General features: G+C 41.5%; 3 protein-coding genes across 11 annotated transcripts; 2 read left to right on the top strand and 1 right to left on the bottom strand.

Moving 5' to 3' along the window:
- Positions 1–21,972: 21,972 nt before the first annotated feature.
- Positions 21,973–151,991, bottom strand: add3a (adducin 3 (gamma) a). 7 transcript variants are annotated; one of them, XM_084078383.1, is made up of 18 exons: positions 151,901–151,983; positions 137,981–138,024; positions 125,302–125,354; positions 69,310–69,551; positions 58,483–58,621; positions 56,565–56,716; positions 55,957–56,037; positions 47,596–47,745; positions 46,304–46,447; positions 45,594–45,692; positions 41,604–41,780; positions 39,345–39,602; positions 38,133–38,237; positions 37,330–37,416; positions 35,254–35,277; positions 32,969–33,071; positions 28,642–28,734; positions 21,973–26,324 (listed from the first exon to the last, which is right to left on the bottom strand). In XM_084078383.1, exons 4-18 carry the CDS (start codon positions 69,502–69,504, stop codon positions 26,074–26,076), a joined length of 2,058 nt encoding a protein of 685 aa, XP_083934509.1. In that variant the 5' UTR covers positions 69,505–69,551; positions 125,302–125,354; positions 137,981–138,024; positions 151,901–151,983; the 3' UTR covers positions 21,973–26,073. The 7 variants fall into 7 exon arrangements, with proteins under 7 accessions (XP_083934509.1, XP_083934510.1, XP_083934511.1 ...); XM_084078384.1 differs by lacking the exon at positions 137,981–138,024 and having other exon boundaries at positions 151,901–151,991; XM_084078385.1 differs by lacking the exons at positions 125,302–125,354; positions 137,981–138,024; positions 151,901–151,983 and adding an exon at positions 107,666–107,935.
- An 8,835-nt stretch (positions 151,992–160,826) lies between these two features.
- Positions 160,827–184,562, top strand: cusr (Copper-only SOD repeat protein). Of its 2 annotated transcripts, none has more exons than XM_084076580.1 (11): positions 160,827–160,920; positions 163,717–164,099; positions 166,074–168,156; positions 169,812–169,911; positions 172,315–172,395; positions 173,633–173,737; positions 174,176–174,308; positions 174,861–174,981; positions 175,314–175,438; positions 182,161–182,241; positions 183,273–184,562. In XM_084076580.1, exons 2-11 carry the CDS (start codon positions 164,060–164,062, stop codon positions 183,362–183,364), a joined length of 2,961 nt encoding a protein of 986 aa, XP_083932706.1. In that variant the 5' UTR covers positions 160,827–160,920; positions 163,717–164,059; the 3' UTR covers positions 183,365–184,562. The 2 variants fall into 2 exon arrangements, with proteins under 2 accessions (XP_083932706.1, XP_083932705.1); XM_084076579.1 differs by having other exon boundaries at positions 174,861–174,984.
- A 4,378-nt stretch (positions 184,563–188,940) lies between these two features.
- Positions 188,941–204,769, top strand: xpnpep1 (X-prolyl aminopeptidase (aminopeptidase P) 1, soluble). 2 transcript variants are annotated; one of them, XM_084076978.1, is made up of 20 exons: positions 188,941–189,042; positions 192,356–192,480; positions 193,444–193,507; positions 194,815–194,919; positions 195,930–196,022; positions 196,235–196,378; positions 197,209–197,304; positions 198,234–198,315; positions 198,907–199,117; positions 200,026–200,115; positions 200,282–200,332; positions 200,426–200,484; positions 200,887–200,964; positions 201,048–201,119; positions 201,247–201,307; positions 201,714–201,783; positions 202,038–202,211; positions 202,462–202,538; positions 202,909–203,007; positions 203,846–204,769. In XM_084076978.1, exons 2-20 carry the CDS (start codon positions 192,364–192,366, stop codon positions 203,963–203,965), a joined length of 1,863 nt encoding a protein of 620 aa, XP_083933104.1. In that variant the 5' UTR covers positions 188,941–189,042; positions 192,356–192,363; the 3' UTR covers positions 203,966–204,769. The 2 variants fall into 2 exon arrangements, with proteins under 2 accessions (XP_083933104.1, XP_083933105.1); XM_084076979.1 differs by having other exon boundaries at positions 188,975–189,001.
- Positions 204,770–260,903: the final 56,134 nt, after the last annotated feature.

Here is a 260,903-nt window from a genome sequence, read left to right as displayed (position 1 = left end):
GACAGACAGACAGACAGACAGACAGACAGAGAGGCAGGTTGAGAGAGCTAATGATGTGACATGGGAGAGATGCTGAGGGAGGAAGGTGATATGACATCACTCAGTTTACTTGGTTACGACTCTACCTCCCTGCCTTTGATTTTCACACAGTCTGTTTTCACGCTCGCAAGCACGCACGCACGCACGCACGGCGTTCACATGCAGCATGAACATGGTCTCGCACACATTCAGCTCTCGCCCTTCTTTGCCACTCTGGAATGGTGGCCTGTGAGCCCTGGAGAGACAGCAGGGCTATAGCTGTTACACACTGGAGAAGAGCTGGAGGAGAGGTGAGAAGAGGAGAGGGTGAAAGAGAAAATTAAGGTAGAGAATAGACTGCTGTGGGAATCGTTCTGCTGTCGTTTTCACACCGACTTCCTGTTGTCACCGCTCCCATTTCCTGTCCCCAAGGAGCTCCCTGGCTCCTCCAGGCACACAGTACCACAATACCCCCCTTTGTTTTTTGTTTATGTCCCCCGTTGGGTTTGCTAAATAATTCATTTTCATCAGTAGCGCTTCCTTCACTGTTCTGGTTCTCTTCAGTTGCAGTCATAAACAACTGTAAAAGGAAAGAAATTGTAACCTAAATCAAGGAGCCACGCTTGCTGATGAATGTATGGCTGACCTTTCCATGGATGAAATGCATTGGTGTTTACAAATCCTATGAACCAACGGTGGTTTAAGACACACACAGCACATACTGCATGCATGTTCCCATTCCTCCATCGTCTTTCCCTATTCTATGTCTGTTTATCTCTCATGTTTTCTATTCGTGTGCTGTTTTCCTCGTTCTTGTCCTCCTCTTATGCCCCCTCACCTCCTTTATTCCTTCTTTCTTCCCTACTTGGTTTTTCTCTCCATTATCCGAGGCAGGGGGAGCAGTGTCGACAGTATACGTGTGTACCAGGTTGTACGACGGAGTATACGTGACTGGAGATGCAGCTTGCACGAGGAGCAGTAACCTTTCGTTGGGGGCTCTCTGATTTCATTATTTCCATTATAGGGAGACTTCCACCGTGGCAATCCCATTAGGATAAGACGGGGCCCAGCGGGAGAGGGCGTGCTGCCTAGGGGTGCAGTGTGTGTGTGTGTGTGTGTGTGTGTGTGTGTGTGTGTGTGTGTGTGTGTGTGTGTGTGTGTGTGTGTGTGTGTGTGTGTGTGTGTGTGTGTGTGTGTGTGTGTGTGTGTGTGTGTGTGTGTGTGTGTGCGCGCGTGAGAGAGAATAACATAAACAAAACAAAAAGTGGCTTCACTTTACCGGGATTTGTTGCAAATGGTTGAATTGTAAATGTTTGGGTTGATTCTTTGCCGAAGGCTGTTCAACTTCAATTCCACCGCTTGGAAAAGAAAAACAACATGTATTAGTCATCAAAACATGCAGGAAAACATTTGATGAACATGTGATGCCTTTGAGGGTGCACTGGTGCAGGAGGTACACTGGTGTCTTTTGTACACTGCTATCTTTTCATTTATAAATCCATCCTTGGACTGCTGCCCAGTTATCTCTCCACTTACATGTTACATAAACAGTGTGGCTGTAGCCTACGCTCCCACGCTTCATCGTTCTCTCCATCTTCTCCATACTGAACTTGTTAAAAAGGCCTTCTCCTACTCCAGTGGTTCTCAAAGTGGGATCCGGGGACCCCCAGGGGTCCTTGGGGGGGTATAGCATCACAATACATTTAGCCTCGATCTCCATGCTTTTATTGTTTAGTTTTGCTATAAAATAAAAGCCTGGACCAGCGCGTCGGTGTACCCGGTATCATTTCCCCAACCAACCAGAGTGCAGTGGGCGTGCTCGTAATGTTGTGTTGACGGGGCAGGGGCTGACGGACAGATCGGTGAACCAATGGGATCAGGCGCATTCTCTCCGCGCTGATTTTAAACCCGCCCCTCTATACACGAAAGCAGGAAGGCTAGTGCAGCCTACAATACATTTGACCACTTTATCCATATTTTATACTTTGGCTATTAAAAAATATCAGATGTACTGTAGAAGCTGCGAGCTTGCACAACTGCTATTTTTGAGGGTTTTTCTTTTTTATCTTGAAAATATTTAGAAGATTTTGAATAATCTTTGCATTTTTTGACACAAATCTTCTCTTCTGGGGATCCCTGGCACAAAACATTTTCAGATGGGGGTCTGCAGCCAAATACAGTACAATTCGGGGACCTTGACACGAAAAAGTTTGAGAACCACTGTCCTACTCTATCTCAACCTGGAAAATGTTACAGCAGGAACTGAAGTCCAGCTTCATGCCCCATGAACATTTTAAACTTCTTTTGTAAAAGCGGAGGTGTGCACTTTGCATTTGTTATAATTACTATATAAGTACTTTTAAACACATCATTTTGTGATCTGCTTTTATCTTGTCTCTGTATTAAATGTCCTGTCTGTCTGTAACTTTGCATGGATTACTGCTGCTGTCTGACCAGGTCTCTCTTGATAATTAGACGTCAGGTCACAATGAAATTGCCCGTTTAGATAAAGGTTCAATAAAAAAAAGAGTTATCTCGCAATTTCAGAACGTAAGCAAATTAGGCTGATCCAGAAATGGAATGTATTGTTTGGTATCGTATTCTGCTCTTATTGCTAAGTCTACTTCTAATAGTTACTGTAGTAGCTATAGACCCCGGGGGACCCCGTCAACAAAGTATATAGGGTTTAAGTATTAACAGTGAAAGACAAAATATCAGTCCCTTTATAAAGTATAATAATAAGTGATATCAACAACATGACTGAGCTCAAACTGTTTTATGATGTTGCAAAGGTCATGTTTGAGCAAGTCAAACACATGATCATATGCACAAATAAAGATGATGTGATAAGAGTGTTTTGATGATGGAAGGTAGAAAGGTGTTTCTCATAAACACAAATGAATACCATTCATTTATGCACGTGCCCATCTTCTTTTTCTGCATAAACAAAATAGACAGAATGTACAGTAATAATCGATAATGGGGCTGTTGGCACGGTGAGCTTGTGGCGATCGAGATTCCGCTTCCTGCACAAACCAATGTGTCCATCTCTATCTGATAAACTACACTAAGGAAGATGACATAGGCTCTCTAAACGTACACTGTAACATCCTCAGAGTTAATTGATGCATTTGTAACTCAGAGAGTACAAACGTAACCAAATGGTTACATTTGTACACTTAAATTAACCGCATTTGCACTGTAAGGGTAGCACTGTTTATTGCTGGCGCTCCCGTTTATAATGGTGTTTCTCTGCTATCTTCTGTGTGGGAGGGAGAGAACTGGGTAGTGTGATAGATAGCCCATGAATCATTCTTTACGACATCATCATCTGGAGGTTGGCTCCCACCCAGCACTCATCGCACTGACAGTTTAAACACCCCATTTAGCGCTCTTTTTTAATGTGTATGTATGCCAATGTAAAGGGGGGGGATAGGTCAGAGGGGCACCCATTTGGTCTGAGGGCACATTTGACAGAATGTCCTGACCTAGACACTGTGATGACCCCTTCCGTTCTGCTCGTGGTCCTCTGTGTTTGTCTGTGTTTCTGTTCCTGTGTTGGCGGCGATGTCAGCCTGCTGCAGGTATGTATGGGGAATGAGGCACACCTGCCTCCAATTATCCCTTTAAGGAGGCCGGCCAGAGATATTAACTCTCTCTGTCCTGCCAGGCAGCAGTGCTTTTGTTTTCTTCTGTTTGGTTGTATTTGTTTATTTGTACACACGTACATCTTACATTAGCACTTTCTACACTCACTCACTACACCGCTACTTTGACTAACATGTCACATTGTAGGGTATGTATCGTTTGTTGTGAGTTAAATCAATTTATTTGATTTTTTTTAAAGTACTGGTGTGGCCTCCCACCCTTGTTAATCGTAGCTGGGTTAATGACAAAATGCGGTCTCGTACGCTTTTGAAAAAATGGGGTCATGGAAGGGGTCATCGTAACATCAGTATGCACTCATACACTTACGCGCACATGAGTGTGCCCAGCGTTTCTGCGGTTATTCTGCTGATGCTGTTGATCCGCGTGTTCAAGTTTTGGTGACCAGCCAGCATATAGGCCGGGTTATCGTGGTGTGGGTGAAGTGGGCTCCCTCTCACATCTCATCTCCTCACCTAAATGCTCATAAGTCTAATGTCTGTATGTGCCTGTCAGCTAAATAAATGTCCTGCCTGACACAATTCATTCAATTTGTGAAATGCATGGAATCTATGGCATATATAAACTATAGATGGAACATGACAAACATGAAACTCCAGTAGACAGTAAAACAGTAATGAAATTACATTCAAGCTGCGATACTGCCTCATCCACCATCTTCGTAAATTTTACAGATTAAGATCAATAGTCATATTTAATGGATAACACGCTTTCGTGCACGCTTGCATGCACACATGAGCGTGCACGCACGCACGCGCACACACTTTTTCTTAGGGCTGGATCAAATGTTATTTGAGCGCAATGTTTATCATGTTTGGGGTTTACAGCACCAAGGTCAAGCATATAATGTTATGTAATAAAAGCGGTAAATCAGTGTGCTCACTGTATTGCCACAGTGCTTCAGTCTGCTTAGAATGAGGATCCTCTTTTTCGCAGTATCCTACAGTAGAAAGAGGATGACCTTAGAGCTCTGATGTTTGTGGATAAGTAGGTCTCCGATGGGCCCTGAGGCTGAGGCCCAGGCAGACAATAGGGGCCACGGCGACGTGGAGGAGAGGGATCTGAAACAGCAAGGACCAAAACTAGGTCTTCCATTCAGTGAAACTTGGGGACGCCCTTCTTACACAGACAAAAGAGGCAGGGTGGGGGTGGGTGACTGAGTGATTGAGTGACTGTCTGTGGAGTTTATGGACGCGGAGAGAGTGTGTCTGTGTGCATTAATGCTTAATGTACGTGCACACACATGGGGACTGCTCTCAACCATCAGTAACCGGCCTACACAAATTTAACACGCGTGCGCACATTCACACGTACACATGCATGCACACTACACACACATGCACACACGCGCAGATGCACATACCGAGTGAAAGAGCCGTTATAGTATACGCTTCACAAGTGAACTATGGGTGCCCCTCTTTCTAAATATGTCTCCCCATTGAACATCTGTGCTTTATCAAAAGCAAATTCGTTCTCTTCTATTCATCTCGCACTCTCATAGCCGCTGAATGGAGATTTCATGTGCATTGTTAGGCTGATCTTTAGCCCTCTGGTCATGAACCCTGCTCGGTGATATTTTACTCCTGGGGAGGTTCTAAAATAAAAGCGGAATGGGCTTTAGTGTCTCATTTCCATGGATGATTACGCTTCAGACGTTGCTGAGGTTTTTCTTTCTTTTAATTTAGTTCCATCCATTCTACTCTGTGTGGGCGTCTGGCAAGCAAGAAGCATTTCTCTCTTTTTTTTAATCCCCAATATCACAATTGATATTCACAAATCTTTATTAACCACGTATGCCACTTTGTTGTATGTGAATAGCAAAATTAGCCAATATACAACCTCACAAGCTTGTAGATTGGCTATTTTCACTATTTTTTCTTCTTCACATTTTCAACTATAACAACCCAAAATAGGGATGCGAGGATTACTGTAATGTGGCCAATGTGTGTTAGTTGAAAACACCTCTGCCAAAGTGTTATTGATGCCTTGAACAATTCAAACATTATCTTTTGAGAGGGCAGGACAATGAGCTATGTGAACAATCTCACTGAGTCAATTGACAAGTCAGACACACAGAGGCCTCATTGTACAATGTGATGAGAGAAACTGAGGACAAGAAAGCAGAAGAGAAAAACGTTGATATTTCATACTGAGAGATGAAGAACACCAGCTGCACAAAAAAAACACAAAGGACTGCTTCAAACTGAACCCACACTCTCTTTCTTTCTTTCTTTCTTTCTTTCTTTCTTTCTTTCTTTACTTTATTTCTTTCCTTCTTTCCCTCTGTCCTTCTTTCCTTCTTTCCTACTTTCCTTCCTTCCTTCCTTTCTTCCTTCCTTCCTTCCTTCATTCCGTCTTTACTACTTTCTTTCTTACATCCTTCAATGGTTCCTCAGAACAGAAAGTGAAATAGATGCAATGATTGAGAGAAAATGAAACAGAGAGCAAGACAGAGATATGGGGGGGGGCAGACCTGTGCCTGTGCGTGTGTGTGTGTGTGTGTGTGTGTGTGTGTGCGTGCGTGCGTGTGTGTGTGTGTGTGTGTGTGTGTGTGTGTGTGTGTGTGTGTGTGTGTGTGTGTGTGTGTGAGAGAGTGAGAGAGAGGATACGTGTGTGCGCAGACGTCTGTGTGTATGCCTGTCTACGGACGGGTGTGCGGAGAAGAAAAGGGGGTAGCTCTCCCCGCAGACAAAGGGCGCAGATGGTTGACCCTCCTCAGCTTTGGGGCGGGGTGCAAGGCGACGCCTGCAACAGAGCCTGCCCTCCCATGGAGTTCATTTCAGCTCCCCACAGAAAGACACGGCGGAGAGGGGGGCCCTGCTTATAACAAGAAGGGCTTAGAGACGCTCTCCACCCCCACGACGCCCCCTCACCACTGGCCCGCGACCCTGCGCGCCTACTAGCCAGATCACATGGGCACACATGAAGGTGGGAGGAATGAAGTGGGGGAGATAGAGAGAGAGAGAGAGAGAGAGAGAGAGAGAGAGAGAGAGAGAGAGAGAGAGAGAGAGGAAGGGAGGCAGAGAGAAGAAGGGAGGCAGAGGGGGAGAGAGAGAACGTGTGCGCGTGTGTGTGTGTGTGTGTGTGTGTGTGTGTGTGTGTGTGTGTGTGTGTGTGTGTGTGTGTGTGTGTGTGTGTGTGTGTGTGTGTGTGTGTGTGTGTGTGTGTGAGAGAGAGAGAGAGGGAGAGAGAGAGAGAGAGGGGAGAGGGGGTCTAGAGAGAAGGAGAGAGAGAGTTTTTTATTGATTCATTTGATTGAATACTTTATTAGTCAGAAATGTAAACACTAAGACATTAAGGCTAAAAGGATAACACAAAAAAAGTCCTGGGGACTTGTTTCCATCGTGGTTCTATATGTATTCAATTCATCAACATGGCATAAAAAATGTACACAATAATACATGTCATCAACACATACAAACACTTTATGTACAAAAGAGATTGGAAATTACCTTTACCTCCCTTTGTGGTCTCCTCCTGATAGATGTTTTTTCAGGCCAGTGTTTCTCATCCTTTAATGGATGATGTCAGAGTAGAATGAGTATTTTCCCATGTTTGTTCTAAATTTGGGTGGGATCAGATCATGGTTGCTCCCTCTAGTGTTGTGGCTGCGGGTGTCACTCACTTTGGAGAAGTAGTTAGACAGGTACTGTATGAGGGCACTGTCCCTTTGACGATCTTAATTACCAATCCCATTGATATTTGCCAAACCCTGTCTTCTACCCTGAGCCATCACAAACTAGCAAATTGTGTTGGAATTAGGTGGGTCATGGGCTTAAGGCCGAGAAGTAGTCGTATCAGTTTGTTTTGGGAGGTCTGAAGCTTATTTTTAGTGACATTGAGATGTTGGAGAACCAATAGGTTCAAGCATAATCAAAATGGCATTGAATGAGAGCTCCAGCTAGACACCTTTGTTGACAAAAGAGAAAATCCTGCCCAAAAATGTTGTTCTTTGATTGACTTTCTTGATCACTTTTGATGCCATTCTTTCACCCGTCAGTTTGTCGTCAATAATACAGCCCCAATAGGTAACCTCTTCTTTGCTTGAGATTACTGTAATGAGTGTAATGATGGAATGGAAGGAACGGAGAAGAAAGAGAGAGAGAGAGAGAGAGAGAGAGAGAGAGAGAGAGAGAGAGAGAGAGAGAATAAAATGAGAAACAAAGGAAGAAAATAGAGGAGAGAAAGGGAAAGGGACAGAGTTATACAGGAACTGTCTGTCTCTATCCTTCATTCTCTCAATCTCTCCAGAGAGAAATGGAGGCAGAGAGAGAGAGAGAGAGAGAGAGAGAGAGAGAGAGAGAGAGAGAGAGAGAGAAAGAGAGAGACACAGAGAGACAGAGAGACAGAGAGAAAGAGGTCAATCAAAGCTATATCTCAAAGATTGTTTTCGTCCTTGACAAAGACTGTTTTATTGAGCTATCGACAGCAGGAGCCAGTGATGTAAGCATCTCTCCCTTAACCCGCTAGAACGTAGCCGCTTTGTTTTGTTAACTTGACCTCCTGCCAGGCAAGAAGAAACTTCTACTTAATCAGATGGTTAGATACCACAGTTCCATGACCACAGCCATGACAACAGAGGACGTGCCACTTCTCTGATAACAACACGTTAGTCGTTAGTCGACGTTCACCCACCACGACGTTTACACCCAAAGCATGTAGACAACCAAGGTCTACTTTGCCTAAGTGGACATGGATTTGATGGAGGGCACCATTCGATAAGGGATAATCTGATCTGTGGTGCATATGGAGAGATGCTTGTGGTGGGGTTTTGGGGAGGGGTTGAGCCAGGCATACACACTTACATAAATACTGTACAGTAATTCCTATGTAATACACGGCAGTTAGTCGCCTATGACCCATTGACCCATATCCAATCTTGTAGAATTGGAGCCTATATTGTGACACTGAAAGGCTTACAATGGCTTATCTCAAGGGACCCTAGGCACAGTGAACCGCCTGTCAACCCATTCTGTATCCTGGGGATTTGGCCACAATGTGTGTATTATGAACGGGCAGTGGGATGGATGTAGGCTCTTTGGCAGCTGCACCATACAGTGTGCACAATGTAAAGAGTTATGTGAGCGTGTGTGTGTGTGTTAGCATTAGGCCCGAATCGCCTGATTTATACTTTGTTGTACGACGGTGTCGTGGACCATAAAACTGTGAGCTCACAACGCGTCGCACAACGAAGCATAAATTAGGCATCAGGGAGAGAAAACGAGGGAGGGGAGATTGTTTGCAAGTAGGCGTGTACTGTATTGTATGTGTGTATTATGTGTGTGTGCATGCGCGTGTGTTTGTGTGTGTGTGTGTGTGTGTGTGTGTGTGTGTGTGTGTGTGTGTGTGTGTGTGTGTGTGTGTGTGGGTGTGGGCGTGGGTGTGTGTGTGTGTGTGTGTGTGTGTGTGTGTGTGTGTGTGTGTGTGTGTGTGTGTGTGTGTGTGTGTGTGTGTGGGTGTGGGTGGGTGTGGGGGTGTGTGTGTGTGTGTGTGTGTGTATGTGTGTGTGTGTGTGTGTGTGTGTGTGTGTGTGTGTGTGTGTGTGTGTGTGTGTGTGTGTGTGTGTGTGTGTGTGTGTGTGTGTGTGCGTGTGTGTGTGTGTGTATTGGAAAGAGATCGGGAGGGTGGTATGAATGCTTTAGAGAGTATACTGAAAGTGTGTGATGTGTGTTCTTCTATGAATGGAGTGAGGGAAGCCGTTCATCATCACTGCTTCTGTGTTCACTTTGTGTATGTATGTTTGCATGTGTATGCTTATGTGTATCATGTAGGTATACAAATTGTAATGCTGTGAGTGAATCCTGATTTGGGGTGAAGAGAGAAGAGAATGTTACAGTGCAAATGCAAAAACAACTACTGAGACCACTGTACAATGCAAAAGAATAGTTTTCAAACAGCAATTTGTTACAACTAAAATCTTACAGACAGACTACAAAGCAAAGCGTTTTGACTACAAGAACTTCTCCTCAGGCAGCAATGGTAAGCGTGTGAAATCATGTCAAATCACTTGCATACAAGCAGGTGTGGTAAGGGTGGGGTCTGTGATAAATACATCAGTCAAGATTGAAACCAAAAACTAATCAGGGGGGTTGTGTGAGTCAATAAACACATTACCACTAAGTGCAAACAAATGCCACCTCTCACCTACTCTTATCTCCTCCTTTCCAACTTTCACACTCTTCCTTTTCCACTGTTACATCCCCCAAATCGTCTAGGGGATGAGGGTAATGAGATGAGAGTAACAGTAAAGATTAATCAGGGAAATGGGAACCAAGAACGACAAGATGATATAATCAAAGATTCTGTAAAAAATAATGATAAAAAAACATATAAATAATAATCTTTATTTGTATAGCGCTTTTTAAAAACAAGTTTACAAAGTGCTTCACAACACAACCCACAACAGACAGTGTGGGGAAAAGCAAAACAAAAAACAGAAAAACAAGACAGACAGTTCAATGTTCAATATATCTACTGAAACACTAAAGTTCTGAATGATAACCACTAAAATATACTGTCAAAAGAAATTAAAAACTGACATACCTGGTGGATACAAGGACAACAACAACAACAACAACAACAACAACAACAACAACAACAACAACACAACAAACCCACTTCCTTCAAGAGGGAGAGGTCACTGAACAGCACCAGTTCAGCGCACACACGCAACTCAACGCTTGATCACTAGGTCAGTTGTGTAAGAGAGACAATACAACACAACATAAACACACTCTCTTGAAAAGAGAGTAGTGTAGCCACCCAACACCGGTGCACACACAACTAGAGCACCAGCACATTAGCTCAGTTGTGTAATTAAGACGCAGCCTCCACACTGCTGAATGGCCCACTGGCCCCGTCTGCACGCTTCCTCAGGTCTTTCACCACTTAAACCCTACTACTTCGTTAACCGGGGGTCCCCCGGGGTCTGTACTTGAGCCCACCTTTTCCCCCTCTACACTAAATCTATTTGCCGAAAATAGCCAACGTACAAGCGATCTATGCAGCTTGTAGAGCCATTTTCGGGTAATATTCACCTATTGGGACATGCCTAGAATAAGGACGCTGTAGGGTACATTTGGTTAATCACCAGGCCCTGAGGAGGTGAGTTGTGTTCAATCAGTCACTCACTGTAGCTGCAGGAGAGAACAAGCAACACGAAATCACACACACACCACTACAGCCGTAACACCCACTGGTCCACTGAATATCTTTAACCAACTGTACAAATGTGAAGCAGTGGGTGCCTGGTGGCTCAGCCAGTTAGTGCACAGACCATATGTTCCTTGTGAGCGTGAGGACCTGGGTTTGAATTCAAACCCTGTCTCTCCTCATTCTCCGCCCTTGGTTTCCTATCTCTCTGGAGTGCACTTACCTACATATAAAAAAAAGTAGCCTAAGATGCCACAAAAACCTTTAAAAAACTAAACAAGAACAAATGTGAAACAATTATGTCCTGAAATGAGCATGGAAACCCCCCCCCTGTATAAAGCTTGAGAAGGTTTTACCTTCAATGCGAGGTGAATGTAAAATTCATAGACTCACTCATCAAGTATGGCCTTTTTTGTTGTCGTGGGTTGGCCTTTGGCCACCTCGTCATCTAGAACAGGGTTTGTCTTTACAGTATAATGTATGCCTGTCCCTTTGAAAGTAGTAGACATCACAAAACAGAAGCCCATCTGGCCATAAACAAACACAGCATTAACAGTCTGCTCCAGGTTTTAAAGTGAAACTCAAGAAGAGCGTGAAAATTAGAATACATTTGACCATTTATGCGTGTCAAAACTCTTAGATAGACGAACATTATTCTTCTGAAGCACTTGACATTCTTCTGAAGCACTTGACATTGAATTTATTGCATCACTTATATTTTAAACTATTGTCTGAATAACAATGGGAGAGGGGCATCCTAACTGTCCCAAAACTATGCATTCATGCATGCATTGATGGCTGAGGAAGAACTCTATTGTGTTGCGCAGTATGGTTAGCCTATGTGTTCCTTGATAATAAGTGCACTTCTTGATAGTTCTTCTAAATGTGAAGTTCTTCTAAATGTGGATGTGTAATATGAAACACTTATAATCAGTTGTAGTCAGTCATTCTCCTTGACTTTTCACCGCAGCTTTCTTTACCTTTGCCCTGTTTGCTTGCCCTCCGCCCTACACTACCCCATTTCCCATGTCCCACCCTGGTAATGGAATGGTCACTGAGGAGGCACAAGTCTGCCTCTCCCCCACCCCACCTCACCACATTCCCCACTGCTGTTCTCGTTGCCCTCCAAACGTCCACTGGCAGGCTGGAGGAAGAGAGAGACGGACAGAGAAAGTAGGTTGAGAAGAACCAATGACCTCTTGGAGGAGATATGACACAGAGGAACAGACATGGCAGAGGGTGAGACAGAAATAGCGAGGGAAGGAGAGAGAGAGAGAGAGAGAGAGAGAGAGAGAGAGAGAGAGAGAGAGAGGGGGGGGGTGAGAGAGAGAGAGAGAGAGAGAGAGACAGAGGGAGGGATGAAAGTCTTCTCAACAGGGGGAGAGTTCTCAGGACGGCAGGAAATAACCCATGGTGTTTTGATTTTCAGTAATCCTTTTTTAATATCGGGTTTTAGGATAGGGGAGGGGGGGAGATGGGAAAGCAGAAGGGAAAAATAAATAGACGGAGAGAGACAAAAGAGGGATCCAGGCCAGACAAAACGATGGTGGCTCCCGGTGGGATGAGTTGGTGTCTGTGTACATAACACACATCTCAAGCGGTGAAAATGAATCGTATTAAGAGAACAAGGGTCCATATGCTCTGTGTCGCTAAATAAACACCGTTGGCCTTCACGGAAATTAATGACTTGTTGCCTTTACTGTAGGTGCTTTCTGCGTTTGTTAATACATGTACCACGCCAATTCCAAGAAATACTGGTTTCAAGAAAGCAAACAGCTTTACATTGAATGAAACCTATAACCAATACAAAAAAAGACTTTATGCTTTCTGTTAACAACAAGCTAACCAACAAGGAACAATAACGGCATTAAGAAGACATTTTTAGTTAAACTTAAGTACGAGTCGGACTCAAAACATTGTCACTTGCGATGAGATGAATGTCTCGTGACGGAAAAACTATAAATCAAAAACGTCAAAGCATCCCTGTAAAGTTTTAACCCCGGCCAACTTCAGGTTGGCCTTGGGTCGGTGATACCAGAGGAGGGATCAGCATTACATTCCCAGCCATTTATCAGTGTCACTTAGGGAAATCCAAACCTCCCATTAGCGTTCCATTGTAAATATAGTGACTGAATACAAAAGAGGATTACCCCACGAGACACAACCCACAGTAGCCCAGTTGTACCTTATTGACCCCCTTTACGGTCGACGCACCCCTTTTGTTGGCAGAAGTTGCAGGGTTGAGGGGCCTGGAGGGGTGTGGTGGAAACAAGAAAGAAGAAAACAGAGAGGAGAGAGAGGGGTAGAGAGAAAGAGAGAGAAAGAGAGAGAGAGAGAGATGGTGCCGTCTCCATTAAATGCATTGTGACTGCATTGTGGGGAAACATCCTCCTCCTTTCATGGCGAGGCGGGTGACCCCCTTTCTCAGTGCTGGGGTGAAATACGTGCAGATGCACATGCACCCCCCCCCCCCCCCCCCCCCCCCCCCCCCCCCCCCCCCACACACACACACACACACACACACACACACACACACACACACACACACACACACACACACACACACACACACACACACACACACACACACACACACACACACACACACACACACACCTCATGCAACAATGCCTGTCATAAGCCTATTGTAGGCCTATATTTTGGTGTATGACACGCAAAATATTTGTGTTGTTTTCGGTGCACAACACCATCGTTTCATGAAGTTAGACCTCAAGGGATTATTGCATTTTCTGGAGGTCAGAAAAGAAGGGAGAAGGGGCCAGGGGAGGCTAGGCAGGAACAGGGGTAGTCAGTCAAGCAGAACATGCCATGGGTGCCATCTGCTCCTCTGGCTCAGCTTAACTCGGCACAGTGTAAGTCAGTACAGGCCAAGGAAATCAACCCCCATGTACCCAATTCTAGTCCAGCTAGAGTGGACCAAACAAAACCCAGTCACACTGCACATACTAGTCCGAGAGACCATCCTCCCTATAGTAAAGTCTGGTCCAGAATGGTCCAACCCAGTTTGAACCAGTCTGGCCTGGTCCAGTTCAGTTCAACAAAATCTGACTCAGAATAATCCTCCTGAATGGAGAGAGAAACGTACCAGAGAATGACCTTGTCCAATCCCACCACTCAAACTCGAGTCCTACTGTGTCCTTGCTGAGCCTAGCATAGCCAAGTCAAGCTTCCAGCTCAGCACATTTCCAGGGACTTCTCCATCTCTTCCTTCCTGGTTCCCTGGTGTCTACAGATAAGTAGGGCAAAGGGCAGGGCTTATTTTCTGCAAGCTCTCTCTGTTGTACAACAAAGTATAAATGAGGCTTTACTGAACAACAAGCAAGAGTAGCTGTGTTCCTTTAAAGCGCAGTGTCCAGCTACATCCCTACCCCGATTCTCTTGTGTCAATGCCACATGTTGGCTGAGATCCTGACCGTTAGATAGGATCATTTATCAGTTTTTGAAATGGCCTGTTGATAGATTTGAAAGAGGTGATATGTTGCTTGAGGTTGACACGCACGCACGCACGCACGCACGCACGCACACACGCACGCACGCACGCACGCACGCACACACACACACACACACACACACACACAGTTCAACAAACACGTGTGTGTGTGTGTGTGTGTGTGTGTGTGTGTGTGTGTGTGTGCGTGCGTGCGTGTGTGTGTGTGTGTGTGTGTGTGTCCGCAACCTATTGCCCTCTGTAGCATTCCTTTTATACTAAGATCAGCTGTCCAATTTTGCAGTAATATGTTTTTTTTTAATAAAGTGAATGCCATACATACTGTACCTCATTCAACATTGAGCCTGGTACAGAGCGATCATAGAAAACATGATTTGACATGATGTAACATAAACACATTCCAACTTATGAACCTCGATGCTGAACCAGGACAGTAATGAGCAATTATCATATTACACAAGTTCAGCCTATATTCGGTAATTTGCCAGATCAGATTCTAGATAACCCTACGTGTATTCTGGTATTGAACAGAGCTCCAAACAAGTATTCAAAGTAGATTTTATTTAAATTTATTTCAAAATGTAAATTTCTTGAGACAACACATTAACAAACTACAAATAATCTTGAATCTGTGTATAAACAAACATAAAGATCTAGTGAATGCCCTCCTTTATGAAGTAGAGTAACTTTAGCATTTCCAAATAGATTGAAGTTTACAAGTAGATACGGTCAGATTAAATAAGTTGGCAGGTGGGAAAATAAAAATACACATTTGATAAAGTTAGGCCTTCAGCTCCAAGAGCACAGCCAACATTTGGAGCATACGTTTGCATGATGTATTCAGGTAAAATTCATCTAAAAGACAATGAGCCACTAGTAGTTGAATTGATAATGATGATTTAAGTAAGGTGAAATAAAATAGTAAAAACTACAAACAGAGGAAAGGGTATGATTGAAAATGTTCAAGAAAATGTCAGGTCATGGAAAATTCCATCATTAACATGGATCTGCGCAACAGAGCATAAACTAGGACTAAGGATACTTTTCATCCTGTTCCGAAACTGTTTGGGGTTACGAAGAGCTTGAGAAAGGCTATTTATTTCACCGTTGGACTTCTTACAGAAGTTTCTTAAATGTTTGTATGCTAACCAATCAGATGTAGTAGATCTTTATTTTTCCCAGGCCTTATCCCTAAGTTTAAAAAGACTGATTACAGGTCAGATCTGATCAGGTCAGAACTAGTCTGGGGAGCCAGACTGTTGCCTCCAACAATTTTCAAATGTTCAGAGAATGTGGAATAGTTGTCTGACTAGGTCAGAACTGATTAGGTTAGATCTGATTAGGTCAGATCTGACCTAATCCATGGTAATTGTCTACATTTAACCAAGGAGTATCCCAGTCTATTGCAGTAACATCTTTATATTTTTACACCATCTCTTACATATCTTGGAGGAAGTTTTACTATTTTAATCTTCCAAACACAGAAAATACAGTGGTCTCTGACACAATCAAGCAACCCTGACTTGGATGAGAAACAAAGATCAACTCTAGCCAAAATGATGATGTTACAGTAACTCTGGTAGCTTCAGCAATGAGTTAGGGCAAGTGACATTTGTTAGTTAAAACAATTTTTTTTGTTTGTTTTTTGTTAAAAGGCTAAAGCAATATATTCTTTTTTTTTTCTTAATTTTTATCTTACGATTTTGTAACCCTTATTTTTCACCCAGTGCCACTTTTCTAAGTGATCCTGGGCACTACACTCCCCTCACCAGCCTAGGGAGGCCAGGGCCGAGCTCATGCCTCCTTCAATGCATGAGAGCCAACTGAGCCACCTGACAGGAGGGAGTTTCCCTGGTTGGACGTAGCGCGTGGAAGGAACACGTTATTCCAACCAGTTCCCTTCCCCTCCATCAGGCGCCCCGGCTGTCATGGGGGAGGAGTTTAGTGACCAGGATTACTACATGTTTTGTGAGGGTATCAACTACCCTGAGAGACACGGGGAGAACATGCAAACTCCACACAGAGTGGGCCCTTTAAAGCACTGTATTCTGTAATCATTGCTATACAGTGTTTGTTAAGTAACAGGGATCTACCTGTCTCTCCAGCTCTTTAATAAACAGAAAATACATTTGCAGGTGGGTTGCCAATTTCAGCTAATAAGGATTATCAGTTCAAATGTATAGTGTACTAGTTAAAAATGTGTCCGCTCAATTCTTTGTGTTATCACTTGTATGATTGGTATCGCGACCTGACAATGTATTTTCTGTTTACTAAAGAGCTGGAGAGACATGTTACTGAACAAATATAGCAATACGTACAGAGCTATTTAACACTTAATAAATTACCCCCTTTTTCTATGCCAATTGATTCCTCCCCACACACATTTCTGTGTTGTCACTGCTGTTGTATCCTACTGACTCATCTACCAGTGAGGAGCCCCCACTGGGAGGACGTATAGAGCCTTCATCCTACTCCTCCCGCCCAACACTCCCTGCTGACAGGTGCCGCCCCAGCCCATGACAGACAATGAACAGTCGACAATAGACAATATACATGTAGTGGATTCCGAAGGTGATGTTGGAGGTCTATAGAGATTTCCTATTACGCAATGTTTATTATAATGAAGACTCATCTAAACAAAAAGAGAGATCTTGACAAACCAGGACGAAATGGGATGCTATTGATTGGCTACGCAGGATTAGATTTCTAAACAGCAATAGGATACAGGGTGATTGTTCTCATTCTACAATGGGAGGAGTTAGTGACAGAGTGGCCTATAAATAACCCATGGCAAGCTTTGGATGAAGAAGTCAATAGCTAGGGGAACAAATGATACTGGCTAAAGGCAATCTAATCGACTGGTTCAATCAGGCAGACACTGTATTTGTACTGTATATCTCTTATTACACCCGCACACAGGGCAAACAGTAATTGCTAGCATCTGTCTGTTTGTTTGTTTATTTGCTTTTGTTTGTCCCAGTGATAAATCAGTTTTAATCTGATTTTGATCAGACTTGGCAGATGAGCTGGGGGCAGGGTCATGACTTGTGCTATTGATTTTCCAGTAGTTTATAGGTCAAAGTTGAGCCTTATGCTTATACATACAGTGCTACATGCAGCTTCCTGGGAGCACATGTCTTGTGATGGCAAATGCTTACTATTCACAGTGCTTTAGATCCGTTAACAAATAATGCTTCCAAGTAGGCAGGGTTTACTGGTGTTATTTGGAGAATTTCACTCACCTTATTACATATAGAGTGATTAGATGGGCCAAAGGGGTATATATGCAGACAGCGGCTGCCCAGAGGGGCAACTCTCCAACAGTCTCTCTCCACCCCCCGGCATGCAACTATAAGTCTGTTACTAAACAGAATTGTACACCACAGGGTAGCCTACAATGTGTGTGAGTGTGCGTGCGTGCACGTGCATGCGCGTGGTGTGTGTGTGTGTGTGTGTGTGTGTGTGTGTGTGTGTGTGTGTGTGTGTGTGTGTGTGTGTGTGTGTGTGTGTGTGTGTGTGTGTGTGTGTGTGTGTGTGTGTGTGTGCGCGCAGTCGCGTGCCTGTCCCCTCCATATGGCATAAGTTGTGGGGCTGGGTTCGCAGCCAAATAGTCCATGATACATTCACATTCTGAGATCTTTTGTTTATTACTAGCCAAATAGCTGGTTAATCTTCTATCCAGATATTATTAACACTTGTTTAGTATAGGTTTAGTAAAAAACAAAGACACCCAGGGAAGTAGGCAAAAAGAGTATTATACAAAAACACTCAACTCCAGGAGCTACTTAATATAACCACAGCTATGCCCTGTTGCCCACCAAGCAATTTCTTCAAACCTCTCAGGTTTAAGTGCTCAGGGACACATCAATGTTGTTAGAGGTGTGTTTTACTCGCACTGATTTTCCCCAACAGTCTAGACAGATTCAAGTAAACAACGTGTCAGCTCTAAGCTCAATTGTCTCTAGCCATTAAAATCTACCGTCACATTTATACCAGAGACTTTGTTTATTTGCCTTTTACACCATAGCAACCACCCAGATAAAAACCTGTGCTTGCTGTTGTTGTGAATAGGTCAACATGGATTATCTGACCTGGGTCGCTGATGTATGAAAGGGGGGAAATGGGTTCCTCACTGGCTATGATCGGAGGCGCACTGAGACCAAGCATACGACAGCAGGTGTTTGAGCAGGGTAAAAAGGATTATGAAGGACAAACACCACCCCAGTAATGGACTGTTTGTGACCATGTGGATTGGCAAGTGCGTGTTTTTAAAAAAAACAAAAAAACAGAGGCTATCAGATCCCTAAACAAGGATAAGCCCTGTCACATACCTGTCATATGACACTGTCCATGATACTGACCATGATACTGACATGATACAGACATGATACAGACCATGATACTGACTATGATACTGACATGTTAATTACATGATACTGACATGATACTGACATGATACAGACCATGATACTGACTATGATACTGACATGATACTGACCATAATACTGACATGATACTGACCATGATACATGATACTGACATGATACTGACCATAATACTGACATGATACTGACATGATACTGACCATGACCATGTCAGTATCAAGACTATGTATCCAAGAGCACCTCAGCACCCCCCTTTACAAAATATTGCTTTCAGCACCCCCCCCCCTCACAACTTTAAATAGATCAAAGGTGAATTTAGAACTATAGCCCAGTAGCATTAACACAGGGATTAGGGGTTTTGGACTATGCCCACCCATGGTAAAATACATACACTCATGGTAGTTTAAAGCGCTTTGCATAAAAGCATCCACTAAATGGCTTATGCTTTTGGGAAACTGAGCTTGACACAGAACCAGGGGGATCACAATCTGTCACTGAGGAACTGAACATTTAACTGATGGTTTAACAGCAAGTGGAGGTGTCGTCAACATGTTGTTTACTCCTCATCTCACACATCATATTACCTCACACATACTGGCAGGCATCTGGGAAAAGAACCAACCGTACTCCCACACTAACTGAACACATCACATTGTGTGTCCGTTTATATTTAAAAACATTCCATTTGGAGTGTGTTGGTGGTATATAGGGCCTGGCCAAAACGTTGTTTACCAGTCCCTCATTCACTGATGATTCTCACACTGGGGAATCCAGTCACCATTACACAGTGCACAGTGAGCATTAGTCTGAGATATGGGTTGTCGGGCAGGGGTGGGGGGTAGTACTCCCCCAAAACGGACAGATCATGATTTCTCCCCCTCCCAGAGTCCCAGCAGGGCATCCATCTGGATTTGAGTAGGCTCATTGTTTTGACACTCACAGCATGACTCCGTCTGGAGGAGAGGAGAGAGCTGACCAGGTTCTAATGCAAACCAACTTTAATAAATAACTTGATCTTGCATTTAGATTTCATTACATTTGCATTAGATTTCAAAGTCCAGCAATGGGGTAGGATAACTTCATGTGTTCTGGAGAAACTGTGCTTGTTTCAAGATTTTGATTTAAGTGTCATTTTTAGTAACATTGAATTGACACTGCATTATTGAAACAAACCCTTCAAGCATATTTGCATTTAAGGTTTTCTCTTGGTTTGGGTTCATGTTCTTTTTTTCTCTTCTTCCCAGCATGGCCTCCTTCTGGGGGTGTTAAGTTGGCCTTGACGGTCGCTGCCTCAAGTGAGACACAGCTGTAGCTAACGCACTGGACCATTATTCCAGCCAGCTGACTGCAGGGTGGCAGGTACTATATTTACAGTGCCTATACTCTGCCAAAGTGTCCTTGAGCAAGGCACTGAACTCACAAAATTCTCCAGGGGTGCTGCATTATACTGAACCTGTGCTCTGACCATTCTGATGTAATAGATACAGTAGGTGTAGGAAACTGTGTTTATGTGTGTATTTAGGAGGGTTGGGCAGAAGGCAATAAAGTAATATTCTTATTTTGTTTTAGTGAACACATTTTAGTTAACTCGTGCTTAGTTTGGACATTGATCTATCTTTAGCAAATAAAAACCCTCATGGTTGTCACGACTCACAAGACACATAAATGCAATAAGGAGCCAAAATAATCATACACCATTTATTGTTCATAGCAGAAAACTCACCAAATAAAGTGCCATATATTGATCACATTCATTGATGCCAGGACGAGAGTTAAACACAGTATTAATAATAATACACCTGTTTGGAAGCTACACTATCAATATGTAAAACATGTCACTACGAAAGATAGGCTACAAGTGAAGACAACTAAAATGTGAATCAATGTTATCTCTCTCCATTCCATAGCATTTTCACTGTAGTCTCTCCTTTTGGTCAAACCAGTGGCTGCTGTTTTTTTCAATGCACACACTGGTACTAGAGCTGATTCCAAGGGTTCAGACTGACTGAGACGGTCAGAAAACATTTGTTTTGTTGGAATACAAATACGGGTACAAGCCATGGGCAGCAACTCAACCACCTAAGACAGTGGTTCCCAAACCTTACTGGATCAGGGCCCACTTGAAAATCCCGAAAGCAAACACAACCACTTAACACGGCAGCCATTCGGCGTGTGCATTTTCAGTGCATGTTTATTTTAATGATCAATCAATCGATGGTGTTCCGGCTTGAACCAGTGGAACTAACATAGTATACTTTAGGTTCCTATTTATCAGTATCACAATGAAAACACAATGAAAAAATATATACATTATTTATTTTTATATAAATGATATATTATCAATAAAACCTTAGTGTTTTGCCAATTATTTGGGGGCCCACAGGTTGGGAATCGCTGACCTAAGACATACAGTACTAGTGCTCTGTGTCCTGATATCATGCTTGCATATTTTCTCTTTTACATCTGAGGATAAATGTAGTCAAGGCACATTGGCTGTGCAAACACACATCTTCCCCCAGTTGCCTGGATAGTTTATGAACAGTCTATGTTCCATGTGCAATATAAATGCCATTTTGTGTCAAAGGCCTGTAACTGGTTTGCACCAGCATGAAATATAAAACTCTAGAGCCCCCTGTTGTTCTGGGAGAGAGTGTCAGATTGATTCGGTTCTTGGCTAAAGTGAAGCACTCACTTTGACCAGACTCTTTGGTGGCCAAATGAACACGTTGGCATTTCTAAACTGGAGTCATAGCAGTCATTATCAAATTCTTGACATTACGTTTTTTATAAATTTCCACACTTCCTCACTGCCCTTCCTATAAACGTGCGACAGTTCCCATCAATATCTTCATTTAACACATTCACTCTCTCATTTACACGTAGCATCCTCTCTGTCACTGTCATTGTGCCATCAACTTTAGATTGATATATGGTTCATTGAACTGTTCTCCAGATCCATATTTCATTATCTTTTAACATCAATGAGAAAGGCACCACTACTGTTTTTGCTTGGTCACAGAGCCACTATACTGCATAGGGCTTTATAAATATATCATTGTCCTGTAGCATCATTACAATATCATGGCTTGAGAAGCAGCATTACATTTGTCACAACTGAATCATGTTACCTGATGTGTACGCCAATATACCGATTGGTTTATGATATGAGTATAAAATTAAAATGAGTGTGCATGGGTTATGCTCAACTTAAAAACAGGGTGGGTTGTTCATGAATGTTCAATGTCAATGCCCCTCCGGTTTTCACAAACATGGAGAATGAGCTTCCGTTTCTTAAAATACAGTTTTATTTGTGAATTTACACTGATTAGCAGTACATCTAAAAAGCAACTCCATTAGATAACCATTTATATAGGATTTTCACAGGTCACAAAGTAGCTTGGCTCATTCTGGCATGCCAAAGAAAATGTATTATTATTCTTACAAACAGAGAACAAAATGGTGGACAGAGAGGCATTAGTAAAACAAGGTGCAAACTGTTGGAAATTAGAAAAACAAAAATAAAAGAATGCAAATGCACATTCAGTTCATCCGGGAGAAATTTATGTTCATAAAATGGTTAATACAAAAAGTCTAGTGCTGTCTGTAAACTAAAAAGGGAAGAATAAATGCATAATGCGAGACAAATGGAGGATGAGAAGGGGAAAAAAGGTTTCCAGAAAGAGAAATGAGTTTAAGGAAAAGGACAGTTTGAGCAATAAAAATATGGTGCATTAATGTCAGGTTCTCTTTACCCTTTTCCACACAATAAACACTTCCACTTCCCAACTCGCTCACACCTTCTCCCTCTGTTGCATGCGTGTAATACCAAGCAAAGCTCTGCCCAGAGCAAAAACAAAGTTCTTGTTTAACACAGTTAAAGACACACACTTTAGCTCTGTAACCTCCCTTCCCATGATCTAAATTCCAATATTTCACATTGCTAGCTGGGATATTGGTACATCTGGTACAAAACTGCTTAATTGTATTTCAGAGGGAAGGATATGTGACAACCCGTTCTTTTTTACAGGTTCCGCCATGGGTCATTTGATGGTTACTTCATGCACGTTTTCATTTTTTTGTTTTTGAGAAATTACATGAGGGAGGTTTACAATTGAAATGACAGGGCCAACTGATAAATCAAATACAAATAAAAACATCAATATTTCCTCTTCATAGCGTTGTCTCCAACTGTTTCCTATTTCGGGTAAATAAGATCCAGTTCATGATGCAAGCAAATGGAAAATTGAGCGAGCGTGGCTCCTGTGAGCGTGGCTACACAGTAAAAGTATATCCTCAGTTATTTTATCCATTTGTAACTCAGAGAGTATACAAATGTAACATGTTACATTTGTACAGTATACCCTCAAGAGTTGAATTAACACTGAGGATTTTACTGTGTACTGTACAAAAAATGCAGACTATTTGAGATCCTGGGGGCGTTGAATGCAGTCATTGGGGTAATTGAAGAGCTCTCCACAGGGTCCCTTGATGCCAAAGTGGACTCATGAGATTTGCTAACCTCATGATTAGAATATTGGAGAGAAAAAAACAACAATATAATATGGCTTAAAATACACACACAAAAACACACCAAACAAAATTGCCGTTTCATGCTCATGACCAATAACTCTGGTTCCAGCTAATGGCGGATAGTCTTACGTTGCATTTCAGCACCAGATTGCTCATATGCTTGTTGAGTACATTACAATCTTCCAAGTGTAAAGACCAATGAATTCCTAAACCGTTCCCTGTATTTCACAACTAGCTTGTTGCTTGTTCCAGCAAAACCCTTACCAATATCAAACACTCTGATTCACCGGTGAGACCACCTGCAACTACATTGTGTTATATACCACAAGAAAAGTGCAGCACAATAAAATAAAAATATATAGTTTAAAAAATCTATAGCCAACACATCCAGTTTTCATATATCTGTTATATAGTAATATTTTAGTTATCTGATGTCTACAAGATAATTTGAGAAACCAGGCATCAATACAGAAGAACATGGTCAGCCATATAAATTCTGATTTCTTGCAAAATAAACATGCTTAACATTTTGTATTCTCTGTAAAAGTATAGAAATGAGTACAAAATAGAGTTGACTAATACCAAATTTCTGTGTTCAATTAAAAAACAAAAAAACATTTCATGAGATGACAGGGGTGTTCTGTTCCAAGTGTAGTTACAAGAAAGAAAACCAAAACAATGATGCTTCACTAAAACGTGATTTTTTTGTTTGTTTGTTTATCTCCGCCAGGCGGAGAGCTTGTTTTAGCCCCTGTCTGTGTGTCTGTCTGCAGTTCACCTCACAAACATCTAGGCCAATCAGCAAGCATATCTCTTGTGCACACTGGCAGCTGGCCAAGGACCTCAATTCTGTAATATGTTTCAAATCCGTCAACAACAACTATGTAATTTTTTTGGAATTTTTAATTGCAGTGCAAGTGTCCCTCCAGGCTGTGGGATAAGCGTCCCACCAGGCTATGGACAGGAACTGGCCGATCGCAGCAGGCGATAGGATAAGTGTCCCGCCAGGCTATAGACCTGGCACTAGACAATCGCAGACATGCAAGATGTGATGGCTGTGTTACTGTATGAGCAAAAACATACCCCCATTAAATGATTACAGCAACCAAAGTTTCAGCATTCATGGTTGTCGACTATGTTGTACTATTCTTCCTATTTGAAACGTATATAACAGATAATGCTTGTTGAAGTACATGCCTGCCTCTTCCACAGAGTGCCTAATGACACACGCACACATACAGAGAGAGAAAGAGAGGGGGGGAGAGAGAGAGAGACATGGCTTCCCGTCACTCTGTCAAACAATATGAGTCTGCTTTCATGTGCACGTAGGGTTAATTGGTTTTCTCCGACTGAGGAATTGGCAAGTACCCACAGGGCTTTTTTTTTAGATTCCTATGCGAGGAAGAGGCTGAGAGGAGACGTATAAGAAACTCATTACGCCACCAAACAACAACTTCTGTTTGAGTCATTTTCACTGCACCAGCACATGTTCTGTTTTGAACTAAGGGCCAAGTTGTGCTCATGTCACAACTCAAAGTGGCACGTCCTCCTGGTGGGAAACCACACAACATCACAGCACTATGTTCAACTATTAGAGAGAGAGAGGGAGAGAGAGATGCAGTTTGACGTTTCATCAAACAAGTATTATTATTAGGACATGCCTCCTGGTGAAGATTTGTGCTCTATTGAGTGCACCTTTCTATCATTATTTATTTATTTTAACTTTTCTTTCTTTTAGTGAGGCAAAGTTGAGATGAAGAGCATAGCACATTAATGTACTACATGAATGTGTTGAGATGGTGCAAGTCAGTGTGTTTCCTGTCCTGCAACACTTGTCGACGTGCGAGAGCCCTGTTGTCTACATGCAGCAGCTCTCCCTTTCACTTAACCGTGGCATTATTGCGGTTCAGTGCAGGTAGCAGGAAGAGTGGATGGCAACAGTTGCACACAGAGAAGCTCGCTTGGGGGCGAATAGAGAAACTGTTGAAGAGAGACTGAGGAGAGAGCAAGGAAGAAAAAGGTTAAAGAGAAAAGACAGGAAATCAGCGCAGCCCCCGTGGCTGCATTTCCATGACCAGTGTTCCAGTGTGACCATCATTTCATGTAGTCTTTATGGTCATTGGGGTTCACTATCCAGAGTCAAGTGACCGAAGAGCATGTAAAATAGAAAGAAAAAGGTAATTTCTGTACGCTGAGCTCCACATGTGCAGTTTCTAGATCACTGATAGTGCCTTTATGGACTTGTAAAATTTATACACGGCGGTTTCAAATTCCATTATCAGCCCAGGAACACACAACACAGGATGAGCCAGTTACTCAGGATGTACGGGGGGTTGTCAGCCAGAAGAGTCCACATTACTTCTGACTGGAGCCCAAGTAGGAGATAAGGTATGATTTAGACAGGCTATGTACCTGGGGATTTGCTGGAGCTTTTGAACCCCCTCCTTATTCCCTATCAAACAGTCCTGCACTTTTGCAGAAGCCGAGACTCTTTTTTTTTATACAACCAATTCATTACATTTTTTAAAATCTATCTTTTCTCCACACCCCAAAAATACATTTTGTACATAAAAGAACCATGTTAAAAACAAACATAATAAAAAGAAACAAATAAAATAAAAAACAAAAGATGAAAAAAAACAGACACTGAAACAGACAAAAAACAAAACAAAAACAAGGATGAATAAACCTAGTTCATACTTCATTATATGACGTGTCACGTTTTTGCTTAAAAATCTGTTATTTTTTGGCGAGCGACAGTGTCGTGCAATGAAGTATGAATCAGGCTCAAGCCATGGGGGTTTCCCCCCTACACTGCCCTGCCCTCCCCGGCCCGCCTCCACCTGTTTCCTCTCAGGCCTCCGTCTTCTCTTTCTTCTTGTTCTTCTTCAGGAAGGACGGGGTGCGGAACTTCTTCTTCTTCTTGGTGTTGGGCGACTTGGAGGGCGAGCTCTCCGGGGAGAGGGACTCCTCGATCTTTTCGCCGGGGCGCACCGTGATCTCCACGCTCTCCACGCTGGTGGTGAGCTGGCTGACGCGCTTGGACAGCTCCTCGTCCACGTGGTCGTGGCCGTCCTTGCCGTTCATCAGGCCTGTGTGGTTCTCTGAGGGAGGGAAGGAATGAGGGACAGAGGTTAGAAAGAGGCTGAGGAGGCCCTTCCCTCCTACCAAAAACAGATGCTCAAGGCGGGCATGGTTGCTACCTGGAAGTCTCCAACGTCTCCATGTTTCAAGAAATGGCTCAACGAGATGCTCTTCATCGCCAAGATGGAACAAATCCGTCACAGTGGACAGAAGCTAAACCCCCCAAAATGTGGAAGCCATTCCAGGCACTGCTTGACAATATGACCTGATGCCCGGCTGCTATGGTGCATCCTTCACCTATGGACTCTAACTATCCCTGCTTATTGATTGTCATCGGTCCCAACCATGTGTTCTTTCGTTTCTTTTATTTTTTATTTTATTTTATTGTATAGTTAGTCTTTGTTTATGCATGTTTTGTTTTTCTCTGTCATTTTGTGTCCTGCAGGAGGAGTTTTCTTAAAATATCTAAACAAATCGCCGTAACAAATATTGTAATTGATTTTCCATCCCAGCACATCAAAAATAAAACTACACTGGCCTTATCCTTACAGCAGAATGCTGTGGGTGTGCATGTGGTCTAAATAGAGGGGTGGAGAATTAGGAGTACAGCCACCAGGAAGCAGCTCTGTTAATGAATGTTTGATAATATAAGATAATACGGTCAATAATTCATAGAAAGTATCCGCCCTTCTGCTTTTATCCATACAGTAGAAAACAAAAAACAGGGCATTCTGGTGTTCTTGTATCTCTATATTTAATGTGGAGAAGAGGCTGCCCCCCTCGGCATGGCCACCGGTTTTAGTGTTAGCCTTTTGGCTTAGAAGATACTGTGGTGTGTAGCATGTCCAGAAGTGGGACCAGACTGTGTTCTGGGGACCAATCTACTGTGTGTGTTTTGACTTTTGTCTTTTAAGGCAGACACACACTCAACATCTCATACACAGGCCCAGCAATCCCACCTCTTTGACCTCAACACGGTCCCCATGCTCTACATATTTCGTCAAACCCCAGTGACCTGATAGCCTAGTGAATGTGACCGCGCTGGCTCCACCCCATTCCATTAATGACTATTCATGTTAACAGTCCATTCCTCTGTGATGTAAGCCCATAGTAAGAGAATGGAGGACATAGGCATCCTGTTACTACACTAAATAACACTCCTTTCAGGACCTGCTCGGGCTATTTTCATCTGGGACAATGGACACAGTGTGACATCAAAAGCGCCTTGCACAACAATTGACCCATTTCTGGCCACAGAATGACATCAACCCGTTGACCTTGGATCGGTGGCGTCTTCTCATGTGGTTTTGTCCGTGAGCCTGCGTGCATGTGAACTGACAGGAAGTCAATCTGAGGCTGTTTGTTGTATTTTTAAGATATTTCTGGGGATTTTTTAAGTCTTTTTTGACAGAGATAGCTGAGACACAGGAATAAGTGAATGACATGCAGCAAATGGCCCGGCCAGAAATCGAACCGGGGCTTCGTTGGTCAGGGCACATTACACCCATGCGGTATGTGCCCTAACCACTTGCCTCTCAGGAGATTCAGGACACCCTAAGGCCAAATTCGGATGGATTTGGATCGGCTGTCTGACGTGTCAGTGTTTCTATCTTTCATGAAGTCGCTCTGAAAGTGATCGATATCGTTCATCACTGTTGTTGTCGTTATAGTTGTGGTGTGTACCCTGCCATCCACTTGAGTTGTGATTTTTTTAAAAGACATCTTTATAGTTATCGTTCTAGTTATCGCTCTTGGTGTGGACTGTGGACATCCACACTCGTTACTATTTGTGGCTCTTATCCCATTAAAATTAGGAAAGCATCTGTGTCATTTTTTATTTAAGCCATATTTTATACTTTGGCTATTCACATAGCAGATATACAAGCTCATAGCATGCATAGCATGCTATGAGCTTGTAGATCTGATATTTTGTTTTAATTGTGATTTTTTTTGCAAATCTTTGAATAAATATATTTTCCCTGGAACAAAATATTTTGAGGTGGGGGTCCGCGGCCAAATACATATCATATTGGGGGTCCTTGACATGAAAAAGTTCTGAGCACCATGGATATAAAAACTATATGTTTTTCAGAAAACTGTTAAGATTTAGAAGACATCTTTTTAGAATCAGCCTCAGGTCTTAATGGGTTAAAGAGGAGTACAGTAACGGCAACAGTCTTTCTGTTTAACACTGTAGCTATAATGTCGTTGTCCACGTGTGGTTTAATATACAATTACTGTGTTGTAGAGCAGAACGCTCACACACTCCAGCGAAAAAATGAAAAGAGAAAAAAAAAAAACACATTGTGAAGAAAGTGTCTTGGAAGTGGGCTATACCTTCTTTAGCTGGAGTGCTTTGTGGGGACTGGGTGAGAGATAGAGACTGAGACAGAGTGGAACCGTCGTCGGAGGTTAGTTCGTGCTCGCCATCTGCAGGGGGGTTGGTGAGGGGGGGTGCGGAGGGTAAGGTGGGGAGGGGGGTGAGGCAATGATGGGGGGGATGGGTGAGGGGGATTGTTGGGTGTGGTATAGTAGGGGATAGAAATCGTGGGGGTATAGTTGAGGGTGAGAGATTAGTGACAACACACATGTTAGAAACAGGCCATGCACAGATTATTTGTCATTATTAAAATCTTTTTCAACCACTTTCAAACTGGCATCCTTACTTGGGCATGTCATTATAGGACGGAATATTGTCGTGAAATGAACGAAATGCCAAATTTCCTAAAATCGCAAAAGTAGCAGATCTATCAGCTTGTTAATTGGCTATTTTCATTATTCATTGCACGACCCAAATCACCCAAAAAATTACTTATTTTCTATCAATTACACACCCCATGAAACCTTGAATTCATGGATTCGTTTTTGTTTTTGTGTTCCTGAGCCAATCATTTTATGACCGGGTCATCGGTCAATAGGAGACTCAGTAGGAGACTCTTTGGGTCTCCTACAGAGACTCCACCGGTCATCAAATTATTGGCAAAAAAATCTCCATGAATTCAAGGCTTCATGGGGTGCTTAATTGATAGAAAATAAGTATTTTTTGGGGAGAACTACTCCTTTAACCCATTCAATCTGGGAACGCATCTGTGTCATTTTAGATTTATTTGGCTATTTTTTTGAAAAATCGTGAAAATGTTTATATATTTGAATACATATATATTTTAAAGCAAACATTTGTAAATGGCTTTTGGGCACGGACCCCCATCTCAAAATGTTATTCCAGGGACCCTCAGAAGCAACGATTTGAGTTACAAATGTTCGCTTTAAAAAACATATGCAGACATACAAGCAATCGGTGCCGCGCTATGAGCTTGTATATCTGCTATTTTTGAATAGCCTAAAGAAATCTTAAAATGACACAGATGTGTTCCCGGTCTTAATGGATTGAGTGGTTGAATATCGGAATGCTTGTCTGTTGGTCAGTTGTGTTTTCAGGCATTCATAGTGCCGTCGCTGGGCTCTCCTGACAGCTCAGCATGCACTGTAGCATTCTGCGTGGCAGGGTGGCTTTGCTCCTACAAATTTGGTTCAGCATCAGCCAATGTTCAAGGGCTCTCGTTAATCATTGCTGCATGATGCATCAACGCATGATGAAGCGTAATGTGTGGGCTGCGTCCACAATTAAATACGTGGTCATATGTTACAGCCCAGCTATGCGTTGGAGGCTTCATTAACCACTTAAAGCCCTATATCGTCGATGTCGGGTGGAAACGTTATGTCCAAATCCGTTCCTTTTTTATCATAAAGAAATATTTAAAAAAATGCCGATCTACAAGTTCACAACGCGTCGCAATGCAACGTGTTGTGAACTTGTAGATCTGCTAGTTTCACTACTTTTGTACGGCACTTTTGTATGATGAAGTAGGGCATTAATTGACGAAAAAACATAAAAAGTTGAAATATGGAGGTTTTTGCTCGACAGCAACAAAATTATAAATCGTCGTACAGTATAGCAAAAATAGCCGATCTGCAAGCTCACAACATGCAGTGGATCTTGTAGATCTGCTATTTTTTAACATTTTGATCCTCCTATAATGACAGGCCCAATATAGGGACACTCAACACTGTATGGTCATTAGCATTTCTTGTGCATGTTATTCCCATGCCATTTCAACACATATATTAACATGTTAATAGTTAACAAGCAGAGAGTCACAGCTCATTCGTATACACAGCATACACACAGTAGCGCAGTGAGCTCTGTAAAACAAGCATTCATATATGTCATGTTATACATTCTGTGCATCTCATATTTACAGTAACAGATACACATCTGTCACAGTCACTGATAATCCGCCATGTGATCCCAACAAGTGGGACAATAAAAGATCATGTTTATCTCAGAGAGTGACACACTTCCTAACAAAGAAGTGCTTAGTGAAAGCTAGCCTTTGATTGATTGTTAAATAGAATCACTTCAGTTCACTTTAGGTGAAAGAAAAAATGCTTTGTGCATTCCATTCTTAATCCATTATTTAAAAAAAAAACAGTTTTATTTTTATTTCATGGTTAGTATAAAAAACTATAAATCTCATTAAGTGTGGGTTCTTTATTAAAACATTTTGAAAGGTTGTGTAAACTGGTATGAGCCAGCTCATACAATTTGTATGAGCTTCTCATATCTACTTCAGCAATAAAATAAAAGTTACGTTAACAAAATTACTACATTTAATTCCATGCACAAAGCCAGTTTACTTTTGATACAAACCGCCAATGGGGAGACATATTTTTTCAAAAGGGCACCCGTACTAAGCTGACCACTTTCAACCTGACTTCCCAATTTTGGCCATGTCTTTATCACCGAATAATGTCAAAACAGATTTCCGAAAAGAGCCGAAATAGCGCCTCGCATCGCAATGCGTTGTGAGCTTGTAGGATTGGCGATTTTCACTATTTTAAAACGTTAAAAAAAATAGAATAAAAAAGGAACGGTTTTGGACTTGCAAGGTTTCCACCCGACAGCAACGCATATACGTTATATCTATGTGTGTGTGTGTGTAGGCTAGCCATGCATTAGGCCGCTCCAGACGGTCTCCAGCCTGTGTTATGATTGGCCACTGGGGAGGCCTGGAGCTGCGGGGGTGACAGTGTCATAGCAACCAGCTCCACTCATGTGGCGGGTGTGAGGACCTGCTGTCAGGCCAGCGTCTGCCATCTTTAGTCACGTTGAGCCTCACACACCCTCTCAAACACGCATACATATGGAAAACGCACATTCATATACATGCTGCACACGATCGCATGCATGCATGGACGGATGGACACGCGCGCCGTCATGTACATGCAGAGTGTGCGCTCTCCCTCAAACGCACACACACGTGTGTGTGTTACTATGCTTGTGAGGACATTAAAATTCGAGGACGACAACTTTATGAATGCCATTTTTTACAGTGTTTTGTCATTTCTTTTCATCCTAGACCTTAAGTCGAAGAGAGTCGATTTACAAGCTCACAACACGACGATAAGCTATTTTCGGTGTGTATGAATCAGGTATAACTCCAACCCTAACCTCTAACCTGCCTAATCTTAACCCGTCCCCAACATGAATATTTTACTAATTGTAAGCCTGAATCCCCTTTTAACCACGAAATAACCATTTCTCTTGCGAGGACCAGGAACATTCAAATTCTACTGTACTTGCGGGGACATTTTGGACCTCACAAATATGGTACTACAAGTACACACACACTCACACACGATTGACTAACTGCAGCAATACATGGCCTGCAGTGTAGTGGACGACCCCCCTCAGTATCCATTCATTATTGATTTTTCCTTTGCTTCAATGAAAGGCATTGGAACAGAGGGCTAATATAATTAGCATCGACCGCTCTCCACAACCCTGTGCTCGTGTATGTGTGTGTGTGTGTGTGTGTGCGTGCGTGCGTGCAGGTTAAGTATATTTGCGCGTGCTTAGAAATGCAAGGCAGCGTGTTAGAATATAGAGGTTGTCCACTGGGAATGTTGCTAAGGAGACGTTTTCCGGTAAGATGGTGCTGCTTGGCTGGGCCCTTGTTTGTTATTGAGACTAGAGGGACTCATGTATGCCTCATGTATGTGTGTGTGTGTGTGTGTGTGTGTGTGTGTGTGTGTGACAGTGAGAGAGAGAGTGTACAGTAGGTGTGTTCATGCATGCATTAACATATAATTGCTGTCAGGCAGAAACCTTGCATCTCCATATTTCAACTTTTTATGGTTTGTTTTTTTGTTTTTTTGTTATAAGAGTGTCGTGGAAAAGTAGCAAATTGCAATCTACAAGCTCTCAGCGCGTCGCTAGCTTGGAGCGACGTGCTAGCTTAGAGATCTATTTTCGATACTTTTGAAAATGTAAAACAAAATGTCTGTCTGTGGATTTTATAAATATTTAACCAATGAAAAGTAGCATAATAAGCTTGTGACTATATAATAACCACGTTGGATTCATAAGAACTCGGGTTCCTTTTTATTTTTTTTCTGAAAAGTAAAAACAAATTTGGACATACAAGTGGTTTCCGCCCGACAGCAAGAACGATAATACGATCATCCTGCAAGCATTTATGAGCGTTGGGTTTCTGTGCATGGTGTGTGTGTGTGTGTGTGTGTGTGTGTGTGTGTGTGTGTGTGTGTGTGTGTGTGTGTGTGTGTGTGTGTGTGTGTGTGTGTGTGTGTGTGTGCGTCGTACCGTTGAGGCCCAGACTCCTCCTCTCGCCGCTCTTGGCCGCATACTCGCTGAAGGGGTTGGGAGGCAGGGGGGCCATCTGCTCCTCCTCTGTGGGCACGTATGGCTGGGGAGGAGGAGGTGGCAGGGACAGGAGTTAGCAAGGGAGCGTGATCATGAACACACACACACACACACACACACACACACACACACACGCACACACACACACGCACGCACGCACCTACGCACGCGCACAGTTTGTATTACTGTAATTGTGAATGCAATTTTTTACTTTTTTTCTGGGACATTTTTTAACCGTAACCCTAAAGCCGAAAATAGCAGATCTACAAGCTTACAACGCGCTGCGCTGCATTCTGCTATTTATGGTGCGCAACACTGGTGCACAAATAAGTATAAATCAGGGATAACCCTTACCCTTACCGCAAAACCTAACCTCTACATGTCTAGTCCTAATCGGAATAGTTTTCTAATTCTAACGCTAAAAATCTTTTTGAACAATGAAAACCACCATTCTCTTGTGAGGACCAGGAAAATGGTCCTTACAATAGGCCTCATTCAGGAAGCGATATAAGAGCAGATTTTCTCTTATTTTGTTCTTAACTAGTATTTTTCAAAGATTCTGATTATCCATAAATAATATAGCAAACTCTGTACCATAAAATGCATCTGATTCCGCTGTCTGCCGGTGTGCCTTTCATTCTAGGCAGGCCTGTTCATGTTCTACACTAATTTACATTTTACTGTTTTATGCACGCAGAATTATTAACCTCTATCAACATTGTGCATAATTACCTATTTTAATTTGCCTATTTTAATCACTTACATGGGTTGACACTAACGGTTGCCTGACTGCCCGTGGCAAGTAAATAAAACTTTCGGGCAGATGGAGTTTGCTTTCAGGTTGCCTGACTGGGCAAGTGTGTTTGAGTGGGGACACAACAGTCTTTAGTTCGCTATAAACACAACACATCTGTCTGGAAACACTGAACATGGCCAGAGTGTCCATCTCACACTCTCTCTCTCACACGCACACACAGTTGGGTGAGCTCTACAAGCTCACAAAGTGTTGAAGACACCGGCACGCAACAGTCCCACACAGCTGACGCCTGCTGTATAAAATGATATTCCTTGCAAGCGGCTTTTCATCAAGCAACACGGTAGGATGAACGCAGGAATGGACTATCCACGAGCTGCTTATTTGAGAGGTTAAAATAAAATACTAGTATCTATTTACATCTGTGTGTCATGACTTTATTGTTTATTCCTGTGACTTTAACTAATACTTTAATATTGTTCAACTGGAAACACTGAACAGTAGAAAGTAGAAACAAGTGTTAAAATGAAAGGTAATTCAAATTTGACCTATCATTTCATAATGGACAATTTACTTTTCGGGCAAGTGGGCATGACCTGTGGGCAAGTAGAACGTGAACTGTACTTGCCCTACAGGCAAAGTGCCTCTGAGACCTTAGTGTCAACCCCTGGGTCTGTCTCTCTCTCACACAAACACACTTAGAACTGAGCACACATACATGCACGCATAAACGCACGCACGCCCCCACACATACACTTTGAGAGACAAACATATAATCAAACACATATCACACACACACACACACACACACACACACACACACACACACACACACACGGCATTAGGCTGTCACACATGCCCACTTAATTACAGAGCATGCGAGCAGTCATACAATGAAACAATAGAGCGTCGACCACATTACACACACACAGTACTTATTTAAGACACCATCTACTACATACATTCACATGAAGTGATGTGAAATGAAATGTACAAATGCTCATATTCAATACGAAACAGCTTTGAAGAATGACTATATAATGGGGGTCCCCTGACAAAAGAACCAGACATTCACTGGGTTTATATGAGGAGTGGTGTCACAGTGAACATGAAAACACACACACACATGCTCACAGAAAATGCTTGTGAAGTGACAGGCCTGTTTAGCTCAAGCCTGATTTATACATTGGCGTTCTGCGCGGAATGAAGTATGAGACAAACCTTACTGTGCACAAACACTAAAAAACAGTCATGCTTTGAGACATTATCTCACAACAGAAAAAACTCTATAAAAAAGTATAATATCATGTAAATAAAAATAAATACAATTTAAAATGGTATGTACGTATGTCACTAAGGCAACACACAAGCAGGCATCGTGTGTGACCCCAAAAACTTCAACTAAATCCATCAGATGCAAACGAAACATCACTGCAAACTGAAAAATACAGAAACACCTGTAGATATTTACCATTATTTTTACTCTCACTGGGTCCTTCAAGGCAAAAACACACAAAACCATGTATGAAAACGTTAGGATCAAAATTTGTTAAATTTCCCTGCTTTTTAATACTCTAGGACCTAAATAAAACCTAGAGTCCAGGTTTTATTTACTTAATTGGTCTGTTTTAACCCTTGTTGCAGAATGCATGCAATGACTCCATCTAGTGGTGATATGTAGTAATACAACATTAGGCGAATTCTAGTTATTCTCTGTCTCTTTGGTACATTTCTCAGATCAGAATAGAAATTCCCAAACTACTTGTTCAACCTCAACGTTATCTACTCACTTGTGCACATACTAATAGCTATTTCTTACTCTTTTTAACAAATGCTTTGGCACATTCATGCAATTTTTTATGAATTTTCTTCGTTGTACTAACAACAGTGTCACACAAAAGTAGCAAAATGTTTTCGCTAGTTTTGAAAACGAAATCGATTGAAAGAGGTTAAGTGTGTCTATGGGTTTTATAAACATTGAACGCAAAGTATTAACAACAGCTTAACAACAGGGACGATATCCATTGGGATGTGGCCTGACAGAAACACCAGGAGGTGTAGAAAGACTGCAATGGAATTCCCCATACAGTTCTGCCTAAGGGGTGTTTCCTATGTTTATTACATTTCTTATCTCCATATTTGTTTTTTCGTAAATGAATGCCCTACTTAGTCATACTAAAGCGTCACACAAAAGTATCAAAAGTAGCAGATCCACAAGCTCGAAACACGGTGCGGTGCGAAGCGTTTTGAGCTTGTAGATCTGCTAATTTAGCTATTTTAGAATTTGAACCCTGAAAAGTAGCAGTTTTAGACATATGAGGTTTCCACCCGACAGAGACGATTTCTAGTTTTTGTCCCCCTTTGTGCTGTGCAAAACAGTCGAGTATATTTCGATTCCGTATTGTAATGACATGGTCTGTCAACAAATGACAGCACAAACAGTACAAGCGTAAATGTGAATCCTGTCCAATCTCTTGCAATCAATCCCCACATACAGTAATGTGTAACTTTGCACTGTTGAAATTGATGCCATACAGAAATAGTGTACCCGTCATCAAAACCTTACCCATAGTTTACATTGGAAAATACTTAAAAAGTACAGTTGTATTGTCAACGTGTCCAAACATTTGTACTGTCTTGTTTGTAAACAATGACACAATGACTTGCCATTCTGATGGCACTGATACAACGACTACTGCGGCTGCCCCACGTAATTCCAACACACTTTGCTAGTTTTGGGATGGCTCAGGGTAGGAGACGGGGTTAAGCAAATATCAATGGGATTGGTATTTAAGATACTCAGGGACAGTGCCCTGAGTGCCCTCATACCTGTCTAACTATCTTCTCCAAAGTGAGTCACAGCCACAACACCAGAGGGAGCACCAGCGATCTGCCCCCCCCCCCCCCCCCCAAAGTTAGCACAAACGTGGGAAAATTCTCATTCTACTACTCCGTAATGTGGAATGTCCTGACACCATCCATCAGGAAACTACAAGTGGAGTTAGATAATAATTCCCATTGAAATGAGGGGTCATACACTGGCACAGTTTTTCCCTTTTCTCCTCTGTAAATATAGCTAGTTGTACATGTTGATGACATGTATTCATGTGTTAATATTCTATGCTCTGTTACCTCTGTTAGCTGTTTACATTTTGTGAATAATAAAGTATTCAATCAAATTCACATGTTCATTGACAAATATTTACATTTGAGAGATGAACTAAGGATTTAGAGCAAGTAATACATTGTGTAGGGCTGTTCGAATTGTTTCGAGAAATGCGCTTAGTGCTTTGCAAATGTTACGTTTGATTCAAGAAATGTACCTAAGTGACTGAGAAAAACTGTAATGAACTAGGTTAGGTCTTTCTAAATATGAATCAAATACCATTACACATTACAAACACAGTCTGTTCTAGGTCAAGAGAACTGACTATTCCATTGGTGTTTATTTTTATTTTCATTGTGGACTGATGGTATTGCTGCAGTGTTACTGTCTTATAAAGAGATAGCACGGTAGCACAGCATGCTACGTCGTCCCAACTCTCACCTGTCGTGGTGGGTCTATGGGGATGCCATCCAGGTGATGAGAACGTGGTCCTGACGTCATCATGTCAAACCTGTTCTGGTCTCTGATCTGTGACAGGGCAAAATAACACAGTGGATGACGTCAGGACTTGTGTCATGGAGCTAGCAGCAACTGTACAATGAGCTACATGCGACACTCAGAATTGAAACTTGGAAGTAGGAAGTTGTCATCTTCTCAGTTATCAGTTAAGGCATTGGTTCTCAAAGTGGGGTCCGGGGACCCCCAGGGGTCCTTGGGGGGGGGGGGGGGGGGGGGGGGGCACCAGGGGGTCCCCAGACAAATTAGTTAAGATAGCGTCACAATCATTTAAACCACATTAACCATATTCTATACTTTGGGAGCTCACAGCACGTTGGACGATTAATAACAACGTGAGTTCCATAGGAAATGAATTGAAATAGCCGCGTCCCTTCACCTCCCCCACGATTTCGACACGTTGTCGCACGCCCATGTGTGAGCGGCCCCTCATGTTTCCACCAGAGTCTGTTGACCAGACGCATTTCACACATGTCCCAGAAGCGGTGAGCGTGCTAAAATATATTTTGTTTTCCATGTGCTGCTCGTGGAAAGCAGCCAAACAGATAATGAAAAAAAGAAGCCATATTGACATCATCCACCGGTTAATACAATATGCAATTGTAAGCTTAAAAAAAAACAGTCCCATCCACATTTTTCTAAGCCCAGTGATTATACACCTTCGCCACTGTCTTTGGCTACAATTTTGTATGACGGTACAATGACCTCAGTGATGTGTTCAGACTCACTTTGTTTCTCTTCTGCAGCACTTCACTGGGGTCTGTGTTCATAGGGACAAACTGATTGGGGTCTTCAATCCTGATCGGGGTGCCCGTCTCCTCCGCTTTCATCCACTGCAGAAGAACAAAGAAGAGAAAAAAAGGTACGATCAAGATCAAATCAGGTTCTAAATAAAATAAATAAATCTCATGTAATAACATCATTTTGTGTGAGAATCAAGAGTATCTCTCACTGTCCATCAAAGACGTACTAAACATTGTTCATGGTTCCGTACAATCTGGTGTTTTCCCCGCTACTAGACTATAAGCAACTAGTCTAGATGATGCCTAGATTACTATAGGCAACTATAGACCAATTTTGCTTTCCTCTCAATATTTGAAAATGTTAAAACTGCAGATAAACTTCAGATCGGTAACAGCAACAACTGTATCATCTTTTAAAAGCAGGATTAAGGCCTTCTTATTTTCCCAGACCTTTTGTTAGTTGCGCGTCTACATAGTATGACATGTGCTAGTAGTATAATAGTATACAAATAATATTGAAAAACTTGATTTGATGCTACGTACATGCTACCATCGTAAATGCTCATGAATGATGATGGAGGCCAAAAAAATAGAATGACATGCAATTCTCTGTTTTACCAATAGAGGGCATTCTAATACAATATCTAAAACAAGGGGAGTCCAGGTAGGGCCAAACCAACCAAAATCATCACATGACTTTCTGAGTAGAAACATGATCATCATTGTAATCCACACAAGCTGGCCATTGATATAATACAACAATCTGTGTCATATTAATGTTGAAATGACACTTCATATACACACACATTAGAATCCTCATCATTGTCAATTTATCCATTTGTAACTTAGGGGGTACAGATGTAACCATGGGTGGCCATAGCTGAATGGTTAGAGAGCCTGCCTGGGAAGACAAAGGTCCCAGGCCCGAAGTGTCCCTGAGCAAGACATTTAACCCATAACTGCCCCTGTAGCGCCGCCCGCTGCTCCTGATACTTAGGATGTGTTAAATGCAGATACCTCATTTGTGCATGAGGTAATATACAGGCTATATATGAGGCTGTGTATGCAAATATACAGTGAGAAATAACATTATTATCCAAACGGACCCTTACTGCTTTGTTACATTTGTTCCCCCTCAGAGTTGAATTACACATGGGCGTGCCGTGTACACACACACACAAACACACTCAGACTCACCATGGTGGTGCGGTTGTGGTGATGGCGGTCGTCGCTGGACTCCACGTTGACCTTGGTGTAGCTGTTGGGGGAGTTGAGCCAGCGCGTCTTCTCCCGCTGCTGCCTCTGCTGGAGGAACTTGAAGGGCATCCGCGTGGCGCCTTCCGTGTCCTCGTCGAACATGAAGGCCGTGACGGTGGCCGGGATCTCCACCTCGCTCTTGTGCCGCGGCTTGTCCCGGACGATGGGATGCCGGTAGGCGTAGCCTGTCCTGTAGCCCTGAGCGGAGAGAGAGAGAGAGAGAGAGAGGACCGAAATGTTCAAGAGACGCTCTGGTGCAGTGCTGCAAGAGCTGTTGTGGAACCCTCTGTTCATAATCATCTTTAAATGATCATTATGGCGATACGTCTAGAAGAGGCTATGTCTGTCTGTTTGTCCGGTTTTAATCACAAAAAGCGCTGGACTGGTCACAGCTAAATTACTTTTTTTCACATTATGTTTTAGATCAAAGGATCTAAAACCTTACTGGTCCATTTGGTTGCACTGTTACGCTCTCAGAGTTACAGACCTGTAAGGGTCTGTAACTCCCCCAAGGAACCCCGAGGGTCCCCGGATCCCACTTTGAGAACCATTGTTTTAGATAATTTATTTATTTGTAAAACATTTTGTTAATAGCGATCAATGGAGGCCGGATCAGTCCAAATACGGAGTCGTATGTCATAGATGCATCATTGATGACTGACTTCACAGACTGGCCACATGAAGTCCGAGATCCACATGAAGCCTAGACGTTATTTTATTATCATCATTACTTCTTTTCAACTGAAAACCTTTTTTGTAGTCTATATAGTAATTAATCATTAAAGAGTCGGCCAAACTAAGTATGAGTTGGCCTCAACCATGCCACTGTCCCCTAAAAGCAAAAATGCCAACAGGATTTACAGTCTCGTGGTCCGGAATTACCACTGTCAGTTTTGTTTTCCAGTTTAGTCAATAGAGAGAGGGGTCGGGGGGGGGCAATCCCCATGCCCTCAAAGGGAGAGAGGAAAAACAGTGCTGTGACCAGAGGGGTTCCTGGCAACACAGAGGACGCAGTCAGCCGAGCCATTTCCTGTCTCTCACCCACTACATCCCCTCCCTCTGTCCTCATGTGTCCAGTCCTCTCACACTCCCATCTCTCCCTCCATGTCAATGTCCTCCCTCTTTTGGCACGCATTCTCCCCAGACCGTTTTCCACCATAAAAAGGATATTCTATTCTATTCAACCCGACTTGGCAGATCAGTGTGTAGATCCCCCATTTTATGGTGATGTGCAAGATTGCACAACTCGACGATTATTCGAGCGCCCAACTACTCTTCCAGAGAAAACGCTACGTTTATGAGGTACGAGAGACTGCAGCGATTGGAAGAAAACAAGGAGAGAGGAGCTGGTCAGACGCTCGACGGGACAGATGAGCAATGAATCATCGAGGGCAAAATGAGGAGGGAATGAGGAGAGGAGAGCAAGAGAGGGAGATGGAGGAAGACAAAACAAGAGGAGGGGGAGGAAGAGCAAAGAGAATGTCATGAGAAGGAGAGAGAAAGAGCCAAAGGATACAGGCCGAAAGACAGATTAGACCCAAAGACACAGACACAGATTGACAGAAAGTCAGTCAGCTGGAGAAGACGCAGAGGGTTCGTGTTGTTGAACCCTTGCAGACAGACAGCTATGGGATCTGCTGTGTTTCTGTGTTTACTGAAACTCCCACAGTTCTACGTCCCAAACCACAGCCTACAGGGACAGACACAGCTGCACTGCTGGACCAGTGACGCACCATCATTCCTCTTTAATCATCCACCCGCCTCCCCGCCCCTCTCCTCTTCTCATTCCTGAAACAATACTTCACCCCCTGTCATTTCTAGCCCTCTTAGTACCATTACTCAATCTGTCTCCGAACATCCTCCTTGGAAATCATTTGTTTACACCATATGTGCTTCTCCGTCACGTCATATTCCGTTGTCTTGTTTACGTGTCAATCCACGTGATTTCCTATAAAGCGCTTTTTGGTCTATGTCAGTGTTTCCTAAACACCGGGTCAGGACCAATGTTTGGGTTGCGGACCCTTTTTTATGGGTTGCGATTAAATATCCCCTTTTTTATTAAAAACAAATATTATTTCAGAAGATTTAAAAAAAAATCCCACCCAAATCTATCCATACTACTAAAATGGTTTTCAAAAGAATTTAAAAAATAATAATTTGAATAGAGGGTTTAAGTTCTCAGCAAGACTACAGACTCACCAGGTTATCCAGCATTCTCATCATGGACTCAAACTCCAGCTCACCGAGCTTCCACTTGTGCTGGCCGCCCATGTTCACCGCCCCGGCATTGGCCACGTCGAACACTCTGGACTTGTACTGTTCTCTGTCCAACACGATCAGGTTGTCTACACTGCCAGCACAGGAGATGGCATTCACCTGAAACCACAAGGTAGGAAAGACAAATGAAGATGGAAGAGAAATGGAGTTATAACGCTGTTGGAAATGTATTGTCATAATGTGTTCCAAGATACTTGAACCCCCTTTGACCATGCCGTTAGTGTTTACTGTCAAGTGTTTGCACACTGGCACACCTAAATCTAAGGGTGCGTTGGATGGGGAGTAGCCAACGCTTGCCAAGGCTGTCAACCACGTCAACTACCCATATTGTATTGTATTGATTGCAGTTCCATTTACAGTACCCATGCTGTTGTCTAGTATGTCGCGATTGCACTAATGTACTGTTATTGATTTATTTTTCTGCATGTCTCTGCCACCCCCCCCCCCCCCAAAAAAGAAACAACAACAACAAAAACAACACCACCACATGACACTCAGCTTGGACCGAGCTTTTTTTGTGTTTTATCCGTTTGACCGATATGTACAAACATATGTCCATGTGTATGCATTTTTGTCAATAAAAACATTGATCAATCAAATTGCTGGTTTAGTTTGTTTGAGTTAAGTTGGAGTGGTGGGCTCACTGAAAGGAAGCTACAAGTGAAATGCTTGCCAATTGGGGACAATTGGCAAGCAGACAAAAACATTGGGAACTACCCTGTCCTATTGTTTGAGGTCCAGTCAAAGTTCACCAGTGTTGAACTTCATGCTTCAGACGCGTTGAAAGCGACACGCATCAATGGCATCAACACGCCACAACGGGAAGCACAACCCCTTTGCTACCATAGAATGGAAGTGAATGGGATGCTAACGATTTTGACGTGGATGTGTGACCGTGCCAACAACACACCCATTACTAATTTAATTTGCTGTGTTGCTTACATCACAGCCTAAGTCATGTTTTACCCTTCTGTAGTTTTTAACCTGTACAGGAAAACAAAATTGGTCTAAGTTTTCATGCCCCTTTAAAGGACAACTTTGGTTTTTTACAACCAAGGTTTATATTTTAGCTTGTAATTAAAGTAAATAAATGATGAGTGTAATTTTTTTTTCATTTACTGCTTTCTGTAGTTTTAGCATTTTTTGCGATATTTTTTACAGTGGGTGGGGGCATTCTGTCCGGTGGCTAAATATGCCTTTTTTACACAATAAAAAAGGTCCGGCTGTCTGAGATGGCCAGATGTGAGTTATTGGGGGCTAGAAGAGCTACTGTAAATAATAATAAAGAAAACGCCGGGTTAATGTGTTAAAAAAATACATATTTAGCCACCGGACAGAATGCCCCCGCCCACTGTGAAAACACTGTAAAAAAGATTGTGAAAATTGCTAAAACTATAGAAAGCAGTAAATTTGAAATTTTTAACACTCATCTTTTATTTACTTTAATTACAATCTAAAACATAAACATTGGTTGTAAAAAACCAAAGTTGTCCTTTAAATGAGATTAGCATTAGAGAGAGTAAATATACAGTAAATATGCATTGATTGACAGCCGTTGGAAATTTGGCCCGTGGACGAACAGAGAAGCATTCCTTGTGGCTCCAGAGCTAAAGCTCATAACTTTAACCACAACACTATGTCTGTGCACATACTACATACACAGTAAAATCCTCAGCGTTAACGTAACTCTGAGGGTGTCGTCAAACAAAACACCAGACCACCTCAAAGACCGTCGGTGTCCTCTGGTCTCTCTGAGGGGCGGTTTATATTTACTCTGCCTCCTCCATTTAAGGAAGACAAAGGGCCCATGTTTGACAACAAAGAGGTTCCACTCCACAGGACTTTGGTCAAACAAAACGTGCAAATAATTCTTATGAATACTTTTTTTTTGCAAATACTATTGGATTGATGTCTGTCTTCTACTGTGTGTGCGCGTGCGTGCGCGTGTGTGTGTGTGTGTGTTTGTTTTGACTTACTATACTAATACTTGAAGGCCCACAAGAATAGTATAATTTGATAAATAGACAATGTGCGGAAAATGTCCTGGATCTCACAAGAGAAATGGTTGTTTTATGTAAAAAAAAAAGGGAAAAGTATTAGGCTTACATTTAGGAAACAATTCAGATTATGGTTAGGATTAAGCATTTAGGGTTTAGGCCTTGGGGTTAGGGCTGGAGTTTTGCCGATTTATTGCACGCATAGCTTACTATAAGGTCAGCCTGTCATGTTTTTTTACGCTTCTGTAGTTTTTAACCTGTACAGGAAAACAAACTACGAAATCGGCCTAGGGTTTCATGTCCATTTAAATTAGATTAGTATTAGAGAGATTGAATATAATTGATTGACAGGCCTTGGACATTTGGCAAGCAGACAAACGGAGAAGCATTCCTTTTTTCTCTTTACAGCAAAATGGGCAATTTATTCATTATTTAGAGTGAGAGTACGCCATGTAAGTGCACTTGTGGCTCCAGAGCTCAGGTTCTTAACCACTATACTATGTCTGGGCACATGCACAGTAAAATCCTCAGTGTTAACGTAACTCTGAGTGTAAGAATGGAACCAAATGGATCCGTAGTGATGCCTTTCCTTTACCAAGACCACAAACGGGGGCATTTAATAACTAACTACTCTGCCAACATGAATGGTATGTAGATGATTAACAAGACAGACGACGATTCAAACTAAATATCTGCGTCTAGAAATGTCTGGGCAACACTTTATAAGGACCGTATTATTAAATATATGACCTGTGTTGGAACTAAACTGTAAGGATACATTTACATGGTGTATACGTAAGGAAATGCAATCAAATTGCTGTCATATTTGAGCAGAGGGAAAGTCATATTTGAACAGAGGGAACGTAGTGGTATACCAACAGAATTATTGTGTACCAAATGTCATGGCTTCAGATATACAGGAATAACCAGTTATATGACCAACGTGTTTACAAAAATTGCATACATAATTCCTATGCCTATAAATCACGTCAATCATAGCTGGAGGGTTTATTTTTAGAAGGTAAGCCGGGCTTTGCAGCGTGGATTAAGCTTTTGTTTCCGATTCAAACAGGGGATTTGGTGTGCCTATTACAGCAGGGGCAACACCCACAGCTCTAATATCTACCATATTTACAACGGTACACAAATAAATCCATGCAACAATGCGCACGCGCACACACACACACACACACACACACACACACACACACACACACACACACACACTTTACGTCCTTGTTAAATTCCAGATCACCACATGTTGCTTATGGAAAATAGCCGATCTACAAAGTCACAATACCTCACATTGTGACGTGTTGTGAGCTTGTAGTTCTGCTATTTTCTGCAAGGGTGGAAGCCCACCAGTAATCAGACCTCCTGTGTCTCTTCTAACGTGATTCTCTCATCTGTCCTATCACCTCGATTCCAGATGTTTGCCTTGGACGTGGGACTGCTGTGCAGTGTAACAATGTGTCATTGCAGGGAAACGCTCACTCTGTCATATGATTAACAGCCTTGCTTTTGATGTTTTTCCACAAAGGGAAAAGAGATTATGATTTCTGTAAAAAATGTAGCTCGTAAGTATGAATGTGGAAAAAGCAACTGAGGAGAAAGCCTTTCATAATAAACAAAAGACATAGAGCATGGGTAGTGCAAAAGCACAGTTGATGATGGTAGCTAGGCAAATAAAACCACCCAAGCCCTGTTTTATACTTTGTCGTATGATGGTGGCTGAAGGCGAAACATTTAAATTAAACAATTTACAAGATTGTGATATTTTTGCAATTTATTAAAATGCCTAAAATAGGTCAGCCAGATTGAAAGTGGTTAACAGTGAAATAGCTTTTGTGTGTGTGCGCCAGTGCGCCAGTGTGTGTGCGTGCGTGTGTGTGTCTGTCTGTGTGTGCACACGCACCTGGATCTCGCAGGCATAATGGACGTTGTAGATGTAGTGAAAGGCCTCTTCAATGGTCTCCCCGAGAGCTACGACACCATGGTTTCTCAGCACCAGTACCTATGAAACACACACACACACACACACACACACACACACACACACACACACACACACACACACACACACACACACACACACACACACACACACACACACACACACACACACACACACACACACACACACACGTTATGAGTTAGAATGTCAGAAAACAAACTGTATAGGCAAACAGTTGAAAACTCTCCTCTAAAATTAAAGCTTGTTTTCCTCGAGTCCTAGAACCACAAAGACGGTCCTGGGTCAGTTTGCATGGAAAGGTTCTGTGTGGGTGTCAGGAAGTCAGTAGTCTCGTGAGCCAGACAGTCTGGAGCAAGGAAGCGCTGAAAATTATCCGGTGGTAAAGCGGATGACCTGCCTCCCCCTGCTTCCGTCTCGTCTTTGCAGTCGAGTACATTTGTCCTACTGTAAATCTAATTATTCGAAGCATATATAGCTTGCTGCTTGGCAGAAATGGAAATGAAAATGTATATTTAAAAAAATCTTTTGTGAACAGAAATGACAAACGGATGACAGCGTTTCGGGAGGTGTCGTTCCAGACTCCACATAGCATTCAGCGATTGTGTAATAGTAGACTGGCCACGCGAGACTAGGGTGTCCGGGTCTCATACCTTGGTTGAAGGTCCGAGGGCCTTCTGCAGCTCCAGGCGTTCCTCCTGCTCATCTAAGCTGCCCTGGTAGTTGTAGTAGGCAATGTCTCCCAGGATCAACGCCTCCTGGGAAATGGGCAAGATGCCGCACTTCATAGACGACACCTGGGAGAAGATTAAAAAAAGTCTTCTTATTATGTTCCTTTCAAAGCACTTGTCTACCGTATCATCCAGAATAATTCTAGGGGCACAGGAATATATTAAATTAATCTGCTGACAGTGGAACTTAATGTAAATCAGACGATGGCAAAACTAAGTAGGACACTACACAGGAGACAGGCGTTGAAGGAATTTAAGCTCATCTATTGCTTCAGAACCTCTAAATGTCTTAAATATAAAAGCCTATTTTCTGCGAGCACAAATTCAATATGTCAGTCAGTCTGCAATGATTCACTGAATATATAATACATTCATACCCTGTGCTTCAGGACATGCTTGTTTACTCTCCAATTAAAGTTAATTGCATCATGGCACTGTAGAGTGTTTCATCCGCCAACATTTATTGTGTCAGTGTCTATTTAAAGATAATCGTCGGTTTTTGTTTTGCTCATCTAAATCTCCCTGAAATCCAAAGAGGAATCTCAAACCTCCCATCTGAGAAATCTTCTCATAAAAAAAACAACACTTTAAGAACGTCCTCAGCTGCACTCATCACTGTATCCCAATGTTTTAAGCTTCATTTAATTTGTGTTATCACAGGCCTGCATGTTACAACAGGGTAAACACAGCTGCAATTAATGAGATTAATAGTGGGTACATTTAGCAAGCATTGACAGTACTACTGACTACTGTCAATGCTTGCTCGTTGGCATACCAAAATCAGACGTGCTAATTATCAATTTAATTAGTTTGAGCTGGCTTTATCCTGCTATGACACATCTGTGAAAAGCAGATCTCATTCCCAGGTGAAATAAGGTTGAGGTATCTCTGATGAATCATGACAGGGATGTACAATAACAGCTGTCCTGTCTAATTGTGAGTAATCAGCTTGTTTTTCGCCTCTCTCTAAACCAATGATTTGTATTATTAATATGAATTATTAGGTCTTTTTTTATTCTATTTTTTTTACACACAATGGCACTTTCTTGTATGCAAGGCAAGCATCTCAAAGTAAAGGTCGCCAGGGGCAAGCATCTCAAAGTAAAGGTCGCTAGGGGCAAGCATCTCAAAGTAAAGATCACTAGGGCCTTGCTTGAAAACTGTCGAATCATTCGCGAGCTCGTCACAGAAAGAGTCCCGTCACTCAGACTTACGGCAGCCGTGGCAGGAGTGTGCACGTGGATGACACAGCGGACGTCGGGGCGCATGGAGTAGATCGCGGCGTGGGGGCTGAATCCTGCGGGGTCGATCCTCAGGTTGGTGGATCCCTGGTCGATCACATCCCCTATTATGTTCACCTTCACCTGGAGAATACCAAAAAGGAGACAGGGGTGAGCATGGAGGACAGGGGAGGAGAGGTTGCATATGCATACATACACACACAAGAACATATGCGAGAACTATCACTAACTCAAATGGATGACATGAATGCATGAAATCCCATTATGAATGATTCCTCCTCCCAGTCCACTCCAGTCCTCACCAGGGAAATGAATTGGAACACTAGCAGGAATCCTGGCCAGGGCAAAGTGGACATGATGTTCTTACTATGACAGATTAATTAACAGCCAATTAGCAGGTAATACAGTTTATAGATTACTGAACAGGAAGGGAGCTACAGAGAGAAAGATGAAGACAGACAAATAGGAGCTCTAGTGGAGGACAAGAGAAAACGCAAAGAAAGAAAGGAAAGGTAGTGTTCTGGTCCCTGGGTGAGGGACTTTTATTGCTTCACCCAGCAGATGAAAATGTTATAAAACACGAACATCTCTGGCAGTGGGTGAGTTTATTAATGTATATACTCTGGCAGTGAAAGAGTTAAGGTGTTTATTGTCTTGATCTTTGACATGTAGACCGGGAGAGCCAAACCGGCAACCTTCTGAATTCCAGACGGCCTCTCGACCCACTCGGCTATGGCCGCCCTAGACGAGAGATGGATATCTCTCTCATCTTAAACATGTTAAGATGAGGAATGACAGTAGAAAGTACATGTGACATGATGATTTGGTCTGGTTAGTCAGCCTGTCAGCAGCAGTGAGTACAGTCACTTCTCACAGTATAATTACTAAATGACTGGACGGCGCAGCGTCAAGTAGACCACTGAAAAAACATCTCTCCTCGTGACACACTCCAGAACCTACAAGCTGACACGTTTTGAACAACGTGAAGAGCATCCGTTTGTCCGGACTCAACCAAACAACAAATAGATTGATGGGAGTCCTCTCCCGGTCTGCTTAATGACCTTATGATCAGCGCCGTGGGGACCTTTCTGGCGGCCATATGGGAGAGTGATGATGGATGGCTGCCTGTCGATCGTTTACACCACCCAGGGGGAAATGAATGCCAGTGGAGGAGTGTAAATAACTACCCCCCGTATGTCTGACTGTACACACATGCGTGCGCTCACAAACACATACACACACAGCTGTCAGATGGTTCAACATTGACTTGGTTGCATTACATGGGTTACTGTATCACTCCACCGTATGCCTAGTATATACACCATCGTACGATGGTATCCTGCGCCGAAAATAACAGACCTACAAGCTCACAACACGTCACAGTGCGACACAACTTTGAACTTAGATCGGCTATTTTTGGCATGGGACACCGTTTTACGACTATGTTAAAAAACTTTTTAACGGTCCTTTAAATTGCAGGCCTGCACTGGCCAAGCCATCAAACGTTCCAAACATCTGAGGTGTCTTTGCTATTGCACACACACACTCTCTAAATATAAAATAATCCATGAGAAGTGTCGTGAAGAAGAGTTGGACATGTGATGCGAACGTACGGTTAAGCACGCGATAACGATGGGGTGCAAGTGATATCGGAGCGCAACAAGGCCCTAAGATAGACTAAGGAGGACTCGTTGAGCAGTTGGAAACGGAACACGATATCCCGGAATTCCTCTGAGCACCCTCCTAGTTGAACAAGTACGACAGCTTGGCTTTGACTGTGTGACCCCCGATGTAAAGTTGATCACTGTCGTGACAAGCTGGCAGAAGGTGCCCTTAGGCTTTGATCTAGGATCAGCCAAATGCACTCAAATTTCACCATCTGACACAATGGCAACTGCCGCTAGCATCTCTCTCTTTCCGAGGTTTGACGCCATCATGGGCCCACAAGCATGCAAATTAGTGTCCTGTATGCGTCTACGTTACAACTACCTGCATGCACAAGCCCGTGAGTCGAGCCCATGGGTTGAGTCCTTTTTTCTCGTTTCTCGCAGTACCAGAGTTGACCACTTGTCAACCCCTCCTAAACTTTAGGGGTTCAACTTCAAACAAAGCCCCCAGGTGGAATCAATGCAAAGCTTTAGGGCCTAAAGCTTTGCATTGGTCAGCTTCATCTCTGTTGTTTTTCCACTGTAAGCAGAATGCAGTTCTGCCAGCAAACCAATTACATTCACTAAGACTCCTGAGTCTAATTTCATTTAGGGCACTGGGTGAATGTATACAATGTCCTTCACATCTAATTCAATGGCTGGATACAGAGATATGGTTAGATACATTTTAATCACTTTAACCCTGACATCCCTATTTTTGGGTATGTCATTATAGGCAAACATTTAAAAAAGATTTAGTAAATTCTTCACAAACAGCGGATCTACAAGCCCACAATGCATCTGATCTCAAAGTGCTATGAGCTTGTGGATGGGCTATTGTCTTTATTTTATTATTTATAAAATAAAAAAGTTGAATGTAATTATTTGAAATGACATGAAATAGGGCTTAAGTCGCTCAATGGCTTGAGTGGTTAACTGTCTGCAATATTTGGAAGGGAACCATTCATCATTTTAACGTTCAGGGATAGAGAATACAGTGTTCTTTGGGCAAAACATTTCGGTCGGCCCCAAGAGGACTCTGCTCCGGACCACCCTATGGTCTGATCTCTCTGGTGAAATCCTTTCTTTGTGTGTGTGTGTGTGTGTGTGTGTGTGTGTGTGTGTGTGTGTGTGTGTGTGTGTGTGTGTGTGTGTGTGTGTGTGTGTGTGTGTGTGTGTGTGTGTGTGTGTGTGTGTGTGTGTGTGTGTGTGTGTGCACGCGCGTGTGTGTGTGTGTCGCCCCGTTCTCTCAGAGGGATACAAGAAGACAATTAAACTGTTGATTGCAACTGTGTTTACATATATGACAATGTACTGCTCTAATATCAGTAAAGATATCTAATGATATTCTCTGTCTTTCAAAAAAGAAAAAAAAAACTACTGTATTCGTTCTGATTCCCACACTGAGCGAGCTAGAGAGTTTCAGAGTTTCTCTGTGAATAGAACTTCCTGCAGATTACCTCTCTCTCACTTGCACTTCAGAGGGAGAGAGAGAGAGAAAGAGAGAGAGAACCAGGTCTAAGGGGTAATTCAGATTGCTGCGATTTTCCTCTGCAACGCTACATTGCTTAATTTATACTGCGTATCCGCCTAATACGGGCATAAAACGGTTTATTCTCGTTGCAAATCTTTGGTCTGAACTACGATTAACCACTTGAACCCTAGCATCCCTGCTCTGGGGGAACATTCGGGGAAAATAGCCAATCTACAAGCTTGTAGATCAGCTATTTTCTGCAAAGATATTTAGTGCAATTCATGGGAATACGGTCAACATCAAGTATAGGGTGTAGGTGGTTAAGGCACAGTTTTTCCTCTGTTACCATAGCCTATCTCCCTGACCCCGACACAACCTCTCACACACTCCACTCCAGGCCAGACCATTTCCTAATTCCCTCTCTCTGGAGCTTAAATGAACTGTGCGCCTCCCTGAATGCTCCCTCTATGAGTTCAGACTCGTAATCATGATAAATGGCGATGAAGAGCAGACAAATAAAAAAAAAGAACAGAGGAGACATGCGATTAAGCTGAGAGAAAAACAGAAAACAGATAACAGAGTCATGGAAAACAAGAGAGCAATATAGAGATTGATAAAGACAGAGAGAGAAACAGATGGGCAGAAACACGCCAGACCACAGTCATAGGACCTCTGGTTAGTATTTTCCTTCACCAAGCGACATGAAGGGTGTTTTTCCAAATAAGAAGTGCATGTTAAAAGTTGTTCGCTTTATAAAGATCATTCTAAAGTTACAACTCTCACTTCTTAACGTAATTTCACTCTCCATTCCTTTATGGTAGATTCCAGCGAGCAACAGGTTTGTACAATCACAAATACACTGCAGGAGAAATCGAAGAAAAGGAAGCAGTTTGAGGCAGAAAGGTGCATGGACCTTAAACATCACACTGTCCGACTGTCCCACTCAAACAGACATTGATTTGGCTCTGTGACTGCCGCTGCCGCTGGCTCGACAGTAGAACAACAATGCACGCCAATTCCTTTTATACGGTACAGCGGAGCATATTAGCGGTGCGACATGCCCACATTGAACAGGCTGTGCAAAAGGGTGGCTGCAGACAGGTACAAAGACGAATAAAGACAGAGTGGCAAGGCAGGCAAACAGAAAGTCAAACAACACGTCAAACAACTCGCTCTGTCCTTCAACAGCTGCAATGTTGTGGTCTTATAACTGTACCACAGACAAAACTTTCCCTGCTTACCACACCAACCGCAGTACAGACCCTACTTGGATGTGGCCCAGACACACAAACTAAAAATATTCTAGTTGATCATGTGATACTATATTTCCCTGGGCCAGCCTACATTTGGGCCAGCCTACGTTACGTACAAAGAGGAGAAATAAATAAATAACAAAAGCTTATTTTGTACTGAAAATTTCAGAAACAGTTACAAATTTCTTAAAAGATAATTAAATGCTAATAAACAAATTGATTAAAAGATAATTAAATACTAATATACAAATGCCCTCAAGACACAATTTCAGGCATCAGTAAACAAAAAAAAAAAATTACAGTATATGAAAAAAAGTTTCCTATACCTACTGTATGTCATTCCGGAATGACATAGGCAAGTTCAACAACAATAACCATTTGAACCCTAGCGTCCCTACTCTGGGGCGAACATTCAGCAAATAGCAGATCTACAAGCTCACATTGCGATGTGTTGTGAGCATGTATATCTGCTATTTTCGTCAAAGACATTTTGTGTACACTGAAAACAGGATGGGGGCCTAGTATAGAGCCCTGGGTGACTCCGATCAACTAAGTATACATGCTGTAGGGTTGAAGTGGATAAAATAGCTTTGAGGATACAAACATTGATAGCGACTTCCTTCAAGGTTCATTTCCCCCTCTGTTCAGTCATAACTAAGGCACAAGTACAAAATGTCAGCTATGCATGAACTTCAGCCTAGTTTATTCCTGCTGACAGGCCTAACAGGTCAAACAGTCAAGGAAGTATCATGCCACTCAGTGCTATAGCTCATAGATCCAGGTGTTACAAACTCATAATGTTTGACACCTGTACACAGCCTGTGATTACATTCAACAGGTGTGTGACAGACATAGAGAGAGGGGAGAGAGATAGAGTGCGTTTCCAGAGAGAGAGAGAGAGAGACAGAGTGTGTGTGTGAGAGAGAGAGAGAGAGAGAGAGAGAGAGAGAGAGAGAGAGAGAGAGAGAGAGAGAGAGAGAGAGAGAGAGAGAGAGAGAGAGAGAGAGAGAGAGAGAGAGAGAGAGAGAGAGAGAGAGACAGACAGACAGACAGACAGAGTGTGTGTTTCCACAGGTGTTTCAGATAAGAGTAGAAGAAAGCTACCACAAAGCAGAGGAAGGACAGAATGATAAACAGAGTAAAGATAGACAGATGGGACCAACGCCAATGTCCACCCTACGGCCTGAGCACTGAACCGTCACACACTTTAATTAACATCACCTGTGTGTTCATCGTAGAGGGTGCCAGGGCTCCAAATGTAATACATTATGAGCACTGTCGTTGTCATTACATAGTAATGTGCCAGCTCCTTCCATGTTTAGTTTATTTATTTATACTAGGCCTACTCTGGGACCATGTAAGTGGCGAACGATGCAAGTTGGGAATGCATTCTGCACCTGGTTATGCAATACCCATTGCACCTGTTGTCAGAGTACTCACTGTAACCATTGTTAGAGTACCCAGTGCGGAACCCGTTGCCACGGTACAAATAACGTTAGATATTACAATCAATGGGCCTAATTGAGACCAGCCGACTTCCATTGCTCAAGCTAACACATTGGTGCAGAGGCACAAACGTGACGGAAAGCTCTGCCAATCCGTTAAGCAGATGGGTCAGGTTGGTCAAACAGGGATGCATACACCCACTTAAACACACAGATATTCGGTGAGTTCTCCACAGCCCCACGGACACACAGAGGCATTTGTGTTTGTTCCGCTTCTCAACAACCGTCTGTCCGACCATAATCCCACTCGACACTGTACATCCCTGGGTCATCAGAGACACACACGGCAAGTTTGAGATCAAACGGTCGGATGCTGGGCGAGTTATGCCTGGGAGACACAGACAGACACTGGTTTTGTGAATTTATAGATAGATCAATATTTTTATGGATGCCCCTGTCATCTCCGGTTATATCAACACAACGTTATGAACCAAAAAGTGTTTCAGACATAATTAAGGGCTCAAAAGGTCTGTAAGAGAGCCCATATGCACTTCCCGATTTAATAGTTGGACAGCCCTGAACCCTTGCGGACTTAACCGGGAACGCACATCAAAGTCTGTGAGTGCGTGAGTATGATCATTTGAGATTGACCTGGACATACAAAACCTCTCTGCACCAACATCAGGTCCTGAGTTTTGACCAATTAACCGCTTAAACCCTACATATTTCGTTGTACGACAAATAGTGAAAATAGCTGATCTACAAGTTCACACGCTTTGCAATTGCGTCGCTTGTAATGATCATTTCTGAAAATGATTGCTTATAATGACATGCCCAAATATCACCAGGTTGAAACGTGTAACTTCTCTTTATGTTGCTTGTGATCTTGACATTTTCTACCCAATAATTCATCATCTCTTTTGGGGGCAGCCTACAGATCATTCCAACCAACGTTGATGAATAATAGCTGGATCTAACCTCAAAATGATGTTCTTATGCTATGTGTTCTTTAGCGTTTAAAAATGTAATGTATGAGTGTTATGGGCAGCGATTACAATACCCTTTAACACATGCATGCATGCAGGGTAAAGATAAAACACGAAAAAGGAAAAAGAACAAGAAAACAGGGGAGAGCAACAGACTCTGAGTCACTATTCTTCATTGTCACACAACTACTGTCTTGGCATGCTCCCCACCTCCTGCCAGCCTATGGAAGCATCCCTCTGCTCTGAAACTAGACGGAGACAAACAGCCTGAAATTAAATATAAATATTTGCTGGCATGCAAGAGGAGACGGAGAGGCAGAAACAATGCATGGTGTAGCAAGCGCTCTGTCAATAGTACAGGAGATAATAACATGCCATGCAAGTCTTTGATAAACAAGGACCATGGCCACTGAGACACGTACGCACGCAATAACACACGGACACACGGACACACACGGACACACACGGACACACACACACACACACACACACACACACACACACACACACACACACACACACACACACACACACACACACACAGACAGACAGGCAGACAGACAGACACAGACACACACACACAGTTAGTTGATGGAAGGTGCATCCCAATTCAATTCAAATTCACAAACAACCTCAGGCACTTTCATTCCCACTCATGCATGCACTGCTCTTTCAATATGAGCTCATTTTCAACAACGTGGATTACTTAATGTGATTACTTAATGTGTTGTGACACGTTCTTTTGATAAGTTCCTCACAAATACACTCAACCATTGTATCGTATGCCAGCTGATCAGGCCTTGAAGATAGACTGGCAAGCAGAGAGTATAACTTTTTATCGTTTACAATCATCTTGGTTTGGAGTCCATGGAGAACAATCTTACTCTAGCCACATGTTCTCGAGCTCAAGCACACACAAACAGAGTTTGCGCACACACGCACGCGCGCGCGCGCACACACACATACACACACACACACACACGCGCACACGCGCGCGCGCGTGCATTTAAGTGCCAAACCACTGAAATGTGGTTGTACAAACATATTACTAATATTACTAGAACCACTTTAATACTGTGGTGAAATGTTGGCACACACACACACACACCCTGAACATGCTTTGTCTGACATTAAGCAAGGGGTTACACAAGACAACAGTACTGGTTGAAAGGCACTTGCATAACATTTCTCTTTGTTGAGTCAAAGGGGCATATTATGTATAAATTGCCCATGAGTTTCTGTTATTTGGCTACATGGATCTAACATAAATGTCCATATTAACAGGCAATTGTATGTTGTTTTGAAACAAGCTGTTAATGTAGTAAGTGTAAGTAAGTATAATTAAAGTCATACTGAGTAATATCATTTTAGCAGTCTTTTTGGCGACAAAGTTGAAAATGCATGAAGAAAGCATGTGATGATGACTCTTTTGAAACTTGGATTGTGAGTACAGCGCTCCGTGTCCAACCACTTATTAATTCCAAACAATTAAGAGACTGTTACAGCCTGCTCGCTCCAGTTGGTTCTTACCAGATTTGCTGCAGATGCCTCAGCGAATGACAGTCCCCTGGGGAGGATGAGAATGTGGTCTTGCTCTTTACTGACACGACCCTGGAAGAAAGCTAAAATTAGCTAAAATAATCCTCACAGATTCTAAACAGATGCTTTAACTTGGAAAAGAAGCCCTATCAGAATATTGTCACTGCCAGTACATCTGGAACGAACATTAGGAACAAATACAGAAAAAATACCACTCTCATTACATTATGGCCAATTTTGTCACATAAAGTCAGATGACAGATGCATCAGTAATGATATTCTGGGCCAATACTGGTACCAATGTTTAAAATAACAATTTGGCTGATAGCTGTTTGCTTAGTTTTTGTTATAAAAACTTTATAATATACATTAATTTAGTGCCAGGCAACAAATACATCGTCATTATAAGAAATGACTTTTCTAAGGTCTTTCAGCCCTTCATCATACTATCTTTTAATGAGCACAATTTCAATCATTTAGAATATGAACAGATAAACATCGGCCACTGGCACAGTACTGATAAATCAAGGCATCTAATAAAAGCATTATTTATTTAACTGAGTACATTTCTCCACAATGGAGTGGCAGTGGGGGCTTACTGTGATGTAGGAATTGGCAAAATGGGCCCAGCTGAACAAGTCCACCAGTCTATAGAGGCTGGCCAGTTTACAGCGGGTCTGCTTCTCCCCCTTCACCATAGTGGTAGTTTCCACCCCATACATGTCATTGATGGGAGTGACCATTCCAAGACCTGAAAGAGGGGGGAAAGAGAATGAAACTTGGATCAACACAAAAAGTCTTAAGGTGACTACCAATACATTTGTTAAAATATTGTATTGTTCTAGATGGGGTTTCCTCAGTTTGAATGCAAATCAAGCAAATAGAGGTTGCTTGACATCTAGAGTTCAGGCGCTACAAATATGGACATATCATATATTATGGATTGCAGCTTTAATGAATTGCAGTTTGCTGGTGTTGTTAAGGAAGGTTAAGTGTTAGCCCCTTACTTTCCTAACCAAATGATGACTCCAACCAGTGACCATCTGCCTAATTTATAAAAACAGTAGACCTACAAGCTCACAATACGTTGCATTCATGATGCTTCGTGAGCTTTGAAGAGCTGTTATTTTCAGCACGCCACAGTCATGTAACAGAGCATGAATGGGGCTTTTCAGCCATCTTTTCAGCCCATATTTTTTATCATCCACTGTTACCCCCAAACATAGTACACAATACTGTTTGTTTGTTTGGTTTTATCAGCCCGGTAAACTACACTGGACAGGGATGTACTGTATGTATGTTCATGAAGCTTTTTCCTCCCAAAGCTATACCTGCATGAATTACTTATTTTGAATCATAAACAACTGCTGTTTTGTCCAGTAAATTAGTAGGCTGCTGAGCTAATAATAGCATTCTAATTACATTTTGATTAATTACATACATTACACATTACATATGATCCATGAGTGTAGCAATTAGCATTCTAGACACATTGACACATTCCAGTACCATTGATATAACATTAAATTAAAATGTTATCCAATCACATACTGTACTAGCCAGTGCCTTTGACTGTCAAAATGGCATTCCATTCTATCCTATGCCATCTAATGCAATTTACACATTAGATGAATCTCATGCTATTCAATATTTGTGGCTCCGATATCATCAGGCCCACTTTATACTTTCCTAAATTCAATAATCAAATAAACATCCCATACTGTAATACATTATTTATATGGAATGCTGCTTCATTGAACACATTGCAGAGAATCTAAATGAAATGGTCATATAGCTCTCAACGTGGTAATTCAATATTAGTCCTGCATTCCGAGGCCCAGATTGGAAGCAGACTTCACATGTGGAAACATGGACTGGACCTGAGGATCAAAAACCTAGGAAATATGCATGACTCTTCCGGAGTCTGGGACATCTGTGTGGGTGTGTAGGTGTCTGTCTCTCTCTCTGTGTGTGTGTGTGTGTGTGTATTGCGTAAGCCTAGTTGTATATTCACGTGCACGCAGCTCACGTGACCGGTGGGCTAAATCAGTGGTTCTCAAAGTGGGGTCCTGGGACCCCCAGGGGTCCTTGGGTGGGTTCCAGGGGGTCCCCAGCTAAATTTGTTGATTTAGCATCACAAGAACTTTAACCACTTTATCCACATTTTATATGTTGGACATAAAAATATATATTTTTGAAAAATTCACTTTGTGACGCCCTGTGAGCTTGTAAATCTGCGCAATTATTCAAAAAACATTTTCATTACTTTTTTCAAAAATAGCACTCTTATGTGAGTCCCTGCCACCCTAGCACACAATATTTTCAGATGGGGTTTCGCGGCCAAATAGATCAATAGTTTGAGAACCACTGGGCTAAATGTCTCTTGAAATACTGATATTTTTGTTTTTGGGCACAGTGCAAAGCCGCTCGCCCTGGGGCGAGGTCGTCGGTACGTGGCACCAGAGGGTAGGGTTCCTGTCGCCGGGGCGATGGCCCGTACCACTTTGGACTACTCACTGAGGGGGGAGGTGCTGAAGCCAGCCACCGAACTGGCCATGAAGAAGTCTGCGATCTGTCTGAGAGCCAGGAGGCCAGTGGGGTTGTTCCCCTTATTCATCTGCTCCTGGATCAGCCCCTCCAACTCATCTTTAAAGGCCTGCAAGAAAGACAGAGAGATTGATTAATTGACTGACTGATTATTGACAGTGCCTTGTGTTGTGGGGGTAAATAATAATAAATACATTCATACAATTTCCAATGTACCAGAAAACAAAAATAGAACAGAAAAAACATGAGTACTGTGTGGATGGAACTTATAATTAGGTCCATTTTCAGAGAGAGAGAGAGAGAGAGAGAGAGAGAGAGAGAGAGAGAGAGAGAGAGAGAGAGAGAGAGAGAGAGAGAGAGAGAGAGAGAGAGAGAGAGAGAGATGTTAATCAGAGATTAGAAGGGTGTTGCCAGTTCTCTTGGTTTAATCAGTGTCTCTGACAGCGCCCAGACAAGCTGGCTCTGGATTGGCTGGATGGCTAACAGGTTGGATCAGGATTGGCTACCTAAATGGCAACTTGGCTGAGACAGACGAGGAGAGTTCTTGGCTTAATCCTCATGTCCTAAAGTACCCTCGCTAAGGACAGTGGTCGCCACAACAACTGAGCACATGCAGACATAATATGTCGGCACACATATTGCTGTTCACTTCACATCTACCGCAATGGGTAGATGTGATAGTAGGCCTGTCCCTTGGGATTTAGAAACCTACTTACCTGCTAATAATCACAATAAGACTGTTAACCTTTTAGCCTTGCACTCACCTATGACTACCTGCACGCACACACGCACACACACACACACACACACACACACACACACACACACACACACACACACACACACACACACACACACACACACACACACACAAAGAGAGCTAGGGCTAGGCTGTCTGTGTTTAATATTACGCCACAGGGCTCACAGTGTGATGTGTATATCTAACAGAGCCATTACTGTCACATGACGTATGGAGGAACACATGATACCATGAAACTAATTGGTATTCAAGAGATGAACTGTAATCATATACCATCATATGGTATACCATACCATTGGTCATTTCACAAATTAACTGCAGAGATTTAATGCAAATGTAAACTTGGGGAAGGGCCACTGGATTTAGAAGTACAGTTTAGCAGAAGAACTCATGTGGATGGAGAGAACAGTGTGTGATTCAGAATGAAACTAAAGCCCCTTTGGCTACTTTTGATTCAGAGATTAAAAAAAAGAAAGAATAATGGGAATAATGGATAGCAGTTTGGAGTCAGGAATGAGCAAGCAAGGTTAATTCAGACAGGCGAGAACCCTGCATGAACTGTCTGGGTTCTGTGTTATTCCCAACTGTCACTGATTAGACGGAAATTATTATAACGGATTTGTCATATTGGTCAAACTCAAGGAGAGGTTTTTTACCTGGTCTCCGGGGGAGGGGAAATTACTTTTCTGCATCGACTCAGCAGATGGCTGCTTAGATGGCTCAGAGGAGTGTATGAGGGGAGCTGTTAGGGGTTAAGTGTCTTCCTAAGGCAGTGGTTCTCAAGTGGTTCTCAAAGAGGGGTTCACTTTGTGCCGTGCTATGTAGCTTGTAGATCTGCATTTTTTGCAAATTTGTCCAAATCTTTGAATATATATATATGTTTTACTCAAATCTTTGCTTCAGGAGGTCCCTGGCACAAAATATTTTTAGATGGGGGTCCGTGGCCAAATACATATCATTTTGGAGGTCCTTGACATGGAAAAGTTTGAGAAGCACTGTCCTAAGGCACACCATGACACTTTTAGACTGGGCGAAACTGAGGGTCGAACCGGCAACCTTCCGATTCACAGATGGCATCTGTAACCACTCAGCTACAGCCGCCAACAACTTGAGTTTACAAGTGATTTGGGGTCCATAAAATAACACAATGATAAGAGCTGAAATGGAAACTTCAGCGGTGGTAGAGTGAAAATATAGGACTTGGCAGCATTTTCACGAATATCACTTTCCAAAGCAGCACATCGAATATTCCTCTGCTTGATTCATCTTTGGGACTTGTAAGTCGTAAACATAATTTATTCTTCCTGAAATGCAATACATCGCGTGACAAAAAGGCAATGCGTCGCTTTACATTTTCCAGTTGAAAGTCTCAACATCTCTGATGATTTACCAATCATAGCTATTAGGAGCAGGGGGGCCAACTATTTTTTTAAAAGCACCCGGGGAGCAGTTAGGGGTCAAGGGTCTTGTTCAGGGACACTTCGACACTTCGACCGGGCGAGCCAAGGGTCGAACCGTCGACCTTCTGAATCCCAGACGGCCTCTCTAGCCACTCAGCCATGGCCGCTAAATTAGCCATTACCCAGACTCCTCCTGTACTGCTGATAGAGCTGTCTCACTTACATAAAAGAAACCCATCCCTGACACTCACTTCCTCCTCTGATTGCACGCCCCCCCCCCCCCCCCCCCACCCCACACACACACACACACACAATTCAATTCAATTCAATTCAATTCAATTCCAATTCAATTCAAAGGGCTTTATTGGCATGAGAAAACATACGTTTACATTGCCAAAGCAAAAAGCACAATACAACAATACAGCAATACAATCAAAACAAAAAATGTACATTTGAAAGTCAGAATCTTCAATAGATCAATTTCTATGTACCAAGATCACTGGGTGCAGGTATAGTGCAGGAATATACACAATGATTAGTCTTTAGGGTGGTTGTGTTCCGTTCGATATCCTTCTCCTATCACAGCAACTCACGAATCTTGCTGCTGTGTTTGCACACACACACACACACACACACACACACACACACACACACACACACACACACACACACACACACACACACACACACACACACACACACACACACACACACACACACACACACACACACACACACACACACACACACACACACACACACACACACACACACACAGAGAGAGAGTCTGGAACAGTCCATTAGTGTTGTTGTGCGGAGGGGGGGGGGGGGGGGGCTAGGACACTGTTTGTATGCCCGTACAGGGGTGTTTTGTTAAAAATGGAGAGACCCCCCTCTTTCTCCTGTCAGAACACATACAGTCCCAGGGCGCTGCGGGTTCTGAACCCGAGCCAAACATTCCTCTGTCGCTAACGGAGAGGTTGCCGTAGCGACCAGCCTCGTCCCGGACCTTAGGCTCTGCAGTGGTGCGGATGTGTGACAGGTTTTTTTGGCTGTGTTTTTTTTTTTTTTTTTGTTCCGGTCGCTTCTGCATGGGAGACTGTTGTCTGTTGTCACAGCGGCTGCAGAGCCAATGGTGCCAGAAGCAGCGTTCACTGGATTGCACACAACGCTGTCTGCAGTCTATTCACCGGACCTACCGAGATCCTGTGTGTCTGACTCTGACTTGACTAGAAATGTCTTCGCATTCTGTGGTCTGTTTGAGGACAGTCCACAAATAATACACTAATGCTCTGAATGACGGAGGTGCTGGAAAAAGGCAGGCACGTGTGGACAGCTGCACGGTTAATCAGGCACGTACTGCAGCAGGCAATTATATTAGTTGTGAGTGTGTGTGTGTGTGTGTGTGTGTGTGTGTGTGTGTGTGTGTGTGTGTGTGTGTGTGTGTGTGTGTGTGTGTGTGTGTGTGTGTGTGTGTTTCCAAGCAGATTATGACTAATCCTAGCTCATTAAGTGAATTTGATGGTTAATATTCCAGTGATCTGTGACAAAAACATTTACAACATCACACCTCAAATTCACCTCTTAGCCATGGCGGTGTGCCTGTTTGCCCCTGCTGGCACCTGCATTCTAACCTGGAGTCCAAACCTCACAACGAGCAGACAGTGAAGCAAATAACTCCTCAAAAGCCATTCAAATTGCATTACAATATCCTCTCCCACTACATCTGACACAAATAGCTGTCTAGCAAATTGCCTACCAGATAATTCCCACTTCCAAAGATTAAACAGATCTAGTCTCCTGTGGCGGGAAACCACGATCCACTTAGACAAGAAGATAAGGAAACGGTTTTCATGACTTCTTTGAAATGACACACAATGTAACATCAGAAGTCAAAGCTTAAGTCTGAGGGGAAACCCAGGCAGAGCCTCGTAAAACGACTGCGGCTCTGAGATTCCCTATTGGCTTAGAATGAAACAAAAGTTTAAGATATCAGTTTTTAACCCGCTGTGCTTTCAAGAAAGCAGGCCAGGTCACTCTGACACAGTTTAACAAAAGAGGTGAACCATAGATAATTGTGATGGAGCCAGCAACACCCACTATAAGTATGGTGTCCATTGCATCTTCAGATAGTGTCAGTATAGATAGACACAGGAATGAGGTTAAAAACTGTATGCCGTAATCATTACTTTGGGTAGACGTATTTCTTTCTCTGTATATCCAGACCTGATCACAACATCGCTGGTTAGTTTCATCACAAGACTAGTTTGTTTAGTTGCATTAGCACTAGGTGCATTAACATTTGTCAGAAAGGCAAGCTCCAGAAATACAGTGCATTATCCCAATATACTGTATAAATGAACATCACACTACAACTGACAGCTCTTTTTCCTGTTTGCTGTTTGCTATTGTTGGAGACAGATGACACCACTGTAGTGCACAAGGAAGCGTGGGAACGGAAAAGCCGGCTTTGTATGACTTCATTGGAACAAGGTCGATCTGACAAGTCACCACTTGTATGCATGAGTCTAACTGGTCCCCAACTCCAGCTGTGACATCCTCATAGCTCTCTACTATTTTTCTTTAAGCCTGCTCACATTTACCTCAACAGAAAAGCATTGTCTTATGTTTACATTAATCATTATGCTTTTAAATATGGCATCTGCAGGGCAGATAGCTTAATCTGGTAGCTTAATCCATTAAGACTGGGGTTACGCATCTGTGTCATTTTAGCTTTCTTTGGGCTATTCAAAAATAGCAGATATTGCGGTCCTTGACATGAAAAAGTTGGAGCATCACTGATATAGCAACATATGTTCTTCAGAAAACTGTTAGGATTTACAAGACATTTGTAGATGCGTTCCCAGATTGAATGGGTTAATTAAAAAGGTGGAAAGAAAGTGCGAGGCAGCTTGATGTACAAGTACACATCCCCTGGACATGACACTAGCATGTTGCATTGTTGCAGGGACTTACCCCCAATCCAACCCTGGATAATGAGTGCATTTTGTGGTCCCATTTTATAGTCTTTGGTATGACTCAGCACCCCGACCTCTCAGTCTCATTGCCGACACCCCAACAACAATGCAACTGAGCTGGTAAGGCTGAGATAGGCCTGTCATAATATTTCCATGTAGTTGTCCACGCTCTTTTAAACCACTTTCAACCTGGCATCCCTATTTTGGCCATATGTCAAAGAAAATTGACAAATATTCATAAATGTTCATAAAGGGTGCCAAAAACAATTAAATCATTAATCAATTCTAGAGACGTAATTTTTTATTTATGTTCCAATGTTCAATGCCAAAAAACAATTAAATCATTAATCACAATTTGTATGACAATTAATCATCAACAGAAATGTCAGGATCGTGACAGCCCTAGGCAGAGAGAAGCAAATCTTCACATGAGGTGTATTCCTCTGGGTTTGGGCTAGAGGCCTTAACTCAATACATTATATCGCTGTTGTCGGGCAGAAACCTCTTATCTCCATATATACACAACGCCCTGCTTGATCATACTACAGCAGTGGTCCGGGGACCACCAGGGGTTCCAGGTGGTCCCCAGCTAAATGATGGAGAGTTGGTAACCAAATGGACCCTTATAGATCTTTAACTCTTGAGAGAGTAACATTTTACACTCAAGAGTTAAATATCTGCATCACCTAATTTACAATAAGTCTACACAATTAGAATGTAGAAGAATTGTTATTTAGATCAATGTTTGCCTGTTATCTCTCCTATGGTACCAACTACCAACATCAATACAGCATGGAATTGTGGAAAAAAATCGTATTCAACGATAACAAAATATTAGAAAATATTCTACGTTTTGGGTCCGAGAGGCTAAATCTCATCAAATGGTGGTCGGTGGCTCAAATGGCGACTAAATAATGGACCTAGATATGAAAAGGGTTGAAAACCACTGTACTACAGCGTCGCACAAAAGTATAAAGAATTGCAGATCCACAAACTCGAAGTCCGTTTTGAGTTTGTGGATCTGCTTCTTTTTCTACTTTTGAATTTGGATCCTGAAATGTAGCAGTTTTGGAAGTATGAGGTTTCCAGCCGACAGAGACAGTATCCTACTAATCCTGAAAGTGCTGCAGCTACACTGCTGGAGGCTCTGCTGTGCTCAGTGCCCAGGAGATGTAGTAAAATGCCAAACCAAAACATAGAGAGACCGCCAAGTCATGGCGCTGACATGAAAGATGAGGGTTTTAAAGAGCGGTCCCTGGAGGATGCTCAACCGCTAATGTTCTACAGAATGAGACCTTCCGGACCTGAGAAGGGAAAAAAGGGGAAGAAAGCATAACAGTGCAGCCGTGACATTTGACTCACGCGAGGGGGTTCTCAGCAACACCCACGGTCATGTCATAAATCATGCGCTTCTTGTGCTCTCAGGCTATAACTATACTTGTGATAAAGAGTCAATTGACCATTTGGTATCACCAAAATCACTCCCAGCTTAAAGGACAAGACCGGACTAAAATGACATATAGCCTTTTTTTCTTTTCTTGCAAATCTATTCAAAAGGTCTATTTGCAGAATTGCCCCTGTCGTCCAGTTTCCCCAGCAGCCCCAATAGCATAGAGCGGAGCCCATAAGCATATCGCTACTGAAGTAATTTTTTTTGCGGTCCAAAGTGTTTATTTTAAACCCTATATACTTCGTCGACCAATGTCTCCCAGGGTTCTATACTTGGTCCACTCCTTTTTTCCTTGTACACCAAATCTCTTCACCAAAAATAGCAGATCATTTTCAAGTTGTGCCCAGAATAGGGACGTTAGGGGTTCATGTGGTTAAAAAGCTCTGGCCATGGAGAGGACAGGAGAGAACTGAAGCAAAGTATAAAAAGATGAGATGGGGCTTAGAATAGAATCAGCATGTGGAAGTGGAACTACAAGTCAAATTCCATCTGATTTAATCTCATGTTTCTAAACCCAATAATGTGAATGGTTGAGAGGTCACGAATAGTCCCAGGGGCCATGAGGAGGCCTAGATATAATCTTCTAGAGGGTTGAATTTGCAGTCAGTATCTATACTCCATGTTCTCACAAGGAGTAACTCTTCTCAAAGCAGGCAGTATACTGAAAAACAATCGAACACTGACATTTTTAAATTTACACATTTTATGAAAAGCCACAACAAATCTCCAATTCTCCATTGAATTGTAATTAACTGTGACATGATAGCCATCAACAAACTAATATGACTTATATCATATTATTCCATAGTGATTGTAACTTTAGTGCCACCAATCATTTCATAAGAGAAGGTTTATAGGCTTTATGGTGGATTTCTCCTTTTGCATTGAAGCCTGTCACCTTTCCAAAGGAAAGCACAGGTTCAAAACACTCCCCCTGCCACTGACGGACGCAGGGCCACAACACATGAATCACATGTGTTGTTGGTCCAGTCCTACCCTGTCTATATTCTATTCTAGTCTTTAAATATAGGCTTAGAAACCTGTAATCTGGGACTGCTGTTGCTGCTGCTGCTAGCCCCAGAACACTGGATACAAAACAAACCAAAGACAGGAGAGAGAGAGACAGAGAGAGATCCTTAATGTTCTCCGTCATACAACGGTGTTATGACGAAAATAGCCGATCTACAAGCTCACAGCGCGTTGTGTCTGTGTCGAGTTGTGAACTTGTAGATCGGCCATTTTCGACGCACAACGAAGCATAAATCAGGCTAAAGAGGGATGGCTGGAACAAGAGAGAAGATTGCACGACTGCACGTGTGCACATCCCAGTGATGACACATCATTTGTTTTATTGTTGTTGTTGTGGTTCCATATGAGAGGGAACAGTGGTGCAGGCCCGTCCTCAAGGGAGGGTCTGAAAGCATTTAACCCGGGGGGGGGGGGTTCCACCTGTTACTGCTTTGATTCAGGGCATCTCAACGAGGGCTGGCTCCCACTCAAAACCACATCAACCCAGAAGGAGATCACATTACACAAGCACATGTACTCTCTCACACACACACACACACACACACACAATCCTAATCTCTAATTGGCAACATTGACCAATACCTTTAAGACACACATATGACACTTGTATACAGACACCAGTGCACAGGCATGCACGCACACACACGCACCATGCACCCAGCCTCTTGCCTCTCCAGACAGCTGGCAAAGAAAAGAAAAGCCCGCCAAGCAAACCACAGTGGGCATGTGCAGAATGTGGATCGTATTTAGGGCTTTAAAAAGAACAAGCCAAACCACCACGGCCATGCAATATCAATCATGTACACATGCAATCCTGTGTTACTGTACTTGTGAGGATAGTCTCTCAACTACATTCATTCTCTAAAAGCCTCCTCCTCAATAATACAGGCCAAACCTTCAACCTTACCCCAATTATGATGCTGAAACCCAACCTCTAACATTACAATACCCCCTTTCAATTTGAGCTCTGCCCTTACTGTCCACAGTTCCTCAGGAAATCTTCAAACTTACATAAAAGGAGCAAAGAGACATGCACATTTTTAAACTTGAGGTCCCATCGTAAATTTGGCAATGTGCACTTCAGCTACAGACCCACCTTGAGTCAATACCACTGAGCAAATACTCCTGATAGCATAAAGGAGTTTGAGGGGGGTGGCAGACATAAAACAAGACAAAAGGTGATGTAACTGCATGTCCAAAGGGCAGTATAGTATAAGAGCATTGGGTTCAGATTTGCCTCGACATCTCTGTAAATCTCTGTACGGCTGGATTGATGAAGCATGGCAGGCACTAACATAGGCAGAGTTCTATGCGATGTGTAGCTCAACAGAGTGCCCATGTTTGTAGACCTAAAACCCGACTTCGAGTTACTTCGCATTTTTGCACTTTCCGGTTCTCTCATCTCCATGGATTTATTTTTTTGGTTGAATGATTAAAATAAGATCCGTGGTTAACACAAGAGAGTTTCTGGGCATGTTTTTGCGTTTCAGAAATCATAAAAGCATTGTTAATTTGTTAAGATTTTCAAACTGAACTTTTTTTTCTGTAAGAGAGCTTAGTTTCGGCAATAATCCAAAGACCAATGTAAAAATCCCATCCAGACTTTTGTTTTTGGGAACCGGGAAGATGCTATCTTCCTCCTTCTGCTTAGAACAATATGTCATCCCTGGACCGCTCTATAGAGCATGGATTTAACCACTGTACTGTAAAACTCTGCTGGTTGAGAATTACATTTCATAGATGTACTACGGAGCATCACTGCATTAACCCAGTCAATCCAGGAACGCATATGTGTCATTTTAGATTTTAGCTATAACCATTATATTATACTTTGGCTATTCAAAAATAGCTGATCTACAAGCTCATAGAGCTTGTAGATCAGCTCATAGAGCTTGCAGATCTACAGCTCATAGAGCTTGTAGATCTGCTATTTTTTGAAGAATCGTGAACATTTGTGCAAATCTTTGAATATATATATATTTTTGTGACTCAAATCTTCGCTTCTGGGGAGGTCCCTGGACCAAAATATTTTGAGATGGGGCTCGGCGGTCAAATACTGTACATCAATTTGGGTGGTCCTTGACATGAAAAGGTTTGAGAACCACTGATATAGCAAAAATATATATTTTTAAAAAACTGTTAGGATTTAGAAAACATTTGTAGATACGTTCCCGGATTGAATGGGTTAAACACAACATATTCACATGTTCACATTGTAACATTTCTGCTATTTGCAGAATAGCCGTCATACAATCGGTTGCCTTTGATCAACATAAACTGCGACCAACAGTTCTATTTCAAACACATCGTCTCCGTCGGGTGGAAACCGAATGTCAAAAACTGTTACTTTTCAGGATTCAAATTCAAAAGTAGCAAAAGTCGCAGATCTATAAGCTCAAATCGAGCTTGTGCATCTGCTACTTTTGATGCTTTTGTGTGACGCTGTAGTATATCAAGAAGGCCGTTAATTTACGAAAAAACACAAAAAGTTAGAATATGGAGGTAGGAGGTTTCTGCTCGACAGCAACGATATAAGAAACACAATCTGGGCTCAACGCAGGAACTTATTTCTCTAACCAGGAAAATATCTCCTGTTCCCCCATAGAGCTGTTTGCTTCAGCAGAGCAGAGGACACTCAATCTGACCCAGGGTGTGGTAGGAAGGCTGCGGTTATATTAGGGTTCTAGCAGGCCACTGACAGCAAGCCATGCCTCTCAAACATTCTCTGTGGACCCACATGCACGCAAAATATGTTGTTGTTGGAGCCAGACCTTTTTTCCTTCTTTTTCTCAAAGATGTTAAAAAAAAAAGAAATAGCAGATCTACACACTCACAACGCTTCACAACAAGCATATAGATTGGCTATTTTAACCCAAAAACTATATTTATTCAAAAATTACAAAAAATGTATGTTGCTATATACTGTACATAGCAACAGGAACCCCGAAAGGGGTTTTAAGAATTAAGAAAAATGTACTTTAAACAAATCAATAAAATGTTTCAAATTGATCAGAACATTTTGCACTTTTTGACAAAATATCGGTCAAAACATCAGTAATTGGTGGTCTAGGATTCTACAAAATAAGGATTGGCATCAAACCCAAAAATCCGGTATTGGTCGGGCTCTAATATATAGACACATGCTAGACAAGGTATCCTCCCATCATTGTATTTACTTACAGGGCTCTGTAGGATCTGTGTGACACGTTTCTTCTGCTCCAGGACGTTGAAATCCTGCCGGAGGTCGGGCGACATGTTCCTGGTCCTGATGTACTCCGGGTCGCTGACGTCGACGCGGTCAAAGTAGCGCTCCTTGGTACCTCCGCCGGGCGGGGGAGGGGTGGTCACCACCTCCTGACGGCCGTCCTCGCTCATGCTGGATCTACCGCACTGTGCTTCCTCACTGGCACTCCTCTTCTCACCTGCACAGAGGACAGACGGAGGGAGGGAAAGGTTAATATCATTCTATCGTTTTCTCTTGAAGAGAAGAGGGGGAACAGTGTTCTTTTCGTGATTGTACTTAAAGAAAATTGCACCTGAGCACTTATTTCAATAACTTTTGACAAACTATGGCCCCTTTCGAGGCGTGGCCGTTCAGAACGGGCCAACAGCCTGGCATTTGAAAGTGCTGCTCGAGAACCACGGTATGGCCACCTGCAAGGTTATTGTGAAGCGCTCAACCGGTTGACTTCACACTTGACGTTGATCGGATGAATGGCTCTCGAGATATGCAACAGACAGTCAGACAGACAGACAGACAGACAGACATACATAGATGATAGATGATAACATTACATCTCTCACATAACAACAAGTGTAGAAAAGTGTGCTGGCGTCTGTCAAACTATTCACACAAAAAATAATGCAATTTGTTTCTCTCTTTGGAGTTTGTTTGCAGATGGCAGCTGGGCAATCAATCAATCAGGACAGTCAACCAATTCAGATGAGTGCTGAGAGGGAGGGTGCAGGGAGTGACAGTCAGACAGTCAGACAGACAGACAGAAAACGAGCCAGGAAACAGCAGCATTGTGTGTGTGTGTGTGTGTGTGTGTGTGTGTGTGTGTGTGTGTGTGTGTGTGTGTGTGTGTGTGTGTGTGTCTGTCTGTTTGTCTTCCTTACAGGAACAGTAAGCTATAACACTGTCCAAACTGTCCTGATATAGCACTATTTTTGTTCCATGCAGGCTGGTGCCAACAGAGGCACATACACATGCTCTATTTGCTAATTTTCGCAGTTACAAAATGGACACACACACACACACACACACACACACACACACACACACACACACACACACACACACACACACACACACACACACACACACAAAAGTAGCCAAGTTCAAACAAAATCTACTATGAGAGTAAGAGTGAGTTTATTTGACTGTCAGGGTCATGGCCGGGTGCTGGTTTGTTGACTCCCCCCCATAACGTTGGATCAGCTGGCATGACAAAAGTATTCCACAGGACACAGTAAGTTGTGTTACAAACCCACTGTTGTAACAAAGGCGGAGGAAACGCGCGCACACACACACACACACACACACACACACACACACACACACACACACACACACACACACACACACACACACACACACACACACACACACACACACACACACACACACACACACACACACACACACACACAATACAAGGTCAGAACACATACTATGGTTTCCATTGAACAGTGTAGTACAGAACTGTGGAGTGTGGTGTGGGAAATGTTGAGATAATAAATTATTAAAGAGTAACCCAAATCTATAGTCTGCCTGGCTCTGCCACACCCACCACAGGTTCATGCTCTCCTGATGAAGCATTCAGCTCCGCCTACAAATCACCAGCAAAGAAGCAGCTAGAGCAAAAAGAGAGCTTGTTGGTCACAGTAGTAGCAAACCACTTGTTGTTAGGCCAAGGGTAGAGACCAATAAAGTTGAGTTTAAGTGCTGATAGATAAATCACCAGAGAATGGAAGTAAAATTTGAAGAGGAAAAGAAAGAAAAAAAGAAAGCAGGGGGAAAAAAACCTGCAGTCCTGCACTTCCCAGGGTTCTTTGCAGGTACTAGAGGATAAACTGTTGGGATGTGGTGGGGCTAATGGTATGGTCTGGACTAACAGATGGTGGACATGGGAGAGAGACAGAGAGAGAAGACAAGAGAGGAGGATAAAGTCTGTTTGGGCTTTCCAGCGGTGAATGCTTTCATAACCCCGCTGGTCATGTGACAACAGGCCTACTGAAGTTTAAGGTTACTGTGGCAGGAGGAAGCCTATCTGATTTCTTTCTTTGATTCTTTTTTCCTTTCTTACTTTTTCTCCCATCCACTTCTGTTGTTGATTCAATACTCTGCGAAAGGAGGAGGACAAGGGGATGGGCTTTGCCGTTGCAATGCTAAGCTGCTCATTCAGGTCAAATGCCACTTAAAAAGATGGTTCAGATTAGGAGACTGAAACACACACAATTTGTGGATTGGGTTGGGGAGCCTAGCCATAGATACTGTATATTATGCATGAGCCATTTCACCAGGGACCACTCCAAAGACCAAAACCAAGGGGTTAGGGCTGATCTCTTTATCACAGATAAAAGAAAAGGTCTCAAAAACAGAAAGCCAAAATTGTGATGATGATGGGCATGACCAGAACATATGGCAGAGAGTGGCTGGAGCCTGATTGCACTTGGAGCAAGTCGGATCGACATCTGGGTAGATCTCAGCAAGTCTGCTCTTAGAGACATGCAACCTATGAAACACTTTGAACTGAAGTAGTCCATGTCTGATGCAGACAGATGATGAATGTATTATTTTAACTGCCAGCTGCCAAGAATCATCAGGGATTTCAAGTCCTGATTCACTGAATATAAAAGCAAAGTTTGGTTGGAAATTAAGAGGTGACAAGTTTGTACTAAACAGTCACCACTTACATTCATGCATGTCTATAAAGAAAGACCCATACAGAGTGGCAACTGTGTCTCAACACTGCTGTTTAAATCTACAAGTGCACAGACTGTAGGATTATCCAGATTTACATGAAAGACTTCCTTCCTTCCGTGATTGACCAGAGGTGTATATCTATCCGATTAAATGGCTCTGTGCAAACTATATACAAATTAAGCTAGTGTAGGCTATTACCTTGAAAAGTGAAAGCCGCCAGCAACCACATCCAATTGACTCCACAATCTGTTACTCATGTTTTCTACAATCTATAGGTAAAATTATGAAATATTCTATGTTTATTTATTGTCTAGCATAGCTAATGTTTTAACCAGTGCACTTCTTACTCAAGTTCACTGCTTTTAAAATGGTCAATGTAGGACTTTAAGTTTTTCTTGCCACTATTATCGTAGGATGCTATGAAGTGTATAACCAGTCCCTGGCACAACATATTTTTGAGATGGGGGGGGTCTGCAGCCAAATACATATCATTTTGGGGGTCCTTGACATGAAAAGGTTTGAGAACCACTGACTGAGAGGAAAACCAGGGCACGGAGAGTGGACGATAATACTTGCCCAATGCCCAGCTACTCTTGAGCAAGGCACTTAACAGCCAACTGATCTAAAAGAGCTACTTAGAGGCTGATACATCTGTGGCTGCACTAGATGGCTTAGAAGAAAAGAATCCTGCACACCATCTTGTTCACTTGAAAATACAAATTTAATGGGAATCACAATGTTTCGTTCCGGAGACCTTCATCGGGTTATCTTGATCAGATAACCGGATGAAGGTTTCCGGACTGAAACGTTGTGATTCCCATTACATTTTCTTTTTGCAAGTGAGCAAGACGGTGGGCGGGCGGGAATCTTTTCTGCTACGTTGGTCAGCCCTTGGTTTCTCCTCCGTCGCACCTGTCACTCTGTAGCTGAGTGAGTGTCACTCGTTCATATGATGTTTATCTGAATGCAAGGCAAGTGTAGAAAAATAGCATTCATGCTTAGTAAATTCTCTTTACAAGACAAATAATTAAGGTAGGGCTGCAACTATCGATTATCTTCTTAGTGAATATTCCATCAATACATTTTTCGATTGATCGAATAATCAAGAAGCACGGTTTAAACTTTTTTTTTAAAACAATTATAATTTAAATCAACCAAGCGATTAACCACTTCAGCATTATTTTATAATTCATTGCACGACGGTGTCATGCAAAAATAGTGAAGCTAGACAATGTACAAGATTATAGATTTACTGTAGATCAGATGTGCAGGGAGTGACAATGGACAAAATTGTTATGTTGCTCATAACACCATCAAGCCAAAGCCTGATGACCTTCTATAAAAAGAGTTTATAGAAGCCAAGCCTAAAATCTATATGTTCTCCATCGTAAACAACTGAATCCATATAGGAATACCCTATTTATTTCTCTATGGTGTCCCTGCTATGGCTGAGATTTACATGGAAACGCAATAAGCCCAAAGACTCTCTTTAAACTGCAGGAAGCTGGGCGGTGCTGCATGTTACATAACCTGATATTGAATTCATCCTCCTGCCAGCTCTGTTCTGCTTACTGAGTGGCCCTGCATAGTGCAGGAGGCGACAGCGGCAAATGAACACTGATATAGAAATAGATACAACATTCGCGTTAATGGGGCAGCTGATGCCAATTTTCATCACTATTTGTAGGCACTCATTTTAGGTATGTATTATGCAAGTCCTCAAAAGCCTATGGTCAGCTCTGAGGTAATATAATGCATGAAAGCCTATCCTTTAGCAGCTGGTCTGTTTTTGGGCGCTGTGCCCTCTACTCTACTGCAACAAGCATAATGCACATGACTTTTATGGCGTGGCCATAGGCCAAGCCATCTTTAAAGTGGGGTCCGGGGACCCCCAGAGCTCCTTGAGGTGGTTCCAGGGGGTCCCCTCCAAAATGAGGGACAGTTTATGTCATTAAACTATTAAACTATCGTTTCACCAGCAAAAGGTTAGCCTAATGAGAGAATGTATAATTCAGATCATAGGTTTCACTCCCTCCACTGTTATCACCCCACCTACAGTAATAGAATATTTTCTTAGTGGTCCCTGGCACAAAGTATTTTCAAATGAGGGTCCATGGCCTAATACATATCAATTTGGGGTCCTAACCTGAAAAGTGTTTTGTACTGTATGTACAGTATGTCCACTCAACAGTAGACCAATCACAACTCATGCCGCTATGTGCATGACAGCACAAAACAGAAGCACCTCTGGCCATGAAAGCCTTAAGTGCCTGGTGAAGTGAAAGTGAAAACCGGCAATCACACCCCTTTTGTTCTGTGGATGAAATGCCTGTTGGAATTACAATGGTATTAATAAAGATAATCAGGTGGAAAAGTGGTGGACAGTGTGGTGAATAAAGCGTCCATATTCTGGTGCTGGTTCTGGTTTAAGTGGTAACAAGATGGATGAACTAGAAAGGATGAAAGGGTCAAAAAAAGGAGACACTACTATGCTATTAGTCTATTACATATTAATGCCATTATTAATCAACCAAACTATGCAGAAAGATGAAGAGAGAGCAAGAGACTGTATCAAAATGTCCTGGATAGGAAGAACAGTCGAGGTCGAGTGCAACAGCTGCAGCATCTCCAAAATAAAAGTTACACACACACAGCTCACACACCCACACATTTACAAAACACACATGACGCACACATCTCTCCCCCAGTGTTTACACCGCAAGCCAGGCCTGCATTACGGCTCTTTCTCATGTCTCTGCCAAATGTGGGGGGACAAGATGACCTAACCACAAACAGACACACTGTTGCACGCCCCAAACCGCTGCTCCATCCCATCCCTGTTCACTCACATCGGCAAGCACGGCCTTGGCACGTGCCATCATATCTCTCCATTAAGGGTGCAACAGTTATTCGAAAAATAGTGAAAACAGCTGATCTACAAACTCACTATTTTTTATATTTTTGTGCAACATTGTTGGAGTGGTTAATACATACATTATTACTATTACAGCTGCTACAATGTCTGAGCCACAACACATTTTTACTTTTATGTACCTATACACAAGACGTAACAATAAAGAAATCTTGGCTTGAACCCTCTGTCAATCGTTCTCTGTCGCTAAACTTCCAGGCAGATGTCTTTTACCGAGCTGTGCCTCCTCTCGCACCCTGGACAGGTCCAGATAAATCTATTAGGGGCCAAAAGTCACAGTTCAACCCTAGGGCTGGGCTGCACAATTAATCGAGAGACTTGGCATTGGCAACTAATTTCAACATCTTATTTGGTCAGCTGTCGCACCTTGGCCTGGTTTCCTCATTATTACTCAAAAATAGCAGATCCACAAGCTCACAACACAAGCATTACTTGTAGAAGTATGAAAAAGGCCTCAAGTGATTAATAATCTGAACAGTAAACAACCCATCTGTCATCATCGGATACTCAAAGGAGAAGTTCCGAAGCACTTAGCGAACTACTTCTCCAGAGTAGGGGATGCTCATATGTACATATGAGGGAGTTCCTCTGACCTTGCCCCCCCCACCCCCCCCGCCCCCAGTTCAAGTCACTCAAGGTTAAGAATGCATCCTACTACTACAACACAGTGGAATGCTCTACCAACAGCCGTGAAAGTTATTAAGTCCCTATTAACGTTTAAAAATGACCTAAAATCATGACTCCACCTAAATTCAAATTGGTCTCATCCAAATTCGTTCCCCGGCTGGAATACCCCTAGGTTTGAAATCGGCTCACCCCTTCTGTGAGTTTGCCCTTGTGAGTGGCATCCTCCGTGTGTTGTATCCCTGCCCCCCCCCCCACGTGCTTTCTATATTATATCATGAACTGCTTAAAACTGTATATTTTAACATTATATTTTATTTTGTATTGTCTGTTGTACTCTTGTTTTTGTCCAGTGTTGAATGTTTAATGGACCACAATGGAGACATGCCTTTGGTTTTTTGGTGTCTTATCCATTAGCCATCTTTTTAACTCATTGTACTGCTGTACTTTAAAAAATGTGTCAGTAAAATATTCAATCAATGTCATCAGACACACAGAGGAGCAATACCACCACATTCACCATTACGTACCATTTGACCAAAGATATTGGCACTGGCAGTCATAAGCACAGTGAGCAAATCAATGATGGTTTATCAATAATCATAAAATATTCAGCAAACTAATCAGGATTATCATTTTAGTCATGATCGCCCTAGTTCAAACTCAATCGGGCACTGACATTATCTTTTTTATGAACAAGCACATTTTAAGAAGTCTGCCAAGAGGAAAATAAATGACGCAAGACTGGCCATTTCACAAAGGTTAATTAAATAGAGTGGTAAATAGTAAACACTAGCGTAATTGATATATACTCCAATGATTTGTATCGGCTAGACGGCTCAGCCTGTGTTTGCTGAAGAGCTCTAGACTGTGACCGCAGCCTGAGGCAAGGTGACCACAACAACCTCTCACCCTGTGACCTATAGTGACCCTGGCTATTCCCCCCTCCCCCCTCCCACACATCTGTGTGATCTGTTCACAGGCCCTCTAGGCAAAAGGTGGCTGTCTCTCTGAATATTCATCACAACTGTTTACGGGGTGCTGCTGCTGTGAACCATTTCTCAACACAACAACTCTTTGTTTACAAGGTGTCGCGTCAGCCTAGCTTGCTAGTGGTTACACAGCTAAAAAACAAACAAAGCTGTTTCTCACAAACACTGTGACTGATGCGTTCGTGTCTTCTGGAATCAAACATGATTATTAACTAAATCAACTAAATATGTTGCTTTTTGAGTTATAACTTAGTTATCACTGTAAGATGTGAGCTCATGGACACCTCGACACATAGCTGGGGGCCATGAACCTGGTACCTTCTCGGTTTCCCATGTCGCCTCTCTATACATTCAGCTATGGCCGCCTCATACTAGTATAGGATAACCACGTAAAACCTATACTTTGCCGTACGACAGTATCGCGTGGCCTAAATAGCTGATGCTGATAATGTTTGTGTGATACTTTTAGAACGTGAATGAAGCAGGCAGTACCAGTGACAGAATCCATGGGGCACACATGGTACATCTTTCGGTGCAATATCAATAAGGAGGAGACTACATTGATGAAAAATGTACTCTCTCTTTCTGTCTGATCGTCTGTCTGGCTCTCTCTGTCTCATGTCTTTCACACTGTATGACACCTGACACACAAACACAAACACTCACTCACCCACACATCCATTTCTCCTGCTCATAGTATCTCTATCATGCCTGGGGAAGCTTCAAAGCGTGGTTGCCTGTGTCCCTCTGCTAGTTGCCACTTCTAAAAATAGACAGGGCGCCTTTTGGGTCATCTTTCAGACCTAACAGTAACAATACCAGGAAAGATTCTGTACATTGGCTAATTATATCCACACACCCAAGCGCACACCCACCCACACAAGGAGGCGTGTTCCCAGTCTAAACAAGCCAGAGACAGGAGTGAAGCAGTGAAACTTACAGTGAAACTAGAGAGCGCAGGCTGAAAGTGTAGCTTCAAGATATACTGTACCAGAGGATTTACTATGACTTGTTACTTTTACTATTCTCTATTTATACATGTCAGTGTGTAATAGCTGGTGGGTAGACTTGGTCCACTGTCAGTTCACCCATTTAGATTTTCTGGGCAGGTTGCAACACTGAAGCTGTTCTCATTATGATCATTTAAAATGACAAAGCAGTTTTTGTCTAAATGGTACGACTGCACGTATTCGTGTTTTGGGAGGGGATATGAAGCCAACCTCTAATATTTTTGTTTATTTAACATTTTCAAGGTTGTTGTTTTTTATTGGCCACATGCACTTCACAGCTGTGGCAACATTGCAGGCAGTGAAATCCTTGTACTTTAGCGCCTCTTGACAGTGTGGACAAATATAAAAACAATAAGATTCAAAATTGTTGTTTTGTACAGGGCTAATAACTAAATCCCACTTCCGTTGTGGTCAACACCAAGTACATAGAGCCAAGCCTTTTAACCAGTGCTTAACAGTGTGGACCAGCATGTGTTTATGTGTGCAAGCAATATGTGAAAGCGTGTGTATGAGAGGTCTACGTGTGCCCAGGCACCCATACAAAGATGGAATTCCCCTACAATACAAGACGTTATTGGGATCATATCTTAAGGTCATATCTCTGTCTCTGACACACAGATGTTATCAGGTATATAAATAAAGCAGGAAAATAGTGATCTCCCATTCAAAAGGAAGTTGGTTTGCATGTCAAGTGAAAACATGAAATCCTAAGGGGGAAAATGTGAGAGAGAAAAAGATCACTGCCCTTCCAGCTGCCAAACCAACCACCCAAATAATCAGATAACCAGCCGCAAATAACATAACAACCATTCCCATACGCAATCAAATAATTGGAGACCAACCAACCTTGTAGTATGTCCTCGTTAGTCAGTGACAGAGCAGGCAGTAGTAGGCAGCAGAGTCAAAACACATGTCTATCTCTCTTTCCCTCTCTGGGTCCCGCACTCAAATTCCACCACAGTCAGTCTCCCATACAGAAAGCCGGGAAGCGAGAGAAGGTGGAAGACGAATATGAAAGAGCCACACGGCAATAAAGAAAACCAGTTGGTCCACTTCTCCCTTCAGTTCGGTACAAATATATTTATTGTAGTATATCCTCTTTGGTTCTGTAGCAGACTGAAAACAGACGTCCTTTCTCCCCTGATTGTGTGTGTGCACTGCTTCTTGGCTGCCCCGGTCGATCACCACTGAGAAATATCAACAGCTGTGAGTGTCTGTGAGTGTGTGTGTGTTCTCAGCAAATCTGGGAGTGTGTGTGTGTGTGTGTTTGTGTGGAAAAGGAGCTAAAGTGACCACGTGACATTGGTTTAATCCCCGCCCCGCCCACCCGCCCACTGGCAGTAAGCACACACGCACACACACACACACACACACACACACACACACACACACACACACACACACACACACACACACACACACACACACACACACACACACACACACACACACACACACACACACACACACACACACACACAGCTAGACCAATCAGAGCTCAGGCTCTCTCTCTCTCACACACACTCACACACTCACACACACACACACACACACTCACCACCACCCCTCCTCCTCCCTATCCTACTCTCTCTCTCACTCTCTCTTTCATGTGCTTCCCTTCCACCCTTTCTTCTCTCTCCTTTTTCAACTCTCTTCTTTTATCCCGCTCACTTTCTTTTTGTCTCTCTCCCACATTCCACACCTCTCTGCTCCCCCCTCCCCCTCTTTCATTACATCCCCCATTCAACCCCCCACCCCAAGGCCCCAACCCCCAGGCAACTGTATTAAAGGTCAGTGTTTATGGGCGGGGCGTGCAGTAGTGTACTCATGTATACAACAGAAACACAACCTGCAGCAGCGGTTCCCTCTAGATGTCCCATTTCACATCCTCCACAGCCCTGTCCACAATCTGCTCCTAGTTCAACATTCATTAAAAATGCAAGCAAAAAAAGCAGGAAAAAAAGAAAAAGTTTATCTCCCATACAGGTACACAAGACAGAGTAAACATTATTTGGTGTCATCTCCTCGACGTTGTAGCAAGAATAAAATACATTGAAGAGCTACAAAATAAAGTAGCAAGATAAAAGTAACTAAATACTAGCCCCATACTCGGATTTCCACCCACCGTCTGTCCGGGCTATCAGACTTCGACTACAGATCCCATAGATAGAACCCCGCTACTGCCGTCCATCCAGGCCATCTTAGGTTGAAACTAAAATAAAGCTTGATAAGCAGGGTTTGGTGAAAAGGCAGAGCACTTAACAACCGAAACTACAGGAGCAAGAGTCTAATAAAAGAAGTATTGTCACATCTCCTCATGCCTGGCAGAGCTCCAATCAGCAGGTTCTTCTACGTGTAGCAAGACAACAACGTCCAGGCAGCCAGCTTGCTGTCAACAACCTGCTATCCAGGTCATGAAAGATGCTGTTTGTCTTTCATCTTATGCTGCGTCTTCCTGTAAGCATATTTACATGTGGATCTCTTTACAACATATCCGATTGCACAGTTTTGTTGTTCAAATTGTATAGGTGTGAGCAACATGAGAGAGTGAGACAGAGAGAGATTTCTTAAAGGTGTACTGCCCATGGAGAAATTACATCCATTTCACTGTACAGGAAGAGCAACGTGAAGGTTCATTCATGTCCGGGAAAAAAAGTATTGTAAATGTTATTGGATACTGATGATTACCTAAATGACAAGAATCTGTCTGTCTGTCTGTCTATCTATGTATGTATCACATGCACAATGCTTATGTGACAGTGTGCAGTTATACATGAGTATTATGTCCAACTAGAAGTACTACACGGCTGGTTTTGTTAAAAAACAAACAAATAAATACATAAATACAATACAATACACTACACAGGATGGTCACAAACACAACAATGACAGTCCACTGCAGCCTGACTCTTGCTGTGTCTCGTCTCAACACTCACGGACACATTCAACACTTAGCCAATAGCCAATAACTCAGAAATATGGTTTACCACTTGAGCGGTAAAAAACAACCAAGAACAAGGAGGTTGACCAGCGTTGCCGACACAATACGGAAGAAAAACAAAAAGCAAGCAAAAATGCCACATCTGGGCAAACACACATGACCAGAGAGATCAGTGGGGAATGATCCACGCTCCATAAAGTTGCGGGTGAGCAAAACAATATATGTGGGTAGAATAGAATCGAGCTTCTGGTCACGTAACCAAGTTTTACATGTATGCGTGTTGCCTTAGGACCAGTGTGTAGTACTAGTACTGTAGGTATGTGACACATGCTTTTCAGTGGCACGTAACACATGTAACACCTTGTTCAAAGGAAGTGGCCTCCATGATTGAGTTGTTGACACATCGTTAACACCTCAGAGGTGAACCTACAGCAGCCAAAGGCTAAGGTCAATGCTGGGAGGTTCAATGTCATGCAAGGAGCTTCACCTTCAAGTTTATAAACATTGTCATAAGAATATAGAAAGAAAACAAAGGAACAGGACAACAATGAGGTATGTGTAACAATGAGTCTTGTGCAAGACTTGTGCAATCTGGGAGCCTTGAGGCTAAGATAGCATTACATTCTAATTGAATACTATTAAGTCAATGTACATTTTTACCATTCACAAACAAATAAATGGGATGTGATGAGGAAAGATGTGAGAGACAGATGACTACATGGTGCGTCATGAAAACCCATCTACATGTAGTCTGAGTCCAGTGGTGTGTTCTACCGTCAGATGCTGTGTACGGCGTATACCTTGAGATTTTTTTTCGTCGCTACCGTATACCTTCAAAAACTGTTTCATCCATTGAAAACGCGAGAGCGTATACCCACGACCACGCGCATCGTATCGTAGCGTATACCTTCCGAAAAAAACTAGAACACAACACTGGCTGAGTCGCAAGTGTGTCAGATTAAGGAGTGTGTGGGGGATTTACATAGAGAGAAGTATGGGTGTGTGTGTGTGCGCTCGTGCACGTGCATGTGTTGCTGATAGCGGCGTTACATGATGACGAGCATTATCAATTTTAAATGATGATGACTGCTGTAATATCGGCTGTACAGTCGATGGCATTTAATCACATAGACTAATGTGATTCCCTTTTACTGAGAGGGAACGTGCACATCCACACACACTTGTGCATGCACATACAGTTGGTACCTTATATTAATGGCACAGGATGGACTAGTGATCACGTTAATAGCCAAATGCAGCTACATCAAGGAGGCCATGTGTCTGTCTAAATTGCCATCACATGTAAATGTGTATATTGCCAGATGTCATGGCTTACCCATCACATGCACTGTACTCTTACGTAACATAATGTTAGACGGTGTGCTCCTCTCTGGAATGGCTTGTTTTTCATGCCTTCAAAGCTGTATCACTGTAAAAAATGTAACTGGTTATATTGTATTAAGAAAAACTCCACTGTACCACACTGGGTATAAATCCTCAGAATCAGAACAAATTTCTCGACCTCACAAGTCACTCGGCTTGCCCAGCATATGTGACGAAAAGTCCCTGAGCAAGTCATGTAACCCCTAACAGCTTTACCCCCGCATTAAAGCCACCTGAGCAGCCATCAGCTGGGTGAAGCTGTAAGAACAGCTCAGAGGCCTAAACCACTCCACATCTACATTTAACTGCTCCGTCTAAATGTGTACTCAGGCTGTAAGGCAATTCAGTATAATCTCTGCATGCTATAATCTTTTCTGTAGTTTTGCAATACAGTACTTTTCTCATTTCTGCAGACAGCATTCGTATCTGCATCTGCAGTGCAGAGAATATACCCAGTAAGGAGTGGCACAGAGAGAGGGAGAGAGAGAGGGGAATCTTTCCCCATGGTAATTCAGACTGAGAGGTCAGTATATCACTCAGCACTTTAGTCCCCCTCCATCACAAACCCAAGCTGGCACTGCCAGGCCTGAGTCAGGGGAAAAATTGCACCCAATGCCCCCCGACACAATACCCACAGCTGAAACTGCTGAACAAGCTACAAATCTACTATAGAATCTTAACAGCGGTGGTGAGTGTTTGTGTTTATGATGACTTCTAAATACAGTAGTTACTCTAACTGTATCATGATTGTATACTACACAACCATAATAGGGTTAATTCAAGTTGTGCCTATTGTCTCAGTTTCATTTAACGATTGCATAGGTGTAAATCCATTTTGAAAGCGATCTACATTGCAGATACAATGAATAAGTGTGCTTCTTAAGAAATCACTTTACATAAACTCTATACTTAGTTGACCTGGATCCCCAAGGTCTCTATACCCGACCACCTCCTGTTTTCACTTTACACCAAATATCTTTGCAGAAAATAGGCAATCAACAAGCTCACAATGCGTTGTGTTGTGAGCTTGCAGATCTGCTATTTTCACGGAATGTTCGCCCTTCCTGTGGGGTTCAATTCACATGATCCGTTGTTACGACAACCCTGTAAGTGTAAGCGCTCTTTCAAACCCAATTCATGCTACAGTCGCCCTCACAGTATCGTCTCTAAGCAACCATATCAGGCGTTTAGTGATAAACACTATGCAAGTCTATCTCCTAATGATAACTTATCACGCTCTTCTTAACAATAACTGCTGTGATTGCTCATCCTCCACTGTGCCCCTGTGACAAAACTCAAGACAGTCTAAAAAACTAAACAGAAACATCTGAAATGCGTGTTTTGTAATCTGTGGTCTCCAAGCAACTATTTCAAGCCTGGTGAATGACGACTCTTTTGCACAGCAAGCTGCAAGCCCATCCCTCTGTTTTAAGTCAGCCTCTTACTGACCCGTACGATAATATGGTCAGTAACAAAAACATAGTATGGAGGAAGAGCTGGGCGGCCTGCTTCACCATCTACACTCTGGTATCCATTTACTGTAAAACCCTGCTATCAGCGTTCAGTCAGCATTTCCCATCAAATGCCAAGCTGTAACAGCAGTGGACGGAGTATGTTAGCCGATACTAACCGTTCAGGAATGCAAACACTTGACCTCATCACTGGGACCGGTGTCCCTTTAGCAAGAACAACAAAATGGCCTCCTCGGGTGGTAGAGACGTCACAGGGGAATGACAGATGTGGTAATGCCTAAGATAATAAAAAACATTCTGGATTAAATGTTTTTAAGGCCACGCCACTGGAATAATTAAAAAAAAAGGTTCCACAAATTTTTGTTTTCGACCTCTCCCACCTCAGATACGAGATAACAGCTTCAGTCTGAATGGTTTAGGGCCAAAACACGTTTTTGATCTTGTGATTCATCATGAACCATCCTGACCTCTCTTTATGTCCCCAGAAATAAAACTGCAGTGTTCAGTTTTTATGCACCACTTATCTGAAATGAAACTATTCAGTTTTCTGCCACTTTTAGTTTTCAGTGACATTTTTGATTCTTGAGTTGCACTGTTTTATCTTAACTTAAAGCATTTTGAATTGCCTTGGTGTTGAAATGGGCTTTACAAATAAACTTGCCTTCCCTTACAAAATTGGGTCAAGTGTAAGAGCCTTCCAAAGTACTTAAGACATTATTTTCTTCTGGTTCCTCACACATTGTAGTAGCAATAGAAAATATGTAATAATACCATTAAGAAATATTAAGTAACAGCTCATACAACATGCAGGAATTTGCAATACTCTTGCTTATGTACTGTAGGCCTACTTATAATTCACAAAGATTTAGGACACCAAAGTTGGCAATGGGATAGTCCAGTGGTTAGAGTCTAACCACTGGACTATCCCATTGCCAACTTTGGTGTTACAGAATCGTCTGTCTAACCGTTAGACAGACGATTCTGTAGCAGGAAGCCTGTACCAAGTTCAAGTTTAGTCCACCATGAACACAATATTCCACCCACTGAATCCACAAAATAAATAATTAATGACAAAAATAGTCTTTAGGATAATGAATCGGGTGACTAATTTTTACAGCCCGGTTTGCGGTGTCCTTGGTGTCTTGTCAACAGTCAGTTACCATGACAATGAATGTCATAGTAGTGGATGCTATTACATACAGAACATTGGCTCTGGTAACACATTTAACCTCCATTGGCCTTAAAGGTTAACTTACAGAGCAGTATGTCGCCTACTGTTCAAACACAGAGATGCGCACACACATACGCACGCACACAACTAATTCTGTCACTCCCATGTCTATTTGGTCGTTTTATGATTGTAGGGGTGGAATCATAAGTAGCCATTAATCCATGTTTGAGGGGTAAAGAGGTATTTAGAGAGGAGCTAATGAATAACATAATGAGAATGCCCTTAGGTTCACTTCCTACAGGGATCTGAACAAAGCTGTCAATGTTTGAGCAAATGGACTCATTAACTGAAAGAACACAAACACAAGCAGATGCATGCATGCACACACACACACGCACACAGAGCCACGGACAGCCACATCACCCATAAATCAGCACACAAACGAAGGCTATACATCCACAGACACACACAGTCATTACATAGCGCTCAAGCATGACCGGGGTAGCCTGCCTCTGCCTTGAGGCTCAGGTAGAGAGACAACAGAGTTCACTTGAAGCTGAGGAGAGCGAGGCACCAAAAAGTCTGTTTGTTCAGGAGCCATCATTACTCTTTTCCCGTCCTCTGCTCAGAAGGATGAAATGAGCCCTGGGGCAAGTTCAGATGACCAACAACAAAGAGAAGTTATTGCCCTAAGATACTAGAGTGAAATGTACTACTGCAGGTCAACTTCAATGGTGTTTACACAGTGCTTCCTTACATAAAAGCATAACCACGTTTGGATTCGGGAAAATGAGACAAAAGATTTTATGGCTAGTTAGTTATAAACGACAATAAAGCCAGTTTAACAATGGGAACAGTTAACTATGATTGACCCAGTTTCCAGGGTTATAACTGCCTAATATGGTTTAACCCATTTAGACCTGAGGCCGGTTTTCTGAAAAACTTCTGATTTTAATTCAAAAATTTCAAACAAAAATATGTTGCTATATATACACAGCAACAGCTAATGTTACACAAAGGTGTTCCCGGATTGAAAGGTATAACAATGTATAGGTGTTCCAGGTCTAAATGGGTTAAGTTAAAGATTATGGAGTGTTGAGAACATAAATAAAAAATAAATAAAATAAAAACATGTCTGCAGACTAGTTCCATTTGTAATTTTCATCATGTCTCTCAACACTGTAAGAGCTGTAGGCTGTAGGATTCCAAGCTTTTATAATGGTAAATAATGCAAATGGTAAATGCATCATTTGCTACTACAAGCTTTCTATTCACAACTAACATGAACTAGGGGTGTTAAAAACGCCATAATTGCGCAAATAACCCATTGAAACTTCTCATTTGGTACGGCTGAATTCATCATTTTGGTGTAGTGTATATGGGAGCATCGTGGATTTAGCGTTACCTGATGACGAAAACCAATAGTGGTGGATAAAGCGGCGACTGTGTAAGCACTGTTATACATTTGACTTACAGTACTAGCAGCAATACTTCCATGATGACCCATTTATGAAGAATCACCCTAGTATGTCTGTGCAAAGAGGAGAGAGTCGGGTAGGAAATATGTAGCATTTAAACAGCATGTATCTCCATGCAGATTCAGAGAGGGCAAACTCCATTCTGTAACTAAAGCATTTTGGGGTTTATAGCAAAAGCAGGACTATGCAGCTGTGGAGGAAGGATGCAGGATTTCAGCATATGATTAAGTACTTGAGCCACTAATGGCACAATAATATCCCCTCTTGCCGACACTTCAGCAACACAGTAATTATAACTTTATGAACAGACACGACTGGGAATCGTCAAAGAACTGTCCAACACAATGTCGTGCTTACGCTTACCACAGATAATTGGCCTTAAAACATCACCCAGTGCGTTTTTTAGTCGATAGGCATAGCGATATCGGAATCTTAAAAAACAACAACGAAAAAACAATGAATTGGTAAATGCCTCTGACACATCAACATTTTCTTGTTTTTAACTGTCATTAACACCCCTAACCTAAACCTATAGCTTTGAGCAACTATTGTCATCACAATACGAAAGGATACCTTCCTTATCCATTTTCATACGTGCCTCAACATTTCTGAAAGAAAGACAAATCGATGGATTATATCAAAACACCTTGTCAAAAAATCCCCGTGGCTGTAGTGGAAGCTAAGGTGTGATCTGTGGCATTATTATCAACAATGCCCCTGATGAAGTCCCGAGGTTCACTTTTTTTCTAACAGCTGCTGTACATTGTTTGCATGGCGTCTCTTTGTGTAACTGTGCCCTGGGTCTGTTCTCCACAAAGCATTATATCTGCAGTCTGCACACTGCCATAGCTCTGATAGCAATCACTGCATTCTGCCTACGTAGCATGCATATCAAATCTCTTCACATGCAGAAAAGCACAGATACACAACTATCCTACACACCCATGCACGCGCACACACGCGCGCGCGCGCGCACACACGCACACACACACACACACACACACACACACACACACACACACACACACACTTTCCTCACTGTTGGCAACAGGATGCCAAACACACCTCAGGTCAACACAATCAGTAGGACAAAAATGAAAAAGAAACAATACTATCACTTGATCTTGTTTTTTTTTTTTCTACAACTGGTTTCCATGGTTACGTTGTCCCCTCAGCCACAAACGGACAAAAAAGCCTATGCATTTAAGTGCAAAATGGATAGATGTTCCAGAATGATGGTACTAGAATATGGAGGAATGCTGCTGGCCTGGGACTGAATTTAAGATGACAAAATGTCAGGAGTAAGTTTTATCCCAGAAATGCAAGAATGAACTGTGAGTGGGTGAAGACCTGAAAAGGAGTGCGGAGCAGAACATTTGAGCTTTTCTTAGTACTTCAGAGTGTGAACCGCTATTTTGACACTCGTGAGAACCAAGCTTCAATTCCTCAAAGTCCAAAGTTAGCAGCACTGTATTAATTCTCAAAAGTAGGGCAAGACCACTTTGGTAGAGGTTTGGGTTGTGTAGTTACTAGTTACCTTGCCATGATGTAACTCCTAAGGTGGACAAGAAATCAAAAATAATTGCTCCATTGATAAAAAATGTATAATTCAAAATATGCCCCTCATTGACATTATACGACATAAAACAGCTCTCAAAGTCACTCTTTTAGCACGTAAACAAACAAAGCTGATTCAGACAATATAGAGCACCACCAAACCCAGTTTGGTTTTTTAATAAAAATGTGAACTCCCTGCTGATTTTACCATTTGAAGATCTGGATCCGCGGATCCAGTCCGGGCTTTCTTCTTAATAAAAATAGCAAAATCAACAGGAAGGAGTATACTTGGCCCACACCCTCCTTTTTTCCCTCTCCACCGAATTTCTTTCCCGAACATAGCCAATCAAAAGCTCATAAGACGTTGCGTTGCGACATGTTGTGTCCATGTAGTTCGGCTAATTCCACTTACTGTTCGCCAATTTTCGCCCTAATGTTCCCCCACTATGACATGCCCAGAATCAAAATGCTACGGTTCATTTAATTAACTAGACCGGGCACCGGCCTACTCGAGAACGATGCAAGTCAGGAACGATGCAAGTTGAAAATGCTTGCCCTACCCGAGTCCCCGTTTGTCTGTCTCCCTTAAATGTCAAATGATCAAGCATGTTCAAATCATATATACTTTATATTACATTTTGTGTCAGATTTTGTCCAAAACAAAAGCATCAACCAGTGGTGTTACCCAGACGAGGCACACACAAGACCACTAACAACTGTTACACTACATTCACCCTTTACAAACTTCAGTGTGGAATGTTAACAACCGGAACAACCGTGGCTTATCAAGATCTTGGCTTATTTAAATGTCAGGTCTGGCCATCTACCATCTACACTACACACATGCAGCTTCCTGGTTATGTCACCCACACAGCTGATATAATCAAACTGACACAGACAAACATTATCTGTTGATGTCCTGAAGGCCACCAAGACGGTACACTTTCTCTTATATGGTATGACACATTGTTTGATTGCAAGGATATTGAATGCATTGGCTAATACGGTATGTAGTGTTGTGTGTAATATACTGTCATTGATACATCATGTCTATGTGCTTTAAATTCAAGGTCATACTGTCTTTGATCAAAGTGTGCCAGTGCTCTGTTATTCATACATCTACACCAATGTAATTGAGATGCAGTCCTCCACATCACTTAGCTAATGAAGTCATTCTAATGTTAGCAAGTGCCATTTAGAATGGTGAAAGTCCTACAAGAAATGTAACACAAAGAAACCAAGCAAACCCTGCAGACACACAGCTCAGCATACCCACACTCACGCACCCACCCACACACACACACACACACACTCCCAGACTCTAATCACATTATAATTACGGCCGTTAATGACAGACCCATCGAGTCAGGGTTTAACAAACCCCTGTTGCTTCAACCACGCAAAACAAAAACAATCCCTTGCCGGTCCCATTGCCTTTAACTGCTACCGTATGGACTCACCACCAAACACTGAGGAAGGCTAGACATACATACCCATGGTCATAGCTGCTCCATGGCTTCCCATCACCACACACTTTCATGGGAGAGAGTTGTTATCTAAAGCAAGCTGTAAATGTTCTCAAATCTCCAACTGACATCGATTCTTTGTTGAAAAGGGGTGGGGGGTTCTGTTCAATTGTTTGAGCTATCAAGATATAAGATACTGGTTTTCTTTTATAAAAATAAATAAATCAAAAGTTTTGAGACTGCTAGCTCATTCAATGTACACACAGGCACAACAAGGTCAAGGGTCATATTTGATCATCTTCAGCCTCAGACCTGTCTGTGTCGGCATGATTAATCGCAGAGGAGTGAAGTTAAGTTGCATGCCCAAATGCCTTGCTCAATTGAACACCAGTACTAGTTGTGAGCGCACTAGATGTGAGTTTCGGAGCCATTTAGGGAATTCAAAATAACAATCATGCTGACAGTTCCCACTGTAAGCCTTCTTAGCCAGCCATCTACATTATTCCTATGTGCATCACTTACAGTACAGACCTTTCAAGGGATGATCAAAAAGAAATACATGAACAATATGCTGCTGCTGCATCCAACTACTAACTGATAACTACTCTTATAAAACTACTCTTTGATTTCGTCACCTCTATGATAACTTCAAAGAATACACTGTTATAATGTGTATATATATATATATAGCATTCTTAACTTAAAGCCGTAGAAAATCGTAATGGCTTGCTTCGACATGCCACAAAGAAAGTCAGTGTAACCGAAAATGAACATAACCCGTGGCTTGAATTTGCTTGTAAACGCAACAGCTGTGTGTAACAACCTTTTATAAAAGAGACCCCTGGAGATGTGCCTGCATCTGAAACCTCAGCTGATCTAAGCTCTGCAGTAGAAGATAACACTGCTTTATTGTCCTGTACTTTTCCACAGTTTCTTTGTGGTAGTGGTCGAAAATCTCTCTCTTTCTGTGTGTGTGTGTGTGTGTGTGTGTGTGTGTGTGTGTCAATTTCAGAAATCATGATTATCTGAAACAACATCAAAAGGGCATGAAAGCCTCGGATGATCTTGTTGTTTGTTATCGTGTACAGGGTAAAAAAATACAGAAGGGTAAAAACATGGCTGACTGACCCGATATAGTACACTGTGATGTAAGCGGTGTAGCTGCAGCTACTGACTTCTGTCAATGCTTGCACGTTGGCACACCTAACACGCCCATTATTTACTTTATTTACTAGCTACAGCTGCGTTGCTTAGCCTTACATCACCGTGTAAAATGAGGACATCCTGCCATGTTCTTCTGTAGTCTTTAACCTGTATAGGAAAACAAACCACAAAATTGGCCTAGGCCCTAGGTCAATTTTGTGGTTTGTTGATGACAAACCATAGGCCCTAGGGGTTCATGCCCCTTCAAAAAACACATTAGGAAACCTCCATCAAAAATCTTAACATAGACACACATCACATTTGAAGCTTTTGGGTCACCATAGCTCAGCCATAACCATATAAGGAGTTCCTAATGCAGCTACGCCCAAATATGGAGTGTGTTGTCTAACCTCAATGTGTCGTCATGACATCAAACGCAAACAAATGAGTCAGCTCCATATATGGGCTCAAAAGGGGCATGCCTATATATGGGCATAAAAGGGACATGACTGACAGATACAGAGATCTCCATATATGGGAATGAAAGGGACAAGGACTGACAGATACAGAGATCTCCATTTATGGGCATAAAAGGGACAAGGACAGACAGATCTAGATCTCCAGATATGGGCAATTTGGGCATATCAGTCTGATTGGCAGTGCAACGTAGGTGTGAAGGACGCCCGAACCTCTAGTGTAAGACAAGTGCGCTAGATGAGCATATTGTTTCCGTCACATGGTATGTTGTGACAAAAAGGGAAATGGCTGAGGGACTTATGTGCTGTGATGCTGCTGCAGTGATGATAACAAGATGGAGTTCAAAAATGATGTGGCTTCATGTGGATCTCGGACTACATGTGGCCAGTCTGTGGCATCAGTCACCTATGATGCATCTATCATGTATGTCATATGCATTCAGTCAATATGCATTACACACACATTCATGGCAGAGGAAACCATGCAAGGCACCAAACTGCTCATCGGGAACAGTTAGGTGTTCAGTGTATTGCTCAAGGACACTTTGACACTAACTCAGCGGTAACCAGGGATCGAACCGGGAAACGTCCGATTCGGAAGCGGCCGCTCTACCACCTGAGGCACTGCCACCCATATCTGGACAAGGTCCAGGAGGATCCGACTGCCATTGACTTCCATTATGAAATGAAGATTTGGATGTTTGTTATCGTGTACAGGGTGAAAAAATACAGAAGGGTAAAAATGTGTCTGACTGACCTTATATACACTGTGATGTAAGCAATGAAGCTGCAGCTTCAATGCTTCTGTCAAAGCTTGCACGTTGACACACCCAACACGCCCATTATTTATTTTACTAGCTACAGCTGCGTTGCTTACATCACAGTGTAAAATAAGGACATCCTGCCATGTTCTTCCGGTGGCAGTTTTTGTTTGAAAAAACGTATGTTGCTATACATCAGTGGTTCTCAAACTTTTTCATGTCAGACAAGGACCCCCAAATTTATATGTATTTGCCCCCCTCCCCAGAAGGAAAGATTTGAGTTACAAATGTTCGCTTAAAATATATATATATATATATATTCAAAGATTTGCACACATTTTCACGATTTTCCCCAAAATAGCAGAACTAAACGCTTGTATTGCTGTACTTCGTAATGCTGCACTTCTGGGCAAGGCTATGAAATTATTATTTAGGTCAAGAATGAACATGAATTAAAAACTCACTCAAATGCACTCATCTACTTTTCTACCATAGATATCATTCCCCAACTGTCTGTAGCATGCATGGCATCAGTGTGTTTGAACGTCCCTGTTTCATAAAGACGGGTGTTTTTTGTGGAAAACCAAAATCACATGGCACATCCATAATTAGGGCTTTAATAAATATGCCCTTTTACGCTTTGAGTCAAAATCCATCTTCCAGAAATCCTTGTGAAATGTACCATTACATTTCCCTCAAGGAAAAGTAGGCATCAAGCGCCACAAATGTTTTCCACGGCGAAAGCATTTACTTACTCTTGGGATGTATTTTTACTATTAAAAGACAAGAAAAATACCAGTACATTCATCCTACCCGGGTGTTTAAAGTCCAAAAAAAGTGTTTAAAACCACCGCACACAATCCCATATCATAATCTGCTTAATGTCAGTCAAGTGGTACTTTGGTGATAATAAGGGAGTGGGAACCGTTATGCAATAGTATGAATGCAGAAACCTGATGTGCAGAGAATAACAGGACATGGGTCAATGTCCGGCCATGAGGGCCATCAACTCATCTTCCTCTTTTCTAAGCAAACAAAAATGACCGATTGACCCACTGAAATAAATCTTATTTCTTGCTTATGCTGTACATAAAATAAATGTATTTAGCAATAGAACATTTGTCTCATTCTCAGATAGGAATGCACTACTCTGTTGTTACTCAGCCACTGGACCTTGTGACTAGCCTGTGGTCAGACAGCCAGGCCGAACTATAGAGGAGGGGTTTCAGGGAGAGATCGGGTCTGGAGAGTATTTTGGGGACTCTCCATTACACAATCCAAGGAAACAGGCAAACTCAATATGTCGGGGTGTGTGTCTGGATGAGCTCATTCTGCATGGAGCAGAACTCATTCTCACACACACTCTCAACCCACCCCTCCAGCGCACATACACACATGCTTATCGGTACACACACTGCAGAGTGCAGACACATGTCCGAGTCACCCCCATATGACAGTTTCTATGGCAACCTCAAACAAACAGTCCCATGCACGCTGTGACCCCACCCCAGGCAGGCAGGGAGGGAAGGGAGACAGCAGAACAACAGAGAGATTGAGACAGAAAGAGGGATAGCAGCAGTGAGGGAGATCACAAGGGGATTCCATAGCGGCATATGGTTCACTTTATGCACGCTCCAGATTTCATTCATAGCAGAGACATTTAAAAAGATAACACACAACACTGGAACCCTGCTCCATATGCAAACGTTTAACTGCCGCCCATATAGGTCCTAAACTGATTTGTGGCTCAACTGTGCTGAACCCTGTACCATGACTGAAGCATGCAATCATACTATTCTACTAAACCGTTTTCAAATTGGGATAAACTTTAAGCACAAGCTTAACCACTTGAAACCTAGCGTCCCTTTTCTGAGCACGTCATAATAGGCGAGCATTTGTGAAAATAGCCGATCTATAAGATCACAAATTTTAGATCGGCCAGCCCAGGGGTGTCCCCCGGGCTAGATGGAGAAAAAAAGAAGGAGGCCAAGTATAGAGCCCTGGGAGACCCTGGTTCCCAAAGTATATAATGTTTAAGTAGTTAAAAGACGATTTCCCATCTAAAGTCTAGACGAGAAAAGTCCAAAGAGACCACCTCCACTGTGAACTTGACCATGACCTCTTGTTTGGTGTCCCACTTGAAAGGACACGATTTCTAAAAGAGTGAGAGGAGTTGTGAAAGAAACTCCTCCAACTGCAATCCCACAGGCCCTTTGTGTCTTCGCAACAAACGGGCCGGAGCCTCGATGCAGCGACCACACAGAGCCTAGAGCCCCAAAGGGCCAATTCATCCATTGGCGTGCCTCAGAAACGGTTAAGAACAAGCCAACAATAAACCTGCGGCTGCCCATCAAAGAGAAGGCTTCTTATTGAGGTTCGGGAACTTTCAAGGTCAATCAAGGTTGAAGACGCCCACATTCAAGGAACAAAAGGACATTGGCATTTCGCTGTTTAGTCCACTGTGGGCTCTGGGCATAAACCCTGACCACCTGACACTGTGGCATTTTCCAGTGTAAGTTTCCAAAGACATTCATCCTGCCGAGATGGAAATGCGTTACTCTACTGACACTGGAGAGGGGTTAGAGGCCAAATTCCAGTCAACCAGAAGAAGGGGACTTATACAGATAGGAAGACAAACTTTTTTTTTTCATTGTCCACTGTTGTGATAAACCAGGCAATGTTGTTGTCAAAATCAGCTGAAAAGACTGATAGCAAGTGGAAACTAAACAGAGGGAAGGGAAAAATCTGTTTACTGGAATGGAATCCGTGTAATCAGTGCAAAAATGTTGAGGAAACTTATTTGGCTTGCCCGTCAGAGTTGCTGCATTTATCACTGTGCTAATGTTGAAGTAGCAGCAGTTAAGCAGTTAAGTGCTCTTTCTGAGGAGCTTGTACACGATCCAAAACAATGGCATTCGTGTTCCAAGTGCCAAGAGCTTCTCGCTGGGTGAGTTCTGAACAAAAATATACCCATGATGCAGTGCATGGATCACAGGCTGGATTCCAAATGATTGGAGTGTAACCAAGGTTGAAAGGGCATTTCTTCCTTTTTAAGAGGGCATCGCACAGCACGACTCTACCAAGCAGGACAGGAAACAAGAAAAGTGTCCCTTCTCAATGAGTCGCTATGCTGTTACCCCCTCCCTCTCGCCCCACTACTCAATGACATGCTGTCAGAAAACTAGGAGAAGGGGGCCTCAGGAACGAGTGTGCACGTGTGCGTGTGCGTGGCCTTGGGGGCTGACACGTTTTTCAATACAAATCATCCATCATATACGTGTTGGATGCAGACACCGATGACATCCACAGGGTCAGACATCTTGCTGGACAGCCCCCTCGGGGTCCTCCTATGTCCTTCCAACAGATCATTTACTAGCAACACTGCTGTCACAGAGATTTCAACTGAGATGGCTGTGTGAGAAAAGTCTGGCTGACTGGCAATTTACAGGCTACACACTTCAGTATAAGGGAAGATATGGGTGAACTGAACTTAGCAGCTTTTGTGACGTCGTCTGGGTTGTGATATCGGCACAGGAGGCAGTACTCAATTTGTGGACATAAATGATCAAATTGGAGATGTATCACAGATTTCAGAGAAGTATAGAGGGAAACATGAATTTACCATATTTGAACTTCAAGGAGTTTATATTGCTTTTTAGAAGTAAACTCTGGTAGGAACTTAAACCACTTAACCCTATATAGTACATTGTTAACTGGATTCCCTCAGTGGTTTGTCTATACTAGGTCTGCTCCTTTTTCCCCCCTCTACATCAAAATCTCGGAAAATTGCCCGTAAGAATACGTGCAGTGACAAATATCACTCTCCCCGCATGGCATCCCTCCACCAAACACGGGCCAATTGTGTTCATATTGACGCACGAAAAAGCCGGATGCACCACGGTGGCTTCGAACCCACAACCTCCGCGTTGTTGGGCAGGCACTTTACCACTGGTCAACCAGAGCGCTTGTGTGCATAGATTCTAAATAATTATTTATACTTATTCAGTATAGTTATACTAAGTTGACTGGGGGTTGGCTCCATCTCAGTCATGTTAGTGCTTAATAATATCTTCCTCACCTTATGAACAAATGACCAATAATGTTTTTGAGAAGCCTGGCCCTAAATTCAAGATTAGAGGCCCTTGTGTAGTTAACTTCATTCACTCGATTTGTGATCTAAGAATCTGCTTCCACTTGTCTCTGATCCTCTTAGTCTATTTATGTTTTATATCACTGCCCTATCTTTAACAGCCTACAGTATTTCAGTGCAATTGGCTTCCTGACAGTGATGTGTGTGTATGTGTGTGTGTGAGTGTGTGTGTGAGAGAGAAAGAGAGAGTTTCCTGTGAGGATGTGAGAGGTCACAACTTTCTGCTGAGACTGTGCATGCGTGCGTTGCCCTTGTGTATCTCTGGACGGTATGACCATGAAGCCAACGTACATCTTTCAGAGGAGGGGATTCATTCATCGTGAGAAAATCCCATCCGACATCAGAGAGGTTATTGACTGCCTAGTACAGAGGGACTGCTTTCATTTCAACAGATGAACCTCAATAAGGTCAAACTATCACTCATCTCTCAGAACCAAGACTATGGCAGAAGGCTTCATTGATCTACAGTATAAGAGCCCTGGATAATTAGACCACCAAAGAGGAGAGCGATGAATAACAGTACACCCCCCCTCCCACGAGGATGTAATACAAATGTGGGAGTGACCACACATCTTACTGCTCAAGGATATGAATGGATGCTCATTCATTTTCAACTAACTCTGTGTGTTTGTGTGTGTACGACTGAGGAAAGGTGGCGTGGCCAGCTGTTTCCTTACACACCCTCTCATTCTCTCTGTAACACACACACAAATCTCCATCCTCTCCAATCAGGAAGGACTTAAAGGATATCCAAAGGGCAGCAGCGTATCGCTGGGGGCAACTTATTGTTCTTACCCACCAATGTATGGGTCTCAGCGGAAACTTGGACCTTGTGATGCAATCGGGCAGGAAAAGCTTGTGACCCAGAAAAACCTTCTAATAAACTGACCCAGAGCTGAGGTAACATCCCACAGCAGAATATATATTTTTTTAGAGCGGTTCTCTTTAGGGTGGTTGTAGCTGAGTGGGTATAGGCTGTCTGGGAATCGGACGGTCACAATTTCGACCGTCGAAGCGTCTGTGAACAAGACGCTCTGAGCAGCCATCTGCTGGGTGAAGCAGTAAATACCCCCCGTCCTTTCCCTTCTTTGACACAAACATATGACGAAAAGATTTTTCATCAAGTGTCTGCTATGTTCAGAGACGTCGGTTTCTAAGATTGCTTAAAAGTGCCTGAGGGAAAAGCAGAGTGCTAATTATTAGTCATGATGTTCCACTTGTTTGATTTGTCGCCGTCTGGAATGCTAGATTCAGACACTCTTGACTTGCAGCATACCTGTGTCACCGTTGCACGCGCTATTGTCAAGTCAGGAGCATACCAAGGGATCTGATGACAAAGATCTTTAAGGCACTTCAAGGCAAGGCTCTGCAACCTTTTAAGCAGCAGAGAGAAGCCAAAGCAAAAGGGTAGAAAGGCTTACAGGGCCGATGAAGGCCCATAAAAGCAGGGGGGATTATCTTTTCAACTTTCAGGATTAGATGTCTGATCAGTCTCTCGCGGTGCTAAAGATCACTCAGACGTTTATTCAAGGAAAACTCCTGCGGGCTAATGGTAACTCAGAACTGCGCTGTGTCAATGTACATTAGCGTCAGGGTGGCTGGGCTCACTGGTCTACATCTGGGCCGCAGAGTGGTTTACATTTTAAGTATAAAATGCCATGTGTGACACTGTTGCCTTGTCAGAGAGACTTACAATGACGGAACAGGTATGTGACTTGCTAAATGACAGTTGATGGACACATTGGCTGTTGTGAAGATGAAATCTTTGTCCTTTCTATCTCCATATTTATAGGGCCAGCCATTTTACCCCTGTGTCATTTAAAATGCATTATAGGACTATTATCTGGGTCAGCTGAAGCTCTGTAAACAATTTAACACTCATCCTTCAGCACTATCATTGAATAATAATTTTCCAAGTACTTAATCAAATGTACCACAGAAGAACGTCCTTATCACTGGCGAATCCATTCTCATGCATTTGGTACACTCAAGCTGACTGAATGCACCGACTGAAAGCACTGACCTTAAATCAGTTTTGCACCCTCCTACATAATGATTTAAACTGGCATCATGAGATATGTAAGCATACCCTTGGAGGAATCAGTGACAAAGGCCACAGCCGCCTTTCTGAGAATGAGCGTTAATGTTGGAATGGAGATGTAGTTTCTCATGTTACGCGTCAATTAGCCAGCAATCTGTAGACTAGACAGGGCAGGTGAATGCAGCCATCAGCCCCAGGGTTTTCATTGTCGGTTTCAATTTAGACTGATCAAACGCAGAGAGGGAGAAAAAGGGAGAGAGATACACATGGAATTAGACACACCAGAGAGAGAATGACCTCATTGGAGGCCTGTTGGTGCAAGTGAGTCTAGTTGGTGAGAATCCATCTTGATTGGAACCCGACTGATATATCCATTTGAACGAAATATCGGCCATTATTTGACTTTTTGGATGACCGGTATCTGCAGTTGTAGTAGACAGTGAGATGTTCCGATTTAAAGAAAAATATATACAAGCAAGCACTATTAAAAAATAGCCAATCTCACAAAGTGTTGATCTTGTAGATTATTACTATTACTATTTTTGCCCGATGACAATGCCACCATTGGGATGTCAGGTAATAAAATATACCTTTTCCAAATGGATTTGAAAACTGTGCACTTCGTTGGACTCTTGGGATCGGCACCAGACCCAAAAAACTGGCATCGGTCGGGCTCTAGTCTTGATACATTTATCGGCTGTGCAAGGCAATACCGCAGTTATGTGCCGAGAAATTCAACAACACCCATCGCTTTTCCTCTTTTGTCTCCTCAGACTGAAAGCACACACCCACCCACGCCTTCATGCTCTGTCCATCCACACTATGATGTCCATTCTCCCATTACTCATCCATTATCAGTGGTTGTCAGATAAACTGGAGGGAGAGTAGGAGGATTGGATTGATGGGAAGCAGAGGACAGAGCTACAAGTCAGTGTAGTCCTGTGAAGCTCAACACAGCGGTTGGCCATACATTTTCTCTATAATCAGCATAACCTAAGATGGGAGTGTGTGTGTGTGTGTGTGCAGTTGTGAAAAGGCTCAGTTTACAAGGTGTCTGGTGGAACGATAGAAGCCAACCTCCAACTCTCTCACACACACACACACACACACACACACACACACACACACACACACACACACACACACACACACACACACACACACACACACACACACACACACACACACACACACAGGTCTATGTGGTGATACTCTCCAACAAGGCCTCTTTCAAGTCCTCCTCTCTGTTTAACCAATCTGAAAAAACACCCACTGTCCCACGCAGCAGGGAATTCTGGGACCGGCATGATGGGATATTTCCACATTTCAGACGGAGGGACTGGGAAGATTTATGGATGGTTGGTGGGTGACGTAAAGTATGACCATGTATCGCATATAGCAGAAGTGACCCTTTAAAAGAAAATAAGATACCGTCTGAGGACTCTTAATAATTGTCAGGACCACTGTCTTTAACAGAGGAGATCAGTGTGGAACAGAATGACCAACAAAAAAAGAGAAGAAAAAAAAAGAGATGTCATTAAGTGACATCAACTGATCTGAAAATTACATAAAGAAAACCAGTCTCAGAGTTAAATGAAAAAGCAAAATGTGCTTGGTGGATTACAGACCTCCACCCAGGTTGCAGTTTGTCTAAGGAGTTACACTGTTTCTGGTGCCACGTCCCCTAGTCCCCAACAGAACTTATGTGCATTTTTTTATAGGCCCACACACCCACCCACTACCACACAACCTTTTAGCCAATCAATGATTAATCAGTTCAGGACCAACGTTTCCATGAAGGTTTGTGTAAATCCGTTCATGACATGAGTTGGAGATAGACATAACGGGTGAAAACTTTGTCTCCATGGCTGGCGGAGGTAACGAGTGAAACACAGTTGGGGGAGTCAAGTGTGTATTCACATACTTGAGTGTGCAACATGAGTCTGTGAATGAGAAGATTTTCCTGCGTAATAACAAGAAAGTAAATTCTTCCATTTCTCCCTTCCTTCTCTTCCTTGTTTTCACTCTCATTCACTCTCTCACTCTCTCTCTCCTCCAGGCTGTGTGTCAATCCATCCGTCGCTAATCCTCTTTCTGCATGGCTCACTGAATCCTCAGTGTTCATTTGTCTGCCCCCTTTGTTTGTCTTTTCAGTAGTGTCTGCCTCTCCCTTCTCCCTTTCCAGATATCCTCCAATCCTCTCTTTTCCCCCCTTCTATCACATCCGTTCAATCCACCTTCATCCTTGCTCATCTCCATGACTCCACCTCTCTCCCTCCATTCATTCATCCTTCATTCCCTCCTCACGTCCTCCTGCACCGACACTCCTGTCTACTCTTTTTTTCCACACATGAAGGACAGTGCAGCATTCCACCGACTCCGCCCCTTCCAACCCATGCAGAAAAATAAATAATTGTCCACATGTTGTGCTGGAATTTTAATGACTTCCATAGCTCTACTTTGTCTCTCTTCCAGAAATCCAGGAAGATTCCAAAAAAGAGAAAGACGAAGAAGGAAAAAAAACTCCTAAAACTAAATGAATCATTCTAGTAGTATGGTAATGACGCTGCAAAAACTGCAGCCTGTGCCAAGTGGTGACTTTTGATCCGATGCTGGGTGGCTTCAAAAGAAGACGGCATATGTCATACAAGGAACTTCATCAAGCCAGAGGCAGGCCTAAATACAAAGCAAAACCAGACCATTTTGTGACAATGTTTGTTGGGTCCTGATAACAAGCTTACACATTTTTTCTCACTCTAAGATTTATTATTGGAATGTTCTGCTTATTTAGACAAATGTAGAAAGACTGGGGATACAGAGAGAGAGAGAGGAGAGATTCGAGGCAAGATGGGAGTCAGATTCAAACTAGGTTCCCTGCATCTCACAAGGAGCATTTGGTCCAAGCACTGACTGGTTTAGCCAGCCCAAGCCCAGGCTTTTTTATCATTCAGAAAGATATCGACCTTAAAAGGAATGAAAATTATGTCATTATCTACACATCCTCATACCAGTTGAAACTAAGATAACGTTTCTATGTCCCAACAACTCACAAAGAGTTTGCCAGCAAACTCTTGTCCAAAACAACCAAATTCAATGGTGAAGCCTTTAAAAGTGCTAAAAGAGCAACAACTGACCCTAACCTTAGTCGATACAGCTCATGCAGCACATTGCAAGTCTTCTGATGCCAAACAAGCAGATGTGTTCAAAAGCATTCACGCTCTTTCCATGTGTATGTGATGTAGTAGACCTCTGCATAGGAGTGTAAACATGTGGGGGAGATTTTGCGTTCTCATCGAGCAGAGCATGAACACATCAGTGTTTGGCTTCAGAAGAGTTGGATTATGTTGCATGAGCGGTGAAGAGTCATTTCTGGGTGAACTACTCCTTTAATTAAAAAAGAAAAGTATTTTGTCAGGGGGTGTAGCATGACAAAAAGTCAACAATTTTCAAAGTTGTTGACTTGCTGGCATGTAGTAGACTACATTTCTTTCTGCCATGTTTTGCAGAAACTATGTAGTCTGTCATGCCAGCAAGTACACACACTCTCTCACACACACACACACACACACACACACACACACACAATGTGCACATGCACAGACGCACTCGCGCAAGAGAACGATTCAACAGAAATAAGGACAGAAAACAGAAAAAATGTATGTGTAAATCGACACTTATGTCTGTGCTAAAATAACTAGTAGGCTACGTGTGAAATCTCCAGCTAACAAGGAAGAGGTTTCCTGACAACCTTCCAAATTCCTCAGGAGTGTCTGTTAATGGTTCTATTAAGTACAGTGAGGTACACAGTAGAAATGTTAATGCATCCATTGACTCTTGACAGTGTACAAACAAACTGAAAGTTTTTTCACAGTGTGCACGTACTAGTACATCCTTCTCACAATAAATCTCTTGAATCTTGAAATAGAACAAAACGGACCCTTATGTAATCTGACACATAACTAAGGAGAGATCCATGTGCATTGACTAATAAGATGAATAATGTTGCTATCCCACTTTCAGAATGGCCTGGAGGAACACCACTGCATGGGCTCAAATTCCAGCCACTGCGACCTTTCTCAGTGACGTGACACACTAGAGCAGGAAATGGATGTAATTTCCAGGAAAATAATCCCCACTAGAAATGACACAAGAGTGCTGTGTCCGAATGAACCCCCCCCCCTCCAAAACAAGGGGGGAAAAATCACCTGCATGTTTTAGTCTTCACCATCATTAACCATTGAATTACGTCAATAATCCATATGAATACAGATTCTCCATCGGTATAGGGAACACCCAGGACCAACGTTTACATTTCAGAACCCTTCGGCCGTGTTGGTTTTTCCTTTTCAACCCAGGACCAGCTGTGGAGGAAATGACAATAAAAGGGGAAAACAACAAAGATTAATAACCCCCCCACCCCCCTTACTCCCTCCGACATCTCGCCATCTATCCCCAGCTGGTCTTTTTCTCTCAGTGTTACTCATTCACCTCCCGTAATCTTACTGTTCCCTTGTTTCATCTGCAGGGCTGTGGCCCTTGAATCTTGAAACTGATACATTGCGCTCTCTTATACACATGTGCACGGACTGCACGCAAAAATGTGTGCATGCACTAGAACTTGTCTCACACACCAGGAATCCAGGCAACATCCTCTGAGCTGCAGCCCACAACGAGAAGCAGGCCTTGGGATGCAGCCCCATCGGAACTCCCCTATACTCCCATGCTGTGGCCCTAGAGAGCATGGTCTGGCTTAGGGCCAGGCCTTTGTCTATCACACTCCTCTTTTGTCTATTTGTTCAGCATCTAGCCAGGAGCAGAGGGCTTTGGTCCTTACGTTGTGTCTATCACTGTGTGTTTCACAATGGCTTTTGGCTTTCATAAGCCCCGACCATCTTATTCCAACTGTGTGAATGAAAAAGAACCCGCTGTCGTCTTCCGCTGTGTCAGGAACGAGAACAGGAAGCCGAATGCGGGATGCGGCCATTGAGTTTTTCTCTTTCTGAATTTCTTTTCAGAAACTTTTCTATATCTTTCCATCAACTGTAGGTTATCTATTTTGTTTTGTCAACATCGGTTTTTCGATTAGTGTCTTTGTCACAGACTTTACATTCTGTTCTTGCTTTATCCGTGCTATCTCTCTATGAGCAGTGTTTTTCTTTTTCTTGATGTACTTGAGGCACAAAGTCTCTAAACTGACATGAACAGCATACTGCAACTCTTTATTGGGTGGTGTACCATTAGAAACACAACAATTCTTATTTGATACTAATGTACTATGAGTATATGCAAAATCCAATTTAATTCTCAAGAGTTAAATGAACACTCAGGATTGTGCAGTGTGCTATACAGTACATAATTATTTTGTGATTTAGCACCAACAGCTTCCACTCTTCATCACTTCATGAGACTAAAAACCAAACATGGTGTTTTTAGTCTCAGTGAAATCATAGCTAGTTCTAGCTCTGCTCTGATGTAATTCCCCTGATTGGAGGGGTGGGACATCGAACTCAGTCCCTTCCCTAAGTCCAACGCACTAAATTACTTCCAGGTTTAAGGAGGGAGAGAAGGAAGGAAGGAAGGAAGAAAGAAAGAAAAACAAAAAGATACAAAGAAACATAAACAACATAAACAAAGATAGATCAGTTTGTAAAGAGTTCTTGGGGATGAAACCAACACGGCAGCAGGGAGATGGGGAGAGGAAGCCAGAGGGCTGCAGACCAATATGTGCACTGGATCCACAGCACCAAAGTCAATATTTGCAAGGACAGAGAAGCTCCCTGTGAGTTGATGAAGTCATTGTTTTTGGAGTTTGGAAAGCAAGGGTCTAGGTCAGAGCTACAGTAGGTTCCCAGAGTGATGGGTCTGTGTGTGTGCGTGCGTAAATTGATTATCTATTGTTGTGTTGGAAGTAAAGCAATATCCTTCCTCCTGGATGTTCCATACTCTCTCCTTTACCATTTCCCTGCACACTGCACTGCCCCTCCGTAGAAACCACTACTATCCCTAGATACCACTGCCATCCATGGATACCACTGTCACCCATAGATACCACTGCAAATCATGGATAGCGCTACCATCCATAGATACTACCATGTTTACATGGATTCCGTTTTTTACTTGCTCTTCCTGGGTCTCATTTGTTCCCAGAACCATGCCTTTAACATCATTTCATTTGTTGTGAGGCAGATAATATTCCCTGTCACTCAACCCCAGGCTTGGTACAATGATGTTATCTGTGACAGGACAGGGAGGGACATTGTCCTCCACAAAGGCTGATTGAACTGAGACTGCATATGAGACACAGCAATGACAATGGGCTCTATATCTATATAGAGAAGATAAAAGCAACTTCAGGTCATAGCAAAGAAAGCAAAATGATAGGCAACAGGGCAATGAGAGTCTACATTACCTTAATCCGAAATGGGGTGAACATTGACATCAATGAGACAGAGACTAGAGAATAGAAGGTTGGACGTGATGATCTACATTGCATCAACATATGTAATGGCCTATATGGTATACAAATTCTATGCATTTTCCTATATGAGGTCAAGGGGATAGGTTACCACAAGCTTACCACAAACATAAAATAAAATACATTCTTTGCAACAGATGTCACATTTTGGTGAGGACAGGCTTGGCAAAGCACTCCCAGTCCCATGAACCTTGACCTGACAAGAGTGATCTATAAAAAGTGTTGGAACAAGTTTAAAACTTTACAACAGTCGCCCTGCCATGCTCATCACAGTTGAAGTGAAGTCATCAGCACGTCGAGGCTGATTTGCAGAGGTGGAAGAGAACACCAGACATACCCTTGTGCCAATTGCCTATCCTTTCTTTTCCTCTATTATATGGTCTATCTTCCTCTTTCTGTATTTCTCTAGTCATAAAAACGGAGTCAAAGGGGAATGGGGATCGATGTTTATTGTTCTCTCAGGAATCTAAGAACCTAAGTATTAATATAAAATGACTAAACCATTTGTGGAAAAACAACAGCACCAGATCTTAATCCAAGGCAGGGGGAAATTGAAGATTAGCTCACCGCTCTCCCCATGAATATCAAGCTTTGGCCAAACTACTCAAAGCTCAGTAACTAAAACTACCATGGCCAGTTTAACATTGTGAGTATGATGGAGGATGCATGGTTATGTTATTCTCTTTTCTGGGAGGAAACTTGAGATACAAAGTTCAAGTTTGGATCAGGTCTGTGCGCGCACACACACACACACACACACACACACACACACACACACACCTGCATTTTGGCTGAGCTATGTACAAGCCTATTGTCATGCTCTCATATTTAAGGCCTTCTGGGGGCCCTGCCCAAATACATTTGGTTCAGCTTAGCGCTGCTGTCCTGCACTATTCAATCATACTGAAATCACCAGAAGAAAAAAATAAGAAAATAAGAAAAACAAGCCTTAGAGAGCTTTAACATGGCCGAACTCTGACAGGAAAGATTCTTCTTCGATGGCTCAGCAAATGTACCCCCCCACCCAATTAAAAAATAAACAGTTTGGAGAGTGTAGATGTATACAGATACATTTACCCAAATCTGCACCATAAACACCTACATATAAACAACTCTCACGTACACGTTAATGCTTGGGGAAGCCTTTTTCTTTCTCAAGATCTTTTCTTTCTCAAGAGCAGAATTAAGTGCAGCTGACTCGGGACAGCTGGAAACCATGCTGTATGACATAATCTGAGGAGAACTAGCCAAAATATTACACGCACACACACACACGCACACACACACACACACACACACACACACACACACACACACACACACACACACACACACACACGGTCCTTTGGGAGCATTTGGGTCACTGCAGATCATACCTGCATTTCGTTTGGACCTGTATGAGTAATAGTGATAAATAACCCCTCTAGATTCTTGAGGATCATTTGTGCTGTCACACTGGGACCATACTTCACTATCAGAGAACACTATTATGTCCACTGCCTCAGACTCAGTATGGAGGAAAGCAATTGCTGAAATGTTATCAAACTACATGTCCCAGTGTGCAAATGCAATAAATCAAACGACCCGCCAAGAAAGAAAGCTGTCCTAATTTGTCATTAAGATGTATCTCATAACCTTCACCCAGGGTTCAGGCATACAGTGCTGAATTCACTTGGATGCACAACAAATGGTGCTGGAGAGGAAGTCAAGACAGACAGGATTGCAAATCATTCTACCTCGAGCAGCAATATTTTCTTCAAAGCCTGATGTAAAAAAAAGGGGTGGAATCATTTCTTTAACTATGTGAAAACTGCAAAGAATGTGAAAAGCGGAAGACCGAACAATATATATTATAATGTTGCATTTTATTACTTCTTTCAAGGAGGTTGAAACAAATATTTGACTGCTCATATAAGAATTTGTCAGGGCAGTGAACCCTTCACCGCAGCAACATGTGCTATGGGAGTTGAACCGATAGTTATGCATCATATTACTAGACTCAATACATACAGACAAATGTTGCACTGACAGTTCAAATCCATCTCAAAAGAAAGAGTGTTTGTCTTTTTGTTATTGAGTGTGCCTATATGTCATGATTAGACATGCTCAAACCCTGTTTTTTCATTGCCCACACAGATAGGCTAATACACAATACCTATCATATAAACCCATGTTTTTTTCAAGTTGCAGTCCTTTAAGACTTGGTTGGTACATGGTACCACGTAGAAAATTGGCAAAAAGATCAAATACAAGACAAAAACAAGATCCTTGGCACCCTCTAATCCAATTTGAGAGTCAGATGGTCACAGTTTGTTGTCAGCTAAAGCGCAACAACGGATTTACATCAGAATGAATTCCTCGCCGAGTCACATTGAGGCGCGATGATGCAAAATGCCAAACACCTCGAGCTATATGAATGACTCCAACTGTACGCACAGAATAACAACATAGCATCTGAGCAGAGGCCATTAGACCACACTATTTCCCATCATTATTCAGTTACCCAACCATGAAAGAAGGCCATTCATAAGAGCACCCAGAAAACAACACCCAGAAATAGAACCCGGTTTCTTTAATGGTGTCCTCCTATCGCCACTTAGGCAACGGTGAGTAAAGAGACACCTATGAAAAGATTAACTAAACCACTTGACTGCACAACGCCTCCTTTTCCTTGGAGGTGGGGGGGGGTTGAGAGACAGAATTATGACAAGCAGGACCACTTGAGTTCCTGGACAAGCTTTGCAGGAGGTTAAATGTGCAACACTATTTCGTCTCAAGGCATACATAAGACTTACTGAGTGAAAGACAAAAATACAGGTAACGTGTTGCGTCTGCCCGGCTCACATATGGCCCACATGACATGCAACAAAACAGCCCCTTCAGCAAACTGCATTATCGTGCCCCTCCCCCCCCATGCTGACACTTGAGAGCACGGCCCCCTTTATGCGTGCAGAGAGCCATCCAAGACCCATTCACAGCTCACAGCTCCATGCTTTTTTCACTTTCACACAAAAAAGAACTTTCAAACTGAAAAGAGGGGAGAAGGGGGTTCTTCTGGCGTCTCCGCATTAGCATGCAAGCAACTTTAAAGTGGAAGTTCTGGATCTTCTTTACCATCCTGGAAAACTTTCTCATGACAACATTGACATTTTGGAAACTGTGACACCACATCATAGATTGTGTTTAATCTATTAAGATTGAAAATGTTGAAAATGCAGGCCAGATTTAAGGGTCTTGTGAGCACTGCAGTCAGTTTAGTAATCAAAATGTCTGCAGGATTTGAACCACAGCAGTGGGATAGAGGGCCTGCTGGCAGAGAATGCACAGTAAAATCCTCAGTGTTCATTTAATTCCAAGAGTGGAACAAATGGAACCAAATGGACCTGCTTAACCATTTGTAATTCCAAGAGTGTACAAATGGAACCAGTTGTACACTCTTGGAGTTAACTGAACACCGAGGATTTACTATTTTACTCTCTATAGGCACCATGCACCAGTATTCAACAGATGCTGTAAAGCAAAAAGCATGACTCACCTGTTGGGACACAGCCAAGCAGCAAAACAGTTAATGTAGTCTTCAATCCCTTCACTTCAGCACACAGCACAGATCCACCTGCAGTGCAGTGACTAGTACCACCGTTCTGCACTCTCTCTCTCTCTTTCACTCTCTCCCTCTCTAACACGCCTCTCCCATTGTAACAGAGCACAGCGCAGAGGGAAACTCTCCCGCTTCCTTCACGCTCCTCCTATCTCCCGTGTGTTTTTCTCTTCTTTTTCTTCTTCCACGCTCTCTTCCAAAGCCAGGGGCTGGTCTGTCTTCTTTATCTGGTCTCCGTGCAAAGCGCAGCACTGATAGAGAAGCATTTATCTGCTGCAGCTGAGGAGGACTGGCTGGCAGAGTGTGTGTGTGACTGTGTGTGTGTGTGTGTGGAGGGTGGAAGCTCTAAATTGATGGGGGCTGCTGTGTTGGGGAGGGGAGGGGTGAGTGAGGGGGGGTGGGGGAGGGGCAGTCATGATTAAAATTCTCCTGGACACAAGACACGCATCGCACGCACACACATGCAACGCGCGTGCTTACAGATGAAATGACCCAGGCTCCATGCCCCCCCAGGGTCCGTTGGCTGTCTGTCGTTAAAGTTATCCAGGACCTTTTAAAGGATTTCAGAGCCCTTCCTTCCAAATGTTTGTGTTACTTGGCTCGGACTTGATAGAGAGACGCAGAAAGAGCACAGAGAGAGGCTAATGAAACTAAACCACCTGCTCTGGAAAAGCTTTTCTGATTCTCTCTCTCTAGCTTGCAAACACCACATGTTACGTGCTTGGTTTATGGAACCACTTTGCAGCACAACTACAACATTAGTGTTAAGCATGCGTGTGGCCTGCATGGAAATCAAACCTTAACCCTGGAAGTACCTACTCTCTCTCTAACCTCTCTTCCTACTTTCTCCTTCTCCCCCCCCGTTTCCTTCCTTTCTTTACTCTTTCATACAATCATCATCATTGGCAAGTTTCAACAATGGGCCAAAGCCAGCCATACCCCACGTCTGCTTTCAGCGAGGTCTGACAATAAAGGCAAGGGAATGTCCCATTCTTCACCATCACCCCCCACTGGCCTCCTTAGGACTTCCAGTACTTTCCCTGATGGCAGCTTAACAACGAGGAGACTCCTAAAAGAGCTACAAGAAGGACTCCACCAAAACAAAGTGGGTGGGGGTGGTTGATGATAGAAACCATTTAATTTTAAGAGAACTTCCACAGAACCACAGATGGATGTCTTAACTATATTGGTACGCTTGCAAAATATTGTAGAGTGCAAACACTATCACTGCGACAGCAATCTGGGAACCCATCAGCTTAATTCTGTTTTCAGAGATTACTGCAACAGTGACACCAAAAAATGACACGTCAGTAAAAAATGCAGGCCATTTACAACTCAAAGGCCCCAATTAAGACTTTATTTCATAAAATCTTTTGAGTTTGAGGCCGAGAGCTGAACATGACATGGCTGGTTAATGGATTTTTAGTGTTGTCACATCGTTGTGGTTAGGTCAATTTGTTAACTCAGGAGGTACAAAAAGAGGCCAGGGGAATGACATTAAATTAGCATGTGAATGACTTCTCGACTCCACACGGGGTTGGCCGTGCACGTAAAGTTCAGAACAAGTCTTTATCACATGGTGGAGCTTGCTTCAATCCTACTCATCTTTTGCCTCTTTTCCTTCACTCTGATCCGACTCTTTATTTGCAGCATGTACTCAGACCACCGAAGGAAAGAATAGTGTATGCCAGCTGCCTTCATGCCATCATTTCATTGCTGGATTTTCAACTTTCAAGTGTGAGCTCCGAAAAAGCCCTTTGAGAGGCCCCCCCCTGTAGATTTCGCAGAAGACCATTCATATGAATTCAAAAGGGCACTGCTTGGCATTTAACTCTTAACGCAACCACCCATGCTCATTAAGCCCATTTCCAAACCATTCCTCTGGTGTAATGAGGAAATGTGACGTTGGGTGTACTGTAAAGGCGGGCCATGTGTTAGAATGATTTGCAGTCGATCACTGCAGAAAACAATCTTCCCACCGTCTGTGGTATCGGATGCATTTTTAATTGCTGCTTCCTCCTTCAGACGTGCATCCATTTGGAGCTCGGTTTTACTGCTGACGCACGCAGAAAAGACACATAATCATAGGCAGCGAAAATAAATGCTTTTCCGCTATCATCCACAGCCAACTGTCGTCAGAAAAGGCTAGCAAGCAAGCAGGCAGTTCTTAGATGACCCTGAATCAATTTGTAATCAATTATTCAAGTTGAGAGAAGGGGATTGGGGTGGATGCTGTGTCCGGGCCAAGATATATATCCAGCTGTCAGACTCTAAGTGGCAGGGATTCCCTGCTTGCTGTGTGAGTGTGGTGAGTGTGGTTTTATGTTAGTCAAATCTGTCAAGGAGGAGAGGATCAATCCCTCGTCGAGCATGAAAGCTCCCAATCTGCCACATTGGAAACTATTTACTGGTAATGCCATCATGTTGCGCTGGGGAGGACGTCTTCTGTCTTGTCTGAAGTAATTTGCAGCAAACAGCTAAAAGACCTGTATTTGCCACGCAGATGTTTAAATCTTCCTTCTACCCAATTCAAATCAAGGCCGTTAAATGTCTAACTGTGACATAAGTACGGGTGCAGGACAGGTGAATAAAAAAAAATGCGAATCAGAAATTGCTATTAAGTTCTACTTATACCCAACTAAAAGTTAGAAATAATTTCGACATCTACTCTCATGGTGTTCCATTAGACTCTGCATACCTGTCCCAAAATAAACCTGTCCTCGCTCTCCAGTCCCCGCTTGCATAGCATGGGCTGGAGATGCTTGGTCTAACATTAGCGCATAGCTGAGTGGAGATTGCTCAGGGCCCACAGCATTCTCCATGAGTTAAAAAGGGATACAACTTTGGATTATTTATGAGCGGGGATTACTGGTTGTGACTCTCCATGCCGACTCCTTCAGCGAGAAGACAGAGGAAAATGAAGTACTGTAGACAGGCAGACGGTGGCTGGTGTGTGTATAATGCACGTTAATAAGCACCAATCATTATAGGAAATTATAGTGCAAGTTGAACAGTGTACGCTTTATAGTCAGTGAAGATGTAACTCTGTCCTGGTTAACAATTATGTCACACCACATACTGTATGTACCAGAATACCCGAGGCGGGTTTCACGCAGTGTGTAAATCAACAAATTGCAAAGCACTTCCCTGTCAATGTGCTTCTAATACACACCGACATATCATTTTGTGAAGATTGTAATGTGCACTGTAGCCACAGTAACATGATTTTATACAGATAAAATCCCCCAAAAGATAAAACAAACAGACTATACAACCAACAGTTTAATTTATATATGTATTAATATTGTGACACAGACATGAACTGTCTTCATAGTGTGTGTATGGAGGAAAATGCAGAGACTAGAAAGCCAATAAGCCATCTTACATAAGTTTTAAAAGACGGAATACAAAGAGGAAGCACTGGGATTCACCTGCAGAGGCCTATAGTGTTTCACTGGCCGACATCCAGCAGTGCAGGTGAAATATGGGTTAGAAGCAGTCAGCCCTACAGGGCTGCCTCATGACTGGCTGGGATGCGCTGATTTGAGAAAAAACAAGCCATATATCCCACAACACATACACACGCATTTTATAAATACAAAAAAGTTAGCAGCAATTTGATGTGCCTGAGGGCTTGGGGGACAGGACAGAGAAGAAAAAGTGTGTTTGCTTTTCCTACTGTTTGTTTTTTACAAACTTGGTTCTCATAGCTTCAACTTCAACGGAATCGTATTTTTAGCGGTGCCAACCGCTGTACACTTGACTTTGTCCGTATGTCCGTCCGTCCGTCCGTATCAGCACGGGATGATGAGCACGGGATTTTACACAGCTATAACTCCAGTTTGCAGCATGCCACCAAGTCCAAATATGGTATGTGGACTTAGACCACCAATAGGGACGAGCATGAATTGCTGAAGTTATCACAGCAGGGTCCAGGGACCCCCCGCGTATGTTCTGTCCGTCCGCCCGTTTAGGGCACGGGATTTAAAACAGCTATAACTCCAGGTTGAAGCCTGCCACCAACTCCTACTTTGGTATGTGGACTTACACCACCAATAGGGACGAGCATGAATTTCTGAAGTTATCACAGCGGGGTCCAGGGACCCCCCGCGTATGTTCTGTCCGTCCGCCCGTTTAGGGCACAGGATTTAAAACAGCTATAACTCCAGTTTGCAGCATGCCACCAAGTCCACATTTGGTATGTGGACTTACACCACAAATAGGGACGAGCATGAATTGCTGAAGTTATCAAAGCGGGGTCCAGGGACCCCCCGCGTATGTTATGTCCTTCCGCCCGTTTAGGGCACGGGATTTAAAACAGCTATAACTCCAGTTTGCAGCATGCCACCAAGTCCAAATTTGGTATGTGGACTTAGACCACCAATAGGGACCAGCATGAATTGCTGAAGCCCCGCCCCCTCTGTCTTCCCATTGGCTGGCCTTTAAACAGCCATAACTCACGTTCGCAGCATGCTACGGAGTACAAATTTTGTGCATGGACTAAAACCACCAATAGGGACAAACTGTAATTACTTAAGCCCCGCCCCCTCTGTCTGCCCATTGTCTGGGCTTTAAACAGCCATTATTCCAGTTTGCAGCATGCTACCAAGTACAAATTTGGTAAGTGGACTCAGACTACCAATAGGGACGAACTGAAATGAGTTACGCCCCGCCCCAAAGGCACCGCTTCCTTAACACAGGGTGTGATTTTTTTATATGACAAGCAGCAATATAAATGTTCCTATTTTCTCTTCCCTTGTGCTGTACCTTGTAGTCCTTTTAATTATCATTTTCATTTGTTTTTGCCATGTGGCCCAGGTTGTTATTGTAAATGAGAACTGGATCTCAATTAACTAGTTCAATAAAGGGTTAATAAAGAACAACAACTAAACAATAGTATATTGCATCATTTTAGAGAGTATAGTACGTAAATTAGTATAAACTAAATCAGTAACATCTTGTGAACTAGTAGAAACTAAAACAGAGATATCACAGACCTGTTCACTGAAGATGAGGACATTTAATAATTAATGTGTACATCAATTTCTAATAACTGAAAAACATGAGCAAATGGCCACAAGCACTGGACTACATTAGTTGTTAAAATAAAATATTTCTTAAACTAATTAATATGGCTGATTCGTGCCCTGGGGGTATCTCTTGCCCCAGTTTGTGATGTGTGGGGGTTTAGGCAGTAAACATGCAGTGTGTCTGGGGTCATGGGAGACTGTCTTGACCTCACTGCTATGACTATAACACCATGTGACAGAGGTAAACATGGTCATTTATTTAATGAGAGTCTGTCTAGTGTAAGATCAAGAGCTGCTCATTGTGAAGTGCACAATATAGCAGGAATTTCGTAAAAGTAGGAGGATAGGAGAAAACTGGCAGGTAGGAAGATAATTATTATTATTATTATTAATTATTATTTAACAAGTTAAAACAAATAACCCAAAAGTATTCATCATGGCCATCAAAGGAGATTATTTCAAATTCAATTCACCTCATTTAAAGTCTTGACAGTCTGTCTAGCGTTTGTACGGTATGCCAAATTATAGTTACATTAAGACCCTTACTGTGCAGAGAAAATAGAATGCATTCCGGTCAAAAGTCACAACATAGGCTATACATCTGTTTATCATTTTAGGTAAAACAATAAAGAAAAACATATCTCCAACAGCAAGCCCTGTAAACTTAAGCATCACTCTAGAGTCTACTCTAGGCGTTTGGGGTTCCCAAACAATTTCAGCTCGCGACCCAAAAGAGAAATGTTGTGTTTCCCAGGGACCCAGATGTACAAAAGAAACAGGATATACTTGCGACCCTGAGCGACCCAAAATGGGTCGCGACCATATGTTAGGGAACCAGTGGTCTAGAGAGGGCAGTTAAGACATGAAATAAATCTGACGTTTGGAAGAGTGGCTGTTGTAAAGAGGAGACCCACTGGGTTTAACATGGAGACAGTAAGGGAGGGACCCAGACAAACACATCTTATTGCCAACTAGTTAGTTACAACACCCATTCCACTCAACAACAGCACAGATCATTTCCATGCCACGTGCCAGAGATTTAGGAATGATGACATGAGATAAAAACAAGCATCGTTTCCACTCCTGCTGGTCAAAATAAAATTAATGTGAGATGAGGTATTGGGGCGAAAACCATTTGCACCGTTTCAAAGAAAATGTGTGCAATAGGAACAAATGATTTTTATCCTCTGCAAAAAAACAACAACATTTTTTCAGTTGTGGATTCCATCGTAAAAAATGATGTAGGAAAGGTTACTGCGATACGATCAGTGCCTGGTACATAGCAGGTTGTTATAACAGCCCATGGGTGAATTATCTGGAATGCTGCTATCTCTTGAACAGTGAAAAAAGAAAAGAAAAAAAAAACTGGTTGGAGGTTAGCCATTTTTCACAACTAGAGGTTCGGGCCGCTATGCAGCCCTCACTTCTGGAGTTCATGCCACTACGCGCCCCTCACACCTACGTACGTCGCACCGCCGATCCGACCGATATGTCTGAGTCATAGTGACGGGGGCCTTGTTAGAATACCCGTCTGTCTGTGTTCCTTTAGTGCCAGAATATGGAGATCTCTGTATCTGTCTGTCTACCTGTGTCCCTTATATGTCCATATGTGGAGATTCCTTTGAATGTGGCGGCCCACATAGTTTCTGATATGGTCCGCCCATGTTACAGCAAGTGCAATTCGTGGCATTCTTGTGTAGATGCCAACCAGGGCCTCATCCTGTTGTACTGTGAGCATCCATGTCTCTGCCCCATTGAGCACTACAGATTCCACTGTAGCCACATACAGCCACAGCCAACTACCTATATGCAAAGAACAGAAGGCTGTTATTCAAGCGATTTGAGACAATTCCTGTGTCCAGCAGCATTATCAACCCTACATGGAGCACCAGTGCTTACAAAGATAGCATGCAGTGGAAGTTGTATTATCCGAGTGACAAGGGAAGACTCCGGAAAACCACTACTGCATTTGGACTATTCTGAAAAGTTGTTTAAAATCATCATCTGACAAGTCTGTAAAGCCATCAACATCTTCATGGGACCGGACAACTTCAAAACATTGAGTAAAGGCCAGGGCCCTAGGTGAAGGATATTGTCGTTAACTTCTACCAAACACAGTATGCTACAATGCTTCAGAGCAACAAAAGTAAAACCACCCTAGACTACATCACAGGCCACAGACTACATCAACAGAAAGGGGAAATATCCTTATACAAGTGTTGTGTGACTAGTCTACTGTTATAGAAGGTTTTAACTTTGACATTTCTGTCAAATTTCAAATGTGTTTTCAGGTGGATGGTACGGACAGAGATTATCTCTGCTAAAACACTTGCGATGACGGAGAACGCTTTCATTTAAAAGTTTATTCTAAAATGAAAACAAGTTAGTGTGTAGACTAAGGCCTTTGCTTCTCAACAGCATCCACTTAACAGTCCAGGGAGGCTCCCTAGCTGTTTCTCTCATTACTATATGAGAGCCATAAAGCAATCATATCTCATATCAAGAGTAGGGATGGAGCTCGTTAATTTTTATTGATAATGAGCACCTTATCGAGGCTGCTTATCGAACCGAGCTTTTATCGAGCCCACTATCGATCTTTTTCTATTATTAAAGGGTAAGACCACTTTGGTAGAGGTTTGGGTTGTGTATTTACCTTACCATGATGTAACTCCAAAGGTGGGCAAGAAATTAAAAATAATTGCTCCATTGATTAGAAATTGATAATTCAAAATATGCTCCTCATTGACTTGCATTGTACGGTAAAACAGCTCTCAAAGTCACTCTTTTAGCACATAAACGAACCCAAACATAGCTGATTCAGACAATATAGAACATCACCAAACCCAGTACTGTTTGTTTTTTTAATAAAAATGTCAACTTCCTGTTGATTTTACTATTTGAAGATCTGGATCCGGATCCGCCGTTCCAGTCCGGGTTCTCTACTATTAAAAATGGCAAAATCAACAGGAAGTTGACATCTTTATTTAAAAAAAAAACAGTACTGGGTTTGGTGATGTTCTATATTGTCTGAATCAACTCTGTTTGCGTTCATTTTTGTGCTAAAAGAGTGACTTTGAGAGCTGTTTTACCGTACAATGTAAGTCAATGAGGAGCATATTTTGAATTATGAATTTCTAATCAATGGAGCAATTATTTTTGATTTCTTGCCCACCTTTGGAGTTACATCATGGCAAGGTAACTACATAACCCAAACCTCTACCAAAGTGGTCTTGCCCTTTAAGAAAAAAGACGTGAGGCGAAAAATTCTGAACAGAACCGGTATCTTTTTTTATTGGCCAGCTGTAACAGTGAGTTTGTGGCTGACCACTATCTAAAATTAAATGAAGATGACAAAAGTAAAAAATATTTTTGCCTATCATTAAAACAACCATTCATATAATGCACAATAAGTGTCAAATGGCTTTATATTATGAATAGTACTGTAATAATTACTATAAAATCTCCATGTCTCTTCAACTTTTTATAAACAAAAAATGCATAGTTATTTTTTCTATTCTTTTTTCTTTGTTTTAACCAAAATATATCACTTGCACTACATTTTACTAGGGCCTTCAAATACAGTACTTTTCTAACAGACAGAAGGCAAGTGACCTTTTTACTTTTGGAAAATAATATTGAAGAAACGGTTAATGTGTGTACTGTCACTTTAAAAGCGCAATGTATACTTCATCGTACGACGGTGTCACGCACCAAACATGGCCGATCTCCAAGCTCACACTGCGTCTGTTCGCACCACGTTGTGAGCTTGTAGATCTGCCATTTTCGGCAACGATAGACTGAGGGACGGACAGCGCTGTCTGGCACAACTTGCAGCTATCAATACACTTTTAGACCAACATGTTTGTGCCAGCGTGGGTGATTAGATTTATTTCTTGATCGCCTCTTGTTTTGATAGTTTAGACATGACGTCATGGGCCGCTGCACTCGATAACAGGCTCGACAAGCCTAAAGCTTATCGAAAACCGGGTCTCGATAAATTCATGCCCGGGTATATAATGGACCCGGTTTTCGAGCTCCATCCCTAATCAAGAGATGAGGGATTCATTAGTTATTACAGCACTGGAAACTATGGTACAATTTTAACATCACTACATCCTGATGGTGGGACTGCAAAAACAACTAAGTACAAACTCCAAAAGTAACTGTACTTTGCTAGAATTGTCAGGTCAAACCCAGCTAAAGGCAAAAACGATATATAACTACATGACATTAATTAATAACATTTTCATCCATCCATCCATCTTCAACTGTTTATCTGAAGTTGTGTCGCAGAGGCAGCAGTTCCAGCAGGGACCCTTTCCCTGGCTACATCAGCCAGCTCTCACTGGGGGATCCCGAGTCATTCCCAGGCCAGCAGGGAGATATAATGCACCAACTTGGCCCTCCGTCTGCCCCATGGCTTTCTCCCAGCTGGGCATGCCAAGAAAACCTCCCTGGGGAGGCGACCAGGAGGCATCCTTACTAGATGCCCGAACCATCTCAACTGTCTCCTTTCTGGGGGTTCTCACCTTATTCCTGAGGGAGATGTCAGCCACCCTCCTGAGAAACCCCATTTCAGCCGTATGCACCCATTTAAGTATATTTAATACTCAACCCTTAGCTTATGACAATTCTAGCTTGACTTGACTTTTACCAGGTCCTGTCAGTTCTATAAAAAGCATCCTATCCACACCTTTACCATTCCCCGCTCTCTTTTTCTGCACCTCCCCCTTTCACCACTCATGTCATGAGGAAGTTCTAATGAATCAGCCTATTGAGACAAATGGAGCCATGAACTGGCCTGACACAAGCAGTGTGTGTGTGTGTGTGTGTGTGTGTGTGTGTGTGTGTGTGTGTGTGTGTGTGTGTGTGTGTGTGTGTGTGTGTGTGTGTGTGTGTGTGTGTGTGTGTGTGTGTGTGTGTGTGTGTGTGTGTGTGCCTGCGTGAGTTGCAGTTCAACTTTCCCAGCCTCCTAGAGAGGACAAAGCTGTCGTTTGTGGGCGTTCGCCGCTACAAAGTCCTCACAGGCCACCAGAGCTGAAATGACTGCCTAATGCCTGTACAGTATATGCATGTGTGCATATTTTATGAGTTACATTGCATATGCTTATGGGTCAATATGTGTATATAAAAAAAAAGAATAGAGTCTGCACACTGGTGATGCTGAAAAAGCTCTGTGTATTTTATTGCCTCGTCAACGTTTTTGATCTATTCAGATCTTCATCAGGACATATACATCAACATCAATATGTGTATTTATGTGTATACATCAATATGTGTATTTAAACATGTGTTCTAAAGCATTGGTTCTCAAAGTGGGGTCCGGGGACCCCCAGGGGTACTTGAGGGGGTTCCAGGGGGTCCCCAGCTAAATGATGGATAGGAACCAAATGGACCCTTATGGGTCTGTAACTCTGAGAGTGTCCAAATGGAACCAAATGGACCCTAACGGGTCTGTCTTTTGTTGGGTGCCTAAGGACTGCTAGGCACATGATGGACACAGAATGGAGTCCACCCAAAGCTCCACCACAAAACCATCACCCAGACACACCAGTTGTACAAACAACTGGTGATAAACCATGAGCGATATGACTGCTGGCTGGTTATGACCACTTCAACAGGACCAGAGCTCTTTGGTCAATATCTTGACATAACAGCAAACAGACGACACCGATTCATATCAAAAACTGCTGTGAGGACTCACACACACACACACACACACACACACACACACACACACACACACACACACACACACACACACACACACACACACACACACACACACACACACACACACACACACACACACACACACACACACACACACACACACACACACACACACACACACACACACACACACACACACACACACACACACACACACACACAGCTGTTGTGCATCAGAGAAACACCCCTTCTTATTAACACTCAATCACGGGTAACCACAAATCAGGGAGTGTTTGTGCTTATTCTGTATGCATGTTGTGTGTGTGTGTCTGCCTTAAAGTGAGATAGGGAGTGTGTGTGTGTATTATGTCCATTTCAAAACTGTATGTGATCTATTTTGTCTGTCTCTCCATCTGGGGTGATGTCAGACATAGCATGAACTTGACCGTCTCCTCTGAGCTCAACCCTAAGCTACAGTTACATAACGTGACCTTGATAATGAATCTAGCATCATGGTGAAAAGTATTGTGCGATCTTCCAGGTCAAAGTTGCCCTGCTTTCTATGATGATATCCAAAAATAAACGCTTGCATACTCTGAGTGCTTCATTCCATCACGCTGACTGCTTCGTTCCGTCACTCTGTCTGTCTGTCATAACCATCACTTTGGGTGAGCTCAGCAGTGCCTTCCCACATCATCAGTCTCGTGAAAGGTGTGAAAAATCAAAACCTCACATCAGCATTCACCTCAGAAATCTTTCAGTGCAGGTTACGTAGGTTTGGCGGTTAATGTCTGTGTCTCTTTCATGAGACAAAGAAAGATCTGGCATTTGCACACATAAAGCGGCTGATCAAACAGATCTGTGTGTGTGTGTGTGTGTGTGTGTGAGTGTTCAGAGACACAGACAGAGAGATATGCCGGCATGCAGTGCGCCATGCAGCATGCAGTGTTCGGGCCGACAGGAGATAAGGGCAGTCGTGATGCCATGTAAATGATTAGAGCAATGAGGGCAGACAGCAGGAACACTATGCTATTGTCATGCCAGCTCCCTCTCCGCCACTGCCACGTCAAAGTGGCATTGGAGGACACGGCTGAATTTATGCCCACATCAAAGTATCACAGTCAAAGTCATTCCTGGGGGGAGGAGCAAGGGACACAGCAAGGTGGACGTGACTGGAAGGCTGCCAGGTGGTTAAGACACTGAAATAAAGATGTTTTTGTTTATTTATTATTAGGCTCCAAATTGTACGGAATGCTGCTGCTACACTTTTAACTGAAACCAGGAGAAGAGAACATACTGTATATTGCTAAAATTTTAACTCCGCACACTGGTTGGTCTGTTTTAGGATTGATTACTGATTACTTTTTGCACTTCATGATTATGTTTTTTGAGTTATTAACCCTTGCAGCCTGAGATTCTCATGCTGGTTGTTCCTGAGTCCAGGCTGAAGACAAAGGGTGACCGTGCCTTTGTTGTCAGGGCTCCTTGACTCTGGAATGACCTGCCTGAGGAGCTCAAGCTTTATAAGTCACTGTTTTCTCTTCTTATTACATCTCAAAATTAACTTTTTTTTGGTGACATGATTACATGATGTTTGTGACATTACAATAACTAGACCATAGCCGGTGAAGTGCGCAGGCGAAAATAGTTGCAAACGTCCTGTTTGGGCTCAGAGGTTTGGGCTCAGAGGTTTGTGGAATCATAGGAAGATGATTTTAATAATTTTATGGGTCCAAACTACTGGTTTTGTTTACATCTGTAAGCTGACAGCCAAGGAAGGCGCCACAATGCAGGAGTGCAAAGAGCATGAATGCTGCCTTAGATGTGACTCAGGTAAATAAGGAACCTTATGCCAACTTTATGGAGTGTGACGTCTAGTGGCTGATTATATTTTATACGTCATGCCTTGTTTTCTTATCATGTTTTAATTATTTTATTTCTTCATTGATTTTCATCAGTTTTATGTAAAGCACTTAGTAACTTTGTTTAGAGCTATAGTGTATAAATAAAAAATATGGGTGTGGAGTGAACAATGTTCTCCCCTTCCTCAACTACCGCTGAGGTCACCTTGAGCACCTTCCCATAAGCCCCGTTGTTCCTGACAAGCTGCCCAGTGGCCAAATGTAGAAGGATGAGATAATACTGGGTAGCTGCTCTTGATTGTCAATGTCAAGCAGAACCAGGGTGCTGCTGAAAAAAGCACTACTATACAGTAAAATCTTGACCGTAACTCTGAGCGTGTAAAGCATGGTGGGAGAGAGGAGAGAGTATAAAAATGGTGAGGTAGGTTATTGTGGGCCAGCGATGTTCAAAATTCGTCAATAAGGATGGAATATGAAAATTCTAAATCAAAATCTGTCTAGTTATAGGTAAAGAAGGTTATAGGTAAAAGCGTGAATCGGGCTGTTATAGTGCCACCATAAAACCGATTAAAAAATATAGTTTTTATTCCCTGCGATCAGCACTCTGAACAACTTGAAACAGGCACTGTATTCTGACCTGTTAACACTGGTCTGGTCAGTTGTATAGTTTAAACCGTGGGGGGTGGGTGTGTGTGTGTGTGTGTGTGTGTGTGTGTGTGTGTGTGTGTGTGTGTGTGTGTGTGTGTGTGTGTGTGTGTGTGTGTGTGTGTAAATGTGTTTTTAATATGCACTGCTTAGCCTAGTAGTCAAAGACACATTTCTCTTACTTGTGACAGACAATAAAGTTATGTTGAATCTAGTCTTTGCAGCAGGGGGCATGTTTCAGTGTGGACACCCTCACAATGTCTGGTTTGTTTGTTCCCCCTCTCTTCCCTCTCTCTCTCTCCTCTCCTGGATATTAGTCACATTAGACTGCCTTACAGGAATGGAATACATTAACGAGAGAGAGAGAGAGAGAGAGAGAGAGAGAGAGAGAGAGAGAGAGAGAGAGAGAGAGAGAGGGGGGGGGGGGGGGGAGGGGAGGAGGGGGGTAAAAGAGAGAGGAGGAAAGGCCATGGATATCTTGTTGGATGGACCACTTTTTGTTCGTCACTAGATGTATTGACGGACATTACCACTCGTAAAGCCCTGTTATACAGTTCGCCTACTTAGTGAGCTTGTAAATCTGTTATTTTAGCGTGCAACCAACCAAGTATAAATCAGGCATTAGATCCCTGCTGCTAACAGGGCTAAAAATCCAACTTACAGACCACTGAGAAATGGGGATGTTGTGGATGTTATACTTATCTGACCATAGTTAACTCGCATTAATTGCAGCAATACTTTACTATGACACAAAGGAATGAGCAGGCACAATGTCTATTTCTTCTACAAACCAACAATCAGGACAAGATATAGTACATCACACAGTGAACTATGCAACTCATTAACTGGATTATGACATCAGTCATTAATCTACTTTCTGTTGCCGTTCAGTAATTTATAAATGGAGCTTAGCCAGATGGCTTAGTTGTCATTTTCCCTCTAAATTGCATGTACGTGTATAAATCACAAAGCATATAACATCATTAGCGTCCAATGAGAGGGACATTATTATGAAACAAAAGAGTCAGACACTAATCAACAGAATGTGGCTGGCAGTTCTTCAAACCAGATTATATTAGATTAGAGATTTTTTATGTCCTCAGCGAGGAGGACATTTCAGAGTCCAAACATAGAGTATGAATACATATACACACAACAAATTAACTTTAACACAATTCAAGTAAAGTTGTAAAAGCGGACACGCATTCAGGAACATCCGTTTTACATGCAGTCTATGCCAAATGTATTTTCAAATGCTCCACCCTTCTTCATAAATGTTTTCCATTTCCTAAGCACAGCGATGTGCCTCTGGTCAGTGTGATACATGCTGAAAGTGAATGTTTGCTAGGACTGGGCAATAGGCCTATGGACAAAATCAAATACCACAATTATCAAATACCTCAATATCGGTATTGTGACAAATTATAACATTGTACTGTGATGATATAAAATGTTTTTTTAATATTTCAAAAAAAGTACATCTACAAGCTCACGTGTCACAATGCTTGTAGATCGGCTATTGTTGCTACAATGCTACATATGTCACTTATGCTATATCTCAATATTATTGGCATTATTGCCCACCCCTATTGCTAGGCTTTAAACCTCTATAGATGAAGATTATTATTCTTCAAAATAACAAAATTCACTTTCCAGACTGTTTCCAGCCCTGTGTAAGAAAGTCAGAGAGAACAAAGTGTCCAGTCGAGGGTATTGCACACAGACCACAGTATAACCGACATGTACGTATACCTGCATCAGCTACAGATACACTACACTATATGTACAGTATGTCAAGGTCTGAGTGATAATCTTTTAAAGTACATTCATTCAGCCACTAACCTTGGAAAGTCCCGCATGGGGACACGGTGCAGCGATAGGGGGAACGCCAGCTGTGGCCTGGCTTACTTTGCAACACCATCCCCAGAGGTATTTGACATAATAAGACACGTCAGCAAGTGTCTCTGTATTGTTCCCTGGCCCAGCGGCCTCCTGTCCTGGGCAGGAGGCCAACCTGGGCTGGGACTAGTGGGTAGACAAGAGAGATGCTCTAAAAACTATCTCACCGGAGAGACATACAGTATATGGAAAGAGAGAGACAAAGAGAAAGGCAGAAAGAGGGGACAGTCCTACACAGTAAAACCCTCAAGTGTTCATTTAAAGCTGCAATACTGAACAGATTTGAATGAGAACAACTTTATTTTGACCAATGTTGGAGTATTTATAAAGTGTAGACTTTTTTCGTCAACACCAAATTTCTTCACCAAAATGAGCCGATCTACAAGCTCACAATGCGTCACATTGCGACGCATTGTGACTCATTGTGAGCTTGTAGATCTGCTACTTTTGGCTAACATTCCCCCCAGAATATAGACACTAGGGTTCAAGTGGTTAATCCAATCTAACTAGCAAATCTGCAGTGGTTGGACATGGTCTCTCTATCCTTTGAGACAGGGGTTTTTAACCGACGGAGGTATTGTAGGTGGTCCCTGGCCATGCATTCAGAAATGTAGAAAAATCATATTTTTATTTATTTCAAAACTTCTTTTTTTTTTAAACTTTTTTAAATTTTACTTTTACCTTTATTCGCTACTCTTGTTTCATGTTTGTGAATAATAAGTCAAATCTAACTTTTTTTTTCCGTTTAAATTTGTTTAATTAAGTTACAGGAGTTCTTACTGTATGGTGTGTGTGATATGAAATGTGAGCTTAGTTTGAGATATTTAGGCCCTGGTGTCGGTTAGGCCACCTACTGGCTGACAAGTAGTACTGCCTGAACCTCAGATTTTCAATATCTCCCCTGGCAAAAGAGGGGATTGCATCTTGGATGAGCGGTAAACGAATGGTCTCCCACGCAGGAGAGGACTGCAGCATTAACTCTGACAGTGCACAAATGCAAACAAATAGACCCCTAAATGTCCATTTGGTTACATTTGTTCTCTCAGGTGGATAAAATTATCACTGAGGATTTGACTGAGTATTAAGATAAAATAGAGGGGTGAGGAAATGGATAGAAAAGAAAGGGAGAGTGTTTGAAAGAAGGAATGAAGGGGAGAGTGGCTAAATGAAACACCACCAACTGCTCTGGTGTCACTATGGACAATCTATTATCAAAGCACTGTAAAAACATTATTACACTGTAGCAAGTGAGACTTCGCAGGCTTCGAGTAGCCTACAGTTGACAAAAAGTACGCGAAGGGGAGCGTTTCAGGAGGAAAAAATGGAAATGAGGTGTGGCAGCTGTGGTCGGTGGCGTGTTCGCGTGCAGGAAATGCAATTAAATGTCTCATGTCCCGGAGGGCTGGCGGTGAAATAAGCAGGTGTTTTCTCACTATCTTACTGTTATGTGGACGGGATAACAACAGTCTACTGTTTCCCTCCACTGAATTGGACAAAACATCAGCTTGAAGATTTAGTAGCGGCTAAAGTAGCGGTGTGAGATTTTAAATGCAAGTGTAGGAAGGGTGTAGCGGTTAGAAAAGACAGCGGTTGGAAATGTGAGCTTTAGAAAAAGGCACACTGGTAGAGTTAGGCCAGCTAAAGGTTCTGCTGGTTCACCGTCATTCCTTGACATGTAGTGACACTTGACCCCACATTCCTTTGAATCAGGAGCGGCGGCACGGCAACAGAAAACTACGCTGAATGACATTAAGGGAAAGTTAGGGTATAGTTTCTGGTGCCTGGGGGAAGGGACATTACTTTTACTGCTGCACCCAGTAGATGACTGCTCAAACCGGCGACATTCCGATTCCCAGACGGCCACTCTACCCACACAGCTATGGCCGTCCCTCTAGCTCTGGGAGTTCAAGTTAAGACCCTTTTGGGTCCATTTTTACACTCCCAGAGTTAAATGAGCACACAGAATTGGGGTTTCATCCATCATGCTGTGTGTTCTTAATAAAGAGAGGACAGTAAGTCATCGTATGATGAATGTGAACGATCCTTGGTCACTTCTCCCGACCACAACGGAGAGGAAAAAAAGAGAGCAAGACAAGCCTGTCACCGTTTCCCCTACGGAATCACTTCCAGACCAGTAAAACGTCTGGCCAGGACAGACCCATTAGGTTACCGCTGACTAAATCCATGTCATTTGTTCAAGGTTTTCCAAAAAGCGGTCACTCATTTATTTTACTTGTCCTTGAAAGGAGTACGGAGGAGCAGAGAGACTGACGAGAACTCTCCACTCCACCTCAAAGCTTACAGGCTACATTTGATACCACTCTAGTGCTTCCCTCGCTGAAAATGAGTATGAATGTTAATGGTGTAAAATAATACTCAGGTCAGTTGCCGTGTTGACCCAATCAACAGGTGCTTTACTAGTTTAAGTCGCTAAAATGTAGTTTGTTGATGTTGTAATCCTTACCTCTCAGGGGATGGATGCCTGATCCGGTTCTACAGTTAATGCCGTCTCAGCAGCTAGGATGAAAACAGACAAAACACATGATTACTCTCTGCATCCTGGTCTTCTGAGGCATGCTGTGTGGGGCGGATACTGCAATCCAATAAAAACGCATGGCCACATTATATTTTCTGTCTGATGCTCAGCACTTTGAAAACAGACAGTGTAACAACTGGATGCAGACACGTTTGGTTTAAAAATCCGTATTTGAAGTCTCTCGTACAGACGAAAAACACAAATTAGGCATGAAGAAGCTAAATGAAAGGGGAGTCTTCTCCCTGTAGTCTCGCCAAGGGCAGCGTGAAGCCTTTTCATTTGCTTTGGAAATATAGTTTACGTACAACACAGACTAATCAAAATGTAAAAAAATAGAATGATACTACAGTAATCATTCGTGTTTTTGTGTATGTGAAGGCCTGACTTGAATTTATCCATGTGTCAAAGTTCGAGTAAAATTCTTTCCTAAGTACCTAATCAACTAGCTGATGGAGATGTAAAAACATTGGTCTTCCGAATCCCACACATTATTTCCATATTCTGTTGGAAATGGTCTAATTCATTCTCTCTCTCTCCAAGGGTTACTTCATCCATTTGTAACTCTGAGAGGGTTCAAATGTAACCAAATGATCCTCTGATCCATTTGGTTATATTGGTACCCTCTCAGAGTTACATTAAGCTGACACTGAGAATTTGACTGTGTATATGAGCGAAAGAGGTGTGTACGAGTGGTCACTTGTATGAGTGGAGGTTTCTCTACGTGTGTGTTCTCCTCTACAGTTTCCACTATGGGAGTGGGCTGGGTCTGAAATTGTACAGCAGGGCTGGATAGGCAGCCTGGGGGACTTGACCTGCCCTTGATAGCCATCTCTGTCATCTGCACAAACACCAACTGTGTCAACAGTAGGGAAGACGGCTCCCAATAGAAGCCCATAACTGACTGTACATGAGGGCCACGAGCAGCGCGTCACGTGTGTTATTACTAACGGTGCTAACGCCCACATTCCAACTTAATGATAATTGGCTATTAGGAAATATGGAATTTCAAAGAGACGTGCCATTCCATTGTGCGGCTGCTTCAGATGTATTTTAACATATAGCATGCCATTTAGTGGAGCCTTTTGTCATACATACCTAGCTGTACAAAGTGCAGACAGAGGCCAGCATGCTGCAGGGGTATTCCTGCATAGAGGAATCCCCCCCCTCCACATTCCAAGATAAGAAAATGCAAACCATTTTTGTTCATTGAGGTTTCTACAAGCATAATAGGCATTTTTGTTTATCTAACAATGATAAATAACAGGAAAATACATAGATTTCTGTCAAATAAGGTAACTGCCTTTACTGTTGCGCACAGTTGTCTCCCAGCGTGTACGGATCATGACACTGTCGTGGGTCAAGTCACCCCACAAAGGCCAATTCTGAGCAAGGAAAAAACCCTGCACGCTAGATGCTACGTCATTTGTTATTATGACCACATGTACAAATGTAGCTGAAGGCTGAAAAGGCACAGTCTGTACTGGAGTCAATGGGTGTTCAAGCCTAGCCTGATTATCAGGCTGAAGCGTGAGTCCACTCAGAGGGTGGGCGGGGTCTATGATCTGGAGCCAGGCTAGTTCAAGAGCCCTTAGCATCGATCTACAGTGACATGCTGATCATGACTCGTGCAGAGAGAGACCTTGGAACAACAAACATGTGTTTGTGCCTCACATCGCATTTGCATTATGTGGCTTCGGCTTCATTTGCCCTGAGTGAACTATACTGCAGGCAGACAAAAAGGGAGGCCAGCACACTTACATAACATGTCCTGCTGACAGTGTGTTGTCTGTAGTGTTCTGAGACTGATGCCTCATCGGCGACGTAGCTATGCCCCCATTACCCTAATTATATAAACCCACAGCCCAATTCATCTTAAAAGTCCTCCTACCAAAACCAATTTGGCTACTGCTGTAAAATCCCACTTCATAAGGGGTGTATGTGTGTGTGGAGGGGGGGGGGGGGTATAGCTGGGGATTATCTCTGTCAGACAGGGAGCACTTCCAGGTCGTCAACTTTTGAGCTTGGAATTCAAGACTGGCAATAAGGCACACTGCTTCATTAAAAAAGGAAAGACGGGGCCGATGTTAATTCGCTCTGCTTCTTCACATTGGGCGAACCCCCCCCACCCCCACCCCACCACACATCTCATTAATTGGATTTGTTCAGGGGGGCTCAGATATACGCTGTGACAGCAACGCCACCCAGGGTCACGGATGGAGGAGACACGGTCTCCACAGATGTGAAGCGGTTGGTGGACATCGTGTACATGCCCCACGCCACTGGCCTTTTTCTGCTGATTGTTGACTTGTTACATAATCTCAGGATTTGTCCCGTTAGTGCTAATGAGGATAATTAGAAGATGAAGGGAGGAAGGCAGAGAATAGGGAGAAAAAAGGGAAATAGAGATAGAGTGGGAGGAGTGAAAGAGATCAAGACAGCTGATGATGAGCAGAGCCTAAAAATGAAGCTTCAATAAAGGGGTCAAAGTATGTTCCTCGGTAACCAGCCCAGTTTCTGTATCGGAAGTCATTCACTGTGACAGAAAAGGCAGACCAAAGGACAAATGAGAGCAAGACAGCCTGTCAGGAGTGTGTTCACTGAGCAGGAAACATCAGCATGAGCTTCTTAGAATGGAGGGAAAACTACTACCTTCAGCTCAACTAGGCAAGACCAAGGAGCTGGCGGTCGGGTGGACTACCGACAGAGAAAGACGAGACCCCCCAACTCCCATCACCATCCGAGGGGAGGAGGTGGAGAAGGTGGACATCTACAAGTTCCTGGAGTACACATGAACAATAAACTAGACACGACTGACAACTCTGAGGGCCTCTACAGTAACATTAACACAAGCTGAGCAAGCTGATGAAGAAGACTATCTCTGTAGTTAGGACAATCTGGAGGTGGTTGCAGAGGGGAGGATAGAAAGCTCCCCTGATGAACCCCTCTCACCCCTTCTATGATGAGCTAGCCTCTGCACAAGACTGAACAACTCGGTCAGTGCTTTGTCCTGGTAGCCCTTAAGGTATATATGTCCCCATGCAATCTGTTCCGTCCTTGGATTACTGCATACTCTGGCGCTTTTGCTTTTATTTATTTTGTATATACTCTATACTCTTGCAGATACTCTTACCTGTATCTGTCCTCTGTTCCATTTCACAGTACTATGTACAGTCAGTAATCCTCAACTAATGCAGAAGGATCTTGCCGTGATCCATCAATGCAAAAGATGGAACTACAAATAATGGCATCCATGGTTGCACATTTCTGAAACTACATCAACTTGCATTTGAACATTGATTAAAATATACAGTGGCTCGGCTCAGAAGCAGAATGAAGTGTTTCGCAGGCTTGCGTTAGCTCACTCTCAATTAAATGTTCAGGTTCAACTGTCAGTAGTTTGTCCGCCTAATAACCCCGTGCTGCTCCCTGGCCCACTTGGCTGAAAAGCAAATGGGATCATAAAAGGTAGATTATTTTTCCCTGATAGCAGCAGTTTTGCGATGTTGTGATTCTGTCTGTGCTGCAGTCCACTCTAAAAGGTCCCTAATCCCTCAGAAAGTCTGGCTGCAGCCGTCCACTGTCACGCAGCAACATCCATCATACTAGTATAGTTTGTTGTAATTCAACATTTGATGAAGCTAAAGTCTGCTCTACATTGGGTTGATCAAATCATCATCAATCATTAAGTCTAGGCTAATTTATTGCAAGGTTATTAAGGCAAGGTTATAGATATATTCAAAATGTGCTTTACGATCTTGAAATAAAAGGATATTGCTTGCAAATATTACTTGCAAACACTACATTCTCCTGGCCATTACATTAATGATGCATGTAGACCAGTGGTTCTCAACAAGGAGTCCAGGGACCCCCAGGGGTCCTTGAGGGGGGTCCCCAGCTAAATGACTGATAGTTAGGAAGAAACCAAATCGACGCTTACGGGTCTGGAACACAAGAGTTAAATGAACCCTGACGATTTCACAGTGTAGATTGGAATTCCAGAGATACAAAAAATATGTCAAATGGGGGCCCATGGCCCTAAAGCATAATCAAACTGGGGGTCTTTTGGAAGGTTGATAACCACTGATGTAGACTAGAGTATGCTGATCCAAAGACGAAGTCAAAGTTTTAAAATTGAAGGTATTAGGCTACTACTTAAAATGTGTTTTGATAAAAGATGTGAATAGACTCATTGTCTAGCTTTCTAAACAGGTCACAGACTCTTGCAACCTCTACGTTGGGCCTTTGCCCAAACTACAAATGTAGTGCAGTGCATGCTGGATGGATGGACGCCCTGGGTGGGGAGAGAGAGAAAGCAGTTCAGTGCAATCTTGATGGCTAGAATAGCATTGCAGGCAGGGAGTGGAGACAGGCACCGGGTCACAAAGCTAGCCTGGATAAACACAGCTGCTCTTAAATCTAGAGTGCTGCATGCAGGCACACACGCACACAGGCATGTACTGCATGCACGGTACACTAACAGAACACGCATATGCAAACGCAGTTATTAACACGCACATCATAAAGACAAATGCCTCCACCAGTTAAAAAAAAAAACATGACAAAAATACTGATAAGGATTGTATTTAGCTTTTATTTTAAAGGGATATTTCACTTTCAAATTTTTTTTGCGTCATTTTATCATCTACTCAGGCTTTTGTGAGCCCCCCAGACAGTTTTTACGTTGCTTGATTCAGTATTTAGATATTTGATATTCATTTTATCAGACACGCCCCCTTCCTATACAAACCCATTAACATCAAACTCCATTTTTAACATGTTAGATTAATCAAAAACACCCTTGGTTCTGGTGACTCATCCTGCCCTCCTAATACGTGAGGGGGCCTTTCTTTTTATTACTTTTTTCATTCATTTTATTTAATTATTTTATTGTATTACATTTTTTTCATTTCCCCCAAACAACATTTAAAATAAATGAAAAAATGTATTGAAAAAACACAGTCTCCTCACGTATTAGAAGGACAATGTCAGTCCCCAGAACCAAGGACGGGTGTTTCCGACTAATCTAACATGGTTAAAATGTAGTTTGAAGTTACAATGGGTTTGTATAGGAAGGGGCGTGTCTGATAAAATGAATATCAAATATCTAAATACTGAATCAAGCAACTTAAAAACTGTCCAGGGTGCTCCCAAAAGCCAGAGTAGACGATAAAATTACCCACATTTGTTTTGAAAGTGAAATATCCCTTTAAGCGAATTAGTCCACTTTCCCATCATTTTGGCTGTATTAATGCGTTTGCCATGAGAATAATAAAATTCTCTGATTTTCCATGAGGAAGAAAATCACCATGTCAGATAATGATTTGGAAGTCAAAATATTTCGGTGTCACACTGAAAGCAGAACAGACGTAAGCAAAGGTAAGGAAAGATAAAACTTTGGTAGCTTACAGCTTCTTGGACGGGAATAACAATTGTGGAAGATACACCAGACGACTTTCAGAGTGGGGAGATTGAGATTTTCAGTGCATCGTTCTTGTCTCTTCCCCTCCCTGATCCACTTGTCTCTCTTATCAATCAACCTGTCTATCTCACTCCATCTACCCCCACCCACACACACAAATCTTGGCTCTCTTTTCCCCTCCGCTCCACGCTCAAGATGACACACTTATTTTAAATCACTTGATTCCAGTATATTCAATTGACCAGGGTCCCCCAGGAGTCTATACTTGGTTCCATCCTTTTTTCGATCCAAAAATAGTTGATCTATTTTCACAGTACGTTCGCCTATTATGACATGCCCAGAATAGGGACCCCAGGGTTCACGCGGTTACAGTCTGTCTCCTTCCATCCACCCTTGCATCTCCTTCCTCTATTACTGCACAAACAAATTAATCCTCTCTTTCCATGTCCCTTCATCTGTAATCTACCTTCGTTCAACCAGAGCATGGTGTACTAAAAAGGCTTCACATGCAAGGCAGAGTCAGCTTATAGGAGGGGAATCCCACCCACCACACCTACAAAAAGCCCCTGAAACTACAACACACACACACACACACACACACACACACACACACACACACACACACACACACACACGACGCCCCCTGAACCCGAAGCCCAAGTACATGATAATCCATTTAGCCAGCTTATACAAGAAGAGGCTTTGTTTGAAGAAACACTACCAACCGGATGGTTCTAAAGACACAGCAGCTCCCTTACAGCGTTTTCCCCAAATCTCCAAGAGGGAAGGCAAAGAACTTCTGGTTGTACAACGCATGCAGCTTGTGATACCAAACCTCACCTACTCAACATATTCAGTCCATCTCCATTGACAACTTTATCTTGTAATATCTATTTCCCTCATATACATTTGCACTTGAGATTATGGGTGGGTGATATCGACAAAATCTAAATGAATTGTTCCCAAATATCAAAAGAAACCAATCTACAAGCTCAAGCTGTGAGCTTGTAGATCTTATATTTTCACTATTTTGGAAAACATTTTGACATTTTTTTAAAATAAAACTATGAAAAGACAACACTTGCATATCATATAATATCACGATATTATGACATGCAAAATCCCAGACGACATCTAGTCTCATATCACAATATCAATACTTATATATTGCCCAGCCTTGTTACACATGTAGTTCTCTCAAAATGTGGCGTTCAAAGATGACAGCAGTCCTGTCTGACTCTTTCCCGTGGGTGGATCTACACTCCGCCCTGGCAGACAGCCATGGTCTATAAAGTCTATCTTAGCAGATCACCCACATAGCTGTATTACGCGGGAGGATAGTAGTACACTGAGGGCCGGGTTCAGTTCATAAGGGGTAGGATAGGACTAGCCTGGACCTGACCCAATGAATCAGTCTGTTTGTGCTAGTCACGTGAGGACTTGAATTTCACAAGTTGCCGCCTTGGCACAGCTGTCTTTGGGGGCTGTGTTGCTAAATACGTGGATTACGTTATCGCCTGCAGGAGTCATTATTTCAATCTTCACCGTAGATTGTTCCAGACCAATCCCAGCGGTAGTCGAGTTGCTTGTGTGGGTACATCCCACATCCCAGCCCACAAACTGACAAGTCCATGCAGAGAACACTAAGCCTGTGAAATTGAAGTAAAGTCCTGTTAGTCTCCAACACTCAAATTGTTTATGTGGTTAATAATTCTTCGGTGACACAGGCACATATTCTAAATGTGCGTACACATAGATGAAGCTCTCATGGATATACTGTTTGGTGAAAACTTGCAGCCACAAACTAGCAAATTATAGATAATTTAGCTCTGAAACAAGTTGGTATGCACAAATGTATTGTGCAGCCTTGTGAAGCCTTGAATTCATGGAGATTTTGTCACATTCCTGAGGCAATAATTTGATGATCGGTAGGAGACACAATTGAGTCTCCCACTGAACAGCCACCCAGTCAACAAATTATTGCCTTAGGGAAAAAAAGGTTTCATTTCATGGGGTGTGTAATTGATAGAAAATAAGTATTTTTTTAAGGTGAACTACTCCTATAACTGTTCTTGTCACAGTTCAGTAAGTATGTGTGTTGTCCTGTCTTGTTTACTGTATGTATTTTCCTCCAGGGATCAACAAAGCACAGTATCTACCTACAGTGTTGCCAGATTTTGCGAGAGAAATACAGTAAGAAACCAGGTATATAAAAACAAGCTCAAAAGAAGCGACTAGGCTACGGCTATTTGAAAATAGCCGATCTACAAGATCACAATGCGATGAGCCGCGTTTAGAGCTTGTAGATCTGCTATTTCAACAAACAAAAAAAGACAAATGCTGACAAATACAAATTCATCTGGGGGTCCTTGCCATGAAAATGTTTGAGAACCACTGGTTTTAACAACATTAGGAAACAAGCCCAAATAAAAGCAACCCGCAACTATCAATATTTACAAGCAACTTTACAGAACAACAAGTCGCTTATAATAAGCAGACATGGCAACGCTGCTACCTACCTGCCTACCATGTAGCAGCCTGGACTAGCACAGCCTTCCAAGTATCACTGCATCACTGCTACAGTCAGTCACAGCTGTGCCAATGAAAATATTGCTCAGACTTGGCATGGCAAACGCAATGACATAAGCTATGATTGCCTTTGTTGATTCAATCTGGACAGAGTTATAAACGGTAACAAAGGGGACGACTGAAGATTAAAAAGATTCTTGTGATAAATCACAAGAAAATGTTCTTGTGATTCGTTTTTGATTTTTTGTACTGCCCTCACAAACACTAACGATGCTCATGTTTTCTGCGTCTGATCCTCGATAGGGCATGCTAATAATTGAATGAATTTCTTTTTTTAGTTTTTTTTTAATGAAGCTAACCCACATGCACATTTGAAGAAAATACTGCAGGCTTATTTGTCACTTCCCCCGTCGCCATGGAGTAGATTTTTCCAGAACAGAGCAACTTCACAGACAGCCCTAATTGGTGACATCATCTTCAGTGCATCGCCACTTCCTTTAGCTGCAAAAAGGATGACATCACTGAAGGTGATAAATAATAGTGAAACACTAGAGTATGACATCATCTGATGAAAGACACAACAACACATGGTATTTAAATGTCTTGAAATGAGGCATTAAATGGACTTCCCACCCTTTATAAAACATGTCATCTATTTTATAACTTCGTATCAGTGTCCATCCTGAAGGACAGAACAAAAGATCAATCCTATCTTGTAATTTCCTCCACAGAGGAAAAGGAAATGGGAGTCCTTTGTTACTTCCTGATCATGTGATGTGACAAGGGTCTGGGACATGTGACATGACACGAGAGAGACATGTAAACAGGTTATCTATCCCATGTCCCCATCCAGATACATCCTTTAGTGGAAAGTGTGTGTGTGTGTGTGTGTGTGTGTGTGTGTGTGTGTGTGTGTGTGTGTGTGTGTGTGTGTGTGTGTGTGTGTGTGTGTGTGTGTGTGTGTGTGTGTGTGTGTGTGTGTGTGTTTGTGTGTGTGTGTGTGTTTCAAGATAACACAGTCACATAGTGTTGACATCCAGGACTGAGGGGGAGGGTGTGCTGTATTCTCATGGGAGAAGAGTTGCACAAGGGGATTTGGTGTATCTGATACCGAAGCTCAAATAACCATGATTGCAGAATCAAAACCAGGATCAGACAGGAGACATAACAAAAGCGTCATGAGTGAAAAGACAACTAGAAGCAGGTGCTGCTGTCAAATGCTCCCTGTCAATGGTGGTGAGTGGATTTCTTCTAGCATAGGGATATAGTTTGAATCATTAAGGGCTTTTCACATGGGGAGCCTACACCCACATACTGTAACTGCTTGGATCCTCAAGGTCGCATTGCACTCCTCATATGAACAAATGCCTTTTTTCTACACATCTCGTAGAAAAAAGTTCACAACAACTCTTAACACAAGCGGGCGTGCGTGTGTGAGAGAGAGGCATGAATGTGACAATTTCACAGCATTGTGCCTTCCTCTGGGCCTGTCAGATTGCCCGTGCCCCCCTAACTGAACGGTCGCCTCTCATTTAAAGGGGCTACACCATGAATTTCATTTTTTTTTTAGGTTTTTAGTATTTTTTGGGCTCCCCAGTGTCTCTTGTACCCAAAAAAATATATTTTTTTAACATTCAGTCATTCATGCTCATTTCATGGATTTCCTGAATGGGCGTGTCTGAACAGGCCATTTCAGAATGGCAGGGCAAGTGATGTCACTTGCCCTGATTTTGCATTGATGATGGCCAGACAGAATTGCTCAGTAGCTCCCCCCTGCCCAATAGGACGTTTTGGTATTGCAGCTGAAAAAGCTTGGAATGACAGACAGTCAGATTGTGAGAAAAAATATCTGGATGTTTTTTAGGCTTACAACCTGTTTAAAACGTATTAGGGGCAATATTTATATATACAAGTAAGACGCGCGAACGCTGGAAGCGAACGCAGCTCGAAAATATTGTGTATTTACGGACTTTGTGTGTGTGTGTGTGTGTGTGTGTGTGTGTGTGTGTGTGTGTGTGTGTTTTGACTGTAGCTGCACTCTGGCGCACTCTGTCGGCCGCACCCAGGCAGTGCACTGCACACAGACACACAGACACACACACACACACAAGCCGAGCAGACTTTCATAGTAAGCTCCACTTGGGCGGAGGCGCGCCTTCGGCGCGCCTCCTTCCGCGTTCGCAAATATATATATTTTTTAATTCATGGTGTAACCCCTTTAAGATGAATTACTAGACGTGTCGGTTGCTTCCCGTGTGAAACAGCCTTTACAATCACATAATGATTTAGGCCACTGAGACAGTGCTTCTCAGCTGTCTGTGTTTACAGTAAGCCTTTGTGGTTTAATTTTGGCTTTTGATTCATACCTCTGATTTCTGGTTATTTGTGTTACCCATTGATCTTTTCGAGCTAAGGGCAGCTCAAAGTTGTTTTAGGTGGGACGGGTAGATATGATAATGGCAGACACATGTCTAGTTAAGAATCTTCTGGATATATTTTAGTGTACAAAAAAAAGTCCAGCTTACCAGTATGTGTGTGGTCTCATCTGCAGTACTAAGGCACCCTTGTAAGAACAGCTGAAATATTTCAGGTAAACAGACTCAGATACCATTACCCATTTTTGTTAATTTTTAACCCACGGTTTACACTGAGTACGCCAGCTCGGCTTCTTCTTAGGTACATTTTAGCGTAGGTGGGATAGGCTAATAAAACTACGATAGTCCCTATAAAACTCAATGTGGGTGACTGAATTACTTGCCAAACTATTGTTCGGGAAGCCTTTCCAAACCAGGAGATTTTCGGAAGGAGTATGTATTGCGCTTAAGTCACACCATAGTCAGCCGGTTGGCCTAACAGCGCACAAACGAATCGCAGAGTAATTGTCCCTCCAGACATGTGATGTAGACAGCTGCAATCCAGCTTTCAAACTCTCTTTAAAAAACATTTCCTTTAAACAAGTCGTTTCTTGCTAATACAATGCCAAACTACAAGTGGTAATGTAAAAAAGCAGCTTCATTCTATTATTATTCTAGTATTATTATTATTACTACACAGATTACTATTGATGTTGTGGCCTGTTCCAAACAACTAGTGTTCTTGTTCTGTGGATATATGAACATAGGCCGGCGGAAATGCTGTGTAAACTTTCTGGATACCCGTTTGTCACATCATCTTAATCCTGGGCCAATATCTGAAGACCGGCATCATTCTGTGCCATTCACAAAGAATGTGCATCACATTCCTGGCTTGGCTGATGTCCAAAATACACTGGGGTATGATTTACTGCTATGAACAGCAAATTACCCAACAATGAAGACAACCAGATTAGGTGAGTTCTCAGCTGACTCAATAGGTACACAACTAGTGAGCTTGCCAAGTGCTACGCCACTACATGGTGAAACGTGATACACAAAAGATAAACTCTGAATCATTAAATGTTTCAAAAGGCTTTGACTTTTGATATAGCTCAGTTCATACAAGAAACAGATTGTTTAGCCTTTTCAGGGTACATTGTTAATTTTTTTTATAAAAAAAAAAGACTACCTGTCACCTGTCATATGTTGATTACGTGTATCTGTCTTGATATGTCGTGAGTTGTCTGTCCTTCATTCTATCACTGTCAAGTCTCATCTGTTATTCTAAATAAAAATGGATTAATTGTATGTCATTGTCAACACTACCTTGGGTCTCATTGACACTGATGTCTTAGATCAGACAATTGCACACAGATGATGCCAGGCACAAGGGAGAACACGTTCTGTCGAGCGGGACATAAACATTGACAAAGACAAAGTTGTTGGTAGGTTCGCCAGGTCTTGTCTGAGGAAGAGCAGAGACGCTCAAAATGTCACCTTGTTAGCAATCAATTAAAGACGACACTGCGGGAGCCTAATCCAGTGTGTGCCACTGTGTGGACTGACTGGACTCTATTTCTATTTATTTATTTTGACGGGGGGGGGGGGGGGGGGCAGGTTTGCTAACATGAAGGAGGAAGAAGGCATTTTAAAATGGGACCTTGGTTTATTATGTACCGTTTAATTACCGTTCTACGGAGGATAATGGAATAAAAACAAGGACCTCATCAAACTACAGCATTGATTAGACTAAGCAGAGACAAAAAATTGGTGAGTTCTTTTTTTTTTGTAAGGTAAGACTGCCATGTCTACTTTGTCTTTTAGAGTTTAAAGAGAACTGGATTTGGTGAGAAATTAATCATTTGTTTTCACCTGCAACTGCTTAACAAGAGAGTGGTGTATAAAATCACAACTCACTTATCAACGTAGCTTGTCATTCAATTTAATTATTTGTGCATGCTATCTCTTTGCATGGCTTCTATACAGACAAACATACAGATTTCTGCTTTGCTCTCTTGAGTATTTTAACCCGTATATAAAAGGCATGGTGGTGGGTCACAGCACACATAGCCTGTCGCTGTCCATCGGTGGTGGTGCTGAACCATTCGCTAATCGATTCATGTACTGTACTCAGTGACATGTGCTGTCCTTGGTTTGTCCATTGCATCACAACTAGGAACCCGTTTTCTTTTTTGTGTCATTTAAAATATGCTCATCTTGCGGCCTGCTTGGCTCAGTAAGTCATGGTGCTTATGATGTCATGTCAGCTACATTACAGTGGTGAATGTTAAGGTCACATCCATACCTCGAGACTGCTTCTCCCCCTGTGTGCTGAGTGTAGCTCTGTCCCTGCAAGAAAGACACAATTTAGCCTTATTTTATGCTACAAAATGGCATATCATTAAAAGAAAAGGTTAAAAGAGGGATTTAAGAGGTTTAATCCATGTCTATGAACTTGCCACAATATAGTTTTTATCGTATTTTATATTATTAAATAAATCTTCAGAATATAAATAATAAGCAGAGATCAATCCTTGCATGGTTTCCGAAAAACAAAGTTTATAAACAGACCAGCCATTTGTATTTTTTATGACTTGTATTAATGAGTTAATATTTTATGCTCTGTTGATGAATTGAATACACACAGTAGGACCACAATGGAAACAAGTCCCCCGGACTTTTTCGTGTTATCCTTTTAGCCCAAGTGTTTTACTGTACTTCCGTGCCGTTTACATTTTTGACAAGTATTCAATCAATCAATCAAATCATCTGTTCGCCTTGAAAACAGAGGATGTTTCACTGTAAATTGCACTCACACAACACAACTTTGCCAGAGGTTCACAGTAAGGCCTAATTTATATTTAGAGCACTGAACGCGCACTGAACGCTTTGCGAGCTTGTAAATTTGCCATTTCCGGTGCACCCAACACCTAAGTATATGTGAGGCTTAACTTAGGCCTGTCACAATTATAACATGAATATTTTTTATTATTTTTATTAGGCGATTTGTCATATCTGCCCTGTGCAATGTTTGTTTACTATGCCTAAAAGGCAAACAGAAATGTAATTGTTCAATGCCAAAAAACACAATTAAATCGTTAATTGCAATAATTGTACGACAATTAATCGTCAAGTAAAATGTCATAATCGTGACAGCCCTAGCTTTCCCTCATTCTAAAAATGGCAGAGAGTTAAGTGTATCTCACTGGGCTTGCCAGAAACACCTTAGGGTTACGGAGCACAATGAAACAGTGTGGCCTGTTGTGTCTGTTGGTATGTGCACAAGCCTGCGCACACAGAGGCACACTTGGCAATGGCAATGCAGAAAATGTCAGAAAATTAGAACCTATCTCACCTCCTGACTGCCGTAAATTAAACTCCGAATAAGCCAATTTCACACATCATATGACAGTAATTGCTACTGTACACAAACATCTGTCTACAAAGCCGTCTTTTTTCCTGTTGCGATGCATCACTAAGCAATGCGTCATGTTGTTATTTTTGGCGAGCGCCACCATTGTGTGACAACGTATAAATTAGGCTTTAGCCTTCAGACATTGATAAGATAAGGAAAGAACAGCTTCCGTGCAGGAGCCAGCTCAATCAAAAACAGACAGTGGATAGAAATATCTCATTTAATTATGGTAACTAGAGCGTGATAGACTGGGGATGATAGATAGGTGGGGCTTTCTATACCAGTCGAAGGCAATGTGTTTTATTATTATTTCTAATTTATTTGATTTACTTTTTTCTCCACAATTTTGTCGTTGTGCCAATTGGTTCCTCCCCCCACACACTGCTGTTGTATCCTACTGGCTCACCTGCCAGTGAGGAGCCCCCACCGGGAGGACGTCGTAGAGCCTTCGTCCTACTCCTCTTGCCCAACACTCCCTGCTGACAGGTGCCGCCCCCAGCCCGTAGGAGTACATGCAGTGGGAAATATCACACCCCCCACTGGCGCCCAGCTTCCCTCCCCCGAACCGCGAACACAGGCCACACTTTACCACTGTGCCACCTGAGTGCCTGAAGGCAGCGTTTACATGCATAGCATTAATGGGATCACATCAGTAATCTGGGTTTACATAATAAAGATCTGTTTCTGATTAAGACCATATCCCGATTCTATGACTATTTCAATATCCAGAGTACTTTGTCTTCAAATTACTTCAATTGCTCAAAAAATAATAAATGTAAGAATAAATGTAATATTAAACGTATAAAAACTTTAAAAGTATTCTGTATTGAGAAAAAGAAGAAAGTGTGCAGGTGTTTTTTGATTCTTTGATTTGTATGTGTCTATTCAACTTTTATTCAGGTGTGTAAGAGACTTTTGATGACCAATAACCAGAGTACTGCCTTAAATCGGGCTGAGATCAGCATATGTGTGCATGTAAACAACACACTCATGTAGTCTCAGTCTTGACTAGCATAGTTTTCTGTGACAGACACTTTTCAAACTCGTCCTGCTGTGTAAACACAACGCATCTGATGAATCATAAAGTTTAGCCTAACACAAAATGTTAGGAATGATTTCCTAATGATATTGCAGCCAGAACTGTTCTTGTGACATGCATGTACTGATCTTCAGATTGCTAAGGGAGGGGTTGATGTACAGTTGCAGATGTTTCACCATCAACAGGATATATATAACGCAACAATGAATCCACCCACATCAACCCACAGTAACTGACAGTATAAATATGAAGGAATGGATGGGGTGGTGTTTTCTAGTTTCTATCTAATTAGCAGCCTATATATGGTCTCAGGTATAGAGGTATATGGTCACCTCTATAATGAGTGGAACATGGACATGGAGACTGAGCAGGCAAGGCTGAGTGACAGCCAGGGGGGGGCTGGAGACAGATGGAGGGGCATGATGGCAGTGCACCTGTCCTGTGGTGCATCACAACAGGACATTGCCACACAGTGCGCACGCACAAAAACAACAAGTATTTTGAGAGGTCAAAAACGGAAAACAACAAGTTCATCAACAACAACAACAACCACCACCCAAGAAGCACTGCTGTTAACACAAACAACACAACTGCTCTAGTAATAAACATGCCCTCACGCACACACACACACACACAAACAAGTGCTGCCGTGCCTGAGGGACTATCCTGTCACTAATGACAGGATTGGACTGCGGAGGGGAAAGGCACAACAACAGCACAAAACTGTATCTATAGTATCTGTACAGTGAGGTGTTTTCTCAAGCTGAAACGCTGACCTTAATAAAAGAGAACGCAACAGACCTAGGTGAATAGACCTAGATATAATCCCCTTGGGACTTCCGACTGTCTAGCTACAGCATATGGAACTACAATGTGAATTATGTATGAATAAATGGCTAAGAGGTTCTATCATGGGGTTACCAAAGGTGCCCAGTCCACATGGACTTATAGGACATGACATACACTGTAAATCATTGCATAGGTGTACAATAGTCAACATTTTATGTAATGTGTTAATTTGAACTCAGAGTATACAAATATAACCAAATGGACACGTACCAAATTGACCCTTATAGGTTCATTTTGTTACATTTGTTAACTGTGACGATGAACACTCATAATGGTACTGTCTTTTTACAATACAGTCACTGTCTATATAAAGAATGAGATGAAGAGGAAGTATAAGTATAGGAACAAGTAATACACATAACAATAAACTACAGCCATGGGAGCCACAGGACAGGCACTTTCACCCATTCCAAAATCAGTCTGGACAATCAACATCGAAATGACAGGCGTCTGCAATTGAAACTCAATAAACGCACAATTCTATTTATGTTCAGGTTAGCAAACCAGTAAACGAAGAGAGGATTATCACCAGGGTCGGTTCATGTTCCAAGTATCTAATGTTGCAGCCACACAGTAAAATCCTGTGTTAATTTAACTCAGAAAGAATGGACCCCTTAAGGTCTGTTTTTACACTCAAGAGTTAAATTAACACTGAGGATTTCACTGTGCATACGCAATACGCATAGTTGAGACTATAGTTTTGCCCGACACTATATACAGTACAGTATGACCCAAGACCAGAGCATCATCCATACTTTAGTTTAAATATGTCCCGTCTCTAGGGCTGACTCTACTACGTGCTAAAAACAGAGAAGCCACGTGAAGCACAATCATCTGCCAGTGCTCCCATTATAGCACATTGTTTAGTAACATCACATAAGCCTCTATGTCAGCTCTAGTTATTTCAAATTGGAGAACACCATCCATTCCTATCATTCTATCAACAATACTGTGTGTATGTCTTTACATGATATGGCTGAGGAGAACAGACATATACCAATTAACTCACACAGTCGTTCAATTGCAATTGTATTTGTAGGAGAAAAAAGCATTATGTTTCAATCTCCTGATTTTCCTCAGAAACTGAAATGATATAGCATCATTTCCATGCCAACTTGACTTATGCTCTCTGCTACTCTAGGGTGCATAGGTTGAGATGCCAATGCCCCATCGTAAAATTACTTTTTGTTTTCAGGAAAAAAGTGTGAAAATAGTTGATCTAAAAGCTCACCGGGAGTCAAGAAAAATGTAACACATGTTGTGAGCTTGTAGATGGGCAATTGTCGAAGAAAATGAAAATCAATAATAACGGGCACAAATAGGGACACCGGGCCAACAAAACAAAACATTCTATCTAGGCCACTCTTTCTCAAACTTTTTAATTTAAAGGGCCCCCACAAATCTGAGACCAGCTCTTTGTGGTGACCAGTGGCCTTGTGGTGTCCACCCTGACATAGTAACGCCCTGTCCAGTGGGTGTACTTGTACATCATGGCTGGGGGATGTACTTCAACATCCATCAAGCCGTCTCATGCTACAGGCATTGCTCGGCAGGTTACAGGTCTGTTTGGTTCCATTTGTACACTGTCAAAGTTACCTTTAAAGGGTCCATTTGGAACCCTGAGGGTCCCTGCCTGGACCCCAATTTGAGAACCATTGATCTCTAAACTAAAGCCTGATTTTATACTTTGCTGCCTGCCAGTGTTGCATGTTGCAATATTTAACGACAAGCAGGCCAAAAGACATAAGCTAGTGGTGTGGAAATACTGTCGCCTATTTGATCAATTATCTCCCAATGAGAACTTACTCTTTTATTCCGACACCATAGCATATTAATAACTACTCACTGACACAGCTTTTTTGGCTGAGTGGTAGTGGTGAGGTAAAGAGGATAAATTAGTATCCATGCTGACCTAGTTAGAGACAAAACAACAGTCAGTACATACCCACAGCACCACAGAACCAGCAGGAAGCTTCACCAGCCAGCCAAGCTGAGTCCCACCAACATTGATTTGTCACTGGGTGGATGCACGATGTGACAAATAGGATGGTGTGTGTGCGTGTGTGCGTGCGTGTCCCACAAACAGGAACTAAGACATGGGTGTGCCTGATGAAAACAGTGGCAAATTATGTGGTAAGTTTAGATTTGGTAAGGGAGGCAATAAAGCATGTTTCCTGCACAGGGCACACAAAAGTAGAATGTGCAACAGTTCACATGCAGAGGGTCAACGTGGCTTAGTGAATTTTCAGGGCACAAAAAAAAATACAATCCACCACGTGGTCTGTCTAACGTAACAGGATTTTGTACACCCACACACACACACACACACACACAATATAACCAATAAGACCCAATAAAACCATTCCCATTCAAATGCAGTGGTTAGTGACAGCTAACAAGATTACCAGTGATCAACCAAGCCACTCCTGACACAATTAAATGGCCCATATGCCAAGAACTATTATCACAAAGTATGAGCGCCTCAGCGCCACATCTTTATTGCTTATCCATTCAGCAATGCACAATGCAAACTGGCATGCTGCTCATTAAACAGAAGGTCAGTTACGAGATGAGATGATCAATGCATGCATGCTGGTGATAGAACATTCACCCTGCACACTTTTACTGTCCACTGCCTGAAGAAACCATAGATTATGTGCTGAATGTTAATGTGTGATTCAAGGCACAAGATTGATGTGTGTGCATGTATGCTATGCATGTGTCCGTGCGTGCATGTGTGCGCGTGTGTATACTCTTGTGCACAAGACAAGAGTTATGTTGCCCAGTGTATAGTGAAGCTTTTATAGGAGGGTAACAAAACAGCAGATAAATGTGACTCAATAAAGTGGTAGTCTACATGCAGCACCACAACACCAGGACAGAACAAAGATGGCTGGGCTGATCACATACCACACAGTTCAGTATGGACTCCCATAGAGCTGGAGATGGTACATACACACAGAATATGTGACAGACAGGCAGACGACAGACACACACAATGGTACATTACAAACCCATACCCACAGGTAAGGTGCAGAGGTAAAAGTTCCCTTCCTGCCGACCACCAGCAGAGACCGGGGGTCCATACCTCCATGGTGCCTCCAGCTTGGCCGGCCGCTTCAATTCCCACTCAAGGACCAACACAAACTTGGTCCTTGAGTGGGAAGCCGGCAGGGGGACGGCGATCTCTGTCGCTGCACTTGTGACTCCTACAGGTTGGTCAGGCACCTGTTCAACAGGGAGTGGCGATGGCGTGTTTCTCCGCACGTGTTACGCCCTCCCAGTGAAACTCCTTACTGTCAGGTGAAATGAAGCAGCTCTGTGTGTATCGCAGTAGACGTGTGGTTGTCTACCCTAGTACACCCTCTCCAAGATCAACAACAGTGGGGCTTGGCAGTGACAGGGCCATGGTAACTGCTATCCAGAGATCCGTTGATAGCAGAGGAATCAACACGTATAAAAGTGTAATCTGTGGTGGCTGACTCACACAGCTGAACACATGTACGGCATGTCTGTTTTACAATATGCAGAGACCTGTTCACAGCTCATACTGTGGTTTCACTTCATTTCAAATAGACACACTGTGGGAAAAACTAAACCAGTTTGGTCAAGATATATAAAACTAGTACAACTTAAACCAGGACAAACATGCACATATACAGTACATGCATGCATGCACACACGTGTGCTGCAATGTGGCTGCCTTTGCCTATGAAGAAATGCAAGATGACAGTGACTCGATTTAACTATGTGACCTGGAAACCATCTAATTTCATTTCCATATTAATGTAAGCCCTGAGGGTATCTCTGCACCCGACTGGCAACATCCTCTCAACACTGAAAACAAAGCTGGGAAAAAACCTGCATACCACTCACTATCAATGGGAGATTAACTGTTTTGTCAAACAGCAAAATCAAGTAAAGTAATAGGTAGGCCGGCAAACAAATATGAGTCTGATAATATTATGAGACTGTGTCAACGTTGGAAAAACACCCTACATGTAGACCAGTAAATTAATTACAATGAATTGTAACTTGTAACCTATCTTATTTAACGTTTATCATCAGTTCTGCTTTGATGATTACTGATAAAACAAAATAAGTAAGGAATAGGCTCAGTCCAAGTTATGTCAGCTGAGTGAGCTGACATAACTTGGACTGAGCCTATTCCTTACTTATTTTGTTTTATCAGTAATCATCAAAGCAGAACTGATGATAAACGTTAAAAAAAAGATAGGATAGCCCAGTGGACTAAACATTCCCATGTATAGCATAGCTTAACACCAGGATTCATTATTTCTACTCTGAGTCTGACCTTCAGAGACACTTTAATAAAGAGACTGGCCTGGGGATCAAACAGGCCGCTCTCGGCTACAAAAGCTCATTTGGGCCAAAACTTGGCACCTCTCGCTCTCCCATGGTCAGGGGCTGACCCCATTGCCATCATGGCACTTCAGTATCTATGCAAACCTCTTTTCACGGCTTAGGAATCCCGCTTCTGGCCTGTGAAGCTGCTCCAGACAGTGTAGTCAAGCACTCTGCCTCCATGCACAGAGGCGTACGCAATATGCATAGCCTTTATTAGCATACATATGCAACACAAACAAAATGCAACACGTGTGTAATATGCATGTAACCCTCCCCCAGCACATCCAAGACACACACACACACACACACACACACACACACACACACACACACACGAGCCCGCGCACGTGTGTAGACACTTCTCTGCACATTCAAATCCAGTGTTAGGCTAATTTAACTCTTTTTGACATAACAGTACATTTTTGTTGAATTAACACTCCAGACTTTGCTGTGCGGGACGGGTGGGTTAAAAGTAAGTCAGATGTCGTTTAAGTCCAAGTGGATCCTTTCAGTCCACCCACATCTGTATAAAGCGGTTATTCTAACCCCACCCCACTGAGACCCCTGGCTCTGGCAACCAAACAACAGTGAACTCTAAACACTCAGCCCACACATAACAACACTTCAAACAACTCCCTGGCTATGGATACACAGAAATATACACACAAAGAAAGAAAGATAAGGAAGAAACAAAAATCTAGACTTTAGAACAGTGGTTTACAAGGTTATTTTCTTCTTTTTTTTTTTACTTCCTTTTAATTCACCCCATGTGCAATTTGCTTGCCTCCATCTACATCACCCCTGCCATTACAGCATCATCCAAAAAAAATCACTGCATGCAAAGCTGCCCAGTAAAAGTCACAATGTTAAAATGTTTTGTTACAAAGTTGCCCTTGAGTTCTTAAGTCTTTTTGTGTATCGTGAATTCTCTTCACTTAAAATTCTTTGTGGCTTCTCTGCCCTCGACCTGTCTGGATCTCCTTGTGGCGGGTGATCTAGTCCTACTGGACCACAGGTTGGTCTGCTGACCATACACTGTACAGTCAACACTGGTCCACAGTGTTCCCTGTTTGAGTTAAGTGAAAACATCCTATATAATTTACAGCCAGGGTGCCACAACCCAAAATGTTACCACATGAACCCTAGCATCCTTGAGCAATGGGCATGTCATCATAATAGGTTAACATTTGTCTCAAATAGGCAAACATTCATCAAAATTTGCAGAAAAAGGAGAGGACCCAGCATAGAGTAGGTTAAGTTTAAGTGGTTAAACCTCATATCTCACATTCAATATAAAAATAAATCCCTGTTTAGCAATGGATTTGCATTCATGCAGTATATAAAAACGTTTGCCCCTGTAATAGTTTTCATCTGGTTTCACTGGGCGTTACGCACACATACTCAAGCACTCAGGCATGATGTGTGAGCCTGTCCAATGGAGAGGGCCTCAGACCTGGCTGACCAAACGCAAAGCTACAGGCTGAAGGAAACAAGCCAAATGAATGACAGATGAAGTCAAAAGCCCCGGAGAGAAAGAAGAACGCCAAAATAATAAAAACAAAGCCCGCTGACACATACATACACAGGCATTTATGTGTGTGCGCACAGCCGCGCGCATACACACACACACACACACACACACACAGGTCTTCTAACAAAGAAAAAAAAACATTGGAGTCCAAGACTCAATCAATTTGCAGTGTGTGGAGAAAGCGAAGCCACATGTTTTTGATAAGTTCTCTAACAGAGCGGGGTGAGGTAATGATGATGTCATCTCTGTCCTCTGGACAGCTTCAAATTAATATAACTGGGCTGCATTCACTCTAAACACGTTCACACCCACCTACACACACACACACACAAACACACACACAAGGGTATACATTTACACACATGGGGATGTACATAGAACATTAGGCATGTACCTAAATACGCAATTACATACATACATGCCTACCTACATGGTAACCCTTGCTATGCATAATGCAACCCATATCTACGCTGCATTATAAACATACGTATAATGCATTATAATCTGCTTATAACACTGCTTATAAGAACTCATAACTGCATTTTACAATGCATTGATAGTATTTATGAGTGCTTATTGCTTTACAATGTGTTATCGTTTGTGTTATAAATCATTATGAGTGCTTATAATACTACTATACTATAATGACTAACTATAACTATAAATAACAGTGTTATAAGCAGTTTATAATGCATTATAGAAATGGGATTCATAGCACGTGTTACCTAGTAATTTCTACCTTGTTATTATCAGAGCTTCTCTACTCAGTAAGTCCTTAACTCTCTTTTTCTTGACCCCTGGGTCAAATGGACCACACTGGACATCCTACTTCCTGCCTCTTTGCATGTACCATAGCATTGGCTGGGCTCAATCGCATCTTGCATGGTTGCAAAGGCATTCATCAGAAGAGAAAATAAACAAGAGTTAAATGTTCAAACAGGCCAAGCATCCATTACAACATCCAACTTAGAAGTGTGTTTATTGTCAATGTCAAATAATTGCATGTATTTCTTTTAATATCTTAAAGGTTGTTTCAGGCGCGAGGCGGCCGACGCGCCTATGCAATTCATTTTCAATGAGAGGAGGGCGATTATTTGGGAGAAGTTGAGGGCCGGTGAGGCAGATGGGCGCGGTCCTGTGAAATTCTCACGCGCGCTCGTTTGTGCACATGCGCGCGGCAAGAGCTGGATTGTGGTGAGCTTTTCTTTTCCCCGCACCGTGCAGCAGGACAAAACAACAATGACCGCGGCGCAATCACCGCTGATCCGAGCGGTAACGTCCGTGTGGACCGCTTCCCGTCTGTCACAACCTTATGATATAAATGATATTAAAAGAAATACATGCAATTATTTGACATCCTTAAGTGTAAAGGATCTTTATACTTCACTTTGTGGCACTTCAGTTTGTTTAGGTGTATGTTTTTCAATATGTTGTCTTCTTTTTTAAATTAAAATAAATCCAGTATCACTGAGCCGTGACTTCAAGGAAGCATTCACCTTCCCTGGGAAATAGAAACGTTGCTCCTCTTTTCCCAGCCAAGGCTGGCAATAAAAGCATCTAGCCTCCCAACAGCCCCCAGCAACTGCAATATTCATGAGAGTACCATAACACTTGGAGCAAAACAGAAAGTAAGAGAGGAGGTTAGATCAAAGTGGGGGTGGAACAATAAATATATAGACCATGTTTACATTTTATATCTGTACCGTCATTGGCTTGGGGTGAAAAAAAACTAAAACATTCATGTGTCCCTGAAGGAGTTCAAATTAGACCCTAACATTTTGAGGGAAGGCTTTGGATTTCAGGTCCTTATGGTGAACACTCCCAGACTTTAAAGCACTGGGAACCAGAGGAAGAAAGGTGGGGGGAAGGCACCTTGGAGCACAGGCCCTTCAGACACAATTATCATATTTGTCTGGGCCTTTTTAACATCAAAAGGTCTAGCCCTGGTATGAAAACTGATATCCAAAGAGAGTCATTAGAAGTTGAAAAATATCAAAGTACCAGAGCAGAGGTGGTGTTGTGCTCTTGAGTGTAATATATGAGCTGAGGTCGAGGGGAAATAGCGAGTAGACTGGATATTTTCAATATACAATGTGGTCCACCTCACCTAGGCTGGTAGCAAATGACAGGAGGGGTGAGTTGGGAAAGAAGTCCCAACACAAAAAAAAACTAGGAGGAGGAGATTAGGCGGGAAACCGAGGGAGAGAGAAATAAATAGTAAAGGAATCTACACCGATCTGTTTAGGCCTATTTGTAGAGTGATAGGCCTGATAGTCTTCCATCATACTTTCCACTATGTGAGGTTCCTTCATTCTTTTTTAAGTTTAGATTTTTCTTTAGCCTTGATAGTCACAGTGGAGAGAGACAGGAAACAGAGTAGTACATGCAGCAAATGGTCTGGCCAGCCAGCAATCGAACTAGGACGCACTGACAAGCATTAAGGTTTTGAGCTCATGTGGTACGCACTCTGACCACTCGGCTGTTGGGTTGCACACAGGTCCCTTCATTCTTGAACCTTGTATGACAGACAGTACTAGTAGCCTAGGTGCTGTCACCATGCTTCTGGACCCATGACTCTACACACCAGAAGTAACGAAAGCCAGACATTGTGAGTGCGAGGTGAAAGAGTGCATGTGAGAGATATACTATGTACGTACAGTGACTATATTGCCCAGCCCTACCCACAAATAGTTATTTTATCGGTCCCACCTGATCCAGGAACACCTGGCTGCCTCCTCTGCACTTCGAAACGTATGACATGTATAGTCACTCAGGAATGCAAATTCATAATTACAGTGTGCATGATGACAAATTAACTGGGCCTAACATTCCTTAAAGCTGCAACATTCCTTGCACATTTTGTGATGATTGGCCCAATGGTTGTTGAATTTGATCTATTTATGTGTGGAGCCACAAGTCTTTGAAGTTCGAAATGATCAATAAGCTGTGCCAGTTTTCACAAGCTTGATCAATAATGATCTGGATTTAAGATATAGGCTAAAGGAGATGTAAAAAAAGAAAAAGAAAAAGGAGAAAAAAATCAAATGTTTTCTAAATGGTAGAAAGTCTATTAATATGGACTTTATTTGTAGTTCTTTAGGCAAATTAGTAAAGTGAGGATAGATGGGTTAAGTCTGTAGCACGTTTTGTGTAAAACAGACTCAGAAGTTCTAAATGACCTTTAATTATAGCTCCACCATCAGACTGATTTAGGTCATATTATTTGTTGTGCAACTTCCAGTTAATGTTGAAAATATACCTTTTCTACCATTTACCATCTCATGGAAGTTGAATAGACCATGGCAGAAGGAGAAAAATGTGTCATCAGTTTCCTCCCAAAGAATGAAAAGCAGCGAGTACTGTCAAAATATGAGTTTCAAAGGCCTGTGCAGTGATAAGATTGATAGACTGACAAACTGATCAGCTGAGCTGGTTGATGCTTTCACTACTTAAAAAAACAAAAACAAGCAAAAACAAAAAACATATGAGGGTCACTGTCATTTAAATTCCCAGGCAGATTTGTGTTTTTCCGCCACTGCAGGGTGGACATGAATGACAGTTGAAATCAAAGAATGTTCCTTTACAATTTTCGCTACATGATTTTATATGATTTATATGATGGTAGAGAACACATTGAAAAGCATTTGGCATAGGGCTACCTACGTGAAATATGAAACCACAGGTAACGTAACCATTCATTCTTGATAAGTTGTAAAGCATATTATTGCACATGATTGATGTACAGCCCACTAAACGGCTTCATTAACGTTTCAGTAACGATCAAGTATAAACACAATGGCAGCCTCGTAAATTATTTAACGCTGCTTTTGTCATTGTCATATCACGTTTGGATCATTTAAAGTAGCCCCATGAACCCTGCCATAGCCTTGGATCAAGACTATCATAGATGTATTTGATCGAGTCTGACTTTTACTTTTCGTATCTAGTCTAGTCTTGGCTAGCACCCCCTAGTGCGTCCTGCACTTTCACGAGTAAAGCCCGTACTTCTCCGTACATGTACAAAGAAAATATATAATGTGCTTACCCGTTTGCCCCAAATATTAACTCACCCTTCGGAGTCTTTGTGCAATCTATTAGTCCGTATTTATCAATAAAGAACAGTTTTAATTACGTCTGTGTCGGATTCTGTCGGAGGTTCCCTCTATTCCTCAATGGGCGGTAGTGACGGGGCGCACCGGTGAAAGCCGGAATTACACTCAATGTAAACAGGAAGTAAACGAGGGGGGGGAATGGCGTTCGACCACAGACAGGATTAAAACACTTCTTTATTGAAGAATACGGACTAATGCATTGCACAATGACTCCGAAGCGTGAGTTAACATTTGGGGCAAACGCATAAGCACCTTATATATATTTATTGTACATGTACGGAGAAGTACGGGCTTTACTGGTTAAAGTGCAGGACGCACTGAGGGGTGCAGGCCAAGACTATCGTAGATACGAAAGTAAAAGTCAGACTCGATAAAATGATTTTATCGAGTATGACTTTTACATTCCATCTATGATAGTCTTGATCCAAGGCATTTAGCATTTTTGGCATAGGCTACGCTACGTGAAATATGAAACCACAGTTAACGTAACCATTCATTCTTGAGAAGTTGTAAATCATATTATTAATTGCACATGAGTGTACTACAGCCCACTAACAGCTTCATTAACGTTTCATAAACGATTATATACAAACACAATTAAGCTACAATAATGACAGACTCAATCCTAAAGTATTTAATGCTGCTTTTGTCATTGTCATGTCACGTTTGGATCATTTAGAGTACTGAGCCATAGTGAACCTGCCACATAACTCCACATTTGCTAGCATACTATCATGTACATTAAGAACACGGTCATTCTTATGGATGCTTCGATTATTGCCAATTAACCGAGCCATTCCTAACCAGTCACATCCAGTCTGAGCATTCAAGCATACACTCAAATCGACAACATTCACAATTTATGAATATTATCAATAATAATAATAATAATAGTTCAAATAAAACCATACCTGTTCTGGTGTTTAAACGTGCAAAAAGAGATGGCTGGGATGTGGAATCAGTGCGTTCACAACATACCGCTAGCAAGTGTCCCGAACCTTGATTCAGGATTTGAATTCGATGAGCACATTGTGCCAGCGTTGCCAGATTCTGTGAAAGAAATAAGCAACCAGGTCTATGAAAACAATAAGGAAAGATGCTGCTATTTGTCCCAAAGTAACTGCAAAAGATTGCCAATGCTGCTATGTCTCAAAAAGCTTTATACCCTGTACATATATTTAACATGTATATAACGACTCAATGTGACATAGCTCTCTTTACACAATCAATGCTGTACCCCCTCCATTTTCAACTGTTTTTATTATATTTTGACACTTGCTTTGGTAATGTAAACGTATGTTTTCTCTCAAGCCAATAATTATAAACCTCCATTGAATTGAATTGTAAACAAGCCCAAAAGAAGCGAGGCCTTGGCCCTTTAAACATTAAATATACATTGGCTTTTTGAAAATAGACGATCTAAAACAACGTTTTAGATCGTCAACGTTCGTGAGCTTGTAGATCTGCAAAAAAAATAAAAAATATATATATTCTGATGGGGGTCCGCAGAGTCAGACAAATACATATTAATCTGGGGGTCCTTGACTTGAAAATGTTTGAGAAATGTTTGTTGTTTAAACAACATTAGGAAACCCAAATAAGCAACTAACATTTTAGAAACAACCCCAAAAAAACATAACCCGCAACTACCAATATTTACAAGCAACCTTACAGAAAAACAAGCCCAAAGTCGCTTATAATAAGCAGACATGGCAACGCTGCATTGTGCTTGCGCCGTTAACGGGGTAATCCACAGATATATAAATTACCTGGTTTGTTGCAAATAGTTCTCAATGGACGATGACTCCCCCAGCCACATAGTCTATAGATCTAGTAAACCGGTTTATACAGGAACTCGGTTCACTATGTGGCAGGAAGTCATTTGCGTCCCCTTTCTGATGTATTTGAATTGGAGGCACGTTTTTGGCAACTCACCTGCTCTTGACACATGCGTTGCAAAAGCTCCGTTCCGTAAGCAGAAATAGGACATCCGGTTTTTGAGCTAGCAGAAATAAGGTTTCCGGTTGCCTTCAAAATAAGATCGAGTTTTTGTAATGTTTTTTAAAAGACACAAATCTATTTTAAAAATACATTTATGATGTATGTCTTTTAAATGGCGCATACTAGAACACTTCTAAGTATTTTTTTTAAAGAGACAAATGTATTTAAAAAATACATTTATGATGTATGTCTTTTTAAATGGCTTATACTAGATCACTTCTAAGTGCTAGGTTGTTCCTGATTTAAACTGGCTATTGATCCCCATTACATGTGCACTTAGCACAGTTTATGATCCTGTTTTGAACTTTAACTGGATATTCATTTGTGTTTGTTACATATGTATTTATTGTTTTTGTATTGTTTGTCCATTGTTGTAATAATGCTGCCTCGGCCAGGTCACTCTTGGAAAATTATCATGATATAATATTGTTTATTGCAGAAGCAAATAAACAATGATAAAAGCAACAACAAAATATGCTACAAATAATAATAGTAGATAGTGCAGGTGAGATTTAAAAAAATAAAGCATGGGGGGTTTATAATGCTGATCTCAACTATTTAAAAACTAAAATACAAAACAAATAAGAATGTAATCACAATAATTCATAAAGGTCAGAGGTCAGAAAAGTGCCCCTTGTCTGAAAACGGCACTTTTCTGACCTCTGACCTCACTGGACGGTCCGCCACACTTTTTTTTACACCTCTCCCGCTTAGCGGAGAGTGTGGCGTTGTAGAGGGGGTCTCCCCGAATGCGTGCGTATGTCACAAGTGTTGGCATCCCCAGCCGTCTCCGGTCCAGTGTCCACTATTGTCTGAAAACGGCAGAAAAGGGCACTTTTCTGACGTCTGACCTCACTGGACGGTCCGCCACATTTTTTTTTACACCTCTCCCGCTTAGCGGAGAGTGTGGTGTTGTAGAGGGGGTCTCCCCGAACGCGTGCGTATGTCACAAGTGATGGCATCCCCAGCCGTCTCCGGTCCAGTGTCCACTATTGTCTGAAAAGGGCACACTGACCTCTGACCTCACTGGACGGTCCGCCACACTTTTTTTTACACCTCTCCCGCTTAGCGGAGAGTGTGGCAGTGTAGAGGGGGTCTCCCTGAACGCGTGCGTATGTTACAAGTGTTGGTATCCCCAGCCGTCTCCGGTCCAGTGTCCAATTTCTATAGGCTATGCAGTCCTTTGAACAGCATTTATCCATTTAGATACATTTTTAATGTTTTAAAAAACGTTTTTGTTACACAGAAACATAATATGTGTTGTATAGCTTCGTTTAAATGCTTAATGTATAGTTTTAATGTGCAAATGAACCGTTTTTCAATGGTTTTCAATGGTTTCTTTTTACTCTAGAGGATACTCTTATTCTGAAGAGATCGTCAACCGGAAGTCTTATTTCTGCTCCGTTATTTCTGCTCACGGAACACAGCTGTTAAATCGGTTGTTTACATTACATGGTGGTGGTAAAAGTACTGTTTTTTTTGTAGGGTAAGTGATTTTCTTTGGTTAAAATAAGTGTTAAATAGCTCTATATTCTGATAGTACTCATTGCTATAGAGGGTTTGTTCAGTAAAGGAGTCTCTTTGTCTCTCCAGCTCTTTATAAAACAGAAAATGCATTTTTGTTCCAGTTTCAGTTTCATTTCCAATTTTATCCAATCAGGATAGAGAACTCAATCAGGATATAGATTAAACAAGTGAAATTGGAAGTGATGACACTAAAAAATGACAAAATTGGTACTGGAACACTATAACAATGAAGCTTAAAAATGGGTACTTTCTCCTGATTGGCTGAGATTTTGACACCTACCGGAAAATGTATTTTCTGTTTATTAAATAGCTGGAGAGACATGCTCCTGTTACTGAACAAAGTTTTCAAAACATTTTAGTGGAGTAAAAGTACAATATTTGCTTCTGAGATGTAGTGGAGTAGAAGTACTGAAAATTGGAAATACTCCAGTAAAAATACCTCCAAAACTGTACTTCATTACAGTACTTGAGTAAATGTACTTAGTTACTTTACACCACTGTATGTTAATGTAATCATAACTATTTTCATAACAATGTAGACTGGACCAGTTCATTGAATTTAATGAAGTGGATTTCAAACGTTATTGTTAAATGTACACTTGCATCCTTTGCTTCAAGAGATAGCCTATTTAATTCATATTTTTGCTTAAAATAATTTGAAAATAAATAATGTACACTTAAGTTCGTAAATAATTCCAGCCATAAAACCAACCAAGCTACAGAGGCACTGTCTATGTAGAGTTTGCACGCCATCTAGTGGACAAATAGGATAAATTGTTCATAATACCAACTGCTGCTCTTTATATTTTCAAACAGATATTCTCTCAAGTTTTCCTCGTGTTGTAACATACTAAAAGAGAAAGATTTACATATGAATGTACCTTAAAGGTAGGGCAAGCGGTTTTTCTTTGGTTAAAATAAGGGTTAAATAGCTCTATATTCTGATAGTCATCATGTGCTACAGCAAATAAGAGTGTTTGTTCAGTAACAGGAGTATCCATGTCTCTCCAGCTCTTTATTTATTTATATGACAGAAAATGCATTTTCAGGTCAGGATGCCAATTGTATCCAATCAGGATGGAGGACTCAGACAGGATACAGATTAAATCTTTGTGACATTAGAAGTGATGACACAAAGAAATTAGCATACAAAATTGGAACTGGAACACTATAAAAATGAAGCGTAAACAGGACCCCAATGGAAACAAGCTCCTAGGGCTTTGTGTTATTCTTTTAGCATAAAAAAATGTAAAATCGTACCACTGTACACTATTTGCAAACTGTTTATAAAGTATTCAATCAATCAATCAATCAATCAATCAATCAATTAATCAACCAATCAATCAAAAAAGCTGATAAATGGGTACTCTCTCCTGATTGGCTGAAATTTTGTCACCTACCTGAAAACATATTTTTTGTTTATCAAATAGCTGGAGAGACAGGGATACTCCTGTTACTGAACAAACGCTCTAGAGTATCTGGATATAGTGCTTTAACCTTTCAACAAAACAATATCACTTACCCTACCTTTAATATGACATAAATGTAAGGTGCTGTAAAGTAGCGACTCAGGGGTGCCATGGATTAAAAAGTTATTTATAGGGGTGCCCTGAGCCAAAAAAGATTGAGAACCACTAGTCTACTTATTAGCTACTATCAATTTACATAATGTAAGTACGTTAATTAATTGATATTTTACCAAGGTTATCATCCCTTATCTCAACTATAATAGTAGGCTAACACTCAAATATCCCCCTTATTGGTTTAAATAAATTAACAAGCAACTTTCAGGTTTCTTGTGGAGAGATAAGAACCTATTATCAACAAAATATAAGACTAAGTAATATACTGTAGGTTGATTGGGAATTCCAGATATTTATTTTGATTATCTGGCATACTGTACTACTAGATTCCTTAGTTTTTTGCCTTTATGCTATGCAGGAGCATATTGGTAGTTGCTGAGGAGAACTTTCCTTCCTTTCTTTCTTTCTTTCTTTCTTTCTTTCTTTCTTTCTTTCTGTCCGTCTGTCTTTCAATTCACACAAAATGTTTAGCCTTTGATACCACGTGTTTCAAAAATAGCAAGCTCACAGCGAAGGGACTCAAGTGACGCACTGTTACGTCTTGTAGGTCTGCTATTTATATAGCCAACGTATAAATTAATAAAGTAGTTAAAATGATTGTGATTCCCCCCACAAGGACCACTTTGAGAACCACTGCTCTAAGATGGGACAAGATTTAAAAAAAAAACATCTCAGAAACTCTCTACTGTGCACCTTTTGTCTGTCTTTCTGTTAACTGTATTCCACTGTGTGCTGGATTGCAGACACAAGAGGTGCTACTGCATGGCAAAACACCATGAAACCTCCTGAAGGCTGTTTTTCAACATTTTGCTCTTAATTATTACAGAGGCAGGGTACTTATGTGAATGAGAGGTGAGTAGTAAGAAAGTACATGTTACCTGGTCTTAAATTGCTATGTTTCAATGGTGCATTAGAAGCATTTATAATGTTGTATTACAGAATGGTTTAGGAGTTTTTCTGTCCTTCAAATCTAAATGACACAAAAAGTGGAGATGGCACCCATTGATGAAATCTATTGTGTTCAAAGAGTTACATTTACATTGGTTCAATGTATTTGAATTAATATTTTATAGACTAATAAAACACTATGTTATGTTCTACTCCTTCCAACATTGCTTTGCCTTGGCTCCAAAACTATAGCATCTTGGAAATAATAATAATAATGAACTTTATTTATAAAGCGCTTTTCGAAACATAGTTACAAAGTGCTTTACAGTGGCAATATAAAATACAGTACACCAACAATGATTCAGCTTAATATTTTTTTTTATGTTTACGCTGAAAAAGTCAGCTTAAAAGATAAGACAAAAATAAAACCATTAAAACAATAAAAACAATAAACAAAATTATCTGAGAGAAGGCCGGCAGAAACAAAGAAGGTTTTAAAAGTGTTGAAAGCCTACTCTCCTCAGTAGGAAGAGACCTCCACCTTTGGATTAAAATCCACTTTTTGGCCAGAAAATTATAAAAAGTTCCACCGGACGGAGACATCTTTTTGTTACTCCAGCACACACATACCAAAAGATGATCACATTTAGGCTATGGCTGCTGCAAGACAAATAAGAATGAACTTCTTCTTTCTTAATGGTCCCATCTTCGTTAGCAGCAGTAGACGAATGAATGAATGATGCCTCATGCCTGTGTTTTTATACTGTGTGCTGTCGTTGCTCTATGTCGTCTACGGAAGGGCAGGAATTTCTATGGAGGCCATGGCCTCTGTAGGCCCTCAGTTTGGTCTTATGCCCCTCAAACAATGATATGCCCTGAGGCCACAGTGACCCCACCCACATTGCCCCAGCTGATTGGTCTGTTTTCTCCTCTGCCTCTTTCCTGTTAATACAGTTTTTAAACACTGTGTCTGTTGTTGATATTCGGAAGTCTTAACTGCCTGTGACACCCAATCTTCAAATGAGTCCAGTAACTCTGACTAGTCCAAGCTAATGTTTATTATTTGATGGTCTATGGACGCATATTTCCAACATTTCAGAGTATAGACAACGTCTATAGTGTCTATGCGTATATTAGACCACTTGGTCTGAACTGACCCGTTGCAGGTCGATGCAGTTTTGGGATTCTGTAGCAAGTGGTTGTAACAAACAAGATGTTAACAAACAAGTTATATGAGGATGTCTTGAAAACCTGTTCTGGAAGGATCCAACTACAGAATTTCCCCAAGAATTCCTCATTCTTTTGATATTTTTTATCATTAAGTGATAAATGATATATTATTATAGGTTAAGAAACCCAGCAGCACATAAATTAATTAATTAATGATCACATTAATGCATTACTAATTGCAATCCAATAGCATGATTGTGAAATTGACCGTTCTGCATAATGAGAACTTTTAAGATTGGTGCAGTAAGTATATTTTCATGCCAATCCTTTTGTGCTTTTACTCAATTAAAATGTAGGAAAAATGCAGGATTTTTATTTGTAACATAGTGTTTCTACGGTGTGTATTGCTACTTTTATTTCCACCACTGTGACATTCACATGAAAGTACCACATGCATGCTGCTCATGGGCAGGTGCTGTGTTTACAGCATGACTAGATACCATGATCTGTTTTAAGTAGACCAATTATTCTGTTTCCAGGAAGCCCAAAGAGGAAGAAAGAGTAAATAACCACAACCTAATGATTACAACGTCTATAACGGAAGCTCTGTCTCCCTGTCTGTTCGTACTGTATACACGCACACACCAATCCAATCCAATCCACTTCACCACCCACAAGAACTAAGATTACTCAGATTACTTCCATGCCCTCCCGTTTTATCAGGGTCGAATGTTTTTTTAAATGTTACTCAGTTAAGCCTTTTAATTTCTTCTTTGTTTATATTGCAGATCTACAAGCTCACATTGGAATTAAAATAAATAAATAGATGAAAAGTTTGAACATTTGTGAAAATGCTTACCTATAATGAACTTGCCAAAAAACAGTACTTGCCATTCTCATAAACTATACATAGGTTTTATATATGTTGGGAAAAGATGTTAAATCTGCCCTTCCCCCAACATTCAATAATCATCTCATCGGTTTTTGTGAGGTTTTGTGATGTCATGAGAGGAAGAAGTTCATCCTGGTCAAATCAGTTAACTCCCTAAAAACAAATACAAGAACTTGTATATCTTACTGTATATCATCAGTATAGTACATAATATCAGTGGTTCCCAAACTTTTTCATGTCAAGGACCCCCAAATTGACACATATTAGCCCGCGGACCCCCATTTGAAAATATATGCCCCCATAAACGAAGATTGTTACGGCTCAAACAGTGATTTACCCTCTGTTTGACATGCATTAGACCCCCATTTAATGGCATTTCTATCTCTTGGATCCCAATTTACATTGTAAAATTAATGTTATTTTAACAGACCCATAAGGGTCCATTTGGTTCTTAATCTATCATTTGGGACCCCCTGGAACTCCCTCAAAGACCCCACAGGGTGCCCGGACCCCACTTTGAGAACCAATGCTATATATTTAAAACATACATTTATAGGCCAATATTACACAGACTGTCAATGCAGCAGCTTCATCTACTTGTCATCATCACAGTGCAATGCCATTCTACAACCTGTACAGTCACCTTTTCAAAACTTCAAATTTGAAGTAATTTCCATAATTATATGTGTTGCCAAGACGACGATGACGGCGCGGCATTACGGCCGATTATGGACACGACGCCAGCGTGACGTCGTCTTACGATCGTACGACATCATATTCCACACAAAAGCAGCTGCAAGCCGAGCAATAGAGTCGAGCAGCAGCTAGATAAAAGTCAGATAATTAGTTAAGCTAAGAGTTAGATACCTAAGAGTTAGTTAGATAGCTCTTGTAGAATCTCATAGAATCTCACAGACGACCAGGTCCAGCGGAGAGGCAATAAAAAGGGGAATCGTGAACGACACACCGTTCCCTTCCGGACGTGACAACACATTGACTGCCTGAATTATTTTCACTGCCTATTGTTATTCATGGCAGAGATTTTTCAATGAAAAAAAAAAGGTACTCAGGAGCCGAGTTTTAAGTTAACAAGGAAGTGGATGAGAGTAAAGATCTTCGAAAAATCATATCTCCTTGGTCTTTGGGTCAAATAAAAATAAAAAGAAGTAAAAACTAATACTAAAAACTAGTTAACTCGATCTTGGCAGGCAAGTGATGAAAAGCTAAAAACTAGTTACGTCGTTCTAGGCAGTCAATTAACAATAGACAGAGTTTACCGGACATCTCATACCCAGGACATAGAAGAATATTCTTCTATGGCTAACCTATATAGGTTAGCCTTACAACCTGACCTAAGAACCTAAGAAGAGGTTAGCCTTACAACCTAATCTGTTCTCAACTCCCACCTTCACTTGAGGCAATCACAAAGAATCAGCACCTAGGGATTACCTTTAATAAATAATACAGTCCTAAATAATATCAAGAAGTAGTAGAAACCTCTATATAACAATATGAAAAAAATAAACTGGCGGTGTGGTTTAGATATGGACTAGTTTGTAAATATCAGCTGTTGTCCCTCATCTGTTGCTCTGCCTTTAATGATAACAATCCTTTTGCAGCGTGGGTGGACTGGGGCCTCTCCCAGGGAAATTGTGACTGAATAGTCTATATCTATAATGGGACGTTGCGCATGAAGACAGACTCCAAGACAGGTTGCACTTCCCTGTTTTACTTGGCTATTGTTAAATGTGACGTCTTTATAGCATAATCACCACACATGTCGGGAACCCTTGTCCCGCATGGTGCCCTGAGGCACAGTTTCAAGATAACTTCCTCATGTTTAGAAGTCTTTTCAAGCTCCTCTGATCAGGTAAGAATTTAAAGCTTAACATTTTCCAATGTGAGATCAAAAGCCAAGAGATGCAGTTGTAATCTCTCAAGGTATGTACACGTGATGTACAAACAGAAAAACACGATAGGTTTGGACAAACAAGTATGGATGACCCTGTAGGCTATCTAACAGCTTATAGCTTTCTTTGAATACTGTCCTACATAACCTGTCCCTTGAGCGATGGATGTAAGGCAAGCCATTGACCACTGTCTATTAGGGAACAGTGACTTGCAACAACTGTTCTTCTTTTTTTGCATATTTCATTTGTCTGAAATGATAATTCACAAATTCTACATTACTTTGTTTGGCAGTTGTTGTGACTAATGACTAACTTACTGCTTGACCTCTTGTACCTTTGTTAGTTGCCTCTTGTTGCTTTGAAAACTCACATAAACGCTGCAATTGTCACACGTATGTGCTGTCACACGTAAGGTTGAGATTGAGAAATATTGCTGATTTACACAATATGAGTAGCTGCCTTTTTAATTTTGATGTCATGTACTTGTCCTTGTTAGTTTGGCAAACACTGCCCAAGTAAATATATTGACATGGGAAATGAGACTTGGTAAGGGCTTTTATTTTGCTTTATTTCGTATTACGGTAAAGGTTAACAAGACTTCATCAACACTTCACAGTATCTGTATTAGAAAAACAAACAAACAAACAAACAAAAGTATTCCATATTTATTTATGAGTGAACCAATACAAATAAACATTTCGTTTTTAGAGAAAGTACGTCTGTGGCGCTTATCATTCTATTCAACCCAGCAACCTTGTTATTCCCTCCCTGTTGATTTAACATTCACCAAAAATAGCAGATATACACGTTTTGTAGATTGGCTATTTTTGGCAAAGAGATTTGGTGTAGAGGGATAAAATAGAGTGCAGCAACAGTTGAAGTTTACTAAGTATAGAGGGTTTAAGTGGTTAACAACAAAGAGAACTAAATGGACAAATGGTCTCGTAAGGTCCATTTGGTTCAGTTTTTACACTCTTCAGAGTTAGATTAACACTGAGGATTTTACAGTGTATGTCCCTCTCAGAATGTATATACTGTACGTCAGAGTATAAATACATGCCTATGTGCTGGAAGGCCTCAAATTGTGATTCTTGCTTCCAGTGCAATCAGTGGTCTGAATGAGCCAAGTGGAGGACACCCACTACTCCACCTGCCCTCCAAAGTGTGTACATATTGTCATATTATCATTATATAATCTTCCAATATCTGCAAGGTTGAGAAAATCACTGACCTACCCGAAGTTGGAGGGCTATTTTTAGAGCACAAGGGCAGTTGATGCACCATGACGTAACATGATAGAAGGAAGAGGGAAGGAGTCAATATACAGTATAAAGCAGTGGTTTTCAAACTTCTTATTTTCAAGGACCCCCAAGTTACTATTTATCAGGCCACAGACCCCCATCGGAAAATCGTTTAAGTATGGAAAGATGACCATGGAAAAGATAAGAGCAGAGGAGGTGTTCTTTCCGATGACTAGCAAGGACGGGTTTGTGTCATTGTCTAATTATTCAAGATAAAATAAACAATACACGGAACAAGTGTTGAAAGCCGAAGACTCTCAGACCCCCACCTTTTGTGTAAAATCCACTTTTTGGACAGAAAATAAAAAGTTCCACCGGACGGAGACATCTTTTTGTTACTCCAGCACACACATATACAAAAGATGATCAAATTTAGCTATGACTGCTGCAAGACAAATAAGAATTAACTTCTTCTTTCTTGATGAGTTGTAAGAGGTTTTATTTGTCACTTGCTCAAGTTCTGTGCGGTCAAATGTCGGTCACATGCTCTGCAGCATCTAACAATGTATAATATTAAACAAACAAGCTAAAATAACAGGATAGTTAAAGTATAAACGGGCAAAGAAAATCATTTGCAGCATATATAGAGAATGTACAGAACTTGGTGGGAGAATGATTTATCATCTGTCCAGGATAGAGTATACAGCTGTGTGTGATCTGAGTAAAGTTATTTACAGGTTGAAAATAATGCTGCAAGCACAACCAGGATATATGATATGTAGTATCTACATAGTGCAAGGTACAATGCTGTATGTGAAAAGTACAGTATGTGCAGGTTTTATCCAGAAAAGGCCTATGTTTGATCCAGAAAAGAAAATTAAAAAACAGGATTAATTAACCTTTATTATTCCTGTGAGGTACATTCAGTTGTCATAGCAATTCAATATGAAAAAAAAAGAATAATGAGTGTGCACTATTGTGAGCAAATATTGAATTACAGGTTGAAGGCATTTGGCCTGGAAGTTACAGTTCCTTGTTCATGACTCTGATAGCCTGAGGGTGGGGACCTTGTGACATATATGTGATATATTCTATTTGAATGGCCACAGTGACGAATGAGTTCCAAATTCAGCAAAGGAGTGAAAGCAATTTTAGGAATAAGCTACCATAAAAATACATTGTGGCTAAAGGAGCAACCTTAGTGACAGACGTTAGTTTCGAGTTCTGCTAACATATGAGGTATTTGAAGAACATCAACATTAGTTTTCACATTGTTCACTGCACAAAAGGTTACCTGTCTTCTGCTATTGATGCATGGAGTGGGTACACAGTCATTTATCCATTTGTAAATCTGAGAGTGTATAACTGTAAACAAATGGGCCCTTATTTACTTAATCTGACACTCTCAGATTAAAATGAACATTTCCTTTATATTGTATGAGCACAAAGTTGAGGGACATGCTACCTGGAACCAAGCACCATGTTGATTGCCTCCCTCCCCTTCTTATTTTCTAGGAAGTCAACAATAAGGGGACACTGTTGTTCTTGCCTCCACCAATCACAGCCTAAGGTGGTCAGTGAGGGCTGTCTGTGGCTGAGAAATAGAGAAGCTCAAAGGCACATAAGGCAGCTGCACACCTCACTGATGAATACACTCTCACAAACCGGCACGCACTCTTGGAGAGCACACACCTCTTGTGCATTTTTTGCACTGAATATTCTGTCACACCTCTGTTTGTTGTTTTTGTATTTCCCTCCATCTGCTGTGGTGATTTAGAAGACTCGAAAGAATGAACAAATCGACATAGGCCTAAACAATATTTTTTCCTCTTGTTCTGGTCTCTACACTTCTGCCAGTATGTGCCTTTCAGCATTAACCCTGTTGTCTGCTTTACTTGGTAAGTATTTTTCAAAACCTGTACAATGTTTACACTACAGCACTAGCAGAGGAACTTTTTAAAAGTATGATTTATGCCATATATGTCAAGCTTATTTAACTTGCTTTGAAAGAAGCTTGGCAAACATGTCATATGACGTGTATCTCCCACTAAGATGTATAATAGTTTTTTGTGTTTGTGTGTTCTGCTTTGTCTTTGCTTCAGCCCATTTACTGTTTTTTTCTTCTTTTTTCTACCACTTAGTTCTTTCTTCTTTTTGTTTCCTATTGTTTTTAACCAAATGGGTTCACAAACTGGATTAGGGTTTACTTATTTACATTGCCTATTTTCATTTTAATATAAGTAACCGACCATTTATCTGTTGTTATACAGTATACAGTATACAGTGTGTGTAACGGATTGTTGTTGGCTGCTTATAAATGTTTTTTTTTTATGTTAAGAGAAAAGGGATTATGCTAGAGCCTTCCAGACCAATGCAAGTTCCATCATGATGATCTTCATATGAGCCAACATTCTGCTTTGTTAAGTGCATTATGTTTTCACAAAGAACCAGTAGCCTTCTGTGTGAAATGTGAACATTTAAATATGTTGGTTTTATTTGATGTGCTTTTGTCGGGGACACAATGTTAGCTGGCCTTTCAGGTTAATCCTCCTGCTGCAGTAAGTAATCATTAGTGGTGTTGTTTTGCATGCCTTCGTTGGCACAATTAAGGTAGTGTCACTGTCACATAAGGTGAAAAATCACAATGGCATCTACAAACAGTAGCAACAGTAACAATACCAAATAGAGGTTACAGGTAGGATATAACACATGTTAAAAAGCATTCACAAAAGCTGTGTGATTTAGATCTAAATTGTAGATGTGTTGACAGTTAAAGGTAGGGCAAGTGATATTTTTTGGTTAAAACAAAGTTTTTTGTTAAAAGGTTAAACCACTATATTCTGATAGTACTCGTTGCAATATAGAGTGTTTTTACTTACTTTTGAAAAATGTTGGAATATTTTTTTAGTTTTTTTTAAGATATATATTTTTGGGGCTTTTCATACCTTTATTTAGAGAGGGATAGGTAAAGTAGGCTGACAGGAAATGGGGAGAGAGATGGGGGGGTGACACGCAGCATAGGTCGTCGGGAACAGGAGTCAAGCCGCGACACACTGCCAGGCTGGCATTGCAGCCTAGGGTGCCTGGACCGTCACGCCACGACCCAGGCCTGGAATTGTTTTTAATTCATGAAGAGTTGCGATTTTTTTGTTTAGACTTTTATTTATTTTTTTAAATATATATTTATTTATTCTTACCCAGGCACGCCGATTTATGTGCGCGGCCATGGGGGCTCAACTGAAACCGCAATAGCCCCGCCCCCTCAGCCGCGACCGAAAAAAGTACGTTTCTCTGTCTGGGCTATTATTGTAGGTGTCAACGGCAAGTTAACACCTATCTGCGCCCGCTATAGTAATGGTAATGGTAATGGCACTGTAAGTTTGAGCCTGACAAACCAGACAAACCAATTGAGCGTGGGGGCGCTGGCCCCGAAGCCCCCCCCTCCTATCAGCGTCCCTGTTCTTACCCATAAAAATTGGTTCGCGACCCAAAGACGGGTCCCGAGTCCGACCCACTGTTTGGAAAACAGTGCTCTACAGCAATCAGCATATGAGCTATTGAACACTTATTTTAACGAAAAATATCACTTACCTTACTTACTTAATAATAAAGACATTCAGAATAATGATTATTCAAATAGTTAGTTGGAATAGCAGGCTAAGATAGAGAATGTACGGATAGAGCGTTATTTTCAGGGAAATACATTAGTATTTATGTCAATAGCCACAGCAAAACACTTGATATTATCATTCCTGTGTGCGGCCGTGCGTGCGTGCGTGTGTGGATGTTGGTATGTCTGCAATGTTATAAACATCTGAACCAATCAATAGCAGTAACAAGCAAGTAACACAAATAATCTCTTGTTTTTTCAGGTTCTGTCTCCTGCACCCTGTTTGAGGCTGATCTGAACATGGGCGGAGTCACAGGGCAGGTGATGTTGGACTCCACCTCCAAGATGGTCACTGTGAATGTGTCTGGTGCCGGAACCTGTGCGTCTCTCAATTTGTCCCTTAGTGAATTTCCAGTCATGTATGGCCATTTTGCTGAGCCTTGTTCCAAAGCTAATATTGGATCTAGTATCTTCACCTTCACCACTGATTCCGCCTCAGGTTCAACAGTCAATGTGTCCAGCCTGTTTGAGCAGAGGTCAAACTTGGATGACCTCTCACTGACCTTGGAAACCTGCAATGGCACTAAAGTCTGCACAGTTGTAGGTAGCGGTCGCACATTCATGACGTTTCAGGCCAGATTCTTCAGCTCCATTGCTGGTAATGTTTACATCAGGCTAAACACAGGAGCGACCCATGTCAGGGTCCTGGCAGATCTAGCTACGATTGGTCAAGTCAATGCCTCACAGACTAACATAACTCTCCTTGGATCAGTGAGCTCTGCTGCTAATTGCGACGTGATCCTTGGAAGCCTTAACCCCTCAGCGTTGACCCATTTGGGTGTCCTGGAAGTTGGAGCCCCTCTACAACATGTGAAGTCCCGTTTAGACCTGACTACTTTCAGTACCAACACTGTCTTCCTTCTCTTGCAAGCGGGGTCAAGTTACATGTGTGCTCAGATCTATGAAGTACAGAAAAAGGAGGTGAGGGCAGTGTTTGATATGAGAGGGATCAAAGGTTATTTCAACTTCCAACAGGCTTCACCATTCGATGTGACAGAGCTGAGTGTCAACTTGACTAACTTACAGGGCATGTCAAAATACCATGTCCACTTGTTCCCCATGCCTTCAATGAGGGCCCCACCTGTAAGCCTATGTAATAACGACAGCGTAGGCGATCATTTAAATCCATTTGGATTAATCAGGACCCGTCCGACATACCCCAAGGTGCCTGGGTCGACGCATGATAAATATGAAAGTGGCGACCTCAGCGCTAAACACATGTTACTGGACGGCAAAAATGAGACGGATATGGTCTTTAGAGACTTCAACCTCCCACTTTTTGGGCAGAACAGCATTGTGGGCCGATCAGTTGTGATCCACAAGCCAGACGGTTCCAGGTTTGTGTGCACCAACATTGGTTACCCAGGGGAAATGATGGTAGCAAGGGCCAGGTTTCAGAACCCGGTGGTCGGTGAGGTCCAGTTCGCCCAGCTGAAGAACAACCCATTGTCTGATGTGTCAATCTTCATGGAAGCGTATTATGGGAGACCAGATACAAGTCCCACCAACAACCACAAATGGCATATTCACAGATTTCCAATCGGCTCAAAGAGGGACGATGATGACGGACACTGTGGTACCACACAGGCGCACTGGAACCCCTTTAATATTAGCATAAGCGACAGCAGCTACGCTCTCCACTGTGGTCCCTCCAACCCACTGAGCTGTGAGGTGGGGGACCTTGCCAGAAAACACGGCACCATCAACCTGGGCACCAAAATTGGCGGGGTGGAGGGAAAATACTTCATGACCGATACCACTTCCTGGTTGCCTGGATCGGACTCTATGATTGGTCGGTCGGTGGTCATTCATGGACCAGAAAGTATCAGCCACAGGATAGCTTGTGCCAATCTCACTCTGGTCCGTCTCCCCATAGCAAGCACCGGCAAATGGTTTGGTCATGGGGCCTGCAGGGGACAGCTGCAGTTCTCCAAGCATTTCGCTCTGGGCCCTACGGTCATAAACATGTCCATGACACACCTAGATTCCACGGTAGGGGCCTACTCTATTCACATGCTGCCAATCAAGAATGGCACTGCACAGCCCTGCTCCGATGTGGACGTCATGGCTCTCTTCAACCCATTTCACATCAACGCGTCTGACTCTCCTGCCCCTGGGACTGGTACTGTAGATGAGTATAAGACGGGAGACCTCGCTGGGAAGTTTGGGTGGATGACGGGTCTTGATGAAATGCATCGTCTGGAGGTGGACAGCAACCTGCCGCTAACTGGCCCTAACAGCATTGTCGGGAGATCGCTGGTGATTCAACATATCAATCAAAGCAGGTTAGATGACACAGTATGTGTGAATATGTGTGTGTGCTATTTACACAATTGCACGCAAATAGCAGGAGTGTAATAGGAAAAACTGGAAGTGATGGGGGCAGCACATGACCACTTAAACCCTATATATACTTCTCTTCCCTGTGTCCCCCAGGGGTCTACTAGGCCCCCTCATTTTTTCCCTCCACACCAAATGTCTTCTGCAAAAGTAGCAGATCTACAAGCTCACAATGTCATAGTCTGAGTTCACACCACAACTATAACCAAGACAATGGTGAGCAATATATTTATAGTTATCGTTATACTGTAGTTATAGTGCTTGGTGTGAACGGCCCTTTGGGAACATACCGTACATGAGTTCAACCACATGTAAGTAACTGTTTGTGAGTCTGGTTCTCATGGTTTTTGATAGTCCAGAGTAATTTCCCAGAGAGAAGAGCGGTAATCGTCAAAAGATAAAATAGTCTTAGTCTCTAGTTTTTAATAGTAATAAAAATTGAACATAACTACTAGTTATGGTGAAGGCTGTGGTTTGTGGCTGGCATGCAATTCAAATGTTAGTTCCTTGTCTTTACTGAAAGTGCGAAACGATGAGGTAGTATTGTGTTGTTCTAAAAGTAAAAACATGTTTTTTTTTTCATTTCCTGAAAAGTTAATATTTTGGTCATAAGTAGTTTCTGCCCGACAGCAGAGATATGTTTTATTAATAATAAAGAAGTCAAAGTCCACACCAATGATTACGTCAAAGTCAAAGTCCACACCAATGATTAGCAACGCAACTCATTACAAATTGCAACCACTTGCAAGCTGTGCTGACCTGCAACGGGTCTTCTGTTGGGATTCTGTTGCAAGTGGTTGCAAGTGGTTGTAGTTGCAACTTGTTGCAAGTGATTGTAGTTGCAACTTGTTGCATTGCAAATCGTTGGTGTGGACTAACGGATCTGTGGATCTGTGTCAGTCATTTGTCTGGGTCACATGACTGCGTGCAAAGAGAAGCTGCACTATAACTACGCACTTTCACTAAAGACAAGGAACTAACATTGAATTGAATGCCAAGAAGACATTCATGTTCCAGGAAGCTCGAAGAATAATGCACACCAGCCGCATTATTATTAAATTGGGCTACTTCTTACTTCCTTCAACTTCTTACTTCCTCTTTTTTAAGTTGCTTGATTCAATATTTAAATATTTATAGATGTATATTGATGTTGTGCGTCATTCAAATACAATAGTGATATAATTAAATAAGTATTACAAAATTGCATGGCTGGCCATGATTTTAAAATGAGTCTAACATGAGTTTGAAGTTGAGTGGGCTTAAATGGGATGGGCAGGGTTCTTTATTAAATGGATATACATCTCTAAATATCAAAATATTGAATCAAGCAACTTAGAAACAGCCTGGGGTGCACACAAAAGCCTGAGTATATGTGAAAATGTGAAGCCGATCTACAAGTCGATCTACAAGCTCAGTTTGAAACGTTTTGGAATGTTTTGCCTGCCCAAATTAGGGAACCCAGGTTGAAAGTGGTTAATGAGAATAATTATTGGAGAAGGATCATGTCTTAAGTCAAATTAATACTAATCAGTTGTTTTCAGCAAGTGGCAATCCATTCTTACAATCTCAGAGTTAAATTAACAGTGAGAATTATTTTCAGTATGCAGTGTTCGAACATCGTGGATTCCAATGCAGCCGATGGATATTGGGTGTTTGCCAAGGCTGAGTTCAACAGTGCAGTGTCTGGGACAGTGAAACTGGTAAGAACCATGTCAAGTCATATCATATATGTCACTGGATGATAATCCCTTATTGATGGACAGTAACAAAGTGCATTTATTGAGTACAGTGCTTAATATGTTGTTTTGAGTATCTGTACTTTACTTGAGTATTTGTATTTTTGTATATTCATGACCTTGACTACAAGACAATTATTGTACTTTTGAGTCCACTGCATTTTGAGAAAGGAAAAAAGTACATTATGAATTAAGGCCTATTTCAAATATAGTGACTAGAAAAAGGTGTGTGTGTGTGTGTGTGTGTGTGTGTGTGTGTGTGTGTGTGTGTGTGTGTGTGTGTGTGTGTGTGTGTGTGTGTGTGTGTGTGTGTGTGTGTGTGTGTGTGTGTGTGTGTGTGTGTGTGTGTGTGTGTGTGTGTGTGTGTGTGTGTGTGTGTGTGTGTGTGTGTGTGTCAATGTGAGTGTGAGTGTGAGCGTGTGCGTGTGTGTGTGTGTGTGTGTGTGTGTGTGTGTGTGTGTGTGTGTGTGTGTGTGTGTGTGTGTGTGTGTGTGTGTGTGTGTGTGTGTGTGTGTGTGTGTGTGTAAGGGAGGGAGAGGCAGAGAGTGATAGGGAGAGAAGGAGAGATAATCCGGCCAATGCTGGATATCGAAACCTGAACACGCTGCAACAACCTCTGCAATGCCGGGCTAGAGCGGGCTAGATCTTTCTTTATTTCTTTCTTGGCTTTAAGGATTGCCATGGACAAGGGAAATGGTAGAAATGGTATCGATTTTGCCACACGTCTCAACCTTTCCAGCTAATTGCACCTGGCTCATGTCAATAATCTTCTCACTAAGCTCTGTTTTTATTTCACAAGCTGAAGTTGCCAAACCAGGTTATGACACTGATTCACTTAACCAATGTGGTTGTTTTCTGTTGACAAAAAGAAATAACCCACATGGCGACTGGTATGTGTCTCTGTATTTATATTCTTATTTCAAGAGACAAAAATATGTCCAATGAAAATGCATACCATAATACCCTAACTCTAATAAAGATATAAAAGGAACAAATCATTGGCAAGAGTCTGAGTGCATATAATGATTTACCTGGCACATAAAGTTATGGTTATTAGGCATTTCTCATGGTAGCCTTTTGGAACCTGAGCTGCCACAAAAACATGGCAACGCAATTCTGCTGTGCTGGACAGACAGTGAATTCATTAGGGCTCAGGAGGGTAGTGATAGAGAGCAACGGGATGCAGTGCATCATCATTAGCTTAGCATCAGTCCACTTGCTGCTGGAGTCCAGTGGTCTCCCAAACTAGGCAACTGCTCAGCGGAACAGCTGTGTGTGTCAGCCCCCCTACAGAAGCCCCACACTGAGCTCCGACAGTAGAGCGCTACTATTATTACTATATTTCAGTGGTTTCCAAATGATGTGCTGAGGCACAGGGGTGTGCCTGTGTGTGCTATGAGTACAGGTGTGCCTTGGGATGTCATGACAACCACACATTATTATTACAATATACAGTGTATACAACTAGACAAAAGGTTATGAATTACTTTTTTTGGGGCGGTGTAGCCGCCCCCTATAAGTGAGTTTTGGACACCGACCAAAACATTTGTGTACCCCCTAACCCTTCCATTATTAATGCAAATCGATACTTTTTTCATATCAGCCAATCACATTACAGCTAGTGTCATCACCACTAACTGTAATGTGATTGGCTGACTTTGCAAATTCAGGACTGTGATTGGCTAGCGAAACACATGACACATGTGCAGCCCTATGAATAGCAGTATGGACTTTAAAAAAAGTCACTTATCCTTTTTTTTTAAAGTGAGTCATGTTGTGATGACCACACACCGCCCACTTCACACTGGGTGTGATTTTTCAAATATATCAGTTCTTTGCGCACACTCATTTCCCAATACAGAGGGGAATTCTATGCCCTAAAAATATATTTTTAAATACTTTCAACTTGGCATCCCTAACTGACACTGAGGGAGCCAACCCAAGCCACAGCTAGGAAGGGAAAGAGCACACTACGGTGTGACAGCGGAGCCAACAACACTGCAGAGCTCTGGACCCAGGGATGGTGGATCTGGATAGGAGGCAGTGGAGGGCAGTAGTAGTCCAGGAGTCCCAAGTTGTCAGCTAGTCCACACTCTCTCATGGAATTGCATCGCATGGATATCAATATCTTAGGCATAAGAAGATCAGGTGTATGGATATCAGGCAGAACAAATATCTAAGGTAGAAGATGATCCAATTCATGGATATGTGTAACAACTAACAACCAGATTCCCCACTGATCTTTATTGAACATAGTCTTGAACGTAGTCTTGAGTTCAGGAAGTTCGCACCGACTTTGCTATAACGTCAGTTCAATGCTGTTCTATTTGTCATTCTCATACTGTGTACTTTGATTGTTGATTGCAGTCTCAGCTGACCTTTCCTGATGGGAGCAGCAGTGATGTCCAACTGGAAGTAGACCTTCGATCATCAGCAGAGATCAAAGCTGTAAGCACAGATACACAGCTACATGCTACAGTGCAAAGACTGATAGACATAGTGACACATACGTAGATGCAGATACCATACTGTAACATACTGTACATACTGCAAAGATGCACGAATGTAGATACACTCACACAAACACACTCACACTACACCAAACAAAACTCGCCACATGCTGTCCTGTAAAGGACAATGATTTTGTCAATTGAACACTCCCAACATCAACCCATATTTATCAGCACATATATAGATGCACTTGCAACATCAGCTTGCATCTATAATCATGCTAGCACATCATGACTGTTTGGAAAATAATTTTAAACCCATAATATCAATATAATAATAATAATAACATAATTTATATTCATACTGAAAAATAAACAACCATACATTGATATTTATTTCTATACTTATTGTATGTCATAGCTTGACTCATGTTTCACACTTTTCACAAGACCATGAACAACACTAATAGCCTGACCGATAAATGTCATCTCTACGCATGTATCATATTAAAAATAACAAAGCACTCAAAGCGTGCAAATTACTCACATTGTTTGTCATGCACAGCACTACAAAGTAGTATAACTTTTATATTACAAAGTCTGTATAACAGATTTTCCTCAGTCCTATACTAATGATATGCATTCAACTTAATTAGGGCCAATCAGCTAAGCAGCTCTAGTGCTCTGATTGGCTTATGGCAACATCGTCATAGATACGTCATAGACATGCCCAAATATGGCAGAGATATGCGTTCCACAGGGTGCACCTTCCTAGTTTATTTTTCTGCTACCCAAAATTACATGACTCAGCTTCAAATGCACTGTGATTTGCCTCGCACCGCCGGCAGTGATTTCATTAGTCATTTTTGTACTGTATCAACAATGCTGGTTTTCAAAGAATGAAGTACTACTACATTGATGCAGTGGTGTGGATGACGTTTGTGCCATTAGTGTTGGGAGGTGGCGAATCATGGTTGATGCAAACATGACTCAGCTTCACATGCACGGTGATTGGTGAATTGCATTGCACAGAGGCAGACAGACAGATTCTGTGCATTTATAGATAGTAGATAGCTGATACACACACACACACACACACACACACACACACACGCACACGCACACGCACTGCATGCACACTGCACGCACGCACACAGACATGCACAGTACCTAAGAATATGCTCCAAAGTAAAACTCATCCATAGGCCTATCTTAACTCTGTTTGACGGTATCAGATCACCTCTGTTTCCTGGACCATCATGGAGAAACGCGTCAGCAACAGCCGGTGCGACTCACACACCGGAGGAGGAACCTATAATCCTTTCAATATGATGTCTGTGGTAAGGTCATCTTTCCATTTTACATAATGTTTTTCCTCTGAATGAACCAGTTCTAATACCTCTACCTGATAGAAAGCAGATCATTTTGTCCAAACTAATTTTGTCAAATTTCCAGTTTGACAGACTTGTTTCATGCATTCTTCAATTCTGGCCTCTGTTCCTGCGAAAAACAAATATCTACGTATACTTTGTTATAGACCTTGCACTTCTACACCACAACATCTGTTGCATTTGTTGTTCGGGTGATGTGACTTTCCTGAAAGTTGAATACATTATATCATGTTGCTGTTTACTCAGTTGGAAGTCATTTCAATGATTTTCATAATGAACATAAGTCTCTACAGAGAACCGTCTACACTTTGTACTCTATAGTACCTAGACTATCGTCACAGAGAGAGGGAAGTGAAATTCAGTTGTCCGTTCTATTCTCCTCCTTAGAGCTCCAGGTGTTCACGGGACACCCCCATGGCATGCATGGTGGGGGACATAACCAACAGACAGGGCCATGTCAGCCTGACAGAGAGACAACTGTACACTGACGTGAACATCCTGCTGACTTGCGACTTCACAGGTACAAACGCTATTTACAGTCCTGGCATGGAGGACTAATGCCCAATTTAAGCTCTGTGTTACAGACCGAATATATCCGATCTATAAGCTAATAGACAAAGTACAAATTGCTCTTAAGGGTCAACATTTAAACTGATTATTTGAAATTTAACTAGTAAACAAAAAATGTCTTGTGGTTTTCTCAACACAAAACAACTTGTTTAATGCTATTACATTTAATCTAAACACATGGATTGATTTCCATACAGTCTTTAGAGAGGCATTGTTTTAGTGAAGTTTCAGGCTCTTGGACTCCACTGAGTACAGTGTTTATACAGATAAAGATCAATGCTTAAAAGCATACCTGCCTCTGTATAAATTAACAAGTAACAATTTATGGATGGGAAGATGGAGTATCAATCACACAAATGAAACTCATCTAAACGCTGAGCATCAGTCTCCTGGTGCGTAATCCATTTATAGCATTTATAGCACATGCCCCCCCCCCCCCCATGTCACATCTGCGGTACCACAAGGAAGGGTTTGTTGTGATTTAATAGGGATTTGTTTTTAGTTATGCACAGGGCCATGGTTCTGAAAAGTGGAGCCGATATCTTGGCGTGTGCTGATATCATGCCAGAATCCCCTTCTGCAACACAGATCTTCCCTAGGATGGTTCATGGTACATCCTTCAGCAGGTTAGTACTTTGTATAGCAATGAAATGTAGTGAATTATGCAAGTTCTATTGACACAATCCATGATCCCTCTGCATCTGACAGGTCAGGTGACAGGTCAGAGAGCTAATTATAAATCTTAATAATAGATCAGTAGCCTACATAAAAATCTACATCAGAATGCAAGCACAACTCAGTTACAAGTTATAGTCTGCTAAAAGGTCCCTGAAGGACACCGTGAGTGCTGGCATTCTTCAGTTTTCAAAATAGAATTTTAAAATAAAAGGATTGACTGTCTTAGTTTAAACTCAGTGATTGCGAAGGTCCCAAGGTTATTGGTTTCCTTTTCCAGATTTGACTTCCGGTCGAGGGTTGCTGATGTCCTTGGGATGCACATATCAAGAGTCACCATCACACCTGAGTCCCCTCTTCCTGCATCCGGTGGCATTTGCCAGCAAGTGAACTATTTCATATCAGGTAGGGCTGACTGCTGTTTCACATACACAACAGCACACATTTTACAAAATGTATGTCCTTTTCAATTAAATCCAGGGCTGGATTAAGACTCAAGGAGGCCCCTGGGTCAATTAAAGGGCCCCCCGACCCATGCTACCCAGAACAGGCAGTGCTCGAGTTGTAAGGCATGTGTGTGTCAAGATAGCACCAGCATTTACAGTCTACAACCTACAGTATTTACATCATATATATTTGCATGTCAAAAATCTAAATCTTAAAAATCTTTTAGTCAGACGGCCATATTATAGCATGGGCCTTGTACTATAGGTTGAGGTGTTCCCATATTTGAGCATTTACCTATATACATTTTAATAAAATGTCAAAGTGCTCTCCAAGGGCCCCTGGTAGTCGGGCAGAGGCAGAGGTCCTAACCGTAAAAATTTGGCTTCAAGCCTAATTGATACAGTGTGAGCCAAGCTTTGGCTTCTGGCTCCAATAGTATCTAAAACAGAGGTATGTGCCATGATCCATGAGCCATGCTTGGCTGTAATAATTTAGGCTTAATATTTTATACCATATAACTGACATGGCTTAGAATATGATTAACTAGACACACGAATGTGTTTGAAATTCAATAGCACATAGTATTACTTAGAGAGAATCATAAAAGTAAAAAGTATGTTCTATTTAATTGGCATTTAACCACTTAAAACCAATATACTTCGTTGAGCAGGGTCCGTACTGTTCCGTACTGTTCCCTCTACACCAAATCACTCTGCCGAAAATAGACGATCTACAAGCTCACAATACGTCACATTATCTAATCTCATAGAGCCTGCATTGGATTCATACGGAGACCCTGAAGGGACATTAGAAGGTAGATTATTTTAGGGGTAGGTTTATTTTAAAAAGCCGTTGGTTTATATTTGTGGGTTGGAAAATTACATATTACGTGTTTTCAGGGTGCAGTTGAAAGTTCTGTTTTTTATGTGGGTGAAAAAAAAAATAAGTGTGCAGATTTTTTGTCATGTTGATTTTTATTTGTATTAAGTTTATCTCGTTCTCTATATCATGAGTTAGGAACTTGTTCCCACGCGTTTGTAACTCGTGGGAACGAGATTTTTTACAATAATGCTTTCTTTTATCTCGTTCCCACGAGTTCCCAACCCACGAGTTCCTAACCCGTGTGAACGAGATAAACTTAAGCAGTGGTGGACAGTAACGGAGTAAATGTACTTGAGTACTGTACTTGAGTACAGATTCTGAGGATCTGTACTTTATTTGAGTATTAGATTTGTGTGATACTTGTTACTTTTTCTTGAGTACATTTCTAAGACAAAAATGTAGCTTTTACACAAGTACATTTCTAGGAAGGCTGTAAAGTACTTTTAAGCCCACTCCACAGCCACACCAATGATTCGCCTTGCAACTCCTTGCAACATGCAACTACTTGCAACCATTACCCCCAATGGCAGTTGCAAGGAGTTGCATTGGTGCGGTTGACCTTAAAACGGTTTTGTTGCAAGGACTTGCGACTTCTTCCCTAAAATGCAATTGGCCTAACTTCTGCTCTCACACTGGCCGTGTTTCTGGCTTCCCCCTCCGCTCGCCTCTTTGTTACATCTTGTAAGGGTGTATAGGAGTAAAAGCATTTATTTCTGGTTCCTCAGTCATTTCTATGTTTTTATGGCGTTTGCAGGCTTTGTATAATGTGTTGGTTCTACAAGCAAGCACATCAGTGCATGCAGTGCAGGTGGTTTCAGAGAGTTACAATACTTCTCTGAAACAAGAGTTACAAGGTCCTATACATTCATTGTGAAAACATTACAGCAATTCATTGATATAAAAATTAAGAAATGTACTTCTACTTTTACTTTTACTTGTACTTGAAATATTTTTCAAAGCATGTACTTTTGAATACTTAGGTATATTTAAAAGCAATTACTTTTCTACTTTTACTTGAGTAACATTTGGACTGAGCTACTTTTACTTGTAGTGCAGTAAATTTGACCAGGAGTGTCTGTACTCTTACTCAAGTACTGGGGTCGAGTACTTCGTCCACCTCTGAACTTAAGAAAAAGAAAACTCAACCTACTAATGTCCATTCAGTAGGTTTATGCCACACTGGGCAGGCATATTCCAGTGTAGATGGAAATAACCAGTATACTGAAAGCCAACGATAGCACGTGGCATAAAAAGGGGGGAACATTCGTTCCTCTTAATCTGGACACAATCACCAGGAACCAGGTGAACTGTGTGAATTTTTACCAGGAAATTATACAAATAGCATGTTGATATATTAGTAATGTGTGTGTCAGCAAAGCATCACACCCCTATGACTATTATTATGTATGCAGAAATTTGGTTAGCTTACCAGTTTGATCTTATTCTTTTGCAATGGTGCGGAAAGAAATTCAGACCCATGACTATAAACACGGGCATCCAGCACTCTTATTAAGGGCTTAAGCTAAGGAGAGAGTTGACTCACCTCATCTGTGCAACATAAAAGCAAAGCAGGTTCCTTAGTAGTGTTTCGACAAAAAACACAGCCAGCACAAGCTCAAGCATTCATAATGTGAGAGCCAAGCCATGGCTCATGACTCGTGGCTCATGGCTCATAGCTCCAATAGTATCTATATATATAATATAATATAATAAAAGGGACAAGGACTGACAGATACAGATATCTGCATATTATATGGGCATAAAAGGAACACAGACAAATCTCCAAATATGTGCATAAATAAAACATTGCATAACTGGGTGGGGCATGCATTTCTAATTTGCATCGTTCCCGAGTAGGGTCTAGTAAAATCACAGTTAATCTAACTCCGAAGGGTCCATTTGGTTCCATTTGTACAGATTTAAATTAACACTAAGGACCCTATCTTCCACCCAGTGGCAGACAGTGTAAAGGGGCAGCTCAATTATCATTGCTATTTCGGCCATGTTATTATAATCCATTATATGGCGAGTGTGCTTTGCTATAAGCCAATTTGCTAGCCTACCACAAAAAAAACTGTTGTTTTTGTGCTCAAACGGCAGATAAACTATTTTGTGTGTGTGTACAGTCTGTCTGTGCGTCCCGGTCTGTCTGTGTGGCTTAACTGATTAACTGAGTGATATGACACAAACACGACGCAAAGCGTCCCCGTACAAAGAACCTGTTCAGCCCTTGTTTGGTTCTTTAGAGGTCCTGGTTCCTCAGCTTAGTTTAGGCACCTCTAATGGTTCTACTGTATATTAGCACCATTTGACAATGGTGCTATATACAGTAGGTTCCCCTATGAATATGACCCAAAGAACCCCCCTTTTAGTGGTATTTGGTGCCATTTTTAGTGACATACTGTAACATTACATCAGTGTTCATTGTTCCTACATCAGAGTTTTCAGTTAATTTAAATTAATCACACCAGGTAGGGGATGTCTGGTGGTGCAGCCATGTAGGATCTGAGTTTGAATCTGATGTCTCAAATGTCTGCCCTTGGTTTCCTGTCTCTCTACGCTATCTAAACTCCTCTCCACAGCGTACAGTACTACAGTAGTACAGTGAAAAGTGAAAAAGAAAGACCATAACAACATAATGTATGTCCAAGATATTCTAATATCAGTCAAAAATGAAGAGCAAAGACTTCAACAGCAGACCCTTTGTCCAAATACAATGGCTTTGGACACAGCAATTATGTTTTTGTGTGTGAGATCAATTGAAGCCATGGGAGCATCTGTAAGTCTATACGCCTGAGCTATATAAGTCAACCTCAAGGTGTTGTTTCCATTTTCTATGGAGCCTTCTGTTCACCCTGCCCTTCCAAAAGAGGCTTGGATCTGTCCGGACAATGGACAATTGAAAAGCTTCCCAGGAAAAAGAAAAAGATTGTTGGGAAGCCTGATGCTAGTGTGTGTGTGTGTGTGTGTGTGTGTGTGTGTGTGTGTGTGTGTGTGTGTGTGTGTGTGTGTGTGTGTGTGTGTGTGTGTGTGTGTGTGTGTGTGTGTGTGTGTGTGTGTGTGTGTGTGTGTGTGTGTGTGTGTGTGTGTGTGTGTGTGTGTGTGTGTGTCATTTTCATGGTTCACACAAAATTGTACACAATAGCTCTTCATCCCCTGTAAGGGTCTCGTGTAAAATGAAGTGTTTCATTATAAAAATGATGACGTCTGTTGACACATAAGAAACGTGTGAATTTGAGAAAAGACTACCGGTATCTTTTTTTTACCTCCAAAAAGAGGGTTATATCAATTTACGCCACAGGCTTTGTTATAATGTCTGCCACCATTTGTTCTGTTGGGAAATATCATACTCTCACCTTACATCTAGCTGTTCTTGTTTCTGATTATATTTATAATAATAATTAATAATTAATAATTCAAAGAACTTCTAAGGATACTAACTGATGCAGTGGTGGTTTAAGATGGTAGAAGGGCCTTTATGTGTATGTCCTTGTTGATATGTTTTTGTTTTGTGTTAAATTGACATGTTCGCACCTCTGTCTGGTTGCAGGGTTCTTTTACAATGCTGTTGCACCTCGTAATAATAATAATAATAATAATAGCTTGAATTTATATAGCGCCTTTCATGAACCCAAGGACGCTTTACATCAAAAACAATGAACAACCAACAAACAAAAACACAACCAAACAAAACAACAAACAACTATTTGCCATAAGCCTGAGAGAATACAGTAGGTGTCTTTTCAAGGCAGCCTTAAAAGAGTGCAGTGTTGGGACATGGTGAATCTATTGGGAGAGAGTTCCACAGGGTAGGGGCTGCCACACTGAAGGCTCTGTCACGCAAGGTTTTCTTGCTTGTTTGAGGGATAGAGAGGAGGTCCAAGTCTGTGGACCGCAGGTTCCGTGACAGAGTACGTTCATGGAGGAGTCCTGAGAAGTAAACCTTTGGTTGTGCGTACTAATGACCGTCAATACCTAATAGTGTGGTTACGGCTAATGCCATACACTCTGTGTATGTGAATAATGGTGCAGTAGGTTGCTTTTTGGATTTCCACAAAATCAAAGGGCTACTTTAGACTTTAGACACAATAGCCTGTTGTGTTATTGTGTCTACTGCGCCTACTGCGTGTCGTTACATCAGCTGCCCAATCTGCATCACTGTATGCCTGTAGTCCCAGCTCCTCACTGTTGCATTTCCTGTAATACAGCTCTGTGTCAATTGCATCTTAAGAGGTCTTTGCACATGTTTTACAGTGACCCATTGTTCTTGGACAGATAAATTTAACTACCTATCAACCTCTCTGTACCTTTTGGCATAATTTCTTTCCCGTCAGTAAAAGGTGTTCCCTACGTTTACAATCTTGCATTTCATCTCAACATCTCAAATATCCTTTTCACATAACTGTTGTGACTCTTAACCCGGCTGTCCTCCTGATCATAATCAATATCATTAAATGTAATTTAACACTTGCGTGACTAACCGGTAGGTAGGGTAAGTGATATTTTTTTGTTACAATAAGTGTTAAATAGTTCTATATTCTGATTGATTGCTATAGTGTTTTTGTTCAGTAACATGAGTCTCCCTGTCTTTCCAGCTCTTTAGAAAACAGAAAATGCATTTTCAGGTCCGTATACCAATTTTATCCAATCGGGAGAGAGAACTCGCACAGGATAAAGGATAAACAAGTGAAATTGGAAGTGATGACACAAAGAAATACAATAGCAGACAAAATTGAAACTTTAAAAATGTATCAAATTGAAAATTGATAAATGGGTACTCTCTCCTCCTCCTCTCTTCTGTTTATTAAAGAGATGGAGAGATGGGGAGACTGTTACTGAACAAACACTCCATAGCAATGATTACAATGAGAATATAGTGCTTTAAAACATTTTAACAAAAAAGTTTCTTCTTTGACTTGGCCTTGGAAAACTTTATATTTAGTCTACTGGGTTCAAACCTAGTTTGTTAGTTTGCAATTTTACAAACTCTGGAAACTGCAGATTTCAATGTGATCTGCAGCCTCTCTCATACTGTGATTGAAAAGACAGAAGATTGACTTATTCCAGCTATACATCGCACGCACGCACGCACGCAAGCACACACACACACACACACACACACACACACACACACACACACACACACACACACACACACACACACGTAAGCAAATTGATGGTGCAACAACCAACATTTGCCACAATCACAAGGCAGTAAGAACAACACAATAAGGCAACAACTTGACATGAAACAATAATACAATAGAACCAGAACAGAATAGAAAAGGAATGGATGATACATGATACACAGCACTCATTGGGGTAGATTTCAGCCTTGATACTTTTGTGTCTTTGTTTCACAATGCTTTTGTGTTTTGACTACCTTTTGTCCATTGTTGATGGTTGAACTTTAAATGTAACTTCCACATCATTGTCAGACCACCTAATACATTTGATCTTCGCAAAAGGGGCTTTGTCAGCAAGACATTTGTCAACAATGGCAACAATGGCATGATTTGGAATCATGTCCACATCATATGAAAATAAAACTAAATATGGAACATTACTGAAGCTATTACATATGTTAGACATTTAGTTGTTTTTGATTGAACTGTGAATTTCAAGTCTTATGTTTCCTCAAAATGGATAGGTATTGTAGCTTTAGGAACTTATTTAAATATTGGACAAGATTTTGGTATAATCATTAGACATACTTGTTCATACTGTAAAATTGTAATTTACTAATCTGAAGTATAATTGTTTGGCTTTGTTTTTCATGTATTGTGTGTTTCCTATAGGGGATGTCAGCAAGGAAAAACTGGACTCAGTCAAAAACAGTGTGAAGATGGGTCTGTTCCAGGAACGTGAATTGTGCACAAGTAAGTACAGTATGCACTATTTTTTTGGTAACCGCATTGCCAAATATAAAAAGACATCCACATAGACAACATCTTTTAGACAAAGGTTGACATCTGCGCAAATTGTCGTTACTCTGCACTCATACCAAAAGCGACGCAACAAAGCGACCGACAGCCATTCATTTCCAGTGGCTATTGGATACAATGAGCATTCTTGGAGCGACGAGACACCTGGTTACAAGGTTCTCCACGACTCTCCACGAGATTTGAGAGAGCCCCGAGCAACGGCCAATCATGGCAGATGTTTATAATGTTTATTTTATTTATTCATACTGTAACCGCAACAGAACATAGATACATACAGTGCATGTATAATGAGTCCAAAAGCTCCCACATTTTGTTAACACATTGTTAAACTATAGCTGTTCATAGTACTACCATACTGCATGCTTAATGTGAACTGATAAGATAAGATAAGACCTATATTGATCCTGCCGGGGAAATTCAGGTGCCAAATAGAGTACAGCAGTTAAAAACAGATTACAGGGCAAGAAGAAAAGTACAGTAGACACAGCATGATGTTATCAGAAAGTATTTTTGGTTGTTCTAAATAAGATGAATATAGATCAATTACACGGCACTCCACTTCCTCAAAAAGAATGCAGATGCAAAGAAAGGAATCCACGCCCCAGTTGTCTCTTTTGCTGCAAGTACTGTTAGGCTTTGAAGACTGCGACTTGGCGTCACACAATGATCAAAATCGCTTTTTGTATGAGTGCCCGGATCAGCAACAGTTTCTGTTGTGTGTGATATCAGACCAGAGGGAGGCAGAGCATTTTTCACCTACGCAATGATCCGGGCAATGCTGGGTACTAGTGAACCTGCTGATTAATGCGTTGCAACTTTTCATAAACAGTTTACTGTACATTTAACTAGAGAGAAAGAGTGACACCATTGAGATGAGATGTGAAATTGATCTACAGATTACTGGGAAACATGAATTACATACAGTACTTGACTAACTTTAAATCTGTATGATTTGACGTCCCCAGGGGCTGCAGGTCTATTGCTCCAACCTGGAAGATATCTTATGGCTGTTGTGATAGCTGTGGCCTTGATTCTGCCATCTTGGACTCAGCTGTAGCGCACATGCAGATTCAACTATATCATGCACCACCATTGGGGATACTCAACATTCTATAAACTGTGAATGCATTAATGGAATTTGTGATGTGATGATAATTGTATATAGCGATACATTTCTGAGAGCAAATGATTTTCTGTTTGCGGTTGGATATTTGTTTTCATATTTGCACATTGTACATAGGCTACTGTATGACATTTTGGATGATATTTTTCTGTGTGACCTGATGTGATGAATGTAGGTGGAAAAGGGTTTATTTCCCCCAACACAATGTGTCTGAACTGTTGTGTTGTCTGAACAACGTGTTGCAATGCAATGCGTTGTAAGCTTGTAGATCTTCTATTTAGTCTATTTTTGAAAGAATTGTGGGTAAAATACAATACATTTAAAGCTCTTATGTATTTTTTCTTAATTAATACAATTTTATGTTCTCAAATCTGTATGGTTGAGTATGTTAATTAATATATGGTTGTATTTGGTCTCCCTGCTCTTCTATTGAGATATTTAAAGCACGTGTATAGGTTGGACACAACCTTTGACACATTCCTGTTTCTGTTTTGACACAATTTCTCTCCAGAGCAAGCAGGCAGGCTCTATTACTGTAGCTCAGTGGTAAAAATGTAAGCACAGTAGACTGGGTTTCAAATCTGTGCTAGAATAGGAAAGTTACAGAGTGTAGCTTTAACATTTTTGCCTATAAGGATATGCCCAAATTGTAAGAAGGGGATGCCAGATTGTAAGAAAAATATTTTTTTAAGGTTATAGAATTTGCCTCTGTGTTGGGAAATTAATGTACACAAAGGATTGCTAAGGTACATTGAAAGGTTTTGTATATTTGTACATTGCAATGTGTGGTTGTCTCAAAATCCCAAGGCACACCTGGACTTGTTTCAGGGCACACCAGTGTTCCTCCGCACACTGGTGTGTTTGTGTACCACTGGTGTAGATCAGTTGATTGCTCTAGGCATTTGCACACTCACTGCACCATCCATAAATTAATTTCTATTTTGTTTAAATCCACGGGAATGATGTGAATGAAATATTGTAGTGAATGTGTGGAGACTTTATTTATAATTCAAGATATTTGGTGGACATTGTCTGGGGGCTGTCTGGGAAGCTGGGGTGATGTCATATTGCTGTGCCTCTAGGCAGTCGTGGGGAAAATAATAAACGAGTTGCACGGTCTGTGTACTCAAAGAGAGAAGTTGTACTCATATTATTCCTGCAGTTCCTACATTGGTGACCTCAAAGTTTTGTTAGCTTAGCTGGACGTTTCAAGTGAAAGCGAATTGCAAACATGAAAACAAAGTCTTTTCACCTTAAACTGCCAGGCTTCATGGGAACCTTCTTCCGTGAGCTGTTTTGCCTGGCTTTTCAAAGGACAGTGTTACTTGAGCACAGAAGGAGATCAAGTTCTACCAGCTAAACCATTGGTTTTTGGTTTGACAAGGTATGGTAGCTAGTTGTGGATTCCATTAAGGTGATCAGGTATTCTCTGTTGATGAGAAAGTCCAAGGAATACAAATGTAACAACAGTGGTATCCGCCCTCTGTACTTTGACAGCAACCAGAGTAGAGATTTTGCTTATCAATTCTCCTCAGGGGAATAAACACCACATTGTCACCACTGGCTCTCCGGTCTATGTGTGGAATCTACGCCTCAATCCGGGCCAAGCTGAACATCGCCAAGGCAAAGTATATCTATATGGAGTCTATGTGGTGCACCTCAGCATCAATTGCCGCTCCAACAGCCTGTGGGCTTTACCTCTCCACCAGGCTGTTAATGCTCTATATTCTCTATAATCGTTTCGATATAGTGTTTGTTTACTAACAGTGGTATCCCCATCTCTTTATCATTAATGATGCACAGAAAATACATTTTCAGGTGGGTCGCCAATTTCATCCAATGAGGAGAGAGATACCATTTATCTGCTTAAATTCTAGAGTGTTCTGCTATTTTTTCTTTGTTTCATCACTTCCCAATTCACTTGTTTATCCTGTATCCTGTATGAATTCTCTTTGATTGGGTGAAATTGGTGTCCTGACCTGCAGGGCCCCTGCTGGGCCACGTAAATCCTCTGCCAACTACCCTGCATGAACCCATTTTTTCAAATATGTCTCTGTACCAATGACGATTGACCACTAAATGCTCTGTGCTCATCACCAGTGACCAAGCAAAGAGGAACCTTTTCGTGCTGTTTGCCTCAAGGACAATGCAGGAAGCACAGATGATTGTGTGTGCTGCTTATTTACACGAGCTCTGTGAGATTCATGTTGACACATTTCCTCAAATTGACATATTTCAACAGACCCTCTTTAGAAATCCAATCGGCTAAGCCAGGAACTGTGACACTTTCTTCACACACAAACACACACTTCCCATTCTCAGGATGATGAAAGTGTGTTGTTAATTTTAGTAAACTACAATTACTAAAATTTGATAAAAGATCAACTCAAAATGATATCAAAAACTGTTTTCTTAGGAATACCTTGAATAATACTGATAAAATCATTTTATTAGAAAGATATTAAGAAATGTAACCCACCTGGTCATTATGACTAGGCTACTTATGTATGGGATAAAAATGTCTCATGAAAAAGACAGCTTGGAGACAATGCTTAACCATTTATGTGGACATCAGACAACATATGAGAACAGTTGAAATTGTTTCTGTTTAAATGCATTGGATCATAAAATGCCTTGTATTATTGCCCTGTATATTATTATGATAAATGAACATATATTAGTGTGTTATTATGGATGGGTCTGTTTAGCTTGAGCCCCTGCACTCGCTCCAACCAGGGGTCATCACCATGGCAGCTTGTGATGGACATTTTCATTAATCATTTTTGCCACGGACATGCAAAATAATCATCTCACCAAAAACACAGTGGCCTAGCCACACCAATAATATTGGACTCTACTCTTGACACTAATGTGTCATAGGGTATATTCCAATGTGCTGCACATTTTAAAACAGTATGTCTGCATTAACTACTGAGCCACTTAGCCACCAAAAAAAAACATCCTAATTATTTTGGATAATAATGATTGAGGCTCATCAGTACAGACAGTGCTTCCATCGCAAAAGGGACACTTAGCTGCAAAGGTGCGTATTATACATCATATGCCTTATATAGAGATTGCTGGGATTGCTGGCTTTCAGGACAGTGTTACTTGAGGACAGAAGGAGATCAAGTTCTACCAGCTAAGTTGGTTTGGCAAGGTATGGTAGCTAGTTGTGGATTCCGTTAAGGTGATCAGGTATTCTCTGTTGATGAGAAAGTCCAAGGAATGCAAATGTACAAGCTACTTTTGATTTGATTTCTTAGACGTAGTAATTACATGTTAAATGCTTCTCACGGAAACGTCATGGATAAAATGCCAATGGAACACTGGAACAAGGAAACTTGAGAGACATGATGAGTGATTAATGAAGGGCATACCAGGATTTTAATTAAATGCAGTGTCACAATAGTTTAATGCAAAGGCACCTAACTTTGATCAGAGGTGTGCTAACTTTTAGGTTGGAGGACCACCAGGCTGTGGATGGAGGGTTTCCATGGATTATGATTGTGGAGTGTTATTATAGTTGTTGTCATTATTGGACACTTTGAAACACTTTCTCTCAACTAAAGACAACCAGCTTTACTTGTCTAGTTCTGCCCTCCGGCTCCTTTGCCTTGGTAGCAAATAGCTCCTTCTGAACAGATGTTTTTGATCTTTTCCTACAGTTTAATTGTCTGACCACACCACTGTATGAATCCATTGTCTTAAAAAATAAAAGGTTTCTCCAACAAAGGATTAAACACACATTTTGCTATTTTCAGGGAACTAAGGTAGCTATTATCAAACGATATCACAAATCTCCTGCAACATATTAAAGAGCATGTCATCCCGACACTTTATGAGTCACCAAAATTATTCAAACTAGGGATGCACCGATATGGAAATTCTTGGCCGATACCGATGTTTAAAATAACAATATAGCCAATAGATGAAACTGATATACCGATATTTGCTTATTTCGTTTTTGGTGTTATTATTTCCCCCTTTTGTGCCAGGGAAACACATAAATCTTCATTATAAGAAATAGCTGTTTAGAATCTACAGCTTGTTAGGTTGCAGATAACCAACACACCAACATAGCCAGCGCAAAATGGATGCTTATCAACAACAGATAAAGATCGGCTACTGCCTACTGCCATCGGTTAATGTCAGCTTTATTTGGCAATACCGATATTGACCGATAACGACAAATATCGGCCAATACCGATATGTGGCCGATACTGTATATCGGTGCATCCCTAATTCAAACCAATTTGAATTCAAAGATTAGATTGTGAATATTAGTATGTTTTTACATTATCATGAAAAACAGAATTTAGACTATATTTTTTTCAACATAAATAAAACAAAATAAAATGGCCCACAGACATAGACAGTATTAGACACGTTTGTCCATGTATGGACATGTTGATGACCCCTGGCACCAACATCTTCTGTGCAGTTTTTTAACACTTATTTTAACAAAGACATCACTTAAAACCCCCTTTACTGTGGTTAATAAATGTCTGCATCATGGACACACGACACGACACAATGGTGTAAAGTAACTAAGTACATGTACTCAAGTACTGTACTTAAGTACAGTTATATAGGTTATATAGGTATTTTTACTTTACTGGAGTATTTCCAATTTTCAGTACTTTTACTTCTACTCCACTGCAATTATTTAAAAACTTTAGTTACAAGTTACTTTTTAGATTTAGATTTGTATTACTAAACATAAATTAACCACATAAGCTCTATATATATCTTGGCTATTTGAAAGTAGCCGATCAACAAGCTCACAATGCGTCGCATCGCGACTGTGAGCTTGTAGATCTGCTATTTTCAAAAGATTTTTATACATGTTATACATTTGAAAACTTGTGCAATGGGACATTCTGCATAATGAGCACTTTCTACTTTGGGTACTTTAAGTACATTTTGATACCAATACTTTTGTACGTTTTCTCAAATACATTTTTAATTCCGGACATGTAACAGAGTATTTCTATGTTGCAGTATTAATACTTTTACTTAAGTACAAAATGTGAGTACTTTTTCCACCACTGCACACAACAGATACACACAAAACAACAATGTTCATCCGAGCAGGGGTCTTCAACGTTTTCAGCCCAAGGACCCCCTAGCTGAGAGAGAGATGAAGCAGGGACCCCCCTCTATATTGTATAAAAATGTGTTTCAGATTTAACTTTTTTTTGTTTACTTGGTCTGCTCTTTTTTCCCTCTACACCAAACACCTCTTTGCGAGGTGTTGTGAGCTTGTAGATCTGCTATTTTTTTGGCTAAAGTTCTCCTTAGAAAAAGGGATGCTAGGGTTCAAGTGGTTAAGGTAAAAAAAAAACATATCACACAAAGATTTGGCGGACCCCCTGTAGTAACTCTGAGGACCCCCTAGGGGTCCCGGACCCCCTGTTGAAGACCCCTGCCATAGAGTATTTCAATAAACGAGGCGAGTCTGGATCCCACCAAGTCTACTGGCAGAGACCACGGTCACGTGACCAGAAACGTCAACGATTAAATGGCAGCCTCCTGTTGTTTCGTAAACGAACACAAGGCACCATTGTGGTAAAAGAGTGTTTTTTTAACGAAATAATTGCATTTCAAAGGTAATATTGGTTACTTGTTTGTATCATGTTTACACCCATTGCATGTAAGGTAACTTGTTTAGTTTGGTGAACTGTGCGGGTCGCGTGGCTCCGCGAGCGACGAGCAACGGGATGTTGACTGTTGTTGTCAAACGGGGGGAACGTTCAGTCCACGCCTGTCTCTGTATATTGTGTTTGTTTATTCAGCATTCAGCATGATCACATGTGCCAGTAAAAACACTGAATTATTTTGCTGATTACAATATAAAACTTCAACAAAAAATATATATATAATTGTCTCTATCTAAAAATCTAATAACCTAAAACACAAATCCATCATTTAAGAGTCTGCACATGTATGGGATTGGTGATTGGTGTATATGCTCCATTGATTATATTTATTTATGATGCAAGGTTTATGAAACTCGTACGATGAATGTATCAAAGATAATTATACAATTGTACAGATCGGTAAATCGTATACCTACACATCCAACAAATAAAATAAACTGCGACCCCATGAATGAATTACTTATGAATTGCCCCCGGAGCTGGGGACCGATTTTTGGTTGAAAACAATTACCCATCCATCGTACTAGTTAGTACACAGTGCGGTATTTCCCATTATGACTTTTAATGTACAGATTCTTCATAATGTATTAAGCACTGAATGTAGGCATTCATGAATGAACCCATCAGGCTGGTAACTTGTAAACAATAATAGATAGCATGCCGAGAGCAGCGAACCAATGGGGGAGGAGCTCATCGATGTGACGGTCACGTGACGGTGGCTGTGCATCACAAATACCTACAGTGGTTCTCAATTCAATTCCATTTCAATTCAAAGGAGCTTTATTATTGGCACGAGAAAACATGCTTACATGCTTACATTGCCAAAGCAAGTGTCAAAACATAATAAAAACGGTTTAATAAAAGTGGGAAAGTATATCCAGTTGGACGGGGTACAGCAGTGTTGAACAGAGCTATGTCACATTGATTGCGTTGTTATACATGTTGTATAACCTATACAGGTATAAAGATTTTTGAAACAAATTGCAGCAATATTTTGCAGTCACCTTTGGGACAATTCGCAGAAAAATAGTATACAAAAAAAGGCCTCCGATACATTTAAAGGCAGCAGCTCTGTTTATATGTGCAGTAGGTCTAGAGGTCTACTCGGTACAGATAGTGCGGGAAACTCAATGGTTAGTAGTCCTAAGGGTGGTTGTATTCCATTGGCTAACCTTCTTTTATCGCAACAGTTCACAAATCTTGCTGCTGTGTTCGCTTATTGTTGTATTTCTCCCAGTAGTAATGGGAGTTTTTTGGTAGTCAATGTCATGATTATTACAAGAAAATACAGCTAAAGAACGTACACTGGACAGGTGTTTTTAGATTGGCACCCCAGGGTTAAAAATCGTATCAAATGGGGGTCCATGCAGAGTGGCCGAATGCATATCAATGGCGGTCTTTGAAATGGAAAAGGTTGAGAATCACTGGGGTATGACAATGAGTGGGTCTATCTTTGGACAGCTTCATAAATAATGTATTAATATTATTTAAACTGTATTGTGGATTAAAGCTATTTTACTACAAACTAGATTTACCGTAAATATGGACAGGGACACGATTGACTTAGCCTACCCGCAGAAGTAATTCTTTAATGTTTAACCACAGATCTTCTCTCAGACTTTGTGTAATCAGCCTATTGAGACAGGTTAAATATCCACAACTCTAGGGTGCGACTTTGAACTCTGCTTTTAAGACAGGTAGGCATTCTAGGCAACAGTCACTGTTCATTACCAGGCTACAGTTGAGTTTAGCCCCCAGTCACTTGATGTCAACATGGGCTCCCTAGAGACAGGTAATCTTATGATAATTGTTTATTTTTCGGAATCATAGTGATGAGTTTATGTCTGAAGTGCATTTTGCTCAATTTGTGGCCTATATTTGGTTGAAATTGGTGTTTTGAAGTTGGTCGTTATTACCAGATTGCAATTTTGCTTACTGCTGTGAGCCACACAAGTCTGAACAAGTTTACATTTAGACTCCTCCACTATTTAAGTTGACCCTACCAGAATTGTTGTATTGTCTATAACGCTTAAAGCTTCAATTTGTAACTTATTGTTAACATGAATACAACTTTTTAGTTTTAACCAATGCAGATTAGAGTAAATTCATTGATACAATATAACTAGTACACCTGCAGTGGTTGGAGGTGGTCTCCATGCTCTTCCATTGAGAAATGTTGACCCTGGTGTCGGGTAGGACACGTACTGGTTGCCAATGTCAAAAGTTGGAGACACTAGATCTGTTGCCATTGCCAATGCCATCTTTATTGTAGTTCGGACGTCATTGCAATTACCTGTCTCCATCGGGAGAGTCATAAAGCTAGGAGGTTCTAGCTATAAACCCTTAACAATGTAACAAGCGATCTTGGGATCAGCATGCCGAGAAATAAATAAGTCCCCCAAAAATAACAGTGAAGAATATATATTTTTTAAACCTCATTACTCACTCTACTGACACCATCTGAAGATACAATGGACACCCTAATTAAAGTGCCGGTTGGTGGCACAGTTCTCAATTCACAATTCTCTATAGTTGTGGGCTCACTTCAGCGAGCAGCACACTCCTGTCCTCCTCACTAGTATTTATTATATTATTATATAGTATAGCATCAGTGGCAGATTTAGTGATTTGGAGGCCCTAGGGCCTCCAAATCACATGGAGACACCTGTTACTCGAAAAACACTAAATTGCAATGAGTACTCTATATAACACTTAATTTAACCAAAGAAAACCACCCTACCTTTAATAATATATCACCAGTTTAACCACTTTAACCCTATATACTGTCGACTATGTGAAAATAGCAGATCTACAAGATCACAATGCATTGTGAGCTTGTACATGTTAACTTTCGTTTCATTCTAAGCCAGTATATGGGTACAATGGTTTTAGGTTTCAGTTCTGCCTCAGCCTTAAAGCTTTGACTTATACGGTAACTTGTGTGTAAGTCATGAAGACCATTTCCTTATCTCCTTTTCTAAGTGCATCCCACCACTGGCGACTAGAATTAATATTTTTTTCCCCCTGTATTTTCAAAAGGAGTGTACACATCATAAAATCACATTTTAATGCAATATATTATCAGGTATGCACCCCCCCCCCCCCCTTTTTTTGTTTTCTTTCTTCCCATACAAAAAAAAGTAAATGAATAGTAGTAATAATAATGATATTAATAATAATAATATTGCGGACTAGCTAACACCAACGTAAGATAACAGTAACAGTAATATAACAGAATGAAACGTTGTCTTTTTTCATCCAGACAAGATCATGTCTCCAAAGATCTCAGTGGAGCTGCTCAGACAGCTTCGCCAGGTGATGAAGAATGGAAAATACTTCGCTGAGCCCATCCAGGCCTACATTGTTCCATCTGGGGACGCACATCAGGTTTAGTAACATGTCTCACACACACATCCACATGTCAGGGTTGGAAGGAACTCTTGAGGGTGGCATGTTTGTACAATCTACTTCCTTTTTATGCTAAAAAAAAACAATAAAATGGGGGGATTGCGCAATGTACATTTTGCTTCCGTAACAACATTGCTTGTGCAATTTAGAGAGACCATCAGGTCAGACTATTGACCTTGCACTTTAGCCTTGTATTTTGCCTAATACTTTTGCTCATATCGTCATGGCCATGTCAACTAACATGAGGAGAAAAATTGCGCAAGCTTTGCCAGTTTTTTAAGCCAGGGGAGGAGGAGGATGCCGGTTGTAGTCGGGTGTGCACTGACAGCTATACGGGACGTATTGTATCACAACCTCGTCCAGGAGTGGCATCTAGAAGAAGCTCGTTTTAAAGCTTACTTCAGGCTAAGCAAGGGGCAGTTTGAAGTCCTGTTGCAGAAGTTTGAGCCAGCAATCTCGAGACAACTGACACAATTTATTGTTATTGGTCAGTTGATAAACAGCTACCCACATATGCGCATTTCACAAAATGGTAAACTATTCTCAACTTTTGAGGGACCTTGAGGCAGCCGCCTTATGCACTGCAGTCGCCTTTTGGTAATTTCTCACAGGTTTTAATGTAAAAAGGTGGACAGTGTAAATGTGCTTGGCCTTTTTTCCAGCTTATTTTCTGTATTATATAGTTTATTATATTGCTGCTTGTGCATATCCTCAGTCACCTCTGATAAGCAAACACTACTGAAGTGTTTGTCTGAACTTTAGAATAAATTATACCCTTTACAGATCATTTATCGCATTTCTCCTCCTCTTCATCTACAAAGCGTGATGTGTGAAGAGCAGCAGATGAAGTAATTAAGAACCAATCAAGCTTTGACCACTCAAAGCTGATTATTAATGACAATTATTTTTTTTCTCCTTCTCTATCCCATCTCCCTATCTCAGAGTGAATACATTGCACCATGTGACTGCAGACGTGAATTCATCTGCGGATTCAATGGCTCTGCAGGTGCTGTTCTCTGTGTGTGTGTGTGTGTGTGTGTGTGTGTGTGTGTGTGTGTGTGTGTGTGTGTGTGTGTGTGTGTGTGTGTGTGTGTGTGTGTGTGTGTGTGTGTGTGTGTGTGTGTGTGTGTGTGTGTGTGTGTGTGTGTGTGTGTGTGTGCGTGTGCAAACCTGACCTGTTTGCTTGTTTGTCAATATACTGTATGCACCAGCATGTGCGTTTACACAACTGTTGGCTCAAGTGAAATAAATACGGGCGATATTCTAGTACTAAGGATCACATTTTCAGTGGGACAATGTGAAGAATATAATGTGACAAGGAAAAAAAAAAAAAAACTTTTTCAACTGGTGAACGCTGTGTTATCTATTCCTAAAGGTTTCTGACCTAAAGCAGTTATCACAAAATCAGCCATCTCCCTATCTGTGAGGGCGTTTATGTCTGAGGGCACTGGGACATTTTGCACACTATACTTCTGAGCTCTGAGGAAGAGGAAGAGAAATAATATCGGTGGAAGTTTTACCATTGTTGGCTCACGTAGGAATATTCTGTTACCACCAGGAAACCAAGAGATAGACTTCCAAGCAACCAGGACCCGTTTGTTGCTGGTTGCTTGGAGTCTTGCCCTTGTACCAGGCTAGGGTTGGCCTCGCGCCATAGATCATTACACCAATGTCATTATCTGCACCACAGAACCCCTCACTCGTCCAGAATCTCACTGGACGAGTTTCAGGCGTACCGATCATACCAGAGCACCAACTAACAGCCAACACACCCCAGTGCACGCAATGGGACAAGAAGCCGATCAGACTGCTTTGCTTGGCCCAGTGGATGGGAAATTTAGATTTAAAAAACTCTCTGATGGAAGCGTGGATAAAAACACGGTTGTGTGCAGAACAATTTTTTGTTGCTTAAACTTATGTATTCACTCATTGATTCACTCATATACCAAAATCTGTTTTAACTGAAAATGAATTGCTTCTCAGGTCAAATATTGATATGCGATTAAACATGCGATTAATTTAGATTAATTAATTACAAAGCCTCTAATTAATTAGATTCTTTTTTTAATCGAGTCCCAGCCCTAATAATATTTAAACTATAAGGTGGAGGAAGCAGTTGCTAGGTTACAGGCAAGGTAAACATGGTGGATGAGTTTGGAGTGCTATATCGAGAGATCGTTAGAATACCTCTCAGCCAATTACAGTGCAAGTTCGAAACTGACTGTTGTAACAGAACTTTCCAACTCCCAGCTAATTAGATAGGTTGCTGTAAAAAGTGAGTTTCCTGCAGTAGTTGTGTGTGCTCTCTGCTAGGCACGGCCATTGTGACAGAGCAGCATGCAGCCATGTGGACAGATGGACGCTACTTTCTTCAGGCCAGTCAGCAGATGGACAACAACTGGACACTCATGAAGATGGGTAAAGTTCAACTCTGTTCAGCTCTTAACATAGTGAACCCTAGCATGCCTTTCCTGGGCATGTCATAATTGGCAAACTTTCGGCTTTTGGCTACAAGCTCCCAACGCATTGTGTTGTGACGTGTTGTGAGCTTGTAGATCGGCTATTTTCAGCAAAGACAGTTGGTGTAGAGGGGGGGAAAAAAGGAGGGGACCGTGTGTAGACCCCTATAGGGGGGTGGGGGACCCATGTGAACTATAGGGTTTAAGTGTTTAAGTATAGTGATTAGTATCATCTGCAAAACATCTAGACAGGTGTTTATCTTGCCCATTTCTTTGTCAAAAATATTGATGCCCCACTATCTTTCAGAATATTTTGAATATTTATGGGTACAAACCAGGGCAGGAATTTCAGGGAGGCCATGAAGGCCATGGCTGCCGTTGCCCCACAGTTTGGCTGCCTGCCCTAAAAAATAATTATCTGCCCTGAGGCCACAGTGTCATGCCTGCTTCTCCTGACTGTTTTTAATTTTTAACTTTCTTTACTAGGACATTTTATTTTATCAAATCACATGGCCAACACCCAATCTCTTTTAACTAACTCCAACAAAGTAAAGCTAGCCTTGAACTTCCTCAGTGGCTCCTTTTCCTCCTTCAAGAAAATGTCTTTAGAAACCCTTCGGACAACCATCACGCACATGAAGTCATCCTCCTGCAGGAATGCTCCGGTTCGCCTTTTGACATTTAAATATTTTACTCATGACATACAAGGCCATGTCGGGTCTTGCTCCGTCTTACATTTCTGATTTGCTCTCTCCTCGTGTGCAAACACGTAGTTTGAGATCACATTTTATCAAAACAATCTACCATGTTTTGATCGGTCCTCTGTTGTTTCTCCATGTGTATTTTGCTTTTGTTTGCTACTGTATAGTAACAGCACACTATAAATGCCATGTCTCATGTAATTTCTGTGTGACACATTGTCGCAGAAGTATAAATTAGGCGTTACTGTATAATGTTTGTCACATCTAGGATTGAAGGAGACTCCAACTCAGGAGGACTGGCTGATCAGTATCTTGCCTGAGAACTCCAAAGTTGGCGTGGACCCCTGGATCATAGCTGCAGGTGGGTAGCAAACCCCCCAAACCCTCCCCGAACTGTTGTTAAGTCATCATTCCTACTACACCATTATTCATACAGTTAAAGCTCTGAAGACTGATACCACAAATAATGCACACCCTTGCACGTCCATACAGTACATATCTACATTGCAAACACATGCTGTATTAGACTTAACAGAGATATTTTATTTGAACTTAATTGTGTGCTTATTTCAGACCAGTGGAAGAACATGTCCAAGGCTCTGAGCAGTGCAGGTCACTCTCTGGTTACAGTGCAGGATAACCTGATAGATGTTGTATGGGAGGACCGCCCTACTAGACCCAGTACACAGCTCATCACCTTGGGATTGGAGTATACCGGTTAGTGTTAGCGCATTTATGGTACATATTCAGATAGGCGTGTCACAATTATTACATAATCGTCTCGCAATTATTTTATATAATCGCAATTATTTTTGCATAATCGTTTTAATCGTCATAATCAAGTCCATGTTAGAAAATGTCATACGTTTTCGAAAAATGTCAAAAATAGTGGAAATAGCAGATCTATAAGCTCAAAACGCGTCGCGACACGTTTTGAGCTTATAGATCGGCTATTTATTTGTCATATCTGCCCTGTGCAACTTTGTTTACGAAAGCTAAAAGCTAAACAGAAATGTAATTTTAATTCATAATGTTCCATTAATTGTCAACGACAGAAACACAATTAAATCGTTAATCGCAATTATTTGAGTGATGATTAATCGTCAACTTAAATTTGTAATCGTGACAGCCCTATATTCAGACAGATATATGTAGATTTGTTGTCGTGTCCCCATACCTGTGAATTCTACCACACCATCTGCAGCAACTGTGATGATGGCAGCAAATTGTAGTCCAAGTTTGACGTTTTGAGTTCCTTCCTTGCTTACAGAGACATTTCAGCTTGCTGTGCCGATGACATTGATGAAATCTCTCTTTTACTTTCTGCTGTCCCTGCAGGGGATAACAGAACTTGACACAGTTATTTTATGAAATGCTGAGTTGTTTTATGTAAATAACAGTAACTTACAAATGAAGACGCTAATGTAACCAAGGTTGAGCATTTGACTCCAGTTGAGCTTGCTTAATATGAATGCTCTCACGGCACTCTAAGTTGCTTTGGATAAAGACACCCATTACATCGCAAATACTGTGACTTTTTCCCACAGGTATGTCTTGGCAAGACAAGATTACAGCCCTCCGAGCCAAGATGACCGAAAGGAAAATCTCCTGGTTTGTTGCCACAGCCCTGGACGACATTGCATGTACGGTTACCTGCACACTGATCTTTTGCCATTTCTGATGAAGAATTTATGGAAAATATACAAAGAAAGTTAGTTTGAGACCAGTGCTTTAGTTTTAGGGCTTAAACTTTGTTTGTATGGGAAACGTGTGTGTGTGTGTGTGTGTGTGTGTGTGTGTGTGTGTGTGTGTGTGTGTGTGTGTGTGTGTGTGTGTGTGTGTGTGTGTGTGTGTGTGTGTGTGTGTGTGTGTGTGTGTGTGTGTGTGTGTGTGTGTGTGTGTGTGTGTGTGTGTGTGTGTGTGTGTGTGTCCAGGACTAATCTCTCAAACGACTGGACTCATCAGCATCAAATTTCTCGTGCCAGTAGGCCGAGGAAGTATCTCTGCACATTGTTTCCCCCCATATATTGTGGCCCATATTGTATAAGTCAATGTTGATATCTGATCACGATCCAAGGACCCCAGGGTGCAAGGGTGTCTCTCGAAATGCCCGTCTAAGCACCTTGTTAACATGGATTAATGAGCACTTGTGCCTGATTGGTTAGCTTGAGTGTTAGAACAATGGTGATTTTGATTGCCATCAGGTCACATTTGGACAAGAGGGTTCCATTTTGGGGTTACCTTGAGGGGGACCCATGTAGGATGAGTGGGTGGTTGGTGGTCTATTAATAGCAGTGATATCCTATACCAATGAGTTTGTTTTCAGGTTTGACATACTGTAATACATTTGTAAATAGACTGGTTTTCACAAAAGAAAAGTACACACCTTTCCACTCCACCTAAAATAAATGTAAAGATTTCCTTCAAATTGAGTCCCAACACAAACGTTTTGTATCATAATGAAAGGACAAAGCATGTGAGCACTTAAATCACCATTCATTTACGCCATTTAAAAATGCACAAAAATAAAATGCTATAATGTTTTTCAATATTGCATTTTTCCTTTCCCCAGGGCTTTTCAACCTCCGTGGTTCAGACATCGAGTATAACCCTGTGTTCTTTGCATACGCTATTGTGGGGTTGAGCACAATAAGGTAAAATAATATAATGTACCATTCTCATAGCATTGTCAAGAGTTTTTCTGATTACCATTCTGTTTTCCTGTTTCTTTTTTCTGTTTTGATTGATCATATTTTATGTGTAAAAAAAAGAACAAAAGCTAAGAATTAGACCGTTAGATAGATAGACAGACCTTTTATTAATCTCTGGAAATTCAGTTGTCATAGCAGCACCGCAGTATGGATGAAACATAGATACAGGTAAGGGTAGAGAACAAGTACAGAACTGTAACTATGTATATAATATAAGAGAAGATGACTTGCCATCAGACCTGGGTTATAGGTTGGTGGCTGTTACACGCTGCTATTCAGTATAATATATACACTATAATAGTTTTTTAATGTAGTGCCGCAGTGGTTAGTCAAATGTCCTGCTCAAGGGCACCTCGCTGTCAGTTGTATAGCCTGACCGAGGCCACATTTTTGGGTCTGAGTGAAATCCTCAGTTTTAATGTATCCACTTTCTAACGATGAGAGTGTAGAAACATACACTGAGTTCAATTAACACTGAGGCTTTTACTGTGTACATTCTGAATCGGGGACTAACTGAACCCCTGTGATGTGCAGACTGTTTGTGGACCTGAAGAGGCTGGCTGATCCAACGGCGAGGCTCCACCTGCAGTTGGACTCCCCCAGTAAGCCTGAGCTGAGCATCAAAACGCACCCTTATGAATCCGTCCACGCTGAGCTCCAGGCCATCTGCGCCTCCCTGGGCCCCAAGGACAAAGTGTGGATCTGTGACAAAGCCAGTTGTGCCCTCACACAAGTTATCCCCAAGGTAAGAGAGAGCAGCTGTTTGAATCGCTTGTACTTTATTTTTCATTCTACCTTGTTGTGTGTTATGTTATTTCTCTATTATTTGTTTGTTTTCACGTGCTGGTTTCTCACTAGGTTCTCAAAAACATTCTTATATATTATACATTCTCATATTCAGATAATTAGTGCTATTCTTTGTTATATCGATTAAAGGGATATTTCACTTTCAAAATATTTTTGTTTCATTTTATCGTCTACTCAGGCTTTTGGCAGCACCCCGAACAGTGTTTAAGTTGCTTGATTCAGTATTTAGGTATTTGATATTCATTCAATTACTTTTTTCATAAAAATAAAAAAAAACACGGCCCCCTCACGTATTTGGAGGGCAGGATGAGTCACCAGAACCAAGGAGGGGTATTTTTGATTAATCTAACATTTTGTTTGTATAGGAAGGGGGCGTGTTTGATAAAATGAATATCAAATATCTAAATACTGAATTAAACAACTTAAAAACTGTCTGAGGGGCTTACAAAAGCCTGAGTACACGATAAAATTACCCAATTTTATTTTAAAAGTGAAATATCCCTTTAACCCATTTTGGACGGGAACCCCTTTCAAGACGGGAACCCCTTTTGGGGTTTCTGTTGCTACAGTATGTACACTATATACCAACATATCTTTTTTTTTAATTTTTGAATACATATTTGAAGTTTTTCAGAAAACTTAATTCAGAATTTAGAAGGCGTTTTTAGAATCGTCCTCAGGTCTAAATGGGTTAACTGTGCACTATGGTTTTAGCCCCGTTTAGACCTGTTTGTTACTTGTCTAACATTGTGGATACAGAAATTCAAGAGCTTATCTATAATACTAGAGACAATGTTTCTTTCTAAAGTCTTACAAATGGAAATGTTTTCTCCTAATCTTTTCTAGGTTCACCGCGCCCCTATCCCCTACACTCCACTCTGCCTTGCCAAGGCAGTCAAGAATACCTCTGAGATTCAAGGCATGAGAAATGCACATGTAAGAACCTTTGTACTGCCTTAAAATCCAGATCAGTCAGCGGACCTGATATCTAATCATTTAGGTTGTGAAATCTCTGTAAACTCTGGCTAAAACTCTGGCCATATAAAGTGTCATGACAGTTCCTTATTTCCTTATTTCTTTATTTACTTATTTCCTTATACAGATCAAGGATGCAGTTGCGCTTTGCGAACTATTTGCTTGGCTCGAAAAAGAGGTAATTTCTTTCTAATACTCCGTTTACTCCCATGAAAAAAAAATCATTACGTGACAATGGCATCACATCAGACCTGTGTTTTTCGGTTCATAGATCCCAAAAGGCACAGTGACTGAGATTTCCGCTGCTGATAAGGCTGAGGAATTCCGCAGGTGGGGTTTCCATTTTCACTGCCTTCAGTTGGGTATCTAGTTTAACTGGTTCAATCTATTTGAGTTCATCTAAGGTGAACATAACAGGACTGTCCATGCTACTGTATAATATTAATCTGAATGTTTAATCTAATTTTAATCTAATTTTAGAATGTTGAATTAGATAGAGGGAACACATGGGCTGAGGCATACGCAATTAACTCAGGAATTTTGAATGTGATTGGTCATGTTATATAGTTGTATTGTATGGTATTGTCTACCATGTTTTAGCAGGGGCTACACTGAAATATCAAGATGACAAACCTTGATTGCCAGTCTTTTGTAGTCATGCCGCCCTCTATTGGTCATGTAAATGTACTACTGCTTTGAAACATTTTCTGAAAGGATAACGTGTCTTTTTAGTCAGCAGAAAGATTTTGTCGGCCTCAGTTTCCCCTCCATCTCCAGTGTTGGTCCAAATGGAGCAATCATACATTACAGGTCAGTCACTTTATCACAATGTATAATCAATGAGTGCCTTGGATGGCTCTGCTTTGAATGTCTGCCTGTTTTCTCTCCTGTAGACCCCTGCCTGAAACCAACAGAACATTGTCTTTGAATGAAGTTTATCTGTTAGACTCTGGAGCTCAGTACACGTAAGCATTAAATCAGTCATTATTCATAAGACTAAATGATTATGTAGACCACTGTCATGTATCAAAAACATTAAATAAAAGTAGTGTGTTTCAATTTGAACCAGTGTTTATCATCCTTTCATTACAGTGATGGAACCACAGATGTCACCCGTACCATGCACTTTGGAACCCCCTCTGCTTTTGAAAAGGTAACTACGGTAACTTCCTGAGAGTGTGCCATTAAGGTCTAACTGCAATTTCACTTTACTTTTTTTTATCAGGATCTGTCACTTGCTATGCTGTCAGTGTAGCGAGTGTATTTCTTCATATTGTTCTATCCAAGATTTTCAGATTACATTTGTAATACTTGTTATTATTCAAATGTTTACTTCCATACATATTTCATACTTTTTTATGCTGCTCTATTACAGTATATTTCCCCCCCTCTCATTTGCTGTATATATTATTCTTTCTTTCTTACTTTTTCTTCTATGTGAGAAGTCAAATATAGAAGTAATATTCCTCGTTTGTGAACATACCTGTCCAATGAACAGATTCTGATTGTGAATTGCTGGCATCAGCCATGTTTTTAATAAACCCGTGTTTGTGATGTAGGAATGCTTCACCTATGTGCTGAAGGGACACATAGCTGTCAGTGCTGCGGTTTTCCCCAATGGAACCAAAGGTACTGTACCCTTTTGAAGTACACGTATTGCATTCCATTGTTGGATGCCGTCTCAACCGCATTGCATTGTTTCATAGCATTTCTTTTGCAACAAGCTTTCCGCTCCATCAACAGATAAGGCTCTTTGAAACGCATGAGTTGTTTTCTGCATAGCAATAGTAATCTGCATAGCAGATTATACTTCATCTTCATAGTAGATGAAGTATAATCCCTGTTCTCTCTGCCTGCACTTTTCTTTTCACCCATCTCCACAGGTCACTTGTTGGATTCGTTTGCTCGTGCGGCACTGTGGGAGTCAGGACTGGACTACCTGCATGGCACAGGACACGGCGTGGGCTGCTTCCTCAACGTACACGAGGGGCCATGCGGGATCAGCTACAAGACGTTTGCTGACGAGCCTCTGGAGGCTGGCATGATCGTCAGCGATGGTATGTCCTAACACACACATATTGTACCACATACTGCACATACCGCACACCAGTGCTTGCCAAACGGTGGGCCGTGGAGCAAGTCCAGGTGTGCCTTTCGATTTTGTGACCATCACACATTATTATTGCCGTATATGCAGGACAACTATAATACAAAAAGTTTTAATTGACTATATGAGTACTTTGTACGCAAGCAAATGAGTGAATGTCTATTAAATATCATAAAAGCCTATATGTTTTGTTTTTCTAGAACCTGGGTACTATGAAGATGGATCTTTTGGCATAAGAATTGAAAATGTGGTCCTCGTTGTGCCAACTAAATCCAAGGTGTGACACACAACTTAACTATTTAACTTTAGGATTAATGTTTCATTTTTACAAGTTTACCAGGCTCACTGTATTGTGTATGGAGAATTTTTTAATTTGCATTCGTTAATACAATAAATATGACTGAATGAATACATGACTGTCTGAACAGTCTTTGTTACCAAATGCACACTGAGATCACTTTTGGAAAATATAGCGGCCAGAAAAATTCACAATCGGTGAAGCCATGGATTTTAGATGGATGGCCTTATAGGTGTTAATTGTTTATCCTACACATGGATACTACACTTACGTGGAAGCATCTGATTTAAGTAATCACCTTTAGATTGAATAAGGACTTATAATACTGTTTTTGTTTTTATGTCTTCAGTACAATTACAGAAACAGAGGCAGTCTGACATTCGATCCTCTTACCCTGGTCCCCATCCAAGTGAAAATGATGAACACAGAGTTGCTCACAAAGAAAGAGGTGAGACATTTCCACTATTATTTTGTTAAATTAGTATTTATACGTAATACCACATACCTCCAGCACTAAACCACAATTTTGTATTTACTTTATTTAATGCACTAAAACTAATGTGTCAAACAGAATCTTATCCGCATTCTATATTGTGAGCATTTGTACATAAAATACTCTGCATTTGACCATTGTTACGAACCAAATACAAACATTTAAAAGCTTCAGATGACTTACTGTATATAAAAATCCTCTACTGTAGGCCTACATATTGACCTTCTATTGCCATCGGACACACATCACAGTTCTGTTAATGGTTTGCTGTAGGGGTGCAACAATTAATCAAACTACTCGATTGAATTGAATTTAAACTTTTTCAAAACTTTTCAAAAGTCCAAATATTTTTCAATCTACCAGCTCTGAGCTTGTAGATTGGCTGTTTTGGGTATTTTTGCACCACACCGTTGTACAACTAAGTATAAACATGGGCTTAAAGGAATAGTTCATCCAAAAAATAACGTTTTTTCTATCAATTACATGAATCCATGAATTCAATGCTTCATGGATTTTGTAATTAATAGAAAAGAAGTAATGTTTTGGGTGAACTACTCCTTTAAGTGGTTAATCAGAGTAATCAATTTAGTTGATCATAAAAAAATCTTTTAAATCAACAACCTTTGTAGTTTTCCTGGTGATTCATTGATATACTGTATTATAGAAAAAGAACAAAAAGAAAAGTACTAATCGAAAAAGTAATCCATAGAGTAATCCCTAAGAAAAATACCGGTAATCAATAGTTGTGGCCTTAGTGTGCTGGCACCTGACGCTCTGTATTGCGGTCCTGCAGTGTGACTGGGTGAACGAGTACCACAGGCAGTGCCGGGAGACCGTGGGAGCAGAGCTGGAGAAGCAGGGTCGGAGGGAGGCACTCGAGTGGATGATGCGGGAGACCCAGCCAATCGCCTGAAGATAAATCAGTGACTGACTCTTTACCAAACAATCCTGTTGCCCGGGAGAACGATCGACAGCTCTGCAGTGATAATCGTTTGTTTTCTGGTCGTACCTGTCTTTCACGCTCTGCTTCTTTTGTAAAGCGCACCATGTCGCCGGTTTTATGAATATACATGAATTAAATGAAAAATTTAGAAAAACGTAACTGTTGAATTGAAATGAATGTGTGAATTGTGTACATTCTATCAGCCATGCATTCCTCTCACTGTTCCACTAAAGCTGCATGTAAAATATCGGAGGGTCCAGGATGATGCCACTAGCAGGGTCTTTGGCGTATTCCTGAAACGACGGTGGCTGCGGAAGTGCAGCCTGGTCCTCCAGGCCACAGGAGACTCTAGTAGTCTCCTCTTCCTCCAGTCCTATAGGCAGGGGGTTACTGTAGATGAAATAGATTTTGGAATTGTCCCGGGCCCGTTCAGATTTTCTGAAGAGGGCAAAGGGGTTCATGAAACTGGTGGACCTCTTCACCGCTTTGACCGCCACAGGGCTCACCGGGCCATCCCGTGTCACTGCACTCTCATACATGTGAGCTCTCTTCAGTTGCCTGAAATGGAGAAGACGACTCGCTTAGCCACTTTCAACCTGGTGTCTCTATTTTGGGCATGTCATAATCAAAAATATCAGATCTACAACCTAGCCGCGCTTGTAGATCGACTATTTTCACTATTCATTGTACGCCAAGGGCTTAAAGGGATATTTCACTTTCAAACATGTTTGGGGTCATTTTAACATCTACTCTGGCTTTTGAGAGCACCCCAGACAGTTTTTAAGTTGCTTGATTCAGTATTTGATATGGATTTCATCAAACTCCATTTTAACCATGATAGATTCATCGAAAACACCTGTACTTTGTTCTGGTGACTGATATTGTCCTTATATGTGTGGGGGCCATGTTTTTTAAATAACTTTTCTGATTTTATTTTAATCTCTAAAATGTATTTTCCAAAACAATATAAATGAAAAATGTAATTGAAAAAACTGTACATACCAGGCAGAGCTGTTGTTCTAAACTGACTGACAATCGAAACTCTGTAAACTTTCTGATGTTTTGTTTTTTGGTGTCGAGCAAGAATGGCACTTGCTTGCCAAATGAAATGAAATGCTCACTTGTTGCGGTTGTAGCAGACAGTGACACAGTACAGGCCAGTAGAGCAGAGGATACACAATGCCAGGGCAGTGATGACGATGTTAAATACCTTGAACTCTGAGAGAAAAGAAGACCGGAGTTCCAATTAGATGAAACAGAGTACTGTCTGTAAATGATTCAGTTCAAAATAAAAATGAGTAAGTAACAACATCTGGCTACTTTGCATGTATGTAAAGTCAGTAACTTTTCATGGCATTCAAAAATGTGTTGAAAAGAACATGGTTTTATCCACCTAAGTGTACTGTAGTAAGATGTTATTCCTTTTCAACTGTTGGCCGGCTTTATCTGTTACTCTTAGAACCTGGAGCAAATATGCCAACTTGTTTAAGCGCAAGAAAATTACATAGTAACCTCAAGCAAACATTTCTTGATAGATTAAAAACAAACATTTAAAACATGAATTTCTGTAACAGACCAAACAGAGCTCCATTCATCTGCTGGTCAGTGAATCCCAGACCTCCAGTCCTGTTCATATAATCCTTTGCTACCGCAGTGGTGTGGTCCTGTTGATTCCCACTCATGTTGCTGCCATTGGCTTCCAACACCATGAACTGAGACAGAGCTCCAAGCCTCTCTCCCTGGTTTCAATAGACCCCAGAACCATGTGACTCAATCAGCTTGACTCAGTCGCCGTGGAAACGTTCCCCTCCTTTGTCACCCCCTCACTTCAAGTTGGACCCCTCTCTCACTCCTCCACACCCCCTGTTTACTATTCTCTCCATTTTTGAGGGACTGTTAGGGGAGGGAGGGAGACGCTAGTGGGGGTGGAGGCTGGTACTAGGGCTTTTGAGTGTTGTCCCAGTTTACCATGAAGGGCACCATCACCAAATACTTGACATCTAAGAAGTTAAAGTTGAACTGTACCAGTTGTTACAAAAGGTGTTTTCTTAACATTTTCAGGTATACATGTTTTATTCTTACTTTTTACTTAAGTGTATATAGTGGGTGAAATCCGTTTTCATATACTGTACAAGCTCCTAATGAGTTGCAGCAAAATGTTGCCATAAGAAATTGGAGAAAGAATTCAAGGAAAAAGTCTGACAATATCAAAATGAAATATACATAAGGTGCATCATAGTGAAAAAGAAAACTCAATCCAAGCAATGCAATTTGATGACGCAATTATGCTATTATCCTTGCTGTGTAGAATGCAACATTTGTTCATGACCATGAAAACCTGGACTATGTTTTTGAAAGTAATTTTGCTTGCAGAACAAGGGCTATCTGAACTTGTACTGAGCCATGAGGCCCATCATCAGATGACCTCAGCCTTCTATGAATAGTTCAGAAGTTATGCATGACAATGTGTTAATTCATGTATCTTATTGAACTTGACATTTAACCATGAAATTGCACTACAGTATGTGTCAGATACTAAGAGATCCAATATATGAAGTAGATCCAATATGAAGTTTCATGGTCTGACTGACAATTTGACAATGATGCAATGTATTGAGACATTGCAGACATGCTAACATATACAGAGAGTGCCATACAACAGTTTCAAATTCCAAGTTTATTTTCAGCATCACAAGTTTACAGGTGTAAAGGAATGGGTGAAATTATTGTCCGTCTAAGCTTCCGCAAATTGCAGTTACAAAATAGATAATTATAAGAAAAGGTATATGTCAAAGCAGAACTAACACTATAAAATATACATAAGGGAGAAAAACTATCTAAACAAATTAAAGTAAGGCAGAGTACCTCAGTCTCTTGTCATGCACAAGAGACATCACTTAGCACTTAGCAGTTTCACAGTTGTTTCGTGGCTGAACTAATAACCTTAAAATCCCTTCATATGGAATTCTGTTTATAAACATTTTCAATCAGTAGATTGCCTCCAGAAAACTTGCACCACAGTCACTGTTGATATGTGCTCCCCTGGTGTTTTGTAGTTCCACTATCTTCATGTTCATCACTGTTTGATTCATGTGGTTTTGGGACAAGAGTGCAGCAAGCCAAATCACAAAAATAAACCACTATGAGCAAATCTTTGTAAATAATTAGACTGAGGCAGACATGGTTCACAGGTCCAGGGTCTAGCTGCCTGTATGCATCGTGACTGCCAAGTACAAATACTGTGACAAAGAGACCATTCTTCACTGTCCTTATGCTTCAGTTCACTTTGGAACATCACTGTAGGTTGTAAACTAATTGGTACTGACATACAGAGGTCTAACAGTATTCTGTCTCCCATCTTTTAAATGATGAGTTTAGGTGTGTAACAGTTAATCGATGAATTGTATATATAAATCATGATACTAATCAATATTAATCAAATCATTGATATGTAAAAATATCAGATCTACAAGCTCACAAAGTGTGTGAGTTTGTAGATCGGCTATTTGAGCTATTTTTAGCTCGACACCGTTGTACTACGAAGTATAAAACATGGCCTAAGTGGTTAATCAAACTAATCAATTTAGTTGATTATTTGAAAAAACTTTCAATTATTCAATTAATGAAAACTTTAAACATAGAATAATCGAGGAATAAGAGGATAATTGATAGTTGTAGCCCTTGATGAGTTGACTGTATTGGACATGGAGTTGAAGTGGGGAATATTGGGTATGTATGGGTTATTATGAATGAGGTACTCAGCACAGTGAGTGTGCCATATAGGACAATGCAATTAAAGTTTAGTTGATTATTGGACATTTTTTGAAAGACAATGTATTATATTATATACATTTCTGTAATTGATAACTTACAGGCAACTTCTGAACTGTCCTAATGTAATATAGCCCCACCAGACACAATTTGGAGACAGTATTCTATAGCTGGCCACTGAGAGATATATAGAGAGAAAGAGGAATGTTTCGTAGACCTCCCCATTGAGGAATGTAATTCACCTCAAGGGAAATCATTTATTTTTCACTTCATTCAGTAGAGTGTGGGTGCAAGGGTTATATCTTGATAACCTCACACTGCTTAATTTGACTGTCTGCCCCAGATGGACAGTCACTATCCTGTTAGTGTTTTCACAAGTCATATATTACACCAATCAAAACAAAGCATGATAGTATATCTCTATGCAAAGGTCAGGATAATAATGACTTGATAAAACAGACAAGTTTACGTGTCAACTTAAAAGTCTGTGTCACACCCACTAGATGTCAGTGTTCTCCTCTTTATAATTAGATTAGGATTCACTCTCATAAAGGCAGGATATACTGTATATTTCTGTTACACATATGTGTTTATGTACTCTGAGGAGTCATGTATTAAAGTAAAAGATAGAGGGAGACTAAGTGACAAGGAATTCATCTGTGATTTTGATACCTATTTGTGTATTATCAAACCAAAAACAGTTTAAACTGTTGAATTTTTACATCTGTATTGTTTTTAGCTGTTTTAGTTTGAGGGGCATTTGCGTGGCATTAGAATGGTATGGTTTATTTGAGTGTGCCAGTATTCATAAACTTACCCTGCCTGCTGCTCTGTGGGATTAGATCGGGGATATTTCAACTGTGCATTTTTCAGTTTCCTGGGCTAAAACATTTGTGGTTGCAACTTTATGGTCCTGAGGTCACTGGATAGTATAGGTTATTAACACTGCTAGGGTTAGAAGTTTGATTGTCAGTGGGACCACCCATGTTCAAAATGCCTCTATGTGGGGCCGATTTATGAACGGGCTCTCCTGGACTGTACCCCATGGACCTGCTAGGGGCCCCAGGACAGGACTTTTTAAAATGTATATAACTTTTAGGCCTGATTTATGCTTCGTAGTACTACGTCATTGTGTACAGGAAATTGCCGATCTACAACTAAGCTTTCGTTGCCGATGCCACACGTAATCTTGTAGATCTGCTATTTCCGGCACGTGACTGACGTACGACGAAGTCCAAATCAGGTCTTGGAATCAGTCAGTCAGTCTGTCTGTCTGTCTGTCTGTCTGTCTGTGTGTGTGTGTGCGTGCGTGCGTGCGTGCGTGCGTGCGTGCATATATATACACTTGTGACAGGATCCTGTGACTCGAGTCACAGCCAACTGCTGTTTTTCTTTATTATTGTGATGAAATGATGGTTATCACTGATTTCCTTCATGGCCCAGATTCCTTCCACAAAAGGACGTCATGCTTTGCTTGTTAGGTTGCATCAAATTCCCCCAGGATCAGACTTCACTTTTTAATAATCAATCAAATTAAATGGATGGCTGTGTTTGTGCCACAATTTGCACTAGTCATATATATTAGTACAGTAAGGCACACTGGGTGTCAGGAGGAAGTTTCATCATCACTGCATGATCACGTGTTTTAATTTGAATCATCATGTCATGTCAAAAGCTTTTACACAGTCAGTGTTATTGTTATACCCGTTGTAACCGTATGTCTGTCTGTGGGGAATGTCTGAAGAGTGCAAACTGACTGTGGAAAGTATACTGATTAAGTAATCAAATAGCAGGTGTGGGGAATTTGCCAAATGAGACTTAGGTTGGGGTTGCCATGGCAATCAATTGGCTCATTTGGGCCATGGTCAGAGCCTTTTCTGGCGGTTGTGGACATCCGCCTATCAGCTCCCTCGGGTCGTCTGCGACGTGTGCGCCGAATTTGAAGTTGGTCGGTCGAATGGTTCTCAAGATAAGTGAACTACAGACACAGATATTCCGGATTTTTCAAACTTGTGTTGGCTGAAACAGCAAGTAGCTAACCAGCACCAGTTACCTCTCCGGGTGCGCTCGGAAATTACACACCGGAGCACACTCGCGACTCGCCTATTAGTTTGTATTGGCCAGTGCGCTCAGTGCTGTATTTCCGAACGCACCCTCCAACTCACTCAGAACATTATTCACCAACCAAAGTATAATAGCTACAGACCAAGCATTGACAGCTGAAGTAAAGGCCTTCTACACTGTTCGCCTGAATAGTTCCTTCTAAAGTTGGAGAGGATTAACCTGACTCTGTGAAATGGAAGAAGCTTTCCGGAGGGAGGGGGGTTTACCAGGCTAGGAGAGGATTCCTACAGAAGATATCCTGCTGCATACTATTACTGGGGAGAAATTATGTGACGTCAAGTCTGAACCAACTGGGCGAAGAAATGGCCTGAATCATGCCAAGAACTAATTACGCGCAACCACTGCTAATCTCCAGGAAAAAGTAACATTATTCTAGAGACTTTGCATTAGATTTTGTGGAGGAGATGGATCAGTTCAAAAACTTCATGAGCAGTGACGATATTACATCTGCAATAGCCAAAGAAATCTAGTCTATTTCCCAATAATCATCTCACTGTGACGTGTTTTGAGAATTAATTGCTGCTTTTACTGAACTGATCAAGGACTTGTATTGCACAGAGACAGAGATAACTACAAAAAGGTAGGCACCCTTCTTCTGTACATTTATGTGCTATGCTGTGTAGACTTATGTATTCAGGCTGTTGCTATGTTGTATTTGGGCCCAAAAGGTTGTGCCAACTTGTGCGAGAACAAATCATATTCAGTGAAATTGTTTTTGGTTTTGGAATAAAAATTGCCAAACTAAATCAGTTTATTTTGTGTTGTGGTTGTTGTTGAAGTCCTCGGGTTGTGGCCATGTTGTGACCCATGGCTGTGACAGGAAGGTTGTTGTATTGGGTCACATCATGCATGGCAACACCTCTGGTGTGTGTATTCCTCTTGCTCAGTATTGCAACCCCCTCTCATGTTGTAGGCTCCTCAAAGTCTGTTTTTTCTTCTTTTTTTCCCTCACAGATCTGTTTTAATTGCCCCATTAATACAATGAGTAGCCCAGGGGCACTTTTGATAAACATGCTACCAAATTATATATAGAAAGAATGGCAAATCAGTTGTTCTTTAATAGTGGCTATATCAGACGGTCACACTCAACTTGGCTTGGTATACCATCTCTTAAGATGCCATGCATTCCTGCCTATCCACTAAATAACCACATATGGAAACTGTTTATGCCGTTTATTTGGGTTAAGGGGACAGAATCACAATTTATGAGGAGGGAAAGTGTGTAAGTTAATTGCTCGTATAAACTTGCTTCTATTTTATGTGCTGCCATGTTAAATGAAGAACTTTTCCCAGAGTGTGACAGCTTTTGGAATGGTCACAGTAATGTGCAGCAATACCTGCTCTCATTCCCAGTCCATCATTAACCAACCACATCTCAACAAAGCTACTTATAGTACCTCATCCATTTGACAAATGTTATTGTCCACAACTGTAGTCCCAATCAGGTAAAATTACCATCAATGCCATTCATCATAATATGATATATAGCTGCTTCTTCCTCTACTGTATCCACTCAATTGTAATCTCAACATATTACCTCTCCCAATGTATGTCTTGGTTCCATGTTAGACCGCAGCGACCACAGTAATAAGCTAGCTGGCTTCATTATTCACCTTGATGGTTAGATGGCAGAAATACTGTCTAGGTCTGTCATTCTGTTCCGTAATAACACATCTGAAAAACTACTGGCGGTTGGATTACCATGACATTTTCTGTGAGCTTTTTTGCTCACAGTAAATTTGGTGAGCCCTGGGCCTTTCCTCTATCATTGACAATTTGCAGTTCAAATGGTCCTATTGCCATGTTAATCGCTGAGCACACTTTCTGAGCATGGTGGATGGCCCTTAACCATTTGAGGGACCCCATGATGTAGCCTCTACCACCATCCTCAGGCCTGAGCCTCACTAGTAGTTGGAACATGGGCCTGTGAGGATGCCAGTTTCGGTCAGTTCAAACCACTTTGGTCTAATGGGGTGTAAAGAGCAGTAGGCTACAGCCTCTAGGGGCTGCTAGCGGGGCTCTTAGACTATTACGTTTTGTTAAATAACACTGTTAAATGGTGTGGTCTAATTTAAAGGTCTCAGTATGGTCGTATGGTATTTCTTAAAGCACCACCAGTTGTTCTTTATGGAGCATCTCCCATTCCACTCCCTCCCATCATCCTTCATTCTCTCACCAGTCTTCGTTCTTCTTCTTCCTCTCTGTATATTTACATAAAGGCTGGTGGGGAATTAGAGTTCTGATGTGATCTATTTGTTCTGATGTGGTTCAGTGGGAAAGTTCCCCCTTGATTTATGACACTTGTCAGCGAACATTCTTAACATACTTATTTAATACACGGTGGCAGTCGGCACATGTGGCCATTTTGTATTGTTGGTTTTCCTGTGACTCAGCATCACAGCTGCTAGCAGACCTTATATCAAATGATTAACTAGCTTTTCAAGATGTGAGCAAATATTGGCTGTCATCCCCTCTCTATTCTCTTCTGTCTGTATAACAACCTGATAAAAATGAAAGGCATTAAAATTAATACAAGAACGGTCGTCCCCCAAATCTACTCGCCCCGGTCAAAAATTCCGGCGGCCGGTCGGCTCTCAACACCAGGTATTCCTAAACTTAACCTCAGTAAAACTGGGGTGCTCCTTCCATTCCGACATCTCGCCACTCCGACTAGTGGCTTCCGCGTGCGGTTAGGGTTAGGGTTAGGTATAGGGTTCGTTAACGTCGGAAAGGCGAAATGCACCCAGTAAAACTATGCCTAAATCTAACCTTATTCCTAAACTTAACCTCAGTAAAACTATGCCTAAATCTAACCTTATTCCTAAACTTAACCTCAGTAAAACTATGCCTAAATCTAACCTTATTCCTAAACTTAACTTCAGTAAAACTATGCCTAAATCTAACCTTCATTCCAAAACTTAACCTCAGTAAAACTATGCCTAAATGTAACCTTATTCCTAAACTTAACTTCAGTAAAACTATGCCTAACACTTATTCCCTAAGTGCTAAGAGTGTTCAGAGAAAAAAATGGGGCAGAGTAGGTTTGGGTGTGACCGCTCCAGTTACCAATAAATGACCAATGAAACTGTATTGCATACACTGACTATAATGAAGAAGACACAAGTTCAGTTGCCAAGGAAACAATAGTATTGCACCTACTAACCAACTAACCAACTAACCAACTAACTAACTAACTAACTAACTAACTAACTAAAATAAATAAATAGGCCTAAACCATGTGACCCAGTTCCCTTTTGGGATCCTGGTCTACATTGCACACATAGATACTGTACATTTGGTATTGATTATTATAGCCTACACATGAAATGAGACAATGGACAGGAAAATATACTATACTATGTGAACTTGTAAACAATAAAACCCTTGTATACAGGCTGACAATGAAGAAAGATCACAGCCCTTTATGGGTTTATTATCACAGATCCAGCACCTGCTGAGGGAGGACCCGTGAGTAGACACAGTTGAGTCAGAAGCCATGTTTATACATCTGATTTAATGACTTGCTGTCATCACCGTTCCATCCAATTAGATCTGTACACATGGTATCGGGGTTCACAGCAGGCCCCAGTGAAACTCCACCATATATCAGAGCCTTGCGCATGCTGCATGGCCCATAAAGCATGTTAATGTACTTCCTCTGTGAGTCCATCTGACCTATGACCTCCCCTTACTGTTCTGCACAGGGAATTCAGTCTGTGTAAAGTCCAGTCAAATGTATCTACAGTGCAGTGGACAGGTTTGTCCTTTACTGAGAAACCAAATACACGAATCAAGTACAGATAAAAGCAAGATGGATTCAACACATCATATATTTATGCACCTGAGGCAAGAGTGTGTATGTGTGTGTGTGTGTGTGTGTGTGTGTGTGTGTGTGTGTGTGTGTGTGTGTGTGTGTGTGTGTGTGTGTGTGTGTGTGTGTGTGTGTGTGTGTGTGTGTGTGTGTGTGTGTGTGTGTGTGTGTGTGTGTGTGTGTGTGTGTGTGTGTGTGTGTGTGTGTGTGTAGCGGCCCGAACCTCTAGTAATGATAAAAGTAAACATACAGTATGGACAGGAGTGTGTGTAGGTATCAGTCTGTACTGTATGTTTCCAGGTTTTCGTATACTTTGACCTAAACATATCCAGCAGAGATTTCCTCGGCATACTTTAATTTTCTTCATGAAAATGTTTTCATATACAGTACAGTAGCCTATAGCCCTATTTAATTATCTCATAAAACATGATTTCAAGGATGCTAGAAATATCTATTCCAATCTTTGATTTCCTGTAGCTCAACTAAAGTATCTCCTGCTGCACTCAACAGATAACTTAAAACCTGTAATTCTTGTAGGTAGGTTTTACCTTTTGCCAATAGGAGAGTAGGAGATATACTTAAAGTAAAGACTGTGTTTTCTTATGCGTGTTTCGGTTTGGGGAGGATATGTAATGAAAAGGCCATTTCCTATGATGACTACAAAAAGTGACAGCTTGACAGTCTGGTGTCAGAAGTAAACATCTCATTTTATCCATAGACTATAGAGTATTGTATTATCAGCTGTAATGTCTTAACCATTTAATGTAGCCTTCCCTCGAGGGTCCTGGTTGTAAAAGGAGCTATATGCTCCTGTAGATGACACATGTTTGAATGCAATGAATCTCGTTTTAAGAAGGAGATGTTTAATTTGTGATGCCACTACCCACAATCCTAATGTGTAGTAGCAACGTGTCTGATTGTTGGAGCTCGCGTTACCATGGAAATTTCACCGCCACCCACTGAAAACAAACCGAAACTCATTTAACAATAGCGTCCTCGAAGCCGACAAAACCACGGAAAGAAATTCACATTTTAACTTGTTCTTTCATCATAGAAACAAGTGGGCTTATAACCAAAACGATCCATGTTCTTTGGGAGAAAATAAATGGTGTTAGTGTTCCGTGGAGAAATATTGTTAGTGGGAATGAAAACATAGGCGCACCACCGGAAGTAGAGGTCTGAAGGCATGTCCAAACCCCGGTTTCCAGTGAGCATGGGGCCAGTTAATGGCCCCCCCCAGAGTAAAATGCAAAAGTGAAAAACAGCAGAGGGCACTGATTTTGTTTGTTTGTTTGTACATTGTACAATATGTTACTTTGTTTCTCCGTTACAAGCTTCTGGAAACAAATTATCCCTAGAGGAATTAAAAAAGATATTTGAAGTTGAATCAAATCGGGATTGTTCAGAGGTCAATTATTTCCAGCAGCGTGGAATGTGTCGTTAAAGATTATTCGTGGAGACAACGCGTTGGAACGTATCATTGCTAGTCAAATCACCACGTATTTGGAAACAAATGACCTCTATGAACAATTTTAATCCAGTTTCTACTCCAAACACAGCACAAACAAGCTGCATTAATGTGACAAATGACCTTCTGCTTTCCTCTGACACCAGTCTATTCAACATCCTCAGTGCTGCCTTTTTCATAGTACCGAAGTCCTGACGTCACTCCCGCCACCCGTGGGTCACGGAAGTATTTTTTCAATTGAAAATCCCACAGGGAAATCTTAGATTGCGTCAGTTTTCCAAACCTGGGCCTGCGAGGGCCGCGATTCTGTCAGGTATGTGACTCTGTGTCGTTTATGATATTGAGTTACATTTTAAATCGTGTTTGGAGATTTCTTTTTACTCTTACTCTTTGGATAACGGAGTACTTTTTCACCGTCAGCTGATGCTTCATATCCATATGAGTAAAATCGCCTGGCTGTTATATGACGCAATCTAAGATTTCCCTATGGGATTTTCAATAACTCCTTGACCCAGGGGGTTAGCGGCTTCTAGTGGCAGTGATGTCAGACTTCGGTTCTCTATTAACCATTCTACACTCATCTCACGCCTTCCTTGACTGACACTGCCCTCTATTGGTTCAGATCCTACCTCTGACAGACGTCAATGAATCGAAATAAACAACTGCCACTGATATGGTTTTTCCCCCCCTTGGATTCCTTGGACCATGGTCCAAGGAATCCAAGGGGGGTAAAAACTAATTGCATGACCTACGGTTCAAGAATTATAGGTCAAAATGCAAAGCGGCTCGGTATAGCACCACCACAACAAGACAACATTTGAAATGTTCGGGATGGAGTGTCTTCCTCAGCCTATTGTCCCTAGCGGAATTAATAAAGTTCTGTGAAGTTTAAGATTACATTTGCCCTTACATCATGAAATAAATGTATAGGCAATATTAAGTACAAAAAACTTGTGATTGCTAGCGAAATCACCACATATCTGGAAACAAACAACCTCTATGAACAATTTCAATCTGGTTTCTGCTCCAAACACAGCACAGACACTGGCCTCGTCAAAGTGACAAATGACATTCTGCTTTCCGCTGACACCAGCTAGTTCACTCAAAATCCTAATCCTCCTCAACACCAGTGCAGCCTTTGATACCATTAACCATTCCACACTCATCTCTTGCCTTGAATACACCTTTGGCATCACTGACAATTACAATTATAACAGTTTTACGAACACTGACACTGCCCTCTCCTGGTTTTAATCATACCTCTCTGACAGACATCAATTCGTCTCCATAAACAACTGCCAGTCATTCACAACTCCTGTTACCCACAGTGTACCTCAAGGCTTGGTCATCTTCCCTATGGATCCTATATACATGCTCCCTCTTGGACAGATAATTTGCTGTCACGGCCTCTGGTTCCTTTGCTATGCTGATGACACACAGCTTTACTTCCTGTCCAAAACCATCACTGCCTGACTGACATTAAAACAGGGATGCAAACAAACTTCCTGAAACTAAACTGCTGCAAATCTGAAGTCCTCATAATTTGTTTAGACTCCTTCACCTGCTCCACTCAAAACTATGCCCTCAACAACCTGTGGTGACAAGGCCCTCAGAGTTCCCTATGGAACTCACTCCCAACTCACATTTTGCTTAGTTTTTAGCCCTTATTTTCTCTCATGTATTATTATTACAATACACATGCAGCATTGTGTGGTGTCATGTCAACCAAAACAAGTGAGTGTGTGAATGTCTTGCAGAGAAATGCAGATAGAGGCATAGTGAGGTGACATATTGATTTTCATTCTTCTAGGAATCATTGATTTTGAAGCATCTTTTCATAACAGCACAGCATCAGAGAGCACAGTGTGCAGCCACCATCTGTAATTCACATATGTCAGTAAAACTCTGATCCACAGTACCTACCACCACTCCAGCTGTCATAACTCTGTACAGCCCTGGCAGTTCATCTCAGGCACCTCAGTGGACTGTCTCAGCCCTGCTCAGTGCACTTTTGGCTAGGCACCAAGGACCTGTTGCACCCTTGAGGGTATCCAGGCCTGTTCCTCTGGCTGCCAGTAGTAAAATACAGTTTGGCAAGTGGGCCTTGGAGACATTGTGTGGGAACCGCCTGCTGGACTGAGATCAGGACACTTGCTGTGAGTTTGGACTCGGCCCGACTTTACTCGGTACAGAACAATATCGTTTACTTTGGCCTGCGACGGACACATGCCATGTCTTGTTAGCTGTAAAATACACAGAGACTGTACATCGAAAAGGAGGAGTGTCTGAATCGAAATATGACAGAGCATTCATCTCAATTAGCAGCTTGTTGCATATGAAAGAGACACACATGAAAGTCGCAAGGGGATAGAGGGGTCATTCTGTCCCCTTTCCAGTTTATATGGGGTCAGTCAATGTGTGTTTTACTTTTTTCAGTGTCATGTCAAATTTACTGGAAAGGACCATTAAGGATGAGATTTGTCAAAAAGTGTGTTTTTAGAGGAACAAAGTACAGTACATGAATACATATTAAAGCTGAAGTGTGTGTGTGTGTGTGTGTGTGTGTGTGTGTGTGTGTGTGTGTGTGTGTGTGTGTGTGTGTGTGTGTGTGTGTGTGTGTGTGTGTGTGTGTGTGTGTGTGTGTGTGTGTGTGCGTGTGCGCGCGCACACGGCATGCGTGTGCCGTGTGTCAATTCATTTAGCACGCACGTAGGCCTATATTATACAGTGCTGGAGCTAGAGTGACATTTGATTGAAAGCATTCAGGAAACATTGCGGCCACATTAATACAAAATGATAGAAGTATAAAAAACCCAGCACAAGCAAGTAACATGTATGTTTGTGTTAGTTATGTAATGTTTAGATTGTGCTTGAGCCACGACGTCCACTCAAAGGAACACACTGACCACCCTCTTAACAGCCTTGCAGATTGTGGTGCAAGAGAAGGGTCCTGTTAAACTGGCTTGTTTGTTTGCACAGTGTATTTTTTTAGTAGTGCAGTCAGTGGAACACTTTGCTCCCTAGTCACATTGTAGCACTTACTTTAATTGGGTCACACTTAATATGAGTGAACACAGAGAAGGCATCAGTAGAACCAGACCACCCACCCACTTCTAATTCTCTCCCCCTTGTCTGCTCTCTTTCTCCATCTCTCTCTCTCTCTCTCTCTCTTTCTCTCTCTCTCTCTCTCTCTCTCTCTCTCTCTCTCTGTCTATCTCCCTCCCTCATGACAGTGCTCCATATTAAACAAACAGTGGCAACAACACAAGTAAACCTGTGTCAGAACAGCACATTCGTACTGTGAAATAAATAGCCTAGCTTGTTTTTTGCGAAAGTTTAATCTGTGAATTCCTCAATTCCTCGATCCTCAAATTTGTGTATTTTGAAAGCCTCAGCAGCATCCAGCAGTACTCTTCACTCTCTTGACTGTGGGTCAGTGTGCTTTCACATTATTCCAATAACACTTTGTATTTGCCACATGTAAACACTATTGGTTTGCTATTTCTAGAATGAGACATCCTGATAATTATAAACAATATTATCATATCCTGATTATCGGGGACCCAAAAGTGATTGCTGGAATGTCCTGAAACAAACCAGATACCAAAGAATGTAAACACCTCATCTCATCTATTTTAGTTATGTTTTAACCACTTAAGTACTATACTTTGTTGTAGGACAAATAGCGAAATTGTGTACTGATTTGCGTGATGTTTGGTGTTTTTATGTGTTTTTAGAAAAACTTTGCCTCCGGGTGGCTCTATAAAAGGCTGAGGTGAAAAATGCAGAGGTTTTCCCTTGGCCTCTAAGGCAGAGGTTTTTCCTTGGCCTCTAAGGAGTGTGTGTGCAAGTTTTACGGCAATCGTAAAAACGCCAATCGGCCTGTTATAGCACCACCATGAGGCTGATTTGAAAAAATGTAGGGTGGCATTTCTTCCTAGACTGGTAAACCCCCCCCCCCTTCCGGAAATCTCATTTGCATTAATCAAATGGAAATGAGAATTCCGGAGGGAGGGGCTTTACCAGGCTAATTTCTACCTTGGCCTAGTGGGAATGTGGGTGCAAAGTTTCACGGCAATCGCACAGTGCGTTCATGATTTGAGGCATTTTGTTCAAAACGGACCACTCCTGCAAACTTTGGAAGCCAATCTTAGCCAATATGAGAAATCAGACAGATCTGTCTTTATCACATGACTATAGAGATACTGTGTGTGTACAGATTTGCGTGATGCTTGGACAAAATCTCTAGGAGTAATAAGTAAATTGTTTTGCAAAGATCGGCCTCCTGGTGGCGCTATAACAGGGCGAAGTGAAAAATGTGGGCGTGTATGTGCACAGTTTCACGTTGATCGGGTCAACGGTGCCGGAGATTAGCAGTTCATAGACGGAGAGACGGACACACAGATGGACAGACAAATGTTGAATGATTTAGAAAATGTGGTTGATGTGGTCAATAGTAATAGAACAGAATCAGACTTCAGAATCAACGTCATTGTCACATCACAGGTTTACAGGTGTAAAGAAGTGTGAAATTTGTTTGTGTATTTGGGATATTAAGAAAATCTATATATAAATGTGTCCCAAATATAACCTCAATCAGAGTGAACTGTTATCTAGATTATTCTTAACATGTTTACATGAAATATACTCATCGTTGACCATCTATCTCCCCTCTCTAATTTCATTCCTGCTGTGGTCTTTTCTTTAGGACAAGGGAGATAGTGTGTGGGTGAGAGTGACATAGGGGTTAGCAGACAGCCCACACAAACACCATGTTCTCTGTGTATACAGTACATGCTGTCATCAGTCATTGAAGCACTTATACAGTATATAAGAGACGATAATTCCCATCAAATCTCACATTCATTGTCTTTGTGGTGTTAAAAAAGAAACAAAATCAATTATGGCTTGTTTATTTCTTGTGATATGAACTTCCTTGTTTATTGTACCCTTGTTTATTGTGTGTGTGTGTGTGTGTGTGTGTGTGTGTGTGTGTGTGTGTGTGTGTGTGTGTGTGTGTGTGTGTGTGTGTGTGTGTGTGTGTGTGTGTGTGTGTGTGTGTGTGTGTGTGTACGTGTCTGTGCACGTGTGTGCGCTCGCACAATAAACGTCATTGCTTGGTCCTGTTATCTGAGAAAAGACCGTCAGACATCCATTTATCTTAGTATGTATGACAAGCAGAATGGGGAGTCTTGGTCAAACAGTCCCTGACAGACCACTCCTGCCATGACTGCTGCTGGCCTGATTACGTTTCAATAGACATGGGTGGACAGAGGAATGAAGAGAAGAGCTGTGCTTCAGAAGAAAATACTGTTGAGTCAAAAGGAAATACTTTCATACTGTTGTCATCTATGGACTCCCCTCTCCTCCTCTGTGTCTGCATGGTACACTGGTACAGTAGTAGAACGGTGCAGTCAAACACATTCATCACATCATACAATGGCAGCATTATCTCCACAGCCCATGTTGGGGCAACCTCTGTGTTGATCATATACCTCCATTAATGCTGTAATAACCCCTAGTCATGATAAGAAGGCTGCTATCTGCTAAACATCAACTCAAACTGGATTAACTTAAGCAGGACAGAAATGAGATAAGGTATATTTGGAACTGGAAAATGTACAGTGATTGAGTAGCCTGTTGAACCCTTACTCTAAATAACATTAAAGTTGATTATATTGAGATTAACGAGTAATTTATTATGTGGTGACTCTGAAGGGAGACAAATGAACAGTACATTTTGAGGTGATCTGTCTACATGTACATGTTAAACTTTGGACATCTGTTTAACATCTGTAAAACTGTCCAATTGTTGAAGTTAAATGAAACCATTCTGGCCACATTGAGAAAGAAGGGCATACAGTAATATGCCATGAATTCTGATCTCTGGCCATAGGCTACAATACATAGACATCTATAAATATCTGCCTTGTGGTGTGTAGTCGTACCAAAATTACCTTTCACAGAATCCTTAGCAGAAATGCAGTAGGCATTTTAACTATGTATTGTATTTTGATATCCGACCGTTCTGAGAACTGAAAGAACTTTGACAGTGACTATTGAATTCAAAAGCAAATGACATAGGCTACTTTCATTCAACACAATGCTCTATTGGTTGTTCAACACCAGCAGTCTCTAGCTTCTTTGAAGAAGATAATGTACAAGGAATCATACAATATACAACACAATTTATTTTATAATAACTAGGCTACACATACAATTGTGGCCGAAAATGTTGGTACCATTGCATTTTCTTGCACCATTTGTCCAGAAAAGTGTTGAAATTAAAATATGTTTTATTATCCATACATGTCTGTCTTTCGTTTGCGGCAGAACAAAACTAAAAAGTAGTGTAACCAACTGAAGTGATACAAAATATTATATTGAAATTCACTTAATTTTGACTTGAGTGCTTTAATATCACTATTATATCATATTATACCATTATTTAAAGAATAATTTGACATAATCCTGGGGACAGGACGAATTTGTCAGAGCACAATTCCATTAGGGTAGCCTACACAGTAAAATCCTTAATGTTAATTGAAATTTGAGTGTAAAACTCCCCAAAACAAAACATGTTTATACTCTCAGAGTTCGAGTTTATCCCTGCACTGTGCACACAACTTCTATTCTCAAGTGCAGCACTGAGCTTGGGACAGTCTAGTCCAAGGCCATACATCAGCAGCAGATAACAAGAACACCTCCTCTGTGATGGATCACTGCACTGTTGGACACTAGTCATACAGTATGTAAGGAAGCAAGGGGAGGCATTGGCCGCACTATAGATGAATACAAAGAAAGCCTGACCATGCATGCACATTATCAAACACAATTTACAGAGGAAAGGATGGAATAATATTTGGGCACGGTGTTGGTGTGTAACGACAGGCTTATGTGTATGACTGCATAGAGAATACAACAAAGAAGCTAAGGGAAAGCACCCAGCATACCTAAGCAGCTGGTTATTTTTCCATCCCATTTACTGAGAATGCCACCCAGTAGTATGTCTGCCAACTACAGCCATTTTAGGCCTTCTGCAGTACGTGTAACTAATCCTAACACTGACTGATGGAATCAATAACAGCATTCCTCCTCCTTCATACCATGGCATTACAAACAACAGTCCACCATACAGGCTACTGTGGCTGTCTGGATTAAATGCACTGTCCAAGACCACAGTGATTAGGTGAAGGACGGCTCTGTAATTTGACGTATTGAAGGAAACTGGATTACCCAATCAATTCCAATTGTTTCCACTCTAATATAGTACAGTATAACACTGTCTACCATCAGACCCCCTCGATCAAAGATTGAAGATCTGAACCTCCAGATTTAAAGCTATTATAATCGGTAAGGACAAGGTAAACGTGTGTGAATCTAAGTAGTGTACTGTATATGGATTTGTACAAAGTATTCCTTTAGTTAAAAGGTGGAGTTTACATTACTTACGCCAGCCCATTATACTTCTTATTAAATTCCAAAGAGTTTTGGGGAAATCCGCAGCTACCATGATGACTGAACAAAAACCCTCTTTCCAAATGAGGTGTTTCCAAATTTTGGGGCGTTTCTGCCTTTATTGTAGGAAAGTAGACTGACGGGAAATGGGGAGAGAGATGGGGGGGTGACACGCAGCAAAGGTCATCGGGAACGGGAGTTGAACCCGCGACACGCTGTCAGGCTTACCAGCCTAGGTGCCCAGACGGTTACGCTAACCGTCCGGGCCATGATTTGCCCTTTCTAAAATGTGTTTGCTAATATTTAGGAAGGAAGTCGATATCAGTTGTAATTCATTAGGCTATGCTTTATGAAAATGGAACACATTTCAAGAAATGGACTTCTGGGGCCCAGTTTGACATCTGAAAATGTGCAGTAAATTGAACATTGTTATGTTTGGATTTGGGAAATGGTTTGTTTTAAGATTGTTGGATAAAGTCTTCAGTTGATGTTGTCACACGATAACACTTATAAACACAAACTACAAAGTCTGCAAAGTACTGTATTATGTTGTAGAACGATAGGAGTCTGGCAACTAATCCATCCTTGTATAGGTGATAAATATTGGGATTTTGTGTAGAAGGTTTTGTTCCTGTCCTTAGGCTTGGCGTTCCTCCTAGTAAAGTGGGACATGCCCTAAGTCCAAAAAATGTTGGCATGCATGGTCAGGGAAAATGATACTCTCTCTCTCTCTCTCTCTCTCTCTCGCTCTTCAACAACAAAGATTCCTGTCAGAGAACAGAGATTTATCAACCAAGCTCTGAGAAAATGTAGAATCGACCATTAACGTGAAGCCCTATCATTTTTTAGTGGAAGCATGTAGACACTATCTTACAATTCATGCATTTGGTTTTTCAGTTTCATGCACTGTAGCGTACAGCTATCTGTACATCTCTGTGAGAATGCATTGCCATTTAAGAGTCGCATCCTCTGTGATCTGGTTATGTAAGCTAAAGGCTATGTACATTTTGGCTGGAGTGAGAGATGTGAGTTATCTTGGAACATCCAGAAAGCATATGGCTTTCCTCTGGTTCGTGTAAAATTTCACCTCATCATGCATTTAGAGGTACACAGGTTGCTCCATGCCCCAACTACATTAATGTAAGCATTCCACTTTTATCATTCTTTATATCTGTATTTGTATATGTCTATAGATATGGCCATGCTATAGAGCGGTACTCCTTAAACAACCTGTCAGATTCAACTCAAAGTGACCTCTTGATCTGCAAAACAGATACATGGATCTAACATAAATTATTACATAGTTAGTTAGTTAGATTAATATTTGGATTTTAACCACTTAAAACCCTATATAGGGTACTTACAGTAGTTGGTCAGTGTCCTCTATGCAGGGCTCTATACTAGGCCCGCTCCTTTTTTCCCTCAAAACTATTTTTTTTTGCCAAAAATAGTGTATCTATATGCTCACTACTTGTCGCAGCACAGCGCATCGTGAGCTTGTATTGGCTGTTACCACTGAATGTTTGCCCCAGTATCGGGACGCCAGAGTTCATGTGGTTAATGTGTATCGTGAATAACATCAGATTTCACATTTCTATGGAAACCGCAACTGACCAGTTGTGGTTTGATACATTTTCCATCACTGTACTCTGGAGAGGATGTACATTGAGAAAACATTTGATGAACAACAGATAAAATGTATCCAATATGACATACTCCAAACCGAACCAAGCATACATCATGTCTACCCGACTTTAAACTCTTTCCAACAGATATCTAATCTACAGTACATAAGTCCCAGAAGTGTTTCTACAATCACAGGACAATGGATGGATGAATATTAACATTTTAAATGCATTGCATCCGAGATAGTATAAATTCTGACTGTTGGGATCATATTTTCCCAAATTATCTTTTTTGTTAAAAAAAGCTGGGGGGGAAAAAGCCTCTTGTCTTGTCTCTGTGCAGATCTTTGGCCTGAACTAGGCTTTATGCTTCATTTTTCTTACCATCTTGCCTGCTCCTGTTGGTCACACCACTCCACTTGTGTCTGGGAACCACAGGGTTGATATGAGAGTGCCCACATGACAAATAAAGATGACCCCGCACACATGTATACATAGAACTATGGGAAAAACATGTTGCCAGACACTCCAGAGGGATCATGTATGTGGGGGATGCAGGAGGAGCACCCAAATATAGAAAGAGAACTTGTACATGGAGACGCTTAAAATAATGTAGCTCCCTGCTGACTCGTATTCTCACAAGAAGGATTCTGCTAAGCCATCACATATTCACCTTTTATTCCAGAGTTCAGCATATACTTTATTCGCATGAATCGATTAGTCGTCAGTGTTGCCAAAGCCTGCAAAAATAACAAGAGAGTAGGACATTATTATATACTGTAATACAAATGACTTTTCCCAGCATGCTGCTTAACCATTTTATACTTAGTCGTATGATGGTATCGTTTGAAAATAGTGAAAATAGCCGATCTACATCTAGAAAGCTCCCAAGGCATCACATCGTGACGTGTTGTGAGCTTGTAGATCTGCTATTTTTGCTATGTTTGAATATCTTTTTTCACATTTTCGCCTATAATGACATCGTTTAAAGAAGGATAATGTGATTATTAAGGAAGGCATGGCATTGGCACTTCACAACCTGTGGAAGGCTTCTGTATTGAGACAGTGATCAAGCAATTTCAAAAACTGAAACAGTGAACGTGTTCCTCTTTTTCAAAGCATCGCTCTGACATTAGCTGAAGTATTTAACGTCACCTGGACAAGAGACCTTACATAAACAGAGATTGGCCATGACCACATTTATGGATATAACCTGAAGTGGACTGCATTCAACTGTGAACAGTAAAAACGGTCAAAGGAGCAAAGGAGTGGAATGCTTACAGCAGTGGAGAATTCTCAGCTCCGTCAGAGCAGCCAGGGGATTTTTTGGATGCCTCTCCTCTGATGCTAAGCCTTTTCCTTACAGTCCGGTAGGCTGTCCTTGAAGACACAGGCAGGTTTGGTCGTGGCTGCCAACCCAAACAGTGAAATTGCATATGCTGTGTCTCACGGTACAGTGAGCGCGTCTGTCCAAGCGTGACGAGGGGATACAGGGAGGTATTAGGTTCTCATCCCCGGAGACGAGACACACTGGAGGGGCCGCACTCGTAAATCCTCTGCCAGATGCACTGGACTGTTGTGGTGTGTGTGTGTGTGTGTGTGTGTGTGTGTGTGTGTGTGTGTGTGTGTGTGTGTGTGTGTGTGTGTGTGTGTGTGTGTGTGTGTGTGTGTGTGTGTGTGTGTGTGTGTGTGTGTGTGTGTGTGTGTGTGTGTGTGTGTGGGGGGGGGGTCAGACTCCTGTATTTTGACATCTGTAATTTGATTAATATTAACAATGCATTAAATATAAATCAGTGATTCTCAAACTTTTCCCTTTCAAGGACACCCAGTTTGATATGCATTAGGCCATGAACCCTCATTTTTCTTTTCTCTTGGACCCCCAATCTAGCAGTACACTGTAAAATCCATTCCTAACTATCAATCATTTAGCTGGGGACCCCTGAAACCCCCCTCAAGGACCCTTAGGGGTCCCCAGACCTCCTGTTGAGTACCAGTGACAGAAACCATCAAGTATGTCAAAATAGGGTTGCCATAGCTACCATTATGCTCCTTGTGAGTCATGACAGACCCAAGTTGGAGTCCTGTCATATATTCTCTCTCTGCCGTCAGTTTCCTGTTTCTCCACACTCTCCTGCCGTATCAAAAAAAAAAGAGAGAAAAAGAATGCAATGACAAAATATAATCTTTTGAAAAATGATGTCAAAATGAAGTGAGACTAATTTTCATTGCAGTCACGGGAAAGGATGTACTGTAGGTTCAATAATCTTTCATCCAGGGCTTCTGTCATCTCTTTATAGATGTACAGAAATGTGTGAGTTTCATAATATAATTTACTGTAATAAATGTTATGTATTAATCATCCCACAGTGTATGTTTTCCCAGCATTATACCCAATGCCCATGTTGTTCTCATTATGGATCGAGTCTGCTTAAGTATTATCCCACATGAAAATGCAGGGATATGTAACTTGATGGTCAATTGGTCATGAAGGACAATTACTTGCTCCTTATTACAGACCCAGGTGCACATTGTCCCTGTATGACATATACAGTACCTAATGATAACAGATGACACTGTCAACTGGTACAGTTAACAGCGTAATGGTTTCACTATTTATTGGTAGGAAACCTCAGAGGACCTCTACTTGAGACTTACTCAAGTCTCAAGTTAATATTCAATAACATAATGTTATTTCTCAATAACATTAACAGTTATATCAGAGCATTGTCATCAGTAGATTTTTAACAATGCGAAAAAAGCTAATTTGAACAATTCTATCATTAACAGTTTGTTAAATGTTCTATTCTCATCGAAGGATGCTCATTCATCATGAGCCCCCTCCCTAGTGTTTCAGAGTAGCATATTAGGTGTAGAGGGAAAAAGAAGCAGTCCAAGTAAGGACCCTGGGGGATCAGGGGCAACAAAGTATATAGGGTTTAAGAGGTTAAATTCCAAATAGAATGTAGATTGGTTATTTTCGGCAAAGATATTTGGTGTAAAGGGAAAAAAAGAGTCTACCTAGTATTGGGGGACACCGGTCAAATATATAGTGTATAGGGTTTTAAGATTCATGCTTCTAAATAAGCATTGTTGTTATGGAGCTGCTTTTCTAAGTGTTTCTTCAGACCACAATCAGTGATGATGAATGACGACAGCCTGAGTACATGTTTGTCTTCATGGAAAATTAAGCGTTCATTTCAGTCTGCGGCAGGGGGATAATAGCCCTTATGAAGCGAGAAGCAGCGTTCACATTGCACTATTAGCATTACAACTGTTTTTATAGGATAAACACAGGTAGCTGCTGGTGCAATGCTGTAATCCATTTTTGAACATTATAAATGAAATGAAGACTGATTCATCATCTGTATTTGAAGTATTTTAGGCATCATTAGGTCTCTAATGTGGTGTAATAAGAAGTCATACATAGTGTTATGATATCAGAGTAACTCAAGGAGGTCAATGAGAGTTCCTACCTATTTTATATGCTGTGTATTTCTGCCATCTGGCACGGAGCCATGTTGACATTGTGCACATCATCGTCGAACATAAACAATGTAGACGCCAAACCAGAGAGGAAATCGTAGGAAGTCAGAGACTAAAGCCAGTTTATCCTGCCAAGACATTGTTAAGTAGCGAGCTTAATGTTGCGACAGATATGTTTTATGAACAGGTAATGGTTTAAGTAAGATAAATGCTCGATATGTGTAGGACCACTTAGGCCCATGTATCTGTGGTTGATATAATCATAAATTTGCAGTCTTAGCTGTGGTATGGTGGTTTGGCTACAACTGCTAGTCATGTCACACTTCACTGAGACAACATATGTCGGGCTGTTTCAGTTCCAAATGATGACTAACACCACTTAAGAGGATTTGTTTGAAAAAGCCAAGGTCAAACCTTGGGATATAGGAGCTGAATTCCACCATGGGTTCATCATTTGACTGTGCAAATTCCAGATATATGAAGAACCCCTTTCACAATAGAACAGAGGATGGTTCCATGTCAATTTTACTGTCAAATGAGCTGAAGAATCTTCTGGAGATGACTAGGAGTCATAAACAAGTGGCTACGAGATGGACCTGGATAGAGGAGAAGGATGACTAAACATGATTGATTTTGGACAAGCGAGTCAAAAAAGTCCTCTCCCATGGATCCCTGTCTCTCATGGATACAATGAGCTCTACACACCCAAGTCTGGTTGAACATAAAACAGAAATGACCCCGCGGCCCGCGTCCATGAGGGCCTCGACTCCCACCACATCTCTCAGACACAAACACACCACTTAAAACACACTCAGACTGGGAAAACAAGGGCTTTCATAACAAACCCTCTGAAAGTCCTGTCATGGTACATCTAAGAAGTGGAAAGTGTTACAGCAAACATTTTTACAATATCGTGCTGAATGCACACGTTCTACTTGTCAGTAGAAGGACCCAGGGCCATGTTAGCTTTGCTATAATCCCCACACCCACCACATCCACCCCAACAGTCACAGTTGTGAACCTAGAGAGAGTTTATTATTTCTACCCAATTAGAGCTAAACTCGATACTGCAAGTCTAAAGGGCCCCATTTTAGCTCAATGCGTGAATGTGTGAAAATGGATGGAATTCTGAGATTGAAAAATGGGTCATTAATTATTTCCCTATCAGTGCAATCAACTGTGACGTTAGGGGACAAGTCAACTTCCACTATTGGTGTGCTAAGTTTTCACTGTGGATTGATCATCACTGAAGGGGCCGCACCCAATAGGTGGCTCACCATAGTAAAAAAGTAGCATTTCCAGCAATTACATCATTCTATCATAATGGGGATCAAGAATCAGAATCCAACGGAGTCAATTCCGAAGTTATTGAGAATCGGGAATACAGTAAGGTTTTGGCTTATCAATTCTCTTATTGATTCTAGCGGGACCTGATGTGACATTATGTCTCCAGAGACGAGAGTCATGTCAATCATATCAAATCACTGGTACAAATTTGTCATTCTAATAAAGCTTGCCAAACTACTGGTAAAACAAGGAACATGAATTTAATGGCTTGCATGGGCATATTGCACACATCGTCTACACATCGTTCACCTAAATGTGAATAGCCTCAAAAACTCCTCAAAGATGTCTGAACTAAGATCCATGTTTGGAAATGGCAAGGTAGGGATTCTCTCTTTTTCAGAGACTAAACTGGATGACTCAGTAGACGACTCTGAAATTGAGATAATAGGCTACAATGTCATTAGGAAAGACAGAACTCTTTGTGGAGGGGGGGTTTGCATTTATGTGAGATCTGACATCATTTTCAATGTGTACCCAAAATTGGAGAACAACCCCACAGAATCGGTCTGGATAGAAATCATCTATCCTCACGCTAAACCCCTGATAATTGGCGCAATCTACAGGCCCCCAGATCAAAATGAGTTTTATGATTTAATAGAGGAGCACATGGCAATCATTGGAAATTCGGAATTGATTTTAATTGGCGACTACAATACTGATGTTCTCAGGAAAGACGCCGCCATATTTAAATCTTTCAGAAAATTCTGTGACATGCATAGCCTCACCCAAATGATAAAAAATATCACGAGGGTAGGCCCCACTTCTCAGACCATCATTGACCTCATTTTGACATCAGACCAGTCGAGGATTCCTTTAAGTGGGGTCATCGAGTGCAGTCTAAGCGACCATAACATCATTTTCTGCACGCGTAGGATTCACAGATCTGTAGTTGACAGTCATAGCACGGTCAGCTGCAGGGCTATGAAAACTTACTCTTCAGAAGCTCTCACAACAGCTCTTGAGAAAATGGATTGGTCAAATGTACTCGATGGCTCCTCGGCTGAGGAGTCTTGGTCTGGTTTCAAAACTGCCTTTGTGTCTGTTATTGATAGCCTAGCGCCCAAGAAGGTGGTGAGAGTCAGAGCCCGTACACAACCCTGGATGAAGGAAGACATCCTAAATGCCATCAAACTCAGAAACAAATTGTACTCTGAGTTTAGGAAATGCAAAAATGTGCAACTACTTGAAAGATGCAGAAATCAACGAAATGTAGTAAACAAAATGGTCAAAACTGCCAAAAAGAATTTCTTAAATGAAAGCATTGAGGCAAACAAAAGCCACCCACAAAAGCTGTGGGAAGCGCTACAGAAATTGGGCTGCAACAACAAAATTCAAACCAAAACTACAAACATCTGCATTATTTCAAGTGGCGTGCTCATTACCGACAAGCAAGCGGTTGCGAACTGTTTTAACAGCTTTTTTACCACCATTGCAACCCAGTTGGTAAGCAAACTTCCTCAGCATTCAGGTTTGTACGGCTCTGACCACATCCATGCTTACTATGACAAACTAGAGGCTAAAAAAGACTCTTTCTCATTCAAACCAGTAAATGCTGATGATGTGCAGAGAAAACTTTTAGCCCTCCAGCCGAACAAGGCCACCGGCCTTGACAATATCCCCACCAGATTCCTCAGAGACGCAGCTACTGCTATTGCCCCCATAGTAGCCCAAATCACAAACCTATCCATCAGCCAGTGTCACGTCCCACAGGATTTCAAATTGGCAAGAGTAATCCCTCTACATAAAAAAGGAAGCAAATTAGAACCTGGCAACTATAGGCCTGTTTCCATCCTTTGTTCCATCTCAAAGGTTGTAGAGCGATTAATTCAAGAACAAATCAACAGCTACCTCAGCGAGCATAAACTGTTGTTTGAATTCCAATCGGGCTTCAGAACCTCCCATTCCACTGACACATGCCTGATGTATTTGACCGACTACATCAAACGTGAGGTAGACGCGGGCAAATACTGCGGCATGGTCATGTTGGACCTCCAAAAAGCGTTCGACACTGTAAACCATTCAATTTTACTTGATAAGCTGAGGGCGATTGGTTTTGACTGCACATCATTAAACTGGATGAGATCCTACTTGGAGGGTAGAGAGCAAGTGGTTGACATCAACGGAACCATGTCCTCTTCCCTCCCGGTGAGCTGTGGGGTTCCTCAGGGCAGCATTCTTGGGCCGTTACTGTTCCTTTTATACATTAACGACATGAATGCTGCCTGTAACTGCAAATTGTTCCTGTTCGCTGATGACTCGGCACTCCTGATCTCGGGAGAGGACAAGTTGCAAGTTGAGGAGGCGCTCAGCTCTGAACTCTCAAAAATCCGTACTTGGCTTACCGATAACAAACTGTCACTACACCTTGGGAAAACTGAATCCATTCTCTTTGGGACCAAACATTCCCTCAGACAGATGGAGGTAAATGATTTCAAGGTCAAAGTCGATGACACAATTATCGCTAGCAAAGAAGAGATTACCTATTTGGGTTGTATTCTCGACAAATACCTGTCGGGTGAAAGCATGGGGACAAAGGTGGTCAAAATAGTAAACCAGAGAACCAAATTTATGGGCAGAGTTTCCTCTTTTGTCAACCCACAGGCCCTCAGGACCCTCTCAGGGGCCCTGATTCAACCACATTTTGACTATGCTAGCACCTCCTGGTACTCCAACACCTCAGTGTCACTGAAGACTAAGCTTCAAACCTCCCAAAACAAACTGATTCGGCTACTCCTCGGATTGGGGCCCATGACCCACCTTTCTCCCGCCCATTTTGCCAGCCTAGGCTGGCTCAGGGTGGAAGACAGGGTTAAACAACTAAAAATGGGACTGGCCTTCAAAATTGTAAACGAAAATTTGCCCGATATGCCCCCTATTCCCGCATATCTGAGTAAATACCTCCAAAAGGTTAGTGACACCCACAGTCACAATACCAGAGGGAGCGTCAACAACAATTTGGTACCACCCACCCATAAAACAAACATGGGCAAATTCTCCTTCTACAGCACTGCCACCCAGGATTGGAATGGGCTAACCCCATCCCTCAAAAAATGCAGTTCGCTGGGCTCATTTAAAAGAGCCTTAAAAAATCACCTTTCAGGAGGCCAAAAGAGGAGGTAGTACCATTTTCCTATTAGATAGCCGACCCCCCCCCCTGTTCTTGTACATATCCCCCCCCCCCCTTTTTTATTTTTTTATTTTCTTTTGTTGTACATAGTATTATATGTATGTATATATGTATGTATATATATATATATATATATATATATATGTGTATAGATATATATATAGATATATAGATATATATATATTCTTGCTGTTTTTTTTTATTTTCTTTGTGTAATGATATTCGAACTGTGATGCCACTATATATGTCTATGAATTGAATACCAAGGCCCTCATTGGAAACAAGTCCGCAAGGACTTTTATGAACGGACCTGTTAGACAAAGTATTTTAAATGTAAATGTGTTGTTTTACATTTTTTGCCTAATAAAATATTCAATCAATCAATCAATTGCTTCAATGTTGCGCATCAAATGAAGACAACATACTCTACCTCTTATTGTCTGCGGAAATTAAATGAAAGTGATAGAGTGCCCCTGATTAGAAACAATTTGACAACAGCTGCCAAAGATAGAAAAGGATCGATAGTGGGATCAAAATCTATAAAAAATGTTAGCCACTTCAGCCCTATACTTTGTCATATATAACAACCTATAACAACCAGACGCCATGGTTGAAAGTGGTTAATTTGATTGTAAACAATAAAACAACTTTCCAAACATGTCCTGGAGGGTACAATCTTTGTACATGTTGAGGGTCTAATAAAATGCAGTATTTAACTACCCATAACTACCCAAGACCTTTCACAGGTCTGTGTTCATCGTGGTGTCATATCAACAACCCCATTAACCAGCATGGAATGCAGTCAGTGAGTATTGATTTCGCCTTGCTCCGTGGCCCACTGCATTTAAATACAAAACTATGATGACAGAAAAATGGAAACCAGCTGAGCTCACGCCACGGTTGGCACTTTAAACCATTGGTCTTGACTCATAAAACAAGCAGCTGTGACTATGACTATCATAGTGATACGACTTTGATCACAGAGACAACATAATATAGCTCTATATTCTGATGGCAACCATTGCTATAGATGGAATACCAATGTTATCCAATCAGGAGAGAGAACACACAAAAGATACATGATAAACAAGTGAAAGTGGAAGAATTGACACAAAGAAGCAGACAAATTTGGAATAGGAAAACTATAGAATTGATAAATGGGTACTCTCCTGAATGGCTGAAATTTGCAACCCACCTGGAAATGTATTTTCTGTTTAATAAAGAGCTGGAGAGAAGGGGACACCCCTGTTTCTGATCAAACATTAGCAATGATTAATATCAGAATATAGAGTGTTAACTTGCACATCACTTACACTTCCTTTTTTCTTAATGTATGCTTTTGTGACAAAGAAACGTGTCACTCGACAAAAGTGTAAATTTTTCATTTGAAAAAAACACTTCTGTGCTTTACTGAGCACTTGGAATAAAGATGAAAAATCAATAAATAGAGGCTAATTAAAATGGAACACATCCTGAGTGGTGGCGGTTTATGATCTCTTGGAGACGATTATGAAGGCAGGTGGTGGTGAACAGACCCAAGGCGCTATATAAATATAAATGCACTATTTACCCATATGGTACCAGATTTGACCTCAAGACTCGGGTCATGTTGGCCCAAGATAATTAAAGTAGTAAGTGATATGTTTCTGTAAAACGTTTTTTGTTAAAAGGTTAAAGCTCTATATTCTGATCAGTGCTATAGTGTTTGTTCAGTAACAGGGACGTCCCCATCTCTCCAGCTCCTATACATTTTCACGTCGATTTTATCCAATCAGGAGAGAGAACTCCACACAAAGATCATTTTATCAGCTTCAATGTTATAGTGTTAGAGTTCCAATATGCACAGCAGCCATATTGGGAATGAATTGGGCCCCTTCCTTACTTCCTTCACAGGTGTTACCAATGATACTAATTAAGGCTCTGTTCCATTTAGTGTGGCATAGTGGTTGTCTTATTTTCAAGGACCCCCATAACTCTGAGAGTGTACAAATGGAACCAAATGGACCCTTACAGGTCCATTTGGTTCCATTTGTACACTCTCAGAGTTACACACCCACCATAAGGGGCTATTTGGGAACCAAAATGGAGTGTTTCTAGTGAGCCAACATGCACAATATCAGCACCCTGACCAGAATGGAACAGAGCCTTCATTAGTATCATTGGTAACACCTGTGAAGGAAGTAAGAAGAGGCCCAATTTCTTTCCAATATGGCTGCTGTGCATAGACCCTATTGTATCTGCTCTGTTTCCTCACTTCAGTTGTTTATCCTGCATCCTGTATGAGTTCTCTCTCCTGATTAGATCAAATTGGTATCTCAGCCAAGGAGGAGGAGACCCCTGTTACTGAACAAACACTCTATAGCAATGATTTCTATTGCAATAAAGATCTATTTAACACTCGGTCTTATTCTAACAAAATAATGTTACCCTTTTAAAGATCACTTTATGAACGTGCCTCTTTAAGGGGTTCCTATATAGTATGTCCTGTATCAATTCTCAACTTAACACCATTATGTGTAGGCTTCCTCAATTAACTCAGTCAGTGTATTATTCTTACTGGCTATACATGGAACAAAGATCAGATCTGACAGATCTGCTTTCAGTCAAATAACAAGTGAAGGTGTTGATCGTCCAGTGCATACATCTGAGCAGGAACAGATAATTGACAGTGAGTTCACTGAGTTGACATTTATCCAAGGTAATGGAGGCTTGTAGACGCTGTTTGTTCAAGTGGCTAGATGCTAATCTAGTGAATAATGTATACTGGAAAGATATGGGTATGAGGGTGTGATAATAGATCGGTGTCAACTTGCTTGACTTCTAGTTAAAGGGGGAATTTTATTTTAAAACACGTCTGGGGTCATTTCAACTTTTACTAAGGCTTTTCTGTGCACCCCACAGTTTTCATGTTGTTTGATTCAATATTTAGATATGTATATTCATTGAATAAAATGCTCCACACATCCCATTTAAGCCCATTCAATTTCAAACTCCATATTAAACTCATTTTGAAATGCATCTCTTGACAGATAAAGTCCTTCTAATGAATGGGGAGACCGTATTTTTTTAATTAGCTATTTTAAATGTCTGACATTGTAAGACATTATAATAGACATATATATGTCATATATATGTCTATGAAATTAATTCAAGGACCCCAACAGAAACAAGTCCGCAAGGACTTTTTTGGTCGGACCTTTTAGACAAAAGTATTATAAATGTAACTGTGTTGTTTTACCTAATACAAATTTCAATCAATCAATCAATCAATCATAAACAAATATCTTTACAAATGCACTGTGGTGTGGGTGATGGCTGATTTTGGTACAGGAATAGTGGGCACAACTGTCTGACATTTTAGCAATGACACATTTTGAGGTGACAAAATGCAATGTACAGTAGGTGGCCATTCAGATTGCATGGTCAGTAGGGGTCAGGATAGAGCTGCAGATACCGGCATCCTTTTTCCTCTCTCTCTCTCTCGCTCTCGCTCTCGCTCTCGCTCTCTCTCTCATAACATAATTCTCTGAAAATGTAGTTTTGGTAATTTTTTAACAAAGTAAATACACATACTGTAGGTTTCTTTAATCAAAATAGGGCTGGGATAAAAGCAAGCAAATTGGTTGAGACATTGATGAAAGCCACAGAGCTTCTCTTATTGCCATAGTTATATTTCCTGCAGAGTTAACTATACTGGATAAACTGGACTTCATTACTAGTGTTTGTCTAGAGTAAAACAGCCTCCCTCCTACCTACTGAAAGTAAACAGGCCACCGACACACACACGCACGCACACACACACACACACACACACACACACACACACACACACACACACACACACACACACACACACACACACACACACACACACACACAGTCAGAGGAGCCTTCGTGACAACACTAATGAAATAAAACAGTCAGTGAAGCAGAGGTCCAGTACTATTAATCTGATTGAGTCGGTAAACATTTTTAAGTTCAAAATGAGGACCCTGTGGACCTTGTCTTGGAGAGAGGTCTTTCAATGAGGGCCAGTTGGCTTCCATCTCACTCTTTTATACCGTGTAACGTATAGGCCTATTTACCATGGAGCAATCACACTCGTGAGTAAGCGGGAATGGAGAATGGAAATAGCACCCTTTCGTGTTTTTTACTCTTTTAAATGTCAGTGGTTCTGTAGCCTCGGTGGTTCTGTGAGAGCAACACAGACCAGAGACCACCTCTTCTCAGTTGGATATTATTTCATGATGTCTCTGCCCTCTTGATGAATGACTGTGTGCAGAAGTTTCACTCTCTGCAGTTTGTCCTGCTGATTACGGCTCCTGTGTGGAGTCACCACACAGGAGCCAGCATGCTTATTCTGCATAAAAGTCCAGATTATTGCTTACTATTCTGAAGTTTGTATAGCAGAACTATTCTTATTTTAACATGAGTCTGATTTTAATCACAGCTGCGTTTGTATTTTCCTTCTCTTTTTTGCTATAGAGGTGCTGGCCAATATACTGAAAAAAGGTCCAAAACAGTCCTTGACACAGACTGTTAATAAACGTTGGGTGTAAAGCCTGGCCACGGCTAAGACAATCGGTTAGCTATAGTGCTAACATCTTTTTGGCACATTATAATTTTGGGATCAAGATATTGTAACATGTTAGCACTGCAAACACTATTTGCACCTGTTCCTAACTAAAAAGAAAGAAAGAAAAATCGAGAGTCCCAACTTTTATACACATTGTATTCAAGTCCAATTTGAAATATTGTGAGTCGTGAGCCAAACATAATAAACAATCAACTCTGAGCAAGCTCAATGAAGGGAGCACATATCTCTGCAGCAGAGATGTCTAGCTCTTGATAAACAACTTGACAGATGACAGCTAACCATGGTGGGGTTCCCCACTACAGCACACTAGATGAATGAAAGTGACATAGATAAGTGGGTTTAAACCATTTGATTTATTTGCTTTAGGGTCATTGTATACATGCTGATTGTAATTTTTTTTTTTTTACAAAAAATAATTTATACAATGGGCTTTTAACAATTGTAAAAGTTTATGATAGTCACTCAACAAATAAATGTCTATGTAACGTTTCATTTGGTAAGAAAAAGAAAGACCAGTACCAGCAATTTACTCTTGTGCGTTAACATGTCTCAGATCATTCATCTGACATTTATTTGATGTTATCTGAGAGTAATATCTTGTGGAAGTGCGCTTCCGCCAGTATGCTCTATTATGGTAGAGATAGCCTGAAGAAATAAATATCACACTGTAACGCATTTGCTCTCACTGAGCCTGGTGCTACTGAATTCATTATCATGAGGATGGGAAAACCATTTCAGTCTTAACACAAGGGCTACCATTTATGTTGGTTCAGGTTTGAAACTTTGACTGAGAAAAATAAATATATATATTTGTTAAAACACATAATAGAATATGTCCTATCACTTTTCCAGCTGAGCTTGTGTTTACAAAAAAGTGGAAAGTACTCTTCCCTGATTTACGGTGTATTGTTCTGATTTCCCAGTAATAGCTCAGTATCACGCTCAAGAGCAGTGAGAGAGAACACATTGGCTGGGGTTAAGAACGAAACTGTAACCTTTTGCTTTCAGCATGATGTCTCTAACCACATGGCAACCCTGACATCCCTAATTTCCTGGTAAACCAGATTCATAACAATATGAATAAGTGCCTGGCTAGGTCAAGGACATCAGTTTCAATCCAGGTAATCACCCTTAAAGGAAAATTTATTTTCCTTGTGGGTCAGCAGGAGTCATACCCAAATAATTGTGGAATATAGTAATTCACTAAAACAACATGCGTCATATTTTCAAGATATGGAGGGGAGGTTCTTAAACACAAAACTATACAACCAAATTCTAGTTAAAGTTACAATTTAAGAAAAATTATGCCAAAGCTAAAACCAACGGGATGCCAAAATAATGTGGTTACTTCAAACTTTTAGTTACAGTGTAAATGTGTCAGTGTCATGGATAATTGTAAAGTTTTTGTCATAATATTTGAAATTGTCATGCAATGGAATTATGGATTAAGTCTTAGAAGATTTTAATGAGGCCCCAAGTCCCAGTGCTACTTCAAGGAAACCGATTCTTAAAGTTTTGGTTCGTTACGTCTTTCCTGCAATAAAACCCAGAGGTTAGGCTTGGCTCAGAATAAGTTTAATAACAACATTATGATCGGTTAGTCACTTCTAAGACCCCAATCTCTTCTGTTTTTTTAATCCGGTCCATTTTCAAAAGGCTAGACCAACGCTATCTGACATCCATCACATTCTCCAAGTCTAAATCATGATAAATGGAGATGTTGCTTTGTAAAGGGAACCAGGTTCTCCTCCACATGGCTCTGACAATCGTTTCCATATGAGATACTGTATGGAACACACACACACACACACACACACACACACACACACACACACACACACACACACACACACACACACACACACACACACACACACACACACACACACACACACACACGCACAGATGTTGAAGTCACACACAGTGGATGATGTTATGTGGTATGTATTCAGGCTTGGCTAATCTTCAGACAAACGTCAATGATGCCCATTTGTGTTACGTTGAATGATGGATCAGTCATTATGTCAGAGGTGGCTATTTATTTAGTTAATATCAAATGATTATAGTACGCACTGAAAGGTCCTTTTTTTATTTAGAGTAAATTTATTGCTTGCTGCTCTTTCTTGTGTGAGAGAAAACTATTATATAGCAAATACAACCTGTACTGCCTTAGCAGGGGGAAATGACTGGCTTAGTGAGGAATACTGTACACACGCACACGCACACACACACACACACACACACACACACACACACACACACACACACACACACACACACACACACACACACACACACACACACACACACAGCGATAATACGGGGCCAGTGAGAGAGAGACAGACAGACATGGAAACTGGAGAGAGAGAGAGAGAGAGAGAGAGAGAGAGAGAGAGATGGAAACTAGAGAGAGAGAGAGAGAGAGAGCCATGGAAACGGAATAGATTGAAGAGAGACATGGAAACGGAATAGATTGATGAGAGAGAGAGAGATGGAAACAGAATGGATAGATTGGACATCTCAACCTATTGCCATTAACAGGAATCGAACTCTCAACCTTCGGACTAGGATAAGGATAATTCCTTTTAACAGGTTGTTCATGAAAGTCCTTGTGGTCTTGTTTCCAATGAGAACCTGTGAGCAATTAGGGGTTAAGAGTCTTGCTCAGGGACAAATTTCATTTCATCGACGAGCAGAGCTCTGGCCCCGTAATTCTCAAAATACACATCCCTCTGCGTGTTTCGGATTCCTGGCTAATGTTAATTTGTTTCTGGATATATTGAAAATGTATCTTGTGCCTGAAGCTGGCACTATATGCCGCCATGGATAATTCTGTTGATAACCCCCTTGGACATTTCACAAAGCCTGGATATTGTTTCAATAAACTATGTAGGCCTATTGTTTCTATATAAGAGGCCTGGGTGTGAACTGCTCAGGAGCAGTTTGTAAATACTATGGGGTCAGTCACTGGACACGTTTCAGAGGAACTTACTGAATACTGGACATAAGATAATAATGTAACAACCATACCAATAATATACCTTCACTGATCATACTAACAGGTACTGTATTTCTGCATGACAACAGAAAGACACAAGTACATACTGTACATCAATCCCTGTGAGAGATTTCGCACCCAAACCATAGCTCGGTGTATCAGTATTACATCATCATCATTCCATTTCACTCAGGCTTCGTTCTGTTTGCTTCTCCCATGCAGCTGCATTTTCCAATTGAAATAATTGGAACTCAAGTGGGGGGGACGGGGGACAAATGTGACATCTTGTTTGGCTCAGACACAGTTGTGATTGACAGGGTCTTTCATGGGAGATCTTTCCATTAAGGGGAGTAGAGCTTGACCTTTGACCTCAGTGGTGGGGCTAACAGGGATAGAGTGACCCATGAAAGGAAGGCTAGTAGGAGTTTGGTCACTGGCCACACCCTAGAGGTCAGAGGAAATGAGGTAGTGACCTCAGACGCTACATGTGTGTCCTCGGTCTGGAGCTGTTGACTTATCATCGGCATCTTTATCATCATTGTCATCTTCATCCTCTTCTTCATCATCTTCTTCACCATCACGTTATCATTCATGTCATCTATCTATTAATTCACGAAACCATTGTATGTAGTGTATGTGTGTCCCGGGTATAACTTGGGCGCCGTCTGACCGAACAGCCTCAAACTTGGCGTGTGTGTCCCATATGACCCGGCGGTGAGCAGTGCTAAGTGGCAATTCGATCGGACCAAAGGTTTCCGAGAACATAAAAAATCACACCCTGTTTGAAGGTAGCGGCGCCTTTGATACATTTTGTCATCGATATGTGTTTATAGCCATGTGTCACGTGAAGCTTGACCAATCACTTTGTTGACGGGTCTGACCAATCAGAGCGTTGACGGGTCTGACCAATCAGAGCGTTGACGGGTCTGACCAATCAGATTGTTGACGGGTCTGACCAATCAGAGCGTTGACGGGTCTGACCAATCAGAGCGTTGGCGGGTCTGACCAATCAGAGCGTTGACGGGTCTGACCAATCAGAGCGTTGACGGTGAACACGGACAAAGTCAGGTATAGAGCAGGATCCGCTCTATACTTAAAGAAAGGTATAGAGCGGCTAGCGCCGCTAAATACACAGATATTTGTCCCGGGGGGAGTGACAACGGGCACAACGAGTACCAGGAGTGTTGCACAATGTGTGAGGCGTGTATTCCCGACTTCCATTGTTCACAACTTGCATAACCTCGAGTAGGCCAGTCTATCTACCTGTATATCATCAACAGTGTCCTCTTTTTTACTCCTGCTAGTGCAGTACCGAGTACTTAATAACCAAGTATACTCATTATCATAGTACTTACTTAGAGGCCAGTCTATAGCGTCAGTACTATGACATCATATTGATGATATCAGAGATCTCCATATACGCGCATAAAAATACACGTATAGACACACTGACATACAGATACAGAGATATTTTTGGATTTATGGAAATATACTTGGAGAACAGCTAATCCGACCGACTTCTTACATGGGCACTCCATTGGGTCCTCACTCCTCAGTAATACACATACTCACTCTCTCACTCACTCACTCACGCTCTATTATGGTAGAGATACCCTGGAGAAATAAATATCACACTGTAACCCACTTCCTCTCACTGAGCCTGGTGCTACTGAATTCATTATCTTGGGTCTGGGAAAACCATTTCATTCATAACACAAGAGCTACCATTTATGTTGGTTCGGGTTTGAAACTTTGTCTGAGATAATTAAATATCTTTGTTAAAACACATAATGTCCAACCACTTTTTCAGCTGAGCACCTGTGGAAAAGGTGGAAAGTTCTCTTCCCTGCATAGAAAGTTGGAGGCTTTACAGTGTATCGTTCTAATTTCTCAGTAATGGGTCAGTATCACCCTCAAGGGCAGTGAGAGAGAAACCATAGGCTGGTGTTAAGAACGAAACTGTGACCTTTTGCTTTCTGTATGATCCATCTACAAGGCGACCCTGACATCCCTCATTTCCTGGTAAAACAAGTCAAGGACATCAGCTTCAATCCTCACTCACTCACTCACTCACAGAGTGAGTGATTCTGTGCATTTATAGATAGAAGAAGCCTGCTCCTCTTTATCATCATTATCATCATCATCATCTGCCTCTTTCTCAGGACTGTAATGATGTAATTAATATTAATGCTATTTTTGCAAAAGGCAAAGTCATGTTAGAATGACATATTGTCAACTGCAGAACACCTCCATAGCCGAAGTCTGATCAAGCCATCCTGAATAGTCAGTGATGTTTGTTTCTCCTGTCGTCTATTAGGCCTGTGCTGTCTGCTTACATGCTCATGTGGTTTTAACAGCACAATAAACAGCCTGTGGCCAGTCAAGCTCCAGTTCCACTGTCAGACACACATCAACACCACAGGAGAAGTGATAAAACATCTCATTTTGTCCGGTGGTTGATACATATGGACACACATACAGGCGTATGTACAGGCTGTGGGAGGATTACTTTTCAAGATGTCAGTCATAACGTCTCAGAGGACGCCAGTCTAATAATATAGCCTACTCAGTCATATTAACTGAAATATACAAAATCTGTTTATGTTCTGTATCTTTGGGATTTTCTGTCTTGGACAATTCACATAAATAAAATAATAAAATAAAAAGAAATACATTTAATTGTTAGAAGTTTATTACAATTTAGACTGCAATTTTAAATAGTATCATAACACTACTATCAAGATCTTCAACTATTATTTCAAGATGTGTAAAATGTTATTATGGTAATTAGTTATTATCTAATGTTTAGAATCTCATAATCAAAATACATTTTCCCTGTAGGCCTATAATGTAACAAGTAACTGCCTCTTGCCTCTCAGCAATGTTTTGTCTTACAGTAGCGCTATCAGCATGCACTTTGCCATTCTTCTAATCAGAATGTTATCCAATTTAAATGTAGTCTGTTTCTTCTCAACTTTGCACATACTGTATGGACATACGTTATACACAGGCACGCACACGCACGCACGCACGCACGCACGCACGCACGCACGCACACACACACACACACACACACACACACACACACACACACACACACACACACACACACACACACACACATGGACTTATGCCCACGCCGGCACACATCACATTCCCCAGTCAGAACCCATCAGTCATCGCCTCATATAAACGCCTAAACCGTGACTTTCTTCACATTCAACAAAGGAAACTATGGATACAAAGACATTTAGCTATTTGTTTTTTGTACTTTGGTTTTCCCATAAGGATTGCACTTGTGTGCGTGTGTCAAGAGCAGCTAAACTGTCAACTACTGTCAATTACTTCAGAAAAGGAACAGTGTTGAGGTAGATAGCAATATAAATAGTAGAAATTCTTTCTCTACCAGTTCTGGGATATTTCTCCTATAACATCTGCACTTAGGCTCTTTAAAGAGAGACTTCTGATCCCTATCAATGAAGCTGGAATGTAATAGCCTGAGTTCTGGCCCAGAATACTGGAGGACATTGTGATAAAGGAGCTTTGTTTCAGATATCAAGTTCCTTCACTTGAAACATGGACAATTTTGTCCTGCTGTATTGTCCTGTACAGTACTGTATGTAATGGGTCATTTTCCTGATATATTTGTTAAATTTCACTGTTTCACCGCAAAATGTTATTTTCATTTGGTGGGAAAAGGTTATGTAATATTCATTATTTATTTTGTGAGCACATTTCTTTTATTAACTTGACTAGCAATTGCCCAGGTTAAATATACAAAGCAATATGTTTGAGTTCAGGAATGGTTAGACAATGAATACTTTTAATAAACAGTTTATTAGGCAAATTAAATATACTGTAATACGTTTGTGAAGGAAGCAGTACCATAGTGTTATTGTTGCTAGTGAAAAAATCACAGTCTCCCTTGTGTTTTTTGTACAAGTAGACCTACTGACTGGCAGATCTACTAAATATTGAAGTTATTTACTTTAAAGCTTCTGGATAGAAAATGTCGGTGGTTTTGCCATGTGGAGAGAGCATACAGACCGTTACCATTTCCAATGTGGGAACAAGACGTGTGTGACTGGAGGTTGAGGCCACATGTGTAGATTGTGATTTTTGGCAGAATATTATGTTAATATATGTGAGTGAAATTATGACATAATGGTTGGAGATTACGGAGGCTTAGTATAAAGGGATGCACTGTTTTGGTATGGGTGTGACATGGCTTTTATGTGGGCGTGGCCTGGTTTTGACCAAGCCCCCAGGACAGGGAGGGCTTTTTGAAGCAGAAGTTGACAAAAGTGGTCAACTTGTCATGGCTTGACCAATATGCTCGACACATGTTTACGTTACTTTATCGCCATGTAATTGCAGTTTAAATTAAAGGTAGGGTAAGTGATATTTTTTGGTATTTTTCTTTTTTTTGTAAAAAAGGTTAAAGTACTATATTGTGATAGTAATAATTGCTACAGAGCGTTTGTTTGGTCACAGGGGTCTTTCCAGCTCTTTAGTAAACAGAATATAGTACATTTTCAGGTAGGTGACAAATTATAAGCCAATCAGGAGAGAGCACTGAAAATGCATTTTCTGCTTAATAAAGAGCTGGAGAGACATGGGAGACTCCTTATATGGACAGGACACTCTATAGTAACGAGCACTATCAGAACATAGACCCATTTTGCAATTATTTGAATAATTGCAAATCACTTACCCTACCTTTAATGTGAATTAATCACACACAATAAACGGTCCCTGTGTGCAAGGACCTTTAGTGTTACTTTTATGTGAGGAAATATTTTAGCAGATCATACATCACATTATCAAATATAGAATGAAATGCTTTGCTTACTGCTAAGTTAAGAATTTGTCTATTGCAGGATGCATGGTACAGTTAGTACGTATATTCTTTATATTTGGCCACAGGTCTGTATACGAGAATAATAAAATAAGTGTGTATTTGCAGTCCACTGAGTGACTATCTATCAGAGACCGCTTCAAAATGACATAATTGTCTTCATACATCTACCACACTCAGATCGATCAATCAATCAATCAATCAATCATCAGCTTTATTGTGACAATCTTATAATACATTGGAAAGATGAAAAGCCATAATTTCCCCATGTCATTGTTTCGCAGTAAAACACAACAACAACATATCACATGTCACTAACAACACAAGCCACAACGTGCGCAATTACTTTACGGGTGGCTTAGGCTACTTTTCGTTGCTCACCACACATTTGCCTCCTCGGAGCATAATTAATTGCGGCCAGCACAAACATTACGGGTCGACCATGTTGTTTCCTAGCGTCACCGCCGACCACCGCCGAGCGCAACCGAAACACCGCGAGCCGGACAACATTACGGGTAGACCATTTTGTTCCCTTTAGCGTGAGCACCGCCACCGACCACCGCCGAGCGAAACCGAACGCAACCCCACAACAACAACACACGCGACCACTTCGCTTCAACCGGCAGTCTGGGTTGCCACGTTGGGAAAAGACAAGCAGACAGGTCAGTGTTGCCAGATGTACGCCAGAAACAAGAAACCACCTAAATGAAAAAAAAAAAAACAGCCGAAGGGGTCCGCGATGTCTTTTTTTTTATTTTTATTATTATTATGTTTTTTTTTTACTTTTTTGGGGGAAATTTTTATCCCACGATTTTGGTACTCCAAAATAAGCGCGCCCTCGCTAGAGCCCCGTGCGCGGCTAGCGGGCCGGGCGCCCGTAGGACCGCCTGGACCTCTAGTACAATTACAAGTAAAAGTGAGGTAAAACTCTTGTTTATGCAGGCTTTCACATTTGCAGTTCAAGGAGTAAAGGATTATTAGAAGTAAAAAATGGAAAATTAAATGAGCATAAAAGCTTGAATAATGATGTTAAAATCTGTATCATGTCATCTAAAAGAGGTCTTAAATCACATGTAGTGCATTTAGTTTAGTTTATGTCAGTATCATGTAGCTTAGAAAGTCCTGAAGGAAGTCCTAAATCACATTATATGTGCATCAGTATAGTGCAAATCAATTAAGCACTGGCGACAGGCTTAAGTTTTGTTGTAAAAAAAATGTGGTAAGAGTCCAAGTGCAACAGAAACTACAAGGAATCAGTGAGTGTAAACACTACAGATGAACATTGTTTCCTTTTTTTATCACAAGGTTCTTAAATATCAGATGAATTGATTTTGAATTGTCTCCATGCAGTCTGTTGATGTTTTGATTTGAATTATTCCAAAGGCTGAAAGATTACTGGTCTCACCAGCCATGTTGGCACCTATAAAAAGCTATTGGAGAGTCCAATTGGCAGAGCTTTTTGACTGCTCTTGGCTACCCAGATCAGAGGACTGGCTACCCAACAATGTCGTGCATGCAGCCATGTGTATATAGGTAAACACATAGCACCCCACCGAGGCCCCCAACCACCCCCCCCCCCCTCTACTTTTTCTTCTTCTTCACCTATGGCTTCATTGGTTTGGTGCGGGAAAGCGCTGATCCCACTTGTTCTGGATCAGTAGGTCTTGGAATTCCCTGTTCAGATCAACAGGAAAGGAATCCTCTCTGTCTTCGGAGGCAGCTAAAAGCCTGTCCATTTGAAAGAGTTGGGGGGGGGGAGGGGTTGTAGGGGGGCATCCCGTAAACCTGTCGGCCCTGAGGGTATCCTTTTTAACACTGGACGGGGACGGGGGGACGAGCCCTCAGCCTCTACCTATAGCTTCAAGTCTCTGCTCACAGCATTCCTGTTCGCTCTTAAATGACAGTTTATGGGTAACCTGCCGGCCCTGGGATCACTAGGGTTTTGCGTGTGACCAATAAAAGCATTGCTGTCGTTCGGAAGCACCCTAACCTCCCCCACCCCACGACCCTCCAGTCACTCTTCCTGTCTCTGAAGATTAGAGGAGACCCCTCTAAACTCACCACTCATTTTCCTCTCCACGACCTTCTGATTGGTGGTGGATGGTGGTGGATGCAATATACGACCCTGTTTCATGTCATTCAGAGCTTTCATTCAGGACTGCGTAGATCAGAGTGATGATCTGAGGCTTAGGGGGATTCCAAACCAAGACATGATTTAATGTCCTTCAGGCCTGGTTTTGGTTTTCAGTTAGTCCTTGTTAAAATGACATTCAGCCTGAAAGAAGAAGAGTCACTCTGTGACAGTACAGAAAGAGAAGAGAAGAGGTGACTTGTTGCTTTTGTTTTCTCTCTGTCTCTTCAGTCTGTCTGTCTGTCTGTGTCTCTTTCGTTCTATTATATAGAATAGAATATTCTAGCTAGTCTCTTTTTATGTTTCTGTGTCCCATCATGAAAACTATTGGCTGGTTTGCATTGGAATTTGCTGTACACATTATTGCTCATTATTATTGCCAAACTTTCCAAGTCCATGTTCCTCAGAGGATGAACCCTAAGCCAAAATGTCGAGCTTTCCACAATATATAGTATCTCATAAAAAAGTATATTGCAGGATGAACTGATTTTAGTGACCCCATGGTTCTTCCCCTAGTGCCTCCTTCAGTGAATACACAATATAACCCCCCCCACAAATTTTGCCACAATAATTATTACAACTTTTCCATTTTCTTTTGTGTAGTGAGAGCGTGGAGCTCTAAGTTTGTAAATATACTGTATATCGGTTCAAACCACTTTGGTCTGGTTTGGTGTATGGAGTGACAAGGTTTTAGACTCTTTTTCATCCTCCCCTTCTTTACAAATGTAATTCACACAAACATTCCACCGCCCACACATGCATGTTGAGCTTGTTCAACATACCATTTTATGCGTTCTCAATGTCCGTTTTATGCCTTCCCGTGGTCAAACTTTATGGCGGCTGACCTCTCTTACACATAATGTCCATCAAAGCAAACATGACGGGGCTGTTTTGCACCCACTTCCCACAAATTGGAGGTGACAGGTTTAGATGGGACAGCTAAACGTGGTTAGGGCCTTGCATTAAAGCTGATGCCGGGTCAGTGCCATGGGTTTACATCCCTGGTTATGGTTTAGATGACAGATGAGCTGAGTTACTCCCGGATCAACATGACTCCCACATAAATCAAGGCAGCAGAGACATCGGGAGAAGGAGACATCAACTCTTTGCCTTGGAGCCGAGAGTTTGGTGATGAGATTTGAGGTTTTGTTTGTCTGTGTGTGCTGCGTGCATGCACAGACAGGCGTGTGTGTGTGTGTGTGTGTGTGTGTGTGTGTGTGTGTGTGTGTGTGCGTGTGCGTGTGCGTGCGTGCGTGCGTATGTGTGTATATGCGTGTGCGTGGTAAAGTTTCAAATTAATTTTAAAGTGAAACCGAATAAGTCCAAAAGACCAAACACCCAACTATCAGTAATGTTGAACATATTGCCAGCTATTAATGTTTTTCACTGCAGCATTCCATTCCAGCAAGTTATGCAAATTTTGTTGCTGGAAAAATTCTGGCACTATAGTGAAAAAAAAAACTTTACTTAAGTTAACTATCAGGCAGCAATTCCAGTTTCAGTCTGATCCAGCAGTTTTCATGGTCCACATTTTACTATTATACAGGTATGATAAAATGCACCACCATTCTTTGCATGCATATTTGTATGTTTGCATGAACGGGTGCAGGCCTGTGCATTTGTTCATAGGCTGTAGATAAATGTGTGCTATTCATGCCCAGTGTTTGTTATGCGTATTGATGCAGAGCAGGGCTGTTTCGGTTTCCCCGAAGATTCTAATGAAAACCAAAGGCACCAGTCATCTACAAACCCTCATAATCCTTACATTGGTATAGAAGTTACATTGGTATAGAAGCCAGCAAGTGTTGGCCAGGGGGGGCTATTGTATGTTCATTCTAGTTACAGTAGGACTTTGTTTCTGTCAATTGGGGCATTATGTTGCATTTTCACAGGACACTGCCTCATATCTAAACAGTACAATCGCCAGTGTTAATTTATACATTTTTAGGATTTTACTGTATTAATGGAAACACTTAGGTACGTAGTCTTAAAGCAATGTGGTTTAAAACTACTTTTAAAGTAAATGCTTTTCAGGATCCACTGAGAATTACTTTTTGACCTTGAAAAATATGCATTCAGTTTATGCAAGGCTGCAATTAAGAGTGTAAAAATGACTGTGCATGAGGCCTGCAGTGATTGAGTGATCCCCAAACGCTGCCTAAATGGAAGTCCCTTGCTCCATTATCTCTGCTTTACAAAACAAAACTTTATTCCCCAGACCTCTGAACAGCCAAAGGCATCGCTCCAAAGCTTTTAGTAGAGCACTGATTTAATGGATACGGGGTTGCCTCACTGGTTAAACCCAGACGTGTATGCTTCGCTACTCACTCTACAGCTGTGCAAATATGAATTGGCCTTCCCTAGGGGACTATCCATTTCAACAGATATTCATATTCTCCCAGAAGCAGAGTTCAGATCGATCCTGGATGCAGAGCGATGTTTCATTTTGAGTGGTGATTGTGCTTGTGTGTGGGAGCGCACAAATGATGTGAAGTCTGTATATGTAATGCCCGGGATTCAAACTCGGGTCTTCTGATAGATAGATAGATAGATCACAGCAAGGCAAAAATTAAAACAAGCATCAACAATACAGAGCAACGGTATACAGAAGTAAAAACAAGTAAAGTGTCCATCACAGTAAGTGCTTCATAAGTGTCTCACCGTATCTCGTCGATTAAGTCATTGACAACCATGTTATTTTTGTTAATTCATAATCTCAGACCCACCCTCCAAACTATGAGATACATACGTGTCCGCGAAGCTAGGGTCTGAACATACATTTATAAACTTGACGACATACCCCGCGGACCTATGATGCGCACGCATGCGTGCACCCATACTGTTAAGTTGTGGCTCGTTTCGAACGTTATGTAACTTGAGAGACAACTTCTTCTCTTCTTTCGTGTATCATCATCAGATGTCCAGCTTAGTGTGGTGCAGTCTCGTCTCAGGTCCCACACCAAAGAGGCCGGCCTCTGATGGTGGTCTATACAGGGGACAGGTGGTGATTATGTGGTCGGCAGTCTGCTCAACCTCCCCGCACTCGCATGCTGCGCTGTCTGCCAGGTCCCACTTCTTCATAAATGTTTTGAAGCGGTCAACTCCAGTCCGCAGGTAGTTCAGCAGGGTCCATTGCCGGTGTGCCAGATCTTCTCCTTTGATGCCGTCTCCTAGGTCCCAGAAGTAGTGGGGTCAGCCTGTGGGCCCAGCCGACTCCCACTCCTGCTTCCAGGATGCCGCCAGCCATGCATTTGTAGACAGGTCCTTAGGGATATAACTGAGCATCTCTTGTGCCACCTTGTTATATCGGTGGCAGGACTTGAGTCTGTTTAGAGGCAACGCTGTCGTAGTGGTGCCATGCATGATATGCTAGTAATGTTTCTGGGCTTTACTTTCTAGAGCGAGGGTAGCAGCCCCTGGTCGGAAGGCCAGCCGGGGCAATGCCCGCTAGGAATGGCAGGTAGAACACAGGCTGATGTTACTGTGTCAGACAGTATTATTATTATTGAGGCGTGCCTCCTGGCAGAGATTTGTACTCCATCGAGCGCCCCTTTCTAGTTCTGCTTGCTGCAGCTCTGTGTACGTTTGCTGCTCTTCTCTGCTGTGCTGCTGTTGCAATTGCTATTGCCTCTAATGACGTTTTGCACTCCCACCGGAACCCCAGTGTTAGCTTGTAGGTTCTGTTTCTTATGATCTTCTTAGGGAGGGGTCTTGCTATGGTCATTCCCTGTAATCTCTTTTTGGCAGAATTGTTCATTATAAATATTTTCATCATGCTTACAGGGAGTGAATTGAGCCAGAGCCAGAAAACTGTATATTTTTATGCACAATAGATATTTTTTATCTTTATTGGATGGCCACAAAACACCTGGCACAGAGATTTGGAGGCAGATGCCAAGAGGATGGACCACAGCTGGGGATAGCTGGAGAGGCTCACGAACGAGATGCTTGAGGAATCTTTGTTGACGCCACGGCCTAAACTCCAGGAGGAGCGATGGGCGCAAGAAGAAATTAAGATATTTGTTCAATAAATATTTTTGTATTTCAAGCCAAGAGTTAGGCTTTCTGTCGGAAGTATACTAACGCATCTGAGATATATATAAATGTATATTGCAGATATATTTGCGCATGTGCACGCACGGGTTTGTATATGTATTTGTGTAATTATATAATGACCGCATCCCATTGACATAATAGAATTCCTACTCCTGTTTTTATGACGTACTGTACCTCATGATTATTGGACTCCATTCAAACAACAAGCGATAAAAACACAATAAAATGTAGTAGACCATCAGTATCAAATGAATTGCCTATTAATAGACAGCACTGTGGTCTCCATAGACTGTTGTCCTCCCACCTCTCCTTTTATTACTATCTGTCAGAGCTGCTGTTGAGTTAACGATCTTCCTCCGTCTGTATCCCATCTCCCAATTCCTCTGTGGGTGATTAAGGCCTATGTTGCAGACTGCAGTGAATTTTGTTTGATCAGATTCTGTGTAGCAGCCAAACCTCCAGCCTCTGTCCTTCTTATGTACACATCTGCATATGAGCTTTAGGATTAAATATCTCAGCTGAAACAGGAGATGAGCTGCATCATTGGGTGGTTGCACATGCAGTTTGGTGTGTGTTTGTTTTTCTCCTTTTTTTTTGCAGGGAGGAGGTTGGTGAATTGCACACTTTTACGATTTAGTGGTGTGTTCTTGTCTGTTCTCTCCATTCTCTCTGATTGAGCACACCAGTGTTCAATCAACTCATCAGGGCTTGGCTGCTAAAAACCTGGGGAATAGTTCAAACAGCTATGTGTTACTCTGTAGTTACTCTCTTTTTTTTAATAGAGGGTGATTGTATGTATGTTGTATGTTTTGTTATGTTTTTGCACAATCTAGGTAAATAAGTTGTGTGTTCACCGGTGTTCCCCCTTGAGAGGAAGGAAATGTATTTGAATGTTGTGTTTGTCCATGTGTTAAGGCATGCCAGTTCATTATTTCTTATTCTTTCTTTTCAGACAGAGAGTTATTTAACTTTCAGAACATAAGGTGTTTCTTTAGTTTGTACATTTATAGTCCTCAGCCCCTTTCCCCGGTTCATTGTTAGTGTTACTCTCCACGTGCCCTGGACTATTTTGGGGATGTAATACAAATGCTTGGCATTGTGCTGGAAATTAGTTTCGGCACTTAATTGATCATGAATTCTGCAATAATAAAAGGAACTAGTAAGCCTTCCTGCTCCTATACTGTAGCTCAATAGTTGGAGCAGGTCACTAATACCCTCACTGTGCTTTGAGATGAACTTGGGATGAACCTGGCCATCAAATAGCATTTGTCTTTTTTTCGGCGCAAACTAAGCCTAACCCTAACCTCACACTAACCTATATATTTGTTGGACTATTGGGACGTCGGAATTATCATGGGGCCCCCTTTTTTTTCCAAACCTCATTTGATGACATCATTGATTTCAGCTTTTCAAATCGATCCCGACTTAGGTTCTACCGAGACAACAGAAAAAAACATCTGTCTCTGTCTTCCTAGCTGGTACCACAGCACCACTAGCTGTCAGTAAATAATCCTGTCATCCCTTGTAGCTAAATCCCTGATAAACGTGTGCCATGCCCTCTGCAACACGTCCCCCTGTCTTTTTGTGTCTACCAGAGTCTGACCCCAGGACTCCTGCTAAGTGTACCATAATTCTCATCTAGTCGTCATCTGGTCTGCTTTACAACCACTAGGAGGTCATGAGATGGATCACTGTTACTCTCTCCACTATCTCTCCTCTTTACTATGCCTCTACCTGAACACAGTCAAATCTGGAAATCGGGTCAGTTTGTACACTTTCAGAGTTAAATTAATGCTCTGAATCTTACTCTGTATCAACGTTCTAATGCTTAATGTTTATGTATCATATGACAGTGTATAAATCGGGATTGAAAACGTTTTGTCTCGTTGCACATCTTCAGTCTGAATTAGGCTTGTGGCCATGTCGAAGAAGGAGAGACCTGCAATGACTGGGAGATGTGAGAAAGTATTTTGTGATAGAGCATACAATATGAAACAAATGGAGAGAGGAAGACAAATTGACGAAGATGAAGGTAGGAGAAATTGGAATGGCTAGTTAAACAGGGAGATACGTTGATTGGGAACGCAAATAAAACATGGAAAGAAAGAGAAACGTCGCCGAGGTGATTATTAGGGATCATAGTCTGTGATGTTAGAGTTCAGAAGCAACTCTCAGCCTGTCAGATGGATTCACTTAGCTGTCAACCAGAGAGAGAGACCTACTGTATGTATGTGATGGAGAGGAGAGAGAGAGAGAGAGAGAGAGAGATGAGGGAATAATTTAAATTAAATATGTTGGTTTACAGATATACGGAGTATATGAAACACTGTGCACTTGGCCAAATAGCAGCTTTCTGTAAGGTTTTACTGAGATGCTCTTTGCCTCTCTGTTGACCATCTTTCAGAGGCATAGGGAGACCCTGTCCTAAAATGCTACAGCAGATGTGTTACTGAGCTCATTTCTTTAACACAATCCACACTTCGTAGACTTTACTGCAGAGCAAAGTGCACCCTAATCTTTCATCTCTGCGATTTATGGGAAACGCCGTCTCCAAGTGGCATCTGTGTGTCGGAGACACATTTGTTCATTCTTTACTCCAAAGCGGGAGTGATGTTTTTGCAGACAAATGGATTTTGCATGTGGTCTTATTATCATTCCCAGTGGCCATGTTGAGGCGCTAACGAGAGAGAGACTCCACCGGTCTTCTGCAGAACAGAAGGATCAGCCTCAAAGCTGCTTTTTATCATTGAAGTGAATAGTGGTGGACCATAATGACCATCTTCAGATGGTCTTTAATGGGACTCATCCAAAGCCTTAAGATAACCACAGACTCATTCATAGTCCCAAGAGTTCAAAGGTTGGCCACGAACTTGGGAGATGTGGAAAAACTACCCCCACTCTCAACCCTTGTTCAATGGGCAGCTTCTCCACCATTGTGGATCGACCACTGGAACGAGATGGCCACTGAATGATGTCTGTCCGTCCATTTGTGTGACGTGAAAATGGGGATTTGAAAAGAGGGTCAATAGAGGACTCCTGTTTGTTTCCTATTGGTTTGAAGACTCAAAGAAATGCTAACATTCTATATGGTGTTTCTATAGAAGCCACTTATTTGTCTCTGGAAGTCATGGGGGCTAATGCTGGTCTGGAAGAATCCTGGATCCAGTTGATTGTTCTGTGTTTTGAAGTGGTTCTTGTTGTCTCTCTCTCTCTCTCTCTCTCTCTCTCTCTCTCTCTCTCTCTCTCTCTCTCTCTCTCTCTCTCTCTCTCTCTCTCTCTCTCTCTCTCTCTCTCTCTCTCTCTCTCTCTCTCTCTCTCTCTCTCTCTCTCTCTCTCTCTCTCTCTCTCTCTCTCTCTCTCTCTCTCTCTCTCTCTCTCTCTCTCTCTCTCTCTCTCTCTCTCTGTGTGTGTGTGTCTGCTCATGTGTTGTGTCACCCCACATTAATGAACCACTCTCCTAATAAACTGCAGGCATTCCTCCACATGTCCTGTCCTGAGTTGGCGGTTTGTGTCCCTAAAACCCCTTAGTGGGCAGTTCACATGTCCACCTGCTTTCATTCACTCCTCATCCCAACAATTAACACTGTCAACACAGTAGTAATGCTATCTCCTTCACCGTATCCCCTCTCTCTCCCTCCTTCTTTCTCTTCTCTCTCCCTCTGTTCCAAACCCGACGCCAGCATCCACATTCCATTCCAGACACGACACAACCCTGAACAGTCCAAAAGAAGGGTGCAGATACATACGGTACATGTTTAAAATCTTCTAAATTATTTCTCTATCTCAATCATTCTTGAAATTTGACCTAAAGCGCCATGAAGGGTTTTCCTTTATTGAGTTATCAGGGAGTAATGCTGACAGAGAAGTGGTAATCGTTGATATTTGATAGCAATAGGGGGCTGTTGGGTTTTCAGCTCCTAGCTAAGTGGGCTTTATTGAACTGGAAAAAAGAAGAGAGGGAGTATAGAAGCCTGTATATATAGTGTGTATGCCAACAGACCCCCTAATCCTCAGACAGGGAGACATGACAAGACTCCTAAAACTCAGAGTCTAAACTCAAACAGATTGACACAATGACTGAACCGTTTAGATTTGGTCTTTGTGTAGATGCACATTTTCTCGTTTTTCCATGACTGGCATTAGGTGTTGTGGGTGTAAATGCTGTGTTTAAGTGTGAGTCATTATGGGTGGCTCATGTTTTACACAGGCGCTGAACGTATTTGAAAAGCTCATTTTGAAAACTATATTTCTACCAAGTAAGTAGTACTATATTTCTAAGTCATCAGTTCATTCAAAATGACCCATTCTGAAAAAGTGGCATCATTTTGTCAGACAATTACTGTACATAACTATCGTTTTTTCTTTAGATTTAGTTTCAAGACTTTTTGAGAGAAGGAGGCACGCATTTTAAATTTTGGCTTCAATGCAGCAACGTTTGGGTAAACGTTTCATGCTATAACTGAAATGATGGACATGCCCGTAAAACCAGCATGGAGCTTGGAGCCTCCAGCTTGGAGCCTCAAGCAATTCAAGTCTGTTTTCAATTAATACTAATTACAGATAAATGACTCTGGCACAGTGAGCTTATATAAATTATTTGGACAGACAGAAATCCTTACTGACCATACATTTGAATCAGAGTATATTGGAACTATATCTCCTTATACAGCTGCTGAGTGAATAAAATAATCCCAAGGCATCATTTGACTTGCAAGACTCGAAACTCTCCACTGATTAAAGCAAACAATAGGGACAAGTGAGAAATCTACTGTCATGTGATATATACTGTATACCATTGTATTCCATAAACCATGAATGAGATCAGTATTGTGTTGCTGAATGAAATAGAGTTATGACTTCATCCTCTAGCCTAGTCGTTCCCAAACTGGGGGTCGGAACGCCGAGGGGGTCCCCAAATCATTTTGGGGGGTCCCCAGATGATTAGCTTGATGTGCAACATTGTTTTCGCACTCAACAGTAAACAAACCAACATACAGTAAGTGTATACAGGGTTACAATTGAATGACTTTTAAGACCTTTTTAATACCAAATTGGCCAAATTGTCAAATATTACGTAAGAAAGCGACAACCATTGAGAAAATAGCCAATCAAGCTGACAACGCCTCGCACTGCGTCGTTGTTCAGTAAAATCAAGTGAGGCATTTGTTTTTATGGCGTGTGATGATGGTCAGCTGGTAGAGGAAGTGTGGAGGAAGTAATGGAGGAGACATCGGTACTAATGGATTGACCCAGGCCATCATGATAAAGGTAATAAACAAGCTGTGGTCAAGGGGTTATTAAGGGTTATAAAGGTTCGTAAGGTTATAAGGAGCGGGTCTGGAAAAGATTATTCGGTAAATGAACAGCAGTTCACATTCCACACTGCATGTTTAGTCACATGATTGGCTCAAATCAATTCAAGCTGACTGTATGCCTCCTTTTGGACTGAATCGTCACAAACGTGTCGGTTTTATTCAAGGATTTTAATGTTTACATGCACGTATTTAATTTCAGAAATCTCAAGGATTTAATGTGTAACCTTGTACGTTGTACAGCTGGAAATAGTCATGATACTTTAAAGTTAGAACATAAAAGTGATATGTGGATACAGAGGGAAGGATGTCATTGTTTTAGTTTGATTTATATTTGGGTGTACTGTAAGTATAAATCAGGTTTCAGATAGTTTGGAGATTAGGAGAAATCATTCACCATTTCATAATTACAAAGACACAGCAGCGTTAACATGCTTGTGTTAGCCAGTACATTCTGCTGACTCTTGTCTTTTCTAGTTGTGATTTTTTGAGTGTGTATATCAAGCTTGTGCCAATAGCAGCTCATGGCTGTAAGTATTGTACTATTGTGAGTTTGTGCATCTGTCTTTTCTCATTTGAGTTGAGGGATATGAAAGAAGGATGAGAAATATACTGTGTCTTTATCGTCAACTTCTCAGACAGTTCAGATCCTGAGGAATGACCCAGTTCATAATGGGAACCGGAGCATTAAATCTTCCTGGCCTTGTTCCACAGACTGTATTTTAGACAACAACATCTCTTTATCTCTTTCCTGTCCTCATGTTACTGCTTCTGGCTGGCTCATTGTTCATTTCCTCTATACCTTTTATACTTTCCTTTTGTTCCTCTCATTGTTATTCTTTCTATGTATTGGTCTCTCTCAGATTTATGTCTCTCTCAAACACGCAAGCACACACGCACACAAACCCGCACACGTGCACACACACACACACACACACACACACACACACACACACACACACACACACACACACACACACACACACACACACACACACACACACACACACACACACACTCGCTCACTCACAGTCTTACCCATTCATCAGTGGCTAATCTGTAGTCAGTCTTGAGGTGTTTAAGGGCCGCACGTTTGTAATGAGAAATAGCTCCTGGGCATAGAGTGAAACAGACCCCTGTGTGTGTGTGTGTGTGTGTGTGTGTGTGTGTGTGTGTGTGTGTGTGTGTGTGTGTGTGTGTGTGTGTGTGTGTGTGTGTGTGTGTGTGTGTGTGTGTGTGTGTGTGTGTGTGTGTGTGTGTGTGTGAGCGTGGGGAGTGGACGTGCGTGCATGCTCATATACATGTACATTCGTGTGTGTGTGTGTGCCCCCTCAGTAGTTACCACAGCTTAACTAACATAAATATTTGGCCCCATAAAGACCGTTAGCTCTGACTTATGAATCATAAAGCTCATTAAATTGGAGTGTAAATAAACAGCAAAGCGGGGCCCCGGCGCCCCATGTCAGCCACCCCTCCCTCCATAACTCAGTCTGGTCCCTGCCTGGTGTGGAAGGATGTATGTGCAGCCATCCACCTGGGCAGCAGGTCCCTGCATTCGGCCTCCGAACCTGTTTCGGCTCAGGTGAGAATCATGCACGGGTGTCATTTGGGGTCCCAGGGTATGGCAATTGCTACCCTAGCGTTCGCATTTAACCTCAAATTCTTTATTCTTTATGTTATATCTAATATTTTCTTTTTCTCAATCCACAGCTGTTTGTGTGTCTGTAACGTGTGTGGCAAACGTTATAGACAGGTGTTTTCTTGTCTTCCACCATACATTCATTCATTAACCATTTTCAACCTGGCGTCCCTATTTTGGGTATGTCATTATAGGCAAAATTATTATTTAAAAATATATTAATTTTAACATTCACGTTATTTTTGTGCTGCTATTTTAGCTGCTTTTTATATAGTTTGCCACCCTCTAGTTTCTTCTGAAACGACACCTCTGGTGTATCGGAAGCGATAAAACGGTGAATTAGTTGTCGGCTTAACAGTTGTAAACTGTTGTAAACAGCTCATTGGACGATCACCCCATGGGGTCACTTGGAAACATCCCTGAGAGATGTTGTTTCTCTCAGAGGTGATTTCTTTTACAGGGCTCATCGTTAGGAAGGAGCCACAGGGTTTATGGTGCATGGATGATGTGCTCATAATGATGACCAGTGGGAGGCAGGAAGAACGTGTGTGTGTGTGTGTGTGTGTGTGTGTGTGTGTGTGTGTGTGTGTGTGTGCTTATTTGTCTTGAAACAAGATGATTAAGTTTGGGACAATTGGGAATACTTACTGGCCTGATGTGATCATGACTCAACAACAGGCACATCAGTGTGCCTTAATTATCAATTATATATCAAGCCATTTTCAATTTAGCCTATTTGAATCCAAATGAGATTTGAAGACATAATGTGAGTTAAAACTGCTTGTAAAATAACACGGAAATATATATCAAATGTAGAATTTGAGAAAAAACATTGTGAGGGCAATTTTCCTGGTCCTCAGATGTTTTATGGTAAAAAAAAAATTTGGGGCGTTAGGCTTAAAATTGGAAAAGATTCAGGTTGGGGTTACGGTTAGGATTAGGCTTTTAGAGGTTAGGTTTAGGGGTTGGAGTTGGAGTTATGCCTGAGTTATGCTTTGCACGCCGGTGTTGCAAATGATACATAGCCGGTCTACTATGTCATAACACGTCATCGAATTGTGGTTTCTGGTTAGGGTTATTTAAAAAAAGGTAGCAATGACACTAATAAAATTGTCGTCATAAAATGTCGATGTCCTCACAAGTATATTATTGTGTGTGTGTGTGTGTGTGTGTGTGCGTGCCTGCCTGCCTGCCTGCCTGCCTGCCTGCCTGCCTGCCTGCGTGCATGTGTGTGTATGAAAAAGAGGAAAACGGCATGCAGCATGTCTGTGTGAACCAGAGAGGCCAGACTGAGGTGCAGCCAAGGGGTGTTTAGTGCATTTAAGGGCACAAGCCTATGGAAACCCATCAATCACAGTGAACATACTGTAGGCACAGATATGGAATAGACTCTGACAGTGATGAACTATATGAGAGATGTAAGCTTAGTTTGATGTATGGCCCATTATAATACCATCAAGGCAAACACTGTCTGAAACCCACTTTTAGGATGTCTTCCACACCTGGTGCAAAGTTCCACTCTGCTGCTCTCAGGTGAAGACCTTGTGGGTTTTGGCGATTTTCTTGTTTTCTTTTGTAAGGAATTTTCGTTATGGGCATTAGGCTGAAACAAGAAATGATTTGAATAAATCATATGCGACAGGCTACTCTGCCTTTTCTATACAGTATGTGAACACATGTATAGAGGAATTAATGTTGACAGAAATGTGCTGTGTGTTCCCACACACATTTTAAATTGTTTATGCCTTACATAAAGAGCAAAGACTCCAAAATAGCAATGCATTTACATAGTGACATATTGACATACATTGACAAATATGTTTAAAGAAGGTTAACCCTGACTGAGAAGTGACAGACATTATGATTAATAAAAGACACTCCAACAATAATACGCTTTTAAGAGGAGTTGTGAAAGGCACCCGAGTGTTGCGCCGAATGTGGTGACCTATCGATTTCTGTTCCGCCCGCTGGCCGCAGCTGCGTTCCAGCGGACAAGGTTTCCAGCAGAGGAGGTCATGTGCTGTCAATCAGCCAACCATCAAAAGGTCGCGCAAAAGTCACTTTTCCTTCCCTGCCTGTGGCAAAAACGTGTGTCTACTCTGGAAACATACGGGAAGGCATTACACTGATGTGACATCTACTTAGAATTAGGAGTGTCATTGATTAAAGAAATTCTTAGCTGAATAATAGTCAAGGATTTTATCACTAATTGATTAGTTAATTTAATCAACAAATCTGCATTAAAAAATTGCCAAAGTGCAATAATATAAAAGCACCTCTTAAAATCTCATACTTACCATAAAAGTGCTGATTATTTTCCAGGAAATTAACTCAGTATGGAGAAAATAAATGAACTACTGTAACCATCTAACCATGTATTGGTCAATGCAAAGTCAAATTGAAGTAGTGCCAAGCCTCATTAACAACAAAATGTTTCAATACATTTGTAGACCTAATAGACTTCTGATTAGAATCATATTAAGACCGCCATGGCATGTGCACACTCAATCACTGTAGACTGTGCCATATACTGTACTGTAAAAGGCTGTTGTGATTGGACACTGCAGGCAAAAAGCTCCTTGTAGTGTAGTTGTAAAGATCACAAGATTGTGGTAATGAGGTCAGAGGTCGTAAAGAGAGATAGATAAGGGAATGAAGATGGATGATTTGGAACCACATGAAGCTGAAACGCACAAATACAATATTAATTTTGGAAATGGATTAAGGATTAGGTTACTTATTTCTACACTTAACCAAGTGATAAGTGATGATGAATTTTGACTCGTATTGGACCAAATGAAGTGGACATTGAAGTTGGAATTTACATAAATTAATCGCCATGGCTTATGCTCAGCTAAAGGGTGATTTATACTTAGTTGCATGACACGGCGTGCAAGTATTAAATCAGGCATAACCCCGCCCAGACCAGTAAACATTGTGTATTCAGAAAACAAGATGTGGGTAGAATTCTACATATTTTTCAGAGCTGCAAGCTGATTTACTGCAGCAGAGGATAGGAGCTCCAGTGCAACGGTATGATCTATTCACCAAACCCCTGGGCGAATAAATACCTAGGATTAGGGTTTCATGAACAGACCGAACT

This window comes from Gymnoscopelus microlampas (assembly GCF_963454915.1).
Source record: "Gymnoscopelus microlampas genome assembly, chromosome: 2".
NCBI lineage: Eukaryota > Metazoa > Chordata > Actinopteri > Myctophiformes > Myctophidae > Gymnoscopelus > Gymnoscopelus microlampas.
The sequence above is the reverse complement of the archived record's forward strand: the minus strand, read 5'-3'. Positions and strand labels throughout refer to the sequence as shown.

What these genes read in the sequence shown, in the direction of transcription:
- add3a (XM_084078384.1), bottom strand. Translation starts at nt 69,504, where the DNA reads ATGAGCGAGGACGGCCGTCAGGAGGTGGTGACCACCCCTCCCCCGCCC. An exon ending in TTGCCAATTCCTACATCACA is followed by an intron (nt 56,038 to 56,564) that starts GTAAGCCCCCAC and finishes GCTTTCTTCCAG; the next exon opens with GGTCGTGTCAGTAAAGAGCA. An exon ending in ATTATGCCTGCGAGATCCAG is followed by an intron (nt 41,781 to 45,593) that starts GTGCGTGTGCAC and finishes TTGTGGTTTCAG; the next exon opens with GTGAATGCCATCTCCTGTGC.
- cusr (XM_084076579.1), top strand. Translation starts at nt 164,060, where the DNA reads ATGTGCCTTTCAGCATTAACCCTGTTGTCTGCTTTACTTG. An exon ending in CTTTCAATATGATGTCTGTG is followed by an intron (nt 173,738 to 174,175) that starts GTAAGGTCATCT and finishes TCTCCTCCTTAG; the next exon opens with AGCTCCAGGTGTTCACGGGA. An exon ending in GGAACGTGAATTGTGCACAA is followed by an intron (nt 182,242 to 183,272) that starts GTAAGTACAGTA and finishes TGACGTCCCCAG; the next exon opens with GGGCTGCAGGTCTATTGCTC.
- xpnpep1 (XM_084076978.1), top strand. Translation starts at nt 192,364, where the DNA reads ATGTCTCCAAAGATCTCAGTGGAGCTGCTCAGACAGCTTCGCCAGGTG. An exon ending in CTGGACACTCATGAAGATGG is followed by an intron (nt 194,920 to 195,929) that starts GTAAAGTTCAAC and finishes TGTCACATCTAG; the next exon opens with GATTGAAGGAGACTCCAACT. An exon ending in AAGGCATGAGAAATGCACAT is followed by an intron (nt 200,116 to 200,281) that starts GTAAGAACCTTT and finishes TTCCTTATACAG; the next exon opens with ATCAAGGATGCAGTTGCGCT.